The sequence below is a fragment of the Passer domesticus genome, chromosome 1 (genome assembly GCF_036417665.1).
Source record: "Passer domesticus isolate bPasDom1 chromosome 1, bPasDom1.hap1, whole genome shotgun sequence".
Lineage (NCBI taxonomy): Eukaryota > Metazoa > Chordata > Aves > Passeriformes > Passeridae > Passer > Passer domesticus.
The window spans coordinates 91,149,388-91,437,745 of NC_087474.1; the positions used below are offsets into that span (position 1 = coordinate 91,149,388).

Sequence of the window (288,358 nt, forward strand, 5' to 3'; positions counted from 1 at the left end):
AGTCCTGTACATCGCTATTAGGGATCCTTTAATGGTTATAGGGATCCCTGCAGGGAGTCCCTGAATCACTACAGGAGTCTGTGCATGGAGCAGTGCATGACTACGTGGGTGTACAGAGGGCTATAGGGTTCCTACACATCTGTAGGGATCCATGCATGGGGCTGTGCACAGCTGCAAAGCTCTGGGTCTGACTCTGGTGTCTGCCGCAGCCATAGGGGTCTGGGCATGGCTAAAGGGGCCCATGCACGGCAACGGGCTCCGGCCAGTGGGGTTGTGTGGGGCCACGGAACAAGGGGTGAGACCCTGTGGCCACAGCCTCACAGCCCCCCAGGTGATGCAGGGTCCCTGTCTGTGTGGGGCAGGATGGCGGACGCGGTGCTGGCAGCGCTGGGGGCGGCAGCCCCGTTCCTGCGGCCAGGGGAGCGGGAGCGGCTGGCAGCGCAGACCAGACCCTTCGACCCCCGTAGCGAGTGCTTCGTCCCCCACCCCCGGGAGGAATTCGTTCGGGGCCGGGTGACGGGGCGGCAAGGAGGGGAGGCCACCGTCCAGACTGAGCTGGGAGAGGTGGGCAACTGTGGGATGGGGGGGTGAGGGGAGGGGGGCAAGGGGCCATATGGGGCAACAGATTAATGGGGGTGAGGGGATAATGGAGGAGGGGGCTAAGGATGGAAGGGTTGATGGCAGGAGGGGGCATAGGGGGTGACTGGTGGGGGAGATAAGAGGGAATTGGGCATCATGGGGGATGAGGGGTTGGTGGGAAGTAGGGAGGTGAAGAGTTAAGGAGGGAGGGATTAATGGGATGAAAGTAATGGGGGAGGGATTAAAGGAAGGAGGGGGGTTGAAGGTTTGGGGGAGACCAAAGGAAGGGGAAACCAGGCTGATAGTGGTGGGGGCCCTGACCCATGGAAGTCTCACAACAGATGGGGGGTACCCCCCAAACCACAGGAGACCCCTCTCAACCCATGGAAGAAATCCTACCAATGGAGCACCCTCTATCCCCCAAGCCATGGACATCTCCCAACCCCCACCCCCATGTCTCCCCATTCCTCCCAGACGGTGACGGTGAAGGAAGCTGACATTCACCAGCAGAACCCCCCCAAATTTGACAAGATCGAGGACATGGCAATGCTGACCTTCCTCCATGAGCCTGCTGTCCTCTACAACCTCAAGGAGCGCTATGCCTCTTGGTTGATCTATGTGAGCCTTCCCACAAGCCCCTGGAGCACCTGGGAAGTAGGCGAGGCCTTCTCCACAGCCTATGGGGTGGATGGAAAGTAGTAACCCTTCCCTAAAGCTTTTGGGATACCTAGTACCAGATGGGGCTTCCAGAGAACCTATGGGCCACCTAAAACCTGTTGTGGCTTTTTCATGGACTTTGGGACACCTAGAACCTGGTGGCCCTTTCTCCAGCTCTCTTGGGCTGCCCAGACCCAAGACATCCCATTTCTAGACTGCCTCAGCCACCAAGACCCGAGATGTTGTATCCCCTGACCCCTTCAGCAACCCAGATCCAAGATGTCACTTCAATAGGTCCCTTGATAGGACATAATGTGTTCCATCCCCAGGCCCCTTGGGCCATGGACACAAGAGATGTACATCTCTGCATGTTGTGGGCCACCCAGACCCAAGATGTCCCTTCTACAGCCCCTTTTCAGACAACCAAGATCAGGACATCCCGTCACCACATCCCTTGGGCCACCTAGACCTAGCATGTCCCCACTTGGTGGGGTGGCACCTCCTGGCTCTGACCTGCCTGCCCTTTTCTTCAGACCTACTCAGGGCTCTTCTGTGTGACTGTCAACCCCTACAAGTGGTTGCCTGTCTACAATGCTGAGGTGGTGGCTGCCTACCGGGGAAAGAAGCGGAGTGAAGCTCCACCCCACATTTTCTCCATCTCTGACAATGCCTACCAGAACATGTTGACAGGTAAGAATGTCCTGTGAGGACCTCAAACTAGAAGACCCCATTCCAAAAAATGGTTCCTGACTCAGAACTGGTTCTCACCTGAGAGGATGGAGAACTTCAGCCTCAACCCCAAGACCAAGATGTTTCCAAACTTCATCCCACCTGACTCCTCTTTTTTCTTGGCAGACCGAGAGAACCAGTCCATCCTCATCACGTAAGGCCCTGCTTTATCCAGCCCCACCCCATAGCAGTGGGGTGGGATGAAGTACCCACCAGGATGTTATCCAATATCTCACTGTTGCTCCCCCAGCGGAGAATCCGGGGCGGGGAAGACAGTCAACACTAAGAGGGTCATCCAATACTTTGCCAGCATTGCTGCCATTGGCGACCGCAAGAAGGAGGTGACCAATAGCAGCAAGGTGAGTTCTCAGTCCATGTACCCTTGGCAGAGAGTGTACCCCAGTGGTATCCACACCCAGCATTGTCCCACCCCGTCCAGGGCACCCTGGAGGACCAGATCATCCAGGCCAACCCTGCCTTGGAGGCCTTCGGCAATGCCAAGACCCTCCGCAATGACAACTCCTCCCGATTTGTGAGTGATGGGGGTGGGTTGTATGAGGAAGGGTCTGTGGGGCAGTTTGCTGGACAGCGTCTATGGTCTGGGATCTTCTGCATGGAGGCAGCCACCTCCACCTCCTGCCACTGCTTTCCCAGGGGAAGTTCATCCGGATCCATTTCGGGGCCACCGGGAAGTTGGCATCAGCTGACATTGAGACCTGTGAGTGGGTTGAGAGCTCAGTGAGAGGCTGTCTTGTAGTCCATTATCCATCCATAGACTTATCTATCCATGGATTTATTCATCCATACTAGGACTCATCCATGTATGGACTCCTCCATCCACCCACAAACTTCATCCATCCACCCAGGAGCTCCATTCATCCACACATAGCGCCCTTTCTCCCTCCATCCAGTCGCCTCTTCATCTCCTTCTCCTTATCCCACCACTGGCCTGACCGTCCATCTCCGATTCTTTGTCCCTCCACCTCCTTGTGTCTACCTCCCTCCCTCCTTGCCTGCCTTCACCCATGTCCATCCCTTCATCTGTCTTCATGGTTGATGGATCCATCATCTCATCCCATAATCCATCTGACCTTCCATTTTCCTTTCTTCTTCCCTCCATCTCCTCATCCCACCATCCATCTCTCCATATCTCAATCCATCTCACCCCAACCTCTATCCTCCTTCTCTCCATATCCACCTCAGACCTCCTGGAGAAGTCCCGTGTCATTTTCCAGCTGAAGGCTGAGAGGAACTACCACATCTTTTACCAGATCCTCTCCAACAAGAAGCCAGAGCTGTTGGGTGAGTAGGGTGCTTGGCCTTGAGTCTTCTACTTCCTCTCCTCCAATTCTGTGCTCCTTCCTGGGGCAATTGAGGATGATTTGGGGCTGTTTAGCCAGTGGAAATGCTCAGATTTTCTCTCTATCCTGGGCCCACGGAGCAGAGATGCTTCTCATCACGAACAACCCCTATGACTACAGTTATGTCTCCCAAGGAGAGGTGACTGTGGCCTCCATTGATGACTCTGAAGAGCTGTTGGCAACTGACGTAAGTGGTAGGGTGGGCAGGTGGACATCCCCATGATGAATTAAAGGTGAAGTGCCAGGTAGATGGTTGAGATAGTAGAAGACGGATGGGTAGAGGAGAGGAGGAACATAGGGATGAGAGGTGGAGAATAGGAAGGGTGAAAGATGGTGGGTTGGTGGAGTGGGATGATGTGGGGTGAGAGATAGAAGGTAGAGAGTGGAGGAGGTTGTGGATGGAGATAAAAAACAGGTAGGTGAGTACTTAGGTGGACAGATGTGTCCATGGGTGAATGAATCCTCAAACAGATGGATGAGCCCATGGTTGCATGAATGGAGTTAATGGTGAATGGATGAGACCATGGAGGGATGAGTCCATAAATGCATGAGTCTATGGATGGATGGATGGATGGATGGATGGATGGTTAGAAGAGTCCATGGATAGGTAAATGGATGGACGTAGTCCTCAGATGGATGGATGGAGGGGTGAATCCATAATGGGTGAGTCCATGAGTGGATGAGTCTGCAGATGGATGGAGGAGTTGATGAGCTGGAAGGGCAGAGAGACACAAATGGTGGTCAGCAGAGAGCCATGACCACAGCTGGTGGCAAGGCCCTCTCTCTATCACCCAGAGCGCTTTTGATGTCCTGGGCTTCACGGCTGAGGAGAAGGCTGGTGTCTACAAGCTGACAGGCGCCATCATGCACTTTGGCAACATGAAGTTCAAGCAGAAGCAACGGGAAGAGCAGGCAGAACCAGATGGTACTGAAGGTGAGTGGGTACAGGATGACATAGGTCTTGGGGTCACCAGGTTAGGTGGAATCTGACAGCACTTCTTTTCTTGATGCTCTGCAGATGCTGACAAGTCAGCCTACTTGATGGGGCTGAACTCAGCTGATCTTCTCAAGGGGTTGTGTCACCCCCGGGTGAAGGTGGGCAATGAATATGTCACCAAGGGGCAGAATGTCCAGCAGGTGTACTACTCCATTGGGGCCTTGGCCAAGGCTGTATATGAGAAGATGTTCAACTGGATGGTGGTGAGGATCAACAACTCCCTGGATACCAAGCAGCCAAGGCAGTACTTCATCGGTGTGCTAGACATCGCTGGATTTGAGATCTTTGATGTGAGGACTGAGGGGGTGGCAGGGCATTTGTCCTCTTGAGGGTTGTGTTGATCCTCTTGGGAGTTGCATTGACTTCATTGATACTACTGGGCATTTTGTTGACCCAGCTCAGGTTCACCTACAGATCTCATCAGGCATTCTGTTGACCCTGCTGGGTGTTGAGTTAATCCAGTTAATCTCATCTCCTTTCTCCTTCCCCAGTTCAACAGCTTTGAGCAGCTCTGCATCAACTTCACCAACGAGAAGCTGCAGCAGTTTTTCAACCACCACATGTTCGTGCTGGAGCAGGAGGAATACAAGAAAGAGGGCATTGAGTGGGAGTTCATTGACTTTGGCATGGACCTCCAGGCCTGCATTGACCTCATTGAGAAGGTACCACCTCCCTCAGGGCCTCATGGGGGCTGAAGGGACTTTGGGGGAAGGGGCCCCAGAGTTGGTTAGGTGGGTTGTGCTTAATATCCTCCACCACCACTTTTCTTCCTAGCCCATGGGGATCATGTCCATCCTGGAGGAGGAATGCATGTTTCCCAAAGCCTCAGACATGACCTTCAAGGCCAAGCTCTTTGATAATCACCTCGGCAAGTCAGCCAACTTTGGGAAGCCACGCAATGTCAAGGGGAAGCCAGAGGCCCATTTCTCTCTTGTCCACTATGCTGGCACAGTGGACTACAACATCATCGGGTGGCTGGAGAAGAACAAGGACCCCCTAAATGAGACAGTGGTGGGGCTCTACCAGAAATCTGCCCTGAAGCTCCTGGCCAACCTCTTCTCCAACTATGCTGGGGCAGATGCTGGTGGGTGAATGGATGATGGGGTGGTGGAGCAATGAGTTGATGGAGAAGACTGCTGTCCACTAGTCACCTTCTTTCCTGTGTTACCCTGTGCCTCTTCTCTCCAGGTGGTGATGGAGGGAAAGGGAAAGGAGCCAAGAAGAAAGGTTCTTCCTTTCAGACTGTCTCAGCACTGCATCGGGTGAGGGATCTACGTAGTGGACCCCCTTTGGGGCAATGGGAGGATATCTCCTGAGTGGTGGATCACCCCTTCAGTCCCACAGACCCTCTCTTGCTCTCACATTAGTCAGCTTGTTCTCTCCTCCGTCCCTCAACAGGAGAACCTCAACAAGCTGATGGCCAACCTCAAGACCACCCACCCTCACTTTGTCCGCTGTATCATCCCCAATGAGCGGAAGGAACCGGGTGAGCAAAGGGTAGAGCTGAGGGCAGGGAAAATGGTGGTAGGTGTGGCTTGTGGCTGACACCACCACCCCTCTGACCCACTGCCAGGTGTGATGGACAATCCCCTAGTAATGCATCAGCTGCGCTGCAACGGGGTGCTAGAGGGCATCCGCATCTGCCGCAAGGGCTTCCCCAATCGCATCCTCTATGGGGACTTCCGACAGCGGTAGGCACAGAGGAGAAAATGTGGGAAGGTAGTGGACAACCTGAGTAGGGCTGACCTCAGGGTTTTCATGTCCTCTCTGGTCACCAGGTACCGCATCCTGAACCCTGCTGCCATCCCTGAAGGGCAGTTCATTGACAGTCGCAAGGGTGCTGAAAAGCTCCTGGGATCCATTGACATTGACCACAACCAGTACAAATTTGGACACACCAAGGTAAGGGCACATGATGTCTCCATGGTCCTACCACACCTGGGGTCATGTGGACCCCATGGTCTCACCACTGATGTGTCCATCTGCCTATCCACCCCACCCCACCATCCATCACTTCATTTCCCCAGCAATCCATCCATCTGTCCACAAACCCTTCCCAACCGATTCACTATCTCACTCACCTCCTTCCTCCATCAGGTCTTCTTCAAGGCTGGGCTGCTGGGACTTCTGGAGGAGATGCGGGACGAGCGCCTCTCCCGCATCATCACCCGCATCCAGGCTCAGGCCCGAGGGCAGCTCATGCGCATCGAGTTCAAGAAGATCCTGGAGCGCCGGTGAGAGAGGAAGGGTGTTTCTCCTTGAGAAGGGATGTCTGGTGGGTCACCAGATTTGTGGTGTAGTGGCATCTGTGTCACCATTCTAGAGACTCACTGCTGGTGATCCAGTGGAACATCAGGGCCTTCATGGGGGTGAAGAATTGGCCTTGGATGAAGCTCTACTTCAAGATCAAACCCTTGTTGAAGAGTGCTGAGACAGAGAAGGAGATGCAGGTGGGAGGAGGTGATGAGACGGGCTGCTGGGGATCCAAAATGTGCTGGGTGGGGTTGGTGGATGAAGGGGATTGGATGTGGCTGCTGATCTCCTGGTCTCTGCTTTAGAACATGAAGGAAGAGTTTGGGCGGCTGAAGGAGGCCCTGGAGAAGTCGGAGACCCGGCGCAAGGAGCTGGAGGAGAAGATGGTCTCCATGCTGCAGGAGAAGAATGACCTTCAGCTCCAAGTGCAGGCCGTAAGTGAGACTGCCCCAAAAAACTATGTCAGGGGGGTGACTAGCAGCCCTCCAGGGCCACCCTACTTCATCTACCACTCCAATACAGGAGCAGGACAACCTCAATGATGCTGAGGAGCGCTGTGACCAGCTGATCAAGAACAAGATCCAGCTGGAGGCCAAGGTGAAGGAGCTGACAGAGCGACTGGAGGATGAGGAAGAGATGAACGCAGAGCTGACAGCTAGAAAGAGGAAGCTGGAGGATGAGTGTTCAGAGCTGAAAAAGGATATTGATGATCTAGAGCTGACTCTGGCCAAGGTGGAGAAGGAGAAACATGCCACTGAGAACAAGGTGAGGGTGGAAAGAGGCCTTGACCTTAAATTGTGGGGATTTGCATCAACACAACCTGGAGGAGATCCAAGGCTAGTTGATCTGGGCTACATGAACATCCTTTGGGTTCTCTACCACTGCAGTGGCCTCACTGGCCAAGGACAACAGCAGCATCACTCAGCTTTGCCCCACCTCTGGTACTAAGCTGGAGGCCTAGTGTTTCTCCTCTTTCAGGTCAAGAACCTCACAGAGGAGATGGCCGGGCTGGATGAAACCATTGCAAAGTTAACGAAGGAAAAGAAGGCCCTGCAAGAATCTCACCAGCAGACACTGGATGACCTGCAGGCAGAGGAGGACAAGGTCAACACCCTGACAAAGGCCAAACTCAAGATGGAACAGCAAGTGGATGATGTGAGTGTGGTCTGGTCCTACCATGAGTAGTGCTAAGAAACTTTCTAGGGCAGGTATGATGGAAAACTGAGGTTTCCTCCCATTTTCATGTTTCCACACAGCTTGAAGGCTCCCTGGAACAGGAAAAGAAAGTCCGGATGGACCTGGAACGGGCCAAAAGGAAGCTGGAAGGTGACTTAAAGCTGACCCAGGAGAACATCATGGACCTGGAGAACGACAAGCAGCAGCTGGAGGAGAAGCTCAAGAAGTAAAGATGGACCTCTTTCCCTGGTCTAAACTGGGGGCAAGGGCAGGGACCTCACTGCTAACTGCTTTCATTTGCAGGAAAGAATTTGAGATCAACCAGCAGAACAGCAAGGTTGAGGATGAGCAGGCTCTGGCTCTGCAGCTCCAGAAGAAGCTGAAAGAGCTGCAGGTGAGGAATCTATTCTCTGCTTATTTGGACGAGACTAAGAGCCTCCAGTTGGTTGGGTTGAGGTGAAAAGTCTCCATCTGGTTAGGCTGAGTTTAGGAGTTTTCAGTTGGCTGACAAATGTTCAGATGTCTGGCATGAGCTGAAGTGTTTTCAGCTATTGGGGTGCGTTGGGTTGAAAAGTCTCCAGCTCAATTGATTGAGTTGAGTGCAGGAGTTGGGTAGAGCCAAGTTTGCTGACAGCAGCTCCATCCCTGGACCACAGGCACGGATTGAGGAGCTGGAGGAGGAGTTAGAAGCAGAGCGGACAGGCAGAGCCAAGGTGGAGAAGTTGCGCTCAGACCTGTCACGGGAGCTGGAGGAGATCAGCGAGCGGCTGGAGGAGGCGGGTGGTGCCACATCAGTGCAGATTGAGCTCAACAAGAAGCGTGAGGCAGAGTTCCAGAAGATGCGGCGGGACCTGGAGGAGGCCACGCTGCAGCACGAGGCCACGGCTGCTGCACTGCGCAAGAAGCATGCTGACAGCGTGGCTGAGCTCAGTGAGCAGATTGACAACTTACAGCGCGTCAAGCAGAAGCTGGAGAAGGAGAAGAGTGACCTCAAGCTGGAGCTGGATGACCTCAGCTCCAACATGGAGCAACTCATAAAAGCCAAGGTAGAAGAAGGCCAAGGTGGATATCTTATCTCCACCGTGGGCATCATTCTCCTTCATTCCTTCCCTCCATACTTTCCTCCTTCAAGGTGGGCATGGAGAAGATCTCTCGCACCATGGAGGACCAGGCAGCTGAACACCGGGCCAAGCTGGAAGAGACACAACGAGTCCTCAATGACACCAGCACCCAACGGGCCAAGCTCCAGACTGAGAATGGTGCGAACCCTGACCCACCATACCCCTTACTCCACATCCTCAGCCCCTGCCCCACATCTTAAATCCCTGCCACACCTTGAAAACCTGCCCTACCTCTGCAGGAGAGCTGTCCCGCCAGCTGGAGGAAAAGGAGGCCCTTGTCTCTCAATTAACTAGGGGCAAGCAGTCATACACCCAGCAGATGGAAGACTTGAAGAGGCAGCTGGAGGAGGAGATGAAGGTGAGGTTTGCGGGATGGCTGATAGGGTCTCCAGGCGGGCCACAAGACAAGGTGTCCTACACCCTCATGGTGGTAGCACCAAATGGAATTCAAGTTCAGGCCAGTTCAGTGGGGTGGTTGCATCTTAGAGTGGTTGAGTAGGGTTGCATTGGTCTAACAGCTGAGAGGTTGGGCTGAACACATCAGTTGTGAAGCAGCTGGGTTGGTCTATAGGTGGCTGGGTGGCACTGCATGAGGGGGAAGTCAAACTGGGCCAAACTAGAGGTACCCATGTTTAGCTTGCTCTGGGTCTAGATGTGCTGAATTTGAATGATCTAGAGAAGGTTTGGCTGAGAAATATCAGTGCTTACTGGTATTTCTGAGTTTGACCTACATATAGGTCTATTGCTCCTACTCCTTACCTCTTCCTTCCAGGCAAAGAATGCACTGGCCCATGCCCTCCAGTCAGCCCGGCATGACTGTGACCTTCTGAGGGAGCAGTATGAGGAGGAGACAGAGGCCAAGGCTGAGCTCCAGCGCTCACTCTCCAAGGCCAACTCTGAGGTGGCACAGTGGAGGACCAAGTATGAGACAGATGCCATCCAGCGCACTGAGGAACTGGAGGAAGCCAAGTGAGTCCTCTCCCAATGAAAGGAAACCTCTATGAGGCAGGGAAGAGTGCACACCCTTCCACTGTAAAAGAATCTGGAGAAAGTATACGGATCTGGAGATGGTAAAAATCCAGAGCCTCAGCAAATGAATAGGAAGAATAAGGTTTTAGTTGGCCCACTTCGTCCATAGGTCCCCCCAGTCAGGTTTTATCCCATGGCAGGAAGAAGCTGGCCCAGCGGCTGCAGGAGGCTGAGGAGGCGGTGGAGGCGGTCAATGCCAAGTGTTCCTCCCTGGAGAAGACCAAACACCGGCTGCAAAATGAGATTGAGGACCTGATGGCAGATGTGGAGAGATCAAATGCAGCAGCTGCTGCGTTGGACAAGAAGCAGAGAAACTTTGATAAGGTAAGAGGACACAGTGGTGAGACAGGAGCAGATGGGAGACATGGGGACAGAGAGTGACCTCTTGCTTTGCTCCAGATCTTATCTGAGTGGAAGCAGAAGTTTGAAGAGTCACAGATGGAACTGGAGGCATCACAGAAAGAGGCCAGGTCCCTCAGCACCGAGCTCTTCAAGCTGAAGAATGCATATGAGGAGTCGCTTGAGCACCTGGAGACCTTCAAAAGGGAGAACAAGAATCTCCAAGGTGAGACGGTGGTACTCCTCCTGCCCACCTTGCTCTCTACCACATTCCACCAAGTCTGATAAGATCTTATCTGAGCAGAGGAGATCTCGGACCTGACGGAGCAGCTGGGTGGCAGCCACAAGACCATCCATGAATTGGAGAAGGTCCGGAAGCAGCTGGATGCTGAGAAACTGGAGCTCCAAGCTGCATTGGAAGAGGCTGAGGTGAGCCAAATCACATCCCCATGAGTGCCATGTTGTCCTAGTGTTCTCTGTGGCACTCTAATTTCTGTCTGTCTCCACCAGGCCTCTCTGGAGCATGAGGAGGGAAAGATCCTGAGGGCCCAACTGGAGTTCAACCAGGTGAAGGCAGACTATGAGCGCAAGCTGGCCGAGAAGGATGAGGAGATGGAGCAGGCCAAGCGCAACCACCTGCGCGTGGTGGACTCACTGCAGACCTCTCTGGACGCTGAGACCCGGAGCCGCAACGAGGCCCTGAGGCTGAAGAAGAAGATGGAGGGTGATCTCAATGAGATGGAGATTCAGCTCAGCCATGCCAACCGCGTGGCTGCTGAAGCTCAGTCCCACCTGAAAGGAGCCCAGGCTCACCTCAAGGTGGGATTACCCACCTATAAGGAGGTCTTCTTAGGCCCCTGAGCTGCTGGCTGATCTCCATTATATTTATCCCAACAGGACACCCAGCTGCAGCTGGATGATGTGGTAAGAGCCAATGAAGACCTGAAGGAGAATATTGCCATTGTGGAGAGGAGAAACAACCTTCTCCAATCTGAGCTGGAGGAGATGCAGGCAGTGGTGGAACAGACTGAGAGGGCTCGCAAGCTGGCTGAGCAGGAGTTGATTGAGGCCAGCGAGAGGGTCCAGCTTCTCCACTCACAGGTGAGACATCACATACCTTCAAGGATAGAAGTCACCTCCATCCATGGGTGTGGGCTTCTAATGAGTTGAGTTACCAAGATCTCCAGATCCTTTAAGCCTGCAGAGTTGGCAGGGAATTGGGCGTGTTTAAGTACTGGGGGGGTTGAAGAAGGATGGGTCAGCAGTTCAAGAGACACCTCCTGAGATCCTCTGCTCTAATTCCAGAACACCAGCCTCATCAACCAGAAGAAGAAGATGGAGGCCGACATCTCCCAGCTGCAGACAGAGGTGGAAGAGGCCATCCAGGAGTGCAGGAATGCTGAGGAAAAAGCCAAGAAAGCCATCACTGATGTGAGTGCTATGGTGGGACCAACATCTAGGACACCTTCCAATGGAGGGTGAAGTAGAGCATGCTTTGGTCCTTCTTCTCTGCTTGCTTCTCTCCTTGGGCAGGCGGCCATGATGGCCGAGGAGCTGAAGAAGGAGCAGGACACCAGCGCCCATCTGGAGCGGATGAAGAAGAACATGGAGCAGACCATCAAGGACCTGCAGATGAGGTTGGATGAGGCTGAGCAGCTGGCCCTCAAAGGGGGCAAGAAGCAGTTGCAGAAGCTGGAGGCTCGTGTGCGGGAGCTGGAGAATGAGCTGGAGGCTGAGCAGAAGCGCAATGCTGAGAGCATTAAGGGTCTCCGCAAGTCCGAGCGTCGTGTCAAGGAGCTGAGCTACCAGGTGGGGCTCCTGGGCTGGCCCAGGTCAATTCCTGCCCCTTGGCCTCAGGGCCTCATATTTCATGCTGTACATGACCTCGAACATGGCCGACCTGCTGGCCAGAGAGACACAGGCTGTCTAGATTTGATAAGAGACCACCCACTGTATGTACGTGAGTACCCAGAACATGGTCTGCGCCATGAGCTACCCAGGCCACATCTCAGTGTCCCAGTATCTATGGGATCTTATGGGGGCATGATCCATAACCTCAGGTGGGACCTCATCAAGGGCAATAAGACATCCTCCTCCTGCTCCCAGAGCTCAAGCCACCCACAGATCTCGAGAGGCTCCACTCCCCAAGAACATCATTAACTGTCTCCTGACTGTCGTAGCTTGGGTGGTGATTCCAAGAGCAGGTAGGGTCAGGTCATGATCCATACGTGTCTCACCCTACAGACGGAGGAGGACCGTAAAAATATGGTCCGGCTCCAGGACCTTGTGGACAAGCTCCAGCTGAAGGTCAAGGCCTACAAGCGACAGGCAGAGGAGGCGGTGAGCATTGGCTGAGGCAGCCATGAGACCACCCCCAGGAGAGGACAGTGTGGGTTTAGGATGTGGGAGAGGATGTAGAGAATAGCAGGCAACCATGAGATGAGGTAGTCAAGGGGTGGTGGGTTGTCAGGGAATGAGGAGGGTGGGTTAGTTGTGGGATTGAGAGATGATGGTGGAGGGAGGGAGGGAGGGAGGGAGGGAGGGAGGGAGGGAGGGAGGGAGGGAGGAAGGAAGGAAGGAAGGAAGGAAGGAAGGAAGGAAGGAAGGAAGGAAGGAAGGAAGGAAGGAAGGAAGGAAGGAAGGAAGGAAGGAAGGAAGGAAGGAAGGAAGGAAGGAAGGAAGGAAGGAAGGAAGGAAGGAAGGAAGGAAGGAAGGAAGGAAGGAAGGAAGGAAGGAAGGAAGGAAGGAAGGAAGGAAGGAAGGAAGGAAGGAAGGAAGGAAGGAAGGAAGGAAGGAAGGAAGGAAGGAAGGAAGGAAGGAAGGAAGGAAGGAAGGAAGGAAGGAAGGAAGGAAGGAAGGAAGGAAGGAAGGAAGGAAGGAAGGAAGGAAGTTTATGTGGGTGGAAGATTGGATGGATGGATCATTGAGTAGATGGTTGGGTGGTTTGAAAATGGGATGTCTGAAGAAACAGGGGTTTCTATTGAAGGCCTGATGGAGCAATAAAACAGTCAGATGTATAGAGAGCAGATAGGGTGGCAGGAGGCCAGACAGAGCTGTGTGGGAGCCTCCCTGGTGTCTCTGCCCCCTTCAGGAGGAACAGGCCAACACCAACCTGGCCAAGTTCCGCAAGGCACAGCATGAGCTGGATGAGGCAGAGGAGCGTGCCGACATCGCCGAGTCCCAGGTCAACAAGCTGCGGGCCAAGAGCCGCGACATTGGAGCCAAGGTGGGACTCTCCCCTGCCCTACAGGTGCCTCATAGGCCCCCCCATGGCTGCCCCACAACAGCCCCTTTTTTTCCTCTATCAGAAGGGACTCAATGAAGAGTGAAGATCTGGATCCCCAAGTATCCTACCTGAACTCGCAGCTGCCCCATTTAGACTTCCAAGTGCCCAACTCCCCCTAGCCCCTCAAGCTTGGAAAGCCAATAAAAACCACTGAGCAGCAGCCATTTGTGTGGGGTTGAATTTGTGTGGGGAGGGTGGGGTTATCCCATTGTATGGTACCTGTAATATGGATGGAGCCCATATAAGTTTCTAGTAAATCTGAAATTTATGAAGAAGAAATTTATGGGATGTGGAAAAAGGGACAGGCCACATGGAAGCATTGTCAGAGCATTCAGGGATGCAGTGAGGAAGGCCAAAGTCACCTTGGAACTGAATCTGGCAAGGGATAACAAGTACAACAAGAAGGGCTTCTACAGGTATATCAGCAGCAAAAGGAAGATTAGGGGAAATATGAAGCCACTGCTGAATCAGATGAGAGAGCACCTCTGTGGAGAAGGACCTAGAATTCTTGGTGGATAACAAGTCGACTATGAGCTGGCAGTGTGTCCTTAGGGCCAGGAGGGCCAATAGTGTCCTGAGTGCATTGGGAAGTGTGTGACCAGCGGGTCGAAGGAGATGATGCTGCCCCTCTATTCGGTCACAGTGAGGCCATATCTGCTGTGGTTCCAGTTCTGGGCTACTCAGCACAAGAAAGACAAGGAGTCACTGGAGAGAGTCCAGGGGGCCATGAAGATGATCTGAGATCTGGAGCATCTCTCCAGGGAAAGAAACTGAGGGAGCTGGGCCTAAGTCTAGAGAAAATTCAGAGAGGATCTCATCAATGGTGGGTGTCCAGAGGATAGTGCCAGACTTTTCAGTGGTGCCCAGAGACAGGACAAAAAGCAATGGCCATTAACTAAAACACAAGAAGTTCCACCTCAACATGAGGAAGAACTTCTTTACATTTAGGGTGGCAGAGCTCAGGAACAGGCAGCCCAGGGAAATTGTGGAGTCTCTCTGTCTGCAGACATTCAAAACCCAACTGGGCACGTTCCTGTGTAAATTCTCTAGGTGACCCTGCCTTGGCAGGAGGGGTTGGACTGGATGATCTTCTGAGGTTCCTTCCAACCCTAAAATTTTTGTGGATTGCCAACCCGTGTGGACCTGGTGCACCCCACAGGATGTTGCAGCCCACCCCACAGTGCAATATGATTTCACCCATGGCGTGTACCTGGACCTCAAACTGCCTCACAGGGTATCTCAACCTGACTCACACCAATCCGTATCTGTGGGTGGGAAGAGATGTGCCTGAGGGCACATAGAGAACCAAGGAGGGAAGGTCCTCAGGAGATGGGGAGCAGCATCTGGTACCTCCACATGTAGCACAGAGCTTGGGTGAGCCCTTCAGGGACCTCCTGGTACCTGAGCTTGCAGCTTGTGCTGCTTCTGGCCTCAGTGTTCCCCTAGCTGCTGGCTGCTTCCCCTAGAGTAACTGCTCTGTCCCACTACCCACCATGTTTCATTTCCCCTGTCCTTCATGTCCCACTGTCCTTCTGCCCCAAATGCTTTCATCTGTCTGCCTCTCCATGGATCATTCCACCACCCCTTGGCCCAACAGCCCTGTCTCCTCCAACTTGTTACCCTCCATTTCTCACTGTCCCTCCATCTCCTCCAAGGGCTATTATCCCACCATATCTCACCATCCCTATGAGTTCTCTACCACTCCATTTCCTCCAGGTCCCTACACATCCCACAATCTCTATGTCCCACTATCTCCATTCCCTCCACATCCCAGCATCTTCATGACTCACCATCTCCCCATTCTACCACCCCTCTGGCCCTCCATCTCCTCTACATCTCACTATATCCTCCATGTTCCACCACCCCACCATTTTATTCACGTGCCTCCATCCCTCCGCATTCTCCCACTATATCCCATCGTTCTTCCATGTTCTCTGGGTCCCAGACATGGAAAGACGAAGAAGCAGCATTGGTGGATAAAGTGGCTTGCCAGCTCCACGAATACAAAGAAAATCTCAGAAGAGGGTATTTCAAGGACCCCTTTTGGGGTACTGAAAGGGTACCAGCAGGCTTTCAATATATGAACCGGCCAGAAGGCAAAAATTAAATAGTACAGAATGGTAAATGCCATGGAATACAGGACGGATTTTGTCTTCCTGGGATGGAGTTTCCCAGTAGCGGCAAGCTCTGGGCGGCCGGTCACAGTGCGAGGGTGCCCTTCCCTCTTTGGGAGGAAGGCGTCCCGGCACGGCTCCCGCCGCTTCCCGAGCCAGGAGCCCGCCGGGAGCCGCTCCCACCCGGCTCTGCGCCCCTGCTGCTGCTGCTGGCGGCGGAGAGCAGCGCGCCGAGCTTCCACCCTGCGGGAAAAAGGAAAGAGCGAGGGAGGTACCGGGAGCCGGGCTGCCCCGCTCCGCCCGCGCCTCCCCTTCAGGCTTCATCCCGCCCCTTTCCCGGGGGATGCGGGTCACCCCTCGGGGAATCGCCCTTCGGTCTCTGAGCTGCAGCCACGGCGGCAGCGGGCACCCCGAGCGTCGCCAGCGGGAGAGCGCCGGGGCACGGACCCGGCCGGGAGGCGGCAGCGGGCTCCGGCTGGTGCCTCTGCGTCCCGGAGCGCCCTGGGCTGTTCTTGGGGCTGAGTCTGGGCACAGCCAGCCCGTGTGGGTGTGTGCCAGGAGCTCCTCTGTGAGCTGCTGCCTGGAAGTGGTGTCCTTACACCGACGGAGCGGCATCAGCTGCAGCTGGAGTCGCTCCGGTAAGTGCCTGTGCATCTTTTATGGCACAGTACCTCGTACTCGCTTTTTCTTATCGATCTGCCGTTCATTTCCCCATTTTGAACGATTTGTTTGTATTTTCTTTTTCTCACTAGAAGTTGAGAAAGTAATGCATGGAGAAGTAGGGCATTCGGTGTTGGTTTTTATTTTTATTTTTTTTTATTTTGGGATTGGGTTAGGTTTTACATATAAAGACCTGCCAGTGGACAGCTACTGTCTTTGCTTTTAGTTAGTACATGTGAAGGAAAGGAAACCAAAGGCTGAAGTGTTTTCTGCTGTCTCGTGTGCCTCTCACTGCTTTTGATGTGTCCTTGGAAATAGTTTTCTGAATGAAGAGGCATGATCCTCTGTATGAGAGCACTTTATGGGGAAACTTGAATGTTGTCTCAGAACTGAAACAAAAGTGTTTTGCTTCTGATTCTCCAGAAATTGCTTGTGCTATATCCCCCAGAATGAGCAAGCCTGATCTTTTGTCTTCACGATGAAATGTAGCACCTCATTCATGTTCCAGGTGGGCTCAATTTGTTAAGTTGCCCGAAAAAGGGATGCTATCAGTTAACTTTTACCATAAATATTTTTCTTTTCCATTATTGCAGGAAGCAATACCCCATGCCACTCAAACAACCAGAGAAGAGCCCACTTCCCTCCCAGATTCTGGGTCTCAGTGACCTTTCAAGAGCTCCCCATGAAGTGCTACTGTCTGGGTGCCACAGGAAATGGATCAAAGAAACTGATTCAGCCTATGTGAGGCTGGCAAAGCAAGGAGGCCGACCTGGTGAGCATCTGTCTTGCTTCTTTGTTTTTCCTTTGTTTTTTTTGGCTTTGCTTGAGTGCAGTGTAAAGTGCTCATAGATGCTACGGAAGGATCCTCTGGACTTTTGAAATATACTCGTGGAAAAAATGAGGAGATTAATTTCTTCCTGACAAAACATCAATCTGAAAACAAAGGTAGTGCTTTTGCAACTACATAAAAAGTCAGAAAAGTACTGGCTTTTGTCTTTTTCTTTCCAGACCTACTGAGGCACTACACTCCTGTGGTAATGAAGTCGCCTCCGGCAGCATACGCTGCACCTGGCTGGTACACACACTGTGCCAGTCCTGCAGGGATTGAGGAGCCACGGTAAGATTGCTGAGGCCCAACACATCTTGGCCTCCCTCTTCGCCTATTAACATTTCTGAATGCTTCTGTACTAAAGTGCGGGATTTGTATACCTTGTACAAACAAGCATTAAATCTTTGCCTGCAGGACCTGTGTTTCCTCTCTACCAGATTATATGGTTCACAGAGGGTTTATGGCTGATGACCATCACGGTAAGAGTTATGAGACAAGAAGAGGGCCTTTTGAGTTTGATACAAAAAGTGTTTGGCAGCGGGAAGCTGAAAACAAAGAACATGCAGAGAAAAAGAAGGTAGGATGGAGACGCACCCTGTGATGATGCTTTATTTGTAGAGCTTGTGAACACATCTCTGTTGCTTCTTATAGGAGGGAAACTGTAATCCATGTTTCTGTATTCCAGAATCAATTTTTATATTAGCAGTTTGAGAACAAGAAGAAAGACATGTTTTCTTAAGTGCTGCAGGTGTAGTGTGAAAACCAGAAACAGTTTCCCATCACATTGTATGGTATATATACATCAGTATAAATAAAAAGCAGTAGTTTTATTCTTATGCTTTATTTCCCCTGCAATTCATTCTTGGTGAAGAGACATTTTGTTTAATAATCTTGGGTGATGAATAAAGAAGATGAGAACAGAAGACTATTCTGAAAAAGGAGTTTAATTTATTTTGAAATTGAAATTAAATTGGGAGTTCCCAACCGTACTGTGTTAGCTGTCTTTGAATGAAAGATGTATCCAAGACAAAGGAAGTATAGCCCAAGCTGTGCCCCAAACAAACCTTTCTGTACTGACACTGGTGTTTTGTCTTGGAGACCTCTCTGCTATCCTCCCTCTTTCATCCTCCCTGCCCCTGCCCAGTTTAGATTCTGAAGCCGTATGTTTTGTAAATATCCTCTGTAAACTCAGTTGCTGCATCTACCATAGGCCTTTGGGGTATATCTGGAAGGACATTTGATGTACTTGAACACTGGTACCCCCCTTCTTCAACAGAAAGTCAGATGTTGGGAATTTTAGGAAAAAATCCTCAGCCTTTGCTGAGATGAATAACTAGTGCAGAATCAGAATGAGTCTTGTGTAAATGGGAACACCTCATTACTGAATAGGCTTGGGAGTGTTTACTAGGTCTGTGGCAACAGGCAAACAAGCAACTTATGTTTAAACTGTAATTTGCCTGATGCTTGTAGGTAAAGCTTCTGGGTTTTTTTTTCTATGATAGATTTAAGGCACTGAAAATAAAAACTTAACATGCTGTGCCTCTTAAAGGAATTGAACTAGGATGGAGAGGAAGTGCTGTTCCTCACTCCATTACTTAAGAACCAATTATGTTCAGTGCTCTAAGAGTCAAACTTAACTTTGATAACAGTAATTCAAGCCCATGTATTGACTTGTAAAGTGAAACTGAGGTTCATTTTAGTTTTGGTGGAGTTTGGTTGAGACCCAGTTTCATTCAGTCATGTATCTGAAAGTTTCATGTGTTCCCAGTTTAATTCAGTCATGTGCTTTATTTAGGACTAAATGCACAGTGAATGTACGTTATATATTCAGCTCAGATTGCTAATATGCTGAGGCCCTCTTATATAATTTACACTATTCTCCTGGATGCTGAAGTTAAGTTTTGCCTAAGGTTCTACCAAATCTTTTTCTGTAGGATTAGGTACCTGGAAGACAGATTCTGTGTTGGTACGTTTAGCTCTACCTCCACACCTCCATCTCCCATTTGGCTGTGCTTCACAGTGTCTTTGTTGTACACTGAAAAGCACATCATGTATCTTGAAATGTCACATGGTGCTTCTTTCACAGCTACTTCTTGAATATCTTCTTTTGTGAAGTTTCTATGCCGTGCTCTTAAAGTGCCTTCCCAAAGAGTCTTCGAAGTGAGACAATGGAACTAGCCCTACCAAAGAGTCTCAAAAAAATTTTAGTTTTTCACCATACATGTTGTATGTTGAAAGGTAAGAATAATGTATTCCAAAACACCACAGGCAAATTTCTAAGGAACATTCGATTTATTTATTTGACTGCATGGTGACACTGCAGCAGCAAACTGCCTCAAGTATTTCTGTTAGTATGAGACTGAATGCATTGAAAATATTTTTCAGTCGAGTGTGACTAAGCAGTTATTCAGAAGAGACATGCATGGTGCAATTGTGGAGTTAAATCCCAAAGGGTGCACTTAGGAACAAGTGCAAAACCATTTAACCTCTAAGGGTACCTCTTCTGCTCTGTTTGGAAAACATTGTTCCCAAGAGGGCCTTTGCTCTGAAGGTTCAAGCCTTTCTGCTGCTTTGTTCTGAAATATTAAAATCTCTGCTTTTCCTTGTGGTTGTTGCTATGTTGAGGAGGACTGGAGATCCAGGGGGCCACTACATGGGGATTTTGCAAATCAGCAAAGAGTAGTAATGCATGAAGGATTTAGCCTATGTGCTCATGGCAAAGTAATGGACTTCTGGCCCAGGGAGAAGCAGCCCCTGGAAATCTCACAAGGCTTAATAAGACCAAGTGCAAGATCCTGCACCTGTCTTGGGACAACCCCTGTTATCAGCACAGGCTGAACAGATGGAGAGCAGCCCTGCCCAGAAGGACTTGGGGATGCTGGTGGATGAGAGGGTGGACATGACCCAGCCATGGGCACTTACAGCCCAGAGAGCCAAACCTGTCCTGGGCTGCATCCAAAGCAGCGTGGACAGCAGGGTCAGGGAGGGATTCTGTCCCTCTGCTCTGCTGAGACCCCACCTGCAGGGCTGCATCCAGCTCTGGGGGCCCCAGCATAGGGACAATAGGGAACTGTTGGAGGAGTCCAGAGGAAGGCACAAACATGATCAGAGGAAGGGAGCACCTTTCCTGTGTAGAAAGGTTTAGAGAATTGGGATTGTTCATCCAGGAGAAGAGAAGGCTTTGGGGTGTCTCGTTATGACATTCCAGTGCCTGAAGGGACCTGCAAGAAAGATAGGGAATTTTCACAAGGGCATGTAGTGACAGGACAAGGGGATTGGTGACAGGATTTGAACTTGAAAAGAGTAGGGTTAGACTAGATGATAGGAAAAAACTCTTTACTGTGAGAGTGGTGAGGCACTGGCACAATTAATCCAGTGAAATTGTGGATGCCACATCTCTGGAAGTATTCAAAGTCAGGCTGGATGGAACTCTGAGCTACCTGGTCTAGTGAAAGGTGTCCCTCTGGCAGGGGAGGTGGAACTAGATGATCTTTAAGAACCCTTTAAGCCAAACCATTCTGTGATTCAGTGATCCTTTTGCCTGTGCATTTTACGGCCCAGCTGGGTTGGGTTGAAAAAACTGTGACCTTAAGAAGGAGGGAGGCCTGTATGGATGAGAGGTCAGTTGGAGGTGTCATCAGAGTTTGCATCAGCATTTGCAATATCCCTGCAGCACCACCAGTAAGATTACTCCTTCATCTCCCCAGTCCTCTCTTTCAGGCACTTGCCTGAAATGTCTGTGTACATATGCATATGTACTTAGGTATGTATGTGCAAAATGGTTGCTCATCTGAGGCCAGGATTTTACCTCAGAGAGAGATTTGAAATGTAATCTAGAATTTTGTCCTTGGTCACACAGGAGACAGGATTTCATCTAAAGGCTTTTATCTTACCATGCTGGCTGCAGATATCCATTGGTCTTCATATACTAGCCAGGCACAATGCATATTCTATATCATATTTCTTTAATCCAAGATTAATAAATGTGTATTTATAATAAACATAGCAATTTTTAGAGTATATTGTTACCATCTCCTCACAGAGGGAGAAAACACTTTAAACCAAGAACAAGCCCTGTGTAGTTTGTTTGTAAAAAAAATACCCTGTGTAGTTTGTTTTATGTGGTAAAATTGATCGCTGCTACTAAATAGAGACTTATCAAAGGGAAATAGCTCCCTCAGCTGTAGTCATTGGATTCTAGTGGCACAAGAGTCTGCTTTTAATGCTGAATTTGCCCAGCAAAGTAACAAATAGCACCTCAATGGATTGCAGGTGCCCTCGAAAGCCAAATTCTCATCTGTTCCCTTGCTACCTTTGTCATTGATTAGTTTACTTGAACAGTAAGGAGTGTTTTGATCCCTGCAGTATAAGCTAGCCTCTCATTTAATGCCAAGAAAGGCAGCATTTAAAATAATGCTCCTGCTTGCAGCCTTCAAGACTTTTCTCTTTGCCTTTCCTCTCCTCTTTCTTTTTCTTAACTTTATTTTGGACAATTTGAACCTTTTTCTGTCTCTAGTAAAAATCTCTCTAGCTTCTGCTCTTTGTCTTTTAATTAACTCTTTAATTACTAGGCCTCCTTTCCTTTTGCTTTTGTTTGATGCCAAGAAGGAAATCTCATCTCTCTCCATCTGCTATTTATCCTGACTATCAAATTGAGTTGTGTTTCTGTGTTGCCCCGCGTGCCATCCTGACTTCAGCATGTGACAAATGTCACCTGAGGTTGTTTTTGTCAGTTGAAACTGTAGGTAATTGTGTCCTGGATCTGAAACCTGCACGCCACATCTGAAGTGGTCGTCTAGTGATAGAGGGAAGGCAGTGCTAGGATTTCTGCACAATGGGATGGCATTTTTGAAATGTAAAACACAAACAGGCTGCTTCAGCAAGAAGTGTGAACAAACTTGAAAAGCAGTTCTAAGCAGCTAATGTGGTTTTTAACCTCCAGGTTGGACAAACACCCTCCTTTTCACCTCACGTAGCTGCCTCTGATATCACTGTGTGCTTTGGCTAATCTCAGCTCTTCTTTGATGAAGAAGAGCTGAGATTAGCCAAAGCACACAGTGACTCCACTGAAGTTGGAAGGGGTTTCACTGACTTCACACGTGTTTGCATTGACATCCTAGCTCAGAATCAGTACAACTGCCTATCCCAGGCTTCACTTTCTTCAAGATAATAAGAAAACACATTCTCTGAACATTCAGATCTGCTTTTTCTTTGTGGCTTCCTAATTAGGTGTATTCAAAGGCCATAATACTTTGCTCTTTCCTTACTGTGAACAAACTCCTTGAGAAGTCCTTGGTGTGTTTACATTTTGTAATCTTCTCCTTATAGAGGTTTTCATGGGTGTTTTGTAGTGCCTGCAATCCAAGTGTGACTGCTGTTCATGCATCTAATTTTTGCACTTCATAATTTTTTGCTCTGTTAACTGTATTGCAGTATCTGTGTCCACGTAGGTGGAAAGTATTGTTATCCTTAATGTACTTGTAAATTTACAGAGCAATACATTTCACTTTTAGTTACCCTCACCTGATTTTTTTGTAAATAACCTGCAAGTAATATCTCTTATTTATTCCATGGGGTACTCTCCATGTTGCGTGTTTAAAAAAGAAAATGGTCAAATAATGTGTAGGTTCTAATTAAAAGGATATATTAGTGTCACACAAAAACTTTGTTAATAACCTTTAAAATTCTGTGCTATCTTCAGGACTTCTCTCTTATCCACTTTTCTTTGTGCATTGATGGAAGCTGCAAGTAGTTTTTAAAGATGTTCTGTTTTTTTTTAACTCAGAATTTCTTAGCAACTATTAGTGAAAAATATCTGGGAGTTGTTGAGGATATTTAATTTCCTGCTTTTATTTGAGAGGGAGGTAAGTTTACCCTTTAGTAGCTGTTGATTTGATCAAAGTTAAAATAAAGAGCTTTGGTATGTGTTGCTCATGTTTCTCCGCTACTTATTGGTTTTCCCACTTTCACTTCTGGAATGTATGTTGTATTTCCCTGGCTTTCTAGGTGCTATCTTTCAGTCTTTTAGTCAACACTGAGTTTCTTTACCTGTCATTGGAAAGATGAAAAAAGTGAAATATATTTTTCTGTTGTAGGCTTCCCCCAAATATATATATATGTGTGTGTGTGTATGTGTGTATTTCTTTGAATATCAAACCTCTAATTAATATACCACAACTCTTTTCTTATTATGTAGGATATTTTATGCTTTTTATTAAAAAACAAAATTCAAACAAACTGAAAAAGAAGTAGTAATTAAACCATATGTTAGTTTCTAGTCCTCCTGACTTTAGTAAGACTGGTCTGTTTTCATATTCTGCATACAAAACAAATGGACCAAGATGAGAGGTTGCTATGGATAAGTTTGGATTTGAGGCTTAATTTGAAGTGTACTGTGAGGGAAAGGCTTTTGTAAAGCACATTGTGGAGAGAGCAAACAGCTAATGTCATGTAGAATAACTAACTAAGGAGGCTGCTTTATCTTTTGTTATTCCTCAGTAATCCATTACTAGTACTTGTGGAAATAATGTAGATGAGACATGGAAATTTGAATACATTTAGGCCTTTAATATCATCCTCACTTTTGAAGGCCATGCTATCATGTAATCTTCTTGGTTATTTTCTTCATAACTCCTTTTTCTGAGTTAAGATTTCTCTAACACAGGTAAAGCTTCCACCTATAAGCCCTAAATATCCAAGCAGAATGCCAACTGTTTCTACTAACAAGGAATTTAGTGGAGAAAATAAGCTTTCCTTCCCACCCGTGTAAGTAGTACATTTATGAAAATCATTGAACACCTAAGCCTGCAACTTATTCATGTGTACAATTAAAATTGCTCCTTGTGAAAATGCAGGAATTAGTAGATATGTGTAAGGGCCTTGTGGATATTTATTGCTATTAAATTTGCTATCATACGTGATGCTAAAATAGTTTTTAAAGTGTCTAAAGCAACTAAAATAACAGTACTTTAACTAATATTAGAAAATTATTTGATATAACTTTGTTAGGAAACACATAACTTGTGTTAGGAAACTAAGCATAAGTAGTGTATCTTCATGTAGCAGAATTTTTTGGTATTCTAAATTTGGTTTTTTTCTTAATACCAGTGAACAGGTGAAAATGATAATCTACATTGTTAGTTCTGTCAGTGTAGGTTACAGAGAAACAAGTACGACTGACACTTTAAGGAAAGACATAAACTGTAGCCTTTATAAGGTCATAAGAGCAAAAATACTCTGTGATGAACATCTGAAAGAGGAATTTTGAACAAATTTTTATGTAATTTGTGATGTGATATAATCACATCATCAGCTGTGTGCACAGCTGAATTGTTTCTGTATACTTTGTCTTAAAAATTTATTGCTCAGTCATCAGTAGTCCTGGTATTTTTAGAACTATGTTAATGCTGCCAAATAAGTGATTAAACTGTCAAATGAATTTAATAGAAAATTTGTAACATAACTTCACTTTTGTGCATCACAGAATGAGTACTGTCAGCCTTTTTCATTTTCACATTCTTTTGCACTTTTTGTCTTTAAGATCAGAACAGTGTAAGCATTATACATGTAAAATTCCAATGAAACAGATGTCTCTTCTCATGTAAATTTGTGCAGTACTAAATCAGGCATAGTTCTCTGCTTTTGGTTGTTTGTTTATTTTTGGTTGTTCTTCTTAGATTATTACATGTAGAATATATGTTTTGTTATTTATAAATACATTATAAGGCTATACATGGTTACATTTTTAAATTAATGTTATAATTAGAAATAAATGATAAGGCCTTTTCTGTGCAAAATATTATTTTTCCACCTAGCCCCCATTTTTGTTTACTTTTTGCTTTTGTTTTCCATTAATATATTTGTATTTACAGGCCTGCTCAAAGAAAAAGTGAAGCAGTAAATTTTAGCAAATTAATAAGCAATGGCTATGGGACTGACTGGTTGCAGCAGAGTACTGGATGGGAAAAAAAGATTGAAGAAACATCAGAAAATAGTGAGCTCTCTGAAGGTAACGTTATTGAAAGCTGTTTCTTTTAAAACGAGCTGGACTCACAAGGTAACAGCAGAGGGCAGCCTCAATATTTGTGTGGCTCTCTGAATGTGGTGAGACACATTGAATTATTGTGCTTAGTTTACAATACCCTGTGACCAGCTAAAGAAAGGAGTGCTCCTGTTTGTAGCCCGTCAAGGCAGGCGCTTTCATGGACTTTTTTCATCTCTACAATTGCAGTATGCTCTGTTCCAATCCAGGGGCTTCTGTATTCTGATCCAGGGGCTTTTCTGTGATGTGTTTCCATAAAATGCTGCAGGGACACAGCCACCCTGCCTAAATTTAAGCAGACTGTAAAATATTTGTTGCCTAGTTAATATGAATACTCCTTTGCTCCTATTATTTTTAAAAACTTCTGTCACAAGGGTCATTGATACTCGTGTTTAAGAAATAGATCATTATTTGCAGAAATTTGTCAAAATAAATATATGCACATTGTTGAAGACAGTGGCATTTCAGCAGTTTAAGAGAAAAAAGTTATCAAAAGTCATGCCTTCAAAACTTTATCATGCACAATAGTAATAGTTATTAAAGAGTTCACTTGGAAACAAACATAAAGGTTACAGGGTGGAAAAATTTCTCTTACTTCTGTCAAAGACCTTTTGCTTTGGTAACCATGCTGGCTCTACCAGTTTTCTATAACAATGTTTGGAAATGCTATTGGACCTCCATTCCATGCACCAGAATTATTTTTTTTTTTTTAGAATTTGTGTCAGGGAATCCTTTTGTATACAATGGCATTGTCATTATTCCCTTGACCTTGATATATTAATGTACAAAAGTCTTACAGGCCAGGTATTTTAATTTTTCTGACACTTCAGCTGTGTCTGAATTAATTTTTGTGTCTTCCATTAATGTATCTACAGTTTGTTTTTTTTTTGTTTTTTTTTTTTTTTTTTTTTTTTTTTTTTTTTTTGGTGTGCAAAACCTCTTCCTCCGGGTGAGTATCAGGAGAAAACAGAGAGCTAGAAGTTGTGTGGTTTTGTTCAGAAGAAAAAATGTCATAAAACTGAGGGATGAAGCCAGATAACGGTCTGGATCTGAAATAAAATGAAGAGGCCACTTTTCAAGTTAACTTAAGTATCCAAACTCTGATCATGCAGAGGATGCTGCTTTGAGAGGTTCAGTGACCCAACAATTCAACTATGAAGTCTAAAATTGCTCTTCCTCAGCATGAAAGAAAACCTTGAATATTCTTCTTTGTTTTCAGATTCTTCTCAACTTTCTTGTGTGCTGACATTTTTCTTTCCCATTACTCTGAGTAAAATTAAAGGGGATTTCAAAATCTTGATTTCCTTAATTTGGTGATAGTTAATTTCTTTAATATGTGTGCCTCTAATAAGACATCTGAGATATAAAGAAAATTCAAAGATTTTTCAGAGTAAGCATGAAATTGGTTTGGTTATAACAGTTAGGCAAAAGAGAAGAAAAACATGGGTACGCTGTAAAGGCTTCTGAAAAGTCAGTGTGCTGCACAGGTTGACATATAGATACATCTAATTTTTGAGTTGCTATCTTTTTCAGGTTTTTTTTTGATAATATGATACCTGCTTTGCTTCTGTTGCCTTTGTTTGCAATCATAGCTATTGCGATTGAGATTGGTTCTGCATCACAGTGTAAAAGGAGACTGTTTTTAATGCTCTTAACAATATGGTTTCATCCAGATGTGTATCTTCCTTCAGTTTTGACCATGTCCTTTTCATTCTTTTAGGTGATTACTGACAGTAGTGCTTTTACTTTTTTTCCCACTTGTGTACTTTTATTTGTTCATACAAAGCAATTGGCAGCATGAGCACCTTGAGATGGAGCTTTCTCTGTTCTTACTTGCACAGAATAAGCCCTAGATGCATCAGAAAGGAGATACAATCCGTTCCATATGTAAATCTATAATCCCTTTGTTTTGGGATACAGATTTGCATCATAGTGCAAATTTTTTAGGTAGCTTGTTTATCTTGTTAATTCAAAATTAAAAGTAGTGGAATTTATGTGTATTTTGACATGAGAAAGAAGCCAAAAATTTTAGCTGACCTTTTTATTATTATGGTTGAAGTTATTCTGTAAACTTTAATCTTTTTTTTCCTATTGCAGATTCAGAACGATCTGAATCACCACCTGCATGCAACGAGTTAAAGCCACCATTTCAGGGATGTAATAAGTAACTTGAAAGATTCTTGGGGAAACTAAAGCTTTGTATTGCTTATGTAGCCCACTATTTACATGTTGACTAGATTATTTTTGTAACTTAACTCATCCCTGATTGAGATGTTTGCGAGATGGATGAACTTCATTTGGCATTATTGCAGCAAATTTTAAAGAACAGACAACAGGTGTCAATTTTTAGTCCTAGACCTTTTCTTAATATAATAAACAAAACGAAGCAAAGCTGAGGTTTTCTCCTGCACAAGACTCCTGCTGCTTTGCTGTTCTCAAACAGGGTTACCATATTGCTGCTAACTTGACTAGACACAGGCTATTGGTGTCTCCAAATCAACAGGTTTCTTCAGTTAAGTACAGCTGTAGTCATGAATTATGCCACAAAAAAAGGTGAAGGGCAACTGTGCGGTACGGGATGAAATGCAGACAGAAAGAATTGAACTGGTATGGATGCCTGCAGTAAAAAAGTCAAACCTTCACTGAAAAGACTACTTCTTCATCCCAAGAGCTCATTTACTTTGAACAGACACTCAGCTTTCTAGGACAGGTCTATTGCTGTGCCTGCTGCACAAGAACTAGTTGATCAGTCATAGTGTTCAGCCACATAATTAAAGACCTGGTGGCATTTCCTGGTATGGTCTCGTTATATAGAAGCTGAATCATTGGTTAACAGTTCTGTGGACTCAGCTATCCATGATGTCTGTACTTTCAGCTATTAGATAAAAAAAATAAAATTATCTATCCTGAAGTCTTGACTGCAACAAAAATATTATATGGTAGATCACTGTTTATTCGCATCAGCAGAAGTTTGTACTTTGAAACAGCAATGTATAGATGTTGTACTTTAATATTCTGAAAAAGTTAAGAGACACTGATATTTCAACACTTGCTATTTTATCTACTTGGATTAGGATATATCCCTGAAATCTTATTAATAATTAAATATTGATTATAAAGTCCACTAGAAAGTGGGTGCAATTTCATTACCATGTTTTTTGCTAACAGCATGAAAAGTAAACCCTTAATTTTTAGAATTTCCTCTTCAGATTACATTCAGTATGTTTTGCACCTTTGAATCCAAGTCCTGGAGGCTCTAAAATTTATTAATAAATATGTATTTATGTAAACAGAATGTTTAGAGTATTTGGTTTAATACTGTTCCTTTAGAACCTTGATGTAAAAATTGATTGGAAATAGGTAAACCATTGCTAATCTGAACCCTCAAAATTTTCAGTGAACTGTAGAAATTTTGCTGTTGATGTTGTTTTACCTGGCACCTGAGTCCATCTTTGCTATCCGTTATTTTGAACAATTCAACTAAATTGTATTTAAAAAAATAAAAGGCTAAAACATGTGCAAATGCTTAAATATACAGTTATTGGCTGCTCAGCAAATTTTTCTAAATATAAAAAAGCTTACATCAAGCTGTAACTTTAGTGGTGTGTGACATTACTTACCTTGTATCTGTTTTCACTTGCAATTTGTGTTGCATTGAAACCATTAATTTTGCTGTGAAGGCAGAGCTTTTGGGGAAATCCAGTTTTCTAGGCCACCCTATCAGAGGATGCCAGAGTTGGAGCTCACAGCATTAAAACCTGACCAGTTGTGGTGAGTTGGCCTTAGCTGCACACCACGTGCCTGCCAAGCCTCCTATCACTCCCCTTCCCAGCAAAACAGGGGAGAGAAAATAAGGAGGAACACAATTCATAGGAGTGACTCCAATAAAGGGCAGCAGTGCTGGTGAAGGTTTGAGAAAGGAAGTCCTGTGAGGAGCAGCCGAGGGAGCTGGGGTTGTTTAGCCTGCAGAAAAGGAGGCTCAGGGGTGACTTTACCACTCTACAAGTGCCTAAAAGGCGTTTGTAGCCAGGTGGATGTTGGTTTCTCCCAGCCAGCGAGTGAGAGAATAAGAAGAAATAGCCAGGGGAGATTCAGGTTGGACATCAGGAAGAATTTCTTCACTGAAAGGAGGGTTAAGCATTGGAATGAGCTGTGCAGGGAAGTGGTGGAGTCACCATTCTTGGAAGTATTCAAGAAGCAACCGTACATGACAGTATGGTTTTGTTGACAAGGTGCTGTTCGGTTGAAGGTTGTACTTGATGATCCTGGTGGTCTTTTCCAACTTAAATGATGGCCATTCATGTGTATTCAGCATTCCTTAGTCAATCCGAGGAGAGAATTGATTTGCATTGTTGGTCAACTGAATCTGAATGGATCACAGTTTGAATACTGTGAGTTAGAATATTAACAGCCTGAGATTTCTCTTCACAAGAGCAGGAGGGTGATCCTGGAATCTGTGCATTCAGAGTAACAGAGAGCTGCACCAGATGCATAACTTGCCTGTTCTCCAAGGGACATCAAAGGGAAGTCAAAGTGGTGTAACAAATCAAATAGCTCCAGCTGAACCCAAGGATGGAAGTGTGCTGCTTGAATTCACCTTATCACAGTAATCACGTTGTTCTGTTGACTTCCGAGTCAATGCAGTCATGCAGCTGGCAGTTTTCAAAGTCATCAGCAGTTCCATGTAGAAGTGGTGGAAGCTTCTAGTTTTCCATTTCTGTTTTACAGAGAAATGCCAATGTCAAAAGCTGGGTGCTTATTACAAAATCTTGCCTTATTGTTTTAAATGCTGAAACATTTGTTTCATTGTCTTGTGCTCTATTTTTGCCCTGAATGCCTTTAAGTAGTGAGATTTTTCTTTTTTTTTTTTTTGAATACTGATTGCTTTGGAAGCCCAAAGATAAAAAACAAAAGTGCAGTTACATTTTATGAATTGCATCCAAGATACTGCGCATATGAATGTTTCTAAAAGAGAATTCCAGATAAAGATTTAACAATAACTTGACAGTTTAGCAACCGGAGAGTAATTTTCCTTTTATATACAGCCATTTCACTGTAGTGAAGTCTAATATAGATCTAATACATAATTCTAACCACTTCTGTCTTTTTGGACTAGACTAAAATATGAACATGTTTCCAAAGATCAAGGGTACATATTCATTAACTTTCTTTGTGTAGCAATACAAATGAAAATTCAGTTGCCCCATGTTCTTCTGAAGCATCTAAAATTCCCTTGATTTGGGCTTATCTGTTTCTTAAATACTATTATCTGTGCTGAATATGCAGGCTGAGTTGTAAAAGATGTAGGATGAAGCCAAATTTCTTTCTGTAAGTAAATAGCTTCATATTCTTGCCCTTCTCCGCAGATATTTTTTCAGAATGTAGTTACATATTATGCTATAGTGTGGGAGAAAAAGCTAGAAATAGAAATAAAGAAGTTCAGTCTTAGCACATTTTGTCCTTCTATTAATGGTTGTCATGATACAAAACATCCAGAATAACTGAACAATCAAAATGACGTGGGTAAAACAGCTGCACTGAATTATTTGACCAATTGATTGTGAAAATGGTTTATGGTGAGCACGAGGGAGAATACATTTGATTGTGACAGACAGCCTTATTTTCCATAGCTCAGATTTTCATCCCTGCAATATAAAAACCTGAAAATGGACACTGGTTACATGTTGTTGTTATTACCCCAGTATGTAGCTGTGTATTTTTCACCCTTCTGAATGACATTAGTATCCTTTCCGCTAAAATAAAAAATGGAATGAAAACCCAAACACTACACTACAAAACCAGGAAGCTAAAAGGAGATTTAAAGTTTTTTAGTGATAACAGAGAGCAAAGGTTACTACCAATATTAGACTCATAGAAATGCATAATTTATTGAACATTTCAGACAACATAACTATAGTTACCTTATTATATAAAACATAGCAATTTACATTGATTTGCTTAATATATAGCTGAATGGAAAACGACCTGAAAGCTAAAGTAAACTTTTCACTGGATCTTGAGATGAAGAGGTAGGTAATATTCCTGCTTAAAGGAAAACTTTCTTCCACAGAATTAAACACGCTTCTAACGTGTTTGTCCACTACTGCAGCTTGGAAGTCTTGACAAATATTTAAAGAAAAGGAAAATAGAAGATGAATTAGGAACCTAGCCTGTTTCACCCACTGGAAATCCAAACAAGCTGAACAGGTGGCATTTTTCTGAGTTTGTTAAGCAATTCCTCTTGCATGTCGTTTGTGCCTAGAAATGCATCTGTGCAAGGGATCTCTCTCTTATATTCCCATACAAAGTCCTTTGGTGTGAGACAGGATATGAATAAATTTTAATCTAAATGCCCAGTACATGATTTTGTAATAAATACATCTCAGCAATGCCTTGTGCCTAATGTGTTTACTGTCCTGAGGCACAGAAAGTTCTCTACCATGAAGATTTTAGTAGGGAATACTATGACAAACTACAGTGTGGTTCTGGTAGGAAAACTTCCTTTTAAAATTGCATTGCAGGATTGTGGGTTTGGTGTTTTCAGTTACTGTACGAACAATGTTAAATTTACGCTTCCAGCAGCCGAAGCCGTCTCTGCTCTTCTCTCGCACCGCCTTTGCCGTGCCCAGATGCCCACGAGAGCGGGAGCACGGTGGGTGCGCACCGACAGGACAAGGGCAGGCACAGGCACCGACCCCACTCCGCCGTCCTCGGCCGACACCTGCGTCTGTATCATCTGTATCTGCATCTCTGTCTGTATTTGTATCAGTATCTGTATCGGTATCTATCTCCACGATCAGGTCCTCCCGAACGCCCGTGACCTTGGCAGCAGCTCTCCGCCGACGCCCGGAGCCCCGCGCTCCCGCACGCCGGCTGCATCCCCACCGTTCCCGGCATCCTTGCCACAGCCGCGCCGGGAGCACGGCGCTTCCCGCAGCCTCCCCGGCGCGCAGGGAGTTAACCGGGCCCGGGGCGGGGCGGTGCCGCCGCTGGCGGGAGGCGGCTCGGCCGCGGCTCCCCGCAGCCCGCCCGGGAACAGCGAGCCGCTCTCCTCGTTTCCCAGCGGCGGATCCCGCTGCCCCGGTGAGAACCGCGTCCCGCCGTGCGCCCGGCAGCCCGCGGTCCGCTCCCGGGGGATGGCGGGGTGTCCGCCGTGTCTCTCAGCCCCGGCCGCCGGACCGCGGGGATGGAGAGTGGGTAGGGAAGGGGGGCAGCGAGTGGGTAAGGAATGGGCGCAGGCGTCGGTCCGGTCGGGAGCTCTTTCGGCGGTGCGGCGGCATCCGGCGGATGGGGCCGCCTGCTCTGTCTGCGGGGAGCGCTCCGCCAGCAGCGAGGGGACCAGCAGGGAAAAACCAATTTTGCAGCGACTTCAGCTTTTCCTGATGATGGATGAACACCGAACAAGAGGTTTTCCCTGCAGAAACCGTTGACTGTGGGCTTCCTTCAAAAATGACGGATGGCGGGGGGAAATGAGAGGTGGCAATTATAGTGGGTCCTGCATGGGTTTAAAGCACCAGTCTGAGGATTTAGATGCTTAGGTGAGATGTTAGGAAGAAATCCTTCACTCACTGTCTCACTGAGGATGGTGAGACACTGAAACAGGTTTCCCAGGGTTTCCCAGGTTTCCCAGATGTCCCATCCCTGGCAGTGTTAAAGGACAGGCTAGATGGAGCTCTGAGCAATCCAGTCAAGTGAAAGGTGCTCTTGCCCATGGCAGAAGGGTTAGAACCAGGTGTTCTTTAGGGTTCCTTCCAATCCATACCATTCTAGGATGTGCACACACCTTAAAACATGCTGTGCCTTTTCTTTATCTGAGTCCTGCTGGAAGCACATTATTGTTGAATGTCAAGTTTTGACTTTGGCTGAAGAAGACTGCAGAAACTTTTGTCATGTCTGTAAAAATTTCCATTTGGTTAGACAGCGTGAGAGTTTTGTGGTTGTAGATTAACTGGTTGCTTGTCAGCTGCTACCTACTCAGGGGTCTGCCATGGGAAAGCTGCTTTATGCTCACGCCTTCCTTCAGTTCCTGCCAAGACACCTGCAGCTGGGTGCTCTTGAGGGGGTAAGCTGCACCTTTGGACTGTCAGAACTTTGTTCTCAGCTTTTTGAAGTGTATTCACTTGTGTACCTGTTTCAAGTGCACCTGTGGTTACTTAGGGGATCAGAACCCAGAGCACTTAAAAATCTTGTGGATGCTTAGTACTGTGAACAACACCTCAATGTATATCATTGGTTTATTTGCAGCCATTTTTCTTCTTGCTTCATAAAAATCACTTTTCTGTTTCTTCTTCCTAGCTTCTCACTCCTCTTTATCAGAACTTGTGGCACTGTAGAAAGAAATGATGTGTTTTTCCTGTAATGTGTGTGGTATGTGGTGCTGCCCAGTAGTAGCTGACTATACTTCATACCACCATAAGAAGTGTAGTTGGTTATAAATGCAACTTTTATACTTCCCCTCCTTGACCACAAATGGTTGCATGCATTTAGTATACCTAGTACCTGTAAATTTGGGTCTACTTAATAAAGGTTGATATTTTCAATGAAGAAAACAAATTGTCCTTATAAATTTTAATACATTTCCATTATTCAGTAGCTTTTAACTGGCTGGTCTCTTGTTTATTTTGTTAGCTTGTGCACTTCATTAGAAAATCACATATGATGTAATTCTTTTGCAAGATCAATTTCTTCCTGTTTCCTTGTGGTGTAATCCTGGGGTTTTTAAGGATTACAGTCCTGTCTCTGTTATAATCTCTGTGCTGTCAGGTCTTTCTTAATGGAGGGTGGAGCAAAACATTATGATTCAATACTTCCCACAAGGGCATTCCCAGAAAGTACCCAACTTCGGCACGTAGCCTTAGTCACTTCTGAAAATAATAAATTAATCATCCTATAATTATAATTCTGTCCTTGGGCCACCATGAAAGCCTCAGTGATACATTTGTCTATTTAAATGTAAAGAAGAATGCAGCAGGGAGAAGGTTTTGCATATAGATTAAGGTAAAGGATCAGAAAAAAAGGTATTCAGGATAGATGATAAACTGGAGAGCTGTGGCTTTTTGAAGTCGTATTTTAGTTTCATGTTCCTTGCTTTATGCTGGAGAAAGAAGTGCTCTTAAGGCTAGTAGGAAGAATTTAATGAGAAGGATATTATGAGTAAGATGCTTCCTGGACTTGGGTTTCAGGTGTCTGCTACCTAGAGCTGAGCTTTGGAGATCTTCTGGAGCCAGAGGTGGAAGGGGAGTGAAGCTGCTTTGGCAGTCACTGTTGTGTGGGAGGTATGGAGGAAAGAGGGTGAGTTAGTTAGCAATGAGACTTGCCTCTCTGTGGCCAGTGAACCTGCAGCTGTTCACCTCACAGAAAAGAGGTAGTGGTGAGGTGGGGGTTGCAATAGCAAGGGATTAATTTAGGCTTGAGGGGTTTGAAAGTGGTGATGTTCAGCAGTAAAAAGTGTAGATGCTCATTTTGTTCCTTTTGCTCCAGTTATAAAAGCTGTAGTGTGGCTGGATTATTTGGGGAATTTAATATTCATGGTAGTTATCATCAATACAGAAGGTTTCTCTCTCTGTTAGTGCTTCCAGCTTTACAGATGGCACTATTCTGATGCACTTATATGATTTTTTTTAATATAATTCTAGGTATAAGACGTACATGGCTCCTGGCTCCTCAAATGAAAAGAAAACTAATGATGGACAGGCTTCAAAGTAAGATTGACAAATTAATTATTTTGTCCAAGTTTACACTTCAACTTCGTAGCCGCTGCAAACTTCCTCCCCAAACTCATTACACGCTCATTCAGTTTAAGATAAATTTTATGATAATAGTGCCAAGTATCCAGTAGCAGCTGTTTTGACAATTGGATGCTTTATTGCTTTACCACACCTATACAGAGGTGGCTAGCCATTTGAACTTCTCTCAGCAGTGAATATTTCAAAGCAGGGTGATGTTTTTATTTTTTTTTTTATTTTAATCCAATGAGCTGCTGAAATGTTGATTTTGGCTGCTGCTTCAAGAGTTCAAACAAATATTTCAGTGTGTTTCTCTAATCCTTACTTTAAGCTTATTTTACTAAAACCTGCTATATGCTTTTTTTGTCTTTGGATTTGTATTTTACATATACCCTTAGAAGTTGTAGGTTCTTTAAAACAGCTCTAGGGAAATAAATTTTCTGCTCCTGAACTTTGCATGCCAAGGATTTTTATCAAGCAAACTTTGCCTCTCCTGTAAATCCATGGCATTGATCCTATGTACACATAATATTATGCTAGTTTTTATTGCTCATTTTACTCCAGGGTCCAAGTGTGCAATCATATGTGTGGATAAGCTGAGCAAGGGGCCAATACACTGGCCCCTCAGTGTATTGAGGTGGTGGGTCAGAGAGTGCTGTTGGTGGGCTGTGAGATGAAAAGGGCGGAATATAGCTGCTGATGAGGAAGGAGGCTGTGTTTTGGCCAGGCATGAGGACAGTGGTATTACATGAATTTCCTTGAACTTTTAATAGAGGTCTTGCCTTTCCCCAATTTATTTCTTGGAGAGAGGCTTTTATTGCCAGTGTTCTCATGAGGAAGGAATTTTTTTTTTTTGCTCGCCTGAGGATAGATTGTAAAATGATTTAAAATTGTAGCCATCCTATTTGTATGTGACAACTATTCCAATGGACATCAGCACAGCCAGATATTGGATCTACACTAGTGAGTGAGCCAGTAAATAAATGTAGACAGTCCCACAAAACTGAACAGGAATAATTCAGGGGAGGCAGCCTAGAAATTCTGCTGATAATGAGCTGGTGAATTCCTAGGTTGTCTGTGTCTTCATGACAGGCCATACACCTGCTCTTTAGTCCTCCCAGAGCCAAGCAGGTCTCTTGGAAGGAATAACAAAGGTAGCCAAAGCCTTTGGTTCCACCTCAGGCAGGATTTGTATGAAGGGAGGCAGATGGAGACCATGGGAGATGGAAGGGAATTCCTACTGAAGGGGTGAATGGGTGGGCAGCTCGTTCAGTTTTTGCTGAGGGTGATTGTCTGCGGTGGGCAGGGACAGATAGGGTGGGTTGGGATGACACCTCTCTCCTTGGTGGTGCGGCTGTTACTGGATAATTAATGATGTTGGAGAGAGACAATCAGGAGCAGAAGAAATTGCTATACTCAGAATATCTGGGTTGTAACTGTTTGTTTTCCAGGGAAGAGTTCAGTGACCTCAGCATGGGCATCTTGGCCACTGTAGACTTCCTGCATCCTGCACAGGCAGATAAGGCATAGGAAGTAATGGAAAGCATAGTTTCTTTCTGCCTTATATCCTTTCTGAGGAGGCATTAGAAGGCAGATAAGATAACCTAGTAATCTAGACCATCTAAAATAGTGCTAAACACCTCTGTTTAGGCTTCAGAGCTGTTCCTGAGTTGTCCTAATGATTTTTTGAATGAAGTCCAGGTGAACTCTTTTGTTTGTCTCCTCTGACAAAGCAGTTTGAATTTGCTGAGCCATGCTGTGCCTCCACTGAGCCTTCATTAAGCTATTAAGTAATCTTTTTGTGTCTGGAAGCTATTTACAGCTTGATTCCATCTTTCAGAAATTACTTTGAAGTACTGGCCAGTGTTCTGCTTAAGCTTGTACTTATTGACTAGTCTTTTCCTACCTGTTTCAATTCAACTTAAAACATCAAGCACAGAAAGCAGACATTTTGTAAATCACTCAGCTTGTTTAGTTAGTCCACTATTGAATTTTACATGAACATGATCCCACAGGCCAAGTAGTTCAGGTTTCCCTCGTTGTCCTGTCATTTTCTGTCTCTTCAGACGGATTAGTTTTTATTTTATTTTTAAGATGCATAATTTCTTTACAAGAGGCACTTAGGAAGAAGTGAATTATTTTTACCTCTTCCTCTCTTTTCTCTTTTTTTTTTTTTTCACTTTTACGGTTTTCTCTTTGCTTCAGATCTGCACTTTTCTTTTTGTTTTTCAGATCCTCTGTACCCTTGTTATCAGTTTCATGCCATAGGTTTTTTTTTCTCCTGTCTGTATGACAGGATAAGACAAATTGCCAGAAATCTAGTTTGTGCTTGTCCATAAAGCCCAAATCATCCCAGCCTTCTCAGGTGGCTGACAGAGTTTCTGTCAAAACAGAGGTCAAGTTTTGCTTTTCAGTTTTGCTACAGGTTGCCTCTGTATTATGGTGGGCTATTGACTTTTCCCTGGTCCTGCTCCCATTGTTCTGCTCACCAAACAGACCCACTACGGTACCCAGCTTTAATACTATTTAAGATAATAAGATAAAGATTAAGACTCCACTCTTGCAAATGCATCTTGCCTCTGGTCTTCTCTTCAGCAATTTCATCTTGTGTTGTGGAATTTAGGGTTTCTTTAACACAATGCACAAGGAACCAAAATAAGATAGTACAGGCATTTGTACTTGTGGCACTTGTATGCGTGGCATTTCCCAACTTTTGAATGCTTGACTTTGAAGAATTGTCATCTGTTCAATGTTTGTATATATTCTATATATATTTGTATATATTCTATACATTTCACAATGCTGCTGTCTTGGTAGAGAGAATTTTATTCATCTCTGCAACCCTCACCTGGAGAAAATGAAAGAAGACATCCTGTACCATTTTGCTCTTGGGACCGGTACCCATGATTTTCCAACATTGTTTGGGGATGTAAAGGTAAGATGCTCTGCTTTGTTCAGCAAGCCTGAGCTTTTCTGCAGTAGGTGAAAGTGTAGCTGTCTTCAGAATAAGACTAAATGTGTCAGCCTAACAGCAACTGAGGAGTACATTCAAAAGGGGAAGAATTTTGTGGGTTCTTGTCACTTTTGCTATCCAACAAAGCTGAGGGTAATTGCTTTTGACTGTCTCATTTAATCCATTAAAAAGGCAAATGCTGTAGGGTCTACTCAGATACAACTTCTGCTTATTGGGTCTTTATATCAATATTTGTTTTTCATTAGTTTGAACAGGGTGAAGGCATTTGAGTGCTGTAGACAGCTTTTTCCATAATTCTTCTTCATGGCATTTTAGAATGATTAAGAGAAGCACCATATCTGGGGATAAATCTGTGCTAACTGAAGGCATTTGCATACTCATGTTGTTCTTTGACATACTGAATTACACAATTGATTTTGTTTTGTTGAACTCTGTCCACCTCAGTTTGTGTGTGTTGGAGGAAGTCCTTCCCGGATGAAAGCTTTCATTGCCTACATAGCAGAGGAGCTGGGGCTTGGGAGCCCGGGGTGTGACTACCCCAACATCTGTGCTGGCACCGACCGCTACGCCATGTACAAAGTGGGGCCCGTGTTGTCCGTCAGTGTAAGTGCTTCCCCTTGTCTGACACGGGACATGGTTCAGTTTTCATGCTGTTCAAAGCAGAAAATTTGAATGCATGTTTCTTTTAAATACTTTGCAGTCCCAAACAGGCTGCTCAAAACAGTGCAGTCAGCTAATTAAGGATCCCTTTTCAGCCCTTTTTTGTAAGAGGGAAAATCTCCACTACCTTTGCTCCTTCTTACATCCCTTTTTTCTCAGTGTATTACTGAGGTGTTGCAGGAATGTCCTTACAGATTTTTTGAGCAGTTACTGTTGCCTTATCCCTGTTCCGTACCCTGAAATGGGGGAAAAAGTCACTTGGTGCATGTGGGGTATTGGAAAAATGTCTGTATCACACCTAGATCTATGTACCTGCAGTGGCACTGTCAAATGTGCTTAAGAGTAGCATTCCATGGGACTGGTGCTGCCAACCCATGTGTGCATTTATATGAGTTGAAGCATTCATAGCTTCAATTTGTAGATAGAATTACATGCTTCAATTGCAATTGCAAAGCTCTAGTATTACTTTGCACCCTTTCTTGTGAGCTGTAATTATCACAATATTATGAAAGCTAATGTGGATTTGTATTTGCTGAATGTCAAGACTAAACCACAGTGCCTGTGTTTTGAAAAAAATTAGCTTAACTATTCACTAGCACTTAAGGTTGGTAAAAAATCAGAGTGGGATTTTTCTGGTGTTTAGGAAATGCTCCATGATGAAGTGCATTAGTCAGATATTGGGAAAGGACACTCTATACTTTTGAGAATGTAAATGTTCTCTAATGAATGATTTTTAGAAATACTGTATTTCATCCACAGTCTGCCAAAGCTAGTGGGAGTCTATTTTTACGCCCTTTCAATACCTTTCTGTAGGCCCAGAAGCTGGGAGTTTTGTGGGAGTGAGTTAGGTGGCATTTGGGAAAACAGTATCAGGCAGGAGATAATGTCCAGCTGCTTCTTTCACATATATATTGTGTTGTTTATGTGAATGTGGAATATTAATTTGTGTTTCCTTTTCAGCACGGTATGGGCATTCCTTCTATTTCAATCATGTTGCACGAGCTGATCAAACTGTTGTATCATGCCAAGTGTTCTGACATAACCATCATTCGCATTGGCACCTCTGGTGGAATAGGTATTTCCCCTCTTGATTTATTTCTTCCTTTCTGCAAACCAAAGTGTCTTTGCAGGAGAGTAAAGCATCTCTCTGCATGTAAGACATTAATGGTCAGAACAGTTTTCCACAGGAGGTGCAGCATTCTGTCGTTTTGAAAGTAAAGGCAACATCTGCTTTTGCATAGGGAAAATGCACTTAAAGATCTGACAATGTGAGAAGAAGGATGCTCCTGTCCTGTATGAAAATATTAGAAAGAAGTAAAAAAGGAAAAATTTCATTCTTTCAGAAATTACTTGTAATAATAAACTGAAGCAGCTAGGCATGGACAAAAAATTCTCTTGGTGGATTCAGAGGCAAAATTCCCACCTTTAAAAGAAGCAGGGTTGGGTCAACATGTATGTTTTATGTGTCTGGAAACCACTAGTTAACAGCATTGTGAAGATATATCTATTTCCTTTTGCTGCAGGTCTGGAGCCAGGCTCAGTGGTTATAACGAGGCAGTCTGTAGATGCCACCTTCAAGCCTCAGCTGGAGCAGGTTGTCCTGGGAAAGACGGTAATTCGCAGCACTAGCCTGGATGAGCAGCTGGCTAAGGAGCTGATGCAGTGCAGTAAAGAAATCGGTCAGTTCCACACAGTCATTGGAAACACCATGTGCACTTTGGATTTCTATGAAGGTAAGGCTGGTGATAGACTAAGAGGAGAATATTGATAAACAGCAATAGATAAATATTGAATAATATGTTAACATTTGGCTTTCACTTCACTAACAATATGCGTTTCCTACTCTGGCTTGTCTCACAAATCTCAAACTATTTTTCATCTACTTAAAATCAAGCATTGCACTTAGCAGTTGGCTGTATCAAACTTTTAATTTTGTGGAGATTTCTCCCCAGCTTTAATAGATCCTCTGAAGTATATATAGTCTACTATACACTTCTCATGTACCTGTCAGGTATATCTGTCACAAAACTTACGTGATTTTTTTGAAGCATCCTAGGGAATTAGAGGAATGGGAATTATTTGTGACTTGTTTAGGGTTGGTTTTCTTGCACTGGTTAAGTACCTAAAGTAAATATTTTATGAAAAAAGGGTTGGAACTTTTTTGAGTTTGAGCAAAGCAGTGATCAGACAACCAAAGATAAGTTACTGAGTTGTGTCAGCGCAGCTATGTAGGAGACACAAACCTGCAAGGCCTATTTTGGATAACCATACAGGTATTCAGGTGCTTTTCTGATCTCCCAAATCTAGATGTTCATTCAGAAACACCTTTCAAACCTTGTGAGAACAGTGTAAGTGGCGCCTCATCCCACTTTCTCTGTCTGTTGCCGAGTAGGGGTCAAATGATCTTCATCGTTGTGCTCCAGCTTGGGCAGAAGCACACACTGTCAGTTTGTGTTTCTCAGGCACCAACCACAGGTGCAAGCAACACTAAAAAAAGTGTCAGGGATGTTTTCAACTCATACAGCAAAAGGTGAGAACAGGATTGAGGACATTAATTTAGGAGTACATCTCCCAAACCCAAGAAGAGACTGACTAAGATACAGTGTATTTCAACTGCACTGTACTTAGCCTGCTGCTGTCTTGTCTGTAGGCGATGTTCTTGAATAATTTGATTAAAATTTTTCTTAGAATTTGCAACAGTATTAGCTAGTTAGCTTAAGAGACTCTACATCTCTTACCTTGGAAAGTCTGTAAGTAATAAAATGTTCATCCTTTTAAGGTAGAAAGAGGAAAGCATTTTTAAGCCTGGTGTTTTTTTTAGATGGTGAGTAAACATATTAAAAATGCAGTTCTTCCATACAACTTAAAGTTTCTTGTGGAATTTGGTACTTATTGTACATGTGGGAATGTACAACATACATTTTCCTGTTAATGAGTTTGAGAATTGAAGCTGAAGAAGACTAATTAAGTTACCATGATTCACCAATTACCATTAAGTTATCATGATTATAAAGAATACAAATAATATGTATACGCTCTAGCAATAGCTAAGAATCACTTTGTCCTGTTTGTCTTATGCACAAAAATAAAGAGTAGTAGTAAAAGCTGAGCTCTGTATTAAGGCGACTGTAATAATTGGGTGTTTTCAAAATTGAATTTGGTCTCTGACTTCATCACTCTGAAATGTTCTACGAAATTGCTTTCTAGGACAGGGCAGGTTGGATGGTGCAATCTGCTTATATGATGAAGAAGAAAAGCTGCAATATTTGAAGAATGCTTATGAGTCTGGTGTGAGAAACATCGAGATGGAGTCTTCTGTATTTGCTGCAATGTGTAATCTCAGCGGTGTCAAAGGTAAACTAACTTAGTCACTTTATTCTAGCAATAGGAAATTTTCTGCATTACAGGGGGTTTGTGGCTAAAAACTGCACAGAATGTTAACATACCTTCTGTACATATATATAAAATATATTTCTGCTTATAATTTTGTTGCTATCATGTTTTGATTTGTGTCAGTTGTGTCACAACTTATCATGATTCCTCATGCACTTTTTACACAGTTTACTTCTGTCATTTGCTATTCCAGCCCATGGCAACCATGTAAATCATTAAAGTACCTAATTAACCTACGGCATTAATTTGTTTTTTCCAGTTAGCTTTTGAAGTTTATAGAAAGCAACTGCTTAGTTTAAACAATCAGGTGATTCTCAGATCTATATACATGTAACTATACTCAATTTCTATATTTTCATATCAAATGGAACATTTTCTGTAGACTTAAGACTATAATTCTTAAACAGTTGAGGATTTCTAGTAGCATCATGAATAAATTGTTCCAAATCATAAAATGAGTTAATTTTTTTATGCATGCTAAATTAAAAATAATGTAATACAGTGTCTTTCTTCTTATCATGTTAACTGTCTTCTCTCACTTTCCTTAGTAAGGAATATGCTGATTTAAAACACTGATGTTTCTAAAACTCCTTTAAGCTTGAGGATGTCAAATGATTAAATATAAGCAAAAAGGTCATTATATCAAACACATTCAGTTCTTACTGGCCTGAAAGGGTTTAAAAACCCAACCAGTATTATCCCTGAGCAATTCAGGAGGCCCTTTGCTGTCTCTGCTTTGTAGGCCTCTAATACGTATTTACTGTTTGTGCTCTGCAAATTGCCACTGGCAGAAACTCCAGACAGAGCAGAGTTACAGGGTTGAGTGACAGACCTGAGCTTGAGTGAAAGGAGAGGTTTTGCCTCTGGGGCTCTGATGACTGCATATGAAGCCAGCATATGAATCTGAGATGATCCATGGGGTCCTCGTGTGCTTGCAGTGTTCCCTGTCCATGAATGTGGAGGCAGCTTATCTGCTGCTTCCTGAGGGATGGCACCTACAGCACAGGCACTCCGTGCAGGGCTGTAACTGGCTCTGCTAGAGCCCTGGGCCAGGCACTTCCTACCAGGCATGTCCTGGGTACTTGTGAAATACACTTCCTATCAGGGAAAACATAAGAATCATGATATAACAGTAAGTGTCTGCAGCTGACTGAGAGCTCTGGCTTTATTGTTAGTGTAGCAAGCAGTTCCCTTAAACTATTTCTACCTTGTATCATCCACAACATGCTAGTTCCCTAGCATCTCATGGTAGTGCACACTCTTTTTTGGGATTTGTTTTCTCTTGTGTTTCTGTTCTTAGTGGTTTGTTCAAATGTTTTTGCTTTTGGACTGTAAAATGCAAGAATGTAATTCCTAACTAATGCTGTCTTTTAATTTCTAGCTGCTGTAGTGTGTGTCACTCTTCTGAATCGACTCGAAGGGGATCAAATCAACAGCCCACATGAAGTCCTTGTGGAGTACCAGCAGAGGCCGCAGAAGTTAGTGGGATATTTCATTAAGAAAAGTCTTGGGAAAGTATGAAATATCCATCTCGTGTTTTAGAGAAGGAGAAGGCCTTTGTACAGATCTGGTTATGACTTCTGTGCATTACAGGTGTTTTTCCTCAGAATAACTTAGAGCATTCCATGTGTCAGTGGAAGTTAATCATTTATGTCACTGTTCTTTGGGAACTGAATGTGCTGAAGGACTTCAGTTAAGTTTTACTTAGTTATGCATTGCTGGATGGAAAACTCACTTTTCTGTGAATTGGAAAGCAGATCTGTCTGTGAAGGACAAGACTGTGATAATACATGAAAAAGCTTTATTTATCTCTTCTGTAAAAGAAAAACTAGAGAGAAAATCAAACTTTATGGCCAAATACATGCATACCAGCAAATTAACTTAAAAATCTGAATAATTTTCTTGTTGTTATAAACAGTTATATAACTTATAATTGTCTTTGTTGCTTCACTTGTAAATAAAACTTAAAGTGAATGCAGGTTTTTTTTTTGCAGACTTTGACAAATAAACAATACTATTTTCATATATTAAAATTTCATGGAATTGCAAAGTGTGGGACTGAAGTTTCTAAGCATTAAGGACTTGACACTGAGCTGTTGAATATCTGTACTGCCTACATACTATTCCAGCAATATTTTAACTAAAGAATTGAATCAATACCCAGGAAATATTTATGCATTAAGTAATTTTGCATTGAGATACTAGCAATCTTTTGCTGAAACAAGCCTCCTGCTTATGAAGAGGAACTGAAGGCATCCAGGAGATGCACAGCATGTTCACAGGCCTGTATTATGGTAGCCCTTTTCTTTTCTTGCTTTTACTTAGTTTATTTTTTTAAAAATTGGTATTCATCTCCATTCTCAGGATGTAGCACTCACTGTTGCAATGGTTCCCAGTTCTTCTGAAGAACTAGAGTATACCTGTTAGTAGTACATGCCATCAAAACCCCTTCTGCCATTGCAGTTTTTTCCACTAATATTGGCCAAAGTGTTTGGGATTTTTAAAAAAATCATACTCCTTGCTGCTTTGCTGCTGTGGTTTGAATGTAAACACATGGATACATGGTCAGTTAAAGAAAATGTGTTTATCTCTTTTCCTTTTTAATTTTTTTTTTCCTTTTTTATTTTCCTTTTTTCTACTGCAGTGGGGGAGGGTCCAGTCCTAGCAGGGGTCACAGGTCAAAAAATCTGAATAAGCTCTCAGAACAGCAGTGGCTGACCCAGAAAAATGTGATTCTCTTTGTGAGGATTGCAGTCTGCAGTGCTGTTAACAAGCACAAGAGTTAGAACTATAAGAGAGGGATGTTAGTATTAGCCACAGTCACCAAATGACAGAGACTGGAAACAATGTGATGAAAACATTAAAAAAAGAAGGGTGACTCATGAACAGAAAATTGCCATTGAGGATCAGTCTCCTTAAATTTAATGAGTTTTTCAGCTGGAAAAGATTTTAGTAACTTTTAGATAGTTACAATCTAGTCTTCTTTTAATTTCAAAACCACATTTCTCATTTATTATCTGATACACAGTGAAGGTAAGCTTTCAGAGAAAATCTTTTTTCCCCTAAAGAAAAGATGGGAAGTGGAAATGGCTCCACATTTTGTTTGAACTGTTTCTCCTTTATTAAAAAAAAAAAAAAAAAAAAAAAAAGTGTTTAACTGTGCCTGGTGCTTGCCTAGGCATTGTGTGAAGTCTGTGAGGCCCTTTGGGAAACATGCAACAAAGCACATCTTTTCTCTTCAAGGTCCTGTTCTCAAAACAGCAACAAGGAGATAAAAACAAGGTCACATCAGTGTGTGCTGCACTTTGTGATGAAGAAAGTCTTACACCAAATTGACTGGTATAGGTTTCGAGGAGAGAGTTTGCTATTGTATAAGACATACTTAATAAGAAGTACCTAAAGAGACAAAGAAAATGTTTTACCTAGAAAACAAACACTTAATGTGACTCTGTGAAGCTCTGGGGAAGGATATTACTACAGTTGTCCTGGAGGTATAAATCTAAAATGTTGTGATTTGTCTTTTTGAAGCAAGGACAGAATTAATCTGGAAACTTGTCAAAAAGAATTTCTTGAATTATTTTAACAGTGTGTGCTGTCAAATGAAAAAAAAAGTTTTTTGTTTTTACAGTCAAATAATGTAGGCACTTCTGAGAACTCATATGAAAACTCTTACGTGCTAGATGGTAAAATATAAATGGTCTTGTGGCCTGGCCAAGCTGGAGATAAGGGTCATGCATTCATGGGATGAGGCAACCATTGCATTAAATCAATAGCCAAGATCATGGTAGAAGCCTCTTGAAAGATGAGCCATTAACCTTTTGCCTGTGTGTCCTTCCTCCTTCCCACTGTTTCTTAGGATGCTGTACATTTCTTTCTGCTAAAAGATTTACTTCTGTGCTTCCCACCAGATGAAGGGACATATGAAAGCTTAAAATCAGAAGCCAAAGGATACCAAGTATCCTCCTGTTTCTGCTGTTCCCCCTCCTCTGATGCTGTGTTCCTAATGCAAGAGGTCACTCTACAGACACATCTGACACGCAATAAAATACTTTTCCTGACTTCAGAGGAAACTTGCCAGAATGTAACTCTGATAAGAACAATTGTATTTTCCCTTATGACTGCAACTGGACAGGGAGATAGAGAAGTGAGTCACTTGTGTGCATCCGGCCAAGAAGTTACCTTCCTGTAGGTTTTACAGAGAGTTATACAATATTTACAGGTTTTATATGCAAGTCAATTGTTCAATATATCCATTACTATTCTTTCTGTAGAACATGAATCAGGAACTGGAGTGGTGATATTTTAGGTATCACATATATGTTCAATATTACATAATGCAGTGTCTCCTAGTAGATTTACAAATCTGCAAACTTCAGAAACCCATTTCAAATCAAGGGCCTGCTGTGTTTCTCTGTGCCATCCTGTACCTAGCAAAATACTATACAATCCAGTTAATCCAGGGGTCAGAAGGGATAAAAGCAAAGAAGGAATGCATAAGATAGGAACAGAGTGGAAGCAGGAAGGGAGAAAAAAGTGGTTCCTACCAATAGTTTGTTCTGTGATTCATGGTGTTGTGGCCTATTCCTACCATTTTGTTAAAGAAATGGTTGAGATCATAATGAAGACAGGCTATAATGCAGTGGTTTTACATTTGCAAGAGACTGAAAAGAGCAGGAACTCAGACAGTTATTTGAAGGAGTGGATTTTTTTATTTATTTTTGGCATCTTGATATATGTCAGAGAAGGATTTTCTTTAAAGGAAGGTGTGAGAAATCCTGACAAGGAGCATTATAGAATGACCTATGTCCAGAAGTGTTTAGACAACAATTTTTCTTTTTATATGTCCTTAAAAACCAAGTGAAATAATTTGATAATTTCAGTATTTCTTGAAAATATATGCATGTAATAAGCAACATGGTTTTTTAAACATTCTTCTTTGTAAAGGATTTTCAGTTCATTGTGTAACAGAACTGGATTTTTTTTAAGTTGGGATCTCAATATATACTCCTAAATAAAATGTTTGTATGGTTGAATCAGGGTTGTTTTTAATTTCCATTGACAAATCAGGTGAAGGAAAACCAAAGCAGCAAATAGGGCTTTGGGGATTGCATCTGTGTGCAACAACAGAATATAAGGCACAGTCGTGTGATTTGATGTTACTATTTTGGTTTGCTACAAAATGTTGAGGTTTGCTTTTCCTGAAAGTTTCTCAGTCTTTGAGTGACTAAAATTCATGTTTTATCTTTCTAAAATAATTACCATTTAATATTATGCTCCAGAGTATGGATTAAATTACAAGTGCAGAAACTCTTCTGCTGAAGACAAAGGAGGTTGCTGAATAGAGCAATATTAAATCTGAAACTCTGTGATGCAATAATAGAAGAAAGAGTAATGCTGACAGCTACAGTGCTTTTGCTTGGGCTACAAAGTGAATCAGCAGCAAAAGACAGACAAGAGCTGGTTTACATGACACATAAGCCTGATTCCAGACGCTTCTTGTTGGTGTTGAGCTTGTAGCTGTGAGAAAATTTTCAATTTCCTATCAGTCTGTCATTTTATGAGAGTAAACTTCCTAGAGCTCCCCAGAAGTTCAAACAAGCTACCAGCCTCCCTGGGAGATTGGGTCTGTTTTGTTGGTTTAACACATAGCTCCATTTTAATCAGCCCCATTATTTGACCTGGCCCACAACTAACATTTTTCATCAGGCTCTAACTTTGCACACAAGAAGCGTCTCCCAGGAAAGATGCTACTAATTGATGTCATCCTGCAGGCACTTTGTCTGAACACAGGTCTGGCCCGTGTAAATATTTACAAGTAGTACTCCTATTAGTATTAGAAGGAAAGCCTTGTGATCACTTAATAAACCTTGTGAAAGAAGTGGTGGGTGGTGATAGGAAAATAGGTTCGCTTGCCAGATTCCCAGTCATATTCTCACATGATTTGACTGCGTTCCTGTCCATACCAAACAGTATTGTTGGCTCCCGGGCTTCAACCTATTTAACATATAAAATTATGTTTCTTTGGAAGTGCTTGCCAGCCTACTCTAATTACATTGTATTAAAACTGTAGGCTAGACATGGCGTGTTGATGGTGTGATGTTATAAAGCAGTCAAGTTTTAAAACCAGAGCTGGATGCTGGCAGGAGCTTTTCTGCCTTTTCAGCCCAGTGATTTTGGATAACTTGTATAAAGTGAAGCAGAAGCAAAAAAGGGCAGATCACTCTGTGTTGTCTTTACTCAGAGCCCCAATTCTGAGCCTGTTTTTGTTTCCATTCCAGAAGGAGGGAGTGGAGCACATGATGAAATCCATGCCTTTCTAATTTGCCCTGCAATACTCAAGATGTTGCTGTTGACTGCAGCCACTTTGTCAAGGAACCCTGAAAACATTCAGTTAATATAGCTATTACCCATTTATAGTGAAATAATTGTATAGTTAATATAGATATTTAAGGCTGGTACATGCACAGGATACTGCTTGAAGCTCTCCTGATGAAACCTAGGGATTCAAAAGAGCTTCTAGGATGGCAGCAATATAGCTGATGCATCTTTCCAAACATATTCATTACTCCTTTGATTTTCCTGCCTCTGTGTTTCATTTTCATACTATATCTTTTGTGCCAAGGGTTTGGTTTGGGGCTGGGGGGTGATTGTTTAATTTAATAATTCTCATACTTCTATGACATTCAAAATAATACAATCAATCTCATAGAATCTGTGTCTTCTATAATTACTTTTAAAAGTCATTTCCCAGAATGTCACTGCAGTGATTGTTCTTGGTGGAATGGATATCTTTTACTTTCCTAAACTTCATTCTAGAAAAAACAGGTCTGCCACTGGAGGACACCAAAAGAGGCAAGACTGAATTTCTATAGGAAATGAGACACTTTTCTAATGAAGTAAGAGACAAGTGAAGTCAACGTAACTTGATGGTGAAAGGTGTTTGTCTATTGAGTGTCTTATACAGTAGAATGGGGAGTCAGTAGTTCATTAGTACTGGACACTAATTGCATACAAAATAGTTGGTTCCGTGAAAACAGAATGCCACATTTATGAGAATGTAATTATATAGAGCATAATAAATTAACACATCACAGTCGGATGGGCAGAGATTTTGCAGAAAGGTTTGTTCAAAATAATTTGGCAGATGGTTCACGCGAGCTGCTGTAGTTCACACACAGACAGACAGGAGCTCTCTTCCATATCAGGTGTTTTGATAAGTAACTGCTTGTAATTCATTATGCTGAGTAGTTTATCACTTCCTACAAATCACATTCTAAAGATTCTGCTCCCTGGCTTTCCAGAATGGCTGTGTGATCTCATACATATTAACAATTAACAGCCTTTCAATTTCAGTTCCTGAAAAAAAAAATTGTTTAAAAATGTTCTGCTGTGCACAGAATTTGAATCATTGCTATCACAGAATGTCACCTTTGATCCAAGCAAGAAAAATGACTGTCCATGCTCTGAAACAGCAGGCATTTTAGCACTGCTTGACTGAAAGCAGAAGTGCCATCCAAGTGTGAAGTAGAGCTCCTGGGTAAGGTATTAGTTAATCCTGACTCAAAAGTACATATGTGCTTAACGTCATTCAGGTAAACATTAAACTATTTAGTTTTTTAGTATGTCCTGAGGACTTTCAGATTTCTATTTGAACTAAATTATTACTGGAGTAATTTTTCAGTCTCAGAGCAGAGAATATAAAAGGAAATCTCAACATATTTGAGAAATGAAGGTGTTTAGCTAGTTGTATTCTGCCATGACTTCTCTGTGATTTCTGGTTTTTGGGAGGTGATGTTGACCAGTATGTAAAACTGATGAATTCATGACACCTTAGTCTGTTTTTTCGCTATTCCTTGAACTGTGGAAAAGGTAAAAATTAAAGTAGAAATTTGCACCATTTCAAATAGAGACATTTTGACAGACTAGTCAGTCAGTTTCCCAGGAAGTGGAGTAATTAAGTTTAGAATGTGCTCTGAAGGGCCAAAACTGATGCTGGATGACCCAAACACAAAGCCTGAGAAAGGGAAGCTAAGGCACTCAACACAAGCTGATTCTTATCCCATAGAAACTGGCACCACTAATTAGACCTGCAGATTTGCAGTTGTTCATTGCAGAAGTAGCAGATTTATTAACTTTTAAAACTGCTGCCTTGGCTTAAATCTAATGGAAGTTGGATTCCTCTTTGATGACTTCTGTATCAAAAAAATTTTATATTTTGGGAGATTTTACTCATAATGAGGAAAAATAGCTGTGCGTGTTAGATTGTGTCTTTCATTCAACAGGAATATATTTGTAGATAGTGCAATGATGCAATTTACTCAGCAATAATAAGAAATAAAGAATATTTGTTCAGGCATCATGCTGTCCTACGTGTGTGTGTGTGAATCATGACTGTGATTCTAGGTGGTTTGAATTACCTTATATAAAGGCTGTATTATGTGTCTCTATTGACCATAAGAGAGAGCTTTTGGGAATCAGATTCTTAGGCAATTCATTTGTGTAGAACAAAAAAAACCAAAACCCAGAAAGTTTACTCCTCTGCTGACAGTGTCATTCCTGGTGGGTAGGGTGGTCATCCTCTGCACCACCAGATTCCTGCTGGGTCTCCCACTGGCTCTGCTACCACAGGTCTGCCCATGGTCCCCTTCTGCAGAAGGAATTGCTCTCCCACCTCTTTGCTGAAGGAACTTCTGCTGTAAGACTGATTTCCATCCCAGGTGGCATGTGGAAATTAATTAATGGAGTTTTTTATTTTTGGAATATTGCCCCTCTATGTAGGTAAAGAGAATGAAATGTCAGACATACACCCTCCACAAGAGAAAATTCAACAGTCATCTGATGATGTATTGGGACCACTACAGTGCTAGATATGTACTTATAAGGATGTTCTAGAAGCATACTGACATTTTTAGGGCTATGTTGTGAAACAGAGTTATTTTCCTATTTATTTTCCTACTTTTTTTTTTTTCAAAAATATGAGTATCTGCAAACAAACAGACATAAACACTAAAGAGACAAAAAGTCATAAAACTTTGCAAAAAGACAAATGTGTGTTACATATTCTTTCCCCACCCCTTCATTTTTTTGCATCCATTTTTATTCCAGAAAAGTAGAAACGAATGCAGAATGTATGCTGTGGAGTAAAGCAGCCTGAAGGCATTTCTATAAACCCATCCCCTTACTGTTCATTGCACTGAGAAGAAAAACAGAAAGATGAGATTCCTCAATGAAAGCAAAACAAGAGGCAGAAACATAATCTCATCTTTTCTGAGGAAGCAGGCAAATCTCCTGCACTATTCACTAGTGCTGGAATTAATCAGCTTCTGGATAATACATTTGGACTCCTTGGTGAGATGATTCTGAGTTAGAAAGTCCACTCTGCAAGTGGATGAAGGAAAGAAAAGAAGATATGGGGCATGCTATACATCAATTCAAGGCTCTGTTTTGGAAAAATTGGCTCTGTCGTGTGAGGCAACCGGTGAGTGTTTGGAAATAATTAAAAAAGGAATATTTAATTTTTTTTTTTTTTTCTGTATCTGGAAATATTAGTATTAGTATTTAGTATTGGAAAGAGTTTGTCTATCGGTTTTTCCTTTTCATTGCAGATTGTTAAGGATAGGCTGGCTGCAAGAGGTTCTTGTTTTGCCTTTTGTCACTGAATTGTTGAAAACACAAGAAGAGAATGTATTGTTTTAGTTCTAAAATGGCTGAATACACCAATTCTCCCCAATTTGCAAATGAGACGAATATCATAAAAATTTTGCAAATTGTCTTCCCAATTTGCAAATGAGACAAATGTCATAAAAATTTTCTTTTAATTAACATTAGATACTAGCAGTGCTGGTTAGCAGTGGCAAGGGAGAAAATCAATTTTTTTCACATTACAGGTGCTTATAGGTAATGTAGGAAAGCTTGCATGACTGTGATCAAAGTCTAGATACAGGGAATGTATTGTGCATTAAAATTGTATAAACTTCTTAATTTCCTTTCTTATCTGCTCTTCAAAGCCTAATTTAGCCTCTCAAATTCCAATATGCAAAATAATGTGGCAGCTGCTTAAAACAGAAATCAAAATTAAAATTATGAAAATTAGATATGAGTTGTCTTTTACCTTTACTATGATGAAAACCATTTTTTAGGATAGAAGGAAGTTAATTTTCTCAAGTGAGAGAACATTTTTGTGGGGAAAAAAGGTCACTTCAATTAATAGTTTCACACAGATTTCACTTGTCTTAAATGATCTGGGGATTTGCAGTGAAGCATGTTGGCTGCTTTGGATAGGATTATTTCAATTAAATAAGCACAGTTTTCAGATTCAGAAATATTTAGCTTTAATAAAATAGAGATTTAGAGAGGAATTTATTCCCCAAATTAATGAAAGTGATGTTTTTTAATATAAAATGTACTTTTGGGGGGAGGATGCTGTTGGTCATATTATTCTCTATGACTGTACAGTTCTTAAGTTCAATTGGGGTGCATCAAGTGGCTTCTCTGTATCTCCTGTTTTTCTGCATGTGGATCTATTTCTCCTCTTGTTCTGTGTGGTTTTCCCTCATATATTTCTGAAAGAAAAAAAAAATCTTAATTCATGTAAGTTGTAAGTTTGTCTAATTGGTAGATTTCCTGAATAGAGAACTCACTGAGAAGCAGACTTCTCCAAGGCAGGAATTAAGGTGGGTGATCCAAAGCAAGCTTCATTCTGTGTGTTGAGAGGCAGAAGATGCCCTGGGGAACTTGCAAAACCTTGTGTGCTGCTGTGCAAGCACTGAACTGTGAAGGTGCTCCACCTGCAGTACAGGAGGAGAAATTCAGGGGGATCATCCACGTATGCAGAGGTGGTGAGACCCTTGTGAATCTGAAGAGAAACACCTCCTGAAAGGTCTGATGTGCTTCAGCTCTGTTCCATACCATCTAGATCTGTCTGTATAAGACAATTTTCTTCTGATGGTTATTTATCAGCAGTTAGGGCTGGAAGAGAGGTGAGAGCTATTGAACCAGCAAAGTGTCCTGAGTGCCATGTGCCATTAGTCGATATTACACAGTAAAGGGTGAAGGGGCTGTGACAGATGTAAGAGTTCTGTAAGGAGCAGGTCTTGTGACTGAAATTCAGGCTGGCATCATCACCTTCTATCAACATGATTCAAAAGCAGGACAGGGTCTTTTGGACGTTTTGACTTGTTGGAGTTTGAAATTGCAGTTGTGCCAAAGATACATCCTTATGTCTGTTTTCAGAAGCTTCTACTTTTACTATAGATTCTAGAAGCTCAGGACATACACACTACCAGGCTACTTTAGTTCTCCATCACTACATTTCTTAACTGTCATTTAAATAATGTTTATTACCATCCAAATTTGTAGCTAGGTAAAGGATGAAATGTGATTCCCAAATTCTGATTCCCTAATTTAGAGCACAACTGGAATTAAAATCAGCTGATTTTAATCAGCTCTGTTACCAAAACTCACCATTCCTCCCAGGTGCTGCTCTCCTTGCTTGGACACTGCTTGGCTTGGCCTGCTGTGACATTGGCCGAGGATCTGGACTCCTGGTTAAGACTGGCTGTGATAGCAGGCCTTACCCTGCTTCCCTTCTGGCATCCCTGGATGGGTCCCCTGGCCTGCTGGGTGCCACTGTCACACACAGATCCCTGTACCCTCGGCAGCAGATGGCTCTTGGTGACCCCTAAAAGATAGAAAGCACCATCCTCCCTTTTATTAGGTTGGCTCCTGCATTGTTTGAGTATGATCAGTTTAGATAAATGGGGATATCCCTAAATTTCAGGAAACCTTTAGTTCCTTGTCTCATGTCCAGCACAGATGTCCTTCTCCACAGGGAAGACTCAGACACTGGATTTTGTTCTTATCTTATGGTTCTTAGGCATTTTTCTGACACACTCAAGTTAACTTCTGTGATGGGATTTGGTTCAACTCTGTCAGTTTAGAAATAAAATCCCTCTGAACAGCCTCTAATGGGAGACCTTCATCATGGCTGTCACTTCTACTGTGTTTCTGTCCCTATTCACACTTTCCTAATGCTGTCATCAGTGAATCTAGAAGTCTTTTGAAACTTGGCTGAATGGCTGTTTCTTCCTTTCTGATGCTTAAAACTGGCACAATTGCTTTTCTTGGTGTTTCTTTTTCTTCCTTCCAATCCATTTGGGAGTCTGTGCCCTCTCTGAAGAGGCATGAACGTGTGCTGTGTATGTGCAGTCTGCTCAGATAAGACACACTCAAAACATGAGTCCCACTGCACGTTGGCTTGTGTGCCTTGTTGTTGTGGCCCTGGAAATGGGAACACTGGGATATGAGAAGTGTGGCTGTGGGCAGCCTCAGGCCTGTTAGCTTGGTCTCACTTGGTCTTTCCTCCTGGAGATGATAAAGGTGGCTTTTGGAGAGCATTTGAGGGCAGGTGACAGAAAGGGTGTGATGGCAGCAGCCAGGGAGTCAGGGAAGGACAAGAAGGTGTGCCACCAAGAAGGGCTCAGGGGAGCATGAAGAATTTCACCAAGGTGCAGCATGCTGCTTGCTTTTTAGGAGGCTCAGGTATGGAAAAGTTGAAGGTCACCATCATTATCTTGCCAGTCTTTGTCTTGGCCTGAGAAAAGTATCTACAAACAGTATAAACTGAAATGAAAACTATTTTTCTGTTCTGAAAGAAGTGCATTTCACAAAGCTATAAGGATTTAAAATAGAAGTGTCAGTTGTTAGCTTGCTTTAATGGTCTTGTTTTTCCTTAAATAGTTGTAGAGAGGATATTTAATGTTTTTATTTTAAAGTAAAAGACATATGAATTTTAATGATTTGTTCCCAAACCTTATGTTCTATAGACTGATGTTCTGATTTCCTTTTCCAGGTCCTCTCTCTCACTGAAATACTGTGGCCATGTGTACTTTTCTTGATTCTAGCTGCCATCCGCTTCCAGGAGCCCCCAAAATACAAGGAAAACTGTATGTTTTATTCATTTGTGCTCTATTTTGGTTGCACTTATTTATAGAATTATTTAGCAAACACTAAAGACATCCTAGAAGGGGGGACTGGGGGACTTAAATGTAGTGGAGTCAATGGAAAGAGTCCTACAGGGGGATTCAATCTTGTCCAGATACAGATCTGAGGAAGCTGTATTTATGTGGGACAGAGATGTTAAGTTTACAATCTGATTGGTAAGACAACTTTTAAATGTCTGCTCTGGAGTGAATGAGATTATTTGGGTTTTAGTTGTATTTATTGCTTTCTACTGAGTAATGGAATTTAGATGACTGCCTCAGAGGTGGATATTTACAATTAGACAAGATGAACCTTACCCCTACTCACTTCCTGGGATTGAGAATTAATATTTTGTTAAATTCTTCCATTTCCTTTAACACTTCAAAACTCCCTCCACCTTATAAAGCTATTTTTGCTTTTATCTTGTCAAAATATAATTCATTTAGAAAATAATTATTTATTATATTATTATCTATTCAGTTATTCACCAATGTAGTAAAATGGGGATAAACCAGCTTTGGCTACATTCCAAATCAGTTCGGTAAAACAATTCTAGATCTGTAGAGTGAACTACCTGGAGACAATGTAGCCTGCATTATATATATTTACTTTATAGAGAGCTGTGGATAATTCTAGAGATATGGAAAAGTGGCTGTTTAGACAGTCTTGATTCATGCATGTTAAGACACTGCTGAACACCAGTTCCTTCATTTTTTGAAAGCCTGTGAGAAAATAGGAAATACCACTTTGTGCGGAAGTCTATATTCCAATCCAGATCACATGACTTTGGGCAGAGGGGCTAGCAACCACATGATACTGCAATAACGTTACTACCAGGAAAATCAGCTTTTCAAAGATTGCTCTCAAATGTCACATGTAGCTTGTTGTCACAATGTGACACAGAGGTTACTCATTTTCTGTGATGACTGAGTTTTTCTTAAATGAGACACCTGACATTGATACAATTTCATTGCTTGCAGATGACAAAGAGGCTTTTTAGGACAAGGGAGCACAATGTGATGGTACAGTTTGCAAATGCAATATTACTGGTCTTATTTCTGCTGCTGCTTGGTTTCAGGTTACTTAGAAGCTCGTGACTTACCGAGTCGTGGCCTGTATCCCTTCATGCGGACCCTTTTCTGTAACGTTGGTTCAAGATGCAGGAACACCAGTTACACAGCGCAGAGACACGGCCGCTTTAGGTGAGCTATGACAGAGCTGCCACCGTCACACTGCATCTTCTTTTACAAATAAGGTTCTTACTGCCTCGTAGACAGGAAAAATAGGAGCAATGTTATTCTGTGCTAAAAGTTTCCTTCAGTGTTCTTATGATTGCAAAAGGTGTAAGGCCTTAGTTGTACCTCTTGCTAATTTTTGTTTACATTTCTTGGGCATTTCATGCCTTTTTGGATACTGAACAGTCTGTGGGGATAAAATTGTAGCTGTACCTTGTCATATTCTTTCCCTTTTGCTGCTGTAACGTTGGTTCTGTAATGTTGTGTGAGAGCATACTTTTATCCTTTACTAAAAGTCTTTTGTTACATGTGAGTGAAGCTGAGCACCAAAATTATATGTGGGTTTCAGCTTTGAATAGTTTGGAAGCTTACACAGTGGGAGAAGTGAACCCAGAAAAGCAAAACAAGAATAACTTTCATATAAGACCAAAAAGAGCCAACAAGGAAGAGCAGAAGTTCTGTAATAAGAAAGAACTTGGAAGAAGTTACCCATAAGTCCTTGTCACAGGACCCTTGCATGCAGAAAGAAAAAAGATTGATTTTAATTTGGAATTTTTCTTTAAGAAATGAAGTAATTTCATCTACTCCAAAAATTCTTGAGGTGCAAGACACTTATGCAAACTGGCTGAAGGGTACAGTCATAAACAGCCTTTCAAAATATTAACAATAAAGTCAAATTAGGGTCAGCTAATCAGAATATATACATTTATATCTGTATGTTTATTCCTAGAAAATTGATAATATCTACCAAAAGATCTTTGAAGACTGAGCCAGGTGTGTCAGAGAACCAAATATTTATGGTTTATTATTGTAAAAGTTTATAGGTAGCAATAAATTCAGCATACAGCAAGTTGGGAAGCTTCATTATCACAGTAATTGGCCATAATACTCATCTATTGATCCAGATGGTCTGCTTCAGTTATTTGTACATGTAGGGAACTGTTGATTGAACAAAAGGACATACAAAATAAACCTTGTTTATGGGCAATCATGTTATACATAAAGTAGAATTTGTTACTAGAATCGACATCTTAACAATTTAAGCCAGCATTAGTCAAGATGCATTATTACACAAGATACTTACAGACAAAATACCCGTATTAAAATTCTCCTCTGCCTCCTCCTCCTCGCACTAATACAGTTAAAATTGTTACATGACCAATGAGTTTCCAGTCCTTTCTCTGGGGTGATGCTCACCTTTCCACTGGTGCTCTGGGTCATGTAAACAGCTGCAGATGGATGGAGGTGGGGTTGTCATGGTAAGTCACGATATACAGTATTTTACCTGGAGGAATGTGGTGTTGATGGCTTCTTTTTTCACTTGAGAGTGCACTTGGGGTTGCTTGTGTTTGCTAGAGTGCTTTTATACTGTGCTTGTTTCTATTGGTCTGCAGCTCTGGGATACATTCAAGTTTATGTTGTACACCTGAATGTATATGGTGTTTTTTGCATATGTTAGCTACCTACTGTTTTTTCTTGATGCTCAGAAATTGGCTTTTTCCAGCTACAGTTCTGAATTTGAACTAAACACTGCTGACTTGTTTCTAGCCCTCTGTACCAGCCTGTGCCCCACCTCTCATCATCCCAGATACTCCAGTATTATATTCCTGTGCAGTTCATCTCTGTCCTCACCTCTCAAGGTTTCACCTATTATACTGGGCGTGTGTTCTTCTGCACTGCCTTGTTAGCCATGAATATCTCATTTTGCACTGAATGGTCACTTGATACTTCTATCTGAATAAAACTATGATGGTGTTATGCAATGACAAGTGAAAATACAGCAAATTGCCAGAGTTGTCCAGCCAGGAAAATTAAAAAAAAAGGAAGAGTGAACCCAAGTCAAAACAAAACCAAATTCAGGCAAACCAAAGGTAGGTGGCAAGCCCCTGTGCTGTGGTCTTTCAAACTCAGTACAAAGCCTGTAGCCTTTTACTTGCAGTAGAAATTCTATATTACTGGGTTAAAGAGTTACCCTAACTCTAGCCTTTTAAAAATTTGTTCCCTAAAAGTATAGCTTTTATTTACGTCTCTAGTTCAGATGCCATCGAAATGTGTTAAATTTCTAGAAGCTATGAACTATATTGACTGCTCTGCATGATTATTTACACTGTTTTGACTGAACTGCCCAAATTATGTTCCAGCTCAATAGAAAATCAGAGAATTTCCTGGAGGCAGTCTTAGACCTACTTAAGAATCAGGGCAATTATTCAGTGGCTTTCAATTATTCAACTGAAAAATAAAATGCATGCATGTATCCATATTTATGCACTCAATAGGCTGCACTGAGTAGCATATAGCCTAGGTAAAGAAAAAGGCTAAAAAGGTAGGATGAAGTTCATTCTGAGGTCAGCCTGTTCCACCAGGTCCATCAGTATAAATTAAATCAACCTCAGGGCTGCTCTGACTTACGCTGGCTGCCAACAGCCTTAGGAGTATAGACTGTCAGTTTGATCAGTCAAACATAACTGAATCCAGTCCCTGTTGACTGGAGAGATGGGGTGTCATAGGAACAGTAACATCAATTATCTTCCCTTCAAGGATTTATATCAAACCATAAGTCTTATAAAGGAACCTTTTTATGTCAATAATGTGTTTATTACAAGTGAGTCAGAGACTGCATAGTTTGCATGGACACTTGAATTTTTTTTCACAGTATGTAACACTTTGGTTCTATCACTTTGAAATGTAGTAGTTGTCTTTGGGAGGAAGTAGTTCTATGACTACTGTTAGAACATCCATGGAATCCATAAACCACAAATAGCTGTTTGTCAGTGAGCAGCATCCCCCACGAGGGGGGCTGAGCCCAGGGTGAGGTTATTCTGCTGCAGGCTGTGCCCTCACAGATGTGCCCCTGTCCCTTCAGGCAATAGCCTGTGATATGGTGAGAAGATGAGCCAGGTGAAGCCTATGACCACATTAACTTTGATTTGCAGCAAGGTCTGCCACCTCCTTGATGCCTCGGAAAGCATCCAGTTGTAAGAGCTCTGTGGCTCCTTGTTCCTCTTTTGAGCACCACTGCAAAAGCTGCTGGCTGGCAGCAGCTGATATGACTCTCTAGCCTGATATATCCACTGGTATCTCAGAGCAGAGGAACAAGGAAGTATTCAGGAGCTCCCATGACAAAGGACATTTTTCCCTGCTCTTTCCAGAATGTTCCACTCCACACTCCACTCCTCATCTTAGTGAAGCACAGCGTAAAACTGAGAGCATGGAAAGAAGATAAAAACCAGACAGCCCAAGTCCTGTGGCCTTACACCCACACCTTTCCATGCATGTGCATGGAAACATCATGTTTCCTAGTACTCTGGATTCCCTGGCGAATCTTGCAGAACATGGTGGGATTTGCCCTTGCAGTCTAGACTCCTAGATATATGTTACTTAGACTTCTCAAAGACCTAAAAGAAAATTAAGTCATTCTCAGACTTAGAACCACAAATATCATTAAACCAAGACTCTAAAATGTCATTTCTAAGCACATTTGTTTATTTCTCTTTATTAGCTTATTTCTCTAAGCACATTAGTTTATTTAGCTACAAGCAGTAGCAGCCTGAGCAGCCTGACCCAGTAGATGTGGTAGAAGTTTGGATCTGTCTCTGGCACTTCTGCTGGATGTGCCACTCATACCCACGTGGTAGCTCTGTCTCCTTTAGCACCTGACTGGGCTCACCCTGCCTTGTTGGAGCTGTCTCTGGAGCCTGTAACACACCCCTGTGTCTGCCTGCAGGCAGCCAGGGGGACTGTGCCTCATTGGTGAGGGCATGGACTGTTCCAGGGTTGCCCCAGCTCCTAGTTTGGTCCCCTCCTGGAGCAGCTCTGCTCATGCCAGTCCCTTTCTTCCTACTGTTCTAAACCTTTTGCTTTATCAACACCTGGCCTGGGTTCTCCAGTGGAGGAGCATCAGAAGAACTCATGTACAGCGGCAGGTGTGGAAAAGTAAAATCGAGGAAGGTCTAAGCATCAGCAAAATTCTTTGTGTAAGAATTGTTTAAAGGGTCAGATTTTTCTTTAGTGACATATATCTTCAAATAAGAAATAGTTCTTTGAGATAGCCTATGGCTGAAGCAACTTTCTGCAATATTAACTCTGTGGTCTGGGCCAACTTTTGTAGTTGCAGTCTGTGTAGCTGAAAAACAGAAGCAGTTTTTGTGACCTTGCTTATGGATTGCCAGAGTTACGGAGAAAAAGAAATTTAAACATGGGGTTTCTTAATTTTGGAGCAAATAAAGAAGAATATATTTTTAAATTTGTTATATATTTTAGTCTATTACATTTTAGGAAGGTTATAATTGTATCAGCATGGAAGAGAAAGATCTTTCTGTGAGAGACACACAGTCCAGTGTGTGCATTAGTATTGATGTGTCCAGGCTTATAAAACCCTGATATAATGCAGAATAGAAGCCAGTTGGGGCTTTGCAATTTTAGAGAGAATTTATTAAAGTGGTGACAGGGATGAGGTTGAGATGAGTTTGCTGAGATGCTTATGAAAATCAGGAGTCTAAAAGGCATTTCAGATCATAGCTGAGTTCTCAGATGAACTCTGAAATGTTCTTATTGTTATCCTGAGTTACTGAGTAAATTGGACAGAATTAATGTTTCTGAGTCATGGCTTTAGGAAATGACAATTGCTTTTACATGCTGAAAGAGATGCAATCTTTTTGCTCTCTTGCAGTATTTTGTCACAGTCAAAGCTTGTATCAATGCATGTCTTTAGTTTGATTTCTGTTCTCACAAACTTTGTGGAAATGTACAGTTGAGGGAAGAGCTACCATGGATGATAATGAAATTTTATACATGCGTTCCCCAACCCCTTCTTCAAACACCCCAGTTCTAATTATGTATGTCCTCTCCTACAAATTACTGCTTCCTCCTTTTGTACTTTTTATTATCCCTTGTTTCCCTTCTTTAATGTTCCTAGCAACTGCTGCTAGGAATTTCTTTGGGACGTCTGCTGAACTTCCTTTACACATTCACACACAAATGAGTTAATGCCACCTTCTGCTCCAGAAAACACACTTTGAAGGCTCTTTGGGAGAGTGGCAGTAACAATTAAGTACTTTTGTTGGCACACTGGCTCAAAATTCTTTGCTTTGACTGTGTCTGCATCAGCTTTTGAAGTGTAGTTTCTTATCTTTCTGGCCAGATGGTGACATTTTCCTGTAATTTTGTATAACCTGTGCTGAATTAAGAGATCACTAGTAACTTGTAGCACTCTTATTAGGAGCTAAATGTAGTCCTCTATTACCATGCTATATAAAATCCTATATAAAATCCTTTAATCTTAGAACAGATATTCAGCAAGTAGGATCTCTGTAATAATTTAATGTGTTTCATAAAATTGAGTCTGATAACCAATGTCACGCCTGTTGCCATTTTCCCTTCATAAAGAGGCTATGCTCAGATCCAAGAATAGCGAGAGGCAGGTCTGTGACAATGATGGCAAAAGAGGGTCACGAATGGCAGCTAGCTGACATGGCTGCTGACCTGGAAATTCCCACAAAGCTAATAGCCCACAGCCAGCATGTCCAAACAACTGCTCTTGGACTGCTGAGAGGCTTGTGCTTAGGGAAGTGGCATTTCTATGGGTCTTTCACATTGCACATGTGCCTTCTCTTCTGTAACGTCTTCGTCTTATGCTTTGGATTTGCTCCTTTTGCCATGCCCTAAATATCCTCATCCCCCTACAGTTCCTCAGCTCCCTCTCCACTTTTACCACCAACATGATTTCCTTGCACTTTGCCCTCTAGTACTTCAGAGCCACTGTCACCATGATATTTTATGAAAAATCCTCTGCTAGGATTTTTCCCTCCTTAGGAGCTGGAGCCCCAGGAAAGAAATGTAAACAATAACTATCTGCTGCTGTGGAATGCAACACGTGCATCTTCCATTGGTCCATGTGGATGGTTTTCAACTGATACCAATCACAGCCACCTGTGTGACAGGCTAGGCTGTGAGCAGTCACAAGATTTTGTTATGCATTCTATTCTTGTTCTTTTAAGCCTTCTGATGATCTTTTTCTCTCTATTCTTTTAGTATAGTTTTAATGTAGCATTTTAATGTAATATATATCTTAATATAATAAATCAGCCTTCTGAAATGGAGTCAAGCCTCGCATCTCCACACATGGGGAGTCCTCAACAAGCTACCATACTCCAAGTGCTGTCTGCTGATTTCTTTAATATTTCTAGTCTGTATCTTCCCAGTCTCCTTTCCTCAGCTGTGCTCTGTGGGACCTCACAGGGCAGTAGCTTGTATCCCTAGTCCTCCAGCCTGGGAGTAGTGAAAGGACAGCCCAGCTGAGCATGCTGTCAATTCAGCCTGTGTTATCTAATGTGCTTCCGCTGTGCATCAAACAAGTGGCTAAAGCACATAAAATTAGATGACAAGAGGATGCTTTTTTATTGTTTCCCTGCTGTTTATCAACCCAAGCTTTGCAGATCCAAGGTGCAGCAGAGTTTGTGATAGGGATAGAGTGGAAAGAATTACTGATTCCTTCTGTCACTGCTATCTGTGTCCCTGGCTGCTGACAGGAGGCCAGGCAGCCCCAGCAGCCCCTGGAGAAAGCTGTGTGCTCCTGTGTGATTAAGGCCTTTTTTCTCAGTGTGTTGTTGTTTGCAACGTTTCTAAAATCAGGAGGTTTGTAGATGGGGATGCAAGGTTTGGATCTAGTTTGGAGAGCAAACAATGTGGGTTGAAATACTGCACTCCTCTGGACACTTTTTATTTTAAGTGACTTTAGGAGAGTTTAGTTTTCAATTTTACGTTCAGCAACTATTGGGGAAAAAACCCAACAAAATCTAACACCACCAAGAGGCATTTAAATGACTCTGACTCCTGGTTTAGTTAAAAAGTATTGTTAGAAAATTGTGCTGTTGAGTAGTCACCAGATAGTAAAATCTGTGAAAAAGCCCATGGAAACTGAGCTAGAGTTTTGGTTTTTTAATGTCCTGACTGTGGCTGCTGTTATTCTGGTCAAGTGCTGGCTTCTTGTTCATGCTCAAAAAGCAGAGTGCTAGGAAGATTTCAGTATGTAGGTAGTGTTTCAGTTCTTTGCCAGACACAAGTATTCTCAGCTGTCTGAAATTTTGGGCACTGGGAGTTTCAGTAATATTGGAATTTATGAGGTAGTTTTCAAAGACAACAGCTAAAGTGCCACTTCTAGTCAGCCAAAAAGTCACCTTCTGAACAACAGCTTTTGTTGAAAAGCTGCTTTTAAAAACTCCATTTAAAAGGGACATAATATATATTGAGGAATTTTCTGCCTTTAGCCCACTGAAGTTTGAGGATGGTGAAAGAGTTTTCAGATATCTTGCTGGCTGTTGGCCAAGTTGGGATCAAAATAAGCTGTACTGAAACAATTAAGAACTCGATTGTTTTAAGATGAAATTTTCTTTGTTTCCCTTAATCTGAAGTTGCAAACAGCTCTGTGAGTATCTGAACAAATGAGGATCAGGGAGGGAGAGAAAGAGAAATAAGAGAATGAGAAAGTGGTGACTGATAGCTTTCTTTGGTTTGTGAATTGATCTCATTAGGCTTTTCTTTCAATAAATAAAAATTGTGCTGTAAGCAAGTATTGGCATCTAAGCTCGATGGGAAAGGAATATAACCCTTTATTATATTTTTGTAAATGGGACAGGACAAGAGGCAATGGGCAGAATTGACACATGAACCGGAACATGAGGAAGAACTTCTTTATTGTGCAGGGGACTGAGCACTGGAACAGGGTGCCCAGAGAGGTTGTGGAATCTGCCTCACTGGAGATGTTCAAGAACCATCTGGACCCAATCCTGTGCCGTGTGCTCTAGGATGACCCTGATTGAGCGGGGAGGTTGGACCAGATGACCACTGTGGTCCCTTCTAGCTTGACCCATTCTTTGACTCTGTGACAGTTTATTGTGGTTTTGATGCAAAATAGCAATATTTTTGCTAGACAAGATGTAGCTCTAAAGATAATTTGAATCTCCTATTAGATAAAACAGAATTCAACTGCCTAGTAATATGCTAAATATAATTATTCCTGTGTTTATGGTGTTTTAGGAGGGTCTAAGTAATTTTGTCCTGTAAAGAGGCATTTAAATTATTCTGACTCCTGGTTTAGTTTAAAAGTGTTAGAAAATTGTGCTGTTGAGTAGTCACCAGACATCAATGTAATAGAAATAACAGAGATAACATTTATCAGTGGTATGTCTGCAAGCTAAAATCAGGAAAAAGCCAGTAATAAGAATAAAATACTCTTTTTATCTGTTGCTGCATGTATTTGAAAAAAACAAAGTGTTACCTTAGATGCAATAAGAAGGCTTGAACTTTCTCATCAAAGAACTGCCATCAGGACACGTGATAATCCTGGGAGAAAAGTTGAGTGTGTTCAAAAATATTAAAGACTTTTTGGATGTGTCTGTTCTTGTCTGCTGCCAGAATTGGCATAGGTGACCTCAGCAATTTTTCATTGCCCACTTTCTTGAGGTTTTGAGACCCAGTGCTGCAACTTCCATGCTAATGAATTTAACTAAACAAAAATTGTTTGAATACATAAAATAATTTTAAAAAATCAGAATACTGCTGTGAGTATGTACACATTTTTCAGCTACTTGATTTCAGTGTTAATACCTCACCTCTCCCTCTTTTTTTCTGTCAAAAATAGTGCAAACCCCCACAGTGGTCCAGAGAGAGCCACTGGACCTGATCTAGACTTCATGAAAGAGATAGAAGAACTTGCAAAGGAATTTATTGATACTACGGAGAAAGCCATGGCCTTAGAAAAGCTATGGGAAGAAAACTCAAGGCTCTCAGGTAAGCTGTGATTTTTCTAAAACTTAATTATTTTGCCTGTTGGTTAGTGATAACCATCAAACAAAAGAATAGTTTGATCTTAAAAAAAAATAGGCAACTGAAATTTTAGCTGATTTAAAAAAGTCATTTTATGATTATCAATACTGTGGCCATCAACATTATCAAAGAAAAAATTTAGCTTTCTAAAACTGTGCCCTTGTATACTTGAGAGTTATGAAAACACAGAGGAAAGCTTAAAAGATAAGGATTATAATCAAAGTTCAAGGTTACTTGTTCTAACATGCATTCAAAAGTAGTTTATGAGGATTTAGCTCTCCCTCCCTGTATTTTTCTGTTGTACTAAATAGTATAGGAATGGAAAACCTGGTGACCTTAGGTGACCTTCAGTCTTGCACAGAAAGAGTGAGACTGGAAATAGCAGGGTCTGAGTCTCCTGTTGCATTTCCAACCACACTGCACAGCCTTGTTGCTGAACCAGGGGGCATTGAAGACCTCCCACTACCCTGTGTCTCTGGCTGAGTTTTCAAGCAGAAAGATTTAGGTGAAATGGCACTTTGCATGCCTGGCTGTCTGGTAGCTAGGACATTCATGTAGTGTTGGTATGATGATTTTGCCTCACTGAAAAATTGAGCAGTAAGCAATGTCTTTTAAATTGTTTTTGTGATTACAGTAAAAGTATTGGGAAGCACAGAAAATCAAATGGTCCACTATCTTTGGGATTTTAGTTGCTTGATGTGCCTTTACTTTTCTAGAAACATCCTTTGTGCACTGCTAGCTCTTGCTTATAATATTGATCCTTCTAAAGCTAATAATGTTTCTCTTTAAAGGAAAATATTTAATTTTACAGGGCTCCATAACATCACCACTTTTCTTACTGTAAGTATTTTTTACAGTCTATTTCTAGATTGCTGTTCTGGGATTTGAGGATCTTTATTATAATGGTTAGAAATTTGTATCCTGTCAAGTTTAAGTAGATTATCTAAAAACAAAAAAGATGTTTGAATGAAAAATTATGTCTTGTAAATTTGATGTTCAATGATTTCTAGATTACTTATTTAAACTGGTCTAGGTTGTTAGTAGCCAAAATCCACAACGATTTGAAGGGTGTTTGTTTATTAGGAGCAATTTAAAAGTGCATCTGTCAGATGTATTTTTTTCCATATTTGATTGATTGTTACTGCTACTTCATGAAACTTAGATTTCCAGTTAATAACTTGAAATTAGATAACATTTTTTAATTTCTCATAAGATCTCATTGATTGAAAGCAGCCATATCAATATGAAATTTCATTTCTGGAATGCAATATAGAATAGAAATAATGTATTTTTCAACACTGAGAAAATATTAAGTTGACAGTAGGTGATCATTATTAGAAACAGAGCTTGTGTATACACAAACTTCTTTTTGTAGGCATGCTTATGTCACCATTGTGCAAAAAAGCCCTAGTGAGACATTAATTTAGAGTAGCAAAGACCACATAATAAAAAAGTGTGATAAAAGCCTGTTCTGCATAGGCATCATATTGTGTAGTCCTGTGAAGGAAGTTGTTTTATCCCAGGCAGTTCACCTTCAAAGAACCATTCTTATGAGTTGCTATTTGAGACCCCCACAAGCCCTGCAAAGAGCTGTGAGGCAAGGATGGCAAGGCCTGGGCAGACCCCTGATCTTTCTGCCTTGGACTTAGAATTCATTGCAAGGCTTGAGAGCTCAGAGATTATCCTTCCCTTGGTTACACCTCTGAGCAGAAAGAGATGTCGTAGCTTTACCTTTAATTCCCTTTATCCATCAGAGCAGAGACAGATATCAGAAACAAAGCTTCTGTGAGTTCAAAATACCACCAAAATAATGTGGTATATTGCCAAATCTAGAGGTATGTTTCTACTTCAGAAAAATATGATGAATGCTTTAAAATTCAAGAGGCTCAGGGAAATAACGGGCACCTGATTTTTTTTTTAATTTTTTTCTTCTGTTGGAAGTGTTGCATGTAATTTTTATGTTTTTCCACCTAAAGATGGATTTGAATGAAGCAGAGAAAATTATTTCTAGAGCAGAAAATCTGTACAAGCAACCATATTTCTGGAACCTTCTGCATTCACTGCCTCATCTTGAACTAAACAGCTTTTATACAGAAGATGAGTTAGCTACCATAACACAGTTTCTAAAAGTTATTCAAAAGTAAGTAATTTCACAGTCTTGAAAGTGCTCTGTTTTAAAATTTTATCTGCAATTCTTGCTCTTCTCACTGTCTACTTAATGAAATAATCATCCTTTACAGTGTAAAGAGGCTAAAATTTTCTTCTCTTTACCAGATTTTGCTTTTATAAAACTGTGTTAGGAATTTTCACCCACACTGATTCCTTTATAACTGTGTTTTGCACCTCTGCCAAACTCAACAGAGATGCTCTAGGAGTCTTTGATAAGCAGCTCCATGTTAACAATGTCTGAATTAGCCCATCCCATAATATGGCTTTGAACTTTGTAAGGTACTTTGGGGGTCTTTGAAAGACAGAACATGAATATAAGAAAATAATAGTTTTGATCCTAATCAGATCTGAATGTATGTAGCACTTAGTCAGTATCAGGAAAATTACTCAGTTTTGTTTCTTAAGCCTCTTGCTTTCAAAATAGCTTCTCTTGTAAGAAATGAAGTGGTAAGAAAAATACCCCAGAGGCTGTGTTCTGAATCAGGTAAAGGACAGTTGGATTCAGAGGAAGACATAGAATTAAAGCATAGACCAAGATATATAGCTATAGGAATTTTCAGTAAAATAAGGTAATTGTTAGGTGAAAGTCAGATATGTGTTTGCCAGGGTAGGCAGTTTGTTGTAGCAGATTGATAGGCAATTGTCATTGTAGTCCAATAACACAGTCACAAAGCAAGAGAAGCCCTCTGACCCTGGGTGCCTGTGCTAGACTGGCCATGTAGCTCAGCAGCCTTAGGCTGTGGGGAAGCAGGGGCCCAAAGATCATGAATGAGAAATTACTGTGCTGTTCTGCCATCCTTTATCATCCCATTGTCTTTTTTTTTTTTTTTCTTAGACTAAAAAACCCAAACCAAAGAAAACTAACAAAAAGAACTCCCCATCCAGATAAGAAGGATACGATGACATAACATTTTTCAAACTGGGAAATAAGTTTCTCTTACAATAGGTGGATTACACCTATGTTGGCGCTTGAATTTTAAAATTTATTTATTTTTCCCTATGCCTGAGTAATTTGTAACTTTATTTCAGCTTGTTCTCTGAGCTATTAACATTAAACATCTGAGTCTTATATGTGAAACTACATATAAGACTCGGATGTTTACATATGGGTTTTGATGTTTTCGTTTGCTTAGGGTTTTTTAAGATTTCTGTGCCCTTCTGTGACCAAATTTACCCTTGTTAATGCAATTTGGAAAGCAAGCCACAAAACCCAATGCTTGTTTCTTGACTAGTTTCATATTACTATACTGCATTCTAGTGCTCCTTTCTAAGGCAGAATTTAGCCAGTAGAAAGGTTCTGAATTTACATTTCCCACTTTTAGGTCTGTACCATGTTTTGCTGTGTCTCTCAGAGGTGCTTAACAGAACTTTTCACATCTATGTGACCGGCTGTGGGTTTTATGGTAGGGGTGGGTTTTTCTTTTTTTTTTTTGTGTTTGTTTTGGGTTTTTTCCCCCCCATTCTTTTCATGAATGTTGGAGACTGATGATCCACTCTGGAAAGCTGGATTCTTATTTGCATAATAAGAAGGCATTACTTGGTTGGAAATAACTGGTAAATTTGACATAAAATTTAAGTAATAAGTTACAGTTATATTAACAGAGAATTTTTGTTCACAGCGAAGGTGACAGAGAATTGTTAGAATTTTAATAGATATATTTTTATCAATGCATTCTGTAATGCACTTTGTTTAACCTCCTGTGAGAATGAGTATTATGTTGCTTTAAAATATTTTTTCCCACAGATTGATGGGAAGTAAAATGTAAGTATTCTGTGTTGATCCTGCCTTCTTGTGGGGATAACAGAGAATGTGATAGTTTTGCCCATATTTTTCCTCACCCTTTTTTTTCTGTAAGAGGACATTGGTCCTTACAGGACAAATTTCCTTAATTCCTCTAACTGTAAAATCTCAATATGTGCTTTCTTCAGTTAAACTCTAATTTCATAAAACATTGATTTTTCAACAGTAAAAAAAGTGTTTTATTATTCAGTTGCTTGAAGGTTGTCTCTTTCCAGCAAGTCCTTTCAGGTTTTTGGGTGCATAGAGAGCTTGATTTTTGTTTTATTTTCCACTTTCAGTACCTTAGCATCACTGAAGGATTTAGCTATGATGCCACTGGGCAAAAGTTTCTATGAAGTGGTGAAAATGGCACTGAATTTGACTGCTGCATCAGTACAGGATAGGAGCTTAGAAGGTAAGAAATTTGCTTCAGATTTTCTTTGAACTACCTAATAAGAATACTTGAAATATATGATAGTAACTGTTGGATCTTCTGCTAAGTTCCTGATGTGCAGAGACTAAACTGTATTGCTGTACTTCTAACCGACTTCTTTACTGATCTGCTTTTTAAATATTGATACTGATTACTAAATTTTATCAGACTCTGGCAATTATCAGATAAACAAAGTATCAGATAAGCTGGTGTAATGCATAGTTTTTAGAATGGTCATGGTTTAGCAATGAATTTTGGAGAGAGACTTAATCAATGCAAGGGACAGTTTCTTCCATTTGATAGGAGACCAGTTTTTTTTGGACATGCATGTTAAGCATTATGACTGGTTTACTTTAAGCTTAATTTTTCTGTTCTCATAAATTCTGCTGTCAGCTGAAGGGTTGCATTTCTCCATCTAATGTTTCACCATGGAAGATGAATTTAATTGGAGAAGGTAGGCTGGCCCTAGGAAAACAAGAAAAGATCAGAAGTAAGTTTCACAGGCAAACTGAAGCACACAATGTACAGGTGGAGCTGTCTGCTTGGTGTGGAAGGTCAGGGTAAGAGTAATATGCAGTCTAAATCCCACTGCATCTGCAAAAGGGGAGGCTGATGTGGGACAAAGGTGATGTGCTGGAGCCCTTGCACAGAGAAAGAACTTGATTTCTCTGGAACTTCTGGTATTCTCCCGTTGCTCTCATTCTCAGTAGTGATTCACATCCAGTCCATACACACACCTTTGCATGCCTCTGTACATTTCAGAATGGCACCCTCCTGAGTTTGCTGGCAATTGCAGGGGCATCCCACCATCATCATATAAACTGCTGAAATGCCATCACATTAACTGACTTTACAGTAGTGCAATCAGGGTTTTAGGCTAGGTAAATTTGTGTTCAGATGCACACATCCTGCTGTCCCCAAGAAAAGCTGGGAACATGGTACTTGGATCTCAACAACAGAGAACCACCAAGAAACAACATGAATAAAAAGAATTAATTACATAAACAAAAGATTTCCTTTCTTTCAGGTTTTCAATACAATCTTTCTTTCGGGGATGTTTTGTGGAATCCATTTGCTGTGAAAGCAGAACTTGAATCCAGATTTGGTTTTGATGGCCCTCGTGTTGAGAAGCTACTAAGTTATACAGCACAATTAACAGAGGTAAATTAGTTGAAAATTTTGGTGTATATCTCTTTGATTTTTTTTTTTTCATTTGTACCCTGAATGTGTTTTCCTGCATTACAGAAGCTTAGCTTTGTGAACTAGCTACAAGGTTGTTAACTATCCTGGCTTCATTCCCATCAAATAAATGTCTAGCTTTAGCTGAAATCTCTGCACGTGAAGATACTGATAGGTCTGGTTGTTACACTAATGAATTTATACTTCTTTGAAGTCACAATTGTGTATGGCAGAGTCATGAGTTTTTTATCCAATCCTGTAGAGAATTCTGAGGATTGCTCCACTAAGCTTTTAAACCAAATCCTGGATTTGAGTCTGACAGGATTAGCTTGCCTGGCAGCATTTTTCATCTCATTTGCTGGACAAAGAATGCCTGTCTTTTCTGTGTGTAAATTAAGGGAGACCAAGAATCCTTTCTTCTCAGTTGTGCAGTCTTGATATGAATGTACTAGACTGAGTTTTCTCAGTGGTGCTTAATCAAATATCCTAGTAAGGTATCATATCCAGAAGAAAATCTTTCTTCAGATAGGGCATTCTAACCTATCCTCTAGAACAAAGTTGTCTGTTGTGGTGATCTTGTTTGACTGCAGAAAACTGGAAGCATCTTTTGAATTTGTGCTGAAGTCCACAAATTCTTTAACAGAACACGTTGGTATTTATGTGAAATCTGTTTGTTCTTTGCAGAGCAGTAGAGTTTCTACTTACACTCCAGAAGAGCTCATTGTAAAAATAGCTGATTTAAACAAATGGGTAAATTATTTAAAAAAAAATCCTTGACTTTTGAATGGCCTTTTAATGAAATATCAGTGATGGCCTTTTTGATCAAATGAACTGTATTCAACTGCAGCTTGGTAGCTCTGGTTGACCGTGAAATCGCAGGCTACTCACTTGGTAACTATTTAAACTAGTATCTCAATATTTTGTGCTTGTGTTAGAACATTGAAGACCGTAAAAAACTATGAAAGCAAATATGGAAGCCTGGATGATATTTGTTTGGAACACTTCAATTCTGTATGTAATGCCCCATTTTGTTTGGTGTCAAAACACCTGCAAAACTTTTTATGAATTCTCTGGTCAAAGTTGAAAGGAGCAAGGATGTAAAGTATCTCAGAAAGGCAATAACAGCATTAAAATGTGTGCATTATTTTTGTAAGCATTAATAATATTTATTGGCTTGGGAATATTAAATCATTCATCACAGAATTAAAAAAATTAATCTATGAGGAACAAATGCTTTTCTCTTGGCCACTCTCTTGAAACCCAGCAATCTCAATTTAAAACTATGTTGCATGTAATCACTGGTTGAGATGCATCACTGTACTAAGTGTTTTATTTCAGTAATTTTTATACTTGTGAAGTTGTTTCAATATAGTTATTCTACTGTAGGAGTACTGTATCATAGTCAAGTTAGTTCAGTGCCAGCCTGCAAATTACTGTAGAAGTAGCAACACCAGTGTAGCTGTAAGGTGAAAGTTCCTTGCATATACAATTTTCATCATTCTGTCTGCTGTATGAGCACCTTAATGGGGCCCCTGGTATTTTATACAGCAGCCTGCAAGTGGAGTACTTTGAAGTATGTGCCCGGAAATGTGAGGCTGGGTTAAATGGGCTTTGTTCTTGCTGAAGAAGCTAAGTGTTATTCTAATTTTCATTAGATAAGTAAGTTGATAGGAGAGATAACACTCAGCAGCTGCTCTTGAAATACTCATCAATTTCTTGTGTCCTTGCCAGATTCCCATAGGAGAGACACTGGAGCAGTTTGTGTGCTCTGCTCTGGCTGTTGTCCCAGAAGATGAAACAAACAAAGAGAATAATGGAGAGGGCTGTAATTCTGCACAGCATGAGACCAAACTGTATCTTGTTCATGCTGTCAGCAAGTTCAAACTCTATGCACGGGTAACTTTAATAAGTTAATACTTTGAATTCCTAGTTTTTGCATGTAGATTGTCAGCAATAACTTAGTTAAAAAATCTAAGTTATCTATAAAATTGTTTTCATGAACTTCCTTGCTAATAAAATGAAATGATCCTTATAAAGAATCATTACAGTGGCAGTATAATCTATCATCATGTGTCCACTTAGTCAGATTTGAAATGTAATAGGGTATGTCATGAAATATACTGCAATGCAGAAACTTGTCAGAGGAAACTGTTTACTGTTCCACCTGAGACTGAATGTTGAACAAAACTGAAAATTGACTAGACACCTCCACTGATCTATAATTTATTTATTTATTTTTTACCCTCACTGTCTCTGGCAGTGGTGGCTGAAGCAAGATAAAAGTAAACCTCCAGTAGAGCATCTTAAAATTCTGATCTGGCAGAATAGCTTGCCATGCATTTTCTGTAATGACATATGTGTAGTTGCATGGACAAAATAATTAAATATTCAGATGCTTCCTAAGAAAAATACTTAGCTACCTTAACACTGGTATTTGTTTTTATACTGAAACATCATATTTTTCTCCATTAAAAAAAGAAGAATCATGTATCAAGCGGCTCTAGAGATGTTTGCAACATTATGTAAAGAAAACATATAGAGCTTCCTGTGTATTTCCTCAAAAAGGTAATCTTTGAGGTTTCCCTGCTGTATGATGAAGTAGGAGGTAATAATGCAATGTGACTGCCAAAGCGAATGCACTAATTTCTATGCAGGAAAATCCAGTAATAATTTCAGACATGATTTTAAAACTCTTAGCACGGGTTGATGTTCTTATTATGGGCACCAGAAGTACCGTAAAATGCTGGCCACTGTGAATTGTCTTGGTGAACAGAATATCTCTTAGAGTAAATCTGTTATATTTCCTTGACATTTAAAAGAAAGGTAATGGTGAAGGAAAGGAGAGCAGTCAGTAGTTTTGGCCAGGCCTTTTTGTGCTTATTTCTGGGCTACACATTGGGACCATGCAGGTTTCTTCATCATCTCTGTGTTATGGGACTCCAAAAATTTTAAGGCTGCTATCTTCCATCACATTGGCAGTGTAGGCAGAAGTCTGGTAAAAGAAGCCTGAGTAATTGTCTGTGGAGGTCCGCTTTTGTTTTATTTCAGCCTCAGTCCATCTTTTTTCCATTCCTGGGTCTTTAGGCAAGGTCAGCACCACACAGGATGTCAGTTGTCTGTGTGCTGTAGCCCGTTCCTTTGCATGTCAGTCAAAACTGTATTGAAAATCAACCTTCCTCATGTCAGTAATTTCAGATTCTAGAGAGGTTGTAAGGGAGAAATTTTGGTATCATTGTTTACTGTGTGAATTTTTTAAAGACATGCAAATTCTGTGTACTGCCTAAGTTAAAAAGCTTTGATTAGTGAGATGTTCTGTTTTGTATTCAATCCACTAGGTACTTGAGCAATGGCTTGACAGCAGCAGTCTCTCTCAGAATTTCCTTTTGGAACTTAGAAGAATCATGGCTGATTTAATGTCTCAATTTCTAGATGACAGGCAAGGCAGGAAACTTTTTTCAGAGATAAATACCCTGATCCAACAATGGAATGAGAAATCAGATGCTTATTTTTCAGAAGGATATGTTTCATCTCATGATTGGTAAGTCATATTTATCTTTCTGAAACTTGTCTTATAAAATTAGATCAACCTGAATATTCATTTTACTTTGCATTTAATTGATTTCTGATTTTGTCAGTTTTGTGATTTTATTTTTTATTCTGTAGTTCAAAACCCTGTATACAATCAAATAATTGTGCTGATGCTTACATATTCTGGAAAAGAGATGTTTCAGAATATTATATATATTATATATGTAATATATATAATATAATTATATATATAATATAATTATATAATATATATTATATAATTCCTAGAAGTTCAGCAGAGGATGTGACTACTACATAATCAGGATTCCCAGGAATCAGCAGCTATAGATAATTGGCATTTTGAACTAGGACATTAATTCCTTATCTTGTTCTGCAAAGAAAGTTGAATTCCCACAAGTAGCTGGTGTGACTCAGTAATAGTTCTCATGTATAGCAAGTCTAGTGGCTGTGAAATATTTTGATTTTTTATTGCAGAGGTCAGCTCAGTTGTGCAGGAGATTTTGTAACAGAAGCCTTCCTCAACAGCTACAGCCTATGGAAAACAGAATTTTATACACATAGAATTAGTGGTACATATGTAGTTTGCAACCTCATTAGGGCACTCTGAGTCTGATTTCTTTTGATGTTTTTGAGCTTTCGTTACAGTTTCAAGTTCTCTGTTTGGTTCATGACTTAATGCAAATGTAAACACTTTATGTGAAGATTTGGCTGTAAGCCCTGTACTTATTAAGAATTATATGTTTTGTCAAGCTGTTCAAATATTCCTGCTCTGGAAGGGAGTACAGAGGAGTTAAGCTGTACATAAAGGGAGTTAATGTTTGTCAGAGTTGGCAGAGGCTCAAGAAAGGTCTACGGCAGAGCACAGGAACTGATACTTCCCTCTTTCTAATGGCACACTGCATGATTTGCATCATTTCCAGGAGTTAGAATATTGGCCTCAGTTTCTCATTGCTTGTACTTGTTCATATCAAACGTGATAACTGGAGGAGATATGATTCATGTTATACGAGTCAACATGTGAGGATACATCTGAAAGAAACAATCCATTATCAACTAGTAAGAGAGGGATTGCAGTCAAATTGTTCAAAAATTTAGGAGGATGTTTTGAAATTTGGTTCTAATTTATAAAAGAAAACTGCTGTGCTGCTGCAGTGGTAAGCAATAACCAATTGCAATAACCAAAAGCAATTTTTTCAGCAGTTTTACCCTTTTGTTTGCAGTACACAATGTTTTTGTGCTCTACCTCTGTTGATTGCAGAGTCTGGAGAGAAAGAAAATGTGTTTAAGGAGAAGATATTTTCAACTTGAGGCCTTTACATTCAAAGGCTCTTTCTTCCATTCACCTCCTCCTCTTGAACAATCTTATAGAGCTAGTAATTGTTTTTTATTTTGAGAAATAATACTGACACAATAGAAACATCAGTGTGTGCATTCCAATTTTCTCTGTGATTTCATGTTTTTGTAGATGTTAAAATAGCAGTGTTCAGCTATCGAGCAGTCAATTGGCATGTTCTAGCTTTCAATAATTATGAGAAAACAAAAAATTCTTTAGAATTCATAGAAAATTAGAGGTTTTGATTTATTTTATTGATACATTCCTGTCTGTAAAATAGTCTGTGGGACATAAAATCTTTTCAGCAGCTGAAAATGTGGTGTACTCAAAGGTGTTGGACTCTTTGTGGCTTACAAGCTTGATTATAAGTACTGATAAATGCACAATTCTCTAACTGCTGTCTGCAGTCAGGTTTTGATTTGAATGAGGTTGTGACTTTCCAGTAGGGTTTTTTTCACATTTTTTGAAACCCAAAGCAATTGTCAAGTTTTGCTAATTCAGATTTTGTGATGATTAATTAACGATTAAAAATTATTAATTAAAATAATTTTTATAAATAATTTAATTAATTAAAATAATTTTTATAAATAATTTAATAATTTAAATAATTAAAAATTTAAATAAATAATTTAAATAATTAAATAATTAAAAATTATTTAAATTATTAAATTATATTTGGAATTTCCCTGAATTAAGTAAATAAACCTAGATTCTAAAATTTAAGTAATATATAATTAAAAAATTCTTCTCTGCCTGCTAGGTAACTAACAAGAAAAAACTTACAATTAATTTTTCAGGCTTTTGACATGTCTCAAAGAGTTTTTGAAGACAGAAGAAAACTTAAGGATTTCTGGTGAAAAGAAAATGGATCATCTTTTTCATCTTGTAGAAGTCATAGAAAAAATTATGTTTGATTTCTTGGTTTCTTCAAACAAGTCTCTAATTGAAAATGCTTTGAGAAATGCAATTATAGGGATAAAAAATTTTGCTGAGGGGGAAGAATCTGCCACCAATTTTTCACTTGCAGTTTCTGAACTTCATAATGACCTACAAAAAAATTTCCAGCCTCTTCAGAGCATCTGGACAAAAAAGAAGACAGAACATTTCTGGCATATAGTGGAAATTGTATTCCATGAACTAGATTCTAGGCTTTCTCTCTTGCATCAAGTGGAAGAGGAAGAAGCAATTGAGACCTTATCTAGAATTTTATCTTCTATTACAGAAAATAAAATCTATAATAGAAGTATGGTGTTGCTCAAAAAGATCCTGACTGATTGGCCAGAGTTAAATATTACTGCTTTGGACCGTTTAAAACATTTTAGTGGACACTTGCAAAGAAATTTCTTTGAAGTTGAATCCTTGTCTGGTGATCATGTCAATGTCTCATTTAGCACAATTCCTGGAGTGAGTAATACCTCCTCTTTATTTCTCTCCAATGCAACTTTTATGTATAAAGTACAAGAATTAGGAGAACTTGTGCATTATTTCCTCAGAAATATCCAAAAATTAAACAGCACTATTGTGGCCTCACTTGTTCCAAAAGTTCTCTCTCTGTACCAGAATGATGATCTGGTTTTAAATATTAAAAGCAATAACACACTGTTAAAACTTCTTTATGAGGTTTCAAAAAGTATGTCATCTTCTCAAGTATGGCATGATGTGCAAAATAAGGAGCTAGTTTTTGATTTTCTGTTTGAAACTTTTGATCTTCTCTGGAACCTCACCAGTAAGTCTCTCTGTGAAAAATTGCTATTAATTTACAATTACACAGAGTTTCAGGCACAGTTTCTTGCACAGAATGGAAACAAAGATATACAAGTTGTTTATGACACTCTGAGCAGTCTTAAAGCTTTATTTATAGACGAAGAGCTCCAAACAGATCTCTTATGTTATTTGGAAGAGTTTCTTGATCTGCCTCCAGAATGCCTGGTAAATAATGGGTGCACTGATTTCTATCTAGCAAACATGAGTTCAATAGAACATTCAGCAGAGGTTTATAACTTAGTTCTGCTTCCATTGGACAGTGTCCTGTCTGATGTAACCAACTGGGGAGATAAGATAAGTGTGCCTTCTGCTTTGCACTGCACTTTTACATGGCTTCAGGCGTGGACCGAGATTTTTGAAGAAGCATCAGAAATCTTAAATTTGAATTCAACCTGGTTTGTCTGCCTGAGAGATGATTTGGCATATCTCTCTGAAAACCTTTTAAATGTAACTCAAGATGAACTCTGCAATAATACAGCTATGGCTATTGTTGAAGCTACAGGAGCAGCAATGAAGCTTTTAAAAGCTGTATTTCAGGAACGTGGCAATTCAAATGACTTGAAAGATCTTGAGGCTTTCCTTGTTAATCTTCAAAGTGTAATTAACAATTCATTTGAAGTCACAAACTTGCTTAAAGATAGCAGTTTAGAAAGTGTTTTAGAGACAATAGGAGCTGTGATAACTAAAATGCAGAAATCTATACTGAAGATTGTTAATGAAGAGGTTTTGAATTCTTGGCTTGATGCTTTCATCTCAGGAGGATCTGAGGGAGAAGATAAGGGTGCTGGTATATTTTCCATTGAAAATTCCCTTTCTACTATTCTTAAGCTCTCCCAAGAGGAACTTGAAATTATTCTCACTGAGATAAATGACACATCTGCTTTTTTAAAAAGTGTACCTCAAGACAAATATATAGTTTGTATCAGCATTTTCCAGAATATTACCAAACTAATTTTGGGTAATAGTCTGAAAGACATAAGCTACTTGCAAACAAATTTTTTATCTCATCTTAACTCCTTTCTAAACTTTTATAGAGCAATGGATGAAGCAGATGATTGTAACACATGGATATATGGATTAAGTAATTTCACTGAAAAATACAAGTCACCTTCCCACCTTGAAAGTGCAAAACATATTTTATTTCTTCTGCAATCTCTGGGAAATGCTGAGACAGATGCTAAGCTAATGAATGTGATGAACTTTGTTAATTTGGTTTTTAATTTGACACTCCCTGAATGTTCCCTAGGTGGTTCTGATATGATTTGTGCAAGTGTTTATTTCAATATCATAGCAAAAACTTTGAAATTTATTCTCCCTGAACTTTATGTAAAACATGACATTAATGTGCTTGAATTTATGTTTAAACTTTTAAATAATTCTGGAGAGCAAATACAAGCCATTACCAGTGATTTAGTTGGGACCCCATTGCATATGTCAAATAAGAGCTATTTTAGTCAGTCAACCCGTGGTTTTAATAAGACTTCAGAAATGCTCCTTAATCCTTTTCACCACATTTATCTTATATCAGTGGAACTCTTGTCAGAAGTCCAAAGTCTTCTGAAAAACAAAACTTTTGAATTCCAAGAAAACAGCTCTTCTTATTTGAACACTGAGACTGAACCTTTCTTGTATGAGAAAAATATCAGTTTGCTGATGGAGTACTTCCAATATATGATTAGAAAACTTGACTCAAACTTGCAGGATGAACACAAAACATTTCCTCAGAAAATGATAGAAACAGCAGGTCTGAATATTGAACTGGTAAGGAAGGCACTTGAAGTTTTCAAGTCTCCTGCTTTTGTTGTCTTTCCATTAAGAGATGAAAAGGAGTTTCTAAAGCATATGGTTGCCTGGGTGCAAAACATGAGAAACCTGGATGTTGACTTTTTGATAAGTAGATTCAAACAGGTCCAGGAGAACCTAGAAAATTTCTTTAAAAATATCAAACATTTTAACCTTGAGAACTCTGGGTTAGGTACCTTAACAGACTGGTGGGATGCATTTGAGAACCTATCATGTTACTGGAACCTGACTGGTGTGCGCCAAATAACACAGCTTTTTGAACATGATGAGCTCTACGATGTAGAAGATGTGTTCAACCTTCTCTTTGATGTCATCAACCTTACAGAAAGATTGGCTCATGGAAATGTTACAGAAGCACTAGCTGAAATATATGCTTTCATACTGACTCAGGAAGAAAAAATGCCAATGTTTACTGATGAGGAGTTCTCTAACCAGGTTGAAGATCTTCTAACATTGCTGGAGGCATTGTCAGACATCTCGGATGAACCTGGAGAGGCCTCTGCTTGTTTTTCTGCAGCATTCTGCTGGACTTTCACAACAGCAACACCTGAAATTGATACCACTGTTAAACCTTGTGACTTGGTGCACACCAATTCTACTCTTCGTTACAATGCAGTCATTGAAATTATTAAGGAGCTTAAACTTATCACTCTGGATGACAGTTTTGCTTGTTCTATGGAGGACATTCACCTGGATATCATTCACAATTTGACTTGCTTTTTTCATCAGATTAAAGAATGGAACTCTATCATTTTGAAGTTTTCTGAGCTCCATCATATAAATAGCTCAGTTCTCAAAGAGCTGCTAGATTTTTGGAATGAGCTATCCCTTCATGCTGTGCCACTGCTGGTGAATAATACACATGCAATCAATTGTTCCTTCACACCAAAGAGCCAAATGGCTTTACAAATCATAGAAACTCTGGGCAGCGTTTCAGTGTCAGAAATGGAGATGGCCAAAAGACTTCTTGAACAGCTGGATAATCTTTATGGTGGCCTAAGTTGGAACAGAGAGTCAAGAATATCACTTAAGAATGTTCTTACTAATGTTAAGAACATGACCAGTGAAGTTTCCAGACTCCTGAATACTGAAGCTGTCCTTTCTTTTCTTTCTGTAATTCAGCCTTTGATGACACTGTCATCTGTTGGAAACCAGACACACACAATGCTTATGACAATATCAGCTTTAAGTGGGAACATGAATATAACTGACAACTTTGAGAACTTCTTGTTTCCTGTAGTTACAAGCATAGAACATTTATTGATGAATTTCAGTGTTAGACACTTACTTGTGGTGATAGATCAAGAGATTCAATTACTAAAGTTGGCCACTGGACAGTCCTCTTCAATGGCTCCTGATGTTTTACTAGAGCAGTTTAAGACATCATCTGTAGATGCCATATCAAGAAATTTTGAAGATATACAAGACATTGTGAAGAGCATTCTATGCGAGTGTAATGATAAAAATTATTCTAAAATAATGCATATTCTAATTCTCCTTATGACTAATGAAAGTTCATCAAATGACCTACTGCTGGTTGTCAAAGATATTATTGCCTTTCTGGAGCTATTCCAAAATAAGTCTAAGAAGGACTATACTGGTGTGTTGTTTGGTGACAGTCATTTTAGCAGAGAGAAATTGAATAATACTCAACCTGCTTTTTCAGTTTTGCTAAACAGCCTCCTTCATATAATTGCTGACCTTGATGTTGTAGAAGAACCTTTGCATACAAACAATTCCGAGCTTCATAAAGCTGACTTAATTGATTCATTTTTTTATAATGCACCATATAGAGATACTTCTACACAGTCCCAAAGCAGAACTCTGGAGATCATGCAAGAGATTTTGCAAATAATATTTCAGTCCACTGCAGAACATGACAGGAATAAAGTAAAACTCTTACTTATGAATTTGCATAAGGATGTAATGGCAGAACTGAGGTAAGTGTTTTCCATGTACACATTTTAGGAAGTGTGCTGACTATGACAGAAGGGCTCTCTGTTTATGAGCAGCTCAATGATAACTTTTATTAGGTTAATTAGTGTTTCATTTCAGATTTTTTCCAACTCATATTGTTCAGACCAGCTGTATTTGGTATTATGTGGACCAGATTATTGTGTTTAGTCATATGTATTGATAACTGAATTGGTTTCTTTGGAACAATTACAGAAAAAATTATTTGAAGATACTTGTGTTTTAAAATCCTTGCAGGTCTGAATACTGAACCCCCACTAATTGACAGGCAACAGTTATTTTTGCCTTTGGAGCTAAATGTTAAGGGAGGCTTGAGCCCAGTTCTTTGTGGTGTGTGGAGGTTTTTTCTATATCCAAATACAGCTATATGGAGTTTCTTTAACTTAAATTTGTTGATGTCTTATGGCTATTGTGTTAAGTTTTTCAGTTTAACAAATATGTTGTCTGAAGGAATCTTGAGCTCACAATCATATTTGCCTGATTACTCAGATCACATGTAATCCAGAAGAAGAGGAAACTGCTTCAGATTTACTGATGGTTTACTTAATAGAAAGGCTGCTAGACTGGAGTTGCTGCATTTAAACAAAATTGAATGAGCCACAAGCTGGTTGCTCCAAACAGATTTAGGGTATCTTTCTGGTGGAGCTCCTGGTCCTACTGACATAAACCAGCTGAGAAATGGCATTGTAAAGTTGATGCTGTGATGTGGTATTTTGAACTTTATGATTAATTTTATGTAAATACATGAAACCATTGTCCATCAGGGTCAAGTATTAACCTAATCTGTTGAAAAATATCAAAAGCAAGTGCTAGAAAAGTGGTTTATTTTCCCTACATGCTGATTATCTGCTCTTTACCATCAAGTCAGCATATGATGTGGCTTCTCAGTATTTCTGAAGCTATTATGATTTTGCTTATTTTGTGAAGGTATTTTCTAGCACTCTTATGGTATATTTTTTAACATGGAAGTATTATATTCTGATTTTGAAATAGTTCAAACAAATGTAATAACATTTAATATTGAAATCCTTGTCTGGTTCATTGAATACTGCAATTGTGCACTGTCACGTCTTGAAATTTTTCTGTGCTACCCTTGGAATGAAAATAATGTTTTCTTTTTGATATTTCTACAGAGCATCTAAAATCTGCAACATTCTTCGGGAACATTTATACCCTGATAGTGTCATACTATTGCAGAAATTGCAATTTACCATTTTGAATATTCTCAAAATCTTTTCAGGTTGGTTACTGCAGTAGTGATTCTGGGACCCCTGTATTAGTGCTGTTAAGTTAAGGCTTTACTTAACTTAACAAAAGCAAGCTTTTGTACAAATAAGGTAATCTGGGTGATGCCAAGCACAGCAAGCATACTGATGCCTGGAAATTAAACCAACAGAGGCACATGGAAAAAATCTGATACAGATCATACAAAAGAATTATTTCTTTCTGGAGCATTCATGTAGACTTAAAATCCCGGGGAAAGCAGGAGATCTTTGTGCTCCTCCTCAGCTAGTGAGCTGAGTCAGGTCACAGGGTTTTTTTTTAATGAGCCAGACTTGCCACAGGGCAGTGTATATTTGACAGTAAGGAAAAATGAGGCAAGTATTTAAAGGAAGTAGCATCTCCCACTTCTGGTCTTGTCACACCAGTGAATTGGCTACCTGTAGCTGAAAAATTTCATCTTCAACAAATTGTTCAAATTTTAATGTGTTACTTTGTTTTATTCCTTATGTATATGCTCCCAAGTTGTGCACTTTAAGAAAGGCTAAAACCTTTGAATATAGATATTGACCTTAGTATAAATTCATATTATTTTTTCTGTGGGAAACAAAACCCGGTGCTTTTCAAAGCTCATATTTTAGCCAACTATGCCCAGAATTGTTTGCAAAGAGCAATTAGGAGACATTAACCTGCCCTTCTAGGGCAAGGCATGAAATATGTAATGTCTTATGCCAAATTAATTTCCAAAAGAGTGTAAGATGTGATTATAACTCAGTTTTGACTGTCTTCTCCACTCTCCTGTGATGGATGTAGTTCCAAAGAGTAAAACAGTAGTGATGTTGAGATAGGATAAGTGATATTAGAATTGTGTATCTGGGTACCTGTGCTCTGTCCCTGACCTCTGAAGAACAGTCTATTTATTGAGAGAACTCAGATTAGGGAAGTAAATTTCTGTCATTCTCATTTCAATCCTCTGTTTGTGGGAATGTTTCATAATGTTTCATTTGTTACAGAAAATATTATGAAACCTAATGGGAAAAGATGAAAACTGCTTGTTTTGGTTTGATTTGAGGAATAGTATTGTATTATGTTGATGAGCAAGATCAAGGTTTGCTTGTTCTAGAAGCAGTGTTTAATGTTTATTATTCTTTCTACTTGACTTAAGAAAAAAACTTAAGGAAACAAAACAGCTAAAAAAATTGCCTTAGGACTGAATGAGAATTCTGCAGTTGAGTCAAATTCCTTCTCTACTATCCCATGTACAAACCCACTGCAGACAGCAAAAAGCAGGTTTTTTTCCAAGGATATGGTGCCTGCAAGCTTGGGTAGAAACAGTCTCCATGGATGACCAGGGGGATAACACTATCATCCTATATGGGTTCATTATCCCAAGATATGGAAAATGCTTATGTAATGCTGTTTTTGTTCCCTTGTTATTTGGTTTGAGAGCTACTGCTCAGTGGAGGGTTTGTAACACCCAGATGTTCCTAGAGGGAAACAGCATCAGGGGAGCCTGCCTGAGGAAAAGGTAGATGTGGTTAATACACTCAGCTTCTCACAGTTGTGAGCTCTTACTTATGAGCTTCTTGGTAATGAAGAGCAAAAAGGAAATGGTCTTTGGTTCTGCAGCAGGTAGGGATGCTCTTATTACTGATCAGGAAAATGTAATGGAGAAGTGTAACTGAAATTGAATCAAACTAGCCTTTCTTGTCCCCTGAAATGATACATACATTTTGTTAGAAATATTTCTCTGCGCCTTAACACATCAGATGTTCCTTCCTTTTAAAAAAACAATATCTTCCTTGCTTGTTGGCTAACTTTAAATTTGATTTCAAGTTGTTTTTTTTATCTGATTAAATCTGGACATTTTCTCTTACAGAAGAACCCATTGTCTTTACCAACATTTTCTGTGCCATTACAAAGTGTAAAGATGGATTAACGGGTCACTTTCTCCTTGCTGTCTTTGAAGGGATTGCTGTGGTTCAAGATCATTATCAGGTCTGAATGATTCCCTCACCTACAAGTGTACTTTACAACATGCGTTAAACTTTGGAAACTAATGAAAGTTTCCTTTTTTTCCCCACTGTCTAAAGGACAAGTTCCCACAGTGGTTATACAAACCTGAGGTTTAAATAGGTATACCTCTGTTAATTTTGATAGAGATACCCAGAAGAAATTCCTTAAATAAATATTTAAACGCTTTAAGTATGACTTTGATTTGTTACAAGTCCTATAACTAGGACAATTGGATTGTTAATCAAAGTCAAACAGCAGCCCATTTTTAATTCCTTTAAATTATGTCATTCTGTCATTTAATGAGTTACAGTACATTTATACTTTTAAATCTTCACAGGAACATTTGTGAAATTAAACAAGGAAAAGAAACAACTTCTTAGCCAGAATAATTCCAGCTAAAATAGCAGTTGTGATTACCAGTTGGTTCAGTCTGTTCTCCTTTAACATGAAATTGCCAGCAGATGAGAGTAATATTTGGCATATAGAGACTCGCCTATAGATGGAAGCAGGCTTTTGGATAGCACATATGTGTATACACAGACAAGTGTGCTGTATGCAGACAAAATACTAAAGTCATGCTTTTTAGTACAGAATCTGTCTTCTCTTTATTAAATAGGTCTGCTGCTTTGTCTAGCTGGACATTTTTCTGATATGAACAGCCATGTGTTCAAGTAAATAGATGACAAGTTGCATTACTTATATCTCAAAGCAGACTTTTGCAGGCCAAATGTGTTTGTGTAGTCACCACTGTTCTATGACCTACTTCTGCAAATATTAAAAAAGCTTCTCAAAGTCAAAACTGCTAATAGTCAGGAGAAAATATAAAAGTCCATACTATACAGAGGTAATGCATGAAGAACTTTGGAAATGAGGATCCAGATATTTTGGTTTGTTGAATCAAAACTGGTGTTCAAAACTAGTTTTTTTGGAAAAAGATAAAAATGGTCAGACTAAAAGGAAAAAAAAAAAAAAAAGAACAGCTCATTTCATTTTGAAAAAAATTTTAAAAGATTGGCATTTCTATTGGTGGATGACTCTCCTTGACAGGCTTGTTCAAATTCCCAAACCAATTGTTTCCAAAACTCAAATATTTGAAAATTCCTTGCTTCTTGAAAACATTTATTCTAGTTTCAGTTAATCATACAACGACTAAGAGAATATTATCTTACCCAAATTCTCATTTGAAGCTATAAATCATCTGGTTGCTGAGAGCTGCTAGTTCTAGCTATAACATAATTTCATGAATTTACTAACCATGTGATCACTGTGTTCTGCAGGATGTTAAAAGATACTTGACAGCTTTCAACAAGGGAGATTGTGAGAGTATGGCATATATTAACCAAAAACTTTCCAATGCTTTGGAGAGCTTCATGGGAGTCTTGCAGAATACCAGCAGTGACAGCTGTGAATGCCACCTAATGTTGGGGAACATCCAGAGACGACTGCAAATGTAAAGCCTTTCACATTTTGGTACCCCAAATGGTTTCTCACCATTAGTGATGTTATTCTGTGCATATGTCTGTGTTCTAAACTGAGTGATTACAGGAGACATATTGTCTTTTTAAGCTTTGTTCATTTAGCTTAAAACTGAGTGGACAAAATATACAAATTATCTAAGTAAGAGCACAGTGGGACCCTATTGCCTCTCTTAGTCCTGTTTCACTCTTTCTGTTTGTCCTTATACATCAAAATGCCAACGATTTGGCTCTGATAACTTGTGAAACTAAGGCTATCTTTCCAGGGTAACAGAACATTTGGAGCTACAATTGTCAGAAAATCCAGCGGCAGCTTTCCTCAGCAATTTTAATCTTGTGAATGGTGGGTTCCAGTTTTCTTCGCTTTTTCTATAAGTCACTCTAGTGTAACTTTGTAGGACAATAACTGTTTCTTTGTTCTTTCAACTTCAAAGGGACACTGTTTATTACCACACTACTACTACTGACATATAGCAATTTTGTCACTCACAGTGAATTGAATGTAGGAAACCTTATTAATGTAGGAAATCTAATTAATAAATAAGGTGCTGTTGGTACTATTTTCTTTCTCTTCCAGATGCAAAAGTCAAAGATTTTGTGAAGAATATTACTCAGTTGAGGCTGGACATTGGTTCTTCTGTCAATATTTCTGAAGAAACTGTCAATACTCTTTTGGAAGCCAGTGTCTCTCATTCAGAGGTAAAAGATGAAAAAGAGGTATCAAATTAGTGGATCAATCTATGGCATGGTGTGCCAGCTGAAGCAAAGCAAGCCACATTGTTTCTGTGGAATCTTAACTTTTCACTTATCACTTCCACGTGAAGTACTTTGGGAGTTTTAGGACTTTAAAGTAATAATGTGATGCATTACGATATCAATTTATAGTAGCACTATTCCTCTGGTCTAAATGACACTGCTTCATCACTTTCAACATTGTTTTACCCTCTTGTGCTGATGCAGAATTGGAGCTTTGCTGTCTTGGTATTGTAAAAAAGATGAGGGTTTCTGGAATTACCATTTTGTACCTTACCACCTCCGTTCCTTGTATGGAGTTGTCTTATATATATTTTTTTTTAAATTGCCTTATGTGTTCCTCACCATTCTTACATTATCTTACCACTGTCCTGCTTTACTTTCCCTTTGAGGTGTTGACTTTTGAGTAAGTTTTCTGAGGGAAAGGCTGTGTGTTACGACTGCTTTTTCCTGTGATCCCAGAGATCAGTCGAAATCATGAGAAATGCCAGCTGTCTAACATGTTCCCTCTGCTGTGAGTGCCTGTTGAAGAGCTGGAGGTGCATTTGGTGCAAATTGATCAGCTCGGTCAAGCAGCCACTGGGTGTCAGTGATGCTCCGCTTGCAGAAACCGCCGCAAGCTCTGTTCCTGAAAAGTGCAGCATTAAAAAGGCAGTTCAGACCATCATAACTACTTACAGATGATTTGTTCTTCTGCTTCTGTGGCACTGTGACTGCCTTTATTGTTAGCTTGTTATTGTGATATCACTAAATAGTAATGAGAGAAATCATCTGAAAGCAATTCAGTTAAATGGGATTCAGTGCACCTTTGATCCTTTGGAATAATATTGCTAATTGGCTGAATTGTCAAATTACTTTCCATCATTACTTTTTGCCAGCCTTATGTAGAGCTTAGCTATATACATGTCTCACATTTGGATAATGATACAGAATTTTTTGTTTGCTTAGTGCTTAAATCCTCCCCCAGTCCAACTGGAGCATTAAAGGCCTGTGTCTCTTAGTGATTATGAAAGCTGCACAAGTACTTTCTAGAGCTATATTTTAAGCATGCCCATTATGTTTATTGTCTATAAAGCCACTGTCTGATAACCTAATGATAGCTATAGGCCCATTGTAGCCCTATATTTCTGTGATTAGATACTACTACTGTGCTTTCCTCTGGAACAGTAAGAGTAACCCTGGGAATTTTTGTTCTTATTGTACTTACCCATAATATCTGTCATGATGTTATGTGCTGGCCATGCTCATTACCATGGGATAAAGTGATTTGAAATAACTTAAAACATGTAACCTGAAGACTATAAGTGTTCATTTACTGAGTGTAGGAGATTGGATTAGATCTGGTTCTCAGAAAGCTGCAAGGAAAGTTCAGAAGAACTTAAACTAGGGGATAAAACATAGAATGTGTTAAAACTGCACCAAACTGGTGATATACCTGTGAGGCACATTTGAAATAAATATCAAATTGCATCACAGTCAAATTTCCTTCCAGCAAGAAATCCAAATCAGCATCATCTTAGGTGGCTCGCAGAATTATGTTGATATTCTGTTCCTTGAACGCACACACAAAAAAGTGAATCTTTAAATACATAGAAAACCTTGTAGAATCACAAAGGCAAAATTCTGTCCCAGAATAAAAAAAAAATCAAATCATTAAGTTGGAAAATAAAATGTTTGTAGGAATTAAAGGGTTAAATTTCATATCCTGACTGTCTTGGCAGTCCTCTACCTGATTGGGTACTGTTAGCAGCAAGAGATGCATTCAGTGGAGGCAGTAGAGGCAGATTTTGTCCTAAGCAGTACAATGGAGCCTCCTACAGGCTCCTAAAAAACTTTTAATTTTTCTGGACTTGGTGAGAATGGGTAGCTAAGAGCTCCTGAGATATCTGGACTTCAAGCACTTGCCATTATCCAAGAATGTTTCATTATAGCCTCACCCAGGGTCTGCAGTCCCTTCATCTGCTATTAAATAAGACTTTAAAACAGTGCTTAACTGAGAAATGTGAGCTGGCTGAGAGCAGACATTATGCCATATAGGCATCCCCAAGTGGTAAATTTGTGTGTCCTTTGAAAGAAGGAAAGGACCACATTGTTTGACGTTAGTGATTCACGCACCTAGATTGTGATCTTCATGTGTTTCTGCAGCAGAGGTGTATATCTGCTAGATGGAGCATGCTCAGCATTGTAAATATGCCTGCTTATGGTATGAATGCTCAAGAATGAATGATTGACCTGTGAAAAATGAAAGCAAATCCTTATAAGAAATATACTTCATCTTTTTATGTGTACAAGGAGTATAAAGTAAGAACACAGCAATCTGATATAAAGCTGTATGGTTTATTATTTCAGGCCTGTTGGTGCCTACAAATTATCATGTTACTGTGACACAATTTTTTACCTTATTGACTATAAAAAATGGTGATGCATTTCAGGGAGAAAAAACGTTAATACACATATATTGTGATAGGTTCTTTACAGTGCCTTTGTGGTAGCTTTAACTGGAAGATGTGATGAAGAAGTACTTAGCCTGCTGCTAAAGCTCCCTGAAGACAATAGAACATCCCTGGTAGTGGCAGAATTATGCTCTTTACCAGCACTGGACTTGTATACCATGTTTGTATCAATTATACAAAATTTGAATGTACGTCACATCATTTACAAGGTAAGATAATTTATTGGAAGGTAGTATGAAACATACAGGTAGATAGATTAATAATTATGTTTTTTTCTTCAGATGTTCTTTCTCCATGAAGTCAAATAGAGGACATATGGCATTTTTTGTCTTTGTTTGGCTCCCCAAAATAAAACAGTTGAAAAATAGGGCTGATAGATGCTTCCTCAGGAAAATTATCACTAAGGAGCTAATTACAAAAGCTTTGCAGAAAACACAGGAGGTCAAAGACATATTTTTAATAATCTTTAGCAGAGTTTGCAGTTCATGCAATTAGTCACTTCATTATTTGTGAGAGTGGAAGACTGATCTGGCAATATTTGAACTAAAACCAGCACAGGTGCTCACATCACAATAATGACAAAACTATTTTCTAAGAAGAGTTCATAGCACTGTGGATGCAAATGTCTATAGCACAACTATTATCTGTATAACTGTAGATAATCCGGAATCTAGTATGGGTATTCAGTGAGGTAATGGTTTTATCTTTAAGCACAGAATTATTGAATGGGATAGTTAGAAGACATTTCGTTCAGTTCTTTTGGGGGTAATTGATTGACAGAACATAGAATGTGAGCATGAATAGCTGAAATATCCTTATAAAATTGTGAGGAAGAATGGTTTGTTCTAAAGCCACAGAGGTTTGGTTTTCTTCTGGATGTTTCAGGTTGTGTTCTGGATGCTGCATGCTCAGTTAAGCAGATCAGATATAGAAAGTAAAAAACAAGATAATTTCCCACTGTAGGTAAAGATACCAGAGGGGAAAGAAAAGATTTTACTTCCTGAATTATCTGCAAACCTAGAAGGGGGAAAAAAAATAGAAGAAAATAAACCAGTGCTTATTCTGATGAGTGTTTCTACTGAACTCTACAGAAACCTAATCAAATCCTAGCAAAGAGTAAAAAATGTTGTCAGCTCATCCTAGATTATAATGGATAAAAAATATAATAATTTTTTAGCTAAATAAGATTTTTGTATGGGTATCTTTCAATTTTTTTTAAACTATGTAAAGCTGAGAAGAAAATCAAGCACAGACATTATAGTCAGAAGACAAAAGTGGATAAAAGAGATAATCAGAGAAAGCACTGAAACTATCTAATGAGATTATAGTGGTTTTATTATTTTGCATAGAGAGGTAACAATGAATCAGTTTGTATTATCATATCATCTAGCTAATCCCCAAAAGCAAAGGAAACAGAGAGAAAATCCATAATGACAAATTTGCATGGTGGAAATAGCAAACAGCCAATTGAACTTAGGTCAAGTAGGTAATAAAATGCACACAATTATTTTGGGCATGAAAAATTCAAAGACAGGAAGAGTGTGGCAGGAAAGTTAGTTACTTTAAGGGTCATATTAAGCAATAAAAGTGGTTTCTAGATTTAATTTAACTTACAAATTTTTTTTAAATATGGAATTATTGCATTGAACCTTTTTAAAGTGGTGAAGGAAAAGTTTCCATTTACTCTGAATTCTAAAAGGATAGAATGTTGCAGATCCCATTAGCATCTTGGGTTGGAAAGCTCTCTTCAACTTGGCAGGTCTAAACTTGTTCTCTGAATATTAATTTCTGTTTTGCCATGAGCCAAAACTAACATTACATCACAGAGAGCCTATCTTCAGCTTCATCTGAGAGTAACTGGAGAGTTATATCAAAAGGAGTTCTGTTAAGCATGGTTTGTAGGAACATTGTATAATCAGTTTTAGAAAAAGATTGAATAATTTTGAGTGTTCATTGAAAGGTTAACATTTGTTTCTAACTGGAATTTTCTGTTGTGTTTTTTTTCCCTTCTATTCCAAGGTCCAGATACCACCTGAGATAGGCAATGTATTAAATATGCTACTGGATGTGGTTTCTAGTATCAGTTCACTTCTCAATAAAGTCCAACATGTCATGGAGAAGCTTCCAGTGTTCCTCCAAGGAATTCAAAGTCTTGGTGTGCTTGACATCTCTGCATTGCAGCAGGTATGTGTAGGATTTCAATATGCAAAATTAGTTCCCCTTGTGAGGTGATTAGGTAGGGATATGTGCTTAGTAAGGAGGCACACTACTAGAAATGATTTTCTAGAAAGTAGGGAATGCTGAGAAGAGTCCATAAACCCTAGGAAGATTCATTTGATCTCTTTCAAGCAGTCTGGTTATTCCAAGGCTGGTGTTGTGTTGTTTTTTTCATCTTGGGTTTTTTTGGTAATTTAAGAGATTATAGTCTAAATTACCTCAGTGTTTGTCAGCTGACTAGCATTATCTGTAATCTGTGATTTAGAGACAGCTAGCCAGGCGTTTTCTGCTAAGAGTGTTTTTTTGTTTGTTTCTTTTAAGAGCAGACCATTATATTTTTACAAGAAATAGCTTTGCATTTTAATGAATATGAGTTCCAGACAGCCTATGCAGTTCTTCTATTTGCTACATGTTTCTGTTTGTGTCACCTGAGGGGTTTGTGTGATAGTTCTGCTTGGCACTAAAATAAGTGGCATGAGGTTGAGTGGGGGTATTTCTTTTGTCTCTGCCTTTAAAGGCAGTTGTTTTATGCACATCTACACAGCTAGCACAGTGGTAGATCTAGTGCTAAATGAATGACCAGAAAGATTTATGTCTCAAAACAGGCTCCAATTCCGCAGGAAGTCCATCATTACCTTTTGGGTTTGTTGTCCTTTGAGGAAATCTGAGGATTAAATCTGGTTTAAAATTTCAAACCTCTGAAAGATCCCACAGTGATAGATGGTGCAATCTGGTTTATTGCTAGAGTACAGAGTAAACACTGCCCTAAGTACTATTTTCCTTAGTGATACATTTTTCAAGATCTTCTAATCTGTGTGATAGAGGCATGTTGAAAAATGCTGTTCTGGTGCATCTATCAGTCAGAGCCTCTCTCTTTGGGGTAGCTCTTTGGCTGCTGCAATTAATGGTGACTTTCATCAGACACTTGCATTTTTTCTGCTTTCCTTAAACTAGCTCAGTTTGTATCAGACTTTCCTTCCAGCAAATGAAATACTCTTTTTGGACTAAAATCCCAAAGTTTCTTATTTGCTAGAAGAACCTCTCAAAAAGGTGCTATTAAAAAAAAAGCTTGCAAAGGAACAAATGGAACAGCAGAGGGCCATCTGCTCACAGTTTTAAGCTTTGCTCCATGGCCACCCATATTATCCCATAATATGCCATAGATTTAACGTTGTAATTTTTGTTCTTTTTTACTCCTAACTTTTTTTGATCACTTTTTTCCCACAAAATCTTTATTTTCTAATGTTTTGCTAAATCCCTTACCTTGTGAAATTGCTGGGGCTTATTAGTCACCTAATAATTTGTGGAAGATTAAAATAATCAGTGCCTATTTATTTTATTAATAAGTTACATTTTTGATTTCAAGGGCTCTTCTGTCCTTCTGTGTCTGCAACTTTTTTAAATTTTGAAGACTAGTAAAATTGTTTCTTTTATTTTTTGTTCAACTTGATTTTTTATACTTTCCAATAAGTTTTAATTATTGATTTTTTTTTTTGCTTTTTATGGTTGCCAAACTTGTACTATTGAATAAATGCTCCATTGAAGTGCATATATTGCTCATACCCCTCCTTAAATGTTTTCTTCTATTTCCAAAAGAGCCTGTACTTGTGGATTTTTGTTTTCATGATTACCAAGAGCAAAGTAATTCAGTGATATTGAAAGATTATCAGATAAAGAATGTGAATGTTTTTAGGGTAAAATATGTGGACCTTTGTCAGAAAGACATTGAAGGTAATTAGAAAAACCCCAAACTTCTATAATGGAAGAGGTAATGAAGTAATTGTCAACTATGCATACTAATCATGGATTTCTGTCTGAAAGAAAAACTGGAAAGGAAGAAATAACTTTAATATATCTGTAAAATGTGGAATTGAATTGAAAAGGTACATGTATTGTAATAAAAGATGATGTAAAACTCATTATTTACCTATCAGCATTAACTGGAATATGGTGCCAGATTCTACTGTTAAAAACACTGAATAAATGGATAACTCCCTGAAGAAGAACAATGCTGATTTCAATAATGATTTTTGCTTGTGTTTTGCTGTTTGAAATTATTCACTTATATTTTCATACTTAATTTTTTGGATGCTTGTCACTCATCAATAGATAAGCTGCAGGGGACTTCCTGAGTTGCTAAATGCTGTTAATTGTGAGAGGTGGCCTCACTCTGTAATCCTTCCACTAACTTGAACAAATTCCCTGTTGAACCTATCATTGTAGAACAACCTGTTGGGGTTTTAAACAAATAAATTCTGACTTAGGTTTATTTGTGGCTACTATGTTTATTCTTGTATAAAAAAAGTTATGTAGCATTATTAACTTCTCTGGCTTGCTCATATATGTGTGGAAGGCCAGTCACAGTCCTTCTCTGCTTTGATAGGTTGAAGTGACTAATTTTAGCATTTGTTTTTTGCTTTAGCTTTTTCTATCAGGCTCTCAGTTGCTTAAGGCAGCCTAGCATGGTTTTGGAATGCTGGTTTAAGGCTAATCCTGAACGTCTGAAAGAAGAAATATGTGCAGTGTTTGAGGGGAATGAGAACTGATGACTTTTGTAGCCTACTTATTCTTGTCTATACCTACTAAAATGACTTTACTAAACTTGCATTCAACTTTTTCATAAACTGCACACAGTTTGATCTCTTAGATGATTAAGGATGAGTGATATACTGAGGTGACCTCCATTTTATAGCAACATCTCATGATTTCAGTTGAAAAATAAGATTTTGCACTGGTGATCTTTCTATTCAATTTTCTTTGAATTAGGCATTTGGTTTTTTGCAATATTGCATTCTCATATTTTTTTCTCCTGCAATGCCTTCTGGTATTAAATGATGGGCAAATTTAGGCAATTTGCTTCTTTTGGGGCTCACAGAAAAAAACAGTAATAACTTCTTTGTAATCCTGTGGGTTTTTTCCCCTGTTAACAGGCTCCCTGCAATATTGTCTTAATGCCAATTTTTTCACCACTATTAATCCGCAGTTAGATTAATTGATGATTAATAGTTTCTGGAGCATGAACATGAGTTGGTTGCTAGAGTTCACCTAAACTTGAGTCAGCTTGTAACATTTTGTGGAGAAAGGAATTGCCCTCCCATGTAAATATGTTGTGTTGGTCAGGCATGATAACTTGAGAATGCATTAAATTTTGCTTCTCAAATATTTTTTGTCTTTAATGTTCTCCCTTTAATTTTCATTGTATATCTTGCTTAAATAAACATGAGAACCAGATATCCATTATTTCCTGGATCACTATACTTCTTATTCTTGAGTATACATGTTTTTTCTACTTTTCAAATAGTGCTATCTAAATTTCATAGGCTTCTGAGAACTGTTTAATCAAATCAGCAAATTTGCTATTATTCTCCTGATTCTGTCAATTTCAGGATGAAAAAGACTTTGTTGTATTTTTGGTTTTTTCCCAAGAATTAGGATTATCTATTTCTCTGAATTTATTTCCTTTGGCCCTTTGGTTTCATCAAATTTTGAATTATCTTTAAGCTACTTGTAGTTTTCCAGGAAAATTCTATTGTTCTTTCTCTCTCTTTCTTTCTCTCTAATGTAATGATTCAGAATGTATTTTAGATTTATGTGCAAGCTGTAGCCCAGTATGACTTTTAAGTCTCTTTTTATGAATAAATGGCAAATACCATGTGAATTTGTTTTTATCCACTATTCTATGTGAATTTCTTTTTATTCATAATATTTTTTTGGCATACAGCTGTTCTGTTAAGTCAAAAGCTCCTATGCTATGAGTTTTTTGCCTCCATTTGAAAATCCAGTTCCAGACAACCTTTTAATCTTCCATACCAGCTTTCCTCTTCCGTGACTTTGCTACAGTGACTTGCTTAACTGATTAGTTTGTAAGAGGCTGGTTGTTTGGATTCATCAGTCTTGATTACAGCCCTACTTTATAGAGTTTAAACTAGATCAAAGATAACTCTTTTTCTTTTTGGTAAGAGCCATACTATATATTCCTCATACTTTATCAAAGCCAAATTTTAAGAAACATATCTTTTTGAGTCAGTGGATATTTGGTTGAAAGATAGTAAGTAGATGCAGCCTGTTAGTGGCAGCTTACCGCATAAATATTCATTATTTCAATTTCAAATTATTTTGATTGGAACTAGAATTAATTAGCACATTTGTGCTCTTTGACTGAAATAGGCCTCATTTATCCCTCTAGTGCAAATAGTCACTAATAAAGATTCATAACCAATTTTATATAGCATTGTGCATAAATAAAGTTTATTTCTCCACTGAAGTCCATGCCAGCAGATTCATTCAAGGGCTGTGGATGATTTTATTATGAAACATGGGTATTACTTATTTACTTTTCTCTGTGCTGAAACTGTATGCTAAAAGTAAGATTTTGGGAGCAGCTAACACTGAGTTTTAAACAACACTTACTAATATTCTTCTAGAATTACCAAAGAAGCACCTGGCACTTCAATAAATGCATTGATCAGGATAAACTGTTTCTAACAGCGCAATTTCCAAATTGTCTGTGATTATGTCTTTATGTAAAGTGCTGTATTACTTTGAAAATTGACTCTTCTGTTTAAAAAAATTCCAGCAATAAAATGCTAATTTTTTCTTGTGCCGAATGTGTGTGTCTGACATATTACAGTGGTTTTTCTACTTGCCAGTTGTGGAGTCTTCGAATGATGTCTGATAGTCTAGTTATGCCTTTCTTGACAAGCATCTGCTACAGTAATGAGTATCAGGCGAGCCAGTGCACTCTTCATTTGTACCACAGCAGCAAGATGCCTTGCAGTTGTGTCCTCTTAGAGCTGTGCACCTGTACAGCCTTCCATGAGATATACTTACAATCGAAGCCCATTATTTGAAAAGTGGAGCTGCACAGAGGATGAGACTATTGTTGTTCCTTTTCCTTTTTGAATGTGGTGAATGATGGTGCTTAAGCCATAAAAGCAGTCAGATTGCTCTCTCTCCTCATTAGAAGTATGCTAGTCAGGAACAAACAGCAATAATAAATGCTGCTATGACTCAAGATATGCAAAAACTGTAAGCACATCTAACAAGTTAAAAGATCTACTTGAAAAATAGGCTTTTAGGGCATCTGTTTTTGTGTTTTTTTTTTTTTTTTTTTTTTTTTGTCTTTTTTTGTTGGATGGTTTTTTTTTTTCTTATTAGCAACTGTCTTCACTGTAAATGTTCATAACAAAATGGCTTTGGTAGTTTCTGCTGCCTTTGTGACACAGGAATAATCTACCAGAAGAGCATGCTTCATGAAAACTGGCATTGGAATCAGGGCATCTGTTATCCAGTTGTCTTGATATTTTTAGTCCTTTCCTGCCTAACTGCTACACAGTATTTTTCCAGTTTCAGTTTGGTACATTATGCTTTCATTGAGTATCCTGACAATTAAAACTACATTACCTTTCCCCATAATAATGGTGATCAGAAGAATAGAAATGAACATAGAAGGCCCTCATCCAAATAAGCTGTTTCAACAGTCTAATTTTGTCAATCTCCTTTGATATCAATATTGACAGAACACCAGGGCTACTCTCTGAGGCTACTTAAAGCAACTTTGATTCATCTGTATTTTTGTTCATTTGTTCTAGTTTTTGCAGGGTGGGCAGTTTAGAAGTTCAGCTGTTGGATCCCTGGAATCTGTAATCAAAGCAGTATGTAAAGAAGAATCTTCATTTCTCAGCAATGCAAACCTGTTCATAGACATGCCCAGAATCATGGGACTTTTGGAGGAAAATATGGCAAAATATGGCATTCCTGAAGACTCAAGTAAGAAAAAATATCTGACAAGTTGCAGTATGAACTCAGACTTAAGAGTAGTTTTTTCCACTTAAATGGAAATGTTTATATGCCCACTGACATCTCAGTTGACACAGTCATCTTGAGCACCAAGTGTTGATCAACAGAAGTTAAGTGTCTATGAGATAATCGTGGGTGGCACAGAAGAGATTCTGTTTTTTCTATCTCTGCAAATAATAAATAAGAATATTCCTGTGTTTGAGACATTTTTATTAACATTTTTAAAGCACTTGGTATTAAAAACATATCTTTGAGATACAAGATTGAGAATTTATTGCTGCTTACCTTTCTTTGGTGAACACAAAGGTGTGGTATTATTGAGCAGTAAAATATACAAACCTGCTGGATAGAATGAGTATTTTAATGGTTGATATTCCTATTCTGTTTGTCAAGTGCTCAGAAAAATCCCTTTGCTCTCATTTCACCTTTGCTCCCTTTCCTCAATACACATTTGACTTACCCTGATTAATTTTAATATGGTTAATAACCTTGTTAGTGCCTCAGGTGGCCCTGTGCAAGAGAAGAATCCAGTGATAGAGTGTCACTAGGGAAGCCTCTGTCATCTATTGGTTTCTACAGGCAGAAATTGCTCCTGGCTGGGCTGGGACCCCTGGGAGGGAGCCAGGGCTCTGCTTTGGCCTTTTCACTGACATGTGTGGGATGTAGTGGTAAGCAGGCAGCTCTGCTTTTCTTTCCTGTTGGAAGAATGAAGTCAGCTGGATGGATGATTAGACAGATTGTTTGGAACTTAGTCTCTTTAAAAGCTGTTTAGGCCAGAAGCACTGTTTCTTGATCTTTATTTTTTTTCAAGCTGTCAGAATTCTGCTGTGCTGTGAGGCCTTTTTGCCATGGGACTCTGCAATATTTAAGGCATCAGTTAGTTCCAACATTTCCATGAGTGAATTAATACTGTTGTCCATATTTTAAAAATTTGTATATGGAACAATGGAAATGAAAATTAAGAAAAAAACCGGAAGCCACAGAAACTTGATTTATGCTGCTTCACAGCGATTAACTTTTATGTATTTTGTGTATACCAAATACTTCCTAATCACTTTCTGAAGATCACAGCAAACCCAGATTAGCAAGTCTTCTGGGTCCTTAGTCTATTGACATTTATGTCTGGCCAACTTCTAGCCTCTTAATTCTCTGCTGTTGTTTAGCAAGGATCGTGCTTACTAATGATTATTTTGTTCAAGGAAGTAAAAATTTGGGCAAAGAACTCTTGATTAAAAGAAACATTCTTGATGAAACATTTCTGACACTTTTTTCTTTAACTTTTGTCAGGAGTTTAAATGGTTTTGGCCTAATTTTCCATTATGTAAAAAGATTTGTCTTCCTTGAGGAGTTAATGGTATTATTTAATATTTTTCAGAGCACTAGAAACAGGATATTTTGAAAGCACTTGTAATAAATATTAAAACATCCAAAACCATGAGTTGGGCATAAAAATTTAGATGCTTCTTATAGATCTTTGCCTTTACATGAGTACAAATGCAATGGGATATCTTGGAAACTATTCCTTAGGTCCTAGTTCTGAAGGATATACACCCTAATTAATGCATTAGTTGCCCCATGTGATGTACAAATATGTATTTTCTATTAAGGAATAGAAAAGACAATTGATTAGATTTTTCAAATCAAGAAGTTAAGTGTCCTGAAAACTTTTTGCCTGTTTTTTTGGTAGGTTCTTTTAAGATTATAAAAAAAGAAAAGTCTGTGTTTCTGAAGGATTTTGTATATTCCTACTGCTTTCTTATATAGGAATCCAAAGCTGCCAAACAATGAAGGGTGTGGAAGGAATTTTTTTTTTCTGTTTTAAGGTGACTTTTCCCTCTGAATTCACTTGTGTGGGCAACAGTTTTGCAAGTGTCCTTCTGCTATAAAATGCACTAATGAAACACTTAGGACAGATAGAATTCATACAGACTGCTTTTCAGAAATGTGAGGAACTCTGTAGATTCTGATTTTTTTCCTATTCAGTGTTTAGAGTTCTGCTTCCTCAACACTGTTAAACAATTTTTATAGGAACCTCTAATGATTGCTTAATGTGGCAGTTGCATGGTGTTGTTATAAAAACTCTGGTAACAGTTTTTGGCATGGTGCTGTGGTAGACTCTAAAATAAGACTCAAGCTTTTATTTGAATAAAAAAATTTCAATCTCACCTGTGTTGTCCATCTTAAATGTGAATCTGTCTTTGTTTTTGCAGCTCCTTTTTGCTTGAAGCTCTATCAAGAGATTTTGCAGGCTCCTAATGGGGCTTTGCTGTGGACTTTCCTGAAACCTTTATTACATGGGAAGATACTGTACAATTCAAACATCAGCATGATTGACCTGGTGATGGAGAAGGTGAGTATCAAAAAATGTCACTATTTCTGTGTATTGATTTTGTCTTTGCAATTTGTTTTAAACATCCACTTCTTACAGAGTAGGCAGAAGCAATTGGATAATTGCCTTTCAGAAAAATAGATCCAGCCTGCCCCCTGAGCCCTCACCTGTTTCCCACTTTAAACTTAATGCTTCTCTTAACTTTTATCCTACTTGTTACAGTGGTTCAAACTCAGTGTAAAAAGCAGAATTTTGCTCAAAATCCTTTAAAGCATGTATAGAGAGATTAAAAAGAACACGTTCGCAGAAGTGTCATGTGAATCATGCTGAATCGAGGTGTAGGGTGCACATATGCTAGGAAAGCTTTTGCCTTTTACATTTTCTTGTCATGGGAACTGTAATGGGGCTGCATAAAGACCTGTGGGAAGGGATGGCCCCAGGGAAAAAAAGCCTGTTCTTATAGAGTCACTGAACTGAATTGAAAAGAAAAAAATTATGTAATCTGTAGTTCATCCTTACTGATTCTTTCTAACACCAGTAGTTGAGTGACCAGTAATAACTGAGGTGCTGTATGTGTGGATGCTGATGATGGTATTCAAAAGTTTTGCTATCTCTGCAGTTCTGCTATGGTTGGTGCTCTGTTTTGAGAGGGATTATTGACAATGACATGTTTCTGCATGCCTAGCTTAGAGGCACTTCTGCAAGAGAAGGGTTTATGACTTGTTTTACATTTCTCTGCAAATTTTGCATTGATCTTCTAAATATATTACTTTTAACCTGCAATATTAGTTATTGCAAGAGTGGAAATCTGGAAAAAAGTAATTGCTGCTTGTAAGTGGCACACAAAAAGACCACAATAACTTTAAATGTGATGGTAACTATATTCTCTGTAAATTGAAAACTTTGTGGTATTATGATTTCTGTTCTAAAAATATAGTAAAAATCTAAGCCAAAACCCCCTCTGTAGATAGCAGATATTATATAACTTTATAGTTTCTGTTCTGAATTGGAAAAAAGGATTGAGTGATCTCATGTTTTGCTGTAAAATAACTTAATTTGGGGAACATTATTTATTGCTCTGGAGTACAGTATAATTAACTTAAAATTTCTAGTCAGTTAAAAATAAAGCTGTTCTTGATGTTTCTAGATGGAAATTCTGTAAAGAAAGAGCTGTAAAAATGACAAATGTTTAATATATTTTTGAACTTATAGTCTATGTTACGATGACATTTAGAATATAATACTTAAAACATTTCCACATTATTTTGCCAATTAATACGCCAAACCTCAATTCTAAAAAACATCTGTAGGAAAGATGAATATCTTCACATAAAGTATATTCCCCACAGATCTTTTAGTGAAATCTGGACTCAGTAACACAGTTCAGAAAGAAGCTAACTTGTGGGTCAGTGTTTTGGCTTTGTTGGTTGATTGGTTGCTTCTTTGGTGGTGGGATTTAGTGCTCTGAAATGATACAAAGTTTGTGGTAGAAACTCTCATTCTACTTATATATTCTCAGGCTTATATATTATTTACTTATATATTCTAATATATATGTATATGATATACTTATATATTCTCTACTTATATATTCTCGGTTCCATCAGCTTATTCAGAAATCTCTGTAAATACACTCTTGCCCGTATTCCCAGTCCCGTAAATGTAACCAGCAGTTATGAATGGGTATCTGTTTATGTGTAAATATGAAAGTAGTAGGAAATTTTCTTTTTTCTATTACAGAAATCTCTCAGCTCTTGCTTGAACACAAAGTTTAAAAGCAAACTACTGTCCCCAGTGTCTCAAATGTTGCTACTAAACTCCAACCCTTACAAGCCTCATGTCCTACTGAAATTGGAGAAGTTCTAGTTTCCTTTAGATTGTGTAGTCACATGCCATCTATTTACTAGAAGAAAAAAGTAACAGATTACAGCTTTGATGATGTTTGTATGCTCTGACATATTCTCTAAGTTTTCCGCATGGGCTATTAAATTTGAGGGCATGTAATTGACCATTCTTTGATAAAATGTGAGGTTACTGGGTTTGAGTTTCAGAGAAGGCAGCAATTCTATTGTGTGGAGTGTGGTGGTGAGAGTCACAGAAAGAGGCTGTGGTGATGACGGAGGGTAAAACACTTCAGTGCCAACTGGCATCCAGGAGTTCAAAGGCCTCGTGTGATGTCTTTGATCTTTGCTTTCACAACTACGTTTTTTATTGTATTTATTGTGCAGGTATTTATTGTGCCCGTGGTGAGTTCTGCATCAACCACTTCTTCTTCCTCGCTTGCTTGTTCTTCCACTTCAGACTGTGGCACCTTCTATTTTAACACTCTATGTTTTTATCTCCCAGCTGTAGTTATTTCCATTCTCTATTTACTACTACTCTTTATTGTAATTTATTATTAGTATAAAAAAACTTAGATTTCAGAATTATTAGTCTGCATTAGTAGCATCTTTATAAATAATTTTGTATTTGTTATTTTCCACTTCCCTCATAACAAGGGAATTTTAATCAGGAGGTTACACTACAGTGCGTAGTTTAGCTATTTAATCCTTGAGTAAGTTTGAAATTCTTGGCTTGATATTATCTCTTCCTGGGAACTACTTATCATTCACTTCTTTAAGTTATAGGACTTTATTTTTTACTGGTGCTTTGATAAGAGACAGATTCTCCAAAGTGTTCTGCGTGGGGAAGGTTTCTGACACAAGAACTTCCCAAATGCCTACGGTCATGAATGAATGAATGATAAAGCAAAACTACTTTTAAACAAATTCCTTTTTTTAAATTTATTTTTTTAAATTATTATTATTATTCCTTTGTGCTGTTCAGAATCAAGTCAGGAAGCACTAAGCTCTACTGAGCACAGATCTTACAAGCTGCTTGGTATAATAGTTTCTAGTGGTGTCTGAAAGTTTGATCTCCTGTCAGAACCCAGGACTTTCCTCTGAATGCCCTTGATGGCTTGAGACCCTGGCAGAAGACTCAGAGACCTTGGCATGGAGTCAAAGACACCTAGGCCTTCGATTTTAATCCATGGCGAAAATTACCAACTTTGTGTGAAGATTTACAAGCCACGAGAGTTTAAGTAGAATAATAGCTAGTTTGTCACTAACAGGGTGAAAAGGTAGAATTTTGGGGTTTTTAGAACGGGGGTTCAGGAGGCAAGATGGAGGAATTTGAGCGTGCCCTGTCCTTCTTCCTTCTCCTTCTTAGCCTTCATCTTCTCTCTAATGGTGGCACTTTTAGATTGGTTTAGAGACAGACTGTCTAACATACCTGATGGGTATTGGAAAATTATTGTAAATAAAGTACACATAGTTCTTAGTATAAAATGTTGACACCACCCCACCCAAGGGCGGCCAGTGTGCCATGAACTGACCTGCCAGACAGACCTCAGTGGGTCAGGAAGAGAATGTATTAGATAAGAGAAAATAAACAACCTTGAAAACCAGAGCCAAGGAATCCCGACTCCTCCTTCGACCGCTGGGCTGGGAAAAGGAGACTTTCTAACAACACCTCAGGGTCATCTCGACTACAGAAACTCTGAGAATCCCCCTTTGTTCTGGTGTGAACTGTAGTTGCTCTGTCCTGGGAGAAATCAATCTCCCAGACTGCCTGTTTGCCACCCTTGCAGCCTTCCTGGTCTCCTTGATCCTGTCACCATCGTGCCTGGTCTGGGGGTTTCTATCCATGAGGTTTCTGTGTTACTTCTGGTCAGAAGAACTTATTTAGTCTACTTGACAGCAGGATTTAGTTTAACATTTAGAATCGCTTTGTCTTTAATTCTTATGAATGATCATTCTTTAAAGTGGACTAGCGATTCTCATAGAAGTTAAATGAATAATGTTTTTCAGGGAAACAAAATTACATGCAAGGTCTCTTTAGGGTGCTCTGTGTTACAAAGAGGAAGAAAGAGCCACCAGAAATTTTTTTCTCATGTTGTGCTAAAAGTGAGATTTTGAAAAAGGCACTTAAGATACTATGGTAGAAATTGTATACTTTCAACAGGAATTATTCCAAAATGCTTGGTACTAAATTGGAGTTTACAACTCACTGCAGACACTCTTTGCTGGAAAATGTCACAATTTTTATCATAACAACTATGCTGGCTTGTTCTTAAATGCACTTCTGTGACTGATAACACCAATTTAAACAAAAGATACTGCAATATTTTCTAGTCTTGAGTATACTTATGATCTGTTTAAAACAGGCTGGGAAAAAATTGCTGGTTGTTTACTAAGAGAGAAATTGTAACCTGTGTTTGACTGGGAGAGAAAATGGTTTGCTTTACTCAAGTCTTTCCCTGTGAGAGTATTTTGAAAGAGGTTGATTGATCAGTTATATTTATTGTCCAAACTGTGCTTCCAAATTTCAGTTTTATTACGTACTCAGTCAAACTAGTTTGAATAAGAGACCCACAACTGAGAGCCTTTCTTTTGAATATGTCCCAACTATATTTATTTTTCTGTCTTTCTCAAGCACACCCATGATTCTCTCTATGAAAGAGACACTGTAAAATAAAGAAATCTTTATTGATACTTTAGATGGGAAACATACAGAGCACAGGAAAACTTTGATTTGCTTGGTATAGAAAAAAATATGTTTAATTTCTTAGGTAAAAAAAAGAAAACTGATATACTTACTGCCGACTATCAAAACGGAATGCAAAGGAGTTGCACAAGATCAAAAGCATGGCAGTTTTTTCTGTTTCTTAAAATCTACTGTGCACAAATTTCACTTAAATTGTTTCCATGTATTTTTTTCCCAGGCTAATTTCACTTTTGGTTTTGTGGAAAACTTGAAGAGTTATTCTGAGACATGGCTTAGGATGTCTGAGGTTTTCAAAACCAGTGGAAATGTCCTCACAGTCTCACGACTGCAGGTTGGTGAACTGTGAGATCTTTCAATTTTCCAACTTTTTGCTGTTTGATCTAGACAGTATTTCTTCTATACATGCAAAACCACCCATATATCTGACTTCAGATTTAAAACAAGCTGAAAAAGAGGCAGATTAGCTTAAGGTTATGAACCTAAAGACTGATGCTGAGAAACTTCTGACATGAAAATACCTAAAAGAAATGTTGCCTCACTATCTCCAGTGTCATTCCAGTATCACTGAACAGCAGGGGAAATAAAATGGTGTTGGTACTTGTTTGTTTATTACTTATGTTTGCCAGGAAGATGTGAAACTGATGAAAAAAACTGATGAGTGAAATATGGACTATAAAAGAAAAGCATTCTTCTTACTGGAGTTTGTCCATTATACATATTTGTGCCTTCTTCTGTCACCTTTCCTAAATCTCTTCCCTGCACCCCTGCCATTTATTTGCAATGTGTGGTGTTAACCTGTTAAGAGGGAAAGACATGGAGAAGCTAAATGACTTATGCAGTGTCATGCAGGAAATCTTGGTAATGGAATTGAACATCAATACATATGTATATTTTGTATTTTCGTAGAGAAGATAAACCTGATGTAACATCTATCACTTTTCATTTCAGGAAGCACTACAAAATAATTTTGTAAAACATTTCATAGAAAGTAATTTGGATATCAACACGGAAAAACTTCTTAAAAAAATGCAAGCATACGGTGCGTATATGAAAGTACATGTAATGGTTAGTCATGTTAGACTTCAACTGAGAACTACATTTAGTTGAAATTGGGTATTTTACTTACTTCAGTGATACTTAAGTAAAGTAATAAAAGACTTTACCCTCTTGAGTTAGTCTCAAATGTAATTGTCTGTTTTCTTTTGAGTGACTGGATAATTTGAATTTCAAATACTGAAACAACATTGGTAACAAGTCAGAAGTGAAAAAGTGTCATGGGAGAGTCTCAAACATATCATCCATACTTAAAAGGAGTGAAGTGAGATATAAACCTTGTAGCCACATTTCCATTCAGCAGAAGTATAGTTTTGTAGTAAATTTTGAAGGAAATAAATAGAAAATGAGATTGGATGCAGTGTGTTTGATCAAAACCTCTCTGTATTTATGTTTTCCATTTATTCAGAATCAGTTCTGTGGGGTGTCTTTGAGCCTCAGAAAAGCCTGAGACAGGGTTACAACCAGGGAGCTACACTGTCAATAGGAAGCAACCTAGGTCAGTCCCAGCCCTGGGATAGCCCAGTGGGGCCATGGGGATGATGCTGAGGGCAGAACAGCACCCCGTGGGAAGCAGTGTGGGTCCCAGGTCCACAACCAGGTGTGAAACAGTGGGAGCTGCAGCCTGGAGCAGGACCAGGCCCAGTGCCAGCAGCTCTGGTGGGAAAGGAGTGGCCCTGATTCATTGGTCTGCCTGGCAGCCTCCCCCTGGGCAAGTCCCTCTCTGCATTGGTAGTGACCCCTGGCAGTCAAACAGAGAGCCTCCAGGGTTAGAGAGATAGCCCAGGGGGGATGGTTCTTAATGGAGGAGAAAGGGAATTATTATTTTGACTAATTTGGGATATTCAAGAATTTAAGTAGGAGAATAGAAAGGATTATGCTGTAAATTTATGTTCCTTAATGATTTTACAAGAATTTGATAACTGAAAAAAAAATTCAGTGTGTCCAGCTTTTAGTAAGGTAGGTGTACGATCATTAAAATGCTCGCCAGCATGTGCCAGAAGGAAAACTCTGTACTGAAGCAGATTCCAATGTCATGTAAGAAAAGCTCATGATTTTGAGAATCAGAAAGAGACAAAAATGGGATAAAATGCAATAACAGATAGTGTGACATCATGGACAAAGGGTGCAGAGTAGTTCTCAGAGGAGGATTGTGGTAGAAAGGACAGATCTGTATGGTTTCAGGTCAGTGCTTGTTAGGCTAATTATGAGCCAAACAGAAATCTGTTCAAGTTGCTTTCTGCAGGAGGGCAGTGATGGGCTCTCAGGTGCCCCCACAGAGGAACTTTGTAACCCTCATTGATTTTAAAAAATTGACTTTACATAAATGTAAGTCATTAAGTCTGCTTTGCAGACAAAGAATTAAGATTACGGCTAAAATAAATAAATGTACCTGAAATACAATTTTATTGGTTCTCAGAATCTGGCTCTAGGCAGGAGATGGACAAAATCCACAGTGGCTCCTGAGAGCTTGTAAATGAAGTGTGCTCTCAGTCTTGTACTACTGCCCTGAGCTGGTGCAGTCACAGTTGGTGTGAGCTGGTGTGGCTTTTCTTTAGCAGACGGGTTGTGAGATTGAGTTGAAATTGGCCTTAGTTTGAAGTCTTTCTTTGAAGACTAGGACTTCCTGTGCATGCTTTCAGTAAGAAAAATGGCAAATGGCATCTGGAATTCAAACTGGAACGAATCTGGACTTTGTGTCATCCTTAAGCAAGGGACTCAGATTTGAAACTGCTTTCTCTTCAGATGATTTTCTTGACCAGGAAACTGTTGACTAGTTTGAGATGGGCTCAGCTCACCCCTCAAGGTGAAGATGGATCATAATACAGCTAAAAACCAAGCCCACAAAATCACAATGCTGGAAAGATAGGATGGAGAAAAGAGCAAGTCTCTTAAGCTTCAGGGTGTGCTGGGAACAGAGCTATCTCAATCTATTAGTTGAGTAATAGCTGGATTTCGTTTGTGTGGACCTAACACTGAGAACAACATGATGGGTTATGGACAAACAATATTCCATTAAATAGATATCATGACCTCTGGAATTATCAGATCCATCTTCACTGATGCAGACAACATCAAAGAAATCTGTACCTGTGTTTCTCAAGCTATAGCTTTTTAACAGAACCTAGGACATTTAATAATAGGTAATAAACGATTAATAGTTTGGATGGTCAAGACAAAATATGGCTTGAGTGGCTTGTGAAACTAGGATTTCTTTATTTTAAGGGAATACAGTTGGTAAAATTAGCATCATATAAAAACTGGAAATCAATAGGGGCTATAGATCACAAGAGCATTTATGCCTCTGTGAAACTGATCTCTCCAAAGCACCAGAGCACTCCTCTGCATTTATTATGCTTCTTTGTATAGATTCAGTTGGTTGTTTTACTTCTTGAAAAATGATATGCACTCTTATTTTTGACTTAGCTTGTGTACTTTTTGTTTATTTTATTGGACCATAATCATGTGTAACTTAACTATAAACCTGTTCTTATATTTGTTTTTTTAAAATTTCATTAATCTTATATTGCATCAGCTGTTCAGTCCTATAATTACCTTACTTGTATCCAATTAAAGCCTTGAATATATCCATGTTAATGGTTTTACTACTCACAATCTTTTTCATTTTCATCCAAAGCTCCAGCTTTCTAAAATCTCCTTATCTCTGATTGTCTTCTAACCAAAGCAAATATCTTCTTTTATCACATCTGCACTCTCATACAGATGACTTTTAATTATCCTCAAATACAAAGTGCTTGTCTTTGTATTTTTCTTTATTTCTCTACAATGATATAAAAAATGTTAACAGACTTAGTGATGGTTTCTTCTGTGCTACTCCTGCTGTAAAGTGTCATAGACAAAGTGAATAGATGTAGAACTCTTCCAATGTCTCTATAAAATCATCATGTCTCAATACCTGACAAAGTTATCAATTTCTAAAACTGTTTAGCAGGATTACTGTGTCATATTTACTCAGGTGTGGCAAGGCAAATAGTTAGGCTGAGGGCTAAAAAGCTTGTGGTTTTGTTTTTAATCCCTTTACTTTCTAAGTTGCTGTGTGTGTAGGCAAAGCAATTGTTTTCCTCTATGCTTGCTTTGCAGCCCAGCAACTTGGAATAATTTCCTACTGATCTTGTGTAAACCCTGACCCACTAGAACTTGTGAGCTCCTTGCTGGGCACAATCCTTACAAACCTTCAGGAGGCACTGGGTGGCATTTGTGCTGCAAGCTCCTCTTTTAAATTCTTGCTTGCTGGGTCTCTCTCTTGTCCTTCTTCTGTGATTTCTTCCAGATATGAATTTTCTTTTTTCACTATCAAGGGCTCTCCTTACAGAGGGCTACATGTGACAATGTGTATAACAGCCAGGACAATAAAAAACAATACCAAAACAAGCAGCTTTCCTTTGTGCTACCCCTCTGCTGCCCTCATTGTAATGATATAGTGTTGTGTGTATTTATAAGGCAGGAAACAAATAGCTGTAGTGCCATCACTGAAAACTGTGCCACCAACCCAAATCTTCTGATACCTAGAAACTTTCTTCTAATTTCTGACCTAAATTTATTTATTCCTGATTTATTCTAATTTATTCTTCCAGCAACTTTTTATTTTTATTTAAACACCACTTCTACCAATGGTTTTACATAGACCATTTGTATTTCCTCCCAGTTACTTAATGATAGGTTAAACAAGTTGAGTGGAAGATGAGGGCTGACATTATTTTTAATGAAATATGAAGATAATAGTGAACATTGATTTACCAAGCTTTTTATTCATAATTGCTACATTTATAAATAGGAAAAAACAAGGTAATCAACTCTATAGGTCTTGATTTTAAAACGTTCATGTAGATTGCATTTTATAGATATATGTTGTTTCTATGATGGAGTACAGAAGTTCATGCACATTAAAACAATATTTTTTTCCAGAAATATTTAGGTATACCACACTCCAAGCCAACAGCAATATAAATGTTAGTTCTTATGCTAAAATATTCAACAATTTAACTCATGAAAGAAGCTTTTCTTAGCTAAGTATTGATTTCAAATTAAGGTCTATCTATCAGTCAATGACGGAATGCTTTCAATAAGAAGGGACCTTAAGGATGATACAATTCTAATCCTTCTGCCACGGGGTCACCTTATGCTAGACCAGGTTGCTCAGAGCCCCATTCAGCCTTGCCTTGAACACTTCCAGGCTTGGGGCATTCACAGCTTCTCTGGGCAACCTGTTCCAATCTAAACCTACTCTCTTACAGTTTAAAGCCATTTCCTCTTGTCCCACCGGTATATGCCCTTGCAAAAAGTCTGTTCCCAGCCTTTTTGTAGGCCCCCTTCAGGCCACAATAAAATCTGGAAGGTGCTATAAAGTCTGTCTGGAACTTTCTTTTCTCCACGTTGAGTAACAAACCCTCTCAGCCTGTCTTCGTACAGAATAATGCATATAGGGCTATGTATAATTGCATACACATATACCAAAACGTATACGAATATATATATCCAGGCTTAATGTCAGGAATATTCTCTTCTCTCTAATGCTGTGAAAAAAAGGGGCAGCATGGGTGTTTCCTTTATTGTCCTCTTCAAGGATAGCCATAAATAACACATTTATTATCTTTATTATCTTCTTCTGTTATAGTTTCTCTCAACCTATGAATTCACCCTGTCATTGTTTGCCTATCTTTTGAATTCTAGACTGTCAGTTCCTCTGCTTTTTCTCCTTGTGCACTTTACCCTTCTCACTGTTAATCATGCTTCTTCAGACTGCTTCATACATTTTCCACTTATCTGCCTTCCTATTGTAATGTTTCCTGTGCTGATGCTGAGTAATGTCTACAATCCAGGATTTGTCTGTCACCACTCTTATCACAGGAGGTCACCTCCTCTTCTTTTTTAAAGATTGTATCTTCAAGTGAGTGTTGAAAAATTTCAGATGGGAAATTGTGTGGAATGTTTTATAACATTGTTTAGTACCTGAGAAATTCAGGTGTTTTTATTAAATCTAGATAGCATGTTTCTAGCTCATGCTGTCCTTCTGATTATTCTCTCAAACATAAGCATATAGCATTTTCCCTACATTCTCTACCAATGGATGAAGATCTGAATTCCTCCAAAGGTTGAGTTTTTTAAGAAACCAGGTTTTGATTGAAGTATGTGTTCCTCCTGGATCCATAGATAAAGTAGAAATGAAGAGATTATTAGACTTTTTCAGATTCTTTTAAATGTAGGACTCCTGTCAAAATGCTTATGCTCTATTTAACACGGTTCTTGAAATATTCACAGTATCAAGGAGAAAAGAACTGGTTAATATGTTGCTAAATGAGAGATTAATACCTTTTATGATATCTGAAATACAGTAATTCCCTTGTATTTGTGGGAGTACTTATAGAAACATCAGAAAAGGTTCAAGGGTGTGGGCTCTTTCTGTAATTCTGCTAGAATTTGTTACATTTTTATTCCTCTGAAATTGAAGGAAAGAACAGCTGAGGGCTTGTAAAAGACACTGAAACATGAACTGCATTTCCACAAGTTCACACTAAAATTTCTGTGTCTTTTAAACTACTTTTTTTTTTTTTTTTTATGCAATGAGGATTTAGTCTCATAGGATGCGCAAGTGACAACATACCTTTCTGTTCTGATCATTAAAACTAAGCAAGTCCTATTTGTTTCCTCATCTTAGAAACTATGATGAACAAGATGCTTAACAGCTCAGCAAGTAAACAGATTGACCTGTTGACACAGCTGGTTGTAAATATATCTTCCTGTGTGTTACTGGACCGTTTCCAGCCTTTTGACTCTATAGAGAAATTGGAGGAGAAGGCTCATGAACTCATGCAGGAAAACAATCTTTTGGCTAGTAAGTCCCTTATGTAAAATGTATTTTTACAGAAAATTTCAGACTTTCTATTTGTTGTCTGTGTTTATTGATAAGGTAGGTAAAGGTTACACAGTTTCGAAGCGTGCATTAAATCACATATAATACAGTCAACATAAAGCACATTTAAATGCTGTAACGTAAGCTGGAAAGACTAATTATACTGTTCTAACTGTGGAATGGCTGAATGAATGAATCCTTGGAGTCTCTTATTTCTATCAAAATATTCAAAGGAATTGTCATAAATATATAAAGAAGAAAAAGATAAAAAAATGTGGAATACTGAGGAAACTTAACAAGATGGCAAGGTCATCTTGTTTACATCCTTTCAAAATTTATTTTTTATATTCTGGACTTTCCAAAAAGGAGGAAAGGAAGGGCATTTGTTAAGATTTACTCTTAAACCAACCCCTCAGAAAAATTAGTTTATTTATTCAGAGTGAATAAGTTCTTAAGGAATTTATTTTCTTCCTTGGGATTATACTTTTTCTCTTTTTCCTGCATTATATGCTTATTGCTGAGACTCAATTAATTTTATAAAAGATTTTAAAAGGCAAGAATATTTTCCATTAACAAATGTGCTTGTCTTGCGGAAAATGCTGTAGATTGCATGTAGTGCTTCCAAAAGAGAGGCCCCCTTAAGCCTATAAAAAGTATTCCACAACATTTTCCCTCTGTCTTTTTGGGGCTTTTTTAATCCCCCTAATGACTGTAAGCGTATAACAGAAGACATGAGAAAGCACTTGTAAAGAAGGAAACTGTTCAGTCTGGAATCTTATGCTTGTTTTGTGATCTCCAGTACCCTGGCAATTGCCACCCTTTATCAATATGAAGCAAACAGGCTATACCTTGAGACAAGGAGAATTGCTCAGGAGTACTTCAGAGAAGGCAAACTGTTTGTCTCTTTAAGGAAAGAAATGGACAGATAAGTCTTGGCCCTCAGAAAACTGAATTACCAAGTAATAGCTGTGTTTTTGTTCCACTGACCTAGGGAAGGGTCATATGCTAATATAAGTAAAGACATTTTGTATGAGTATTTTTCAGTACTCTGGCCTTATTATCTCCTCACATTATTAGAGAACAAGAAGATGGTGTTCTAAGGAACGTAATGTGTCCAACATGTCAATGTTACATGCTCTGATGTAGGCATACATTCCTTTCCATAGAAAGATGTTAAACTGGAATAGAATTTTCCTTTCTTTTTTTTGTGGTCTTCAGAGTCTTCATAGCTTCATGGAATTTCTTAGAAAATCAACTGTTTGTGTAAATGGAAAAATGAGATTGACCAGTTGAAAGAAATCGGGTTTGCAGTAAAGTATTCTGTATTTTATTATCTTTCAGAGAACCAGCTGGTAGGTAAGATATCTCTCCCTTTTCCCAAGGAAGAAAAGGGCAACATTTAGAATTTGTCTGGAAGTCCTAAAAGGTCTGGATCACACAAAAAGAGAACACAAGCAGTTTCATGTATTTGGCTTCATCTTTACAGCTACATGTTAAGCTTTCATCTGTTTGGTTGGGGTTTCTTTTCCTTTATAGAGAGCTAGAGAAAACAAATGCAAATTCTGCTGTTCTAAACTAGACCTTCTGGAACTGACTTAAAGATTAATATCAGAATATATTTTAGTGGCTTGGTGCTGTTTACTTTGTCATCTACTTATGTTGATGCTTTGATGCACAAATTTTATGGCTGCTGCTTTTACTGTGGAACTGATATCAGTCCCCCAAAAAGAACTAAATGTGGATGCAAAGAGAAAACTGCAGCTCAAGAAAAGACAAATCACCTCAAATAAAAATGATTTTTACGAACCCATTTATCATGTGAATCATCTTTTACATTTCATATTCATGAACGTGAAAAATGTGTCTCTGAAACTTGCCATTTTTGGGCTTGGGATCAAGAAAGTTTGGAGGCCTGCCTTGACAGATTAATGCATCCTATATCATGTGGTAATTAGCAATGAGTTAGCTATGGAAATAGCATAAATTATATAAGCTTAGTTGTGAAGCTTCCTTTCTTATGCCAGGTATCATCTTCAGTACACCAGAGGACAAGAAGCAAGATTCCAGCAATCTCCTTCCAAGACGCATTTCATATACAATTAGAACCAGTGTTCTCTACAGCATGAGAACAGATTTGATTAAAAATCCAACATGGAAATCCCATCCCCACAAGTTGCCAGCTGATGGGTTTAAATACAACCATGTTTTTATTCCTCTTCAAGATATGATTGAAAGGGCAATTATTTCAGCACAGACTGGGACAGACACCTCAGAAACAGCAATTCAAGTGCAAGCCATGCCTTACCCTTGTCATACCAGTGATCTGTAAGTAAAATTTCAGCTTTTTAATTTGATGTATTTACCTTGTTAAATTAGTACTAAAGAACTTGGCGTCCTATTACGTTCCCACTTTTCAGTGAGTGAATGTATATCTCTACACAGGCTTAAACAAGTACATCCAATACAAGATGTATTACAGCAGAGCAAATATTGCCCAACAGCTGTGTTTAACATAACATGTTATACAATGTTGGTCTGGCAAACAACCCCCTACAAAATGTTTGCAGCCATAATTTGGAGTTGTCTGCTGGACAGAGGCTATGTCAACATAGTGTTCAATTAGCTGAAATTATTGTAAGAGATCCCTTTTAAAATCCTTAGTTGTCCTGTACACAAACTATAAATTGGTCCCTTGAAGGGTAAAGTTGATGAAGCAAAAGTGTAGGGTTGTTCTTTGTAAAACATCAAAACATCCCAACTATTAGCCAGATTTTAAAATTAGTCAGTGGTAATAAATTTGTTAAAGTGGAGTGAAAATTCACTGGGGCATATTATTCTTTGTTGTCCAAATATATTACTTTGCCATCAATAAAAATCTGAATTTTGTTTGACGTTGAATGGAGCCCTAAAGAGTAATTATATCAGCTGTATGGTTTAAAATACTATAATATATAAAATTAGTATAATAATATTGTACTAGTACATACATTTAGCTTGTTACATAAAAAATAAGTAATTCTAATCAGATCAGGAATAAATCTCATTGTTCATGTCAGATCTTATTTTGAGAACAGTTGCAATATTAACCTATGAATATTCTGCAGAAAACAGTTTAACTTTGTGGGCTGACGACTCTCCATATTTGCTCTTTCATAGATTCTTGAACAACATAGGGTTTTTTTTCCCTCTCATGATGATGTTAACATGGATGGTTTCAGTTGCTGGTATGGTTCGCAAGCTGGTTTATGAAAGAGAAATTCATCTTGAAGAGGTAAGAGGTAGATTAACGTCTGAAAAGAAAATGTGTTAATTTAGGTGCGCTGCAATACAAAAGTTGTGAGGTACTTTTAAGTACTCGTAATCCAGATGGCTTTGTTTTCACTTGTTTCCTCTGGGCACTAGACTCTAGTTCTTGCTGCCAACTCAGTTTCAAAATATTATCTGAGCATCAGTATGCAAATATTGTCCATGACACAAAAAGCAACAAGCAAAAGTTGAAGCTGGAAAGTGTTGTTTGGGAAGGCCTTTTGATTAGAATGATTTTTGTTTTGGATTATTTAATATTTTGCTCTATGTAGTCTGTAATGATCAAACTACCTAAAATTAGTTAAGAATTTATTATGAACTGTGTAATTATCAGAAATAAAAGGGAAATTGCATACAAAAAAAAAAAAAGACAATGATTTGGTTCTATCAACAGCTAGTCTTCCCAGGTGTTAAGCATTTGGAAGGACAGGGTCCTTGTGATACATTTTCTATAGGGATAAATACACTTTTTTAAAGAATGACACTAATTTCACTGTATCAGCAGAATTACTGCTTGAGTAAAATTTTTAATTTGGGGAATTATTAAGGAATTATCTAATTTCTCTAATCTTTCTGTTGTAAGGTAAGCTTTTTTAATGCTCCAAAATATTAAATAAACTTAATATTAATTTTGATGATTTTATGAGTACTGCTTCAAAGGTTTTATTAGCTTGTATCCAAAAGCATATTTTTAGAAAAAGAGGGATGTACTTCATACCTGGCTAAATTATTATTTGCCTGGTAATACATAAAGGTTACAAACTGTATGCCTCTTTCAGAAGAGCAACAGGCTGAGAAAAAAAAAATTGTACATATATTGCTGTGGTATATTCTCAGTACTTTTTAGAGTATGAAAAGGCAAAATCCTATCTGGAACAACCAGTAGTCTGACCTCTGCTTTTGAAACCCTATGCAAAAGAGAATTTTGCTGAGCATGGTGATTCCTTGTGCTCATGTGTGTTGATCTCAGAGACTGCCCTGCTCAATCTGTCTGATCCAGGAGAGAGCACAGCACAAGAGCAAAGAAACAAGAAATTTAAGGGAAATTTTTTGTTTAAAAAAGAAAAAAGAAAAGCAAGTTTGTTTCCTGACTTTAATTCTCTTTGCTCTGTTGTCTTGCAGTATATGAAGACAATGGGTGTGTATCCAGCCATTCATTTCTTTGCTTGGTTTTTGGAGAATGTCATTGTGCTCACAGTAAGCAGCTGTGCTCTGGCCGTCATTTTAAAAGCAAGTGGTATCTTTGCTTATAGCAATGGTTTCCTTATCTTCCTTTTTCTCCTGGAATTTGGAGTTACAGTCATCATGTTAAGCTATTTTTTGGGAGCGTTTTTCAGCAGTGCCGATACAGCAGCTCTGTGTGCCAGCCTTGTCTATATGATCAGCTTTTTACCCTACATAGTTTTGTTGGTCTTGCAGAACCAGCTGAGTTTCACCAACCAGATTATAATGGTAAATATTTATTCTTTTCTAATTTTCCTCCTCCAGCTATGCTGTGAATTTCTATAGTTTCAAAACTTCAGAGCATAATGTATTTATTTTTTCCCGTGTTTGCTTTTGTGACTATAGGAAATAAATCACACTAATAAATCTTCAACCAACAAAATATTTAGAGATAAAAAGGAATGAAAAATAATGTGCCAGGGTAATTTTGTATATCTACAGAAAATATCAGGAAGTTGCATTCCTCATACTCATGAGTTCTTTTAATGTCTTGACTTCAAAATATTTGTAACATTAGTGTATTTTCAAGATCAGCTGATGACATGCCACTTCTCAAAGTCATTATTTATTTGGAAAAAAAATAGTGATTCATTTTCTGTTAATGTAATTGGAGAATAGATCAGAAATTTGTCCAACCATATAATATGAGGTATGTGCTTCTTTGGTGTAGGTTCTTTCAGGTCCTTTCCTGTTCTATGTATTCCATAGCCTGTTTTATGTCTTTGTACTGTGCTAAAATACCATATCCCTGAATGTGACATGAGTATCACCATCATATGAACAAAACATATTTCACACATTATGGCTTCGCTATTTCAGGATAACTCACTAAATTAGGCTGGTGGAATAATACATACACTGTTAAAAAATGCTCATTTTTTTCAGTGTCAGTTGGTCAGATGAAATAACACTTTCCAGTATTAGTAACTAGGTTAGTGGAGCTCTGTTAGGTGGAACAAATACTGCGAAGGTTTGTGGGGGAGTATGGTTAAAACATAAAATGAAATAGCAACCACTGGCCCATGTGGAGGAAAAAAATGTCTATTTAGTTTGTGCTTGATTTTAGTATCACAGTATATTTTATTTCATGGAACTTGTTAACAGCATGTTTTTATTTGATGTTCACATACTTTTTCTCCTCTGATGTTGTAGTGTCTTCTTTCTACAACCGCCTTTGGGCAAGGAATATTTTTCATTACATATTTTGAGGGCCAAGAAATAGGTAAGGTCCTTGGTTAGGAGAAAAGCTTTGTAATTATTATTTCAAAAGCTACAGCTGGAAAAGTTTTTCAATCTGTTCTGAAAAATCTCTAATAAATTAATAAGCTGGATCAAGTTCAGATATATTAATAGATGTAACAATTTTTTTACTATTATGGCAGGAACAATATTCATGACATTGGATGTTTCAAACTATTGAAAAAGTGTCATAATGGTACAACAGTTTGTAAGAGTGGAAGAGACAATTGCAGAATATATTACTTAAATTTCCCACCAGACACTTCATGAAAATGACTCGTTTTACTGAAGGAAGGGCAAAATGTGTTTTGGGAGAAACCACTTTCCTTGACAATTGTGGAAAAAGAATTGTAGAAGAAATATAATGATCCACTGTACTGCAAACAAAGTGGCATTTTCAGTTTAAAAAATGCAATATTATTAATAAATTTACAACTTTGTTACTTTTGTTTTCCATTTAGCAGTATGGTAGCTTTCTGTAGCACTGGTGTTTGCGCCTTCTTTTTTCCTTTCGTGTTTTCTGCAATGTAATAATTTTATGAAGCAATTATTCAGTGAGTTCATTCATGTTTACTTCTAAATGTAGTCAATGTACACAATGCTTCTTAGTTAGAATTCAGAGATTTAAATCTTCAGATTTAGCATTATAGAAATGGCATTAAACTTTGTGTAATCCTTGTCTTTATATTAGCAGAGTGGCTTAAAGCCTGATTCATTTTGTCAGTGTTGTAGTTCTTTTTCTTTTGCCAAATTAAAGGCCAGCTTAGACTTCATAAACAATCCTTTCTAAAACATCTTCCCTACATTTTCCCAGCAGCAGTGTCACCTGCTGTTCTATACACAGGCTTGTAGAGGCATAGAAATTTTCTTCTGTTCATTAGGATTATTGTTATTAACTATAGTTTGTCGTGTGCCAGTGCTTAAATGTCCAGAAATGTGCAGTGTTGATGTGTTGTGATCTTTAATGCTGCACTGATCTAGCTCTGACCTTTAAAAAAATCATTATTATTACTACCAGGAATTCAGTGGGATAATGTGCACCAGTCAACGGCACAAGGAGGATACATGACCTTTGGATGGATGTGCTGGATGATGTTCTTTGACTCTATTTTATATTTTGTATGTGGCTGGTATTTCAGCAATATTATTCCTGGTAAGATCATGGGCTTGTTTTTGAAGAAGTTATTTAATATTATTCATCCATTAATATCTTCACAATATAAACATTCAGTCGCCATAGAAAACACTTATTGTGGCATTGTCTTTCTTGGTTTTATGCAAATAAAAAAATATGTGTTTTTATGAGTTATGGTTCTGTTGTACAAAACTGTCTGACTTTCTTTAGGGACTGAGAAACAACATCTCCCTAAATACATAAATACTGACTAGTGCTAACACATGGACTGGAATTTGTAGCCAGGCATGAAATATCTTTTGTTTGCTGATGGGTATGCCAAATATTTGATAGAATTAGGAATTCATTGGATCTTCACAGTAAGAGAGCTTAGTCTAGAAGCAAAACATCTTGGAAAAATGGTGAATCTCCTCTCAGTACCTGGGCTGAAACCCATGCACAACAGCATGTTTTGAGACGAAAAAACTTCAGACAGCACAGTAACTGTATCTTGTTCCCAATCAGTCCACAGTCCCGTGTATAGAGAAAACAAATTGGTTTTCAAGTATATCTTTGGAAAGTAATGGTGTGCTTATTTAAATTTTTTCATGAACCAAGTTTTATAAGTCTTACTGAGTTGTTTAATGTATTTTTAATCCTGGCCTCATGCCTCACTGTATGTTTTACCTTTCCTCTGATGATTTACCTTTCCTCTGATTTGCATATGTTGCTTTTTCTTTTGGCTACTTTGTATTTCTTTTTTTATGAAATTAAATTTTATTTTGCCTTGAAAGATAGGGGTAGGTGGAATATGCAACTGAATTAAAAAAACTTTATTATTAATTGACACTTGTCCTTCAGTGTCAACATAATGACACTCCAGAGTGAGTGTGTGATGGGTAAGTAATGCCTGAAAAGATCAGGCACTGCCAAAGATTAGCTTTTATACATGACTACGTTTTTGTCCTTTTTGTTTGTGTGCCACAATAAGTGTTTCTTTTGGTGGCTGATTTGTTTGCATTTTGCAGATATTAATGGAAGAAGTGGTGCAATGAACTATTTTTATAATTAAAAAAATAGGCTCTTTGTCTTGGCAGGCTATTTCGTCCATCTTCTTCCCGGTGGGTTACAAGATTGTTAGGTCTATGATTCTGTTACACTTTGAAGCTGATTTGGAGACAGGGTAAAGCATCACTGAGACTTGATTATTTTATGGAAGGACCTGGTTTTATGACGAAATGACTTTTTTTTGCGCTTTATTAACATTTTTAAGTAGAGAAAAGTATTTGGTCTAATTAAATGGTCTAACCAACTCATTGTAAGCAGTAATAGGACATTTTTAGTCTACAGACAGATGCAAAATGACTATAAGTTTTTCAACAGTTTATGTCACAATTCTAACATAGGAAAATTTGGATTGAAGAACCAGTGGTACTTTCCCTTTACTGTTTCCTACTGGAAGAACCTGTGTGGTACAGAGAGAAGCAAGAGACATTATCTGAATTCTAATATGTTTTTCTTCAATGAAAACTTCCAAGAAAAAGGTTTGTAGTAATAGAATTTGAACAATAGGGTTTTTTCTGAATGGTGGGATAGTCATATTCAATCTACTTTTATCAGGGCTTGGTCCTCTATTTTATGTTTATATCTTATCTCTTTCTCTCTTTCATTATGTAGTATATACTATGAATATTATATTGTAACTGTTACATTTTGCTAACCCCTGTAATGATTGATTCATTCAGTGGAAACTATTGTACAGAAATATTTAAGAAAACTCTTTGAAAGATGTAAAATAAGTATCTCTTGGGTTCATCCTGTCCCAGTGTATTGCCCCCTTGCTTTGTTTGGATCTTTTGGAATTCACTGAATCCTTTCATACTCTTCCTGAATCTGAAACATGTTGGGCTTTATTAACTTTTAAAAAATTTTCTTCTTGTTTCAGTGGAAAAATTAACTTTGTTCATTTCTTTCCTTCTGTTTCTTATCTTCCTCTTTGATAATCACTGTTCTTTCCGTCTCTGCTTCTTAGCCTTTTGTCTAGAAAGCTCTTATTGTCACTAATTTTTTATCAGCCTCCAATTTCACTGCTCTTCTATGTATGTTCACTTGCTTACAATTAATTCAGATTTTTTTTTTTTTGCCTTTTACCCTCTCCCCAGTGCCTTTAAGGGTGTTCCCACATTTAGTTTAGGTTTTGGAAATGAAGGAGTAAGTTACTTTCACCTGTATTCCATCTTGGGCCTTAGAGCAACGTGATGGCTTGTTGTGCTTTTTTGGGTGTTACAATTATCTTAGAAATGATCCAGTTGTTTGTAGCATAGGTGAAGAAGCTGAACAACTCAGCAGTTGTTCAGGTGTCTCCTGGATTGGAGCAGGCTTCAAAATGTCTTGAGGTTCCTTTTAAACACTCGTGGAAAAAACTATTTGTATGCGTTTTGTCTAAATTCCTGCAATTTGGAACAACTCAATTTTGTTAAGACAATTGTGTTTGGTCCTTATATAAAATGAAGATTTCCAGTGTTTCCTTCTGCAGAAAGATAATAATCTGCGGGAAAACAAAGACAAACTTCTCTGCCTGACCAGTTTTAGCGTGGTTTCTGGCTCACATTCTTTGTGATTTCCTCATGTCGCGTGGTTGATAGCAAATTGTGTGTGAATGCTAAAACTGTCTGCAGCAAAGGAGCTTGATGTCCTTTAAAAGAATTGTGTGCCATTGTACTGACAATGGGATAAAAGCAGCCATGAAGAATTTTCTAGAAACAGCAAAGTGACTTGCTTCTGGCAATTTCTTCACTTGTTCCCTGCAGCCCAGCTAAGGGCTGGTCCCAGAGAGAACATTTAGGGAATCAGAGGTGTGTGAGGGAGGAGCTGGGAGCACAGGTCCTACCAGCTGGAACTGGAACTACAGCAGGGCTGGCAGTGACCAGGGTGCTGCGTACCCACTTGGAGCTCCCCTTTGAAGAACTCCCAGGGTAATCATTTAGTGTCTGCAAGGAACTTGGAGCTCTCACTCTGAGTCTTTCCTGAGCTACATTGTCTGAGGCCCCTCTGCAGGTGAATGTTTCTTTTTTAATTTAAAGGATGCAAGTTTAGGAAACAGCAGAAAGGTACCTGGAAGAGAGGTGCATGGGTAGGAGATCTCAGTAGTGTCACAACTGCTAGTAGTACCTTGCTAGCAAGTGACCTCAAGTTTAGAAAGAATTCTTAGAAGCTTAAAATTGAGTGTGAAAGCGGCAAACCAAACTTCTTCATTCACAGTGTAAACAAACCAATCTTTGAAATAATTATGTATTTTTTAATTTATAATTTGATTTATCGAATTCAAGTACTTTATGTATAGGATAGTTCTTGTAATGTTTGCATTTTATTTAAGTAAAAACATTGCAAAGAATATAAATATAATCCATAAATATCTTATGTATATTAATAAGGATAGTTCTCTCTTTTCATAATTCTCAGGCATAAACATTTGTTATTTTGGACTAACATTCCAGTTTGGCTTGCCTTTGCTTAAAAATAAAATAAACCAACTCACTGCCAGATCTCTAAGTAGTAATGAGTCAATAAAATATTAAACATGAATAATGTAATGGGGCTGCTGGTTGACTGTGCTCGTGTTTGGAAAGTAGTGCAAACCTGACATGGAAAGGAAGGCAACTTCATTGATGTCATATGGCATCTCAGTTTCCTGAGGATGATACCTCACAGCTAGAAAAGTGTTGAATATCTGCTTGCTTTGAACACATTGAATTATACTTGGAGTAGGCTGCTGCTATGAATTGTTTCAGAGATCTGCTTTGCTTAGTTGACTAAGGGGAATTGAGAAGATTAACTGCCTGTGCTGTGAATGTGATGTCAATATTGTGTGCCTGAAACTGGATGACATATATGAAGTAGCTTATGCAGTTAGAATTTTCTAATGCTTAAGGGCATAAAAAATTATTCTAGTAATGTTATTATAAGTATTTCTTTTACTAGGAATAAAATAGAGCAACTATTTTATTACTTTATAAAGACATATGTAGACATGCACATTACTTGGCATAACAAATGGGCCAAATTCTTAGCAAATATTAATTGGCGTGATAAGTTTAATTTCAGTGTAGTTTATGTCAGTTCGGACAACTTGAACATCTGTTCTAGGCTTTGGTAAATGGTAGGAGAAATTAAGTTATTTTGTTATTCCTTTTATGCACAAACACATGTTTAGATTCAGCAACCTGCTCGTTCTGGTACTCTTCCCCACACAGACCCTGCACCTCAGGGTTGGAAAGTCCCTTGCACTGAAGGAGCCACCATCGGTGTTGTGCTGCTGTCCCTCACCAAGGAGCATGTGGATGGTCAGAAGGCGGCTGTCAAAGATCTCAACCTCACTTTCCATAAGGGCCAAATAACAGCGCTCCTGGGACCTAATGGAGCTGGAAAGACAACAGTTATGTAAGCCTGACTTTTAATGCTGTTACTGTCCCCTCTGATCTCTGCTATGCTTTTTCAGTTTAAAATTCTGTGAACTATTTGCCATGCTTTTTCTTCCCCCACCCAGGTAAATATTTGATAAACTCCTCAAAGCTCATGGAAAGTGAAAGTTGTACATCTATAATGAAAGGAATGTAATGAGTAGAGAACTGAGTCCTCTGTGCCACTTAAACCATGATGTGATATCTCAGGAACACCTTAAGTAGGACTTGGGCATGTCTGGTTGTGGAGTTGAACACATTTTGAAGGAGTGTTCTTTTTTGGCAACCTATCACATAGAGAGCATGAAGTTTTATGGTGTTTTTGTCCCTAGAATTCACAGAGGACTTCTTTCTTGGCAGTTGACCAGAAATGAAAGTAATAAAATGAAAAATTACCTTTCAAAATGTCTCAACTAAGAAGTTTATGTTTCTACCTTTCTGTTAGCCATAACCAGCTTTCATTAGTCCAGTGATGCAGGATGGGACCTACAGAATACCCATGTGAAGAAGGAAACAATCACCTGTTAGATTTGCTTGGGGAAAAAAAAGTTTTGTCTCTGGAGGAAGAGAAATTAGGAACTGTTGAGATCATGTACAAAGAACCTATCAACAAACCAACCAAAAAAAAAAAGAAAAAAAAAAAAGAAAAATAATCCCAAACCCAAAAAGCCACCAAAATAAAAAAGTATCTCAACCCAAACCTAAAACATTAGTGATATCTCTATAATTATACTTGACTGAATTGATGTTGCTCTAAGGATGTTAAAACATGTCTAAGGATATCTAAGTGATGAACTAATTGTACGTTATCTTGCTGAATTATTATTTTTCTTTTCTTGTATCAGATCCCTGTTGACTGGTGTGTATCCACCGAGCTCTGGTACCATTATTGTTGATGGGAAGGACATCCGGACTGAGCTGGCTGCCATCAGGACAGAGCTGGGTGTCTGTCCCCAGTACGATGTCCTGTTCAACACGCTGACGGTGCGAGAGCATCTCCTGCTTTACGGGTCAGTGAAGGCACCAGGGTGGACAAAGGAACAGTTGGATGAGCAAGTCACTGGGTGAGTTTTCCTTCCCTTTCTTGAAATCTCTCAAGTAAATTGGTAATGACTGTTGCAAGCCACCCAAATAAAAAAGAGAAAATGCAAAAATTACAAGAAAAAAAACAATGGTAACTGCAGGGTTTTGTGAGTTTTTGTCACATTTTGTATTCTGAAATCATTACTTGAAAATATATTTCCTAGTGTCTATTACTCGAATATATTTGTAGAAGGAGCTGTCAATGTTTAAAAACCTGGTATACAGAACCATCAAATAATGATGTTTTCACTGGAGAGGAGGTGGTTAGCCTTGTAAAAATTGCAGGGGTTCCACCTCATGCTGTCTGGCTTACCTCTATCCTTGATGGAGAAACAGATAGAAAGAAAACTGCTGTGCTTGCCCCGAGTTTTTAAGTAAATCAAGAAAATGATTTTATATATCTATTATCCTTTATTCCTTCACCTGCAACAGAAGGAAGGTTAGAAAACCAGAAAATCCAGGTAAAGGCAGAGATTGTTACAATATTTTTAAATAAGCCACCTCATTTTCCTTTGCCAAATCCAACCTTAAAATATTTTTGATAAATGATGAGGTTTAAAAATGAAAAATGCAATAGCAAAAAAAAGTCAGAGCTCTGACATGAACTCAGAGGATTTGCCACTTGTCAGGTTCTAAACAATTGCTAGTGTTTTTTGCTGATACTTCAATATAGGACTAGATCTTAATTTTTCCTAGTGTATATTAAACTAACTAGTAAACTGTACAAGTTGAGATCTGGTGCATTAATACCAAACTGCGTTTATTCTACTTCAGAAATAAAAGGTGTGCTTTTCAAACAGTGTGGCAGTATAAATAGTTTGTGTTTACCTTCTGATTCATGCTAGGCTCTGTGAAGGGCTGGGCATTTCCATGCTTCAATGGAAACAAATGTCAGGTTGATGGGACTTCTTAAGTGTACAATCAGGCATATGCAGAGGCATTTCTGGCAAAGTGGCTTTCCTTTTTGGGAGCAATCATACAAGCCTGTTACTTTTAAATTTCAATCTGAACAAACTCAGGTGTGGACATCATAGTCTCTCCAGAAGCAACAGCAGGAATTCTCAAGAACTACAGAGACAAAACAAACTTATTAAATGGTTTAAAATTGATGTGAAATAATATTCTGTATCTTAATGTACTTAGACTGCTGAATTGTAATTCTAGCAGCAGTCTGTCATGCTAATGGCACATGAGAATACTCAGAACTCTGCAGTATTCTCATGCTTGCTACTAAGAAAAATTATTTTTAAAGGCAACAAATGCTTTAAAAGACTTCAGAGAAATTAGAAAAGCAAAAAAAAAGAATGAAGCAAAAGCCTTTTATTAACTAAAAAAGCAGGCTTCTGAAGAGCTTAAGAATAATTTTTCTCATTATATGTCTATAGAACAGCTATTGAAATGTGTTTTTTAAAAATTTTGAAATTCTCTCAGGGTAAATGGCATTATTTATTCACTCAGACTGCATATGCACTGAAATGATTCAGGAGTGTAGCTTAGGACTGTTGAGCCTTCTATGTCTTGCTTGCCAAGCTGATAGCAGCTGAAAGCTCTTAGGTCAGTGACTGTATGCTCAGTGTGATAAAAAATAAGTTAAAGTCTTTATAATGTTGCCTTTATTAATCATGTTTCCATACCATTTCCATGCTCAGATGCAAGACCAGCATCTAGCAAGGGCAAGGGCTGAATTGGAAACATCTGTGAGATGTCTCCCAGTCCTTAACATAGGAATTAGATTAGATTTTAATTAGATTAGATTTGATTAGATAGTATTATTCTACCCAGGGATCTCTTATCAGTTTATTTCACAAAATTAGCAGTCTTTATAATTATTTAAAGGGACTATAATCTGTAGTTTGCTGAAGTTGTTGGACAAACTAATATTAATTTTATTATCTTTAATTTAAAATTTTCCTTTACAATATTATTTAAAATCTGTGCATCTGAGGATGATAAGCATTTCTGCTTTGTAGGTAGAGATTTTTTTTCCTATTTTTTTTTTGATACAAGAGTATATAATCAGACAGAGAGGTAGTGATTCTCTTGCTTTCCATTTACAATTTCTTTTCAGTACTTGTTCTCTGAGTGGACAGAATGTGACAAGAAAAGCATTTTCAAAATTGGTCCTGTTTCTGTATTCCTCTTTCAGAACTCTGGAAGATGTGGATTTATCCCAACATCAGTACAAACCTGTTGGAGCCCTTTCTGGGGGAATGAAAAGAAGGTTGTCAATTGCCATCTCCTTTATTGGAAACTCAAAGACAGTTGTTCTGGACGAGCCCACCAGTGGAGTAGATCCATGTTCTCGCCGTAGTATCTGGGATGTGCTTCTGAAGTACAAAGCTGGTACAAAGTTTATGCGCGTTATTTGCTTCTTATTTTCTTTTCTGGATTTTTTTTTCCAATAAATTTAAACTGGATAGTCAAAGTGTAGTCAAAATTTTATCAGAAGCTGAAAACATTAATTTATGAGGAAACATTAAGTTGATCTTGGTAACTTCAAGGCAAGTCAAATAGTATTACAAGAATTATCTGCTATTGCACAGAAAGACCCCGAATCTTAAAAAAGACTGAGCTTAGTCCTAAGTCTTGTCCTAAAGTTTCTCCCCTTTATTCTGCTTCTCAAAATTACTTTCTGGTTTCCATTTTCTATTTTGCACATACCTGTATATAGATGGTTATATACTTCTAATTAAAATATATTAGTTGTCAGTCTGCTACACTAATTCTAAAACTGATTGTGGGAAGCAAACTCTTCAGCTAGTGATCACTCAATCAGCTGTAATAACTCACATTGAGTGATCCATTGAAAGAGACACTGCTATTATGCAATTTTAAGGAATTTCTTAAGCTTTTAAAACTGGAGGTTCTAAAGACTTAATAATGTTTGCTTTGTATAAAACAGGGCAAAGTAATTTTAGAACTGAATCTAACTCAATTCACCATTCTGACAGCATATTTTGTTTGCGTCCTGTGTTAAGATTTTGAAGAGTCCTGAAAATATGTTTGCCTAGGGCTAAAGGACCCTTGTGAGGGGTTTCTCTAGAAACCAGGTTTTGTAGACCTGTACCAATCTTTGTCATGCAGGTTGTACCCTGATTTTTACCACTCACCATCTTGATGAGGCGGAGGTGCTCAGTGATCGCATTGCCATCCTGCAGCATGGCCAGCTGAGATGCTGTGGTTCTCCCTCCTATCTGAGGGAGACATATGGCCAGGGACACAGTCTAACACTCATAAAAAAGGTAAGTTAAAAATGTACTGTACTGAACTGGAGAGTGCCTGCCAAGTACATTTCAAGGGAGATGTATGTCCCTGACAGGAAGTAATATGTTTAGTAATATGATTATTGGAGAACCAGCAAAACATGTTTTTATCAGCTTCCTTGGTTGTTTTGGGTGGATGGTATTATTATTTCTATTTAGATGAACACAATGGAATCTTTGAAAATGGTATCAGTATTTAGCTGAAAATGGGCTTGTCTCACTGTCCTTTATTCCTGGAAGGTAGTCTCTGTATCCCAGCTGTGATACAGTTTCATCAGTGGAATTTTTCCTGTATGAATTCTAATATTAAGACCAATACTTCTGGTAATACTTAACTTTTTCTGCATGATTGTCTTTCTTTCTTTCTTCATAGCCCTCTGTGTTTGAAATCCAGGACCCTAAGCACATTGTTCAGGTCACTTCTCTGGTACAGACCCACATTCCAGAAGCCTTCTTGAAGGATAACAGTGGAACTGAGCTGACCTATGTGATCCCAGAAAGGGCAGATAAGACCTCTTTTAAAGGTCTTTTCCACGCTTTAGATCAAAGCCTTCAGGATCTACATGTGACTGGCTATGGTATTTCTGACACAACTTTGGAAGAGGTACTTGTAGTTTTTCTGTGTAATGACATTTTCTTGGTTAGGAAATCATGATAGTATCTTTTATGTTTCACAATTCCTTGTGAGAAGCATGTTTTAAAAAAACCCAAAACAAAAACAAGCAAACAAACAAACAAACACATCCTCCCAAATCAGGTAAAATCTATACTGTGTAGTTTTGCTTTGCTGTTAATTTCAGCACCCATTCTACTATGGCATATCTTTTTATTTTAAGAATCTTATGTGAAGACTGATGAACTGTGTAACCCTTAATTTTTTTTTTCTACATTAACTTAAGGGAAATGTAATGTGTCATTGATTTGATGAGAAGCAGTGTTGTCCTAAGCCCATAGCATTGGAACAAGCTTTGGGCTTTCAAGTCTGGTGATTCAGCTCAGGTAGCTCTTTGGACTGAAAAAAAAAAGAAAAAAAAAAGAAAAAGCTAAGAATACATTTGAGCTTACTAGTTCTGAAGCTTAGGCCTTAGCCAAACTGTGTGATGAAATACCTATATTCAAAAGAATATTTTCTGTGTATACCAGGAGAGAAAGTGTTTGATGTATGTATACATCAACATATATACACACACATAAATGTACATGTATGTGTGTGCATATACTAAATGGATCAGAGGAAGAGAGTCTGTTATGCATCTACATAATTCTGAATTTAGCTCTGTATACATAGCCATGTCAGCAAGAGGTTATTTCCCTTCCTTGGACTCTTTTTACCCCATCTATAATTTCTAAATAACAAGATTCCCTAAATCACCACTATCCAAGTACTGTACTACAGATCCTTTAGAAATAATTTTTTTTCACTTCAAGTGATGATAAGAGACTAATGTCTCCTATCATACATAATTTACAAGTTTAAGAAACATTTAATTTAATATTAAGTAAATTAGATTCCTGAGATACAATTATATGAGGCATATAAAAATATTGAAAAGTTTTTATGTTCATATAGAAGATGGATGATTAACATGGTATAAGGAATAATATTGTTCACTGCCAAACATTACAGATTTGGAGGTAATGTATATGTTAAGAATGCTTTTAGGTTATATCCCCATGAGATAACACAGGACTCTCCAGAAATGACATGTATAAAGTAAATATGAAGTTGTCATGATATGAGGAAGATTCCTCAATGAGCTGTATCTGTGACTCAGTTACAAGCTTGCTTTTAGCTGTTCTGTGAAGGGGAAGTTTAAAACATCTTTAAATGTGATATTAGATATTAATGTATCATTCTTCAGCTTGAAGATTTAATGCATTAATTTGGGTTGATTTCTGTCATCTCTGCATCTCATCATTAGCTGTCATTACAACCTCAATTCTCTATTACCTTATCAAAAGCCCTTTGTGTTGGGAACTAAAAGGATAGCACATAATAGCACTATTTAATCTATTCAAGCAATTCAATCTGGAAACAAAGAACTCTGGACTTAAAGGAAGAAATGTATTATAATTTTTTTTTATTCTCTTATATACTCACCATTATTCTTTCTATTCTGAGGGACACTCACACTCTCTAAAAATCGTGTTCACTGAGGGAAAATGGACTTCCATTCATATTTCAAAGGAATCTTGAAGTTCTAACAAATCAGTTTCTGACACCTTTAAATCTCACTAATATTATATTTGCTCAAATTTAGGCTCTGGATATCTTTTCCAAACATTTTTATTTGTGTATTCTATAATACCTGTAATCCAAAGTGTTGACGGAACCAAAAGGAGAATAGAAGGGTAATTAATTAAGTGTATACTAAGAGCTCTCTGGAGGATGTTTTTTCACTTTCTGGAAACTCTGGAGGTTTCAAAGCATATTGCTTCCTTGCTTTTCTTTGAGGGGAGAACAAAACAATTGTAGCACCTTTTCAAAATAAGATGTGTCAAAATTTGTTAATTGAGTACTGCTTTTAAATTATTTTCTTTGAAATTACCTGAGAGTTTGCATCAAAACTTTCCAGGGAAAGGCATATACCTCCTTGAATTGATGTGCACCTTCCAGTGAGATGCAGGGTGCTCCAACGCATTCTGATGATGGCACAGTCACATTAATGTATTTCACTGTAATATTGTCATTTGGCCAGACTTGTTTCCTCAAGAACGAAAAGCCCTTTTTTGTCCTTGACAAGGACAAGTCATTAGTCAGGTATAGACTTGCTAGTCAAAACAGAAATTAAAACAGTTTCAGAGAATTACAGAATTTTACAGAGCATTCTGAACTGGGAGGTACCCAAAAGGGTCATCAAGTCCAGGTCTTAAGTGAATGGCCCACCTAGGGATTGAACACCAACCTTGCTTTCATTAACACCATGCTCTGACCAACTGAGCAAGCAGGAATTACTAAGGCATGTGGGGAAAGGATGCTCTGCTGAGGTCTAGAATACACCCTCATTCAAATGTAGCAAGAACATACTGTCCCTTTATCATGGTGTCTAATCCTGACTTTCCCATACCTGTGTGTTTCAGATACTCACTCTGTTAATAACATTGTTAGGCTAATACCACTTCTATTCACAATATCTGGTGCAACACCAGGTAAATTATCACATCTTCTGTGCAATGTAGTCCCTAATGATTCCCATTCTTAAGAGGAGGTTTGAAAACTGGATGCCATGGTGGGGACTGGGCAATGCAGGTGGCCTTCTGCCTTTATAGCTGTATTAGAGTATGTGTCAATAAAGCTACAACAGACATAGGAAACCATTTGGTGGGTTTGTTTATTTTTTTTTTTAGGGTATAACTACATCCTCTCTACAGTGACTTAATGAGAGAAAATAAGAAAATGTGTCTGCAGCTATTTTGGCACTGAAGTAAACATATGCAGGCAATGTTTTGTAGTGTAGGCATTGTCCTGACCACGGATGTGTAGTTACTTTGTGGTTTCACCAAGTGGTTGACACACCTGAGGGACAGGATGCCATCTGGAGAGAGCTAAACATGATTAAGAATTGAGCCCGTGGGAATCTCATGATGTCCAACAAGACCAAGTCCTGGTGCTGCACCTGGGTCTGGGCAACCCCCAGTACCAACACAGGCTGGGGATGAACAGATCCCGAGCAGCCCTGCCCAGAAGGACTTGGGGGTGCTGGTGCATGAGAGGCTGGACATGACCCAGCCATGGGCACTCACAGCCCAGAGAGCCAAACGTGTCCTGGGCTGCATCCAAAGCAGCGTGGGCAGCAGGGCAAGGGAGGGGATTCTTCTCCCCTTCCTCTGGTCTGGTGAGACCCCACCTGCAGTGCTGCATCCAGCTCTGGGGGCCCAGCCCACGAGGGACAGGGAACTGTTGGAGTGAGTGCAGAGGAAGCCACTAAGGTGAATAGATGGATGGAGAACCTCTCCCATGAGGAAAGGCTGAGAGAGTTAGGATTGTTCAGCTGGAAGAGGAGAAGGCTTTGAGATGACCTAATTGTGACCTTGTAGTATCTGAAGGGAGCCTATGAGAGAGAGAGGGACTTTTTACAAGAGCATGCAGTGACTGGACACAGGGGAGTAGGTTCAAATTAGACATTAGGAATAAATTCTATTTTGTGGTGGTGGTGCAGCAGTGTATCAGCTTGTCCAGAGAAACTGTGGATGTCCCATCCTTGGAAGTGTTCAAGACTAAGCTGTGTGGAGTTCTGAAGAATCTGATCCATTGGAACATGTTCTTGTCCATGGCAGAGGGGTTGAAACTAGATGATCTTAAAGGTCCCTTCAAACACAGGACATTCAGTGATTCTATGATTCAGTTGTTGCAGTTTAGTTTGGTTTGCTTGACAGAATTGGTGTTCAGAGCCACCAGCAAGCAGGTCCAAGATAACAAATTAGAATGTGGCTTTAGACTGTCAGGATCTGCCTCCAGGGTCTAATACAGAAATACCAGGCCAGAAATTTCTGGTCTTGCAGTTGTTAATGGCCAAAGTTGTTCCCTGAAAGCTGGCAGGTAACAAATGCAATCAATAACCACTGTTAAATGGCAATTATATTGACTAAGCAAAATATGTTTTTTGTAACAGTTAGACCTTAGAAAGTCAAGAAATATCTTTCAAGAGCTATAAAGTACTTCACATTGACTGGTTTTTATTGTCTATTGTATGAGCTCCTTGGAAACAAGGAATTTTTTGTTATAGCTGAGATCAAGTTCTTTTGTGGGAAGAAATAAATGGTTTCTAATGATTTCTGAAAGTTGCACTGTGGGTATAATCTGTCTTGCAGCTCAACCCAAACAGAGAGGAAAGAGCAAAAGAAAACTTTCATCAAGACAAAGAAAGGAATTGGTTGTTATTTTTCTGTTTAATTTGAGATGATCATGGTACCTGTATTTTCTGTAAATTTTTCTTTTTTTTTTTACTTGAGGTTCTTAGATCACTGATTAAATTGCAGTTCAGGTTAAGATAAGAAAATGTTAATTGTGTTTTTAGTTTGAGCTTACAAGAAGTGGGGAGTGTGTGAATAAGGCTCACTATGAAAGTTTCTGCAAGGCTGAGGTACAGATAAATGAAATGCATGTCTGTGAAATTCAAAGGGCTTTATGTGGACAGAACTGTGAAATAGGTTTAAGGAAGTTATAGTAGGTTGAATGCAAATCTGTTTGACAAAGTGTATATACCATTTAAATAGACCTCATGATCATGGAATTGGTGAATTCTGCTGGGTTTTTATAATTTTAAGTCCCTTCTGACATGAATTCCCCTACTTTAGAAAAATCAATCCTTTCAACTTCAATCTAGTGCATATTTTTAGATTGTTGCTTTTATTAGAAAGTAATTTCAGTTTTTCTCATGGTGATTTTAGGTAACAAGACCCTATCATCGCTACCCAATTTGGGCTATGCACACTAATGTTTTGCTACAAACCACACATTGTTGCCCAGTCCTCTCTGCAGTATCAGTTTTACAAGACTTTACTCACCTTGGCTGTCTCTGATGATTGCCTTGTCCTTTCAATGTCTTTCAGTAACATTATTGTCTATGTGTTTGCACATATCTAGGAACATTTCCTGAGTGTCCCTAGACATTGTGAATTCCCTGGAATCTGTAGGTTCTCAGCTCTGTAGGATTTTGTACATTAGATTTAGGTGTTCTAGTACAACTAGAGCTCTTTGGTAGCAGTTCCAGTTGTGCCCATAGATTTCTAGCTGGAGCATCAGAAAAGAATTAAGCTGTTTCCTTGGTAAAAACTGCAGTAACTGAGTTCCAACATATATCAAGGCTTAGGAGCATAAAAAGTCAATCAAGGGCAGACAGTCTACTGAAAAATTTTTGCAGATAGTAGTGTTCAGAGGTCAGCAATGTTTTTCATGGGTGTTTTTGCATCTATTGACATTTATTTAATTTCCTTTATCCGCAGGATTTTAACTAAAGAGCTTGACTAACTTTATAGTCATATTCCAGCAAGGTGATTACAGCAGTCAGTAGTAATTTCTGACAGTCTGGATGGTTTAGGATATATACATATATGTATATAATAATTTTAGAAAATAGATTCTAAATTAATTTTTTCTACTTTCATGAAAGGTTTTTCTGAGGCTACTGCAGGAGTCAGAGAAGATGCCCTATGTGCCACAGGCAGCACAGCTGGACCATACAAATGGTGCTGAATCAGTCTGTAAGTAAAAATTATGTGCCTTCTGAAGCAATTAGATTTATAAATATCAAAAACACAAATGTAAGCAGGCACGAAGTTCCCAAAGGTGAGAAATGCCCAAGCAAATGGAGAATACTTCTTTCTACCATCTGGTAATTTCTTTTTTTTTGTGTGTGCCTTGGGAAGTAGTTCTTGTATGTCTGCTGTGTTTTACCTCTATCCCTTCACAGTCATCTTCCTACCCTTTTGTGTACACATGCATTCTCTCACTGCAGCAGCATTGACTTACTCCTTTGTGCCAGTCCCTGGTAGCTAATTATCCTCTTTGTCTCATACTGAAAATGGATATTACAGACATATCCCACAGATATAAAATCTCTACACTCTAAGAAAAGTAGATTCTTGTTCATCCACATACAATTCAAAAGAAGAAAAAAAAAAGCTGGTTCCCCTTGAAGTAGGAGATCTTGCATCTTCTTAAGTGACGTGTTATTTTAGGTTCCTTTACATCTTGTTTTAAAGAAAAACCCTTCATACTTTCTCTTTTTCTGTCCTACAAGCCTGGGAGAAGGTTCTTGTGAACACTTCTGAAACTGCTGGAAGATTTTTCTCTTTTAAAAATTCTCTTCATAAGAAGAATCACTAATCATCACTAATGGTCATAAGGTGATGTCATTACAAAATCCAAGACTCAAGTTCTCTAATGTCAGTACCCATCAAGTTGATGAAAATTTTCACATTGGTTCTGGGATTTTCATGCTTCTATACTTACCATGTTTCTTTCTATTTGAAGATTGACATTTAGATTATAGTTTTCTTTAGTTAGATGTCAAGCACTTTGTTCTATGTGCAGTACTTTTCATTATGTTTTTATAAAGTACAGGCACAGGCAAGTCCTGATCTGTGGACCTTTAATGTTACTGTAACAGAAATAACAATTTTCAGCCAAGTTTTCTTTATTTGTTAAGATAAATTCAATTGAATCTGCCAGTAATAAGTAATCATTGTCAATAATGGTGGTCTAAGGTGAGACCTTTTCTCACAAAGTGCAAGCTTGAATAGATGACTGTTTCCAGAGGTTGTGTTTGCTGGGCTATTCCATCTGGAATCAGTGAAGATGTAAGTGTATAAAACTAAAACAACCTCACTAAGCAAATAAAATTGCCACTTTTCTCAGAGGCAAGAATGAGACTTCTATTCAAAACACGGTTTTGAATATCCCTTATTTTATAGCAGTCAATTTATTTATTCAAGACTCAGATAGGACATCTGAACTAGTTTAGAATCATAACAATCTGTCTTCTCCACATTGCATTTTCATTAAAGAGTAAGATTTACAGTTCCTAAAGTAATGAATACAGTATATTCTACTGAAGAACTTGATATACTTTCCCATCTGCATCTCAAAATGTATAAAGTAGTATTTGTTTAAGTTATTACATTAATAAAGAATTGAGTAATCAGAGACTGTATTTTTTCACCCTGATAAATTATAGCAAGAATATGTGATGATAATGCCATTTCTTTGAGGATGAGAGTACTGGAAAATTGTCATCCATTGCAGATGACTGTCATTCATCATTAAGGACAGTTGTGAAGTGTAGGCATAAGGGATCTAGGAAATGGTCATGAAAGGTATCCATCATTGTCAAAGCTAACCAGAATACTCCGTGGGCAGTAGCTTGACTTGTATAACTTTGTCTTTGAAAGCAGGTTCAAAGGCAGTCAAACTTTCTTTTGTCAAAGTAGTCACATGAATTTTCAAAACCCCTTAGAGCAAGCAGCTGGGATTATTGAGGAGATCACAGGATGCTGCTATTTGATTTGTAAAATAGTTTAGACTAGAGAGATGCTTTCACACAGCACAGATCTGAGCTCAAGCAGGGGTGTTGGCAATCCTTTAATGCTGCTGAGCTCTTGAGGTGTCAGGATTGTGCAGAAATGAAAATGTTCTCTAATTTGGACTAGGAGGCATAGCAGAGAAGTGTGTATTTCTCTTCTTAAATGAATCTGCAGAAAATCAGTACAGGATTTAGGCTGACCACCAATGCCAAAAACACACAAGAGACATTATTTCAGCAAAATATGACAGAATCTCACTGAAGTCAGAGCTGAGATAATTTCTAGTCATATTTTACAGTGTCTTAGTGTACTCTGATTGGAATTGAGTTAAATTTCTTCATTTTTCTTTCTTGCTGTGTTTTGGATTTGTGACTGAAACAGTCACAACAGTTGATAACACGCCACTGTTTTGGCTATCACTGAGGAGTATTTGTGGTGCCAAGGTGCTCTCTTTTCCCATGTCCCTGCTATGAGTAAACTGAGGATGGGAAAGAGGGTGTGAGGGGACACAGCCTGCACAGATGAGCTGAATTGACCAGAGAGTTATTTATTGTCACAGAGTACCATTCTTGGCAACAAAAGCTTTTTTGAGGAGGTAGCTGTTGCTACCAGTGGCTGAGCATGTCTACTTGTGGGAGGTGGTGAGTGATTGCCTTTTCATTATCTGGGTTGGATTTTCTTGGTTTTAGTTGGTTTGTTTGGTTTTGGTTTGTTTTTCCATCTTTTTCCTTTATTGCTGAAACTGCCTGTATCCTGACCAACAATTTTTCTCACTTTCTCTTTTCCTATTCTCTTCCCCATCCTGCTGGAGGAGGGGGAGTATGGGCTAGCAGCAGTTTGGTGGTTGGATGCTGCTTAAAATCAGCAATGAAAATAATGTAAAATTAACTCAGAATTATTTGAGCATTTCTAAATGAAAATATTATAGGTAAGTATCAGTCCACTAATTAATTGTAACAGTTTCAATATTGGTAATTTTAAAGATGCAAAGCACACTGTATTATATAGTAGTTTGTTTCCATTGTAAATGGTTTTATCAAAATTTTTAGTTTTATTCCAATGAAAAAAACCTTAGACTAAAACTGACCCTTTTGTGAAAACAGTTAACATTTTGTTTTTAAGTCAGGGATTATTGTGTGTGCAGACATAGTACATGGATATATTGCAATACAGTCATGCATTATTAATTTATACACAGTTGGAATACGCGGTAGTTATTGTTTTGTAGGTGTATACAGAGCATGCAGAGAAATGGTTAGACAGAGCTTGCAATGTCTGTTTGACAAGACCATTGAAGCCAAATAGCCTAGAGAAAATGGAGAAACCAACTCTATGGAGGGCAATAAAATTATCATAATCCACAGTAGGCAGTATATATACAGAAATAACCAGGAGAGCTAAGAGCAAGTCCAAAAGGTGAGTAGCTAACCATGGATAAATGACAAAATAATCTGAACACATGCAAAAGCAGGTAATAGGATAGTGAGCGGTTTCATTGGCTCATTCAGGGACCAATATTGTTGAATTAAAATACTCAGATATTTTGCTGAAGAGCAAAATTATTTAATTTTGTAGAATTTGTTGTCTTAGAAATTTCTAGGAGATACTGACTTTGGATCTAGTCCCTTCTGGCAGTAAACTACAGTTGGAACCCTTGAGGTAAAATGAAACTAAACTGTAGAAAATTCAAAATTTTTTCATTATATTTTTGCACACAGTTATAAATAACATTTGAATTTTCCTGACATATAATGTTACAGAGACTTGCAATAAACCTTGCAACAGGTTTTAAAAAGCCAAAGAATGGTTATTAATGGATGTCTAATATGAATAGCTATAGTAACAGTAGTGCTATTAAAACTTATATGCCTCTGGACTTCTTGGATAAGTTAGCCTCTGAAAGTGTGGGTGTGGAAGCATAATTACTTTTTAATGTTGCTTAACCCTTTCCCTGAAGCAACTGGTGTTAGTCATTTTGAACCATATTGGGCTAAATGTGACATTGCTCCTATTAGGATTGGTGAGATCAACAATATACAGTACTCATAAAGCTCAGCTAAACGCTAATTTACTATGAAATTGTAGCTGACAAAAAGCAGTTGTTAATAGTGAAATATCAAAATGAAGGGCTTTTGTGAATTTCACCTGGGTTTCAACTCTGCCTTTTAATTATCTTCATTACTGATGCTGAAGTAACTATAACCTTGCTGATGAAAAAGAAAGACAACTGCTAAAAGGTGACAAGAGAGACCAGTCCTATGAACGGAGTTAGATCACTTGAAAAGCTGAATCCATTTTAAATAAAGGTTATTTTAATTAAGCCAAATGCTAAACATGTCTGTGTAATGGGAAGTAATATCCTGGAAAACACTGACTCTGAGTTATCTGCTGATCGTGGTTGAGAAGAATTTTAACACAGATAAGGTGATTTATATTTGAGCTGAATGTACAAAATTATGCAAAGAGGTCATTTTGACTATCTATTCAAAATTGATGAGACTGATGCTACAATACTAGTACAACCTTTTTGCCCACATTTTTAAGTTTGAATGACGTTAGGGAGAAATTGAGAATTCAGAAAGTGTGCAGAGAAGAATTAATATTTGGAGGTTGGCAGTGAAATCCTTATAAATGCACTATCAGGGCTCCTTTGATGTAGTTTATCAAAAATAAGATAGAGAAGTGGTTTGTTGAAATATCCTGGTTTTTTTTTAATGCATGGAGAATATTGTCTGTTAACATATAATTCTACATTTTATTTGAGCAGAAGAGAGAAATAAAACAAAGGAAGCAAAACGTAAGCAAATAGCTGTAATCTAAAGACAGATAAGACTTAATTAGCAGTTGGAGTTATTCTACCCAAGGAAGTGTGTTGCTTCTCTGGTGCATTTGGCACAAGACTTGGGTCTTCACAGAAAATATGCTACAGAAAAGGGTAGTATTGATTTCTGCACAGGAGCAGCAGAATGGAATTTGATGTCTTTTGGTAGGTGATTAAGTGGTTTCTTGTATTCTTAAATAGTATATTTAATACCCTATGACAAATTGAGTTCACTGTAATTGCAAAAAAAGGCTTGACAGTGATTTTTAAAATATCCTTGAAGTTATATTTTAACATCCATTTTTAAATGGAACTCAGTTCTTTGAATTCCCTGTAAAATTTGCATAAAATAACCTAGGAATTATTTCAATATTCCACCTTGCAAAATATAACTTGATTTATGAGAAGAATATTGTAGACACGAAGCATCAGTGTCTCTGTTTAGAAGTAACTATTTCAGAGACATGAAGGTATGTTAACCACACCTGCCTGCCTCACACCTCATGTTCTACATAAACAATTATTTCTCTCCCTCATAATATGGGGCCTATGTGTTGGACAAAATTTTCACTTAGATAATCAACACCAAGTCATACATAGGATGTCAGAAAGTATTTGTTGCTAATAGCTAGTCTTTAGGTTTTATACTGAAAGTAACTTCTGATGGTTTCTTGCCTTGCTTGAGCTTACAAGTGGAGTGTATATTTTATACATTTTTTGTGTTTGTGTATATATATTTTACAGATGAAGAAAGTGTGTGCGTATGTACACACATGCATACAAGTATTTTAAAACAGTTTTGCTTTATTAATGCTGTTGCACTAGCAACACAGGTATTTTAACTTCAGTAATGTAATGTAAATGACCAATTTTTTAAAGAAATGCTTATCAAGAGTAAGATGCTTACTTTTAATTCTGAAACAGAACATTGCTTAGGGAAGGGGCTTCATGAAATCTTCCTAATGTCTTGCCTCATCTATTAAGTAAATACCCTAGGTATGTAGAAGGTGTGCTATGCATCTTAGTCGGGCTAGTAAGACACTGAGGCTGATGCTTCTATATGAAACTAGATTTTCACCTGTCCAGTTCCTTCTCAAAAGCATTTGCTTTGGTGAAATTGTTGTCTCTTCTCTGTTGCTAAAATATTCCTTTTGTGCACCAAAAGCCCACAAAGACTTTAGCAATATTCACACTTTTTTTTTTCTCGATACTAGCAACATTCTGCAGTGCTACATGGATTTTGTTTGGGTTTTTGTTTGTTTGTTTTCCTGAAAACTAAAAAAAACCCTAGTTTAGGAGTTACAGGGACAACATGTAAGGCATCTTCAGTGAAGGGCAGTATGTGGAGCACTTAGGACTGCCCTTTTTTTGCTAGCTTTTTATATGGTAAACTTGTTACAAGGTGATACCAGATGTACACTGTTGCTAGCCAAATCCTCAAAATATAAGTGGGACTTCATGATAGCAGACCTGGTGTTGGACTTCTGTGTAGGTGGAAATTTTTAGCCATGTAATTTTTTTCTTTTTCTATCTGTTTCTAAGTCTATTTTACAGTTTATTTAGGTTACCATATTCACTGGAGACATTAGAAAAAATGAAGCTGTTGTTTCTACTAATCCAGATCCTGGAAGCTGTTTAATACTACTATTCATGAGATACCTGAATGCCTGATGAATGTGATTATTCATCAAACACGTTTTTCAATTGTTTGCTATAGCTTCAGGTCTGAATAAAACCTGCCTCCTGCAGAACTTTCAGTTTTGAATTGTTTCCCTGCACAAACTTTGATATGATTTTTTTTATTAATAGAATAACTCCGGTACAGATATGGTTTAAAAATCCTGATTATGGGAGCTGCAGTATTTTAGACCAAGTGCTTTGTTTGTATTAAGGCAGTACATGCAAAAATTCTGAAAGTTAAAGTGAGTCAGAATGTCCTTGTCTGTCAAGTTATTTCCTCTGTTTAATGTCTGAGTTTCCTCTGAGCAATTCCAAGAGGCTTCTTCCAGAGTGCTGTACACAGCGTTTTCAAAGGCCACTCGTGCAAACTGAGCAGCTGCATGACAGAAGCCATCTGCAGTCCAACAACGGACAGTTGTTATTTGAAAGTTCCTTTTCTGGGAGTAACCAGTGAGAAGTGTTTGAGAACACCTGGTTTGAATATATAGTTCTTTCTTCTGTTGCTCTATTTAATCTGTCTAGTTAGAAATGCTAAGATACTTAGCATTAAGCCTCACACATAATGTTATGGGAAGTGGTAGACCAAAATTCAGATTTTCTTGCTGTCCTGCCCTTTCACCAGTTTTTCACCAAACACAGCAAAAGTACTGTGGGTTGTAGCCCTATGGTCTGCATCAGATTCAATCTTGGAATATTGTAACTTGAGTCTATAGATTGAATTCAGTGGGTTAAATTCTAACAACTTTCTGAGTATTGATTTTCAGTTCTAGAAAGAAGAGGAACCAGCCTCATTAAGTGTGCTGCTTATTGTCATAAGAGAGTATATTCTAGTGCACAAGATGTATCTGATGGTTGTTTGCCTGTGCACGTACAAATGTATTCTTTTTCTTGCCCAAGTCTGACACAGATATGATATATATGAAATGAATTGGGATATTTTTTGCAATTCTGACAGTCTGTGCTTCTCTTCTACTGTTGTACCTTCAAAAAGTACAAACAGAAGGTGAAACTAAGCTTCCATTTTGTAGCCACAGTCTGTTCTGGTTTTCCAGCTCTTCCTTTACTTGTCTCCTCCTCCACGTGGCAATTCATTGCAGGTGCATCACTGCAGGGGAGATAGTACTGCAATAAAAGGGTATCTATTTGCAAAATTATCTCCTGGAAATTGAAATTAGCATAGTTGTTAGTGTTACAAATTAACCATGCAGAAACTCAAAACCAGGGACTTAAAATATTCAAATCTGCAGTAATTTTCTTTTCCAAGACATGATAGCCTGTCTACCTGACTGAATATTTGGGTTTTTTTGTTTTGTGTTTTCATTTTAATTTTGGTTTTTTTTGTTTGTTTGTTTTATTTTCAAATAATATTCCCATCCCATAATGATGAAGTTGTCCTGGCCACAGTAGAGCTCAACACACAAGTCTAATAAAAATACTTGGTGTTTGATTCCAACTTTTTTTTCAGCATAGTTTAAGCTGACAAAAATCCCAACTAAGATGAAAATATATAAATTATGGCAAAGCAGGAAAAATACGTGGAAATGTAACAAAAGAGATTGTTTTAGGCATCACAAATATAGAAACAGTTGAAACCCAGTGTTTCTGAATGGTTGGAATTGTGCATTCAGCAGTGTGTCCTCCTATTACACCAGGCCCAGACCAGCTTAGGTGGCCACTCACCAAATTAACTTGGCTGCCAGTGTAGCAGCTGTATTTGGCTCTCCACGGTGTCTGTAGGGTGATGGATAGGAAGATAGCACCATTGTTTCCCATTTTTTCCATGTGTTCTTATGGCTGGAGAAGGAAAAGATACAGAGTATTTTGCACTAGAAAATTAATTCCCTTCATTGAAAGTAATGACTGTGCTTTTCTAACATAGAAGTGTTACATTCCCAAATAAATATATGCTCAGTCAAGTTCTTCTCTGGCTACATTCCTGCCCATTTCCACACTAGTAAAGAAAAACAAGGGATGTTTTGACACCAGCTCACACTTGAGCAGCTACAAGGGTGTTGTTTTTTCCTAGCTGCTGTGGTAGCTATTATTGTTTATTGTATGAGCCACGGTGCCTTGGAAACCCAGGCTAAAGTCATGCCCTGTTGTTCCAGATAACCTACAGAGTAATAGTAAGAATAAAAACCCCAGGTCCTTACCACCTCTGACAGCTTGCAGTCTCATTTTAAGACTGAATGCAATGAGTAGATAAAACAGAAAAGCATGTTTGGGAAGGCAAGAGTATAAAGCAGGTCCAAAAATTAAAAGCAGAGGTCTCAGATAATTGTCTTTATGACTATTTTATTTATTTGCTAAATGCCATTTGGAATTTCTTGCTTCCTCAAATTTACATTTAGAGTGTGGTTGTAATGCATATCTGGTTTAAAGTTTTTATCTACTACCACACATGGTACATGGTGTGGCACATTTAGAAGATTTTCTGTTATTTAATATGAGTGATGACAAAGCTTAATGGTTTTTTTGCATTGATATGAGATTGAGTATTCTTGCATTAAAGAGAGGGTTAAAACAATCAGGAAATTCTGTAGGCATGTGAGTATTAGTTATATGTTAGCTGAAGAGGCTGGCTTACCTTCTTTCTGTCTTGAATGGGCATTTCAGATACCTAAATTCAGATTTCATATAAGTAGTTGTGATTGTGAACATGCAAAGGAAGGGAAAACTAGAATGTAAGATAGATTAGTTGTAATCTATTTTGTATAATTGTGAAGAAATATTTTGCTTGCATTCAGTGGTGCTCATCTCTTCATCTATTTTTCATACCTCTAGTATGCTCTAACTTTGAGAAAATGCAAGTGCTTGAAATGAAAGGATGGTATTCATAATGTGAATGAGACTATGCTATGCCTCAAGACAAAGTTGTATTCTTTTTTACTTTCAGACTATTTTGTAGATCTTTGCAGCAGCATAGAGTGATGGTGGTTGGATGTCAAGAAATTAGATTCAGGTAGGGACTCTGATCAAGTTCACTTACTAAACTCTACAAAAGTTGGAGAGTTTGGGGGACGGGTATAGTCATTTGTTGCATTCAATTAACTCTTGAGAATCTAGGTGATGTACTCTATTCAGATTATTTTGAGAGCTATCTTGCTGAATATCCTAATGTATTCTCTTCAACTGGGTTATTCAGTACTCAAAAATTAGTCCTAATTTTAATTATTTCCCAGTCCGCTAGTTATCTATTCAAAAACTATCCCATGGTAGGGTTAAGGTTCAACAGGAGTAGAGTCTTTTAGATTGGTGCTTGAAGTGTTTGTATGAGTCATATTTCATGTGAAACTTTAAGCTGAAAATTCCTTGTTTTAACAGCTCCTCCTTTCCCAACAAAATAATAAAAAACAAGTGGAGTTCATGTTTTGGTTAACAAATTTACAGAATCAGAATCACTTAGCTAGGAAAAGACCTCTGAGATCATGAAATCCAGCCTATGACCTAACACCACCATATCAACTAGACCATGGCACTGAGTGCCCCATCCAGTCTTTTCTTAAACTCCTCCAGGGCAGTCACTCCTCAACCTCCTTGGGCAGCCCGTTCCAATGTTTCATTACGCTTTCTGTGAAGAAATTCTTCCTAATGTCCAACCTAAACTTCACCTAGTGCAGCTTAAGATTCCTCTTGTCCTCTCACTGGTGTCTTGGGAGAAGAGACTGACCCCAACCTGGCTACAGCCACCTTTCAGGGAGTTGTAGAGAATGACAAGGTCCTCCCTGAGCCTCCTTTTCTGCAAGCTAAGCAACCCCAGATCCCTCAGCCACTTTAAGACTTGTGCTTCAGGCCATTCATCAGATTCATTGTCCTTTGGACACGTATTTTCCATTGCCACTTAATTATGTGCCTTATGTTACTTGTACTGTGCATCTACACCCTGTGACAAACCTGAATGGAAATCTTGGCTGCAAAGAGTGATGTTCAGGATCAAATGCTCTTGCTTAGATACACCTCTGTCACTGCTTGAATAACAGCACAGCAAGTAATAGTAAAGAAAATTATTTTATGGATGAAGGCTTTTTGCTTTTTGCTCTCTAACACCTGGATGTTTTAACTTTTCTTTTGCAGAAAGCCACTTTACACTTCTGTTTTTCATTTAACTAGTGAAAGTCAGATATATCTCCTTCCAATGTGTCAAGTGTGATGGTACTGTAAAGTGTTTCTCCCTCTAAGATTTAAATGCAATTCTATCCTGCCAGTTCTTCACCCCCTTACACATTGCTGGGAGTAGATAATTCCTACTCTGTTTAGGTCTGATTTTAGGATGTATTTCTTTTAAATACAGTGATAAGTTTGAAAAGAGTTTGCCCCATTCTTTTCCTAAGCTTTTTGTGTACAAATGAACTTTTGTTCGTATCCCTTATTCTAGGAAATAAAAAATAATAAAGAGCTTAAAAAGGCTCCTTTATGAGTTTGCTGGTATTTTTTCTAGGGACATGTTTTTAGATTGTGAGATTTGGGTGTTGGATTTTCTTCAGTGAGAGTATGCAGCACATTTTCTGGTCATCCTGGTTCTTGATTTTTCAATAGGAATCAGATGTATTGTTCACACTATCCTTTCAGTGGTCTTCAGTGTGATAAAATATTAAGCATGTCAGATTTTGAACAAGAATAATATCTTAGATAAAGGAAGGAAATTGTCTAATCAGTCAACTGTCTGGTTTGAGGAAAAAGGCTTGGGAGATCTCAGTTGTGAAGGCAGTTCTTTACGAGGCTGGGGAGTGACAGACACCAATTCCTTGGCTTTAAAACATGTTAATTCTACTGAGAAATTCTACAGTTGCCTAGATCTCTATTACTCTGTCTCAAAGGTTTTCATGCCTATGCAGAATCCTATTTTGGGACCTGGCACTCAGAATGTAAAGCCAAATTTTTAATTAAAACCCTACATGTTTTGCCTTCAAAAATATTACTTAATTGGATTAATCAATATGTATGGAACAGGGAGAAACTCAGACAGGAAATTCTTAAAATGGAAACAATTTGAATCAATGTTTTAAAAGAAATATTCACAATGCCTAAAATTAAAAATAGCCTGAGGGGAGGAATAGGAGGATTTATATCTAAAAATGCCCCAAGAGAACTTCTCTTGTGAAATTCCCCCCAAAATAAATATTTTTCTGATCAACTTTGGATAGAGAGAACTCATTATTCCATTAGATATAAGCAGGGATCAGTTACTGTATGAAACACAGACCAGATGCATTCCCTTTATACTTTGTACTATCAAACTGCCTTTTATACACATTCCCCACATGAAAATTTGTCTTCAAAATCCTCCTGGAAACAAAATCAATATAATAATAATTTTTATAATGAGTAGAAAAATGTGCAAGAAGAGGAAGGACATTTTTATATCTTCTAATGAAGTGCTGTGCACAGATTGGTGGGCTAGCACTGCCTCTGGGCCAGTATGGCGTGTGCTGACATGTGGAATGATGTCACTTCACTTGCTCAGCCTAGAACTACTTTTTGGCACAAAACTTCTGATAAACCAATAAATATGTGCAGCCTCCAAATGCAACCAGTTTTATATGAGCTAGCTCACCTGTTTTGCCAGGGTATTGCAGCTCCAAGCATTACCTTCTCATAATCTGGAGGTCCTTTAAATGGCTTGCCTAAATGCCAGAGTGAGAGAAGCAGAATTGAAAATGTATGCTCCAAGCTGTTAGTTTATCTATTGCATAGCCCATCTTTCCTTCTGCACTGTGAAAAGGCATTAGAATTACATTGTTTTCTAGAAGTGAAAATCACAGGAGAAAAGGATCATTTAATACCAAGTTAGACACTTTTACAATAATTGTTCCTGGTCCTAATTCTAGAGTAGTCTATAGGCAAGGATTTTGATAATTCTTGGTTCTGGATTTTAGGCCTTGTTCTGTTTCCCTGTACCTCATATTAACCTCACATATATTGGCATCTAGCAAAAGTCTTGTCTGTAATACAAAAGAGAGTCTGAATGAATTGGGAAGTACAAGTTAATTGTGAACATAATTGCACTTCTGGTGGATAATTGCAATTGTAAGTCAAGCAAGACAGCTTCTAACACTTGGGTCAGGTTTTTAATTCTGTGATCTAAATTATTAATGAAGATATTTTCATAAGCTTTCTGCATAAAAAGTGACTTCATAACAGAGAGGTCAGCTGGTCTTGTCTTCCAGCCTTTATAATTCTCAGTGATAATCAGAAGATGTTTTCCCATAAATGTATGCTGTTTTTATGCATGCTGACATACACACCAGACGTAGGTGGTGAATTACTTAGAAGCTTTATGAAGCAAAAATTAATTCTGTAGGTTCTAGTTCAAAGAGTGATTTAATACCTTGGGAATCTTGAAAGCCATATTGAGTCTATTATGGAAAGCCCAATGCAGACCACTTTTCACAGTGTGGCTGCAGTCAAATGAAGTGGCATGATGCATAAAGAAAACAAGTTGATCAGTACAAGCGTATATAATAACATCATATAAATCAGTAGTGTTTCCACATCTGTTAGACGTCTGCATTGAACACATTATATCTTGAGACTGATACAGTGTCAATATAAGAGGATTTGAGACAAGCAGCAAGGTTGATTAGGAGTATAAAGATTTTTATAAGAGGAGAGTGAAAGGTTGAGATTATTTATGCAGAAGATGGATTGAAAACTTCTATAACCTGTCTCCTAAAGCAAGATTTAAGAGCCCATCCAGTATCTTCAAATAGAAAAAATTCAAAACAAGTATACTAGAATTTTGTTTTGTACCTGAAACACAATGAAATGACGGAATTCAAGGTCACAAATACGGAAATTTAAGATAATTCAGAAAGATATTTGGCACCCTTTTCAATTAGAATTTTAAACAATAAACATATGAGGTTTTAGAAAAGATAAATCACTTTAAAGTGCCTGAGTTAAGCAGCCAAACATATACTTCCCCTATAATGGTTTATTGCATCTTCTTGAGGTGTGTCTTGGCTCATTGGCATTGTGAACATTGAGTAAGAGTCAGGATATACAAAATGGGCAATTATTTGTATTCATGGTGACAGTTTTGCTTCCTTTGGCAATCTGAATTAAGTTGTATAATTTATCTCTGCTCTGTTTGTCAAGAAAAAAAGAATGGATGGCAGCTTTGATTTCCCTTTCTGTCCCCAGAAAGAAGATGTCATAGTTGCCTTTCAGAGATTCAAAGGGTCAAATATTTTGAAGACTCTTTCATTCACATATCATGTTAATGAGGTCTGGGACTACAGAAAATATTGAATTCTGTGCTTCTTTTCTGGCATTTTGCTACTTAGATGAATGAGAGATTGTATACTTTACGATTTCAGGGATGTTGAGTTGGAAGCACTTACTGGTGTGTTTTAGTCTAAAAACACTCATACCTTGAAATTTTTTCTGCCTCTGAGTGTCTCAATTTCTGTAGTGAGACAACTATTAACAGTCTTACCGTGATAATACGAAGAACTTAATACATTCCTAAGAAGTTTTCTTAAAAAAAAAATAATTCTTAGCAAGAGTGTCTCGTCCTCCTACTCCAATTTATGTAACAAAAAATTCCAAGCCTAAAATGTAACCCTTCTTCATCAGAGCACTTGAAAGCTGAATCAGAATCTGAATTCAGAAGCTACTTTTTCTCTTCACAGATTCAAAACCTGAAATCCCATTGGTGTTAGCTGTCAAATTAGCAAGCTATGGCTGTGATTAGAATGTCTTAAAGAGAGAATTTCTGCTCAGTGGGATTTTCTGGGGAAAAAGGAAATAAATTGTGTTGTGGAGTTAAAGGAATAAATACTGGAATTTCCCCCCTTGCCCTCCCCCCAAAATAACCCCCAAATTAGTTAATTATAGTCTGTTAAAATCAGAGAATATTAATGCTGAAAATGCAGATCAAGCAGGTCAAGAGCAAGTTATTTAGTACCATGTCCAGGCCAGTCTTGAGTTTTGATTGTTTTCTTCAGAGTGAAATTTCTTTTCCTGATTTATGGTATCAGAATTTTCCAGGTACCAGCTGGTGGCTGTTGTAGCTTGTCCTTTCCCTGAGCAGAGATTTTGCTCCCTGATGCCACTAGAGTTCTTAGGTGCTCCTAGGATCTCCTTGACCCCAGTGGCTGACAGAAAGATGAGTCCAAATAGGGTGGATCCCCTCCAGGTGCAGGTACACACACACGTCTGTGTTAAAAGGTACTCTTAGCCAGTGTTTTGCTCATCTTTTCCCCCAAGGGACACCCCAACTCACCAGCTGCTCCTCAGTTGGATCCAGTATCCCTGTTCCCAGCCTGCAGGGTGGTGCCTGTCAGTCCAACCAGTGGACCTTGTCCTCCATGGCCTATTCAGCTGTGGGAGACCACGTCACAGGCTTTGTTAAATCAAAATAGCGCACACTGCTCATCCTTCATTCACCAAACCAGTCCTGTATTCATGCTAAGATCTCAGGTGACACAGTTCAAATGTATCATGTTTATTCCTGGTCATTTCTTGTTTTTCATATCCTGGGAGTAATTTTCTGGAGAATTTGATGTGTGACCTTCCCAGGCACTGAGGGTGATCAACCTGTATTTACCTAGAGTAATGAGGGCAGAATTTGAGCTGTTTGTTCAATGACCATGGTCAGAAGTTTGGCTTTATTATGTGATTAATTTTCTCCCTCTTTGCCTCACTGCTTGGCTAAAAATACTCTGTTAGAACAATGCCAAGGGTCTGGGATTAAAATTCTGTTAACTCAGAAAAAAAACCTGTTCTAAGGACAATTAATTTGAGGTTACTTGAGAACTTCCATACACGTAGCTGTTTAAACATGGAATGTGGAAATGCTGGTTAGAGTGCTCTCAATAAGCAGAAGGGAAGGTAATAAGAGGCAAATCACAAGTGTTCATAAAATATAGCATGACTTTGAGCACTGTAATAAACAGGCTATTCAGTCTTGCTACGGTACAAATACCGGTGGTAGTAAATCTGTCAGACACTCTGCAATGCTGTGAGGAACGAAAGAGGTTGAAGGACATTCAACTGGGCAAGGCCACAGCCAAGAGAGTTTGATAAAAACCTGCACATAACTAGAAGGTATTACGGACTAAAATAGAGGCAGAGTGATTGGTGTGATTCACAAGTGTCTGATAGAGAATGATCAAATAAAATTAAGGGGGAGTCTGTCAGTAAAGATTGAATAAGATGTAGACATGCTCCCATGTGAATCTGAAGGACAGCCCATGAGCTCTGAAAACTGAATAGAGTAACTAACAAATACAAAAATTTTATCAGTCTCATATGAGCAGGGAAATAAAGAGAATGCTTTTATGAGAATCCATGTGCCTAGCAGCTGTGATGCTCTGAAGAGGATCCATTGAAATTTTTGTGGAAAAGTTGCTGCTGATCCCAGTCAAGGTAGATCAAGATATTAGTGTGAGTACAGACCATGTTTGTCAGAGTAATTAGTCCAGGAACAAAGGTGAAATGCATAAGGAGTGGTCGAATCAGTACAGGCCCATAGGGAGTACCTAGGGAAAATAGTATTCAGTAAGCCATTAGCTGTGCATGGGAACCTATAGAAATGTGTTAACTGAATATCTGTTTTCCTTCATAGGATGAGTTAATTAGTTAATTGGTCATACTTGGAAGTGATGTGGTATGGGGCTATACTATTCCATTCAGGACAGCATGCTGAGCTTATGTAGTTTGATTTTATTAGAGGTAGATTACTGTCATGTTCTGTATTTGACAACGTAACACGAAAAAGTTCAGTTTGGTTTTCCTTGTTTGCCAAGAGGTTGTTTTCTTTGTCTCACTTAGATATTTCACTTGCCGGAGCCTCGAGTGTGTGTGGAGCCCGCCTTGTTCTCACACAGATTGTTGCCCTTCTGATGAAGAGGTTTCACCACACAAGGCGAGACTGGAGAGGAAGCCTGTCAAATGTGCTGCTGCCCGTCCTCTTTGTTGCGCTGGCAATGGCCTTATTTAGTGTGAAGCCGCTGGCTATCGATTATCCTTCTCTCAAGCTAACACCAAGACTTTACGACAGCGCAGAATCCTTCTTTAGGTAAAGGGCTCATCCATCATCATCAATTTCCAGGGCTCTGGGACCTTTACCCTTGAGCTCTCCTATTGTAAAGACCTTCTTGCATTCTAGAAAGAAGGATAGGTTACTTTTTGCAATAGTTATGTGGAGTTTTTTATAGATGTTCAGTACACTTTTATAGATATTTATAAGGTAAAGATAAAATTGGAAAAGCTTTGTGTGTGAAGGATTTTTTGGAGGAAAGGGCAAAGGCTTTGGAGAAGACTGAACTCAAATCAATACCAGCCCTGACCATTTATATGTAAATGAACAAGTGTATTTGAACAAGCATATTTGAACAAGCCTTTGCATGCTTCATTTAAAAAAATTGTGTAGGCCTGAAGTTATTTTCTCAAAACAATTATTGGGTTTGAAAATGCCACACAGTATTTACAAAACCTGCTGCTCTTCTTACTCAACCTAATTTTTGTATGTTCAACTTCAAAACCAACTAGATTATTTATTTATTTATTTTTAATGTGCAGTGTCTATAGAATTAATCTAAATATAGAGTGCTAATCACACATATAAGTCTCTTTATTGTGCAAATATACAGTTGAACATAGCAAGATGTTGTTTGAATTTATAAATATAATAAAAATTTATTTTATAAGCATAAAAACACTTTAGTAATGCCAACAGCTAGAAATGCATGACTATAAGGAGAAGGATGCCCATGGATAGATGTTGAGATTTGTTTAGCCATAATTGTAATGAATTTTCTTTACATGTCATAGAGTTCTTTGAAATGAGATTATTTTGGTATGTTTCCTATGCATGGATTCTATAGTGCTTTAATTTCTTGGAAAATATATAGGACCTTGAGACTGAAGGTTAATAGAGCTAGACATATCAACATGTCTTTATTTATTTTATTTTTTAATTTTTCTTTCCCCTTAACTCCTTATACTCCTATGGTCCTCTTTGAGCAGCACTGAAGATGATAACCTAGGAAAACTTTCTCAGGTTCTACTGGGATATTTCTCTGATTGGGACCACAGATGCACACATTCACAACATGGGTAATTGTAACTAATATAACAATTTCTTTAATTTAAATATCAAACATTTCATTTTTTTTTTCTTTCTGTGTAATGGATTATCTTAGCCTTTTTTTGGCAGCATGCAGTTAGTGACAAATTGTTTCTGATAAAGGAACTGGCATCCAGGTGAAGAACAAAGTAGGCTTTACTATTAAAGGTCTGATCCATACATCTTAAAAGTCAGTGGCAGTTTTCCGATTAATTTCAAGATGATTTTGATCAAGCCTGGTGTCCATATGAAGGATGAATAGACAATGAAGAAAATATTTGTTAAGAAGCATTCTAGATTTCCAAATTCAGGAATGAAGTGGTGACAATGCTTTAATAATTGCTGCGAATATGATACATGAAGCTCATTTGATGCCTATATAAATATTTTTAATAAATCAACTTTGATAAAAATGAGTAAAATTTGTATCACTCTAGACACAGCTGCTGCTGTGATCAAATGCTAAGAAGTTGTTAGCATGCCAGATCTGCTCATTACTCTCTGGATTTCTTCTGTTAAGTGACATATTCCTTTCATTTTCTAGTTATAATTTTTATTACATTTATTCCTATTAGAAAAAATAATTCATGCTGGCAGATGGCATCTGAGTCACCTCAGGATTCATGCAGATGTGTATCTGAACAGGAGGTAGGTAATTTTTTATTTATTTACACATGTAAAAAATGCATGTGTGTAAATTACTTCTAATTCCTTGGCTGCTGTTTTTGAAGGGCTGGTGAAAGTGATGCGGAAATAAATTATCACAGGTCCGACTTTGTTATGATTGGAGGTTTTCTTCTGTTTCACTTAATGAAATTGTACACAATTTTCTTGTTTATATATATACAAACACATATGTGCACTAGAAATGGCTGTAGATTGATCTGAAATAACAGGATCAGAGGCAGCCGAACTATTTTCAGCAGATGTAACTTACTTTAAATGTGTTATAGGACTATTGAGTTAGAAAAACCTTCATGTAAAACAAGGTTAAACATAACACTTCCTTAACATCTGGAAGACTTTCAAAGGGAAGGGTGGGTGAACCTAGCTGGTAGAACCCACCAGAGAATTTACACATGAATGAGATTTAATTGTGAGAGTTTGCTTGTGGTTTGGATTCTGGATTCAAAATACAACAGGCTTCAAGAAATGAAGGATTTTGAAAAACATAATGAATTTCTGACCTTCCTAACGAATTATTTTTCCTGCTGACTTGCTCTGAGTTGAATAATAAACAAAAATATGAAACTCTGTCTGAGGTGACAAATGTATTTCCCCAAAAAGGAGTATCCTACAAAAAAAAAAAGTTTATTTTGTTTATAATGATATAATTATTTAGAATAAGAGTAGCGTATGAAATATAGCGATACAGTTTTGGAAAAAATGGAAGGAGGAAACTTAGTTTTTACTTTTCTGTATGAGGAATAAGTTTGCCTCTAATACTCAAGAGACTTCAAAAACAAGAAGGTTGAATAAAAACAAATGGGAACTTTCACAGGGAGAGGTCTATTAACCATGAAAACTGAAAGAAGTCACTTGACAGTGGAGGCACAATTTCTGTGAGCTATGTAAGAGCAATCTTTGAAAGTGAATTTTTATTTTCTGTAGGTTTGTTGATTGGCATAAATTTCTTTGTAAAGCTGCAGAGTTAATTGAGTCTAATATCTTTCACCTTTTCTTTGGTTGTGAGAATGTCCCACTGAATCATTGAAAGACATCTTCCTTTATTCTCCTCTTCAGCTCATCAATAAAATTTTTAGAGGCTTATAACATTAATTAGAATTTTGCTTTCATCTCATATTTATCTGGTGCCTATTTTGTGTTTCTTCTCAGGAAAAACAAATAAAAAGCAGTCTTGCCTTTTTCATTGCTGTAAACATTCCTAAGCTTATATAAAAGTTTTGATGTTTTCAAAACCAACTGACTGACAGGGCTGCAAGGGAAATCAAAGGCATTTCTAATGTGTAGGTGGCACAATCATTTGAGTTGCCTTACAAACATAAAAATATTCATAATTTATTGAAAATCTGTTAAAGCTGGGAAAAGCAAACTGAGTTAAAAAGAAATGCTATAAAATCTACATCAAAATCCAAAAATAAGGCTAAATGTAGTGCCACTGCTATTTAAAAGTCCTTTACTTACTTTATGTATACTTTTTTTTCAGATTTGCCCAGCTTTCAATACCTCTGCTCCCTATGTGAAGAATAAGAAAGGACATATTTTGTATAATCTTTCAGGGTTCCCTGTGGAAGAGTATTTAGTGAGGTCTTCCAACAAAACAAGGTAACCTTAAAACATCTAGCCTTTGTTTATCCTTTGTGTATAAACCCCACAGTCCTTCCTGATGCAAAGCATAGACATTTGTCACTGAGAATATAAAGGGTCGTTGTCTTTATCTGGTGATTGTTATCGAGGTGTAGCATTAGGCTGCGATTTAAAGTAACACGAAAGATCCTCAATGGTCACATCTCAGAACTTCCTCCAGCAGCTGCATGGTGATCACCTCTAGACATACTCTGGAGTAGTGAGCTATTTCAGCATCTCAGAGATGCATATCTAAAACAGGTGAACAAAATAATTTCCATTCCTCAGAGACTCAATCTAATAGAGGTGGATATGCTCCAATTAATATTTTCTTTGAAGTAGAAAGGGCTGGTGTGCCCCTGGCAATACTTCATATTCTGTGATGTCAGCAACAGAGGTTATCTACTGTATTTTGAAGTTTATTTATTTTATTTATGTGCCTTTACAACTCAACCACTGCTGATAATGTAAGTGGCAATATTAGACCATGTATGATTTTATTGAGAAGAAAGTGTTAGCCACTTATATATTAAAAGAAAGGGCATCTGATTTGATAGAGGTAAGCATCTTTGAATGAAAGATTTGAGCTAATATATGAATGGTTTAGGAAGAAATAAAGCTATTCAAGATGCTTCTGAAGTCAGTAATACCTCACTTGCTCACACCCCTTCCTGCTGATCAAAGATTTCAGCTTTCAGAAAGCAAAAATTCTTATCTTTTGCTGGAAAAAAGTCCAATAATAATCACCCAATTAAAAACTGCATTGTCCCTCTTCTTTTTAACAAGGAAGGAGTTTGTGGGGGGTGAAGTTTTACTTTCAGTTGAAAAATAAAGCTTTAGTGTACCTATCTCAACTTTACCTTTGCAAGAAAACTGCAGAGCTTAAGGCAGATAATTTTTGTTACTTTAATTTCTACTACCAGATACGGTGGTTGGTCTTTTGGAGGGATGAAAACATTTGAACTGCAAGATAAAAAATTGAATAACACCAAATCTCAGCCTCTGGCTAAGGTAAGAGTTGCACGTGTGTGTGCACATCTGTATGTTTGTATTGATTACTTTTTCAGGCTTCGGACATCACAGGACTTAGCAAATAATAAATCATTACATGAAATTCTTGCACTTGAATAATTGGGAAAAAATCCTCTGTCTCTTGTTGTCTAGCTCTTTTCATAATTCTTGAAGCAATCTCCTGTGTTTGAGAAACTGTTTTAAATTAGTCAAATGATATACCTTTTTTTTTTTTTTTTAGTCCCTGTGAACTCATTTTTGAATCTAAGTTTAAAACTTGCTTTTAGGTAGTCAGCCAAATAATATTTTTTGTTTGTATTCTGCAAAAAGCTGATGTCAGAATTGACCAAAGTGCATTGAACATCACAGTAATGGGTTGCTGTTGATGCTTTTTCGTGCCTACAAGGGTTACGTTACCTTGCTTCATTTCTCTCACCACCCTCCCCCTAAGAGTAAAGACATCTTCCATGAGCAGCTCCTTCTGCATAACAAACATACTATTCTTTTTTCAAATGAACCTTTCTAAAATGTTCCAAGGGAAATAAAACCCTCTGCATTGGTAAGTGCTTGTTAGCCACCAGGTCTCATCCCAAGTTTTCACAATATGGAGATACTGTACCTCTCATGGCTACTGCATACCAAAAGGACTTAAGGAAAAGCCCTTTATTTCAGTTGTGCTTAGAATAATCCTTCTTTGATTTTTGGGATCCATTTAAATGTAGATGCATTACCAGTAGAGGAATAACAGTCTTGGAGAAGTATTGATGCATAGCAGTGAGAGGTCTCTGTTTTTGTATTTGGGGCAAACAAGTTTTGTTTTAAGAGGAAGCTGTGAATTTTCCAGATTCTAGATTAGGATATGAAAGAAAGGTGCTTCTGCCTTTACATTTTTTAAATGTAAATATAGATTTTATTTGCTCTTATAAAAAAAACCAAACAAGGAACAGCATAAATAAGCTCCATCCCAAAATCCATTTGAGACAAAGTGTTAGGCAAAAAAAAGATTTTCTCCAGTTCAATGTAATTTCATGCTTAGTTTTGCAAAATCAATTCCTGTTTCTAATGCCTTTCGCATACAATTTGTTAGAAATCTCCCTATTTTATATACAAATCTGAGCATATACACATCTTCATTTTGGTCATTTGCAATCTCTCTTCTACTTCCATATATTTTATAGGTTTGAACTCCAGTTCCGTCATTCCTTCATGAGAAACCTGAAAGTTTTCAGCAATATTTTTTTCTGACTTCCAATTTTTCCTGTGTATCTTTAATCATTTTAGGTTCTTGTTTTGACACGCTTGCGCTGTGGTCCTTTTTTTAGTGTGTTTGGTATAGAGCACCACCTGCCATCAGGACAGGGATAAATTATAGTCATACTCTTAGTAAGTAAGTTTCATATTTCAGACCCAAAGCAAATAGTGAAGTAAATTTATAAAGGGCACTGTGTTATCTAAAGCATCTCCTGGAAATGTCTTTCAAGGGATGCAATGTCAAGTTATTGCATTAACCTTTCAGTAACTAATGACCAGATTTTTACTTTGACCTTTCAGGTCTGTTCATGAGACAGTGAATGTACCATTTACATAGTCTGGTATGAAATAAAATGAGAAATTTGCATTTAAAGAGAATTACTGTATGGTTCACTTCATTTTAGAAAATTTCTGAATCTTTATGCATTCTTTTTCAGTACTTGAAAAGCCAGATTTTTTTCTCGTTCAAATTAAAAATCTTTATTTAGTAACTATTTTACTGCACTTAATCATACTGTGCTGTATATACCACACACCTGGTATATGCATACACATGAAGAATGTGTATATGTGCATACAAGAGAAAATATATCTATGACATGAAAAATATGGCTAACTAAAAACATTGATTATTGGCATTCATTGATGATTGTTGCTATGTAGCAAAAGCACAACTTCCCGATTTTTTGTATTTTCTTGACTGTATATTCTTTGGCTTCCTGTGGTAATATGCCCAAAAAATTGTTCAATAATAGCATCAGAGCTGCTGGTTTTTATAGCATAAGGAAATATAGGAAGAACATGTGATAATTTTAAATACTGCTGAAAGGCAAATTGTTCTGTTCACATGTCATTTGGGAGAGTATATTTTTCCGATCCCAAAGGTTGGGACTTGAGGCTTTACAGTACAGTAATTGTATAAGTGTCCATAGGAAAAAATTACATCTTTCTAGTTTAATATCAATCATGAATCTGGTCCAGCAATGCTGAGGGACTTCTCTGCTCCTTCTCATCCTTTTTTCTTGATAGGCCATATGTTAGAGGAAATGTCAATCTAGCTTTGTTCTGGAATATTAATGGCAAGTAAAAGATTATGTAATAATGTAAAATATGTCTTCACAGAACTTCAATCTGCTGTGGTGAGGGTTTGTGTTTTTCCTTGGGAAAGAATTTTCCTAAATATGGATAGAATATAAAGTAAAAATTAATCATATTGCTGTATATAATTTTCTGTTCCTCATCTCTTTTCTGCCATCTGTAAAGAATTACCTGTGTGGCACAAAAGAAATATGAAAGATGTTTCAGCTAGAGCTAGTACATTTCCTTTTTTTTATATTTTACTTTTGCTAATAATTTTGAATAAGAAACAAGTCTTTAGAAAAAAGGCCTTAAATGTACCTTCTGGTGAAGTGAGGAACCTTAAATGTCTATTTTTCCTGTTTATAATATATTAAATATCCATTTGGTTATTTCCTCATGGTTTTATTCAGTTAAATAATGCAGCTTGGAGGATAATTCCAATTAACTTGTTGGATATTAAAATATATTGTTACACACAATGCTCTGTTGTATTAATTTAAATACTGGTTACATTACTTTATTTTAAAAGTGCTCTCTGAACATTTGTGACCTTTCCCCTGACTAAATTAAATGAGGATGTGTTGTCAGAATTTTGCTTTGTTGTTTTTTTTAATTGCATTTTTTCCCCCAATACAACAGACATAATGGCAATGGAGTTTCATTATGTATGCACGTAAAACTTTCTATTTTGTGAAAAACTTTCGACAACCAATAGAATTAGAATTAGGTGTATGGGGCTGTGAAAAAGACAGTTTACCCTTGATCACTTGTTTCTGTCTTTTTGCCCTGATTGCTACAGGAGAAATCATGAGGTCCTGCAGTGCAAAGATTTTCAGTTTTCCTCGTGAATCTTAGATTTTCCTTCACTACCTTTTGTTAAAAACTCTTGTTGATTAATGAATGGGACATCTAGTTTGTGGAATAATTTCTGGGAACTAAACCGGAGAAGAACAAAGGAATTTTATGACTTTGCAAAGAGGGGAAGATGTTAGGGTTTGTTCTTTTTCCTTTTCTTTAAATGTGGGGATGTACGGGTTTGAGACGTTCGAGTACCATGTGCCACTACATTACATGGCACATGGAAGATATCCAGAGGATCAGGCAGAGCCTGCATGGATTTATGAAAGGCAGATCCTGCGTGACCAACCTGACCTTCTATGACAAAGTGACCTGCTTACCAGCTGAGGGAAAGGCTGTAGATGCTGTCTGTCCAGACTTCAGTACAGCATTTTACACTGTCTCCTACACCATGCTCCGTGTAAAACCGGCACCTTGTGGCTTTGATGGCTGACTCTTTGATGGCTAAAAACTTGTATGGCTGGACAAGAGAGTTGTGGTGCTACATCTTCTTGGTGGCTGATCACTAGCTGTGCTCCCCAGAGCTCTGTTTTGGGGCTGGTCCTAATTAACATCCTTGTTGATCTGGATGTGGACACCCTCAGTAAATATGCAGGTGATACTAAGATGTGTAGGGGTATTGATCTGCTTGTGAAGGTATGAATGCTTTTCAGAGAGACTTGGACAGACTCCGTCATTGGGCTGAGGACAACTGCACGAGGTTCTAGAAGATGAAATGCTATGTCCAGAACTTGTGTCCTAGCAGCCCCATGCAGCTCTACAGGCTGGTGGTGGAGTGGCTTGAGAGTTATCAGCAGAAAAGGGACCTGAGGGTCCTGGTTAACCCCCAGATGAACATGAGCCAGTATGTGCCCAGGTAGTGACATCTTGTCCTGTATCAAGAATAGCATAGCCAGCAGGACCAGGACAGTGTTTTTCCCCTTGTATTCAGCATTGGTGAGGCTGTACCTCAAGTACTGTATCCAGTTCTGGGCACCTCACTTGAAAATACCACTGAGGTGCTGAAGCGTATCCAAAGACGGGCAGCAAGGCTTGTGAAGGGTCTAGAGAAAATGTCTTAAGAGAAATGGCTGAGGGAGATGGGTTTGTTTAGTCTTGAGAACAAGAATCTCAGGGGGGACCCCATTCCTCTCTACAACTCCCTGAAAGAAGGCCGTAGGGAATGGTGACTGGTCTCTTCTGCTGTGCCTGCAGAGAGAATGAGAGAAAATTGTCTTGAGCTGAAACAGGCAAGACTCAGATTAGATATTGGAAAAAAAAAATCATGGTCACAGGGGTCAGGAATTGGAATAGTTTTCCCAGGGAGTTGGTGGAGTCATCCCTGGAGGTGTTTAAGAAGTCTTTGGATCTGATGTTGGGTGATGTGGTTTAGTGGTCTAGGAGTTATAATGGTAGTGCTGGGCTAGTGGCTGGACTTGGTGATGTTAAAGGTCTCTTCCAACCTTGATGATTTGATGATGCTGTTGAGATTTCAAGCAGTTGTGAATATCACATAAAGAGTAGAAAATGTGAAAGATAATGCAGGTAAGCATAATGGCAGATCAAAGCTGCTATTTTTTTACAAAATGGCTAACAGAGCTTGTGGCAAAGAAGATTGAAGGGTGAGAGGAAGAGAAGAAATGACAGTGGACCTCAGAGTGGTTCTTGGTGGGAGGAAATAAAACAGACTCAGAGTATTGTAAATGTCACCTCACAAAAAAGTGAAGATTCAAACAAGTACGTACTCAGGATAATTAATCAGAAGAAAATTATTAAGACAGAGAAACAGAACTGAAGGTAAGGCAGGCTACACTGGGAAATATAGAGGAGAATGTGTCAGAAAAAACAGCCAGAGTCTGGAACTATGGTCCAAGTAAGGATTGTAGTTGGATAGTATGAGAAGAAAGAAAAAAAAAAAAGGCAGAATCATCTGCAAGTAAATGAGAGCAGCATCAAGATATGATAAGAGAATCTTTAGGGAAGTTTCTAATATGTAAGTGTATAGATGGCAATTCTAGAAACTATGAAATTAAGAAAACTGAAGTCTTAAAAGAGGAGTGTCAGGGCAATAAAGATGTATATTAAATCCTGTTCACTTTGCATTATGATTCAGAGTCCAGAGAGACAATGAGAATTGCCCTACCTGGGATGTACAAAATACAGAGTACAAACAGCTGATATCAAAGACAGAAAGGTTAGGAGTTTTTCAACTGTTTAAAAAAAAGGGGAGAAGAAAGGGTGCTATGATTTGAGAAATGGATAGTAATCAGGTGGTTTAAATGTCACTGACACTGAAAATCAACATCCATAAAAATTTGACTTCCTTTTCATTATGGATAATATAGGTTCAAAGGCACTATGATTAACAGTAATGGGTGATAAGAATTAATTTCTAGCTGCAGAGGAAACTCAAAGCTCAGTATATTTGGTTTTGGGGCATATCAAGCTCTCAGCAATGGTCTTAGCAAGTGGAAGTGTGGATTAAGAGTACTTTATCAAGTCAAGGTGAATCTTCATGATCTGATGATAAAGTATAGGTTACAACAGTATTGTTTCCCTGTGTTCCTCAGAGAGACTGGCTTGCCTTGTCTGCCTTAAAGTTTGTCTGCATCAACTTCCTCCGTGTTTAACAAGCCACTGATGCTGGATTCTCAATCATAATGCAAAGTGAACAACTTTGTCTATGGAACAGCTTCATACCTTGTAAACAGTGCCTCCTTGATTCCTTCTTTCCCCCTCTTTCTAGAATATTCTGTTCCTAGATAGTTTATGCTTTGTGTCATTTGTAGGTATTATTCAGAGGAGTCTCTTTGGAATTTCAGTGATTCTTCCAATTTAAGCAATAGTTTTACTCACCTTTTTGTATTTTTGATCAAACTGGCAGGTGTTATTTCCACATTATTATCCCTCTATTTGTTCAAACACATGTGTTTAAAGGAAGGGGTTCCATTAAATCAGAGAATCTCAATTTAGTAATAAACGTATGTGTACAGCTCTAACAATAAAACTGCTGCATGTTGTTGACTTATGCAAATCAACCAGTTCTGTTCTGCCTTGGTTGACTTTCTTCTATAAATAAAGGTCATAACAGAAGAATTAGATAGTCTTCATACAATTCTTAAAGGAATGTGAACTTTCAGATCAGCATGCAGATTGAACCAATTTTTGATTGACATTTTCCATTCCTTCTTCCAGGTGTGGTATAACCAAAAAGGTTTCCATTCGCTGCCATCCTACTTAAATGAACTCAATAACTTCCTTCTGTGGCTGAATTTACCTTCTAATGTGGATTGGAGACAGTATGGTAATATTCTTTGTATTTATTCATATGTTTTGGAAAATAGTTTTTAAATAAACTATAATAAGTATGAAATTTTTTTTGGTTTACGGTAGGATTTCAGAGTTCCATTTCTCTGGAGGACTGTAAAGTGAAAATTTTAATTACATAGAAAGTTTTTGTGGAGAATATAGTACACAGTAAGGGAAAATTTGAATTTAAAGCTCAACATGTCATATGAGTTCCTAACAAAGACATTCCTGTGGAATAAGTAAGTGTAAATTGGTTTGGGATGTTAGTCTCTCTGAAACTGCTGCTAGGGCTTACTTAAATGGCATGACTAAGGCACAACAGATTATGGATTTATAACTTCTTTGGCACTTTGCTATATCTCCTTATATAAATATCCAGGGTAAATCCAGAACGGCTTGTAAATCCACAGAGCAGAGTGATGTTTCATAGCATCCTGTTACTCAAGGAACAGGAAAGACTGCTATATATTATTATTGTACAAAACAAAAGAGCAATTAATATCTGACATGTGAGTTCTCTGATTCAGATATCCTGAGCTTTATAAAATTTTATTAAAGTAAGAATTTTATGAATATATATCTAAAAGGAAGAGATATCTAAAAAATATCTAGATGAATAGATATCTAAAGAAATGACTGCTGCCAAAGACTCAGCTGTTAACAAAGATGAACTTTAAGGGTGTGGAAATCTAGTTTGAAATCTTAACTTCACAAGTTCATGTTAACTTCTATTCATTCCAGTTCCTTTAATTTTTAAAAATTCTGTTAAACAGGAATTTGGTTTAGGGAAATTTAAAAAGAGCTTTTGACCAATTTTTAAGAGTTCTTGTAAAGTCAGGATGATTTTCTGTAATGGTAAAATGATTTTAAGTGTTTTTATAATGAAGAAAGAAGACTAAATCAGTGAAAATGGGGAAGGAATCCTGAGAATCTAGAGATTCATTAAGAAAACTTTCTGGCATGTCCAAGAAAAAAGAGTAATGGCTTGTTTTCAGGATAGCTGGGGTTTCATTTCTCTAAATGAATTATGAGAAAGGATCAAAGGTAATATGTTTCCACAAAATCTTTGAATGAAATGAAATAAGATGTTTGAACAAGAATTTTCAATAGAAATCAATTTTAAATCAATTTCCCTTGCACTTCATGCATCTGACTGATGCTAGCTTTTTTTTCTATACCATTAGATATCTCATTCTAGAACATAAATGTTTGTGTACCCTTACTTTTATATCTATCATGGAGAATCAGGGTTTACTGTCACTCAGAGAAAATGACAGCTATCCCAAAGATTTTGGGAATTATTTATTTTTTGATATTGCATGACACAGAAATGCAACAAGCATAACAGTGCTTAAGAAATACTTCAAGTCTGGTACTGACATCTGTATGAGTATGGGTTCATTGTATAATCCTGTGGCAGAATATCTTAGCTGCTAAAGAACTAGAAAGTTATTTATTTATTTATTTATTTGTTTGTTTGTTTGTTTATCTATTGGAGAAGTGCAATGAAGATGGACCGATCATGTTCTTGATGCATAATGCAGAGGGAACTGTGATGGAAATCTTGGGAAGATAGGTCAAGTTACCTACCTAGATGCCTGTGTATATATATATTTGTTCATGTACTCATGGTTTGGTGTGTTTGTGTGTGTGCACACATATATATATGTGTGTATTGTTTGTGGAAACCAATATATATGTATATTTTATTTCTACAAAACAGTTTTCCAGTGCTGTATGGGCCACTTGAACTCAGTTCTCTTTGACTTTTAACTTTCTCTTATTTAAGGATACTGTTCTAACAGAAAAGAACTATTCATATGCTTTTGTTATTCAAATTGTTATATACAGTCCTGTAAGTCAGTAGTCAGAAGACCTCACACTATGTTCCAACACTGAAATCTATTATTTTTGATTTTTTTTCCCTTCTTCTAAACTCTGTTTATAGGCAAGGTCAGTTCTAGAATATTGTTGGAAATTGCTGTGAGGAAGTTTGTTAAGATGTTGCAGAGACATGGCTTTGTAGTTGTGCCTTGCATTAATGACATGTTATTTCACAGAACAACTTTTTTCTAACAGAACCAGCGCTTCTGTACTACTTTTAAGTGACATAAAAATAATTTGGTGCTTTAAAAGGGACTGTAAGAACAAACACTTTTCTTCCTTCACAAAAAAAAAAAAAAAAAAGCTTTACAGAAAGAAGCTTACTACAATAGAATAGAACATTGCCATGGGTGTAAACAATAGCAGCAACTATGATATTGAAACTACCTTGAGCGAGGCCAACAAGATCAACCGCTTGTTTAAGTGCTCATACAAAAGCTAAGAAATCCTTTCACTTTGCAGTGATATCCTATGTGTATTTCTTGAACATGAACCCAGTAGGAGTTCTCCCGAGATCTTTGGAGCAGGGAAGAGTCATTACAGACCACATGCTGAGTTCTACCTGCTTTGCCCAAGAGGACAGATCTGGTAATTTTCAGTGGAGATCAGTAGCACTAGTCCAAGTTTGTGAGAGGTTTTGATAAAAAGCATCTGAGAAGGAGGCTAATTGCTTTTGTCTAAAGTATTTTCTGCAGTCATGAGGATACAGAGAATATAGACTTATGATTTGGAATGAAAGTTTAAAGGAAAAAAAATTACCCAAGAGTATAGAGGACATATGCTGCCTTGCACTGGTTTATATCTCTAGGCATTAATATCTGTTAAAAAAGCTTTGAAAATAATTGATTATTACTTTTTGTTCTGTCAGTCCAAGTTACTGAGTCTTCAGCATGCAGCAGCAGGAAATCATATCTGTTCAGTTATTAAAAAAATCAGTCCTTTTTGCTATTGTATAATCTCATCTTCAAATACTTTCTCTGCAAGTAGAGAGATTTCTCCTCATCCTTGTCTCTTAAAAATTTGGGATTGTTGGTAAATTTCTCAGTGAGGATGAGACTTCTCAGAAGTCACAATGTTTGTTTCTTGCAATTTTCATGTAAATAGTGATGTGTCTGTTGAAGAAAATGCGTCTGCCGAGCTGGAGGTGCACGTAACTAGATGGAGCAACAGAAATTGGCCTGATCAGTTTATGTCAGTTTATTGTAGTAAATGGATCAGATGTCTCTTTTGAAACAGCAGTTCCATAATACTTCTTGTATAAAAAAATATGTCAATTCCTCTGTCATGTGGATATCCACCCCTACCTTTATCATCAGGTAAGTCTGTGATCCCATTGTGGAAAAAGTCATCTGTCTCAGCTGTGGAGGAAATCAAATGCAGTCTGTTTTCTAGAGGGTTATAAATTCAGTGGCAGGTGATGAAAATGAACATGTTAGTAAATGAATTTTTAAAAAGTTACTAAGGCACTTCAACAACAAAAGTAAGATATGCAGGATTTTTGTCCAAGCCCTTCACCTCTGACTGGTATTCAAGCGTATATGAATGATGTTTTCTAATATTTTTTCTGAAATGCTGCACTCTTGCAACTAAGTAATGTAATTGTGTGCAGATAAAAATGCAATCATGAAGTAAGAAGAATACAAAACTAAAAGGCAATATTTTTTGCTTAAGCTTAAGATAGAAATTTTGATCAAGTAAAAATGTTATTTTTCACACCTAATTGTATAATCTTGAGTCAGAATGTGGTTATTATGCTGGAGTATAGGAGAAGGAGTATAATCTCATTCTTAGGGTAAGGCTATATAAAGAAAAAAGGAGTGGTTGTCATCTATAATTTTGTCTGCAAAGTAGAGTGGTCAAAAAAAAGTTCTTACATCATTGTTCAAAGAACAAAAATGTCTCAATATAGAAGGGCCTTTTGCAATGCAGCTGCCCCATTTTAGGATCCATACTGAAGTCATTGATTTTTTAAAAAAGCTTTCATACTAGGATTCATTGTAGCTTTCATGTAGCATCCTCATTTATTTCAGATTCAGTTCTTCAAAAGACCAGAAGGATCAAGGGAGTAATTTTCAGCTGAATTTTGGTGGAAAGTGGATGTATAGTTTCCTGAATGCTTTGCAAATTATAACTTTAAACCTTATTACAAAGGAAACTGTGAAATGTCCTTTGGGTGGAACCTTTTTACCCATGTCTAGTTAGTGGGGAGAAACTAAAATAGAAACCATTAATGATGGTGCTGCCTGTGAAATTATCCATACAATATAATTTTCAGTTAATAGTAATGTCTCATTTTACGTAAACGGAAATATTGTCATATATATATATGTATATATGTGTGTATATATTTATATATATGTACTACCTCAATTTTTCTTATACATAATATTTTATTTGGTCTGAAATGAAATGTCTTGAATAAAGAAAGCTAGATTGGTCTTCTGTTCAAGTCTGCCACAATCATGGTATTTAGAATCAGTAGCACAGATCTAAACTGATCTCTGTATGCATGATTCAACTTGACATTACAGACAGTTTACAAAGAAGTGACAAGAGACACATCCAAAATATGGTGCGGAACCAGAAAATATACCTAGGGACAGCTTTGACTAATCTATGGTGATGACATACAAGCTTGAAGACCTTTAAGATTTTTTCATCTAGATTTCTCCAACTGATACTGAAAAAATGTTGTTGCGTTCATATCACTTTCCTAATTTTTGCTGAAAAAACACAGATTTTGAAGTGTGTTTATGCAGAAAGTTTTACCCAGGTGGGATGGACTGGACTACGCATGTCTTCTGTTTATCATGTTCAGGATGGAAACATCCAACTCTCTAAAGTTATGCCAAATTGTGTGTGCCTTTATTTTCTGACAGAGAGTCAGCTGGTGTAGATGTGAGGTAAAAGATCTAGAGCACTTTCTCTTGAAGGCACAGATTGAAGACTATTAGTAAGATGTTGGTATAGGTTGAAGGTGTCCTAAGCAGTGCAGCTCCTGAATGGCAACAGGGCAGGATGCAGAATGTTCACAGCAAGCCTGTTTAATGTGGATTAATTTTCCTTTCTCCTGTGAGCTTTCCTATCCCAAATGAAGAAGTATAGCATTTTATTGTACAAAATGTTGCAATCCTTCTAATATTTTATGAAGAATTAATTTTATTACGTTAGTAATGGCTTTTTAACAAATTAGAATCTAAAATTTGTTTAATCAAAACAATGCAAGGAAAGGAGGAGGATAGCTCCACCTGGAAGAGAGAATATAAAAGGGAAATCATAGAGAAGCTGAAGGGATACAATGAATAGTATACTGCTTCTTCTACTATTAAGCATTTAGCATGGGGTTCCTAGTGTAGTTTTCAAAGTAAATAGATTCTCCTGCCTAGGCCCCAGCTGTGCTACTGCTGAAATGTATAGTTAAACTGTAAAGCTCTGACTACTTCCCACCTCTTTTTTCCATAGTAATGTGACTTGCAGGACTGATAAAAATGCACTTGCTCTCAGTTGTATAAAAAAACCCCAATGTTTTAATCGAGCAATACAAGAGATGACAACTGAGCCCTTTAAATTAATGAAAGACAAAAATGAGGAAAAAAAAAAGACACACGAAAAATGGAGTGAACTAAAGGCAAAACAACAGAGAAAAGAAAGAAACAGAAGCTTCATAGCTGAAAAAAAGCTGAGAAAATATATTCCTACTCCTGAATCGCTTTTGCGTGGTTTTGGAAAAGTTGGAATGCTTGTCTGTTACAATTTTTCACCTCTGCCCATTAAAAAGCTTAAGAGAGCACTGTAAAAAGAATGTGATCAACTGCATTCTGAAGACATAGACAAAGGATGTTTTAGGATAATAAAGAAAGTTTTTGTTGTGATTAAGCCAGGAGAATGTAATGGTAATCTGCAGATATGGAAGAAATAGCTTTTATACTGAGAAATTTATGAAAAGGAGCAGACAGAGTTAGTGCTGAGTCATATCATGTTTGGTGTTATTGCCTGGCTTGCTTTTCCCTTATGATTACTGATATGGTAAAATTTGCCCTGAGGGCTGTTCACACAAGGCTTGCAAGTACAGTCCTTAAAAAAATCCTGGCATGAACACCAGAAGCATCTGTTTAATTGGAGCTTTATAATTTAGAACTTCTTAGTTTATCTGTCATTTATAGTTTTTAAGTCCCCAAACATGGCAGAGAGTTTTCAACTTAATGAGTCTCATTATAGCAGCTTTGCATAGTAAAAAGGCATATAAAGGCAAGAAAGTATCAATAAATACATTTTACATCATTTTAACAGCTGTAGTGGGACAGAGATATGTGTAAAAAAAGATGGTCTAGGTGGTTAGAAGAAATGTAGGAAGGGATAGATTATAGAAGTACATGGAAGAGTTTAAAAAAAAAAAATATATATATATACTAGCAAATACCATATATTAATTCTGCTGGTTTTTGTGGTATTTGAAGATAATTTATAACATTTATTGAGTTCAATGGAACTTTATTCCTCTGTGAATTACAGGCCAGTTTGTTGGCTCTATCCAAAAATCATCTAATTTTTGACAATGGGATGAAGAAAATATTATACTAAAAAGGTAGCAAATTCAGAGATTGTCATGCCCCAGACCATATTGAAGAGACTTAATATACTGAATGAAAGGCAAGTATTACATTTAATGAAATGGTAGAATTTTGAAATCTAAACACAACTGAACTTAGTTTAGCACAGTCATACTTTTCTTGTAATTCACAACTTTGTGAAATTTAATTTCAGTTGTGAGTGTAAACTAAAAGATATAATCCTTTGTTTCATCTCCATGATTTGAATAGAAATTGACTGTCAAAAATGTTTATTGCTCCTAAGATGTGTGATTAGTTTTTGTGACTATTCCATAGAAGGAAGTTAATTCAGTGTAACTTTGACTTGTGATTGGTATTGTATGATACAATACTGCAAGGAGCATTGTACTACTTAATGTCATGGGTTTTTATTTTCCCCTGCAATTATCTCTTTTTCACAGTTTCCCTTTATTCTGTAAGTTAATAGAAAAGAAAGTTAAAGCAGTGCATGGAACCCAAGTCAACTGCTGTAGATTTCTGTTTAATACCAATGCAGCAATCTGAAAGTTCCCCCTGAGATCTTGCTGCCAGGCAAGGAAGGGAATTGTCCTGCTCTGCTCTGCACTGGAGTGGCCTCACCTTGAGAACTGTATACAGTTTTGGGTGCCACAATACAAAAAAACTGCCAAAATATTAAGCCATTAGAGAGCACCCAAATGAGGGCCACAAGGATAGTGAAGGGCTTGGAGGAGAAGTGTCATGAGGTCACTTGGTTTGCTCAGCCTGGAGAAGAGGAAATTGAAGAGAGACCTCATTGCAGTTTCCAGCATACTGACAAGGGGAAGTGGAGAGGCAGGTACTGATCCTGTTACGTTTGTGACCAGTGACAGGACTTGAGAAACTGCCTGAAGTTCACCCAGGAGATATCCTAAAGGAAAAGAAGGTGGATGGGTGCTGGAACATGCTCCCCAGGGAAGTGATCACAGCACCAGCCTGAGAGTTCAAGAAGTGTTTGGACAATGCTCTCAGGACCATGGTGTGACTCTTGGGGTGTCCTGTGTAGGGTCAGAAATTGGATATGATGATCCTGGTGTGTCCCATCCAACTCTGCATATTATTCTATGATTATTTCTTCTAATATGCCCACTTTAGTTCAAGCATTAGAAAAGCCTAGAAAAATTTTTCTGGGAACTAAACGAAACTTTTTTTCTGTCATGCTACTTCTTCTTTACATAAATGGAAATTCCATGGTTCCAGTGGGGGAAAAAAAGTTTTCTTTGATATGCCTGTTTTGCTTCAGAACAAATAGCAGCAACTGTTTAAAAAATTAATGCTTTAAAAGAAAAACAAAGGAAAATTTATAACAGTCCCTGAAGGCACATGACATGAAAGACTTCTACAAATAGCAAGGTATCTACTAGTGATACATCAAAACATTATTGGCTTGAATCTTCTTTTGTTTTTCTAACTACCATTGGGCTTCAGTGTACTGTGTTTAGTTGTTATTTCAAAAATCTTTACCTTGTATAAGTTTTGTGTGTGAGTTAATCATCATCCTGTTTTTCAGCTTTTTACCATGCAGTGACTTAATGATGTTTAGATGACTTTGTCTTGAAGATGAGGAATGAAAAATTAAAGGGGGAAAAAATTAAAGGCAAAATAAATTCCTCTTTAGTCAAATGGCACCTGTTACTAGAATGAAGACTTTTTTTTTTTTGTCTTTTTACAGCTGGGTTTTAACAAATTCAATTAAGTGGTGCCCCACAGAGTCAATCTAAGGCTACCAACAATTTATATCTTTACCAAAGATACTAGAAAAATTATAATTGCTGTTAGGATTAAGTTTGTTTCTTTGTTTTAATTTGGAACAGCATAGATTTATTTAGACACTAATCAAATAATGCTGATGTTGTGGTTTAACTTAAGGCCCACTCACACAACCATTTCCTCAGTCTCCCCCAGTGGCATGTGAAAGAGAACATTAGCAGTGATAAAACTCATGGGTTGAGATAAAGGCAGTTTAATATGTAGAAAAAAAGCCACACACATAGGCAAAGCAAAGCAAGGATTCATTCACCCTTTCCTGTGGGCAGGAGGGTGTTCAGCCATTCCCAGGAGAGCAGGGTCCCATCATGGCTAAGACTGACTTAGGAAGGCAAATGTCATCACTCCAAACATCCCTCCCATTCCTCATTCTTCCCCCATGTTACAGGCTGAGCATGATGCCATAGAGTATGGAATGTCCCTTTGGTCAGTCAGGTCAGCTGTCCCGCTGGAACCCTCCCAACTCCCCGTGCCCCCCCATCTCTCCTTACTGCTGGAGTAGGGGAGGAGCAGAAAATATCTTGGCTCCAAGTGCTGCTCAGCAATAGCAGCACAAACATCCCTGTGTTATCTCATTTTTTTCCAGCACAAATCCAAAACCCCATATCAGCTCCTGTGAAGAAGATGAATTCCATCCGGCATAAAACCAGTGCAGCTGGCACATCTGTCAGGCACACCTGGACAGATAAGTTGCCAACAGCATCAAGTCCAGTGGAACAGCAACTTTTGCAGTGACAATGTTTTGCACCTTCACCTTCACACAATTTTTCTTTTGTTTTAAAAGAAATGAGGCAAAAGGACACAGTTTTTGTTCATAAACTACCTTCCAGTTCCAAAGTTAATTTTGCTATATTGGTACACGTTGGTTGAACCAAGAACCAAAACAAGCCTACAGATTCATTGCCTGCCTAAGATTTTTCTTGGTCTCCCAAACTAAGCACGTTTTTAATGTAGAACTCCACAGTTTAAACCAAAGGTGTGATTTTTTTTTCTTTTGTGAATTTAACTAAACAGTTTTTCTCCACAAAACATCAGTAATCTAAAAACTGCTGAAAGATCTACTATAAAATCTAAACCAAGTGTATAAATTGAAGTAACAATCTACCTTACCCCAGAAGATTAGGTATATGAACAAATTCTACTTTAGGTTTTGCATTTAGTCTCTTCTGTGATGTAGGTTCTGTAGTGATATACAGCATTGTTGAATCAATTTTTGAACATCAGAACACAGAGAAGCAACTACTACTTGTGTTTAGTTTCATTAGTTTTTAGTGGTTCCAGACTCTGGAAATCACTTAATGGGAGACAATGTTTGGTTTTGCAGACTGGTATTTGACCTATTTCTGTTGATTACAAAGTATTTAGCCTTTTTATTCATACATATAACAAGTGTTAACCATGTACTCCAGAACTTGAAGTCCTTAATAAGATTTAATATGTCACGATTTATTTTTCTTTTCACAGGGATAACACTCTACAGCCAACCATATGGAGGAGCCTTGTTGGACGAGGACAAAATGTGAGCAAACTCTTAAAATGTTTCACTGCAGCAATCAGCAGACAATTGAAACTATCAATTAAATAAGGATATATATTTCCTGAAATAGATGCTGTGAATTGGTAGACACAATTCAGTTCTACCGAGTGAAGCATTTTTTTAGTGTGGTCTGTCTGTAAAGTCCACTGTTTATACCAAAAATAGTTGCAGTATTTTCTAAAGAAAAATACTGAATTTATGCTGATTGTGTCATAACAGTTTTAAACAGGGTAACTGTTTCAAATGATTTCGAGGGTTTAAATTTCAGTTTTCTGTAAAGGTGAAATATTTGCATAAACTTCACTTTACAACTCAGACACATGCTGTGCTTTGTAACTCACATCTAGTTTTGTAACTTAACGCATCTTACTCCTGTTCTTTAATTAGATGTTGACAGTGAAGAGACATTGTGTCCCTGCTCATTGCAGGGTGTTGGAACTAGACTATTTTTAAGGTCCCTTCCAACCCAAACCATTCTGTGATTCTGTGGTGTTTGCAATCAGAATAAAGGTCCTAATGTCTAGTGTTTTGGTGAGGGGCTGGCCTGCATTTAAGGGGTTTTTCCCCTTTGTGTTTTCATTGCACTATTTTGCTTTTTACCCTAGAATGGAGAATGTTCGTCAGTGTGGGGTAGCACTGTGTATCATGCTGGGATTCTCCATCCTTACTGCATCCATTGGAACTACCATAGTGAACGACAGAGTATCTGGGACAAAACGCTTGCAACACATCACAGGCCTGGGTTACAAAACTTACTGGCTTGCTAACTTCTGCTATGATATGGTATGTATTATGTGAGGCAGCATGTGCTCAGATGGACATTTAAAGCTAGTTTCTTATAAATGAGTAAACGGAAATATGGTCACACAATAACGAATAAAATTTGAATTGCGCAGTGACAGCTCTTGGCTGACATGCTAACAAACATTAAGTCACCATTCCTATTTTAATGCAGAGTGGGGATTGTGTTCTTGCTTCCCAAAGTTGAATTGTAAATTATTTGCTAGCTTTAGCTATGTACACTATTTTACACAAAAAAAAGAAAGTAGGCTAATCAACCTAGACAGAAAGAATCTTCTACACAGCAGCTCACAGCAGGAATTTCTATGCTTTGAATTTTGCCATGCACTGGCAAAACCTTAGAAATTAGTGGAGCAAACTGAAAATACTAGTCAGCTACTTTAAGGGATGATTATGTTATGTGTTTTTGTGGATAATATGAGAGATACTTATGATTGGTACCTTTTATTTTTGTCAAAACCTGGAAGAGGCAGCTCAAGGAAGTGGTGGAGTCACCATCACTGGAGGTATTTAAATGCCATATAGATATGGCACTGAGTGACATGGTTTAGTGGTGGACTTGGCGGTACTGGATTAATGGGTGGACCTGATGTTCTTAAGGTCCTTTCCAACATTTAGGTTGGATTCTATGACACCCTGGTCAGGAACAGAAATTTTTGGAACACTCTGTTTTCATTTAGACCATTCTAATTCTGAAACATTAGATCTTCACCCATCCATGCTTGAAATCAGAATTTTCACACTTGAGCAATCTTGAGGTAAGAGCACATTTTTCCAAATGTTATTTACTTGGCCAGTCAATCTTGGCATTTCTTTTTGCTGCTGCTTCAGATAAGAAGGCTTGGTTAAAAACAGTCCTTCATCATTCAGTTTCTCCTTGTGAGCAAAGTCAACTCCTCATTATTTTCTGCCAATCTCTCAAAATGTTCTCACAAATTCAAGACAGTACTACATGATCAATCATGATGTGGGAAAGAATAGACACTGCTTTAAATGCTAATTGTGCTACAGATCATTTAGGGACACTGAACACATGAATATATGAACTGTCAAATTTTAAATCCCTCTACATATTTTAAATATTACAGGCTGTGTCCTGTATTACTGGTAGCAGAATCTTTACTAGGCCTGCAGAAGTGTTTGATTTATGAAATTGCTCTCATGAGAATCAGGCTGTTCTTACTGTATTTATAGGTATGAATGATATTCATTATTATGTTCCACAAATGGAAAAAATGTAAGTGCTTGGAAAATTTAAAGAGAAATAAAGACATTTTGTTCAGATTAAGCTTGTGTCCCTAAAGGGGAAAAATTAAATCTGTTTTGTTGTACATGCACGACTTCTGTAATATACCATGATTTCAGGGTAAGATTTCCAATACAATTTGATTTTTTAAGTTATTGATTTATTTCTAGACAGAATCCCCAGGTCTGTTGAAAAATACTGGGACTCAAATGCATTGTGACTTCTCTAAAAAATTTTTAAACAGCTTCAGGATAACTGAAACATATATCTATGGGTGGTATGTTATGATACTTGTATATGGCAAAGAAAAGGTACACTGTGAATGAGAACATTGCATCCATCCACATTTTACTCCATTGCCCTTCTCTTAAAAAAAAAAAAAGTATGTTTTCCCAGTAGCAAAGATGTGATGGCCTCTGGTTTAACTTGGAACAGGCTTTCACTGTGCTTCAGTATGAAAGTCTAATTTTAACAGTATGTTGTTCTTCTACACTGAATATTTAGCTCAACCTTGATTTGTTGCCTCTATTGCAGTTGTATCCCAGATTCTCAGTGCTGTTAGGTTACAGCTATAAAGCTAAATATTACATAAACAGAAATGGAGGCAGTCAGCACCTAGTGAGCTCAGGTTCAGTGCACAGAGCAGGCAGACACTGAAAATGGAGCTGAGCAAAGGTCTTCACATCCTGACGTGGCTATTTACAAGCAGAACGCCTCTCTCCTGAATACTTGGATATGAATCTCCCGTACCAATCCCACCTTGCCGCCCTCAAGTATTGTTTGCCGGTATGTCAAGAGACTAAAGAGAGAAATTGCTTTCCCTGTTGCCTAATGACTGTAATGCTTTTACATGTTTTTTACATTCCCAATAAAAGATGTAATTTGCTTCATCAGCACACATGGTCCTTCATTAAAATCTCTTTTAAAATTACATCATTATTATTCTCCCACATGAATGCAGCTCCAATCAGTGAAACTGCTGTTTCCGAAACCAAGCCTCTGTATTCACAGTGTAATTTGATATTTTGGAGCAATGGCCCCACATGGACTCATTATCTGGAAGAGTTGGCTTGTTAAATGGATGTATTGGAAAGGTCAATAAAAATAGGATTAAGGGGGATATTCTGTAGTCAGGTTTTATCTTGTCAGTTTGTTTCGTGTGTAAGGGGCAGTTTCACAGCAAGTGCAGACTATCAAATCTCCAAGCTCTTCTGCCTATTTCCTCCTAACTTGTAGTATAATTGTATTGAGAGTATGGAGAAGTTAATTTGTAAAACCCTTCTATACAATTTACATAAGACCAGTAAGAGATGCTCACCTGCTCAATTTTTTTCCCTTTTGTTTCTAGCTGCTTTACATGGTTCCAGTCACCCTTTGTGTTGGTGTTATTAGTGCCTTCCAGTTATCAGCCTTCACTTTCCGAAAGAACTTGGCAGCCACTGTTCTCCTGCTGATACTCTTTGGGTATGTGATTGGAAATGCTACTATGGAATTACAGCTTCCAAGAAACAAACATAAATCTTTAGATGTAGTTTGCACCTGCTGCTGGATGCATGGTTTTCTGTCTTTGTAACCAATTATGATTCAGCAAAGCATAGTGAGAAAACAGGCTGAAACTTGAGTTTGAAAATTAAACACAAAAAGTGGAGGGAGATTTACTCACACATTAAAATAAAAGGAGTGCAAACATCTTAGAAGATACTCAGCCTGTATAACAGTAGTTTACTGTTAGAAATTGATTGTTATCTTTCATAAAATGAGGGAATATTAACATAGGTCAGAATTTCAGTGCTTAGCTGTGCAGAATATCATCAGGAAGGTAAGAAGCAGCTTTTATTACAGCTCTAACCATTTTCTGTAATTCAGCATAGGAGTTTATATTTCCAATGAGAAGTCTGTCCATGTGAAGTGGGGTGGATGGAAATTTGTCTCACAATAGTACTGTGAGAGGGAAAGTTCTACCATGTTCTCTTGCTTAGCTTCACATGAAAAACAACAGCAACAAACAAACTAAACCAAAAAAACCCACCAAAAAAACCCACCAAGCAAAACCAACAAAAAACCAACCAAACAAAAAAACCCCAACCAACCAAAAAGCAATCCTGTAATAGAAGGTTAAAATAACTGGTTCAATAAAGGATCTCTATAAAAGTAAGTCTGTTCAGCCCTGGGATCAATTATATTAATAGTGTTTTCTGTCATGTCCCTTGAGGGGCAGAATTGAAGTTGTTTTGCTGTACATGTACAGCTTTTGTAATACACCATGATTTCAGGGTAAGATTTGTGATAGAATTTAATTTTGAAGTTATTTATTTATATAAAGACAGAAGCCCCAGGTCTGTTAAAACATACTGGGGCTCAATTCATAGTGGGAGTCATAACTCTTCCCATGTGCTGTCTAAGGTGATGTTAGAAATGCTGAAGATGAATTGTTAAAGGAAAAGGCTTCTGAGAATTTTATTACTTATTTCAAGCGACTAATTGTTGCTACCCTTGTAGGGGAGAGTGCATATCTTACAAGACAGGTATTTAAATAATGAAATATAGGTACTTAATGAGAGAATGGTAGGCAAAGAAAGAAGAAAGGACCTTCTACAAGATCAGAACATGTTCTATTCCAGGAAGAGTTTCAGATAAACCTTTCAAAAAACTCCCCAATTTACTATATTGCTCCTTGAAAACTGTTTTCAAGGTTTTGTGCTTCCAGCAACTCATTTTTTAGAACTTGTTTAGGTATCCTCAAATTTGGATTTTTTTCTTGGAAATTCTTGCCTGTTTATTCAGAACCATACTTCATAATTGTCTTTCATCAAATGCTTTTTGCAAGCCAAAACAAGCCAAGTCTTCTCTTGTAAAACCTTCCAAACTCCTTGCATAATTCTATTTATAATTTTTCCTTATAATTCCAGTTTGAACTCCTATTTCCTAGATGTGAATAGCCAAACTAGTATGAAATATTCTAGAGGTCATGATGCTAGGACTTTGTAAATAACTTGTATGAAATATCCAAAGTTTGTAATTTCCTCCTCTCTGTATCTTTCTTGTGTACCACCCTCACTTCCTTTCTTCTGCACTTCCATCAAGTGATTCCTTCAAGTTAAGGACACAAATTCTAACCAGTCTTAGTGCAAAGATTTCACATTGTGAAATCTCACACCTTTTTTATTATCTTTACAACCACTGAATCCTTCTTATGATCCAGTTGCTGTCATATTAGCGAGGCATAAGCTTCTATAGAAACCCTAGCCCAGCAGCAATTGAAGCACACAGTACAGACCTGTGTGTCTACTGAAGTCAGGACAGGGTTTTTCTAGTGTGCTATGGACTTTGGCCCTGCCCACAGTGAACTGTCAAGTGCCAGTTATGCTGGCATTGTTTTAATCAAAATGTTGAGTTAAACTTTGAGTATCTCAGAAAAAAAGTAATTGAATGAAAATGGATCATATTTTGTTGACTGCAGATGCAGCTTAATCAGCTCAATATAATCCCTCCTGCAGTGTTCAGCTTTGGCTGACATAACAGATGTTGCAGTGATTTTTAACAAGGAAATCTGTGTATTCAATGTGCATTAACATATATTAAAGATCCAGTAGCTGTCTGTAAGTTTAACATGTCTCAAGGACATTGATAAACTTCACAGTTTCCACTCATCTTAATCTGCCCTTTTTCAGCCTAACTACACCATAAATGTGATGAAGCCTATTGTGGACATTTTATTCTTACCCAGTACTGTGCATATGATCCTCATTCATCTGCATGCCATCATCATCTGCATTTTTTTCCCTTTAAAAATGTTTTTTTCTCTTCAGGGTACATTGTGAGGATTTTCTGATCTAGAACAAATATAAAAATAGCCCAGTTATACAAAAAAATTAAAGAGAAGAGGGTGTGGTTGAAAGAACAATGAAGTTTCTTAGTGTGCTACTTTAAAAGTGATTTCCTTTAAAAATAAGACTAAACTACATATTTTTCTCTTTTAGGTGATTGCAGAGGTGTTTTCTAGTCCAAATGCTTAAGCAGTCCAAAATGTTCTGTCTTTTATACTTAGAAAATACTAAATTGCAACTGCAGCTGAAGGAAGAGAAAAAGGCTAGAAATGTAGGTGTAACTGGCCACAACCTTAAAGACTACATTTGAGCATCATATAACTTTAAGGATTCTGAAAGTCTTACTCATTTCTTAGTAGTTCTAAGCAAAAAAAATTTAAAAAAAATCAAATTTTGCTTTCATTTACAGTGGAGCAACAGCCCTGTAAATCATGTGTCTTTCCTGAGCTGTTTCCAAGGATGGACTTGTATTTATGGTATTGTTATTCTGAGAGCAGTGATTTTGGTATGTGCATCAAGGGAAGAAAAGACTATGTGATTAACACTGGCAAAAGGATGTTGAAAAGTATAATGGGATCTTGAATAATTACAATTTCATTTGAGACCCAAACATTGAGTCATTTAACCTTTATCTTTCTGTAAACTGAAGATAACATTATTATTATTTCCCAGCAGAATTTGCAAGTTTGGTTTTTAAGGTAAAGGATTTGGCATTCTCCAATACAAAAGATTCATCTATAAAGTACAGAATACTGAATTCAAAAGGGAATGACTTAGTTTAGTATTCTGAAGTAATTTAGTAAAATGACTTTTATGACTTAGTTTAGTAATCTAAACTACACTTTAAGGCAATGAAGAAGTGAATTCACAGATTTTTGGCTAGTAGCTCTTGCATTGAGCTTACTATTAAACCATTATACTTATTGATATTATACAGGAAGTGTTTATATATACACTGCATATATACTTATTGTTGTACCGTAGTGTATGGTGATACATATGCTCCTGCGGTCTATATACTGCTTGTTTGATAGAGATATCTTTCACTATGTTGAATGGAAAATAAATTTTCTTTACATGGCATGCATGCCCTGATTGTCTGGGCCTTGTTTTAATCTTTATAAATGTCTCCTTATAAATAAAAAGCATTGTGCTCTTCATTCTGGATAGGCATCATTTGATTGCTCATAATGGAGGTGCTTTCCTCCTACCTTTAAAGATTTTCACTGAAGATGATGTAGCCATGGGCAAGCTGTTTTGTCCTCATAGTGTTATGCACTCATTTTTTACAGCTATTGGTCTACTGACAACCTGGTTGAGGTAATAACATGGTCTGTAGGATTTTTCAATTCTCACATATCACTGGCACAAATACTAGTTCCAGTTCAAAAATGATTGGTTTTTACTACTTCTTCTTCTCTTTCTTTGCTCACTACCTCCTCCTTCTTCTTCTTCTTCTTCTTCTTTTTTTTTTCTTTATATGAAAGCCTCTCAGAAAAGATAACTGCTCAGAATCCACAATTTAAGGTTTAAATATTTGGTTTTAATTCTATATGTGTAAGAGGCTTGATAAGGTGCCTGGATTTGCAATCATTCAGAAGTCAGGATTGTGATCTGTCTGGAACAGTTAAAGTAATACCTGCAGCTCAAATAAGCAAAAATGGCTCATATCTCCATATAACATGGCAGTAAATATGTGTACATCTATGAAAGTATAAGCCAATTTTTTAAATAATATGTATCCCAAATTTCTCCCTTGTTCTAAATCACTTGTTCTAAAGAGTTATTTGCCTGTCTTAAAAATAACTAACAATAATTGTGGGATTTTTCTAGTGTGATAAACTGACTTTTTTGTGGTCAAAAGCACAATTTATTTGTGACAGTTTTGTTTCTTTGAACTTTCAGATATGCAACTTTACCTTGGATGTATCTTGCATCCAGATTCTTCTCAAGTTCAGATGTAGCTTTTGTTTCCTACATCTCCTTAAATTTTGTGTTTGGCCTGTGTACCATGCTGGTGACTCTCTTACCTCGCTTGTTAGCTATAATTTCCAAAGTGCAGGTCAGTATCAAATCTTTGGTTTACCTTTTTCATAACTGAGATGTACACACACACACACACATACATGCATATATATATTTGAGAATGTTCATGTGTCTTTTATATATTTATACAGATAATGTTTTTCCAGAAGAAACCAAAACATGGTTTTTATATATTCATGATTTTTCTATATTGACTGTTACCATCTTGAATTTTAACTTGTTTATAACCCAAAAAAGCTTGCTGGAATAATGGAAAAACAGTGTTAATTGAAACTTTGACATTTTCTAGACCATTAAGTTGTAATAGGCACATAATGGGAGCTGTTCTGGTCGATTAAATAGATTATATGCATTGTAAAATGTGTTTGAATAATATTGACATAAGAGATAAGCTGCATATTCCTAGAATCACTAATGCACTGTATGAATAGTAATTTATACATTGCATTCTCACTGCATGTATGTGTTTTTAATTAGTCATAACGGTATTTAAACAACTTGATGGAGAGGACTCCCAGACTGAGTATGACTCTCTATTCATGTACAGGTTAAAAACTTGATGTTTAAAGTCAAATCTGTCTAATCTGTCATGCAAGTGTGTAAGCAAATTCGGTACTCACTTGGGTTTAAGTTAGTGATTTAAATTTGATATTATCCAAATTTTGAAATGTTAAGGAAATAGAAGAATTATGGCTACATGTGTTTTGGTACTGTCTATGAACTTCAGCTAAGATTAAAATGCCATGTCTGTAGAAAGTCTAAAATGGAATATTATATAACCCTGAACCCCAAAATAATTCACAATATGCACTTTTAGAATTCAGTTTACTTTGAGTGAGATTTGAATGAAGTATCCAGTTTTGCAAGTCTGCTCATTAGGCTGTTGGAGGAAACTAATTTTTTTCCCTTTTATCTTTATTCTCCTCCATCCTTCCCATGTCTTAATACAGAGTTTTCAGAACATCTACAATATCCTCAAATGGGTATTCATCATATTCCCACAATTCTGCCTAGGCCAGGGCTTAATAGAGCTTTCATACAATCAGATCAAGTTTGACCTGACCAGGAACTTTGGAATAGATTCTTACGTGAGCCCCTTTGAGATGGATTTCCTGGGCTGGATTTTTGTGGCAATGTCCCTCCAGGGAACACTACTGCTTCTTTTACGTCTTTTCCTTCATTGGGATCTCCTCTGGAAACCAAGGTTTGTTATCATTTGTATTCTGCCACAGTGGGCACTGAACTAATTTTCAGAGACAGAAAATGGTGTGTTCCTTTGAACAATGGAAGATAAATACTTCTGGTAACATAGTGTACCTGAATTAATGCAAACTACAGAAAAAAATATAAGTAGTTGTTTTTCCCTTGAGTTCTGGTGAGAATTGATCACCATGTGCTAAGGGATTGCAACCAGGAAAAGGAGTTATGTAGAGCACAGCAAATTATGACCAATTTTCCATGTATCACTTTGTATCATCCTCTGTTGTAGGGGTCATTGCTCAGTTAGCAGCACAGACAGCCCTGCAGAAGATGTTGATGTAGAAATGGAGCGACAGAGACTCTTTGGTGGAAGAACTGGTAATGATGTCCTACTTCTGTACAATCTCAGGAAGTGTTATGGAGGTTTCAGTAAGAAGAACACAGCTGTGGAAAACATAAGCTTGGGCATACCAAGGGGAGAGGTAAAGGAGTCTTTCTTTTTCCCATTTTATAAAGTAACACTTTATGCTGAGCAATTGTTGAGACATATTCAGTGTGTCTACAGTGAAAGGCCTGTAGACAGCAGCATAAAAAATTCAGTTGTAGTAATTTCTGAAAATCAATAATTAGATAAAAGCAGAAACTCTGGCGGTGCTGAAGAAGCAACTGCTCATTTATTTTTTTGGTTAAACATTCATCAGTCTTAATTTTTTTTTTTACTTCTTGCTTATCTATACCAAATTACTCTTTTTTAAGCTAACATAAGAAGTAAGTAAGGTAGCATAGCAGTTTAGCATTCAAAGAGAAAACAGAATACCCAACTCAATAGCAAACTATGGACTGCATCCTGAATTTGTTACCACAGCATGTTTTTGGTTCCCATGCTGAAATCATCACAGTACATTTGACTATAGCATATACAAATAAATTACTTCAATAAATCAAGATTTAGTGCTGAGCATGTTTGTATTTGGGGGTTTTATTAATTATTTGGATGGTTTGGGGAATTACAGGTATTAATTTCTAAACTACTGAGAAAGAAAATACTTTTCTTGATTGCTAATATAAAATTGGAGGAAATTGGAAGATCATCTTGCACATGGCAGCACAGGTGCAGTGATATTCCTGCTACTCACAGCTGTTGGGTAACTGAGGTAACCAGGAGGATGTTATTGTTGATTAAAGCCTATAAATCAATAAGAAAGTTCATGAAAAAAGTATTTAGAAATCATAAAGGGCTATTTGTAGACTTAATATGAATCCTATCCTAGCTTAAGCATTAAGCTATTGCAGCTAGGGGTCTGAAAAAAGTGTTCAAAATGAGTGTGCCTCTTGGATGTTTGGTGCTCACTTGTACAGAGTGAAGCAGCTCATGACAGGCTTGGAAATATTCACTCTGTGGACTGATATCCAGGGTTTGGGAGCAGGACCTAAAATCCTCCTGTTCAAATGTTCAATTCGCATTTGCTAATAATATGGATAAATAATAAATTTGATTGTTGGGCAGAGTTTTAAGAGAATGGGTAGAATCCTAAATAAGTCACTTCTGGTAATTAGGGGGGAATCAAAATATTATATATATGGGGCTTTTTAAAATTGATTCTCTGTGGGAAAGGGAATTTGCACACGCATTATATCCATTTATAGTTTCTTACTGATATATAATGGGAAATGTGGAAAGGGGAAAAATTTGAAGGGGTGATATTTCTTATTTTTTCAGTATAGCATATTGATTTTTTTTCCAATATCTCTGATAGTGTTTTGGACTCCTGGGAACAAATGGAGCTGGGAAAAGCACAACATTTAAGATGCTGACTGGAGATATCATCCCATCTGCAGGACGTGCTGTTATCAGGACTCCTACTGGGTAAATAACAGAGGGTTTGATCAGAATAGTGCTAATTGATAATGCACATGATCAAAGTCTCAGCATGTCTTCAGTCCTTTATACTGTACTCTAGGGACTTATTTTGTTCCCTTTTAAATGTGTATTGCTTTGTTGCTGTTAAGTCTCTGTGGAAAAGCTTTTTAGCATTATTTAATTCTGTTTGACAGCTCTGTTAATTGAGAATAAACTTGTCTGGTAGCAAAAGAAAAACTCTAAGAAAACTTAATATACATCCTTTTAAAACTTTTAAAAGAATCCTAACACAGGTTAAAATGCATGGACATATATCCCCCTACAAGTTCTGCACTGAGAGTGTTCCAGGCTTAGGTGTGTGAGCAGTGCTTCAGGTGGGTAATTTGAAAATATTTTCCTACACTAATGTATTTCGGAGTAATGAATTAATTACTTGATCAACATTCTATATATAAGGATAAGAGGTAGTGTTTGTCAGATTTATCATTCTGTTGGACTGATAAATGAATAATGGACTTTGGGTTAGATGTAAGCAATAATTTTCATTTTCCCGAAAAAAATGGGAGGGGAAAGAAAGTTATATTTTTCAGTCAATAGTAAATATGTATATACACTTAGGTAAATTGCTTTTGGGCTGTTTTCCTAATTGATGTACATTTCAAAATATTTTCTGGACAAGGACAAGTCAAGAGTTTCATTAAGAAATTTTTAAAGGAAACATTTTTGAATTTTCAAAATGGCAAGTTACATTTCTTTGGTTTAGAAATGAAATGCTTTCATAGGTCAGTGCTTCCTTACTTCTTTACAAAGATAATGATCATCAGATCTAACTTCAAAGGTAAGTAGATTCAGTTATTGCAAAATTCAGTTTTCTGGAAAATTTGCACTTTTGAAATGGACAATATCACCAATAGCAAACATAATTTTGCTTCAAGATGTTTTCTCATTATCTTTCATAGCAAATCATAAAAAATGTTGATCATAAAGCAGAAATTATTTTTTAAAAACATATTAAAAAAACAGATTTTAGAAAAATTATTCTTAAGAGAAGTGGTGTGAGTGAGGCTTTAAAATGGTTGGAGAGAATTTTAGATGGTTGTTTTCACTCATAATTTTCCAGACTTTTTAAAAAAAATAATTTTCTGTCTTAAACAAAAGACAATTTTTTCAAATATTGATCAAAATTAAAAATTACAGAAGTGATTTAAAATTAGATAAAAATCAACATTTGTTATTTTTTGAAACTGATGGATGGCATTGTACGTCCTGGTACAGGATAATGATGGAAGTCAGAAGTTTATAGCATGAGTCTGAAGAAGATTTGAAATTTGGAAAGATAAAATTATCTGTAATATATTTTTTAAAAATAAAATATTGCCTTTAGGGCATCAGGACATTTAAGCTCCTATGTTTTGTTTTGATTCCGAGCAGTATTTTGCTTTGGATTTTAATGGGACTTGTCTTGGGTCTCACCTGTGCATTCATAGATCACATATGACTATCCCTGTGCAACATTGTCGCAGGTCTGTATTTAGGCAAATGATTTGATCTGGTGTGAAAATTCCAAAATTTTAACATCTACTTGAAAACAAATATAAATTTATATACAGTTCATTATTATATATGTTGACACAGTATGTTTGCTGACTACTACATGTTTTTTAGACCCCCCTAAGGTAATTTAAAAAAATTACAGAACAATTCACCAGTACCTGGATTCCTTTTATCAGTTGTGTTGCTATGTACCTGCACAAAAATGCTTCTGGGGTCAACTAGACAGCTATTGGCTTTTGACAATAGGCTAAATGCTGTCCCTGGACATTTTGTGTGTCACTTTCATTTCCCATACTATGTTTTGTAAATCCAACATGAAAGCATATATTAAGATGCAATGTTATTTACCATATACTAAAACATAGGTAATGAAATTTGACACATTTAGGAGGCTCGAGAGAAAGCCTTAGACAATTGAATTTCCGTGTACAAAATACCCTTGACAACATTAATTATCACCTTGTACTATGGTGGTGTCAATCGAGTTTATGGATTTTTTGTGTTTGCAGGGACTGAAGTGAGTGTAAATCCCATATTCCCAAGATTTCAAAACTTAACACTAATTCAAGAAGGCAACCTTAAGTAATAGCTGCTATTATACAGTAGCTAAACTTAGAGAAACAAACAATTTGAGGCTGTGAGAAGAAATTTACGTCCCTCCTGACTTTGTTCCTTGCTTCATTATTTTGGAAACTGCTGTTAAGTGGATCGTGGTGCATTGTGTTGCTGAACTATTGAAAATCACTAAGAGGCAAGTTTGCTGGCTCTTCCAGAGGTGAGATGGTAAGCACAACAGGTCTGGAGAGCCATTCCTCAGCAGCTAAGAATGATTAAAATTACTAATTTCAGGGAATTTTAGGTGGATTTATTTTTATTTATGACTCAGATAAATGAAGGAAGGTATGGTAAGAAGGCTTCTCCTTTTCTTACTCCGGTAGTGTACTCAGTGTACTCTCTGGTGCTCCTGGCACAGAGATCACAGTCAGCTGTTGCTGATCACAGCTGCAGAACATTTATTGGTCAGCAGAATTAGATTTTTTTGCTTAAAACTTACATAATGAAGGAGATTTCATAAAAACATTATCTTGGATACCTATTCCTCATGAATAATGCAGCTTAGATGTAAATCCCACCTCTTTTGGGTTTGACTGGAAAGAACACATCTTTAGTCCTCTGTCACTGTGAAAGGACAAGATACTGTAGTCTGATGGATCCCTCACAGAACCATAAAATGGTTTGGGTTGGAAGGGACCTTTAAGGTCATATGGTTCCAACACCCTCCATAGGCAGGGACACTTTCCACTAGCTAAATCAAAGCTACATCTAACCTTGAACACTTCCAGGGATGTGGCATCCATGGCTTCTCAGGGCAACCTGTTCCCGTGACTCGCCACCCTCATAGTAAAGAATTTCTCCCTAATATCTAATCTAAGACTAACTTGATGATGCATTCTTCATGATCAAATAATTGAGTATGTAAAGTTACCATTATAAACATTGGAGAACCTAACTAATTTTTTTCCATGCAGAAAATCCTTAATTCATAACAGATTCCATTTCCTTGAATAACTATGCTTCAAAGTTTTTGGTTAAAAAATAAAAAACAAAGAAATCAAACAAAAAACCAAACAAATAAATGTATTCATTTTCCTGTTTGATACTGAATTTGAAATGAGTGCCTTTTTGAGGAAAGTGCACTGATAATGACCTTGAATTTTATTAGATAGCAGTTGCACCTTGGAACAACATGAATTCTAGAAATGAAAGATGGGATTTTTCGAAGGCATAAATTGAACACAAAGTAGAATTTTTAAAAGGTTGACCTAAAACATCTTGGAAGTGCAGGGCTTTATAGAGAAAGAACCTCAAACACCAATAATCAACTTGTATTCAAGGAACTTCTGCTATTGTCTCAAAGAAATTTTAAAAATATGCTTCTGAGAAGTAACTTGCTTTTTAACAGAGTGTAAAAATGCAGATTCACAACATCTTCAAGTACTTTAAAAATATTTGTTCTCCTCTAGTTTGGTTGTTTGCTGAATGCTTAATACCACAAAAAAAAAGAGCTAATTCCTAAGAATCTGAGAGAGATCTATGTCTGTTTTCATAACAAATGATAATAAAATCCATAGACGATAGGTATTATGTATGTTAGTTTTCAGTATCACTGGGATTCATAAGTCAGGGTGTCATTAAGTGGTAATATTTGTGAAATACTAAAGCCAACTTCATCTTTTCTGCAAATTGGTTGTTACAGGATTTCTTTGGTGGGGAAATGATTTTGGGGGATGGAAGGCTTCTGATCTGTTTTAATTGTGGCTTTCTCTTTTTGACACACTATAAATTAAGTAGATATTTTAAATGCACTATGTGCCTGAGCTGTGTATATCACAATTTGTGTGACCAATGCACATTTATACTATACAAGCTGAGCAGTCTAAAAAAACCTGGGTTTTTAAAATTTTCATATCCCTCTGCAGAAAAATATTTTAGGCAACTTATATAACCTTTGTAGGCTCGTTCTAGTTATTACTGTTATTAAAATAGTCCAGACAGAGAAGTAATAGGAACTGATCACCAACCACAGCCAATCATGTGAGGATAATTCACAGGGGATTTTACAGTTTCATTGTTTTGTGTAGCTCATTAATATTACTGTTATCAGTGACATGTCTGTGCAAAAGAAACTGTAAAGTAATTAGCTTCTAGAGAATGTGTCTTCATATTAGGGATATTTGCATCTCAATATTGAAGAGTGACAAAGAAACAAGCAGCAGTCAAACAGTTACTTTAGAAGGCTTGGAAGCAAAATAATGATAGCAAAGTACCAGGAGTACCTTTCATAAAAGGCAGAAATAGCAAAAGCAAAACCAATAATTTCTAGAAAGTAGATTATTTGATTAACGTATGTTTACTTGTATTTAGAAAGTACGGTTTTATAAGACATTAAGAGACCGACAGGCTTTTAAAGAGTTGCAAAGCTTAAATACGTTTAATAATTAACTGCATGATCTGCTTGACAATTAGAAGAGTTCTTTGTGCTCTCTGTAGCACAGCTGTTGCTTTACAAGAATGAAAATGGACCAAAATTGTCTCATGCTTGCCTCTACTGCCATAACTAGATTGCCACTAGTGTGGCAATCTAAATGAAAGGTAGTGAATGAAACTGTAAACATTTTTGTAGTTACTTTTTCTGTCAAACAGCTTGAAGAAGTAAGGTCTGCATTAAATATGTACAAAGAAAAGCTGACACTTAACAAAGTGGTATAACAAAGGAGAACAAAGTGAGTCTTCATAGTCTTTGAATGTCTGCTGGGCTAATGTATCAGCAGATACTGTACAACTGTTCCACTTTTTTCTGTTTGTGTGTACTTTGGCCAAGCTTTGTTTTCTTCCCCTTTCTGTACTTGTGTTTAAATCTTCCTTAGTGACTGTGTCATAAAATGTCTCTAAAGTTAAGAGTGCTAAACACAGCTTTGAAGAGAAAGTGTCAGAGAGAAAGTGTCAAAATCCTTTTAAGTGTCATGGCAAGGTCAATGTAAAATAATGAATAATGTGACTGGTGGTTTGTTTGTCTTTTTGGTGCCTTCTATTTTGCAATCTTTTCTGTTGTACTTTGCTGAATAGAGATGACTTTAAGTTCATACTTAGAATGCAGTGGGATGCATATGCAAAAAAAATTAGATAAACCAGGTAACATCTTGTTCATAAGTTGCCCCATCAAGGACTGAAGCATTTGGCAGTCTTCCTTGTGTAATTAATTTATCTCCCATGAATTTCCATCTTCTTTCTGCACAGAGATCCTCCATGACAGCAATTCCCTATCCTATTTGAATTGTGTCAGTCATCTCAGCTGTTGGATTACAAAGTCATAGGACCAAGGAACTGCTCTACAAAATAGGAAAAGTAAAATATTTCTTTATAGCTAGGACTTCAACTCTTTTGATAGGTATGATATTCAGCTTGATAAATAATTAAAATGTAGTTCAAATAGCTTAACTTGAAAGGAAGAATACATTTACATAAATATAATGGCTGAAATGGCTGTTTTTACACTGTATATCAGTATAATTAGTCTAATTATAATGAAGCCATAGTTACATTAATTATATTTTAACCTTGATTTTTGTAATGTTAATTGATCATTAGTATGCACTGAATTGAATGTGCAGTTATGAGTACAATGAAATGTCTAAGTACTTTTGCAATTTGTAAATTTATATTTCATTTTGACTAATTAATGGAATTTATCTCTCTGTAAAAGCAGATATATATGTGCGTGATATTGTAAGTACCATATATATCACTGCTTTTTATTGTGTTGAAAAACTGCAGAAAAAGCATATAAAAGTGAAACAAAGTGCACAGCAGAGCCAAAAGTGAAACAATTTTTCCAAAGCCAGCCATAAGTCTGAAAACAGGGGTACTAAGTTGTCCCTGGAAACCCAACACTGAGGCTTACCTTTGAATTACAGCCCACAGCCACCTATAGGCAATGTTGGTCGTAACCATTGTGAAAAACAAGATCCAGATCTAGTTCTGCAATAGCCACTCTGGCTTTCTGGAAACTGCAGGTCCTGTTTATAGGGGAGAAGAAAACAGGTTTTGTCCCAGATCATATTCACTCATCACAGTGGTTATGTCTCTTTTCAGTGTCAGCAAAGGCTTTCTGACCAGAGTGCCCCATGCCACCCCCATGTAGCCTGTAATCAGATTGCAGAGCTTTCTTTAAGCACTCAGAATAAATAGATCAATGTAAAGAGTCTTGTAATAGTCAGTGAAGGAACAACTTTGAATCTAAAATTTTCTATACTCTGATTTTGATTTATGATCCCAGTATCTTGAAAATCTGGCAAGTTTCTTTCCTCAATAGTACAAACCTACAAGGTGACCACTCCATAATGAGGAAAGTCATATTAAGTCCTGGATATTTTCTCAGGATGTCTTGCACCAAAATATAATGATTCTCACCAAAATACTTAGACAGGGATAGAATAAAAAATCTTGCATGCTTCAAGTGCTAGACTCCATTATTTTTCTTGAGGATGCCAGATGTTCTGTTGACCATTTCTAAAAGAGTTCTAGAAATGCAATTCTGCAACTTTAAAACTATATTTAAAATAAAAAGATTTCTGGAAATATGCTGGTGATGTCATTTGTTGCAGCTGTTCACTCTAAAGGAAAACTTAACTAACGAGAGGAAGTATTGACTGAGCATAAGGATGTAGTCTAAAAATGAAGAAGAAAAATGAAGGAGAAGATATGCTTTATATCTTAACTTGATCAGATGATGTAATCAAAATTGCTAACAGAATTTAAAGATAACTGGTGCGCTGTGTTATTATGAAGATACAGAAAGTTGTGTATTAGTGTAAAAGCTTAGTGTAAAAGTGCTTTACTCCCTATAGTTTTAGATATTACACTAGATTTCATTGTGTCTACTGTATTATGACAAAAGCCTGAGAGGGGTTGGAATCCATACTTATGTGTTCTTTCTCTCTGTCTGTAAAATGAGCTGATTTTTTCCTCCTGTATGTCTTGTTTTTAATGTGAATAGTTTAGTGAAAAATTATGGCATCCTGATAATAATAATAAGGCAGAAAACAAATGGCTGTTTTACTCTAGCTTGAGAATAAAATCAGCATTTTGCTGCATGCTAATCTATAATTCAGAAAATATTAAAATGTATTTTGAATTTGATTCTGATAATAGCATATATGATGATGTTTGTTAAGGAAGAAGAGGATTATAATTAGTTTAATGAATTGAATTAGAAATTTAAAAAAAAAAAATATTTACAGTATATGATTTACTGAGAAGATTTTCTGGTATCAAGCCATCACTACTTGAAATGTTAATTTAATTTAGACCCATAAAAATGAAATCTGAGAGATTAACTGAATTTCAAAGAAAATCAATTTCCTAACACAAGAGCTTGTTACTACTATAATTAAAAATGATAATGTGTTTTTCTTTCCTCTATTTTTTATTTATATTGTTTATATCTTCAGAAAAAACTTAGGACCTGGCTAAACAAAACTGAATTATAATGTCCAGAATTTTGATTTTGAAATCTACTCTGTGATGTTGATGAGGGAAGACAAGGCATTAGACTGCACATTAATAAAAATAAAGTATCCTAATATAAGCCTAATATGGCTTTTTTTTTTTTTTGGTCTTCTAATTGGATGGTTTTTGATTTGACAGATACAGAGTTGAGAGGGAGGAGTGAGGTGGAAAGGTCCATGAGTTCTTTAGTGAATGCAGTAGAATCTCAGCGTTAATGGGAAATCTTGAAGTGTTCAGGGTCAGCACTAATGGATATAGTGGCAAGATGGCAAGATAAGGGACCAAACTGAGCAAGAATATTAAATGATGCATTCTCACTTTGCCCTCACTTTATGAAAGCTAAAGGTCAGTGGTGGGGATACTGTTCACCTAAGACTGGGTGCTTTACATAGGCAGAGCACTAGAATCCTGTGTGTACAATTAGCACTGAGGACGCTTTCTATTTCCTGATGCAAACTGAGTAAGGATGCTCTAATATAGTTCTACTAAAGAACAATAGATGTCCGTTTTGTTGTTTTTTTTGCAGCTGTCCATATTTAACTTTTTGTTCTTCATGGTAGGGGCCTATTGCAGACAAGGTGCTTTTATCAGCTAGAGGGCTCATGCTGACTAAACGTCCCTGAAATTACCCCCGAGTGTGATTTGTTCTCTTCTGACTGAACTCGGCATATTATCAAAAGCTCAGTCTCTTTTTTCCCAAAAGACAACAGCTGCACCAAAAGAATACCCTGTGCATGAATCTTCCTAGCAAAACAAACCTCAGACTCATCTCTCTATGTTTAACAGCATCTAGTTAACATTTCAGTGTGAATAGTATTTTGCTGTGTTAGAACTAATTAAATAAGGAATCCACTGCTTCTGACTGGTTGTTTAAAGAGATCAGGATTATTCAATCCATATCTTATGGTAAAGATGACTATAGAAAAATGGTTTAATTTACCATATGTATGGTTGGAACCTGAGACAGCAAAAATTCTGTATGTATTTGATTTAAATATCTTATAAGTGGATATAAATTAATGAGGAACATTTTGTTACCCTCTTTCCCATATCACCCTTCTATTTTTTGGTACCTCTTTATTTAGAGAGGTGTCTACAGGCAAATAACTTATGTAGCACCAGCCAAACCAGCCAAGATACCATGTTTTATAATTTTGCCATTAACAACAAAGGACCATTCTAATTAGTCTATGGCAAGGTTTGTCATAATCATGTTATTTTATCTTTTGATAGCATTAAAATATATTTTCATGCTGTGGTTCATTATGTAAAATGCAGATTTTTTTTTTTCTCCCCAGATTCCTGAATCTTGTTAACAGGAGATACATATTTATATTTTCACTAGTGCTAGTATTTGTAGATCCTTGCGTTAACACATTTACTTTGTGTCCAAATGATTAATCATATATTTAGTTCTTTCAACCAGAAATGTAGAAAACCACTAGGAGGAAAAACATTCTGTTACTCAGAATCTTTTAAAAACTTTTTTCTTTCAAAACTCAGATTTTTTTATTATTTTTTTATTATTAAGTATTTTCTTTTCATAGGTCTTTCTCTACACATAAATCAGCATCGTTGAGTGTTGAATTAGATGTTGGAATAAATAGGATAGATTTAGTGTCATTATGGGTAATGAGACACCCTTGCAATCAAGCTTGCTTCTTAGCAATGAATGTAATTTCAAGTAATGTTGTACAGCTACAAAGTAAAGGCCAAAGTCTCTTAAATCAGGATAATTTTATATTTTTTGCTGTATTGTCTTTTAAGTTACTAGAATTTAATATCCTGTGTTTTGTTTTACTCTTGTTGTTTAGAGAATGCACGCATGCCTATGTGTGGTCACAGACACACAAAGAATACTCAGCAAAATTTCCTTCTCTCTCAAGTCCTTCCTCTTCAATTTTCAATGAGATTGATACAAATATAATATTGTATATGGTATAATATCCAGTATGAGCAATGCATGGTTTGAAATGTGTCTCTTTGGAGCAGGTACTACCAAAAAGATAAGAGAAGTAAAACTGGTGAGTGTTAATTCTAATAGACATCTGCTCTTCATGTGTTGGTCTATTGACCTTGACACACACGCTGTCACAACAGTGACATGCTGGTGGCTGTGTTAACCTAAAAGGGACAACAAGTGTGCATTGTGTGTGGGTGGTGCTGCACTAAGTAACCACAGTAAAGAGACTCAAGTTCCTTCATCTGCAGACTTGAGGTTATGTGTGTTTTTCTTGTATCCCAAGTGTGGGACCCAGGGCTATGGGATTTCTTAAAGCTTCAAATATTTTTCTTTTTCTTTAAACAGGTCTGAAATGGATATACTCTCTGCTAGTTCTGAAGGTATTCTTATCGGATATTGTCCGCAACAAGATGCCCTGGACGAACTTTTAACAGGTTGGGAGCACCTTTATTATTACTGCACACTGCGTGGAATTCCAAAGCAGGATATCCATAAGGTAACTATCCAGAACAGATTTCTGGGGGAGCTATTGCCTAGCTAGACTGTGGAGCTTATAGAACAATTGTACCTTTTGAACATGAGAAACTATCTAATATTTCATCTTAACAACTTTAGTAATAAGGTTTTTCATTACCACAATTTTATTTAAATAATGTGGATTTTTTTCTCTGTTATGCCAGTTCAAAACACAATAACATCACTGCAGATAATAAAATAGCATTATTGCAAATGAAATATCGGGCACAAAACCTCTAAAAGAAATTAAATTTATGAATGGTTCAATACCTTCACTATCTCACATGAAGAACTGTGAGAGACCACACTTTGAGCCTTGTACCTCTGAAAGACTGTTTTCTTCAGAGATATGATTTAACTTTGAAGGAACTAAAAATTGTTGTATGATTCTGTATAAATAAATGAAACACCTGGGTGCTGGGATAGGAACTGTTAGCACTCTGCTGTCTTAAACTTCACAAGATAGATGCAGTCTCTTAAATGCTCCAGCTAGCACACAAAGCTTGGGTTGTCCAAGCAGAAGAAGCCAAAGAAAATGAGAACTTACTAGCATAGAAATTGACAGTATTTGGCAATATCACTGGGAGCTCTTGGATTTACAGATACAGGTGTAGCTGTGCTGATCAGCAGGTTGAACTTTTTTCTGTAATGAGACAAGTCAGCTGATACCAGAAACTAAGTATGAAACAGATACAGTGTAAAATATGGGTTTTTCTATATCAGCAGATGGAATTTTACAATGTGATCTGACTTGAGCTGCTCAGTCTTTTCTGCTTAATTGCATCTCTATTAACGTGAGAAAACTGTAGTGTGATGTGAAATTGGTATCTTTCAATTCCTGCTGTATAAATTTGTCCCAAGTAGTAGCTATTGCTCTAGCACTGCCCTTGTAACCTCCAGAATACTGACTGTTGTTTTCTTTTCATTTTTCCAGAAGCAAAATTGCATGAACAGAAATAGCTGGTTTTTTTCTTTTTTTTTTTCTACTACCCAGTGCTTTTCTGGCTGTTGCCTCAGGGTCTAATAAGTGGCTTGCAACCAGTTCCTTGACTGTATGTGGGAAGGCTGCTTTCTGGTTCTCTGCAGCCTGTTTTCATTTTCCTCAGCAGAAAGGTGCTATTTCAGAAAAAGTATGATTCCTGTAAGGGATATTGAGTATTCATCAGGACAGGCAATATTTTGAATTTTTACTGTTTTAAGCTGATAATTTGGGTATTTCTGGGTGAAGCCTGGGGAAAATTAATGATTCTTGCAAGTCTTTGCCTCTTGTCTTCAACAGTATCCATCATCCAGGACAAAGCCTGGACTTTTACATGTTTTAACAACATGTTACTTGCAGTCTGCTCAGAAATTATCATACAGTCTGTTGTTTGATTGTTTACCCTTCATAAGTTCTTGGTCTTAATTTTTACTTCAGACTACTGGCAGAGTATTGAAAACGTGCATATCTTTCCTTTGATCTAAAAGAAATATATTAAAGGATAGTTGTTATTACACTAAAACCCTCAACTATAATTAATTACCTGTTTTCTCCATGAAGTGTCAGTTCCTCCATAGCAGTTAGGGAAGAGTTCCTCAGGTGGCATGGTACATCACATACACATCCCTCTTCAGATGGATGAAAATAATTCATTTAGGTATGAGTTGAGTTACTGTCTGCACTGAGAGAATACAAACATTAACCTTCCTGGACCTCAGATAATCTAGGTGTAGGCTTAGACTATTCTTTATAGTCAGTCTTGTGTGCCTTAGCATCACATTTGTGAAGGAAAGATCATCCTTCTTTTCAGTTGTCTTAATTTTTTGTCTGCACTGATTGCAGAGCAGACTTTGTTGCCATATGCTTGTGATCAAGGCATCAAAGCGCTCCTTTGAAATAATATTTAGCTGCTCTGGTTTTCCTCCACCAAAAACTGAAATGCAGCTATCTCAGAGGAAAACAAATGTTTTTGTCAGTGGGCCCTCCTGACTGTGTGGCATGGCTGTCAAGCGCTCAACAGCTGCTGTGCTTCCACTCAGAAATGGCTGGTGCCTGGAGAAAGTGAGCATTTTAGCTTCCTATAAAGAAAATAGGGCTTTGGACTGCTTTAGAGGAGCAGCTGTATGGAAACGTAAGCTGTTATTTTCTCATCATTCCCTCCTGCCTCTGATACAGCACTCCAAGCCTGCCTCTGAATATTTACCAGTGACTAATTACACTAATATGCACAGACACATGTATTCTAGAGAGTACATTGGTTTGATAATGAAAGAAACATATATTCACTTTGTTTTTTAAGAAATTGGTGAGCAGGCAGGTGACTCCCAGGTTGTGTTGCAGCTGAAGTTGTCTATTGAAGCAGTAACTTCAAGGACCAAATCCTTTGCTAGACAAATTTATCAGCAGCAGGAGTTAAGTGCCTGACATAAAGTTGAGTGCACTTAATGTTCCAAAACAGTAATTAAATGAATGGGAAAGGAGGAGAAAAATGGGACATTTACTATCAGTGTTAAGCTTCACATGTAATGTGAAGTTTTTTTATACTTCATAAACCTACTCTGAAGATTCTTTTTGTTTAAAATTGGAAAAATTAGAGTAAAGCTTTTAGGTTATTTAAAAGGATATTGATTAAGCATAGTACTTTTAATTTTCATTTCTTTAATATAGCAACTTCCTAGATCTCTATTTGTTCCAAAATACAGCACTCAGCTTGTTAAAAAATTAAAATTATTAGCATAGCATCAAATGGCATCCCTCATTAGCATTAAAACTTCTGTTGCAAACCTCTAAAGAAGCTTTATGAGGTCTTCTGAGGTAACTTTTTTGGAGTATGCTTTCTCTTTTCATTAACTCTCCAGGAAGATTTTGCTCTGATTCTAGAATCTCAATGATTTCCTTACATGTCATATTCTATAGGAAATAGGAAATAGGAATCTGTAAATTCATATATTCTTTGTATGTTTACTTATTTTTGGACCCCCAAGGACAATTAGTGTGTACAGTTTTATGAGATTTTGGGATAAAAAATACTCTTCCCCAGAAACTTGACCATGGATATACAGTTTTCAAATGTAAGAAATCTAACAATTCTGAATTTACCTGAAAGCCAAAAAAATACTGTTTTGTGTGGAATTAATGAATGATTGCTGTTTAGGATGTTCAAACTACGCTGTATCCCCTTACTCAGAACCTGACACTTTGAATTACTGCTTTGGACTTACAAAGTTATTTTTCAGATGAGTCTAGAATTCAATCCATGTTTATTATCATTTATACTGGGTATGATACAAATTTTCAATATTGGGTCAGATCTGCTTCGAGAAATTTTTTAAATATATAGCAAGAAGTTATGCATTTTATTTATTGTGAAAACTAATACACTGATGGATACAGCCTTTGAAGTCATGATGTTGAGTAGAAACCGTGATGTTTCTAGCCTTTGAATAGATTGATTCTATTCTTTCAATAAATTAATAACTCCAAGTTTTTCTGGAACACATACAGACTGAAAGTGCTTAGCACCACTTAATTTTTTACTTGACTATTGGAGGTAATTTTTAAAGGGAGAGGAAACCTGCAGGCATTAGTAGTTACACAATTACTGCTTTTCAGTTGAATGGATCTCTTAGTTCCCTGATGGATGGAGGAGGCCATGCCTGCTTTGACTTTTACTCACACAGATATTGGCATGTGTGCAAAAAATTATCTTATTGTCTCTTCTGGAATGAATGTTGTCTTTAGGAACTCCCCAAAGAATTGGGGGATTTTGTTTAGATGCTACAGATTGAAGGGCTCATTCCAATGCCTGTTCTAAAGCTAGGTGGACTAGCCCAAATTAATTTGGGGGAAAATATTTTGCTAAATATATTAGAACTGATGAGAAAAAAAAAGTAAATTATTTTAAGAAATATTGGAAAATAGGGAAATTGCTAGCTGATAGATGTGAAGTGTGTTATAATTTTTACTGCTGGTGTGGGGAGGAAGGAAGAAAGGAAAGAGTTTAAATACATTATTACAGTCATGAATAGACATTAAACATTTTAATGGTTCAAGTGTGCTTACAATGTATATATTTGTATATAACTCTGTAGCTTTTGATTTGGCCTTAATGTTACCAACTTACTAAGTAAATGGAAGTATTTCCTCACTCTTTGTTGCTTAAGGTCAATGAAATATTATTCAAATAGAACATCATGGTGAATATGACAAGGAGGGAGAGAAGGTGCTTGTGTACATATCTGACATTCACTACAGGAAGGAAATCATTAGAATTGTAATTCTCTTGCATAAATGTGTGTATCTGTATCTGAAGATTGATCACATGCTCAATTCTGATTTTCATTTAAAGTAGTTTAAGAGGGATTTTTCGTATTTATTTCACAGTGTACTATGATAAAAACCACTGGCTATGCAGACAAATGAAGTTATAATGGAGATATTTGGAGTACTCTGCAATAGAGCTAATATGTAATATTTCTAATTTAATTCAAATTGCTGTTTTGTTGTTGCTTAGGTATTATTGATGAAGCTGAAAAATTACTGGAAATCTTATAATATGCATTAAAGTGTCTTGGAGTCATCCCTTCAAAGATTGAGCTCTATATTCTTATGTTTGCTGAACCATAGATAAGATTTGAGGGAGGTAGCAGGAATAGGAGAAATAAGAAAGTTGGCCCTTCCTCCTGCCTTTTTGTAGCTGATGTCATTCAGTTCTAAATCAATTCTAATTTGATATGTTTTGTACCAAAGGAGCATATCTAGATATCAGGTCAGATTGTGCTGTGCTCTGTGATGATCTGCAAGGTTTGTCTTGGAAGCTCTTCACATTTAAAGCAGCAGCAAAGTGGGTACTAGGAAATTATTCCCACCCCTCTCCTTTTACTTATTTAGATTTTTAACCTTGTTTTGAAAATTTCTATAGCAGGATGCTTGCCAGACTTTATCTCCTTGTATGAAACAGGAGATTGTGGAGTCATGCTAAATGCTTGAGCACACACAAAAGAGAGGAGAGTTCAATGTGAGGAATTACAAACTTTGCAAAGTTAGTTCTTTTTAATGTTGCTCCTTACAAAGCTTTATGTTCATACCTGACATGACTGAGTCTCCTTGGGGGCTACAGTCTACAAAAAGACCCATCTAACTTAAATAGTTACTTTCTTCTCTCTGGCACTATTCCTTGACCTTCTTAATTCTTCCCCATGCAGCATTCATCGTCTCTTAAAAAAGCCATTTTGCTGACTTTAGATGACACTTCAAAGCAGTCTTAGAAAGACTGGTTCTAGTCTAAAGAATAAACTAAAGAATAGTTTTGACTATGTTTCAGCTGTTATGCATGGTCCTCTCTTGATTATTTTTTAATTACTCTTGAAGATTATTATAGTTAAAATGTATATTTGGTGTAAACATGGGGTTGCATATTTTTTTGCTTTCTGGTCTTAAATTCTTATGAGATCTTCTGTGTAATTTGTATGACTGTTGGTGAATATGTAGGAGGATAATCCTTTAGTCACTAACATCCATGCATTCCTGATGGTAGCAGTCAAGTCAGATTTGTAGACAGGATAAGGTGTCTACCACATGCTTTATAACACTTCACTTTGTGTGTTGCTTTGGTGTATAATGAGACCTGTATTTGGAAGTGAAAAAACCACATAGCAAAACAAAGCTCAGCTATCTTACCTTAGAATGTAACTTAGGCGAATAACCATATTTTAAAGCCACAGCTATAACCTCTAATTGGAAATAAATTACTGTGAATTAACTTTGATACAGCAGAAGCCTTGAACTTTTCAGAATAATATTACCTATGGCTAGTTTAACAGTTGTTATAATTTTTTTTAAAAAAAACCTGTCTGCACCTAATGTAGACAGACCAATCCTTCTGAAATGTGGCTTTTGTATGAGATCATGCACTGCTGTCAGGTTATACATCCAGGTACCCCAAACACAGTGACTATGGATACCAGTCCAAGAATCATCACAAGAATATTGCAGATTCTCACCACTGTGGCATGGTTCCTTCTTAGTGACAGCTTGCCTCAAGATGTCTCTTACTCTTATAAGTATCTCTTGACAAATCTTGCTCAGAGGCTCATGAATATCTTGATCATTTTCACAGGTGTTTGCATAAAAATCTTCTATAGCAAGTATTATTATGCTTGTGGCAGTTTGTTTATGATGGATAGTGAATATTAATTCACAATATTGTTTATTGAATTTTTTTTTCAATTGGAATTTTGAATTTAGTGGAGACTGTCCATCCAATATGATTAAGCTTTCAAGTCCCTCCTTGGTTTTTTGCTGAAGGTAATGTAGAGGAAGCAAAGACAATGAACCATACTGCTGGGGGTGCTCTGGCAGCTAATGCTGGGCAATAAGGGCACCATGCAACTCCTTGTTTTACAAAAATCTTCCCACTGTCCTACATACAGGTAGAAGACATGCTTGCTCTGTTACAAAGTTGATTACTCCTTGATGACACAGCCCCCCAGAAGTCTATGCCAAACACCTGCTGCTTAGCAGCAGCAAGCAGCAAGCAGCAAGTTGCTGCTGTGTCCCTCGTGGTTTTGAGCTATATCTCCGTGGGCAGTCTAGCAGTAGTAGCTGATATAGGTGGATTAAGATTATTGCTACATTTGATATTCTCTAGCACCAGTATTTTAGGGAGCCTTGTGTGTCAGGATAGTCTCTGACAGGATAAAGAGAAAGGCCATAAGGGAACAGCACAAGCTTTGTCTCCAGCTGTGCTCACATGCCTTCCCAGCTTGCTCCAATCATAAATTCTTGTTGGAGCAATTAAAACCAAATCCAGCTAGGATCAACTTACCCCTCTCAGTTATTAAAAAGTTATATTAATTTAATACTGTTACATTTTGTCTTAAAGAAGCTCTAAATTCACAACGGTGGCTTGTTTCCTGACATTTTCATCTTTTTTTTGTAGCTGATGGAGAACTTTTTTTGCTTGAATTTTCAGTTACTCTGGTATTTGATCAAATAAATAGTGGAGAATAAGTTGAAATGAGAGACATTTTAGATCATTGACCCATGGACACAAACCAAATACAAATGACTGTGCTGAGCAGTGACAAAGCCTGACTTCTATATGAGAAAATACTTATCATTTTTGAAGAACAAAGGGCCCCCTGTGTTTAAGATTCAAAAGTAATAATGTGCAGCAAGTATGGGTAAATAAGGAAACCACATATACATTTTCTTAACGTACATGAACAGAACGCTCTTTCAATCTATGCACAAATGTTATCTAATCTGCCTCATCTTTGTTGGCCTTCAAATTTGCAAACCACAGGCTGCAGAGGACCTGGTTAACAGGTTACACCTCAGCGCTCATGCTGACAAACTGGTGAGAACGTACAGTGCTGGCACAAAGAGGAAGCTCTCTACTGCTGTGGCTTTAGTTGGTAAACCCCAAATACTTCTGCTGGTGAGTAAAAGTAATATTGTGCTTATGAAAAATGGGCTACATTGAATTTTGTTGTCATGTATGTTGCTCTAAAGAAAATCAGGTGTTTTTCTGATCAGTTGGGGAGTAATTGATGAACAACTCTCTTCTTTGTTCTGCCGTATTAATGGCTTTAATTTTATTCTCCGGTGCTCACAAAAATAGAAGGTGAATTTTTTTCTTTTCCTTTTTTTTTTTTCCTTCCTAGGAGTGAGTAGGAAAAAAAGCCCTTAACATGAATACAGTTGCTGTATGCCATGGTCCAAATATGTGTTTAATTGACCCATGTTCTTCCAGGATAATCCTAATTCTTACTAGTTGTATTTATTTCATAAATCTGGCTAGTTCTTACATTTCGTTGTATCCACAAGTCACCCAATCAAGCAATACTTATGACTTATATTAATTTGAATTATTTATCCTAAGTTGTTTTGGTTCTTGCATGCTACTGCCCATTCAGGCTGGACACTGGCCACTCCAGTGTAAACTATGCTTTCTGTATTGAAGACCAGGGAGCTACAAAGCTTTGAAAACTGCATCAATACACTACATTCTCTTTCATACCATTATTCATTGTTTCACTAGAGAATATTGAACCTCACTTTCTTAAAACTTGACTGGGAAGAGCCAAACCAGTGTAATAAACCTTCCAAATCAGTCGGGGTAGGAAAGCTGCTCCTCAGAGTTCAGGGGGATTCCTGGGCTTACAGGAAAAGATCACAGGTAAACCAGAACCAGATAAACTAGATGGTCTCTAGAGTCTGTGTTTCAGAAGATTAGACACATTTTGCTGCTTCTAACTTTTACTGTTGCCTCACTTCTAAGAGAAAACATTTTATTTGCATTTTATGCTTTAACTGACCCTGGTTCAGCTAATAAAAGGAGGAGACTATCTTAAATCAGTGTTTTTTCCTGATCTTAGGAAATGCTCCAACTGGTTTTGAATGTCTTTATGACAGTGTACTACTGCAAGTATCCATTTCAGCCTACTTGCTTCAGGGCACAGACGGTTGCATATGGAATTAAAAGAGGAAAGAAAGATATCTAAACTTGTCAAATTCTTTAAACCATTTTCTGGCTTTAGAAGGCTAAAGGAGTTTTTCAGTATTTTAAAAGAGGTTTTTTATTATTATTTTGTCTGAAAGCAAAGACAGCAATATAAACTACTGAATCTGCTTTTAAATTGCATCCAGGATCATAGCTATTAATTTGCGCAATATTGTAGGTTGCTTTATGTTTATTGCTTTTTATGGTTTCTTTGTTAGCAATCCACAGATAATGAGACTGAACTGAATTTTTTAACCTCTGACATTGGTAGGGAAGCACTAAAATTAGCTTCAAACTGCATGTTTTGTTTGCTCTGTGTCTTGAAAACATTGCTTCCAGGTTGCAGCTGGGATTCCTTGCTGAAAATACTCTGGCCAAAGCCATACTCTTCTAACAGGTGCTGACACTACCCATGGAATTCCACTGCATGAAAAGCAACTGGAAGAGTTTCCTTCTTCCTAGTTTTGTAGTAACAGAGACTGGATTTGTCAATCAAATATAATTCCTTTTGTTTCCATGAGTGGATGAAGTAAAAACTTTGATTTAGGGAGGAAAGGAGTAATAGATATGGAGGGGAAATGTAGATTTTGTAGCAGCACATCTTTCTCCATGAAAGCCATCCAAGAGGGAAATGGGTTTGCCAGTTGCTCTGCACTGAGTTAATGTAAATTCTGTAAATTCTCTCCTCTGTGGGGGAAAATTCCTCTTAAAAGGGCTGTGGGAGTAACTGGTATAAGATGTCAAATCCAAACATCTTACCAAACACATGGGATGGGCGCTGTAGACATCTGGGACCTATAGGATTTCTCCAGTTGTTTGTGCTCATGGCAGATCAGAAACAGTCACCAAACCCTTCCAGAAACTGAGAAAAACTACTTACAATTTTCTCTTATCAAAGAGTATAGGTAGCTAATTAAACAGATATAATAAATACTTATAGCGATACATATATCATATATAAAATTTATATACATGGTAAGCATTTATAAATACACATAGGTTATATTTAAATGTCGTATATATATATATACACACACTTCTTTACTAAAATGTGCCTTCCATATATTCAGACATTAAACTGTATGTGTTAAAGCAAAACATTGATCAGGGTGCCACTTAAGTGGCCTTCTGAAAATGTGACACTTAAAGAGAAAAATATATGATTTTATTGTGAATTGTGTTAATTCTTCATGCTGGGCAGAACCTGTGGTATGCTTTTCCCATGCTGCTGTGTAATTTTCATTTTTCCTGTAGGATGAGCCCAGCTCTGGAATGGACCCCTGCTCTAAACGCTACCTTTGGAAAGCTATCCTGAAGGAAGTTCAGGATGGCTGTGCAGCTGTGCTGACATCCCACAGGTAAGACCTTATCCCAGCAGCCAGCATATTTCTGTGCTGCAGAGAAGTATGTTCTGAAGACCTGCTCACTCTGTTGTGAAACACTGATTAATTCTTGGAATTTTATGGTAATTCCTTCCTATTCATGAAAAAGGAAGCTATTTAAATCCAAAATATTGTTCATATTTATTAAAAAAAAAAATAGAGTGTTGCTCAAGGGGCTGCAGGCACAGCTAAAATGATGTAATTAACTATTTTATTTCCATGCTCTTTTTACTCAGTGTTGTAGTGTCTCTTCTTGGTTTCGAATTTCAGGCAACTTTTTTGTATTTGGCTACCTTAAAAATCCTTACAAAAGGAGGCATGAGTGAAAAACCTTCTGATTTTTTAAAATTTTCTGATTTGCATCAGTATATGAAAAGAGTAAGCCGTGGCATCCTGAAGATGGATGCATCAGCTCTTCTCTTATGCATTACTGGAAATGGTAGGAGAGACCCCATCCTTTCAGAAGAGTCCATCTACATTAAATACCTTGTCAGTTCTCAGATATGGTCACTGTTATATTGGTTTAATGGAGGAAACATCAATACCATTTCGTAACCTCTATAGTGAAATGAAATAAATGAAATGTTCCCTTAGGTAATATATATATGGTATGTATAACTATATATAAAATTTCTTTAGATGAGGGAAAGATCATGAAAACATGTCCAGAGAAGAGAAAATTCAAAAAGCAGAATGACAATGAAACATTTGACCAAATGAGATTTGAAGTACAGATGAATTAATAAAGGATGCAGCCAAACTTCCACCACTGTTTTCTATTTTCTGATTTTTTTAGATATTCTTAAGATGTATTTGTTGTCCCAGTCCATTATTGATGGAAAAACTCTCAAAAAATTTTTTTAGTGTTTTATTTACGGAAGCTTAATTTTAAAATTCATGTACCTGTGTTTGGTGGCCAAGTGCTTACCAGCACACTCATTTAGAGAAAGTGGGTTATGTATTGTGAATTCAGCTCAGTAATTTTCAGGAAAAAAATATGCTTTGACTTTTCAGCCCAGTATAAGGACCTGTCAAACACCAGCTAAACAGAAGAGACCTGTGATCTCATTACTAATATATATATTATATATACTAAAGAAAAACTATGAAATTATACTAACTACATATTTAGCTCTACAAATGGATGACTTGAAGCAGACAATAAGTACAAAGTTACTGTTCACATTATTGTGCCAGGGTGAAGGAAGGAGAAATTATTTTATACTATTTATACTATTTTCTGAAGGCCATTGGGGCTTTGAGATTATTTACTTGTATAAGTACAGGAATTTTTCATATGAAGTGAACTGTCATACATGTCAGCAAATACATGTGTAAGGTATAGAGAGGGTTTGCTGTGTAAAACTCAGGTTTTGAGGGCTGTTTACCTACTATACCAAGACAATTTTTTTTACTTACAGATCTCAGACAAAACTTCTATTTTAACTGGGGAGGAGTGAGGCTTTATCAACTGTCCTTAGAGCCCTAAATTTGTGTAATTTTGCCACAGCTGGGGAGCATTATGCCAAGGGTAGCATTAGGTGTTACTCGGCGAATTTCCTGATTTGTGGGAAGATGTGCAGCTCTCTCCCTGTCTCTTGCAGACACAGCAGTTTGGCAGTTCTCACCACAGCCCTACCATATAAAAAATAAATTCTTCCTAGGGCAGTACTTGATTGCCAATGTTCATTCTGTCAAAGCACTTTGATTTGGACTGACCCATGGCTGAGGCACACAAGACATCTCTTGTTTAGCTGTCTCAGAAGGGCTGGGGAGGGCACACAGCAAATTGTAGGAACACCAAACACCTTTGAGTCCTCTTTTAGATGATGGGTGGTTCTTTATGTCTAAAGTGCTTCTTTGAAAGAGCTGCTCACACAATTTGCAGAATACGTAGGGTAGCAGCCTATCTACCATAAGTTTTACAAGTCAAAGCTATTATTTATCATCTGAAGCAGTCACATCTAGGAGGACTCTGTTTTTCTCTTCAGATGCATTTCCATTTCCTAAATTCTGTTTGGATTGTAGTGTTTTGGATTGTCTTCTATCCTGCAATCAGGCTAAGGGTAACTTTTTTTTAAGGCCATGTACTATGCAAAAGAATTGTTGAGTAAGCTTTTCATTCTCCTCCCTTTATCCTTTAGCTCAGAATAATCACAAACATGTATTAAAGGGAATAACAGAGTTCATGACTCCATCAGTGGCATTCCTGAGGGTGCTTATGAGGCATTTACCTGTGGTAATGATGATACCTTTATATTCTGACCAGAATTATCCAAATAGTTATGGACAAAAAATATAAATAATGGCTTAAGGCTCTTTTCTAGCTGTCATGGGGTAATAACTGCTGGTATATACTGATTAGGCTTACCACTTTGACTATCACCCTTTGAAGTCAAAGGTTTTGTGTACTTGTTTTGGCATCCGTCCAGATTCTTCCTTATCTAAAGTTAGGTATAAAAAAATGTTCTCTGTTTTCAGTACTAATTATTTGTTTTTTTCCCCTAAATTTATTTTGTAGTATGGAAGAATGTGAAGCTCTCTGCACAAGGCTTGCTATCATGGTCAATGGAGCTTTCAAGTGTCTTGGCTCTCCCCAGCACATTAAAAACAGGTATTATGCATCAACATCAAATCTTCTGCATCTTTATTCAATCTAAGAGCTGGCTAGATGCTTTAGTAGTGCTAAGGCATAAGCACTTATGACTGCTAAGAACATTTTCTTTTTCCTACTGTCACTGAAGTCCATTAGGATAACTTAGCAAGCTAAATTGACATATGACATTGCTAAAATGCTTTGTAGTCTGCATTGGTAATTGAAAGAGGCAGATCTGCATCTGAAATGAAGCATTGCTGCACATAACTTAAGGAATACATTGTGGGAATCCGACCTGGCAATGAAATACAATTTGGTTCCTTCTGAGGGTTTTTCATAACAGAAAGAAGCATTTTTAACAGGTCACCAGCCAGTACGAACATCTATTTTGAACTCTCTCTGCTCCCTACCTTATTCACTGACACTTGCAGATATTTATGCTGTTTTCTGCATCCTTTCCCTGGTGTGCATAAGCCTCTTTTCTCTTTGAACTCTGCTCATGAGTTAATTTAATATCTATTAATGAGAATGTTTAATTCAGAGAAGGTGCTCAAACCACCATAAAGGAAACAGGATTGGAAGCTGAGGGGAAAGTTGCTGCAACTTATAGCTAGAACATTTACATTTAGTTGTAAATGTAATTGTTAGGACACGCAGACAGTCAGCTGTGTAAGATGATACAGCTCATTTACAAGCAGCGAAGCTACACCGCTTTGTACCAGCTCAGCACTTAGCTCTCTTAAGTGCACATGCACTTGATATTGGGAACAAGCTCTACAGAAATGCTTTGGAATTGCTGTCTGCCATGTTTATAAGGCAGAAGTTATGTGCTTGGAGAACTTCTTGTGCTGTGACAACCCTTTTGGCTTTCTGGCCTTCCCTTTGGGCAGAACCATAGATCCTTGCTTCACAGCCGCATTAGCAAGATGGGCCTGACTCACATCATCCCTCTCCTGATAAGTTTTTTTCATGAAGACAGACTTTCAGTTAGAGACATTACAATCCAGATAGTGGAAAAAAACATTGATGTCTGCATCTCTAATTCTGATGATTCTGTGTGATTGTAGTCTTCTTTTCATGCTTGCATACCTTTCAGTGCCTATTTGCTTCAATTTCTGGAGGCATGAGAAGTCAATTGATTGGCAGCAGTTTCTTCCTCTTTCATATCTAGGTCTTTGCCTTTGCCATCTTGTCCCTTCCCAAATTTTGTAGCATGGAATGGCCTGTTATCTCACTGGCTGGAGTAGATTAGTGAGTGTGAAGGCATCCTTTATTTCTTGTGTATGAGAAACAGATCATACGTAGAGGACAGTGTAACTCAGTATGTAGAGGCTAGATATTAGCTGAAAATGCTTTTTGAGCATTCCCCACTCAGGAAAAATAGTATTACTTAGGCACTTCAGTTGAGTGTATAAAGTTAACTGGGATGAATGTGAGTCTTCACTTTTTATGTTTCAGATCCTCTGGATTGAGTGCATATCTCTGTCTTGTCTGCTTGACCTTGAGAGGGCAAAATCAGACAGTCCACAAAGGCTACCTTCCCCTTTATCTTATCAGTGACTTTGTAATTTTTTGTCACTTCAGATGTTTCCTTTAGCAGCATCTTTTTATCTTCCCTCTCATGGAAAGAAGACATCAAAAGCATTCTCATAAGTATGCACCGTATTCATATAAATAAGGCAGTTATTTCTCAATTTGCTGCACTGCCTCTGTAGATAAACTACTTTCAGATCACAGTTAGTAAATCAATGCAGAAATATCCTGCTGGAAGTGTCATCATATTATTTCTTATTGAGATGATACTAGTACTGTTATTACTATAGAGATAGTCACAGATCAGCCATTCTGGAATCAAGGCTTTATGAGTACCTCTTTCAAATTCTCTAAAGCAAGGTCATAATAAGCATATTTGGCAATCATGTTCATAACAATTTTTTAAAATCATTGCAACTTTGTAAAAAGCACACCTTTTCTATATTAAGAATATTTCATACTGTCAGTAGGTTTGCGTTCCATGGCAGTTTTTTAATATATGTCCATCAGTGACCTTCACATGGGAAAATATGTGCACTTGAGATCAATATTGCAGAGACTTTCTACACAAACTGTGTAGCTCAAACTGCATGAAGATTTTTCGTTTAAAGCAGGACTAAAATCCCTTTAACTCCTGGCTTATTGATTGACTTGGTCTCCAAATTTTCCATGCTAACTGTTCAGGGACCTATTGAATTTTTTTAAAACTTTAGAATCTTTATTAAGAAAAAATAGCTGTGAGCTTTATCAAAGGATTTAATTAAAATCATACAGTTTTCTGAATTTTCTCTGACTGCCTGATACATTTTCTTGGCTGGAAGAACAAAACCACTGTAGAGAGCACAGTCTTAAAGTGTCACACACACAGCTGCTAAAGCTTTCAGAAAAGACATTTCTGTGTTTTCTTTGGAAATCTTCTGATGAGTGCTAGGAAGATGTCAAAGACTGTTCCTGTACTCCTGTTATTTAGTTGCTTATTCTAGTTTCCAAACATGCTTCCAACACTTGCCAATATGATCCTTTATCATAAAACCCAAGCTATCACACATCTAACACTTAAAGTAATTGTTAGGAAATTAAAAAACATTGTGGGTTCTGTGCAATTAAAGTTGCAAACTTACTTGAAGGCAATTTCCTGGTATGCCACTTTGTACCACATGGAGGATTCCTGCATCTACATGAGATGGGGAAGGGGCAGAATTCCAAAGAAATCTATTGAAATAATTAAGCTTTAAATAATTTTAAAATTTTCATTTTCTCACTTTCTGCTCTACCTGTGAACATCCTGAAAAGATTCCAGGACTTGGAAGAGTATTAAGTGTTTCCTTCCCTCCAGTTTTCCTATGATTTAATAGCGCTATCGTTCTCATTGCCATGCAGAGCAAAATACAGTTTCTTCTCAAATGGTAGACCACAAGGATTAGTAAATCTAAGCTGCTATTAGGAAATATCTACCTGGAAGGAAAGATGTTTTCCTTAATAGCCACCTCTACTGATATAATCACCAATCTTTTCCTTGTGTTTCAGTGTTTTCCTGCCATTAGCACTGTCTATTATATTTGTTCCATGCACCATCTCGCAGTAAAAAAACCCATCACCTCTTACATTTTGTTAAGCAAAGGAAAGCATAAACAAAACTGATTTTGTTGTATCTGATTTAATTTAATTACCAAAACCCAAAAAGTTTGTATTTTTGGATGGTGGTTTTTTTGTGCTATGTGTGAAAGAATCAGGCTAGTAGTATACAGATTCATATTAACAGGGAATGGTACTAAAATAAATTAATGGGGTGATAGTTGTAGATTATAATGGTTTCTTTGTTAGATTTTACAGCTTGTTTTTTAAAAATTATTTATATTTATATGCAGTTCTTGACATCCTTAAGTCTGTTTTCAATTTGTTTCTACAAATCAAATTGAACAAATATTTTAAAATCAACAAGTGTCCTGATCTGGCTTTGAAGATTGCAAGGAGATAAATCTAACCACTATATGAATACTTAAAGCAAAGAAAACTGTCATACAGCTTTTATTTATAAAAGACTAAATCCTGTACTGTAAGAAATAGAAGAATATGTTGATATTACACGTGATTCTATTAGTATGTCTTAAGAAATTTCTTCCTCTTCTAAATATAGGTACGTATACTAAAATGACATTCTTTCTTCCCTTCTTGTTGAATTCTGTCTTGATGCAAGTCCTCAAAATTGTTTCATTTGTTTATTCTTTAGTACCACTCCAGCCTATAGAGTCCAGATTATGATCACCTTTTTGATGGATATGTGATAAAGGTTTAATGGGTCTTCCTTGGGGCCCTGTTAAATTTGTTTCTTTGCTGTGTTGGGGAGTTCAAGGATTCAGCTCTTTCTCTCTGGCTACACTTTCAACCCTTGGCAGATGTGAAATATCATAATCGTGCACTGAGTACAGCTTTGTCAGATAGCAAGACAAAATTCTGCTATGAGGGTATGGGTAAACTCCAGGAAGATGCTAATGTGAAACATAAATGCTTCATAGGAACATAAAAAGTGATTCTGCTATTAATGTGTGAGACTTATTCCATTTTTCCAGACCTTCTGCAAGCCTGTTTGAAAATGCTCTTCCAAAAAAAAAGTCTTCTCACAACAAATCTCAATGTTTGGGTTTATGCTCCAAGCTGCTGAACCTTGACTATATTTATATATGTTTAAACAGATTTAAAGTATCTGCAGATATTTATCAGCAGAATAAAAAGGGAAGAACTTCTATATAAAGGCTTTTTTATTGTAGGTGGCAAATTTATAAACAATATCAAGAAATGTATTAGGTAGAAGAACAAACTAAAAGGCATTTTTTCAAAAAGTTAGCATCTTAGTTCTAGATGTAGTTTGTCTGAGATTGATGTGTTAACAGTTGTGACCATTAAAGCCTAATTTCAGACAACTCCTGCCAACAGAGTCAATTATTCTAAATTGTGAATGGATTACATTTAAATGCTCTCTTCAGTATTATCCATTATACTTAATGCTTTTTTTAAAAATTCACAGAAGCATTTTCATGTGAGATACAGCTGGCCAGTTCTCTGAGAACAACATTTTGAATATTATCCTTCATTCTAGGGCCATCTGGACAGACTGCTCATATCAGAAAAACCCATACCAATTTGTCAGGTGCTGAACATCAAGTCTTTTCTCAAATTTTATCAGCAAGCCATCTGATTAAATTACCCAACAATTAATTCATTTGCTGTAGCTGTGTAGTGGTTTTGATTTGCCAATCTGAGATTTCCTGGCCAATGCACCAATTAATGTGGTGGCTTCAATGCTGGCCAAACAACAGTGCACTCACTAGAATACACTTATTCATTTCCTGCTGTGAGATAGGATTAGGAGGAAGGCAAAGCAAACTCAAAATTAAAAGGATACAAAGAAAACTTTATTAACAGAAACCAAAAAAATAATAAGAATTACAATAGAATCTTCAGAGCAGTCCTCCTTCCTCCCCTGCCAACTTCTTTTTTCCCTCTAATCATGTACAGAAACAATTCAGTCAGTTTGTCATCTCTAGAGAATAGCTGTTCTTTAGTTCACTTGAGAGTCCCAAATGAAGAGGGAGAGGAGTCCCTCTTGTCAATTTATGGAGACTTCTTCACAAGAAAACAGTTCTCTCGTGGCTTTTAATTTCCATGAAGAGCAGCCACCCAGAAATCTGCAATCATGAAGTTCCTCCCATCTTTTACAGCTTTCCCACAGCTGCATATATGGGTCATGTCAACTTGTGGGGTTCTATTTTAGGGGTAAGCTGTTCAAGAGCAAAGGTTCTCTTTATCTATTTCTGAGATCATCTTCATCTCTGAGAACAGAGATCTTCTCTTCCTGGGAGCAAAGGGTCTTCATCACTCTTCTTACTCTGTTCAAACTCCTCATGGGATCACAGCTATTTCAACATCTGCATAATTTAGCATGAAGGCCTTTGCTCATATCTACAATTTGAATACTTAATTTCCCCATACTTTACCGAGTTACAGGGGAAAAGAGTTTGATGTATCAGTTACATTCTTCTCCATTGCTTTACAAGAGGATTTCAGGCCCAAAGTCAAGGCATCTCCCCATCCCTCCTATATGGGACTTGACTCTTTTGTCACTGACTTTGGTGTCTTCATGTTGTTCCTCTGCTGTTCTCACTCTGTCCTTTTCTCTCATTCAAGGGAGGATTAAAGGGATCTGCAAGTCTTGTCTGTGCACTGAAAGAGTTAGAATGGAAAATACGTTGGCAGACTGCTCATACCTCATTTTTTTTTTTTTAAGTTGATGGAGAATATATTTCAGCCTTTCGTGGACACAGTGCTATTAATTGTCATACTACCAATAAGCTTCTTACATGCTATAACATAGAAAAAGTTAAATAATTTTCATTCTTCTTGACCAAAAAAACCCTTTTGTACATGAAAAATGCATTAAGGCAGTGGATGTGTAATCATGTAACATGGCTATTAGTTTGATCTTTTGAATCTCCTAAAATTTTGTACAATATTTATTCAGTCCTACTCTGCATGTTCATTCGAATGCCTTTTTTTTTTTGGTCATTTTATACTCTTTCACAGGATGCTACATTGTATCTCTAAATAAATCATTAAATCAGCAGCAGCTAATTGAGATTTCATATTATGCTCTTTCCCTAGCTTGTGTTTTACTAGGAGTTTTTCAAACCTGTTCTTTAATACAGTATTATCAGCATTTATTGGGTTAGGGCTTCACAAACATCAACATCTTTGTTTTCCACAGCGCTTTTGGGAAACTTGATTTGAAATAATTACTCCTATTTTATAGAGGAGTAACCAAAGATTGGTGCTAAAGTTAAAAGGGTTAAAAGGGTTTTTTACCATCTAAGCAGTTTATGACTAAATATTTTACATTTTTTCAACATTGCATTCAAAGCAAAACTCCAGTTAACTTCAGCTGTAGCTGTGGGTGTTCCAGAAGGCACTGTGAATTCCCTCTGCCAACTGGAGCCCTTTGTCTCCAGTTAAGGTGGGCCCTTAAGAAGACAGGAAAGCACTAAAGAAAGAAATGGTCTGAGTCACCACAGACCACACAGGTGTATGAGGATGAAAGGGTAAGATTTGGTTCCCCAGAATGTTCCAGAACCATGAAGCACTCTCTTCCCTTTCTCTTCTCTTTCTCTTCCCTTCTTTCATCAATTTGCTGTCTTATTTGCAACATTTTCTAGGCATTGCAGTAAATAAAGCCACTTGTCTGAGCAGGTACATCCCGTGTATCTTGTAAGGCATTCACAATAGGGATTTCATGACAAGGTGCTGTGTGATGATGTAATTGATGTTCATTCCATAAAGCAAATATAACTGTGGTTTAAACTTTAATTTTACATCTTGTATCCATTAAACACTTTTTAGCTTGAGATTTGACCTTGAGGTGTTGATAAGGTATTTTAGTAGATATTTTATTGTGTAATATCATGATTATTATGTTATTAAAAATCAGTACACGCAAACCCAGTCACAGCAACACAATTATAATGTTACTTACTCCTGCCTTTTTCACTGTTGAGTCCCAGAAGTTGCTTTAAGGAAATAGTTCAGACTCTTTAAAGTACCATCAGCTTTACACAGGATTACAGCACTGCTGCTCCTGTTTCTCTGGGAGTGAAACGTATAAATAATGCAAGAATAAAAAAAAATCCCTGATACTTGGCAGTATGTACAGACAAACAAGCAAAAATATGGAGAGATATTTGTGTGTGCACATATATAAACAATTGTCGAGTTTTTTTAGGGTTTCACCACATATTTGGAAATCACACCTATGAATTTACAAGCACACAGAGAGAAAGGCAAAGTTGTACCCTGCACTGCTCATAATCTGGGACAGTCACTTTTATGACAATTATAATATTGAATACAGAAATTTACTTTAGATGGTTTGATATGAAAGCCTGAGTGTGTGTGAACAAATAGTGTATGTACAATATACCTGAACAAGTGTTAGTCATCATTTTAATAACTGCTTTTGTGTTGCTATTGTTACCCTGGAAAAGTCATGATTACTTAAAAATGATGAAACAAACTCTATGAATAGTACATGGAAGAGAGACTTGATAATTTATTTATGTCTGTTTCTTTGCATCTAATCAAGTCTATCTGTTCAGCAAGGCTGAGGTTCTGAATAAATGCAGAAGGAAATAATGTTTTAAAAGTGACAGGGTATTTGCATTTGATTTTAGCATTTAAAAATATAAGTATTAGGATTGTATTGTAAATACAATTGTAAATACAATTGTAAATACAATTTTTAGCATTAAAAATACAAATATTTAAAAATTAATTACCTTTTTCCTTGGTATTGACTTTGCTTGTTTTTTAATAGATGAAACAATTAAATATATTGTGCAATTCAAAATGATCTTAAAGAGTGATTAATTTGTTTTAATAATTTTTTTTTTTTTTCTTTTTTCCCAGTGCTTCTCAAAGTGTTTTGTTTTCAATGTTGTTCAAGATTTGTTCTGTTTGTAAATTGTATTTGTGTCTAGGGCTGTGAGAGGAATAACCTAGATGTGTATCCCATGCTTCAGCAATTATACTGGTGTAACTAAGTTATCTTGCCTAGATGAGGCCTATTTTAGCTTAAACGATTTCGTGATTCTATTCACTCAGGGAAAGTAGAACCATATCTGCCTGCAAATGAATGCAAACCAAAGCAGAGGGATAAACAGCACAGTAGACTATTATTCCCTCTCTTTGATTTATGGTACATATTCTAAAAGATGCAGTTCCTTGAAGACATTAAGTGCCAATGTTCTCTTTACTATTTTTATTTTTTTATCCAATAATGTTATTTTGAAGCAATCCTTTGATTGAACTAGTGTATGCACAAAGTATGCACATTAGATTTCAATCAGTAAACTTTCTGTGAGCTGCAATTTTTTGATGTGAATATATGTATAAATATAACACAACATTGTCCAGGAAATGTAGTCTTTGATTAGTGGGGAAGAAAAGCATATGGGTGATTAGATGCTCTTCTTATTCCTCAAAGTTTAGGAAATGGGGCCATGTTCTTCATTTCCTGAGTTTGCATTCAGCAAATTTTACTGGGGGAGAGAAGAGTTGATAAATAGCCTTTGGGAAGAGTGTGATTTGATGAGCTGTTTATGCTGGACCTGCTGTAACTTAAAACAGTGGTTTCAAAGTTTGATTTAGTTCATTTGAGCAAACTCTTAAGCTTTTTAAATGAAAATACAGCTTTATTTTTTTAAGCAAATGGAAGTCTGCTGGTAATGTACTTTCTTTTTCACAGTTCATATAAAACAGGTTTTCATGGGTTAAGCTTAAGAAAACCCATTGGGTTAATTCCTCTAGGGACTCCTTGTGACCAAATGCAGGCTCAGCTGTGTTTCAACGGGGACTCTTGTCCCCATTCAAACCTCTGAACCAGAACCTCCAAGGAATGGGCAGAAGGGAACATTCAGAAGCTACCCTGCCCCAAGGGGCAGTTCCTGTCCTTCATATTCATGAGAATTTTCAGCCTCTGGGTCACTAAATCCACTTCCATTACCATTGTGAGGTTAAAAGAGGACCAGGAAAGCATCCAGGGGACTGCCTCAGTATAGATTTGGTTACACTTTATTTCAGTGTGTGACTGCAGCTTGTGTAGACACATATCTGAAGTCAATTTACATAAACTATTTTTGTACTGCTGGCAGTGTGGCTTTGGGGCTTCAAAACTTCTAAGAACTGAAGAACCATTTGGGTGATTTACCCAGGCTGACCTCCTCTTGGGGATATTTATACCAAAAGAAGCCTGATATCAGATTATACACCTGCTAGCACAGTATTCTCTCTCTGATCAAAAGGGAAAAGTACAGGAACAAGGTTAAGCACAGGAAGTTTCTTTATCACATTACTCAACTGCCTTCAGCAGTTTCTTTTTTGGAGGCTTCTTAAGTCAGAATTGATTTTAGTGGATTCCTACCATGAGTTTTTCTGGTCACTTATTCAACTCATGTCAAGTTCTGACATCTAGCACATCCTATGTCAATGAGTTCTACTGTTTCTCTACATGGTGTAAGGAGGATTACTTCATCTTGCTGACTTGGCATTTCTTTTCCTATAATGTAACTCTATGTCCCCTGCTCATGAGAAACACATGAGTGAAGAATTTTTTTTTTGTTTGTTTGTTTTTTTTTTTTTGTTGCTTAGTCATGATTCTGGGCTCCCTAAAAATACCTTTTGACTGCCTCGTCATCTTTCTTTCATTATAAAAATTGTTAGCCTATTTAGTAATTCCTGGCATGGAAATATTTCCATTCCTTTCTGCCTTTTTATGTTCCTTTTTCTCCCTTGTTATCTGAGTGCTCAGACACCTTGAAGTACCTATGTAAATTAGAAGTGTGGACTTGTAATTTTTGCTAAGTTCCTGCTTCTGCAGCTGATGCTGTCTTTAAATAGTCAAGTTAATTAGTTTACAGTCAATTTGAGAATTTATATTTTAGCTTCAGTCTCATGTTGGCATTTTAACAGAAAAAACACTCAATAAGTTGTACTCCCAGAACCACTAATGAGGTGAAACTCAAGCATGAACTAATAGCTTGACTGAGGAAGAAGAGGAAGGATAGAGAGAAGAAAAATATTTCATTTTGTCAGAATATGTGGTTTTGTGTGTTTGTTTATACAAAAATAGAAATACAGGTGTAGTTAAAGTGCACAATGTGTTGTCTCTTGAATAGCTGTGAAGAAATGAATCTTTTGCAGCAGATGGCTGCTGAATGAGTCTGCTGGCTCAGCTTAGGTCATTCTAATGATAATGTCTTCCTCTTTTGGTCTTGAGCTCTCAGGTGCTAAAGGTTTGATGCTAACAGTGCTAATCAAACCAGATTGTGCTTTCCTCTGTAATTCCACTTTGTGTTTCTGAATTAATTGAATTGTCTGAATTGGAGAGGAAAACAGAGTGAACAAAATGGCCAACTCGGTTTCCATTTCCTCAGTGCACTGCTGAAAGCAGCTTGCTGATTATAGCAGGGGGAAATGTCTATTGCTGATCAACTTACTCTATATGGGGAGTTCTTGTACTAAAATGAAGTAGAAAATCAAGGTATAGAAGCATCATAACTCGACTAGCCAAAAGAAGAAAATCTTTTAAAGTTTTTTATTGGTACCATGCTGGCATTTACGTCATTCAAAATTTAGAACTAAACCAAAGTTGCAAAGACTCCTCTGTCTTTGCTAATCAGAATTTTGATTCATTTTCTTTGGAAACTTCATTGCATACAGCAATTTTGTTTTATGAGACTGTTGAATGTCTCCATAAACCAGCATTTTTCAAACTGTAATGCAATGGTCGTTGCATAGAAATGCCGAAAAACTGATCAGAATCAATGATCTCCTGTAAAATGTTGCCTCAGGTTAGCTGTCAACTAAATTGAATACCCTTGTTAACTATATCCATCTTTGTAACAACTTTTTTTATTGTCACTTGTATTTTTTTCAGGGATGATGCTATGCATTTAAAACATATAATTAGAGATCTATTTAAAACACAGTAAATCTTTGCAAAGCAAATCTGCCAGACACTGCTTTGGATTCCACTTAATTCTGGATCTCTGATGAATCAGCACTGTTTGTCTGTCAGGCTACACTCTCCAGTAAATATTTAGTACCCTGTTGTCTGGACTCAATACAATTTAGTTCATGAAACATCCTTCAGGAACCAACAGACAGGACACTGCATCAAGATGTTTCTTACTCCATTTCAAGTAGTTCAGTGGTTGCATTTGGCTACAACAAAAAAATAAACCAAAGAAATTAACCCAACTAAAGTAAAAAACTACCAACAACAACAAAAAACAATCCACAAGAAACCCCACAAACAACCAAAGGCTAGAAAACTCTACGCTCATTTATCTGTGGTGGAGTTTTTCATTTTTATGCAGGAGCTGCCATTGTTCTGTGCTACATAGAAAGTTAGGACTTTTGTTTGAGATCCTTGGAAATTATATTTTGAATTAATGTGAAATTCTTAAAAGAATCAAATCTGCAGTCTATTTTTTTCATTGTGGAAACTTGCATTGCTCTTAAATCAATGCTGATTGTTCCTTTATAGCAACAGATTTTCTGACTCAATGAAAAATAAAAGTTAAAGCCCTTATATTGCTATATACTTATGATAGGTCAGGAACATGTGGTGTTTCATGTGGAGTATTTTGCTGGGAATAATTCATGCACTGGTTAAATTGGACATATTTCTCAAAATAGTTCTTCCTTTTTTTATCTTTTGATTGATAGTCTGTAGATATTTTTTTAATGTATTGAAATAGGGAAGCATTGCAGAGTGTGCTGTGATATATCCTCTGTTTTGATGACATGAAAATGTGCCTCTCACCAGTCAGACCCAATTAAGCCAGCTGCTGCCCTGAATCATTGGTTGTGCACAGGAAAGACACGAGTGAGGAGGGTTTTGGCACAAGGGCATATTACAGAGGTAATCACAAGGAGCCAAACCACGGGAATAAACGATCTGGCAACGAGCAATTGCCACGCTGGAGAAGGAAGAAAAGGGGGTTATGCTGGAATGAAGGATGTGGGACTGGTGGTGAGTGGAAGGATAGAGGAAGTGACAGATTTCTGGGGAGACATGGGCAGTGCTGCTCAAGTTCCCTGTCCTTCTTTCAGCTCTGCCTTTCCCTTGCTCACTGGCAACAGGGAAGAGCAGTGGCAGTGGAAAGCTCTTCTGATGTGGCTCCTGCTGGTGTTTTTCCCTAAGGGAAAAGGGAGAACAAAAAGGAAAGAGTTCATGTAGCTGCAAAGGAGGGAAAGGGTGCAGCACAGCACCTTTTTGTCCCATGTCTCTGCTGAGCTGTCTGTGCACTCCAGTCTGGGGACTGGTGCAACACAACCTCCATTGCTTAAGAAATGTGCATAAGGACATAGTTGTCATTTCAATATTCACTGGTTTATTGCAACTTTCCCAAATAACCATCAGCAGTGAGTAAAGCTAATAAAAAAGATAGTGTTGGTTAGATTGCCTGTACTTAAATTTTATCACATTTGTGTTGAGAAAGAGAAGTTCATTTCCTAAATCATTCTGAGAGAGATTGCATGGTCATAGAAGTCAAAGAAAATTTGTTAACTTTGCCATCTCTCTAAATATCCCTACACTTGCCTTTGCATATCTTCAAAACACCACTGTACTCACACTGCTGAAATCTTCTTTTGAAGGTGCAGCTTTGTTAACAGATTTGAAAAATAGTGCTACGTCCCCATTTTTCTCATTAGAAAAGTTGAAGGATTTTTCTTTTCCTGTATATGTGATTGGTAATCTTCATAGTTTTATACTGACCACTCCAAGTCATATAGCAATTGAAGCATAGTTTACTTAACAAAAGTTCAGGTATATTAAGTAGTGAAATACACTAGTAACTAAAATAAGGCATAACATGTTTATTGTCTGTGTTATTATTAATTTAAAAACTTTCTCATTGAAGTTCTGTTGTTCAATAGCATTATAATAAAATCACAGGGATAATGCATAGGCGTACATGATACTTGATATTATTGTAGGAAAATCAATTGAACCACATGTTCTCCTTGTCTTCATGGTGTCCTCATGGATTTATGTTTCTGTGTCTCATTCCCAGGTTTGGAGAGGGTTATTCTGTCAAGGTTTGGCTTAGCAAAGAAATAAGTTATGAAAGAATCATTTTGGACTGTCTACAAATGCATTTTCCTGGAACACAGTTTAAGGTACACATAAAATTCCATGTTCTAGTATATGGCAGGATTAATCTGGGGCTTGTAAGTACAGTATGTACATGTTTGGATATTTACATGCTTGGATATATTTATCTTGGGAAAAATACTTATTAATATCCCTTTTATCTTTCTATTAAGCAATTCATAAAAAATTGGCTTGTGATGATGGTTGAATCAACTCCAAACAGGAATTTAGGCAATGTAAATAAAAAGGCCTTTTCTTTGACTGAAAATTTCCTTTTGCTTTTATTATTGAAGTTGAACTCAAATCTGTGTTCACCTGAAGTAGGACTGCAGTGTAGTCACTAAGAGTATTTGCTTTGATTGCTTTCAAGGCCCAGAGTTGATAAGTCTCAGCCTTTACTGAGATTCTTTGATTTAATACAAAGCCTTATAAAAGACTTATAGCAATTACATTTCAATAAACACTCTCAAAGACTTTTCCTTTAACTGTGTTTAGGAAAAGGATAATGGGAAACAAAGTCTGCCTTAGAGATGAACCTCTTTGTGAGCATAAGTCTGTATTGAGATCAGACAGCTATGTGTCTGTATATGTTCAGCCTTTTCCCAGACTGCATTGCAACAGCACTAGTCTGTTACATTCAAATTGCTCTGAAGTTTTATATCTTTTATGAGATTAACAAGCAGTCACCTCACAAAATCTGTACTCTTAGTATGAACCGCTCTTTGTTCTATGAATGTGGGCAAAATATGTTATTTTTTAAAAGCTCATATTTTCTAGAATAATCTGCAATGAGAGTCTGCTGAAGGTAGACTGATTGTAAGCAAGTGTAGCTTCATCACAAAGAACGTTCACTTTTATCTGTTTTTATAATTTTTACTTGTTTTCAGGGACAACATCTTAACCTGCTCGAGTACCATGTACCAAGAAGTCAGGGATGCTTAGCAGAGCTCTTCAGAGTCCTAGAGAATCACAAAGTTTTTCTCCAAATCAAACACTACTCCATTAGCCAAACCACATTAGAGCAGGTATTTTATAATTTCTCTTTCCTTTTTTTCCCATGGTTGGTTTGCTTGTTTGTTTTTTTTTTTTTCCTAAATGTACTGTGCATTGTAGTTATTGATGTAGTAGAATATTTTATCATTTGCTGGGTCGCCTGAATGTATGCAATACTCCAGCAGTTCCAGGCCATCTCAGGTCCTACACTGCTTTAATGCTGGAGGTGAGCACAGTAAAAGCATCACAGCAAGCCACACACTTGTAGTGTGCACAAACCTAGTCACAGCAACCCACACACTTGTAGTGTGCACAAACATAATCTGTGCTTAGATGAATCCAGAGCTGTGTGAGATGACAAGATAGCACTGTGAACTGCCATCCCCACAGTCCAAAAGTTGGCATCTTACCAATGTCCTTGAAAAGGCTGAACCAGTCTCTGTAAACCATGGTAAACCTTAGACCTTCAGACATTTTCCTGTGAGAGTTTTAAATGCACAGACAGAAGAGACCCAGCTGCTAAAGACCGTGAAATACTATTGTGAGAAAAAGAAGAAAACGTTGATGGCAAGCATGGGATTTCTGGGTGATTGTGATGTGTTACATCATCTTCATAGGCAACTGCTTGTTATTCATTCTGCAAACTGAGAGGCACATTTAGTCAAAATATTCATTTTCTGTGATTGATGGTGTGAATTTGTTCCTTTTTCCCATGTGCAAATCATTATTGAAGTATTCTCCTCTGTGCTGGTCTACTAACTACTTGTAAATTATCTATTCACTGAGTGACTGCATATAAGATAATTTCAGCCTGTTTCTTCAGGCATTGTTCACTCAGGTTTACTTCCTTTCCATTTTTCATGGTGATGCATCACCTCAGTCACCTACCACCGCTTCCTCTCCCTGACTGTCAGTTTTAAACAGGAAAATAGTTCTTCACAGTAACAAACACACTTTAAATGCACCCCAAGTTTTCTTGCATATGAAGAGGTTCATTTGAATAAAGAGCCATTTTTCCCTCTACATGCCTTACTGTGAAATTGTTGTGCGGTTAAAAATGAAACAAGCCTTTATGTAGGAAGATCTGTGTTTAAAAAACCCAAACCAATTCAAGGAGGCATATTCGTTTTTGAATCAGAAGTGTGCTTTCACCTTGAAATATTTGCACCCTCATCTGTAATATTTTATTTGCAGAAACAACAGACTCATATTCTTTATTTATGTCAATCAAAGACAATTAAAACCATTGTTTCATATTTGCTTGTGCATAAAATGTATTTTTCATATCCTGGTAAATTATTTTACCATAATTTTTATCGTTTATCATCCCCCCATCCCTCCATCCGTCTTAGCTGGAGAGGAGAAGAGGGATTATTTCTAGAGTTTATAAAACATGTTTTTAGAGGTGTTCCCTCAACATGAGTTATTAATTATTTTGCCAAAAAAGCTAAGGAGAGCAGCTAAGAAATGCCATCACCTATATCCCCAAAGTCTGAATTCAGGTACCTTTATTTTGAAAATTCTACTTTTTATCATGTCTTACAGGTATTCATTAATTTTGCAACACAGCAACAAGGAGTCTCGCATTCTTCACAAGGATCTCCTGTTCTTCATCATGATCATCTCCCAGTCTAGGCTCAGAACAGGATACAGCTTCAACATAACATATGTGTGTCTGTGTTTGCATATATGTACACAAAGCTACATGCAATAACTTTTCAACAGTGAACAATGTGTGTATGAGAAACAAATAGTAGAAGCAGAGGTGAGTTTTCATGTGTAGGCCAGAAGGAATGGTACCAGTTCTTGGTTAAGCAAGAAACTGATTATGTGAACCAAAAAATCCACCAAAAAGTAATGTTTTCTTAATTTAACTGGAACGTTAAAATACAAATGGCCTAATTACTGCAGAAAAAAAGAAGGCTGATCTGAAATGTCAGTGTATAGCAGATTTTTTTTTTGGTGGTACCTCTGCCTTCAACTATAGTACTTTCTTGTATGCACACTTAATATCTAATTTTTACATGATAAGGCAAGAAAAAACAATTGAATGGTAGCATTAGCTTGGCTATCACCCAGTATTTTTATTTAATCACATAAATTGAGAGCCTTTCAATTTCTCTGTTAATTCAGTTCTGTGTTGTTACAAGCCAAATTAACCTTTTTAATGTATAAAGGATGCACTGTATTCCATAAGGCTTCATGTTAAAGAGGTTATTAGTGTACTAGCCTAGTCTGCCTCCCAGTTATCTTAAGTAAATTTAACCAGTTTTCATAAATCATGCTTGACAATAAACCTAAGCCTGCAGTTTGCTGCTGGAAGTATTCTCAAGTACATTTTTAATGACCTAGTTTGTTTTTCTCATCTTTTTGTGTCCTTTTTCTTCAAAAAGAATGTCAAAATGCTGTTTAATGGGAATGCTAAAGGAAAATAAGATAAAAATTCAGACTGTGATCAGTATAATTCTCAATAAATATATTATGATGCTAGGTACTTCAGACAAGGCTACAGTCTTCAGCCTGTACTTCTATAAAAGAAGTGAACATTTAATGGATGAAAACACCTTGTGTATTGTGCTTGCAGAAAAACATGTGAATTTTTTTGGTAGTAATTGGCTGCCTCATCCAAAACAAATCTTTGAAGCTTCTATGAAATTAGCTCATGCCATTTTATTGGACTACACTGCCAAATAGCTGAAATTGTAGAACGAGTGACTTAGAAGTTATTTGCCGCAATATGATTTCGGGTGAGCAGTGGTGAGGGAAGTTCACTTTGAGATTGGAGAATTTGATTTTAAGTGGCCAATATTGCAGAGCTGCTGCTATAATCCCCTGCTGTACAATGATAAAATATTTAAAAAAAATAAAATTAGTGTTTTATGCTTTGCAAGCTGACTCAGAAGACTGTTTATTGAGGCTTGATTTGTTCATGTTGCTTTGGCCCATTATGCTTTTTTAAAATCAGGAATTCAGGTTGCCTATTTAAAAAGATGAAATTACGTCCTTGAAAAATAAATAAAACCCTAAAGATTTACAGGCTTTGTCTGCATGTGCATATGGGTCACAGTGAGTGAGCTTATGAAAGTGCTTTATCATTAGAATGGATTGGTATAATATCAGAACTCTGACAAGCTACTCAGGACCCAAAGCACTCAGGAACCATTAAATCCCAACAGCCACCACCCTGGTAGAAGCGCCATAGCACAATGGGATGTCCATATTTGATGTGAAAACAGGTATCTTTAATTTCTTCATGAGAATAGGAGTGGAAGGTTTCTAAGGTGCCCAATTAGAACAAAAACCAGTCAATTTTACAAAGCAAAGTGTGAGAGAAGTAGTGGACGTGAAGGGAAAAAGAAGGAAGATGCAGGAAATTTGGGTAGAAATGGAAATATGCCATCATTGAAGTAGCTTGTTTAATTTCAGCACCTCAGGATGGAAGAAACTGAGCATTCAAGGAACAGCCAAGGATTTCTGAGTCGTAGTCTGAAACCACTCAAGAGAACATTTCTGTAGCACTTAATTGGAAAAAGTAGAAGGAAAAGTATGGCAGTCACGTGAACAGGGCTTTTAGCTTTTTTCTTTTATTTTTGTTACTGTGTCTGGACCTGTAGATCGCTGATATTATTACTGATTGATTTGCTTTGGGTTTTATTTTTGTTTTTATAAACTAATGTCACTGTCTCAACCACCACAAGTCCTTAAAAAATGATGAAGTGTACTCAAGGAAGTTTAAGGATTTGGGAAAGTAGATAGTTCCAATTCTTGCAGTGTAAGGGAGTCAAGTCAAAAAATGTGATTTGTATGAAATTGTAAAAAGAGCACTTTTTCCTGCTGAGGAAGGGTGTCAAGCAGTTGAATTAATAAAACAGTCCTGCAGTTTGCTTTGACCAACAGAAGCATAAAAGCACAAGACTCACTGTGGTGAGACTGAAAAGTGATAGCCTAGCTGAATGCTCAGATAGGGGAGCTTCTTCAAGTCTTAGCTGTGTAACACTAATTAAATGTCACTTTTTTCTGATTAAAATATGAAAGATTATATTAGTTTAATAGATGAATACAGTAAATAAGGTTTGCTTCAGACTGATGGTTGAGTAAATTCAGTTAACAGTGTTTTTCTTTTTTTAAATTACTTCATATGCATCTCAGGAGACCCAATTTAATTCAGGCAAATAGCAAACAATGTCTGTCTACCAATCCTTTATGGGTAAAGAAGGTCAAAATCTAATTGAGTGCCAGTGTACCAGGTTCTGTCTCAGAGGATATTTTCCCTTTCTTTAACTTGTGGCATTCATAATGTATGCAAGTTTTAACAAAAGTATTTTGAAGATTTTTGGTTTATTCATTTATTTATTTATCAAAATAAATCACTAAACTAAGAGTCTGGACAGAAAAGGTCAATTATTCATTAATAATGAAAGAATCCTTGAATTCATAATTCATAAAGAAATATCTCTTAACACCTCTGGATTTGGAATCAAACACAGCTGAGGATTTTAACAATACTTCTCTTGTGTGATTCTTGTTAGGGAAGTTTCATTTTATTTCAGCTGGAAATTTCTCTGACTGTGAAAGCAAGTTCTTCACCCTGAACAATAAACTAGAATTAAGCTCAAAGTTATAAAATCAGCTGAATATATAAAATACTCAACAGTAAAACTGGGAAGATGATAATCATACTTTTAAGGGACTATTCCTCAGCCCAAGTCAAAAGAAGGGCTTTGGCCCACATTTGAGCAGATTGCTTCAGGCCCTCTTTTTATTTTCATGCAGTAATAGAATGATGTGACCAAAAATAAACAGTAGGTCTGAACATTAACTTAAAGTATCACAAATTCAGTGGGGGTGGAAGGGTGATGGTATTAGTGGACAGGATGTCAAAATGCACTAATTTCCTCTTTGAATATGGCTGCATATTAAATTTCTGTGCAGATTTTTTTTTCTTCTGGAAAGAAAGAACTTATTTCTCTGGTTTGGTTCAGTCATGACCATGGATGATAAATTTTGCCCATGGCAGTGAAAGACATATAACATGATTTTCAGGAAAGGAATTAGGTGCCTTTTGAGCTTGCTTGTCCTTGTGAAATTTGAATTACTGAGGTCTGAAATCACATAAATTTGGAAGCAGAATCAAACTGTTCCTGGAACTGCTCAACTTCTAGATCTGTTTAAAACCAATTTAGGTAAGTATATTGCTTTCCTGGTCTTTTCCTAGTAAGTAGTAAAGCTGACACTTTCTTTGATTCAGTTTAATATGATCTAATCTTTTTATGTCAGCACTTTCAATTTTTCTTTCTTAAGAATAGGGAGATCAAAGCTAGCAGCAAAAAGATCTTACTTAAAGTGATTGAGAGCTGACTAGCTCAGACCAACAACAGCTAAGGAGAAAATGCTTCCTGGGCTGTGTATTAGATCCTTACATTACAAATAGGACTGATGCTGTTGCAGGTGCAATACGAGTGGGCAGCAGGTACAGAGCAGAAATCACAGCTGTCTCATTCTTGCACAGAAAGCAGACATCTGCTGCTATCAATGGGCCAAGTTCTGCTAAATGTTTTAGCAGATGAGTTCTCCATGCTGAATAATGATATGGGTCACTGAAACAAATCAAAGCATCTTTCTTCTTTATTAAATTGTTCTATCACATACTAATGTTGTTCCAGCAGTGCTCTCATGCTTATTGCTACATGGAGCTATGTGCTGGGATAAATTCTGACTCCTTTCACAATGGCCCTGTAAAAGCCATGATCAGAGTCCGCACTGTAGAGGTATATGCACATCTTTAGCTTAGGCTGGTTCATATCTGCTTTCTATGATATACAAGTGGAGAAAGAGGAACTATAAGCTATATAAGCAAAAGCCAATAGGTGAGATTTCCATGTGCATCTGATTTACTCCAGCTATAGAACACCACACACACATAATTTTGCTGCCTGTGCATGCCATGGGCAATTTAAAGAAGTGCCTAGAGGTTAACAGGCTATGAGGTGCCCATCAGAAAAATGCAGGATCCTCTAACGTGCAATGGTATAAGGTAAGATCAATCAGGAATCTTTTAACCCACTTTTTGAGGCAGTAAATGCTGGTATAGCAAAGTGTAATGCATGTAATTTGAGAAAAGTATCAGAAACACTTTTGTCCTTAGCGTGTGCTGAAACAGGGAAATACAAACTTTATTCCATATATCATTTTTACATCATCCTTAATTCCTGTTCTACTTATGTTACTATATGCATTAACCACACCCCCAAAAAACTTCGGTGCTTCCCTCAGACTAAAATATTTTGAAAAGTGATTCAACTTCTACAAAATGTGAAGGCTTGTGGAGTTTTTTAACTTAGATTTTATTGAGAACTGGTCCTTAAGACTTACATAATTATAGTTGAGTGTGTGACTGAAGCAGCACATGACATTCATGCTGAACATAATGGAATATGCATGTAACGCTCTAGCTGAGGAGTTGTAGTCACCTGTAGTCACTTCATAGCTAATGATAATTGTCTAATAAGAAGAACCCGAAATTGTTTTCTTAGAAGTCTGCTATCATAAATAATTCTGTTAGCAAAGTGTGAATACAAAACAGATTGAATCTAGCTAAAAGAGTATTCTCAGTATGTGAAAGTTAAGAATCAAGGTCATACACAGCGTGATGAAGTGTTGTATTGTTGGGGTTTATTTTCCCTTTCAAAGTTATCTAAGTGATTAGAAGTGGCACTTGTCAGTGGCCAGCAACACGCTGAAAATTCTTATTTGTGGCCCAGAGCTGAGGCTGTTTACATGCTCATCAATTAGTAGACTCTCTTTTTTTTTACTACCTGCATGTTGTAGACAAAATGGCAATTCAATTTAATGCATAAAATTATATTCTGGGATCTTTGCAAACTGTGCAATTAAAAATAGATTTTCTGGGTGTCCAGCAACTGGGTAAAATAGAAGTATTTAAGTATTTACATATATAAAATGTTAAGTACATTTTGAGAAGAGTCTTTGCAGAAATGTTTGAGAATATTAAGATTTTCTTTGCATATACTGTATAGATTTCTACTTAAAATCTAAGTGAAAATAAAGGTGTCCATAATTATATGCTTCTAATGCTGAAATGGATAGATTTAGCTTTAACCCATAACCTTGAGCTGAGAAGAGTGGGAGCACTGAAGATCTGCTGTGTCTGAACTCAGGAATGAAGACTGACAACAGACTCTGTAACTCTGCACTTGGAGGGTTCGTGTCTCTACAAAGTGTGAAGAGCCCTCTTTTTAACCACTTCAAGGTATTGACTGCAGGAAGAACTGAAAAATTTCTTGTTGCAAGCCTTGCTTCCTTATAAATACCTGTTACTGCACATACATACATCCCATCTATATGTAGCAGAGAAACTGCCATGAGCTTTCAGGAAGGATGAGACTTTTATCTGTACCAAGGTTCCATTTGCTATGAATTTGCTCAAGATTATTCTTCTTTTAGTAGATTTAAGTGATCTTAGTTATCAACCAGTGTTTTCAGGCTTTAGCTTTTATCCTGTGTTGTAAAAGGACAGCTGACTTAATGGTTTTTTGATACTGTGTCTTACACAGGTCTTTAAATAGACCCCATCTGAAAAAGCTTTGGCATCTTAGGAAAATGTTTCCCTTGGTAGATGTTTTGCCTTTTGCTCACTGTATTGGTTGCCAGGTCTTGGATGTGAAAAGCTTCCCCAACATTGTCATTTTAGGGAAGGGTTGGGACTTTTTCTGTTTCACTTCTGCTAAATCATCATCATTTCTGTAAATAAATTTACTACTCTCAGAGAATTCAGACACCAATGATGTCTTCTCTCTATTCTGCTCAGTACCAGAACTCACAGTTGCACTTATCTGGCATGTTAGAATTATGGAATGGTTTGGAAGAGATCTTAAATATCATCTAGTTCCAGCTTCCCTGCCATGGACAGGGACACCTTTCACTGGCTCAGAGCGCTATCCAACCTGGCTTTGAACACCTGCAGGGATGGGGCATCTATGCTTTCTTTGGGCAATTTATCCCAGTGCCTCATCACCCTCACCATTAATCAAAACTTGTTCTTTAAGTTTGAAACCATTCCCTCTTGGTCCGTCATTACAGTTCCTGATGAAGAGTAGCCCCCCTGTAGGCTCTTCCGGTACTGGAAGGTCTCCACACAACTTTTCTCTCCTCCAGGCTGAACAGCCACAGCTTTTTCAGCTTGACTTTGCAGGGAAGATTTTCTAGTCCCCATATAAACTTTGTGGATCTCCTCTGGACTTGCTCCAACAGTTCCATAGCTTCCATCAAAGATTACATCAGTAGGTGTCAGGTGAAAAACAGCTGGTTCAGGAAGACCTTAAAGAAAACAGACACTCTACACTTATAAAATATATGTGTGGGGGGTTTCACACACACATATTAAAGAATGTTTCCTAGCAGCTGTGTTCACAAGAACTGCTTAAAACATTAGATAATAATCAAGAAAGCAACTTTTGTTTCTATTTGGACCAACATTCAGTATTCAAGGGTGGGAGTGAGATTTTCTCTATGTGCCTAATCAGTACTGAGGTTTGAACATGCTTCTTCAATAATTTCAGAAAGTTATGGAGGGCTTTTGGCAACTAATTTTCATTGGCTCTACTAATTAGAGTTTTAGTTGGTTTCATGTGCTAGAGAAAAATATCAGCTTGCCTACCACATCCACTGAAGAAGGCTGTACCACTCTCTTCATGTCATTTTGAAAGTGGTGAAAAATGTGGATGTCTCACAGAGACATCCTTGTTGATACAACAAAGGGTCCAAATAGCAAAATTGTCTCAAAAGCATTGGTCAGGTTTTAGGGCTTTTCCAGTGGGTCCAAACAGAGTTGGGAAATTGATACAATTTTTTTTTTCTGTTCAATGTTTGAATCTTCTGATAGAGTATAGTGAGGCTGCAGTTGCCAGTCTCACTTCTGACTGGTGTCCTCAGGTCCACTCTTTCCTTCTGAACTGAATGGGACAGGGAGACGTACAAAATTCTGCAAGGTGACCCCAGTTGCTGAAGTTCCTGCTTCTGTTTCCAAGAAGCATATAAAACAGTTATGACACTAATTTAGATCGCAATAATATAAAGTGACATAAAAGCAGATAGTATGTTTACATGTTGCCCTTTGGCATTAATGAAGCCCAGAATGGGTGCAGCAGTCCAAGTCAATTATGTTATGAAGGCAAAGTCAATGGCAAGAGCTGTCTCAAAGACAATACCTTCCCAGAAAAGCCTCTCTGATTGGTGTAACATGGACAGAGGAATACCTGAGAACAATGGCAGTGTACCAGAGAGCATGAGAAACCAAGGACTTGGCCTTTCATCCAGTTTCTTGCAGCAGAAGCATTTATGTCAACTGGTGGCATTGCAAAGATAATACTGTAACTGAGGATACAACAGAGCTTTTTCCCCATTGTTTGGTTTGGGGGAACAAAAAATCCTTATGTGAACTTTCCATCTATTAAAGTAAGTTCTTTTTATAGGGACATATTGCCTGCAATTGTGGAATTTTATCTACTCAAAAGCATCAACAGCTTTCTTTTACTAAGAATAGCAAATAGTCTTTGATAAGAGATCAGGGAAATACAAGTAATTCTTCTTGGTGTACCTTGTTCTTTCTCTTGCTTTTTTTTTTGAGCGTGTGTGTCTATTTTGTTTTGTTTTGATTTGTAGGTTTTTAATGTTTTGTTTGTTGGGTTTTTTTTGTTTTTGGTTTTTTTGTTTTTGGTTTTTTTTTTTTTTTGTGGGGTAGTAATTTGGTGGCAAAATGTTTTGGTTTGTGTAGAATTTTTTATCTTATTTTTTTCATGTGGAAAAACTAATGGCCAGGAGCAGAAGTGGATGAAGAAAATACTTATGGCTCTGAAATTTTTAAATTAAATAGCAGATATTTTAAAATTATCTTAAGCCTATACTTTTCTTTTTTTCAGAATCCTAAATGACATTTAATCAAATAGATTATTTTGAGTATTTTATGATTTTTTACAATACAAATCTTGATCAATTTAGTAGAAGAATTTATTTTGGTGGCAGATACGTTAATGAGTGTTCTAACTTATTTACTTACCTCTGTAGAGATTTTATGTGTTTTGATATAGGTGCTGACAAAGGATTTACTAAATTTAAATAAAACTTTGTTTTCCTCAAACACTGTATTCCATTTCCTTGCCAAAACACAATAAAACAAAATATATGACCTATTATGCAATAGGTAAAAGGAAATATATTTTAATCAGATATGAATAACAGATTAGAAGAATCTTTAATTCACTTTTATCTTGCTTTGATCTGAAACTAAACTCTGAGCAGCCAGAAACATTAAAGACTTAGAGGAAACAAGGATGACTCATTTTCTTGGTTCACATTGAATTGATTTTCTAAAGAAAGGAATATGACTTTGAATTATATGTACCATTTAAAATGTTTTGAGCTGATTTATCAAAAAGTACATTTGTGGCAGATGCTCAAAAGCATCTGCCATTGTACCAGCATTAGACATGTAACAAAACTTTCTCCAGTATTCATTGCTATATTATAGCTTTTCCTTCTACAGAGAAGTTGTCTTAAGTCTTCCTTCAAAGACTTGGACACATAGCATAGTGAAGGACACAGAATTTTGATTGAACTCATACAAACAAAAAATATTGGCCTCTTGATGTATCATTAAAGAACACGACAGTTTATTTGACATGGATACTTGAAAAAAAATATATATTAAGGTCATTGTTGTCTAAGGAAAGCTTGACACAGTAATCTGTAGATATTAAAAAAAATAAGAAAACATTTTATTTTAATATCATTCTGATCCATGATATTCCTGTGTGTAGCAAAAATAACTTTAAAAAATGTCTTTGAAAACTAAGATAATCAAGGGCTTTGCTGTTCCCCATCTCTAATTTACACACTGGCAGGAGGATTGTGCTGGTGCAGCAGAAGATTTGGTCTCATTATGCTTTATTGCCGTGAGGACATTTCTAGCTTGCCACTGGCAAAAGTCAGGCTGGAAAAACTAGAAGTACTAGTTTTCTAGGCTCTGCCCATGCCTAGATCACAGAATAATGTTTTCCACAGCAGATTGTGTAGATACCTATACTGTATGTACTTCTACTCCTTAGGAAGCTAATTATCACTGTCTTGTCTTGCTAACTTGGCATTTCAGATTTTAACTTGCTCCATGAGGTGCCTGGAAGCAGCATTGTCTTAGGCCAACTGCAGCTATGGGCAGTAAGTGTGTTGTGCTGTGTTCATGTTTCAGATCCAAACTTTATAACTTGTCTTTAAAATAAAAAAAAAAGGTGAACTTAAAATGTAGAAGTAGTGGTGTTTGGGGAATAGGATGAATTCACTACCTGCCATCCTGTGCAAATGTAGCAGTGCTGCTTCTCATGTATAATCAAGTAGTTCAGGCTTGTTGCCAGCTCTAGCAGTCTGCAGGGTGGGAAATGTTAATGGTGGCAGCTAGTAGAGGTTGGCTTTTCATTTAAGTGTAGAAACTTCTTTAACTTGTTTGCTTGAAGTTGAGAGTGGCTAGCTTTATGGCTCTGCACCATGATGCAGACAAGTTCCTAAGTACAATGCGCAGACAATATTTTCCCTTTTGGTAATCGGAATGTTTAATTGATGATCACTACTCGGGTCTATGCCATCAATATTAAAAAGTGTTCAAAAGCAATTGTAGGGATGCGCATATTTGTACTTGCCTCAAACCTGAGTGTTGCTTTGTCTGCAAAGGATAAACCATAATAATCTGAGCAATGGGAAGAACCTCACAACAATTTGTATTACTTAGCAGCTTGCCAAGTGAAGGCTTATATTTCAAATTATTGCAAAAATAAATTCAGTCTTGGTCCTTTCCTATCAAGTTGCTTTGGTTGCTCGCAATAGGAAAGGAAATAATGATGAAAACATTCTTGTTAGAACTGTGTAAAATTGTGCAGGGTTTTCTGGAGCACTAGAGGGAGCAAGAAGGTAAAAGTTCTTGAAAATGCAACTGCTTACTTGGAGGTTGAATCTTAGAAATGAAGTCTACCCTACCATGCAGGTAAATAAAACTAATACACCAGTAAAAATCCTCCAAAAAACCACAAACCATAATCAAAACTGAAGTGATACCTTAAATTGGTTTTTGCAGTTTTGTGTGTTTTGTCCTATTATTGTTTTTCACTCTCACATACACACGCTAACAACATTCTTCTCCTCCTCCCCACCCCCCTTCCCTTTTTGTTTATTATTTTGAGGGGATGATTTTGTTTTCATATCTCTGAATGCTGAGTGTGTGTTGATCTAGGCTACTGCTAAGGGCTGGCTCTGACAGAACCAAAAGTCCTTGTTTCTCCTCATCAGAGACCCCTGTAGGCAAATGTTAACCTGCCAAGAGCATGTGCATTCCAAGGAGGATTTGCAAATGAACTAGTTGTTTTCCATGATAAATATTTCCTGACCTAAATCTTTCTTTCCTAAGGAAAAAAAAAAACCAAAACAGAAAAGAAAATGAAAAAAAGAAATTATATGCAATAAATACTATTGCAGATGAGAATATATTCTCCCTAGTGTCCCCTCTGCCCACTCATGTTAACTATTTCTAGAATAAAAAAATAAATTCTGGTGAGCACTGAATTTCATTTTGGTTATTCACAGAACTGAGCCCGAGCCAATAAATTGATGTTTTACCCAAGTGGCTTAGCTCACATGCATGTTTGTCTCAATTATAATCTCCCAGTAGCTTTGGAAAATCAAAGATATTTGGGGGAATATTCTCATCTTAGTGTGTTGGATATTACTGGCTGACTCTTCCTGGGATTTGTGAACAACAATGCCAGTACAATGAATTTGAAATACAATTCTACAGTGTTGAAAAAGCCTGTTTTTCATGAGGCACCACAAGCATCATGATGGTAAATAATTTAAATGCTCTTTTTCCTTTTCCTTTTCTCATTTGTGTTTCTTGGAAACTTTAAGCACTACTTTGGATAAATGAAGAGCAGGATGAGTTTGGAGGAGCTTGGCCTAGGACATCTGCCAAATCATGCACAGTGTGAGGACAGTGTGAGGTGACACCTGTCCCCAAGGCTTAGGGGGAGCTGTGGATGGGCAGGTGGCCACAGCCCGTGCTAGACGAATGCTCTCAGAGGCAGAGCGTGTGTAGCAGGAGGTTCCCAATAGAGAGAGCTGGACTTCTGTCTCTCCCAGCTTGCCAAAAGATTCTTTGTTTGCACTTTATAACACTCAGCAAGATGTCAGCAAAAGGCAGGACAAATTCCAATATGCAGTTGCCTCTTCTGAAGGTGAAGTGGGAAGAAACTCAGTGCCTGCTTTCTTTCACCTGGTTTATGTACACTGGTGTAGCCACTTCAAGACTTCCCTGTTGACTCTTTTGGTCTTCACCTTGCAATATTTCTTCTAAATATACCAACAAGGTGTCAGGCAGCAGTGGCACCTCCCAACCACAGGTACAATGGTGGCATGAGAAATCAGTGTGCAGTGAGATGTAGAGATTTCTTTAATAGTTCCCTCTTGCATGTAGATATCTCATTTTACTTCAATATTTGTGCACCTTTTGTAGTTTTGTTATAATATCTTCTGCCTTGCAATTATATTCTCCCTTGACAATTAAAGAAGTGCCAACCCTTTGTATAAAATTCAGTTTATTTCTTTATTATATTTTCTGATATCTTTCTTACACCCCAGTTTTCTTTGCTTTTTTTGTTACAACAAATAAAAATAGATCCTTTCATACCAGTTCTCGGATTTTACTGTAGCTCACCCCATGAAGTGAGCAGTGATACACTGAATAGGGTTCAGGCATGTGCTCAGTGACTCCTGCTGCAGGGTGAGAGCTGCTATAGTGACCATCCTGTAAACAGAGCTCTTCCCTTGAACTGGAAATTCAGTCTACAGGACTTTTCCTGATGCCCAAACTTTTGGTGGGTGTCCTTAATAAATTTCCTCTAGTAGCACTTCAATATTTATTTATTTTTTAGTATCCTTATTTAAGAAAACAAAACTTTATTCCAAAATCAAATCTGTGGTATCTGTGGCAGGTTAGGTGTCAAGAAGGCTTTTGAAGCTTAATTTGAGGCTTAAACTGTTCTGGAATTAGGGTTGTTTTTCTTGAGAAGATAAGGCAAGAATAATTAAAGTTGCTACTTATCCAAAGTGCATTACAGTTAACACATTAAAAAAAAAAAAAGTTTTGTACAGAAGCATATTCCTCTGTAGTGTATCTAGCAATACAACACTGCATCTAAAGATTAACTTACTGTTGTGGTTTAGGAACTGTATTCTCCTATTCAGTGGTCCCACTGAAGCCACTTTAAACCACGCACTGCTTGCTCATTCTGCCCCATCCCTCTCACCTCATGCCTCCACTCCACTCCCTTGTGGCAGGCTGGAGAGGAGAACAGGGGGTGCAAAAGGTAAGAGCAATTTACTGGAAACAGCAGTGAGATAAGAAAATTAACAGTAACAGCAATGAACAGAAAATGAACAGTAACTCACGACTGAGTGTATAAGAAAAGAAATATTACTTCTCACTCTGTAGAAACCACCGGCAGTACCTGACCACTCACTCTGCCATGCTGTCCTGAATCAAAGTGACCCTTTCCCCCCTTCCCACAAAATGAGTGAGGGAGGATGGAACAACCCCTGTGTCCTTGCCATGCCCCCATCCTGGTTACTGCAAAAAATTAATCCTCTTGTGGCCCAAACCAGGACACTTAGTCACTTCATATCCCAGTTTAGGAAAATGTCTCTTCTGAAGACAGCACTGAAAGTAATTATTGAATAATAATCTTAAATCTCACTGAGATCAATGAGAATTTCATGCATGTCTGGAGTTTAACATGTAGTTAAAATGTTTCAGCAAATGAGGAAGGCTTTAGTCCATCTTTGCATGGTTATTTAGCTGGATGCAAATTCTAGAGACATTAAGTCCCATCCTTTGTCTCCTTCTGAAGCCAAATTCTCCTCAGAGTGAGACCAAAGCCGCCCCAGGTCCATAGGCTGTGAGCTGGTTTTTAGATTGTTCTGATCATATTATTTAGTTTCTTTAGGTCAGATCTCAGCTTTCACCCCAAACCCATAGTAATTTTTTTGAGTCAGAGAAAGCCATAGGCTAAGGAAGCTGTCTGACTGTCCCTTTATTAGGAGTAAAGGATCAGCCAAGCTGGTGAGCTCTCTCAATCTTGAATTACCTTCTGTGTTCAAATGACCAGCTTAACATAGGCTCTGAACGTGTTTAACTTTTCTGCTGCTTTTTGGGGGGTTTTTTTGCTGCTTTCCATTATTTCTGGAATGAAAGGCAGCAATCTTGATGCAGCTAAAATGAAAAGAATTTTCATTTGCAATATTTTTGGTTTCTTTTCCATTTTGTGAAGGTTTCTGGAATTCCAACTATTCTAGGAGACAGCTTCTACAAATACTTGTATACTGCATATGTTTTTGCTATAAAATATATCTTAGCTTCCCAGCAGTTTTCCAAATGAAATGGTTGAATTCATTGGATGAGAAACCTTAGATGAAATAGGTCTCAATATTTGTGTATTATCCAGGGTAATAATGAATGGCACCCTATTTGAATATACTTACAGACTCTCATACTTTTTTCAAAGCCAGAGAATATATTTTCTTTATGTGTTTTCATTATAATTTTAATTGCATATTTTTTCATAAGTGCAGGGCTTTTAAAATTATATATTTTTATATATGAAAAAAAGAACTACATTTTACTTTCATATGTTCCGATTATAAAAGAAAAACAGAAAAGTTTTCAGTTATCCTGAAACCAACTCATAGCTGCTAACTCTGGAGTAATTCTGCATTTACATAAAGTTGGAGACTGGAAAAGCCTGAAAATAAAAGTTATGAGAAGAATAATTTTTTTTATTTATTGGAAGTCGTGGAAATTGCTCACGTGCCCTCAATTTATTGCTTCCCTGCTTGGGCTAAGAAGCCACAGAAGCAATAAGTGAAATGGATCTACTGGGTAAATAATATCTTGATTTTTGTAATCCTTTTATGTACTTACAGATCAATGATTAAGTGAATGTGGTTTCTTCAAATTGGGCAGTGTTTTAGCTCATCATATTCGTACTCCAGATATGCTGCTGTTTTGATAATTATGCATCTATTGTCAGAGACAATCTCCACTTGTATAAAAGCTGCAGGTGTTTAGCACTTTTTAAAATCAGGCAATTCATCTGTGGTCAAAAAAAGTACATTCTCAGCCTTTTTACCTCTACGCGATATTGAATAAAGTTTTGCAACAAACTTCAAAGATCCAGCCCAGTGCCCTTTCTTTTCCCTTATTGAAAGAGAAAGGAATAGCTCTTGATTTATTTTGTATGCGTATAGGTAGCTGTAGATAGGATTAGCTTAGTTCTGCTTGAATATTTGCTGTCAGAAGTAGTGCCTTCTTGTGGCAGTTGCTTTTGACAAGCTGGAAAACAGATACCTTTTTACTTAAGGAAGATCCTCAAGGCAAGTATTCTAGGTGCTCTCTTGTTTGAGGCACAATAGCTGGGCATGTCTTCAAAAATTTTTACTTTACTTGCTGTCCCTGTTTTTGATATATGAAGGCAGTGAATGGAAGTGAGTGAGACGCTGAGTTGTGCAGCACGCAGCACCCTGGAGAGAGAGCTTTGCTTCTCATTTGAAATGCAGAGATCTCTCTGGTCAGCTGAGCTCATGGAAATTAAATGCATGGCTCATCTGTACCAGTCACAGGATAATGTGGGCTGTAGTGTTTAAGCTGTTCACAAGGTGTCAAAAGAACATTTTGTCTGTGCAATACCCACATTATAAAGCATGGAACTACCTTGGCTTTCAGCTGCTGTGTCAGCCATTACTGCAGATTTGTACTATTTATCATAAGAAAAAGTCGAGCTTTGGGGTTATTTGGATCACACTTCAGGTGTTTTATATATTTTTTTTAGCCTCTAAGCTCTGCCAGCATGCACAAGTGGAATGAGATAGTCAAGGCCCAAGTGCAAATGGACATACCCCGGTGAAAAGCTTCTGCAAAGTGGGAGTGAAGTGTTTCAGCTGCACAAAGAATAGCTTTACCTCCCCAGCTGGACCTCTGAGTGAGTCGGGTCTGGGTGCTGTGTTTTTCCAGTAGTTATGAAGATTAGTAGGTGTAGGCAGGGATTTTGATATATTATACTTACTTTTGCTGTTGTATAATAGCCTATTATTTATCTAGTGGCAACACAATTCCATGAAATTGCTGGTAATGTATATTATATTTTGTATTTTCTCTCTCTTATGATGGTACACCTAAAAGGAAAGCATTGATAAATATTTTGTAAACAATATGTACCAATTACCTTGACAAAAAAGTCAACTAGCAATTTTTCTTGAACTCTGATTTTGACATCAAATAAAGCACAGTCTGAAGTGCTTTTACTAAAATAAAAGTTTCAATTCTACCAGGATCGTTAGTAGTTATTGCCCCCCACTTTTGCTAATATCTTTGATCTGTTAATGTTCATCACAAAGGTACAAAGCCTCATCAAGTTAGCATAACATAACATTTAACCATCAGCAGGAAACTTCAAAATTTGAGTTTACTTTAATGATTGCAATGAAAATGAGAACCCAGAGTGTGAGGGTTTTTTGAAATACTTTCATGCATTGTTTTAAAAAACAGGCTTCTCAAAAAAGAAGATGCCTGGAATCTTAATTTTATAGTTGAAGACAAAAGTTTGCTTTGCATATAGTTGATTAGCAGCCTATCTGTGATTGAAAAAGGATGTCTTTTATAAATTTGCAGAAAAGAAGTGATAGTATTGCTGCTTGTAGATAGCTTACAGTGACATCAGTGTTCTTGGAATGTGATTTTGTGCTTGTTTTTACCACAGTTTGTAGTGGACAGTCCTCCAATAGAAAGTGAAAACATATTTTCTTTTTTTTTTTTTTTTTTCCCAGTGGCTTAATAAATCAAATCAGGATTCCCAATAGCCTCTTTTTTCCTCTCTCCAGTTATTCTAGCAAGGGTGGGAGTAGTTATACTGAAGGGTTGTGAGTAACTAGAAGAGTAAATCCAAATCCTTCCAGATTTTTCACCCAGCATATCAGAGCAAATTTCAACAAAAACCCTTTGTGGCCCTCACTGACCAGTAGTGATGCATTTGCATCTACTGCAATGAAATGTGGGACTTAATTAAAGCTAAACTGGGCATCTTGAATTTTGATGATCAAGTACATGCTCATTTATCAACTTGCTGCCTACAGAATGTGCCCAGAAAAAGGTTTTCAGATGGGCTGGAGTGACGAATTTGATAATCACTCCCTGATGATGATGACGTCAAGGATCACATTCTGAAGATATTAACCACAGATTTCAGTCAGCCTTAAAAAGGCTACAGAGACAGGGAGTGCCCAGATTAGAAGACCAGATTCCTGGCTCTCCTCCTGTATTCTTTCTCTAGTTCACTACTGTACCTGTGAGGGATTTGCACAATTAGGGATTTTGGTGCATTTGGGCATCAAAAGGTATGAAGAGATGAAGAATTCAGGTCTACAAAGGAGAGATGAATATGGACTTCCCCTTACTTCTTATTTCTTGCCTGTGCTTATAGTTTTAGAGATTAAAAAAATTACTTCTTACCTGTAAAAGATACATTGATCCCTCTGTTAAATAATCTGCAATAGTTATGGACATTATTCTTTTTTGTGTCTCCATATGTGAATTAGTTGCAAAAAGGACATGAGCTGTTTCTTTGCTTTTATTACCTTTATTTCAGAGAATAGTCATCCTCATGCCTAAATATGTCTTGAAACAAAAATGCTTTCCTGGGATTAGCAGTGTTTTGATAAACTTCTACAATATTGTGGGAATATTCAGATGGGTTAATTGCCTCCAACTAAAACACCTGCATTCTGACTACCTACATACTCCATCCCAGCACCTAACTTTTCTTTTCAAACCTTAGATTTCAGATCTTAGAATCTGAAATGTGCCAAAGTTACTCAACAATGTATGGCGTGGAAATCCCCCATGATTTTTTATTTTGTAACAACTACCTGGAATTTGTGAAACTTCACCATCTGTTTAACACTTATGCTGTGTAGATGAGGAAGATATTTTTGTTGCATCTCTAAAATCTTTGTCAAGGATATGATATAGACATAGTCAAGGAGCAACTAAGTGAATTGCATTGCAACACACCACATAGAAAACACCCTGATCTCGGAGATGATTAAAAGAACTATTCTAATTTTAAGAGTGTTTTTCTTGTTGTTATTGTAAAATAAAAGAAACCTTAGAAGTACAATTTGAACTTATTATAAGATAATTTTATTGATCATAATTTCAAGACAGAATAATTGAAAAAATACAGAGATGAATTGAAGAAAGGTGGAGTGGGAGTTTGAAAGAACTTTTTGGGATAAACCATTACAATTTCAATTTTAAAAGTTATCTGTTTCTATAGTAAACAGAATATTGTGAAGTTTTGTATAGGAGTTTATATATGGAAGTGATTTCAAAATAAATAAGGGAATAAACTTTTGAAAGACTAAAAATAAAACCATCCCAGCATATGAAAGAAAAAATGCAGGATAATACCAAAAAAGATCAAGTAACATGAAGATAGCTGCAAGATATGAAATTGTTTTCCCTGTCAAAGTGTTTTTCAAGTATCTTGCCTCCATAATGGGACCAGATGACTAAGAAAAGAGTAATTTTTTTGTCCTGTCTGAAAAGCACCAATTCTGGCAAGCATGGATACACTCTCTCGTGTCCATTTCAAGAGGGTTATTGCTGTTCTCTATAAGCAAAGTATCTTAAGAGAGATGTCACTCACAAAAATTCCATGAAGCCTGACTGATGCTACATGAGTCCTTGCAGGGTTAAGTCTGATAGCATTGTCTTTCTGTCCTCCAGTGTGTGAGACACACATGAGCAGGGGTGATCCCAGGGACCATCCCTTCTCTTGGGACCTTTCCTGGCTCCACCAGAGTCCAGCTCTGCATGCAGTGGGGTGCATCAGGAAGAGCATTGCCCGCAGGTAAAGAGCAATGATCCTGCCCCTCTTCCCAGCCCCTGTGAGCCCACGTCTGGAGTGCTGTGTCCAGTTCTGGGCTCCTCAGTACCAGAGAGACATGGAGACATGGAGTTCGTGGAATCGGTCCAGCAGAGGATTACAAAGATGAATAGGGGACTGAAGCATCTCTTTTGTGAGGAGAGCCTTAGGGAACTTGGGCTGTTCAGTCTCAAGAAGAGATGACTGTGAGGGGATCTCATGAGTGTCTGTCAGTATCTGAAGGGTAGATAGGTCAAGAGGGTGGATCCGGGCTCTGCTCAGTGGTGCCAAGCAATAGGACAGGAAGCAACAGGCAGAAACTGATGCACAGGAAGTATCACCTGAAGATAAGGAAGAACTTTTTTACTGTGCAGATAACTGAGCACTGGAGCAGACTGATTAGAGAGGTTGTGGAGTCTCCTTCATGAGAGATATTCAAGAACTGTCTGGATGCAATTCTGTGCCACATGTGCTGGGATGACCCTGCTTGAGCAGGGAGGTTGGACCACAGCTCTCGCTGTGGTCCTTTCCAACCTAATTCATTCAGTGACTTTTTGTATCTTCCACATTTGAAACAGTTTTATGAATGCAAAGCAAAGCACTGAGGAATTAAAGGACAGTTCCTTTGTGAGAACAATATCACGCTTGCATGTGTGAATCGAGTTACAGAGATCAACCCTCAAAAAGGTAAGGCTTGGAAGCACTGTTCAGGTCTAATGCCTTAAAGCAGTTTTTCTTATAGTAGCTTTATACGTAATTGATTTGCTATCTGTCCTATGCAGGGATCTTGCAGAATAGTTATCAAGGGATTGAGTCATGAAATATTTGGAAAGACAGTTCCTGCTCTAATGAAAATCTTAACTTTTGATAAAATTACTGATTTGTGCATGTCAGAAGGAAGACTCAATTTGTCAGCAAGAATCACAGCTGTTAGGATCTCTGTAATGCTTTGATTGTCAAGGGGGCATCCCTGGTAGTGGAAGAAGGAAGGTTTGGGAGCGGGAAGCCTTTCATGTGTGTAAGAGAGAAAACTTTGAAACAGGGCCTATGAAGACGAGACTTGTATGCCTGACTTCTAAAGAATGTCTAATAAATGCCTTCTTGGCTATATTTTCACTGCTCCAACTTTTCTTTATTTTGACTTACAATTCCTCCTATCCTGCTTTGTCTATTCTTGTTTTTCTGCATCCATATTTCTGGAACTAATTTGTATTGAAAAAGACCTCAGGACATCTCCAGCCCAATCTCCTGATCAAAGCAGAACCAGGTAGATCAGGCTAGGTTGCTTAAGACTGTTTTGGTCAAGACTTGAAAACCTCCAGGGATGAAGTTTAAAAAACCTCTCTGTACACCTTGCTTTAACATCTGAGTGTTCTCACTGTGAAAAAGCTTTTCTGTATAGGAAATTTGAGCCTTTCTTATTTAAATTTGTGGCTGATGTGTCTTTTCCTTGCACTACACTCTGTCATCAAGAGCTTGGGTTCATTTCCTTGATGACTTCCCTGTTGATACTGGGATATCCTCAATGAAGCCAGGTGGTGGTTTAACACCAGCAGGAAATTACACCCCAAGTAAGCTGCTTCCTATTTCCTTCCTTGTGATATGGGAGGGACAAAAGCAGAGACCATGGGTTGAGGTAAAAATTCACTGAAAACAAAAAACAATGGAATAAGAAATGCACAATAACAACAAAAATAATACCAAAAGTTTGCAAAGAGAGATGTTTTATCCCTAACAAAGTATTCACCTCTGGGAACAAAAATGAGATGGTGTATGGTCCCTGTAGGTCATATCCAGTGGTTTCCCCAGACAAAGAGAATAGGGTGACTGTTCACAAGTGCCACCCCTGTGACAGTAGAGAACAAATGCAGGCTAGCAAGGAGGCTTCCATGGATAGTGTTTCCCACCCTGCTAGCCAAAACCAATGAAAAATCAATAACAAACAAATCCCACAAAATCTGCTCATCCGATTGGATCCCATTACCTCTCCACTGGGCTCAGGTCTGCACAGGGTCCTCAGCTGCTGTTTCTATTGCTCTGCTGTGCTGGAGGTCAGTCCTGCTGTTGCTGCTTCCCATTCTGCTGCACTCCTTTTGGTCAGTTCAGCTGGGTTCATCTGAGCTTTCTTCCACTGGAATCCACAGTTTTGGCCAGGTTGGTGCCATCCCCAGCTGTTCCTTTCCCCACGGCAGTGTCCACACAGGAGCTGTCGGTTCAGCACTACAACCAACTCACATTTTCACTGCTTTCCTTTCAGCACAACATCCCATCGCCACAGCCTGGAGCTGTCTGAGTGTGACCAATACCCTGATGTTATTCTATAATATCTTACATCATTGCCAGGGCCAGAGAAAAGGATTCTTTATTTTTCAGAAAGATAGGGTGACCCTTTCCCCTTGAAGAGAAGGCATGGAGGGAAGAGAATCTATCCACCATTATTTTTTATTGTTCTGGGATTGGTGAGCATTTTGCATGTAAATCACCCTGTCTTTGTACACTTTTGCTGTCGGTATTGTTGCTGTTACTGTTTGTTCTCTCATCTCATTGCTATTTCCAATAAATTCTCATCTCCACCTGTGATCTTTAACTTTTTTACTTCCAACTGTAGGGTAAATGAAGAGTGAGTGCTAGAGTGGTTCCAGTGGCAGCACTAAGTTGGAAAATACCATTCCTAAACCCTGACAACTTTTTTCTGGCCTTCAGGCTCTATATCATCCATTAACTATGGCACTCTAAGCCTGATCACTTAGACATTTTTTATCAATCCCCTAGTTCACTCTGCTGGTTTGAAAGCAAACTGGTGGGAGATATTAAGTTAGAACTATAATTTAATAGGAAAATTAAAATGAAATTCAGTATGGCAAAACACTGACAGAGTCAGAATACAACTTGACAGAGTGTTGGTAGCAGTCTGATTAAATGGTGGCTGCAGCAATTTTTACATAGAAGACCACCAGGCTGATCAGGTGCCATTTGCACTTAGTAAATCCATACTGCTTGTTTTGAGTCACCTTCTCATTCACAGGCATGAGAATGTATACCTGTAATGATGAAAGTGAACCTGGTCCTTTTGAAACTTGGGTTGGCTTTCCACCAAGTCAGTGAAACTGGATGGTGTTTTTGCGCCTATGAAGGGCAGGATACTGAATGTTTCAAGTCACTGGGAGTTTTAATAGCTATTTCAGTGGAAGCAGCTCCTAGCCATAAACTAGAAATAGGTTTGTTTGTTAAGAAAAGGTCTCTCTGAGTTAATCATAGTTTAAGACTGAGTACAGGATTTTTCTTTTTTTTATTGGTTTTTTTAGACAGAGCTCATAGGCCAAACAATAATAAAGAATATCTTGCCCTGGGAGCTGCTATCACCCAGACACACTTGAATTGAAGTTTGTATGATGTGGAACACATTAAGAACGAACCATAAAGAGCACTCCCTTTAGTGCATAATAGCTAGGTGGATAGCTGTGTCTTGAAACTCAGACTAGGGGATTTTAACTCAGTAGATAGGAGAAAGCTTGAGGGTCAAACCTGACCTAACCCTCAAGATGACTTCAGCAGGAGTCCTGAAAGAATTGTATACATTTACCTTTTCTGTCTTTTTTGTTTTACTGAAATTTTCAGTCCTTGAATAATGAATTTGAGACTGCATAGCCTAATGTAAGAGCAAAAAGCAGTGTGGCACATCAGCAAGGTAAATACGTGCTTTGTTTTGTTGACTGATAAAGTAATCCTTTCTTTTTGTCCTGTATTTTCTTTTTCCCTTGTTGTTTAAATTATATTCTCATATGCTACTTCAAATTAGATTTAAACTCTGTGCTTACACATTCCTAAAAAGACATGCTCTCTTTGCTACATAACCAAAGAGTTTTGTGTAATCTTTAGTGCAAAGAAAAGGGTAAATGCACCCTACACATGCTTATGTATTCCACACCTGGTACAGCTATAAATCACTTGACCAAAAGGATGCTCATTACCAGGAGCAGATCTATGCTACAGATGACTGCACACATCAGGAACATTGATATGGATTTCTACCTGCCTCTTGATCATGTACTAATCTGGTGATATTAGAGAACTTGACATCTTTCCTTACTCTGCCAGAGATTCCCCTAATCTAATTTGACACACTCATCTGCAAAGTTTGAGTTAGAGGCGTGGTCACCTCAGAGTGTCTTGCAATCAATATGAGGAGATATGCACACCCCAGGAATGATTCAGCCCATCTCTGTTTGCCTGTCTGTTGCTAATATATGGAGTTTGGGACAGTTAGGCTCCTACATCGGTGTCTCACTCAAGTAAAGGTGTCTGTCCATGTTTTCATCCAATCTTGGGCAAACATTGTTGCAAATAGAGTGTTACAAATTATTTCACCCATTTTCAGACCCATGAAATATTTTTTTTCCCACTCCTTTTAGTATGTTCTTGAAAGAAGTGTGGTGGGGGGAGTTATATTTTGATAGGCAAAAGGTTCATTGAGAACTTTAAATTTTCTGTTATTTTAATGAACTTCTGGATGGAAGTCATTCAATACTCAAAAATTTCAAAAATGTGCAAACCCAAGAGCTATTACACAGCTATGATTGGCCAAGGTGATATCAGGAGCCGCAAAGGTACCACTTCAGCACACCAAATTCAGCAAATCTCCTTGGCTTCCCATTGCTTTGCTTTGGTCTTCAGAGCTGAATGGAAACAAAGATAACAGCTGAGGATGGACCAATGGACCTTCAAGTATAGTTTGGTTCTGCAGATAGCCAGACTTATTCAGACATAGGCCCTTTTTAGAGGTATATAATTTCTAGATGCATGGCCATATTAATGCAGGAACCAATGACAGCCAGGAATAGGTAAGACATTTTTTACAAAAGACTTTGAATACAACTGGAGAGAAATGCTTCAAGAGCTTCAAATGCTTCTGCACAAGAAGAAAGTTTTCTTACCACCTGCCCCAGTCAAGGGAAAAAGACAGCACTTGCATGCAGAAAAGTTTTACCTGAGAAGGCTTTAGGTGGAGTGCAAACATCTCCTAAACTGGCAAAGTTATCCATGGCATGTGTGCTCATCTTTTCCTGCCTGGTGTATCATAGAAGGGCAAGTCTGTTATTAACTGCAGTCTCTGGGTGTTACTTGTTTCATGGCCAGAATAATTATGACCAGAACAGGTCTGTTCAAATGTAGGAATAAAGGAAACAGGAGATGTAAAAGAATATCCAGCATTCAGCACATTATCACCCAGCATTCAGCTCTCATATCTTTGTGAGGTATAGAAGTGCTGTTATTTTCAAGATATTGATGGTACATGTATTAAAGTCTAGCAGTATTAGGCTGTTTATGACAAATACCACACAGAATCTGCAGAAAAGCTTGAAGAGAATTCATAAGGTCAGCTCTGTGCCTTCAATCTCACATACTGCATCTCTTTACTCAGCTACTAATAGTGAATTTTTCCTAACCTAATGCAAGCTGGTTTTCCTCTAATTTTTTCCATTTCTTTTTCCTGTCCAGTCCTCCTAATGCTGTGATAAGCTGTGCTTCTGAATTCAAAAGGAATTCAAAAAGAAAGCAAAGGCAAGTTAAATGTCATATACAGTATACTTTTGTGGGACTGGTAAATGAAATGCAGCAAATAGTTCTCTTTCTCCTCTTGATAGTTTAAGCCACAGCTATAATGTAAGTTGTGATATTTATTTGTAGAGTAACTTTTTTTGTCAAGTAAAGACAAAATAATAGTTTTACAGAACAAGATCTGACACTGCCCTATACTTTCATACAACACAAGTGAATCTAATAGACACGCTGTTTCTCTATTAGTTGCTGCACATCTCTGAATTACTTGGATAAAAAAAAGGGAAAAAAAAAAGAAAAGAAAAAAATCAAGTCCCTACAGAAACTCTTAATCCTCCTTGCATAAGCCCCAACAATTTTCAGGATTTGCAAGAGTGGAAGTATACTTGATTAGTAGTCCTTTCAGCAGTGCTATCTTCTTAATAGAATTTCTATGTTACCCTTTACTGGAAGAACACAAGAGATGCTGCAAACAGCTGTCCCCTTGTGAACATAGGATAGCTTTTCACAAAAATATTTGCAATGGTAACATGCAAGTAGCTACCATTGGACATTGTTAGTTTTTTATATGTGAACTCCAAGATAAGCCTAAAAAATTCCATAGCACTACTTGAAAGCATAATATTTCTCATAAAGTGCACCAGTGGTGTCAGGCTACATGCCCAAAACATGACAGAGAAAGTCTCTTAGTTTAAAACTGAATGAGTTCAGCTTAGCTTTAGTGGTGGTAATTTTTTTCATTCAGCTAATCATCCTCCCTCTGGGCTAATTTTCGAACATTGCTCTTTATTTTCTCTTTACAGCTGTACTTAGGAAAGGAAGAGACACTAAGACGTAGTTGTATTTTCCTCATTTACTCCTTTAAATGAAGTTAAAGAAACTCTAATGTTAAGGAGAGAAAAATCTCAGGAAATGTTTTCATTAGAACTCTGCTGACAGCAACTATGCCTCTGGCATTGAGGGTTGCCTGTGTGTTCCTCAGTTCTCAATTGCTCTATTAAATGGTATAATTTCTTCCGCTTGAAGTGAGTCACTGTGAGAAAACAGCTTAATTTTTTTTCCTATATTCTGATGTTAAATAAATTATTATTTTAAAATATAATACTTTTAAGGCCTTATCCCAGTATTGCCAATAGTGTATTTAGAAATTATGAGAATACTAAGGCAACGAAAGAGATGTCACAAAGACTTTAATTATAAATTCATTCTGTACTTGCCTTCCATACTTTTCTGCCAACATAAATATTTCTCCATCTTTGCTACCTCTGACGTGGAGGGATGCATCTATAATGAAAATTGCTGTTTCCTTTTTCCCTAAGCATCTGAAAAGGGCACTTGAGGGTTCATCATGAAAAAGAAGGAAGAAACATATGACATCAGGTTGGACCACAAAGTTATAAGGTAGAATATAGATGAATATCCTATTTCTCCTGCTAGCTGTTCTGACAAATGAATAAATTGATAAACATTCAGCTAGCTTTCTTGTCAGATTAGGTGCATTTATATGTTTTCAAGAAACATTATAGGGAACAGAAGAATCCTCCTTTATTTCTTTTTTACATTTTCTTTCAGTCCAATGAAAAGTCCATCTACAAATAATGAGAGCCTTTATCTTCTTTTAAACCATTTCTTCAATACTTTGTCATATGGCATACAATCCTCTCCTACAACTGGCAGGTTTTACTGGATTTTTTTTTTTTTTTGCATGATCTATGAGTAATTCCTAGGCATAGGGATGCTCTCTACTCCAGATTTTCTGTTTGCCAGTGTAGAATACTACCTAAGGTGGTTAATAACAGGTTTTTGTAAGTTTAATCCTTTGCATATGCAAAAACCAGTGGCAATTCTAAACATTTAAAGAATACTTTACGGAGCTGTTGGCACATTCAGAGTACACAATAATTGGCTGAATTTAATCAGATTCATAAAATGCTATTGTGACTGATGATATGGCAAGGGAAACTGTCTCTGTAACTGCAGAGTTTCTGCTTGTTATGCTTTATATTTTGTAGTCAGCAACAGAACAGAAATTCTGTAGTGTATGCTGGCTTTCTATGGGTTTTTCATCTTGAAAGTGTGTTTTGAGCAGCAACATTACCATTGGGCAGAAGGGGAAGTGGAAAGCTTTTATCCAGTACACAGAGACAAACATCATATTGTCTTGTCTTGTTTGCCAAACAAACAGAGAAGATGTGAAGACTCCGGAAGACAGAACTGATAGTAGGTGGTGAGACCCAAAGAAAGCCTGTGAAGGTACAGCAGTTTGAGACCCAGTTTTGAGTGACATTCTGCTGCTATCTTTACTTTGGGAAAGTCTAAAGAAAACTAAAGTCAGAATACAAAGACTTTTCAGGAACCTAAAAAGGGTGCAGTCTGAGAATGCTGTTTCTCTTTGCTCCTCATTCCTGATACATTCCATGATCTGCAGACAACACCACTCCTCTCTTTCCCTAGGTGGAAGCCTTGCCGTGCAGTATGGGGAGCTGAGTGTGAGCAGTACTGTAGGCTGGGGGCTTTTCTCTGTGGGAGAGAAGTGTATGTATGAGGACTTTATGTAAGTTTCATATACATATATATATATATATATACACACATATTTACTTTTTATGTATGTAATGAGCACGAGAAAGAGGGGAGATATAATAGATCCTGAAAATGTGTCAGGAGAAGTTTAGATTGGACATTAGAAAAAGGTTCTTCACCCAGAGGATGGTTGGGCACTGGGACAGGCTCTCCTGGGAAGTGGGCACAGCAGCAGCCTTACAAAGTTCAAGAAGCATGAGGACAATGCTCTTGGGCACATGGTGTGACTTTTGAGGATGGTGCTGTGCAGGCCAGAAGTTGGACTTGATAATCCTTGTGGTTCCAACTCAGCTTGTTCTGTGATTCTGTAATATATTAAAAAGCATAGAGGTATGCAAAAATCTCTACCATCTGTATTGTGGGATTAAATAAGAGGGTCCACAATGGCTTAAATTCAAAGGCTGATAAATAAAACATAGCCAAAGTTCATCTAATTTTAACATCATCAGCAATGATTCTGAATAATAACAAACAAAAAACCCAAAATTAATTTCAAATATCAAATCTATTGAGTTTTTCAGAGTTAGACCAGAAAAATACTTGTGTAGCTATGCCCAAATCTGTGCCCCAGACAGGCAGGTATGCATGCCACTAACACTCCTCAGTATTTCAGTGATCCCTTGAAAAGTCTGGTATAATAGTCTGATGACAAACACGCTTCTCGTTTGTCAGATATGCATAGCTGTATAAAAACTTTGCTGGTATATCTGAAGAATATTTGACAAGCTGACTGCTGTAATTTACAGCTAAGATGGAAGAGAACAGACTGTGCCCCCAGGGAAACAAAGCACTCTTAATATTTTAACTTTCTTATATGCCTTTCAAAGCAAATTTTCACACAGAGCTTTGTTAGTGTACACAAAATCATGTGTACATGATTTTTTAGTTGTAAATACAGGTGACAATGCTTTATTCTTGTAAAGGCAGGTATAAGTATTTCAAGAATGCCAACAGCTGGTCCTGGAACTATTTATATTTTCTGATTCACAGATTCATATCCTCTTATGTTCTTCAAGTAAAATAGTTCCTACTGTACAAATTTTTATAAACACAGGTTTATAAAGGGCCAAAAATTTTGCACAGTAATTTGCCCGTAAAGATTATTTGGCAGTGTAGCACTTTGCTTCTTCCAGTTTTAAGGTGCATCATACTGAAGTGTACAATTGTTCTTCAGTGAATATTCCTGGTATTGGAACAGCAACATAAAATTCCAGAATGTCCCATGAAAGTACAGTAGCAGTCATGTCAGGGTTCAAAAAGGACAGGGAAACTATGGGTTATAGGAATCAGCTAAAGAAAAGTCTCTATAGATTTGCTCAAGTATATGCTTGTATTCTGCATGGTTCCCTGAAGGAAAGTGTGCTTTCCTGGTTTTAAATCCTGAGGCTTCCTTAGGTTTCAGTCTATACCCTGAGTTCTTTCATGTGACAGTTTTCTAATGATGTTGAAACATTTGTCCCTGCTCCTTCAGCATTTTCTGAATGAGGTCCATTTGTTTATTTTTCAAAGAATAAAAGCATTGTTTCTTCATGTTCTCTACTTTAGTTAAATTTCCTTAGTTTCTAGCTCTATCTGCTCTAATTTTTCCTTTGATTGTAAATTTTATTAAGCAAACATCCTACTAGTGTAAATTAATGAAGTCTTATTGACTTTAATGGGAAAATGATAGTTTATAACAGCTGATGATTTTGCATTATGTGTTAAATGAATATGTAAACAAAAATTGGGATGTTGTTATTGGCTATGCTATATTCTCTTAATTTTAAGAATTCTCTTAAAGTATTTTATTTTTCCCATGGGTGTTGTTGCATTGGGGCTTTTTTCATGTGTGTTTGTTGTTTCAGCCAGTGTAATCTATGGATCTCTCTCTTTTATTTGCCTTATTTTCTGAATATGCAAATTATTTTAGTCACGCTATCTTTCTCCATAGTAAATTGTGTCTCTAGATGCCTGCTTCCCATCATAAAACAGGGAGGATTAATCAGCCTCTAGAAAGGTGTAGAATGTTTCTGTAATCTCTAAAGGAAGCCTAAATGATTAATTTAGACTGCAAAGGGAAAAAACGACTTAACCAAATTCTGTCTGTAGTGACTATCTACCTTTATTGACTTTGTAAAATGTTGGTTTTTTGAGCACATATTGAGATTTCTGAACTCTGAACAAGGAACTCTGTTATTTAAAATTTCAATGATATGGGAAAGAAAAAAGAAAAACAAGGCATTCATTCTGAAAGTGTATTTACCATCAACTTATGAAAAATACTATTCAGTGTCTACCACTAGCTCCTGCTCTTTGGGCTAGTGTCTCTTTTTAGATGCTTCAGAACATTTTGCACTATCAGGAGTGTACTGAACAACTTGCCCCCACAGTAATCCACTTTGTTAAGCTATAGTCCCCTCCTTTCCTTCTGAAATAGGATATTAAAGAGAATGATTTCTGTTGTGGCTTGATATCTAAATCTTCATATTTAGCAGCTGTATATTTTCTGTTTCTGTTTGATAGTCTGTTACAGGCCTGTCCTGTTCTGGGTTTGCTATTAATCACCAGCCTAAGCAGCATGATTATTTGTCATAACAGGTAGGGAAGTGTCAAAGTAATCAAATCTGGAAAGGTCAGTAGTGCAGAATTGTTCCCATATATGAGACATTTTCAAAGAGGAAATGGAAGGCATCAAGTGGCAGTGCTGTAAATAGGAACACAATCAAAAGTACAGATGCAAAAAAAAAAAAAAAGGAAAGTAGGTCAGGGATGATTCTACTGATGCAGCCAGAGAATAACTGATGTATGTACTAAAGGCTCTGTCATTTCCATGAAGAGCTTTATCCTACAAAGCCAGCAAAAAATAGAGCTGAACATGGAAGAAGCATTGAGTGGTTCAGAGCCTGTTTGTATTTCAGAGAGATAAACAAGGGCAATATGTGCTGCAGTCAAGAGACTGAAACTGCAACAAGAGGAAACATTCAGAGTATAGCTTGTTGAACCATTTGTTCCCCTCTTGTCAATCAGTCACTTTCCCATATATATGATGACAAGAGTGCAGTTGTGTTGGTGTTTGTCCACAAATAGCTGGTCTGGAAACCTGTTAAATGAGTCTTATTAGGATGATGTAATTCATATGGTGTGGTAGTGCTGCTGCAGATTTTGAAAATCTTTTCCTCAAAGCTGCTGGTAGCTCCTGTTTTTAGCTAGAACAGACAGGGATGATGCATGAGTGTTAATTTGGGTTTAAGACTGTATTTTTAAACCTCATTCTCCAGTTTGCAAGGACTTAGAATCGGTGCCAGAGTCCAGACCTGATGCTATTTAGGGATTATTTGTATTCACAGGCTATTGTTTCAAAGGACACCATCAGTCAGGGCATTGTGTTAAGTGGGCACAATGACAGCATCATCAGCATGACAGGAAGTGTCCTAATCTGCACATTCACCACTTGAACAGTTTCAGTAGTTCTAGTTTAAGCTTCTTTCCATGTGCATTCAGATGTCATTACTTGTTTGTGTTGTCTCTGATGGATGTTTGCTTAACCTACCTATATTTTTCCTTGGGTAGTGGAAATCAAGACAGTTTCCTCTCTTTATGCTTGCAGTTGCTTAGAGCTACTTCAATAATGCAAAATGGCAGTACATTTTTCTGAGACAGATCTTGAGCTCCCAGAGTCCCTCTTGTAGAGGAAAATATATTGGAAGCATGGTGTTTGTCCAATAGGAGCAGTCAACTACAGGTGGTCAAAGATATCAAAAAACTCATGAAAATATCACTGCAGAACTCCAAAGGCTTCTGAGTCTAAAAATATCTAGCTAATGTCTGTATATATGCACTCTTTTTGGATAATTTTTGTTCAGACACAAACATTAATTAATTCTGAATACGTTATTCAGAATGAAAAATACCCATTGCCACTCTTCTTTTACAGAACTCATCTAAACTTAATGCAGTTTTTTTTTCTAATTAAGCTTTTGTTTATTGTCTATATTTATGCAGCAGTGAACTTGTATTACCATCGCGTAAGAAAAAAAATTTCTGAAATTCATGTGTTCTGTCTTTTCTTCTCTGTTTCCTCTCCAGTTTCCAATCAATACCCTGTATTTCTCCCTGAACTCATTATTTTAACATTTTACTTAATTGTCAGTCCAGATAATTTGATAAGTAGGGTTAAAATTGCTCAAAATCGATCAACACTATAGCTCTGATTAGCACTTTAAAGTTCAGCTATTGATTCTAACCTGTGTCTCTTCAATTGCAGTGACTATCATCTTGAGTTGCCAGTGAAGTTTGTATCTATAGTAGACAGGGTAATGTTAGCTTTGAAAAGTCCTTTTATATAGGCATTTTTTCTGTCCAGACTATTTTTTTCTCTCTATGTCATCAAGTTGGATTATTATAGGAAACCTATTTTGACTTGGACAAAATATGAAGCCTGTCTTCTCAGTAAGCATAGAATTATTCGATCTAGCTCACTTGGGGAGAAGAAAGTATGCTTCTTTTTAAATAATTTTAATTATTAGAGCCTCTGAAAACTACTGGAGACTCTGCTTGTGCCTTCACTGTTTCTGGTCACTGTAAGCTTTCTCCTTTTGTCACAAGCCAATTCTGTTTTCTACAAAGAATTTCTCTTGAATATCCAGTGAAGAACTTCTTTTCACTGCTATGAATAGCATTTTTCAATGAGTAGCAACAGCTGCTGAGAGAATTTTTCTGTTTAAAGTGAAAGTTGAGAACAGTCTTTAAAGTCTTTACTTCCCTTTCTGTCTTCCAGCTAGCAATAGAGCTCACAATGTATGTGCAAGCTTGCGTGCATAAATCAAAAATATTTGTATACTGCTAGAGAGAACAGAGACCTTTTAGGTTTTTGACTCAGCATGGCACAATACTGAAATATAACCTAAAGTTAATATTCAGACTTATTTTTCTGACGAGGGACAAATTTGGTCATCTCTGGCCAATTCACATACTTCCATTTTGAACATAACATGGAAGGTGAAAAATATTCACTGGATTCTTTTTTTCATAATTCTTAAATGTTAAGTCCCGAAATCTTGATCTAATATCCATAGGTGTCTGAGTTCAAATTGCAGTATAGGTAAGTACTAGAGTAAACTATAGAAACAATTTTAATCATCAAGAAAAAGTAATTAATTGATTGATTACTCTTATTAAGACTAATTCCTAAGGCAACAAAATAACACTATTTTAATCTAAATTTCAAACATGTGTAAACCAAAATGATGAGTAAAATTAAAATATATAAAACCCCAAACATGATGAACCACTGTTAAAAATAAGCAAGAAAAAGAAAAATAATTTCTGCATTTTCTGAAAAATTACTTATATACAGAGTATGAAAGTTATACAGGCTTAACTTCTCATTAGTGCTCTATTTTTTCTTTAACTAATGGTGTTCCTCTGAAAATTATTGTCATGGGATTGATAAGAAAATTGTAAAGTTTTTCACTGTCTCCCCTAATATTTGAAATTGAAGTACTAAAGAAATGCTTTACAAAAAAACCCCAGTGTTATATGTTGTAAAGATGACCAGCTTCCCACTTCTTCTCCCTCCCTTTGCACCAGTTTTGGGGAGGAAATATTTCATTTCCTGATTAATACAAAAGGGAGATGAAAGGTATCATGGTATCAATGGAGATATATTATGAATAGTAGAAAATTTACAGAAGCAAATAGCTCCCAAAGACATGGAGTTAGGTATAAACCTTGTATCTCAGGCACTCCTTCCCTAAATGTAAATTTGCCCTATTTTTAAATGCAAGAAAGTTAGATAAACTGACTTGCTGTTCTCACACTACGTGTTCAACTCTATGGTACTTCTGACTGAAATAATGTTAATAACAAAAAAAACCCCAAAAAACCCAAAAACCATGACTACCACCAACAACAAAACAAAAAGCAAAACCAAAACAAACATAGCACAAAATTGTTCTTTGTTTCTATTCCACAGCTGGACATCTGAGCTGCATCCTGCTCCCTGCAAGCTCACCTAATCTCCGGGAAGGCAATTGGAGTTGTGAGGCAAAGTGCCTGGCTTTGCCTATGAAAACGGAGATGTTCATCATCAGAGTGTGAAGCAGAGTGCAAATTCTGAGCTTGAAACAGGGATCAAACAATAATCCTCTGCACAGTTCTTTCAAATATTCTTTTGGTGTTGGTACCAAAAGGCAGCTTGGAAATTAGATTTGTCGCCAATACAACAGTATAGCCCCATCTCTTCTGTTTTAATATTCACTTTGTGCTTTGTTCAATACAAGATGAAGACACTTTTTAAGCTTGAAGGCTTTGTTTATTATTGCATCATCAAGGCTGACTTCCTAAACTAGCAGTTCAAAACAATATGTAAAAGATGAGAATTTTTTGTCTTTTATAAAATAGAAATTGTGTCCCCATTGTGCATCTTCTTCTTGAAAAGAAGAAGATGCACAATGATGAGAGCTCTTGCTCTTTGAATACAAAAGGTAAAAAAACAAAACAAAATCAGACATTTCCTATCTGTCTCAAATTAATTCAAAGCAAGCAAAAATGTGCAGTATCAATCAGTGTGTCGTTAGTGTTATCTTTTGAAACACAAAGGGGACAACTAATGCAATTCCAGTACAAACACTGATGAGTTTCTTCTGACTTTTGGGTATGGGCAGTTGGGAGGATGTGTCTGAAGACTAGCAGTGGATGGGTTGAAAGCCTGTGGATAAGAATCAGGGACTGATAGAACAAAGGGAACCTTGTGACTGGTGGCTGCTGCGGGCTGCCTGATAAAGGGGACGTATTGATGAAGTCATCCTGCTCCAGCTGCAGGAGGCATAGGACTCGCAGACTCCTGTCCTGCTGGGGAGCTTCCACCACCCTATTATCCATTAGAAAAGTATCATGGCAAGATTTAGGCAGTCCAGGATCCTCCTGATATGTGTGGTGGGTAAGTTCCTAAACATTAGTAAGTTTCCCAGGGGATCAACAATAGCCCTGCTGAGAAAGACTTGGGACTGCTGGTGGATGAGAAGCTGGACGTGAGCCAGCAAAGCGCCCTTAGAAGCAGTGTAGCCTAGCCTGATTGCCTAAATAAACACGTGCATGGCTTCTCAGGTGGGCTTTGTAGCTTCTGCTGTACCACTGTACTTCCCTTGCCCAAAACTGCACATCTACAGGTTCAGACGTGTTATACACGCCCAGGCTGCAGTCCCACCTTGGGCAGCCTAGAGGACAGATGCACCCTTGTAGACAAGGCACCCACCTGTACGAGTTTGGTGCCTAAACATAACATAAAGCAACAGGCCAAAATCAGACTGGTAGGTTGCCATTATGCAAATCATTGGCAGGATTGCCCTCCTGCAGCTACTGTCTTCTGTAACAGTCCTTCTTAAAAAGGAGGGAAAGCATAATAAACAAAAACATTAGGAATACAGGAATTTGAAAACCAGACATTAAAAAAAACAAAACAACAAACCACCCCAGAGAAAATCTACTGTGTTAATAAAGATTGAAAATCCCAGGACCATGCAGTTAGAGAGGAAACATGGATGTCTTCACTGGTGATGAAATCAGGAATAACGAGTGATACCTGGAACATGAATCAGTTGTTCTGATTAATCATCTTTCAGGTTGATGTTTTATGCCATTACTACCTCTGAAAGAGTTTTGGGCTTGCATGTCTCGGGATCATAACAAGGGATGTTACATGACAAATATCTCTTCCCATTTGTTGATATCAACGATTTTTGTATATTTTTATCCCTGTCTAAAGATACCACCTGCTTCAATTTCACAGTAATAAACACTGCAGCTAAACCAGCTTTGAACTCGGACATAGCACAGGTCTCACTGTTCAAAAAAACCTACTAAATAATCGCAGGTTTATATTCCTGATCTAACACTTTGCTATTCAATTGAGTCTTTGCTTGTAGACTGATATCTTAGATACAGATTGCCAGTGCAGTTCCAGTGCATTAAGAAACAAAAAGAAAGGTGCAATTTGCATTTTGGCAGGAACTTTTCTTTCTTTCAAGAAGCAGTTAAAGGGCATCAGCAAACCACAACCATTATACATGCATCAGCTCACTGCAGGTTTCTCTAAGTTTTTCTTTTTTGCTTGATTTATGTTGACTGTAGAGCTCATGGCCTTGAATATTCACACCATTGTTTTCTGGAGTGTTTATAAACCTGATTTTGAGTTTTGAGATTGTGAAAGCAAAGGAGAATCAAGCCTCTACGCCTCTACATCAAAAGGGAGGGTGGAATAATTTATGCACAGAGAAATAGTTTGAACAGCACCTTAGTCTTTCATAAAATAAGAGTTGCAAGCCTGAAAGTCAGTAATGCACAGCCTCTGTGCTTTCTTGTTGGCAATTATGATCATTATTAACATAGATTTTATGGGGTGTGAGATGAATTGTTGCACCAGAAAGCTGATTCTGAGTAGGAACAAATGTCACTGTTGGTTTTTCAGAATTTTCAAGGGCAGTTTGGACTTTGGAGATCCTCAGTTTCTTGAATTAACAAAACTTTCAAATCTAAAAGAATGTTGATGAAGCAGTAGAGTTTTGTCAGAGCATTTTCACAAATTGTATTTCTGCATAAGTGATTTACACAGGAAAGAACATGTGCTTCAATAACTGTCAGCAGCTTCCCAAGGGCACATAAAGAAAATTCCACTTTTATCACAAAAAACTGTCAGTTAAATATGGCTCGTGTTTTCAATTTGCCCCTTTCTCTTTCAATTGGATGGTTTGACATCTCCATGAAGCTAGATCTGACTTCAGTGCTTTAAAAATTTTCAGTAACTATTAATTTATTTTGCCCAACATTTTGTTTTCCGTTTTGTTTTCAGTGAGAGCATGCCACTCCATGCACAACTGAACTGATTTATATCACTAGGGTTTTCTTTTGTATCTTCTGGTGGAATAGAATCTGAGGATTTCTGAATTTACATGGAATTTGTTGGGGTTTTTTTTGCATTCTCTGTCCTCCATGTTTAGGTCTGATTGCAGCTGTCTACAGCTTGAAAAGATAATTTGAGAAGCTTCTTTTGCAGTAGTTTGGTTTCTTAAGGGAGGGAGTGAGCACTTTGTAATGGCTGCCTGTTTCTTTTCAGAAACTTTATAAGCTGCTGATTGATTTAAGGCAGACAGCCTCTGAGGGCTGTCATACAGCACACATAGAAGTTATGGGGAAGTACTGGATTTTCAATGCTTACTGCAACACAGCAGAAATGCTTCTTAAGCTAATGTCCTGCTTGGCTCCTTCAGTGCCCAGGTTGTCTTGAAGTGCCTTATTGCAGGTGTAATGTCAGGTACTACTAGCCTAGAAACTTATACTTAACATTGAATTTTTTAGCAGCAATTATGTGTGAATGGTTCTCCCATATGTGATTAAAGTAGAAATATTAAATTGGTCACTTGTGCCTTGTGGTTTGCATAATAGAGGTTATGAACATACTGCATCAAAAGGTATGTAAGGTAATGCAAGGTTCTCTGTGTAAAGTCAAAAAAGTTGAAGAAAATGCTCCCAACATGAGAAGGACATGGAACTGCAGGAGAAAGATCAGAAAGGACCATGAAGTTGACCAGAGCACTGGAGCACCTCCACTATGAACACAGGTTGAGAAAGTGGGGCCTGCTCAGCCTGGAGAAGCAAAGGTTCTGTGGAGACTTCCTAGCAATCCTTCAGTACTCAAAGAGAGACTCCAGGGGAGTTGGAGAGGGACACTTCATCAGGAACAGAAGTGACAGGACAAGGACTAATGGGTACAAATTAAAAGAGGAGAAATTTAGGTTAGATAAGGAAGAAATTTTACTGTGAGGGTGATGATACACTGGAACAAGTTACCCTGGTTGTAAATGTCTCTGACCTGGCAGAGTTCAAAATCAGATTGGATAAGGCCCTGGGCAAGCTGGCCTATGGAGTGTGTCCCTGTCCATGGCAGGGAATCTGGGACTAAATGGTCTTTAGGATCTCTTCCAACCTATTAATATTCTCTGACTCTATGAAATTATCCAGGCCAGAGCTTTATTTTCATGCACAAAAAACAATTCACTTAATAGTTGAAAAATGTTTTTCTAGGCATTTTAAGTGCTTTTTATCTATACTTAATCATTTTAGGGAGTTATCTTTTAAAATAATTTTTATAAGATTTTCACAGGAAGCTGTTCAGTCAAAAGAATGCTCTTTTCCACATGAGACGACATTCATGGAAATCACTAGATTTCCCAGGAGATGATGTCTGCAAGTAATCACACTATTTGTTGCACTTCACTAGTTGCTGGTTCAAAAATTTGTCATAAAAGTGAACTGAAAAGCTCAAATAAAAGTATTGTTAATTCCAGATTTATGTTCTTGAAGGCACTTATTTTCAATCTTTCAGGTTATATGTTACAGATTTTTTTTAACTTTTAAATGACCTGCCTTTTCTTGTGTGCATTTTTATCTCACTAAAGACATGCCAGAATATATTTTTTTTGTGGTAGCACAAATTGCAAAGGGTTTTTTTTTAAACTGAGATCTGACAGTGATGTTTGAGAATAATCTCCTTGAATGAGAAAATGGCAGTAATACTTTCAGTAAAGAAAAGGGATTGCAGAGGGATGAGTGGTAAAAGATGACATATATTTCTGTACTAATCCTGCTGTAAGTAGGACAGGCCACGCAGTTCTGAAATAAAATACTTTGAAATCAGATTTGAGAGTACTGAATGAAAGAAGTCTGGACACCTATGTATTTAACATCAGGTATAAAATGAGGAATGATGGAGATGGTGACTACTCTATCTTAAATCTTTGTCTATAAATATCTGAAAGGGGAGCAACCTAGAAGTTTATCTAGTTCCACCCTCCCTGCTCTTGGCAGGTACAACTTCCACTAGACCAGGTTGCTCAAGGCCCCATCCAGCTTGTCCTTGAGCACTTCCAGGGATTGATATGATATATAAAATTCATGTGATGTCTACAGCAGTAGTGTTTTCACCCTGTTACAGCAGGGTAGTGGTGATATTCAGTTGTATGTTTACCTTGCATAGAGGACCAGTCCCAGAGCAAATATCTCAGGTTTATTTACAAGGCTTTTGAAAGGGTTGAGGTTGAGCTGGCTGAGTCTGATTCCTACCCATATGAATTGTTGGAGTCTGCTAGAAGAGGTGACTCTAAATTCAAATGATTAAATGTACCTATCGCTTCAGCCTCCAGTATGTGTTCCTAAAGTAAGGTGGAATGGAGTGATAACACTGATGTTGGAGATAAGGGAAAGCATGTTCTCATCCAATCAGTTAAAAGCATGCACAAAGTTATTTGTAGTTGCCTGACTGGATTGATGATATCTCCAGGAACTTGTTCACCTAACTCATGTCTAAGAATGAGTTTCTTGTTTACTAAACTTCTTTATTAAGCAGTAGATAGTAAAGAGGGGTGTTCAGAAAAAGTAGTAGTTTAAGCTTTAGTGAGCTTGTAAAGGAAGGTAACAGGCAACAGTGCATCCTATTATCCTGCTGTGTGGGTCTAATAGTATTTTTCCATTTTTTGTAAAAGAATAAAAAAGACAAGAAATAGATCTTCTTCCCCAGCAGATAAAGTTAGCCTTTCTCTATGCAGCCGTAGATTTCTATCTAAATATGCAAGCATATTCTTTATAATAAAAATAATTCTTTAATAAAAAGCCTTACATGCATATGCATGATTTAGTACTGTCTGATAAATATGAAAAACTGGATGGATTCATCAATGATGATGGTATGAAAAGTCCCAGTTTTATTTGTGACCAAAATTTATGGCTGATTTTGCTGTTAGGCAAACAATTGTGCCTCAAAGTCATGCATTGTCTTCCAATCTTCAGTTTGATTTCACTTTATCATGATTTGTTTCAATTTTCGGTCGGTGTTTTCTTTTGTAAAGAAGTTATTATGTAGCCTGTATAAATCCAGGTACAGTTTTAACCTAACAGATATTCGTCATCCAAAGGAAGGCAGTAGTTCTATTCATGTGCACTGATATCAGATTGTACCAATACATGGTACACTTTTTTTGGTGTAAATTTTTACCATACTTCTATACCTTCCTACAACAGCATAGATCAAAGAAGGCTGTACTGGAGACACTGCAGAGCATTTTGGAATCAGGACTGCAGGTGTAATCAGAGCAGACAGTAGGTTGTGGCAGTCCTGCAGTTCCTCTAATGGATGAGAGCACATAGCTACAGCACAAAAATCTTTGTGATTCCCAACCAAATAAACATATTACCATCTATCTCTGGGGTACAGCTTCTTCGCTGCAACGAAGTTTCTAAGAGGTTGCTGACAGGAACAAACTGTTAAGCAATCAAGATATATCAAAGACATTTTTCTGCTTGTTTTCTTTGTTCCCTATCTAGTAGAACAAATCTGACATCTGGCAATAGCAAGTCAGCAGTATTTCTACATTCATTGCTCCCTTTTTTTCTGTATTATTCACATATTGATGCACAGGAAAGTCAGTACTGCAATCTTCCATTGAAAAGACAGTGGAGGCTGTTACAAATATTCTTGAGTCTTTTCTTAGGTTTCTGTGGACAGATACATTCAGCGAAGATTGTTTCTGTAATTGAACTGTGGGAGACTTATTGTTTTCAAAGATCTGTTTATAGAACTTAGAGAGGTATCTGGTTATTACCTTCTCTGCCCTTTTAAGAAGCTATGAGTACACCCTGTAATTCTTTTGCATGATAGCACAGAAACACACAGAATAGCTGCAAAGAAGAATTTTAAGGTAAGCTCTGTTAGTGTGGATATTATATTTTGTCAGTAGTATAGCTGACTATGGGACAAGTTAACCACAAAATGTAACACCCTGGAGAGGTGAGACGGAATATTGCAGTTTGGACCAGAACTTGCATATGTGTCATTAGTTTATGTTGAAATTACAGAGAAAATCACACTCTCAAAAAAATATTCACTGTTAGGGTGGTCAGGCACTGGAATAGGCTTCCCAGGTACGTGGTGGAGTCACTGTTCCTGTTTAAGGGCATTTGAGGTGCTGTGGTTTAGTGGTTTAGGGGTTACAGTGATGGTGCTGGGACTTGATGATCTTCAAGATCTCTTCCAACCTTGACTATTCTATGATTATATTCTATGGTTGCATTCTATAATTATATTTTATGATTCTAGGAGCCCACATGTTCTACTCTGATGCATGGATCCAATATCTGGCATAATTGAAAGCCTTAGTGAGTCCTGTTGCAAATATAGAATTATATCATCCCTGTGACTCGCAGTGTGGCTGGAGCACTGATTTCCTACTGAATATTCAACACACCTATCAGCCTTAACTGAAATTGTCAATCAACAGAAATGCTTGATGTTTCCTCCTATGTGGTTCAGCCTTAGGCTCAGCAGAACACTTCTGTTTACTTTTTATACTCTGCCTGTTCTAATCACAAATTTTTCCCAGTTAATGGAAGATGACAGGGTGAAGCCAACCTTCCAAGACCTGTGATACCAGTGTATGTTTTGGATGGGAAAGGAAACATACTAAAGGAGACCTGAGTAGACTACTAGCCTTTCCCAGCCTCAGACATGCAAAGGAAATACCTTTAGAAGTGCACAATGTGTGGAAGTAAATGAAGGTCCTTGCTCTTCCTTGGGAGAAACCCTTACACTGACCAAGACCAGATTCTGCTGTGCTCATTTCAATGTAACATTATTTTAAGCACTTTAAATCATCATCCACGTACCCTTTGCTTTTGAATACCCTGCATGAGTCAGCAGTGAGTATCCAGTTAAATTGTTCTTTGTATAGGGTGTCCTAAAGGGTGTCCTAGCTGGGTATTTAGACTGTAAAATCTGATAGCTGTAGAAATGAAATGGGCAAGGGATGCATAAAACATTAAGAATGGAAACTTTCATAAACAAAAGAGGTGGACTTGTGTTTATATTGCTAAGAAGTAATAAAATTGTCTGAAATGAAAGCTTATTTGGCAAGAGGAAGTTATGAGGCTCATTGCCTACAGATCATTAAAGATCCATCCTTTAGGTCTTAAGTTCAGGTCATGCGATATTTCAAAAAGACAGAATACAACAGGGAAACAAAGCCTCATAATATTCATTAGATGTGTATAATTAAAAGAGCAAAGTGAATGAAACTATTATGGCTCACATTACAGCAGAAAACTACTAATGGTCAACATTAAAGATTAGCCTGAAGGAATCTAAACTGTTATAATTTACAGTTTACATAAAATCTTCCCTGAAGGCCTGATCCATTGTTCATTAAAAAACCTTTTATTCTGGCTGTGCAGAGAATAATTTTGGACATGGAGCATCTTTGTTGCCTCCAAGTTCCCCATAATAATGCCCATGGCACAAAAGGCAGAACAAACATCTGAATTGTTGCAAATCTCCTGCTTCCTGCATCCTACATTACAGACAGTTCAGAGACAGTTCTGAAGGCTACTTGTCCTGCCTGGCTCATCCAAAAGGCAAAATATTGCTATTTATCACTCTTGGAGAGGATGAAACAATAAATGTTGAATAAATTTTAAATTAGTTTACATAGAAAGTGAAATTATGAATGCTAAGAAAACAGAATTGGGGTAGGAGAGATGGGACTCGTAGATAATTTGTTAGATTCAAGGCATTAGTATTCTTCCTTTACTTCCTTTACATAACAAGCACCTGAAAGTTCTTATGGGACTGAAATGAACTTGAGTGAAATATGAAGGACTCAGTAATAAATATCCTAGTTTATATAAATATCTATTCAGCATAAGAAAAATCCTGACTAAATATAGTATAAAATCACTAGACCGATTTAGACAAGAATAAAAGTCAATAGCTATGTGAAAAGTGTAAGCAACAACAGAAGAAGACATAAATCATAAATTTTAAGCAAAAATACTGGATGCTATAAAAAGAAGAATGCATTAGAAGAGAACTAAAATTAGACCTATAGAAACATAGACAAGACTATTTTTTAGGTGAAAAAGCCCTCAGAATTCACTGAAGAAAGAAATTAAAACATCACAGGAGTGAACTAGAAAAGAAGATGGAAGGAATGATAAAGTATACTATTACATGGACGCTTCTCCCAGTATTTACTTGAGAGATCAGGACAAATATGCCATATGACACTGCTTGTGTATGCAGTCCTGTGAATGAATTCATGACCATTGAGACAGAAGCATTTAGTTATTTAGCACAAATGAAAACTATCAAGACTCCAGAACTAAGATAGTATTTCTTCTAAGGTTTTATGAAGGAGGTCATGGAAAAAAATTAGAGACTGCAGTGAAAAGCAGCATAGAACAATTGTTAGGCTACAGCAGATTAAGAGAAAAAAACCTACAGGGAAAACAGTCCAAGTATTGTAGAATTCGGTAATTGTCCTTCTGCAGGTGTTAATAAGGTAGAGCTCTAAACACACATCATACTGGAGTTTTGTTTTAGTTAGGATGCCTAGTGGATTTGAGGAGTCTGAACCCATGGTTTGCGTGTGAGACTAAGGCTCTAATCTGGTAGTTATAGCAAAGCTTGAGGGTGGGTTTTTGGGCTCTCCTACTGAGAGTATTCCACTGAAAAATAAACCCAAACATTTTCAGAAGAAAAGAAAGGAGGAGAAATAGATTTAGTCAATACCCTGGCTTCGTCCTGTGACAAATAAAAAAATCAGTTTTTCTTATGGTGTAAGTTTAAAAGATTGGTCAGAGCAGGAATGAAGAGGACTGAAAGACCTGTTCTTCTGATGAAAAACACAGAGTGAGAAAGTAAAAGGAAAAACGCTGCATGATTTACTTGAGGGAGCAGAGCTGACTTGCCCAACCTCTCATGAATTGATCTTGGAAAAAGTTTTCTTTTGCTTTCTGTGTACAAAACACCTCCTCATGAGAGATCTCTTTGTACCCTATGTTGCTCCTGTTCATCACGTTGATGGGAAAGTAACTGTCCGTCACCACACTAGATTTTAAATCCTAAATATGCAGAGCATTACCTCTGCTTTACATCAGCTGCTCATCATCCTATGGCAAATTATACAAAAGGAGAACAGGACCCGATCTGCTTTTATTTCTAGTAACTAATAAACAAATACTCATATTTCCCATGTTACTTGATGTCTCCAGATGACCCTTTTAAAACTCCATAGTCTTCCTCCACCTTTCAGAATTGTGGCAGGCATGTGTGTTCTAACTGGAGTTTTTGAGGACCAAAAAGCTCAAATATATAACTGTCTCTTATCCTTTGACCACCTAGAGTTTTTATTTTCAGGTAAGTATTTTCTTGCCAGGTTGAAGCTGACACCTTGTGGTTTGTGACTATACACCTTCACTGGTAAAAAGAACAAGCTGTTTTACAGAGGAATTTCTTCTCCTCTGTCCAAAGGTAATATGACTGCATTGGATTTTGCTAATTTAATTTCTTCATGTAAAGAGTGCAATTAAGGAAATACAACACTATCCTATACATGCAATTAAGACCAGATAGGCATATATCCACTTTCTTCTCTTACTTCCATATATTTTCATGTTCATTCTGTTGAGTAAATGTATTGTTGAGACAATGTGTTGAAAACTTTCAGTTTTTCATTCAATTTTTTCACATATTACACTGGGAATGATACTAGAGCAAGAAAAAAAATGTAGTCTAAATATCACATCCCAGAGTGAATTTACAAGTCAAATGGCTTAATGGAATCACATTTTTAATTCAAATTAAAGCAGTTTGGTTTTTTTTTTTCACACCTTGAGAGATAATACACAATTATGTTTTTTATGTGGGCATTCACAGGCAAACTTTACCATGTTCCATGGCAAAAGTGAGAAGGAATAAATGTTAAAGGGGACCTGCACCTCTACATTGCTTAAATTTGTATGTGAGTTACTTTTTTCAGATAAGGCCTGATCTCCTGCCTTTTATTTGTCTTGTTTCCTGGAAGTCAAAAGATGACTGTGAGGCAGTGGGATATTGCAAATATTCATACAGTATCTTTCTTTTGGGAACTGTGACATTTCATTATGGTCTGGCAAGAACTGCAGTAATATATATTGCAGCTCAGATGAGGTCTCCTTAAGTTCATATAAAATTGGTAAATATTTCCCAGGCCCCGTGTCTGAGATTGTCAGAATATAACAAATGTTTCCTTGAGCAGGAGGCCAAGTGGGATGTTGAACTGTGCCAACAACCTAACTTTATGTACAGCTCTAAACCTCTAGACACAATGGTCATGTATTTTCTCCCGAGGCAAAGCAGCATTATTTTACAGGTGTATGTCTTTTATTATTACAAAACTCTGATTTATGAATTTCAATATTAAGCAAAGCAGTGCTTTCAAGAGAGTTGATCTTGAAATAAGCAAATACGTTGTCATTTAACCATATGCTTAATGGTATGCTACTTATAATTGTAATGATTGTTTGCCAAGCATAGTTTCAAATAAAGAAAGAAATGCACAGATGGTTTTCTTATTTAAGTGCATTAAAATGCATACAGAATGTTTAGAAATGCAAATCCTTTAAATCAACTACTTGACAAAATCAGGCTTTGTTCCAAGTTGTTGTAATAGAGTCTCTTGCATATAAATAAAAGATTGTGTTACAGAAAGAGAAAATAAGTCATCTGTAGAACAGCAGTCAAGAACTGAGTCTCGAAAGGGTGAAAACGCAGGGCTTTTATACTGAGGAGTTAGAAGAGTTGAAGAAGTAAATTGTCTGCAGTTATTTCTGTGGGTGATTGTACAGTAGGAGCAAGATTATGTTGATGGATGCATTTACCCCATTATAGAGACTTAGAGGGAATTTACTCCTTTTAATACCTCAGTGTCAGAAGCCAGCATTGCATTATTTTGATTTGAAGCATTATTAATACAGTTTATATTTCAGTGCCCCCTCTTAATCCTCTTGTTCATAGTGTCCTACCAGTTTCTCTTGGTGCTTTCAGAAGTGTCTTCAGAAATAGTTTTCTAGGGGAATAGATGTTAAACCAACACTAACTGGTTTATGATGATCAAAACATACAAAGCCAGGGGTATACGAGCAGCTGGACCTGTGATGGAAAGCTTGGCCTTTACTGTGTTGAAGTTATTATTTTTCTTTGAAATTCAGAAGGGCATCACGATTGTATCAAAGTCTCAGTAACTATGAATGGCAGATGAAAGGAAGATTTAGGGATGCCTATAAGGAAGGACTCAGGAAAATAATAAGTGAGATAATTACATCCCTTCTTCCCTATGATTATAGAAGTTTAAATTCTTCTAGCAAAACTAATGAGCAAGTCAGGAAATATTGGTAGACTCAAACTAAAAAGAAGATGGGGGTTATAGTTTGGTGTTTCAGGTAAATGAGACACTTGACACAAAGTATCTGCAGTCATGGTGTGGAAAGATGTATTATTTGCTAGGTCAGTGGCCTGGCTGTATGAGGTTGTGGTTTAGAATATTTTGGTTTAATTTTTTTTTTTTTTAATACTTCAGTAACTGGAATATTGAAGACAGTTGTTCACAAAACAGTAGCACACCTCAAGGTGTCTCAGGGAGACTAATGAATATTCTTTTCTAGTACTGTAAACTCAAAGAAGCAGAACAGTGTCAGATATACATGCAGTGAGGATGTTGCTCATGCTATTTGATGTTTCCAAATGACCCTTGCAAAACTCTATAGTATTCCTCCACCTTTCAGAATTCTGGCAGATATGGACTTTCCAAGGGGATCTTCAGGACCAAAAAGCTGATATATCACTTTCTTTCACCCTTTGACCATCTAATGTTTTTATTTCCATGTGCATATTTTTTTACCAGGTTGAAGCTGACACCTTGTGGCTTGTGACTACACACCCTCTTACACCAAAGACTATTTTGTAACATAAAGGAGATGAAACAGATGAGATCTATCTAACCTCAGCTGCCTGTCTTCCAGTTGGATCATTTTGATCCTTGAGATTCTTGTGTTGGTTCTGGTTTTGGCTGGTGTAGAGTTAATTTTCCTTGCAGTGGTTGGGTTGGTGCTATGTTTTGGATTTTTGTTATCAACTCTGAACACAGGGTTGATAATAAAGAGATGTTTCTGTTATTGCTGAGCAGGGCTTGGACAGACCCAAGGCCTTTTCTGCTTTTTGTACTGCCACGCTGTTGAGGGGGCTGGCACGGATGCATGGGAGGTTGGGAGGAGACACAGTCAGGACTGTGGCCCAAACTGACCAAAGGGATGTTCCAGATCATATGATATCATGCTCAGTATATAAAGTGGGGGGAATAAGAATGAAAATGGAGGATATTTGGAGTGATCTTGTCTTCCTAAGTGAGCATTACATGTGCTGTTCTCCTGGAGATGAACGAACATGTGCCTGCTAATGGGAAGCAGTGAATTCCTTGGTTTGCTTTGCTTGTGTGTAGATTTTTCTTTCCCTATTAAACAGTTAGTTATCTGCTGCTATCTGTCAGTTCACTGCCATTATCTCAACCCATATGTTCTCAAACTTTTCCCTTTCTGATTCTTTCCCCAGCCCCACTGGTAGTGAGTGAGCAGCTGAGTTGGCCTTGTTTGCTGCCTGGGGTTAAACAACAACAGTGTTTTGCCTTGTGACCATAATAATATTTGCTGTCAAAATTTAGTCCTTCTGCAACCCTTATAGATAATACTATTTACCTAAATATATGGGACCTAGAGACTATAAAAAGCATGCTTGATGTCTCTTTTAGCTACTCCTTAATAGGAGTTGCTTATATAGTCATTAAAATTAAACAACCAATCTCTGACAGGATAATTGTTGTATCATTGCTGTCTGTATTTGATCCTAAAATAAGAGACAAATAATTTTGCACAAAGCTAATATATTGCAATTTTTTTTTTTGTTAAAGAGTAGATTTTAACAACTTTCTTCTGATTCATACAGCCTTCAGAGGATCAAATTTCCTTTATATCCTTCAAAGATCTGAGCTATTGTGTGGAATGCCCAATAGTGTAATAAACACTGATTTTGCTAAATCAGATGTAGGTTAAATAGGCTCAGGAAGAGTGAAGACAAGTACAGTCACTTGGTTCTATATTCCAGTTGTCTTGTATCTAGTGATAATAAATTAATTTTAGTACAAATAAAAGTGACATTTATTTCTGGCTGGTTTATTTTTCACCCTCTTTGCTGTCATGGAGTAAGTTTCAAAGGGATAGAAATAGATCAAAATGTCAACAGAATAATACTTTCTGAAAAAAATTACACATGCCAGAGATGCACAAACTTATTTCTTTTCTCACTGTGGACACATCTGTTCCTTCTGGGACCAATTTTTTGCTTATAGTCATGTATGCACGTATATTTGCAGTCATACTTGAATTTGAGCTTAAAAGCAGACTTCATAGGGTTTAACTTTCTATACCTTCAGGTTTGGGCCATATCTGATAAACACAGGCAATACCCTCTGTGAGATGAATGATGAAGAACACATAACAAGTAGCGAATTATGAATTAAATATTCCTCAAATCACAATTGGAAAAGTAGCTCTAGTAGACTTTACAAAATGATCATGTCCCTCTGTCCCACTGTTAGAACATACTAACAGTGTATTCTAACTGAGGTCATGAGCATCTCATAGAGGAGAAGTAAGATTAGGCAGGCATGTTTCATTTAATGGTCATCTGGATTGATTACCTTGTTGTAATCTGTATATACAGTAGCTATTAGTAATTTATTTCTGTGAACATGAGCCTGCATATTCTCCATCTAACATCCTGTTGCATGAAGCATTTCATCTTTCTGTTGGATTTGAGCCTGGCTACTAGCTTGCTCTCAGTATTTGTCCTTGAAGGGGGCACAAAGAGTTGGCTCGTCCTATAGCATGATTCCTACCTCTTCTGACTGTGCAAAACTCTATTACTTGTCCAATTTAAAGAGTCCCAATTTACTTTTACCTCATACAGTAGCCACTCAGTGTCTTATTGCCCTTCTCTCATTTTAAACTCAGATGTGAGTAGATGTACAAACCAGCTCAAAGATACCCTCTGTCCTCATGTCATAATAGGAACAGCCTTTTAAAGAGCCAGGGTTCAATCACTAGCACAGACCTCTCTCTCAGTTTTCTTGTACTTTGATTATTTCTGACTGACAGTGTTTTTATTCCACTAAGTTTCCAGCATGTTTATTCATTCTCAGCTTTCCTTTTCTGATGTCTTATTTCCTAGATTTTTAGCAATGCTGTAAAATCATGCGTTTTGGTCCCTTGAGCATCCCATTTAAATGGCATTCTGTCACTTCTTACTGGATTGTTTCTTTTCCTTCACGAGTCATACAATTTACATGGTGTTTTGTGTAAAAGACAAACCCTTTTATACATCTCAACTTTTCCCCAATCTTCAGTTTAAAAGTTAATTTGCAAGATTTTTGTCTTTAAAAGCCAGCAGTCCAGTTCACTTAAAGTTAAAATTAAATACATCCTTCCTCTTTGGCCTTCTTTTACTCCAGAAGCATTCCATCTGAATCATTGGTGAGGAATTAATTTCTAGTATTAATGTCTTAATATGTTTAAACCAAAAGCAGGAAAAATAGTTTTAAAATATAGCAGAAAAAAGAAATTTTATACTACTTTAAAAAATGTTGTTACTAGTTTTTAGATATTCTGGATAATATTGCAAACTTAAATGAGAAAATTAACATACCTTTTGTCTAACTAGTTCTAAACAGTTGTAGTAATTTTTCAAGTGAGATCAAGTGAAACTAACTGTAAACTCAATTATCTCAAAAAAACAGTAAAGAACATTAGGCTGTAAAAGATTCAGTATTGTATTTATATATAATAGTGTTGTTCTCATGAATCATCCAAATAATATGTTAAAGTTCTGTCTTTTGAAGAAATATAGGTTCTGACTATAAGAAGTATTTTAATTGTATTGAGTCTGGCAATATTTAAACAAAATTTTTAAAAGACACTGAATAGGCTTTTCTTTATGGGAGAAGACCATCTTGCATCAATGCTTGTGAAAGGTCACCCAATTTGACAATGTGCTAGAATTTACAGGAAGTGTCCAGCAAGTGTCATGTTCACCCATTTGAAAGCAATAGTTTTTTCCTTGTTTAATGAATTTGCAAAAGTATATTCTCAGACATGATTGGTCAGTCTTTTTTCTTATAAAAAAGACAAACAAAAAGCCCAAAAAAACCTACAGAGCTGAAACTGAATCCAGTTTCAACAGGTCTTTCCCCTTAACAGTGTTGTTAATTGGATTATTTTCATTGTCTAATCAAATTAGTACCAGGATTTTTTTGAGGCCATAATTGACAGAGAGAAAAAAAATCTATTCATTACTTAGATTAGGAATTGAACATTGTCTGATTTTCCCACTCAAGGCTACTGTTCTTGTGTACGGAATGAAATTAAATGAATGTTGATGTAAGATGTATAAAGCAAATAACGCTACATTCACAGAAGTTTTTTATGGTGAGCTTTATGAGATTTTCTGAAGTGTTGTTCGCCCTTTGATCTGTATCTGCACTAATAACAGCAATATTTGGACCAAAAAATGACTGGATATGAAGAGTGTTTGAAGCTAGGAAATACGATTTTGTATATGGAATGAGCATTTCTCAGTAGGGAAATCAATTGGTGGGAGGTAATAAACAGGATTTATTTTTGATTTTCAAAGGAGAGTTGTAATTAAAAGAGATAATATTTAATTTTATTCTAGAATTACAATGAAAACAAATAATCTTTACTTCTATTAGATGAGATTTATTAATATCTTGTTATCTTACAACTTTCTAATTTCTCTAGGAATTATATTCTCTTATCTTTCCCTCATTATGATCTAATCTACAGGATTGTTCCCAGGTAAACAATACATGCTCTCTGCTTTTCTTCTTTTTTTTTTTTTTTCATTAATATAAAATCATGTAAGCATATAAATGAAAATTAACACCATATCTAAACATTCTTTGCATCACATGGTGATACTCTTAGAGAAACCTATAAAAATGTGACTCGAAATGTGAGGTACAATAAACTAAACATAAATTCTGAAAAAATATAAGATCTAAACTTATATATAATAAAAATGCACATAATTTCTATCTAGTTTGGATTTGCTCTTGACAAGACTTGCAAGGAAATTGATATTTTTTTTTCAAATTTGTGAAATCTGAGATTTAGAAAATCTGCAGCATGGCCCTACTATTCAGTGCTACAAAATAGTAGATCATTTGTCTGCGAATGCAAAATGACATATTTTGCTTCTGATTCTAATTTATTATACTTCGATATCAAGTATTCTTGAATCAAGCTTCATTTCCCATTTTGTTATAGAGGTAGACAACCGGTAGAATGAATCCTCAAAAATCTGTGTAGTTTGTATACATTATATTTCTTTTTACATGAGAGATCATAAGACCATAATTGTAAAACTCCTTACAATGACTGCTTGGAATAAAAATTGAAAATTATTGTAGCTCTGATGAAATATTTTTTCTCTCTGTCCTTTGAAAAATAGACACATTTTCCCTGCCCCCAAACTATTCACTCATTTCCCTTCAGATTTCCTCTTGGCTTTGCTATACAGTAAATACATGACAGAAGATCATATAGCTCAGTTATAATACTATTTTTATTATCAAATCCACTTGCCATTGTTTCTCAGAAGTAATATTTGAAAATTTATATAGTTGTACAAGGAAAATTAAGATATTAACAAACACCTTAAATTAGATAACACTTTCACAGAATTCCACTGCTTGCTGAAATCATAAAAATAATAACAACGTTTCCTGTTAAAGTATTCTGTTTAATGATCTGTATACAAAATAATTGTGTTTGTTGATTCAGGCCCATGAAATCTAAAATACTTATAGTGTTTGCATAAATGATGACATTATAATAATCATAAAAGATTGCTATTTTTAAAAGAAGAACAACAGAGATATGATTTCTGTTACTTGTTCTGCATTTTGGTGGGAAAACCTATTTTTAGATTAAAGAAATCTTGAATTTTGACCATGGTAACTTAAAAATTGGAGCTAGGCTTTAATAAAAATATTCACATGCCATGGCAAATTGCCTAATTCAAAGCATATCTCTTGATTTACACTTGCCCATTTATGACTAACTAAAGTATGATCTGATGACCTGTGAGTTTAGAGCAAGGTGTCATATTATTTGATTTCTGAAAGAGTCAATCAAGGTCCTGTTGTATTTATGACTGCTTGAGACTTTTTGTTTATGTAACAGGAACAGATGTTTCTCATTTTTCCAGATGAAAGAACCAGACTTTTTCTAAAGAGACTTGAAGGGACTGCAAGGTAGGAGAGAAAAAAACTGAAATGCACAAGAATTTTAATTCACTAAAAGAGCTATTAGACAGGATCTTTGTGGCTGCCCCTGCCAAAAAGATTTCTGTCAACAGAAATCTGCTAAAAGACCCTTCCTCTGTGGCTTGGAAATGCTCAAGGTACTGCCCACTAGTCCTGTGAAGTCTACATAGTGCAAGGCGGCTTAGGTCCCATTAAAAGGATAACCCCATTAATGTAGACTAGCTTAAACAATTAACAGGTTAATAGATTTACCAGATCACAGATCTGTTTAAAGTGTTTTGTCACAGATGGACTGCTATAGTAGCACTGATCAGCCTAAAATTAATGTCTCTGTATCTTGTTGCCATATGATGGTCACAAGTGTGACTTAAGGACAGCCTCTTGTGAGAGCCTAAGAACAAACATGCATCTCAGATGCTTCACTGTTTGTCTGTTTTTATAGAACAGTTTTAACATTCAAAAACCTTAAAATATGTTTTAAATAGCCACTCCTACTCAAAAAAGATATACTTCTCTTATACTGCTCCAACTGAGTTTATATCAATACCCTGTTTTAATCTTAAGGTATCTAACATTGCAAAATAATGCTCACACAAACTTCTTCCATAAAGAACAGACTTTCCATCAATATAAGTGACTTTTCCCTGGGCTGTATTTCTACCAAATGTACATCTTACCTCTGAGAGAAGCAGATATCCAAGAGGTTTTCTTGCTCATTTCTGAGAAAAATTCATTTTAGCTACCCCTGGAAGATGGACAACTGTTATAATGTGCTTTTATACTTTGTAATATGTTGTCACAGTTTTGGTTTTGTATCCCCTTATTTTCCCCAAAGGGTGTACCCCTTTTTGTACCCCCTTCCTCTACCTGTGTAATCATTCTCCTGTGTTGAGATTATCCCCAAATCCCTGCCCTGGCTCTCTGTCAGTCACTCAGTATCCCATCCCCTCTATCTAGAACTTTTGGTCAAAGTCGTTGAGTGATTAGTCTGAGGCCAGGGGTCAGTCCCCCAAGGATTATTTTATGTGCTATCCCAAATGTCCATCCCTAACACTGCATCCCTGGAGGGTCTTTATTGGTCAGCAAATGTATCAACCCTCGGTTTCCTCTCCCCCTTTTAAATGTAACCTCGAGATTCCTTTGTTTCACTCTGAGCAAGGCGCACACTGAGGTGTGGGGCTCCCTGAGGAGCTCCGAATAAACCTTGGACTGGCCCCTGCTGAGAGTCGGCCTTTTATCCTCTACTGATGTCTCCAGTGTCTCCTCTGCTGCAAAGGTGACTGGCCCAGCTGCCCTCAGTACCCTTGGGGCACCAGAGAGTGTTCCCCCGCTGTCGGTCACTTCGGGGCTGCCCCCCCTCCATTGTCTGTCTACCCGGGGCTGGCCGGGGTTCCTGAGAGGCACCCACAGAGATGGAGACAAACAATCATGTAGATAAAGCACTAGTAAAATGCCAGCAAAGAAAATATTGCAAGAAAATGAGATGTAAAATAATCTCCTTGGGCTTTTACACTGCACTGCTCATCTGTAGTTTTCAAAGGCAGGTGAGCCATACTTGTGTTTAACAGTAGGGAAGTGGACCATAAAGAAATCCCTTGCACCAAAATCGCAGAAGGCTGATATGGACTGGCACATCTGTGGAATGGCCCTAGTGACAAGACCCCTATCCATCCTAGGTGATGGCCCCATGGTCACTTGAGAAGTCTGGCACAGACTCATGTTTTAAAACAGAGAGAACCTCCTGTTTCCTCACCTGATAATCTACTTTTGAACTGAAGAAGGACGTTGCCAACAGTTCTTTATTTGAAAGGCATTATCATATGATATGGATATGTTTCTTTAGTAGAGATGTGTGAGAAGTTTATTGAAATATACAGAGAAAAGTTTGTGAAAAAGTTCAGTAGGTACTGATAATAGGTATAATGAAGATGATATTGAATTACAAAATCAGTGTTTCTAATAATGAGCTGTCAGTGCCAGAGTTGAAACCCATTTCGGTCTGATACAAAAGGAAAGTGAGGAAGTAAAAGAAGCCCAGTCTACTCGGAAAGGAAGCAAAAATGTTGAGGTAACTGAACAAATATTTAGAGAAGAAAAATTATTTATTTCTGCCAAGCTGAGGGTCCTCATCCCTGGTAATACAATGTTTTGTAAGGAACAAATGGCAGAAGCAAGCCAAAGCTGAATAAGCAATAAGCACACCTATTAAGCAGAAAACTGGGGTGGGGGGAATGTATGTGGAAAGAGAAAATTAAATTGGGCCTTGTAATTTATGTTATTATGTCCTTTAAGTCACTAAGGTTTTTGTCATTATTACCACTGATGATAACTTGGAATGCAAATGAGTTGAAGGCGTAAGCATTTTCAGCTTTTCTAAGCAGGATACAGGTCTGCTCTCCCCAGATTTTCCCTTGTAATTATTTTGTGTCCATGGTTATCATGTCTCTCAGACTAACAATTGGCTTAGAATCCTACTTCAAAGCATTTGTCTTTTCCCTGGTAGCAGTGAGTAATGACAATGGGCAAGAGACCCAGATACAGGATGTTATTTTGCACACCTGAAAAGTATTTCCTTTTTCTTAATTTCTGTGATTGCATGGGTAGAAAAAGCACGCTTTCATGACTGGTTCACAATATTTTTGATGTTAAACCTTTAACATTTTGTTTTTCTAGCAATGTCATCTATTCTCAAATGCCTAATAAATGTAGATTAAAGTTATATTTCACTGCAATTCTATTTTCCAGCACACCCGTTATCTCAATAAACAACTCTTCATCTTTTCTCTGGGCATTGGAGGTCCTATCACACTGTGGAAGGAAGCACCAATGATAAATTATGGGAATGCTATTCAGCAAGTATTTACATTTTTCATCTCTCATTAAATAAGAAGAAAAGTCTCATAGAGAGACTTGAGTTTAGATGCAATTGCCAACATGCAATGTCTGTCAAAATATGATAAATTGACAGTTTTACCATAGCCTCTTAACTCTTTAGACTCAACAACTGGAGGAAGGCCTTGTTTTTTTATGAATTACCATCACATTCATGAGGTAAAGTGGGCTAACCATAATTCCCTTCACTGAGGTTTAAGGTATGGGCAATGTCAGAAGCCACCACTCAGAGTTTTAGCTCAAGAAGTTTTCTGACAAATCTGCTTGACACTGCACTGGGCTGAAATGAATTTTCGCTCTATGATAAGCAGCATAGCCATTCAATGTATAGAGGGAAATTCCTAGTCATCTGTGTCTCTGCTGTGCTCTGCCCTACAAAGCTTTGCTGACTCCAAATTCTACTGATTTCTCAGGTATTGCTCAGAATGCATTAGTAAGGGAAATGCATCCCTTATGGTTGTAATTTTCCCCATCCACGTTAACATTTTGAATGCTTTCTTAAATTGGAGAAAACTGTACTTGATGAATAATTAAATATTTCAGGTGGAATCTGTTTACTCATGAGGTGTTCAGTCCTTAGAAATGTGTGAATTACCTGTTTCCCAAATATTGGTTGAAAATGCTTAGGCGAAGAAGTGAAGATAAGTATCAGACATTTGAAACTGCATGGGGAATTGTAGGCAGGGAAAATGAAACAGATTACATAGTTGATATAGATGCTGGAGGCCTTTTTTAAGCCATTATGCTGTATCATCCTTCCATTTAATGTAATTTATATTTTCTCTCTTGAACCTTTGCAGATAGATTCATTACAACACTGAATCTATTCTGAAATATGTAAACATTTACCTGCAGTAAAATTGCGTTTGTCATACAGTAGCCCAGGTACTTAATATAGATGGCAGAGTCCTTCTGGTTTTTATTTACACAACCCAAGTAATTTTCAGTGTTGATGTGGTAATTACAATTTTGAACTTTTAATATTTTTTTAAAAATTATTATTTATTTATTATTTATTTTTACTGTTTAAAATAAGCTATTTCTGCAAAATTACCCAGTAGATAATTTTCTGTGAAACAGAAGTGGAAAAGAGTTAGGAACTGCATATAGGCGTCTAGCTGCAGTAAGTAGTATAAATTTTAGGAGAGGTTAGTTACTGATAAACTTACAGCTTCATGTTAATTGTTTAAATATCCTATGCTAAGCTGGTGATCAATACCCTCTTTTAATCTTAAGGTAAATTGCAAAATTAAATCTCTGGCTATTCTTAGCTTCAAAGGGATAGAGAGCTCATCCAAACACATGCAATATCCAGAATGTAAAACAGTAACACTCTACCCAAACTCAATCTGTGGTGAAAATATCTTCTGGAGAGCATAGAGTCAGTGGAGACTCATGATCAGTAGTAGAGTAGCTAATGATGTTGGCATTTTACTTTTTCTTAAGGGGCTTTTAATAAAATACATGTAAAATACTTTAGGGAGCCTGATACATCAATAAGTTACATCTTCACTGCCAGATGAAGTAGGAAATGTACTATTCATTGAGTCATTAGGCCAATTTCTCTAAACTTACTGGAATTTCTGCACTGAAAAAGGATGGCATGAATTCATCAAGTGCTTCCTCCCTTTACTTACAAGGCCATTCAAGAATAAGACTGTTTTAGATACTCCTTGCTAAGCTTTTGGATTTTAATTAATATTGTATATTCACATAAAAAAGATGCTACTCTTGCAATGTATAAAACTATTTCATAGAATTTCTTTGAGCTAAGTATCCTGAATGTATCCTCCCTCACTTGGCTATATACAAGGGGGTTACAGCACTAACAAATTCTATCTTTACAGTGGTTATAGCTGCTGGTAGTTGTTATGAGTTGGCTGGAAACACACCAGTCTCTAAACTAGCATCATATCTTCTCTTAAAGATATCAAGATAATCTGCAGAAATGTTTCTACAATCCTGATTGACTGAACTGTTGACAGTGAACTGAAGATGGTGTTCAAATTCAGGCTATATATATCTGTGGATTTCTCTGTAATTTCCTTGTCAAATATAGTTTAGAATAAAACTATACTTCTGTTCATAAGGCCTGCAATCTTGTGGTTTAAGCCAATGCTAATTTTGCAGCAGCAGCAATCTGGACTGCAAGACAATGGGAGATCCAAGGATCTTAACTTTATAAAGTACAGCCAGATCCTGAATTGGTAAAATATTTGCTAAACTGACTGGCAAGCAGCATAAATTGTCACCCTGGGCACCTCTTTGGTGAAATACAATCAAAGATATTTCTGGTTCTGTGCCAAAGGTTTGAAACACACATAGTTTTAAGGCAGAATTAACTGTACCTGTTTTATTACATTAATATAATTTTCTTACCTAATTATCAAAATTGTGTGTCCTAATGTTTTACAGATTTTACTTTAAGAACATTTAATTGGAAGGAGTGGCTGCTTAATAAGTTTGGTGGTTTTTTTATCCCACATACCCTGAGAAGATAAGAAATGCCTCAATACATGAGAGAAAATAATTTCTTCATGAGAGATATGCTGCTTGGAGAGAGCACATCAGCATCAATGCTTTCTGTACACTTGTACTTCACTAGCACCCAGACCTCTTAGAGTTTCCATGCTTAATTCTGCAATCCCTTAAAGAGTTTGATCCTTTTGTTATCCGGTTGTGGATCCATATGTTTCTTTCATCCTCCTTTCAATGTGCAGCTGACAGGTGCCTACTCAGTCTCCTGTAGCATAAAGTCCCAGAAAGTGACTGCCTGTTGCATAAACTACTTATTTTTATTCATATTTAATTTCTCCTACTAGTTTAATCTTATTTTCCCTTTTTCTGCACAATTTTATGGAAAAGTGTTGTGCATTTGCTTTATGATGGATTATTATATTTGTGATAGGTATGGTAATTTTTAAGTTTTCTCCCTTTTTTTTCCTGTAGTTTGAATGCTTCAGGAATGTAATGACCTGCATATTTATTTTTTCTTTCAAAAATACTGGTGGCAATACTTTCCCTTCTACTGATTTATTTTTCATTTCTGTTCTGGTTGTGCAAACACAAAGCTTTGTATCTGGCCTGAGACAAAGCCTCCATGCGTGAAGCCATTCTGATGCTGAGTGAAGCAGAAGGCTCCCTCCATGCCTCTCCCTCTGTCCTTCTGCCTCAGCCCATTTGCCTGGCTTGTCTTACACTTCAGCTGCTTCGGGAAGTTTGAGTTCCATAATCTAGAAATCTCATCAACCAAATTATTTTTTCAGCAAGCCACCTTAAGGCAGTTTCAAACCTGTAGTTGAGATTTATCTTTTCTCCACTGTCTGTAGAAGAAGCAAATAGTTTGGCTTGACATGAGTTCTTTTATTGCTATGATACTTATCACACATTTCTTGCTTTTTTTTCCCAAATACTCACAAATTGCTTCAAAAGGTTCTCAGATTTATCAAAATGGATAATTTTTATTCAATTAAATAATAATATACTTATGGTTTTGGTTAATTGCCCCAGAATTGTAGGTGAGAAAACATGTAAATTTCTATCATTGCCAGGAAATTTAGTCTGGTTTTTCTTTTATTTGTCTACTGGTCCACATATGGAAAAGTTTAAGCACATGCAAAAGTGTGGATTTAAGACTGCTTTCCTGGTGGAAATACAGCATCATTCTTCAGCAGTGTCCTGCAGCATCAGCAGATCTGGGCAGCTCAGGCTGTAGAGCATCATCACAGAGACAAGGACAGAAAGAAAAGTCCTCAAATTCACTGGTAGCAGTCAGGAAATCCCCACTTTTTCCTCTCCTCAAGAGCAAGGAGGTGTCTATTCAGAAGCATCCCTGTGCCCTTGTTCTCAGTTGCCACTCCACATCTAATGTTTGGCAATAATTTGCCCATAACTGATGTAAGACTGGAATAAGGCAACACTTGAGGACGTGACGGTCCTGGGTTTTAAACAGAGCAAGAAAATCACTGTCTGAATACCAGACTGACACTGTTCTCCCTATTTAAGCAGTTTGTTTTCCATATCAAGGGGAATGGTTCCAAACAAACAACTGAATAAAAAAGGGAGTGAAAAATGATCTCACTAATGCTAAGCTGAAATATCTTAAGATGGAAAGTTCCATCCTATAAAGTGGAAATATACACATGAAATTTTTATAGTTATATCACTTATGTTCTAGTTCTCAAAATAAAGCCAATCAGTGCATTTGATGAGAGTCTCAAAGCAAAAAGAAGCATAAGGGAAAAGTGGAAATATTCATGCTGAGCATCATTTGTTAAGTGTTATATAAAAGACTGTAATGTTACTGAGATTTTCTTCTAGACTAGAGATGAGAGGAAGAAACCAGGACTCAGATGCCATGGTGCTCTTCGATCTTTTATCATTGTTCAGTTGCAAGTAATTTGCAGAAAATGTTTTGAAAACAGCAATTGTCATGTTTCAAATATTCAAATATATTCAAATAAAATCCTGCCTATTTTTATAAAGTTGAAACAATATTTTTATGCCATATTTTTGTGGAAAAATTCACTATGAGTTAATGCCATAAAAATCTACTGAAGACACACCACCAGGTCAGCATAGAAACTTCAAACATCTCAGAATTTCAAAAAGAAAATGGAAATAAATTTAATAAAAATCAACTGAGATCGAGCTGTGAATGCTTAAATTTACAGCAGCATACTTGTGGTCCTCTGAAAATTACTGTCTGGAGCTTAGTGCAGGAAAGCAAACAGGAGTGCTGTCTCCTCAGAAATTTGGTCTTGTTTTGAATATATATTTGAGAAGAGGGATGCATCTTACCAGTTGGGCCAAAAAAGTTTGTTCTAACAATGTACGTTGTTGCACAGTGGTTATTTGAGCTTCTCAGATAAAGATCCATTATTGTTGCCAGTTTATGTAAAAGAATACAAAATATTTTTAAAATACCAAAAAAGTACCTTGTAATTTCTCTAACAAAGACTTGTGTTTGCTTTTAAATAAGAATGTGTCTGAACTATCTGAAAATGAACATCACTGCCAAAACTATTTCTACAAAAATGAACATTAGCTTTCAAATATATCTTTCTCTGGTATCTCCTTTCCTCTTGCTAAAGGCTATACTACATGGGAATTTATCCAGTGCACTGTGTCTTCCTAAATTTGTCCATCAGCTTCACTATTATTGTTCTTGCAACTCTTTCTGATATAAATTGTGCCAAGATTTCAGTACAGAGCAAATGTGTGGCCACAGAGGTTTCTCCCCTGGTGATTTTAACTGGCAAAAGTTGCAACTTATGCTGCGATTTTTTTATGATGTGATTTTTAGTTCTGTGAAGATCAAATGTGCATTTGCTGGAATAACAAGTTCTCTCTCTTGTATATTCAGTTTGTAATTTTTGATTACATACCTTGCTAATTGTCTATGTGAAATTCCAGTTGGTATTTTATGTGATGGAACCTTTCTCCACAGAACTATAGAAAAATTATAATGCAATTTGTTCAAACTGGGGCAGTTGTGAAATCAGATCAAATTACTCAGGGTTTTACTCTCTCTTCCCTCATTGAAAAAAAATATTTCAATAAATTTCAGTAATTTTATATTTTTTATTTTCCAGGTGAACTTAATCTATGTTTGACTTTAAAATTTGAATATTCCATATTATAAACTGTAATGCTCCAATTGTTCAAAAGAGTTTTAGCTAAGAGACTATTTTCTGATGGGCTGTTAGCTTATATTGCTGTTTTCACTTATTGCTTAGTTGTTTAAGGTACTTCTAAGTGTGAGTAATCCTATCACTTGAATTTATTTTTCTGGGGCATAACAGGAAAACTGAAAGGTACTATAGCAAAATGATTGCAATTTGAAGTGCACGTGACTGTTCAAAAGCACAAAATGAAACATATAAATCAAAAGTAGATGCATGAATGGGCACAAAAATATCCTGTCTTATAGTATTACATTGAAGAAATTCTCATCTATTTTTCACTATAAAAAGTTGTGCATGTTTAATAAAAGATAATTCCAACCATGAGTTAAATTGGTTATTGTGATCCCACATAAATTATAGATGGAAGAGGTACTGTTCTCAGCAAGAAGGAGAAAGGAGGAAGAAACTTGACTTCTAATCCAGTTGTTGAGTTACTTGCTACTAACAAGGTTCACATTTTTATGCAAATGAATGTTTAGAATATAACAAGCACAGGAATCCAGTGCATGAGCTCAAGAAAAAAAAAATCACTGGTGGGTTGCTTTTTCCTGATCAGATGGGTTTTATTTCATGACAGTAGAGGAAACTAAGACATGCTTTGGAATATTTCAGAGACAGCTTCCATCCACTGTGTTCTATCTCATGTAGTTCTGAAAGATAGGAAAAAAAAATTGTCTTCTTTTGTATTTGGGTTTTTTCCTTTCAGTTTGAGATGGAGTCCTTTATACAGAAAAGCTTTTATTTCCAAGTTGTGTTATAAATCCCTTGGAATGGGTCTTAGTGATGAAAGTGCTGAGCCACATTTGCAGATTGCCAGAATGGCACATCTGTCACTATAAAAGCTGTACTATGAAGTGGCTAAAGAAAACCAATATATAATATGATGTTTTAAAAATGGTAAATATAGTGCAAAGCAAAGACAGGACATTTGCAAATTAAACTTGGCATGATCTAATCCTGGTTTTGCAGTGTTTAATTTTCAGGTGTCTGAACTACATAACACACAAGTTAGGAAGCCCTCTAGTAACACAAATTACAGTGACTGAAGGAGGCATTAGCTCCTGCCCCTTTTAAATTGTGGTTTTTTTCTCTTTATGCAGGCCCTCCCTGGATCACTTACAATGCATTATAATTATTGTGTAGTGACATCGCAGGGAGTAAAGCTGTTAGAACTGAAATATGCTTATTCAATCTCTCTCCTTAAGTGGTGCCTCTTGATAGCTCATTTCGAAATAGGAACTGACACCTCATCTCTTTGTCTCTCATAATCAAATTCTCTTCTTCTTTCATAGGCTGCTGTTCAGGGGAAATTGCATTTCGCTGTAGTTTTGCTGTTTTGTGAATCTGTGTACAGGTAAAGGGGTAGTTGAAGGTACAGTCTCAGTTGTGCCCTCATAAAAAGGCAGTGTCAATTTTGTTTGCATTAAATTGAGCTGAGTAGCAGTTCCATGAGGGCAAACAGAACTGAAGCTTAGCTGATTTTAATTTTAGTTGCTCAGCTGTTGAGATGTTGATAAAACTAGTGATATTTTGTACAAAAATAAAACTTTTCGCTGCAGATTTGAATGAAACAAAAGTTGATGAGACCTCTTCTGGTGGCATTTTCTCATTTGCATCCTGATTTTCCATAGGCCTGCTTATTTTCCTACCCAAGCTTAGCACCCCAAAATACGCACCTCAAGTTATCATTCCAACTTGAAAAATAATCATACCTTATAAAAATGTAAGCCAAATACATATATACAGATGTATTCAATGCAGAGAAATGGGCCTTTTATTTTAAGTAAGTAAATAAACTGTTTGAATCAGCCCTGCACAGCTGAAGTACTATGCTTAGGCGTGTAGTCGCTGTGGGTGTTGTCCCTAGTCAATGGGGAGGAAATGGCTCCTGAGGAAGAGCTTTTCATCCTCTTCATAATTGAACTGCCTTTGTGGACTTATCTGCATCTACAGACAAGAGGTAGAGTCCAGTTTCAGTGACATCCTCAAATATGCATGCCATATGATGAACTGCCATCATATTGTAGAACTGACAGCAGAACTGTAGTTGCAGAGCAGAGGAAAGGGAGAAACTATTTGGCAGAAACAAATATGAACCTGGAAAAAGAGGAATCCGAACTGGGTTAAGATAATATCAGTGAATATTTTCACAAGCGATGTTTTCCTCTCTTGTGTCTGCTTCTGACTGTGTGTCAAAAATCTTAATAAGGATCAGTGTAGATACTACAATGATTCCTTCTTGATCATATTTGTAAATCTCTGTGAAAAGCAGAATAAAGAGCTGCTGGTATTGGAACACTTATAACCTCCTCTATGAGGACCTATTCAATGCAGAAGTAAAAATTGACTGTATATTCTGTTCTGTTTGAAACAAGTTTGTTTCTTTACCAGTTCTAATGTCAATGGGTGAGGGGGGTGGGATGCCATGTCCTAAAGCAGCTGCAGTTGTGGGTGTTTTTTTTGTTGGTTTTTTTTTTTTTTTTACCTTAATGTGTAAATGAATAAGAACAATCTTAAATACTACATTTGTTCTTTATAAAATTGACTCTCATGAAGTTGAAAACAAACAGCTTCTTCACTGGTTGTGTAAAAACAAAGCCCTGTGTTGGCTTCAGTGTAAGCTGATACTGGTGATATATGTGATGCAAGGATTTGGATTCTTCAATCAGATATTTGGTTTGGCATCCTCAGGAAATGTCGGTATCCTTTGGTAGGGATAACTGTAGAATAAGGCTTTGAAGGCTGTGACAATTTGAATGTACTCCCTAACCCTTCCCTATTGGCAATGAACCTTCCTTTCATTCAACTGAACTGGAAACTGTGCAGGGAAGTACTGATTATAATTCTCTGTCCTACTAAGAAAACAAATCTGTTCTCTTTAAACTGGACAAATTAAAAGGGTGAGTTCTACACAGTGCAAAGCCAAACACAAATCTCTAGGCTGCTATACTTAGGTTGGGGAAACAATTCCACTAGAGCTAGTTTGCACTGAGATTGTAAAAGCCTTCACCGAACTTGAAAGACACATGCCATTTACAGCAGTATAATTAATATGCATTATTATTTTTAATAGCATAATTACTCCTGTTTCCTTTCAAGGCTGGTTGTTTTTTATCTTCAGTATGGCCCACAGATGTGTGTGGTTTTGATCTTCAATGCAGAGCAAGATTGTTTCTCACTGCCAGCAGAGATGTAGGATGACTCATCAGATCTCTTGTGCGCACAAAGGGAGAGATTGCTGCAGATTGTGAAAACTGAACACTCTCTGAAGGAAAAGGCTCCCTTTTTATTTACTTTTTCCCCCACATCTTATAGCCAAATTGCCTGGTCAGTTGCCAGCATGATTTCTTTTAAGGATGTTGCTTCCAAATATGCATAAAGTGTCTTGTGCTTCCACATTCCCTCCAGCTCAGTTCTTACTGAGGCTCATAAGTTATTTTGGACAATCCATAGAGCATGTGGTAGGATGTGAAACAGCATGTTATGCTCCTTTTTTTATACAATAGAACTACTTTTAAGAGATATGATTTTTTCCCAATTATAATTTTCTGCACTCTTTTGTAGTTTAATGGGAGAATTTTTTTTAGCAGACAGCAATATATTACTGATGTGAAAAACAGGTGGAGCTCAGATGCTGAGAAAATGGCATCACATTAATATCTGCAGATACAAGACAATATGTCATTATAGCTCTGTGTTTTAATTTTCCTTTAAGTAAGATGTCAATATTTAGTTAAAGTTTTACAGTATAACAGAGGATTTAGGTTTGATTTTTCATTCCACATTTACCAAGAAAATGAAATCTCTTTCATTTGCAGAAGTATAAATGATGGTTCTTCACAAAATCCTTCTAAATTCAAAGACAGAATATGTTCAGGACAATGACCTGTGGAATTGGAGAAAATTGTAATTAGCAGTGGTCAAACAGCATGGGGAGAAAATGCAGGAAACCAATGGTGAAATTACTCATTTGTTGAAGGGATAATACATTTGTGTGCAACAATTTCCTGGAAGGTCAAGAGTTCTGCGCTTTTTCTGTAAGATCACTTCGATTCAGAATAGGCCTGTTGGACTTTGCTCAATTTAGGTTTTCAATGATTAGTTACTAACTTCGTGTTGCTTTTTTGACTTATCTCTGAGACTGATGACTTTTGTTTATGTACTATGAAAGGTATCATCTTCCTACAGTTAATGCCTGCTGTGTTGTTTCTGCTGTAGTTCATACAATTTAGGTTTATCATTGTTCTTGGTTTTCTTTAATTTCTTCCTGTGTTACTTTCTATTTTGCAACATAGTGTTTGATTTTGATGTCTTCCAAACCCTTTTTATTGCTTTCTGTAAATTAGGCAAAAAACTTTATATTCAACAGTAGATCACCCAAAAAGTAATGGAATATTACAGATCCAGTACAGAAAAAGTACAGATTGCTTATACTTTCTTTCTAGTTTATGTAATTCCATCTAAACATAGCAAAATGTATTCTGTCTAATTTTCCATTTTTTCCTCTCAGGAGAGAGTAACTGGACCACAAAACAAGGCAGGTCACAAACACTTGTTTATATACATAAATTTTAACTCTTAGAGGAGAGAGCAGGAATGAAAGGCACACTTCCAGCTGAAATGGTAACTTTTCTTTTCCTTCTCCCTTGCTAGTCATAGCACCCCTGTAGAATGGAGAGCAAAAGTGGGAGTGGAGCACTTGCTTATCTACTCAGAGCTTTTCTGCTGTGCTTAGAAAATTCAAACATAAAATCACTGTTTAGAAAATAACAGAGAGCACCTCAGCAAAGCAGTAAATGAACATTTAATAAAGTTATACCTGAGAATACAGTTGCAGTTCAACATTGAAAAGGAAATCTACAATTAATAGATCAATAAACCATAACAAGGAATATGTATCTTTTTTTAAAATAAGTTTTGGTAGAAATAATTTCCAAGTCATCTAAGATAACATATTAAATTTTGTAATGTGGAAAACAAGGTCTGCTGAAGACCAATGCATGTATTGTGGCTTTAATTTTTTCACTGAAGAAATGTTTCAAATATGTTAGAAGCTGCTTAGAATCAGTGTTTTAATTTTAATTTTGATTAGAGTAGCCTAATTGAAGATGAAAATAAAACTAGTAAAAAATTTAGAGAAAATTACTCTAAATTCTGAATTCTGAAACATTTAAGAAGGCTAAACAAGCTCAGAAAATATTCTTCCAGCTCAAAAGGCTTTTGAAATGTTCATTGCATGCAACCTGGCCCAATAACTTGTAAGACCATAATCATTATTTATTTTGAGACAACTCACAATCATAATCATTGGTTAATTGTGTCATGCCCATATGCAGATCAAGATGACATCTGCCCAAATTACAGTGTATTAATTCTCAATACCTGTTATGTTTCTTTGAGTTCTTCAGTGTGTATGTCTTATTTTTTCTTAGTATTAATTCTAAAATTTCAGCTCAATAAAAACTTCTCTAGCTTTGGAACATTTCAGTATGGGAACACTATAATAGTTATGTATATGCCTTTGGGGTTTCAGCTGTTACCACAGCAAAGTCTTCTGGTTTTCAGAAACTGCCAGAAGCAGAGGGAATAAAGGTCATATATAGTTTTGATAACCCACATCATCATCCTTCTATGATGGCCACAAGGATATTTTTATTTATTTGTGCTTCACTTTTTTCTCTGCTCTATGCCAAGTTTTACTCCTCAAAAGAGCCATTTCATTTTCAAAGAGAGATCTCAGGAAATCAAAACCTTTTTTTATAGTTCACCTACAGTGCTTATAAATCAAAATCACCCAGGCAATGGAGAAGAAAGAGAGATGTATACATTAAAAATGGAACTCTATAAAAATAGAGCTGAGAGCATCTGTCAGTACAAGAAGTCCTTCAAATATGTGAATCATGAATAATGTAGTTCTCTATTGGACTCAATAGGCCCCAAACAGAGGGCAGGAACATTTTGCCAATACCACAGGCCATGGAGCTTGGGAAGAACATAAAAGAAATTACTTCTTCCTTTTTACTCAGCAGGGCAATAACAGAACTTACTCAATTTTGAATTTTTCAGATCTATCATGATTGAGGTAGAGTTGACTGTAAGACAATAAAGTTCAATGGAGAAATTGATTTAATGGAGAATATTGAAGTCCAGCAAGTCCTGTTTTGTATCCCGGTCTTGCTGCTGACCAACACCCTGCTATGCTTGGAACACCCTCTTGCTTGTGCTGGCCCTTGTTCACCCTGTGGCATTATTTTTTCTCTGTTTAGCTGGCAATAGCATCCATCTTTGCAGAGCATGACATAGAAATGTGATTTTGTGCTTGAAATCAATCAATAAACATATGCTAGTTTGAAGGAATTCATCCTATTCCTATAAGCTTACCATGCTCGAGGACTCCTTCTCCCTTTTCCTCACTCCCAGTGAGGACAGCTGCAGGAGGTGATTTTGGCGCTGTGCAGCTGTCCTCACTGGGAGCATTGCCGTGCCGTGAGGGTGATTGTGCTCGTCTCTGCTGAGGTTAGATGTGCTTCCCTTCTACAAGATGGACTTCTGTCTTGGTCAAGCCAGGCTGGAGTTTGTCCACCTGGCAAATTAAGCTTCAGTTGGCCTGGGCTGGGGTCACTGGTACTGCTACAATAGTGAAAGATTCAGTCTCTCCTTAGGGTCTAGTGCCCTTTTTTCTGAAACTGCTGCAGCTGAGCCGTGCTCTGGCAGTCAATACAATATGCAACAGGACCGAGTGTTGCTAGCTCTCCTTCTGCAGCTGCCTGGGAGTGAGTGGGAATTGTTCTCTTAACTGGCTAGCCTCTGTCAAACTGGAGAGGAGTGCCAGGGTTGTCCAAGACCTGTCATTCCCAACCACTCAATGCTTGGACACTGCTTCTGAACTCAGAATCATACAATTGTCCTTGGACTCCCTCCCTGTTTAGCCTTCTGCTATTAGAAGAATAACATTGAGTGAGCTCCAAATGCTTTCCATGGATTTGGTAAGACCTCTAGTAGAGTGGACTGACTCTGGCTGCAGGCAGACTGCCCTTCCTCCCCAATCTATTTACATGGCAGTGCCCCTTTTATCATACACTGACTCCAGAGCCACTATGTGCATAGCAGATAATCTAGTTTTGAGAGAGTGTTATGTCTGTAACAGGTATGTGATGGGAGGCCACAAGGTCAAATACGTAAGTTTTGCATAGTTGGCAACAGAAAATGAACCAAATTTCAAGGCTCTCATTTAGCAGAACTTCTAGAAATTAACTTTGGCAGTAAGTCATTTTGTTGGAGTAATCAGTGTGAGACTGGATGCCAGTAACAATAATGTTAGTTGTGTGAATTTAAAATCAAATAGTCATGACTTATTTTCAGGAAGACTTAATGCCTAATACTTCAATTCTATCTCATCAAAAAATGAGATAATTATCTCTAATTCTCTCCTCTGGTGCCATGATTTTTTTATTGTGTAGAACCTATGTATTCTTAAAGCAAGTAATTTTTAAGTGTTAATCAGATCACATACGACAGTTTCCATGACAGTCTAATCGAACACTAGCTTTTAAGTCAGAAATATTAAATAATTTAGACTATTTATTTTGCCTGTATGTTAATTAATCAAATATCTTTCCCAAGGTAGTGATTATTTTACTCAATATTCATCTTTCATGTATGCACACACATCCATACAGATTAGCTTTTTATAAAATGAAACTTCTCCCATGAATATCATCAGAGTAAAAAAACCCCAACTTTGTCAAAAAATATTATTTTGGCCTGAGCATTTAGTTTCCCATTTCTACAAAATAGGAATTATTTCTTAAGTTATCAAGTTATTATTTTATAATGTGTATCCTTTCACAATAAAATAATTAAACATTTGAATAACTAAAAATAAAAACATTTGATTTCTTAATAATCCTAATATATACTAATTATTTATTATTCATAGTTTTTGGTTCTGAAGTTGACTCCTGTAGTGATATTGCATACTGCAATGATAAGCATGTAGCATAAAATTGGGGAAAAAGCCATTAGTTAAAGAATATTATATATTCTACTGTTAAGTGAGTAATGCTTGGTCACATTCTGGATTTACTATTGCAACATACATTATTTAAAGAGAGATTGAATTCATCACTGTTATCACATGATGCAGATTAAAAAAATTAAAGCACTTAAATTCCTTTATTGCCCATAAATTGGGGAAAAGGTTTATGTGAAAAAATTTAATAATAGTTATAGTATTATAATAATAATTTGTTGACAGCCTAAGGCAAACTTTCTCATAGAGAAAGCACATCATATCTGATGTACAGATATCTGATCTTGCATCATCTCTTTTTCATAGCTAGTTCACCTGGCAGAGCTGAACTTGCATCATCATGGGGTCTGGCATTGAATAAATTGAAATGATGCAGGAAAAACCAGCCTTCTTTTGCTAACAACAGTTGCAAGAATATTCTTCATGAGTGAGAACATTTAGGCACAACATAATCCTCTTTGAAGGAAAATTCATTGTGTTTTGGAAAATTCTTCACAACACCCAGAAGGGAAAAATCCCTTCAAACTCGACAGAGTTACTTCACAAGGAAGTTTGATGATGTAAACTAATTCTGAAAGTTTGCATATGGATGCATCAGGGCTCCAAATCCTTTGATATGTACATTGTTTTTTCTTGCTGTCACAGTTTTATATTTAAGACTCATTGGTGTGACAGACTGCAGCCAAAATGCTGTTAGTTATTCCTGGTTTCTCTGTAAATAACATGGAGTCTAGCTGCATGAAATAAGATCAAATGAGTCTTCTTTGGATAGGGGTGGCAGACTGGTGCAACAGACTTTATTGGATTGTTTCTGCAGCAGTTTTTGCAAAAATATAAAATATATTCATACACTTACAGAATCACTAAGGTTGGAAAAAACTCTGGAAATCATCTGGTCCAGCTTGATTTCTCTCTTCAGGTAGTGTCAGCCAGATCAGATTGCTCAGGACTCTGTCTAGTCAGGTTTTGGTTCTTAAATTAAACAGACATGTTCATTTTGGAACTATCAGATTGCCACAGGAAGCTACATTTTTTTCTTTTTTTCTGGGAATAAACAAAACAAAATAACCCACAAAAAAGAAACAGCAATGTGCGGAAAGATTTTGACATCTTTGCTGCTTCTGCTTTTTATATTTGACGGAATCCTGACTGGTGTCATCTATTGCCACCTACAGAGATCTCATTGTTTGACCTATAAATGAAAATTAAATAGGCAAAAAGCTGTGTAGCAGCACTTTAATTTCAATGTGATGCTTTCATAGTAGGTTGACCCAGGCTGGATGCTAGGTGCCCACCAAAGCTGCAATGTCTCCCCTTCTCAACTAGAGAGGGAGAAGAAAATATCACAAAAGGCTTGTGGATTGACATACAACAGGGAGAGATCACTCACCAGTTACCATCACAGGCAAAAAGGCCTGACTTCAGCAAAAGACTAGGGGTCTTTTGACAAAAACACTAAAGAAATATTCAGTGCCTTGGTTTACAGAAATGTAACTCTCCATTAAAGTATTTTTCTATTCTGAGAACAACAAAAATTTCTGGTCACTCTCCTGCTGCATATGCAGTTCAATAATTGCAAAGAAACCACACAGTTTGTAGTGTAAGTTCTGAGAGGCAGTCTGGATAGGGTGAAGCATTAGAAGGAATGAGTTTAACAAAGCACAGAATCAGCACAGCATTCAGCTCTACTGTGGGTAATACATTGCCTCTGGCAGCTGTCAGGCTTTTTTTCAGTAGCTCAATAAGTAACACCTTCAGAGCAGATCACTCCTAATTTATGCATGTACTTATAACAACAGGTATTCTGTTTCAACCGTCTCTGCATCTGTAGGCAATGAAATTACATTTTTTTCCAAAAATACTTTTAAACACAAGACAAACTACCTCATTCAGAACTAAGTGTCCTCTTTGTACTTGTGTAAGCATTTTAATATGCATTAAGGCTTACTCCAGAAACCATTGATGGTTAGCTCATTCATTATATTGATTGACAGT

General features: G+C 37.6%; 4 protein-coding genes across 10 annotated transcripts; all 4 read left to right on the forward strand.

Annotated features, from left to right (window-relative positions):
* The first annotated feature begins 363 nt into the window (after positions 1 to 363).
* LOC135305454 (myosin-6) lies at positions 364 to 13,627 on the forward strand. Of its 4 annotated transcripts, none has more exons than XM_064429151.1 (38): positions 364 to 564; positions 1,054 to 1,197; positions 1,770 to 1,926; positions 2,092 to 2,119; positions 2,216 to 2,324; positions 2,405 to 2,497; positions 2,620 to 2,683; positions 3,169 to 3,267; positions 3,410 to 3,513; positions 4,122 to 4,260; positions 4,345 to 4,613; positions 4,815 to 4,985; positions 5,098 to 5,407; positions 5,512 to 5,585; positions 5,722 to 5,809; positions 5,897 to 6,014; positions 6,102 to 6,225; positions 6,421 to 6,557; positions 6,647 to 6,773; positions 6,882 to 7,010; positions 7,099 to 7,341; positions 7,555 to 7,731; positions 7,833 to 7,978; positions 8,056 to 8,146; positions 8,409 to 8,798; positions 8,885 to 9,011; positions 9,113 to 9,231; positions 9,646 to 9,842; positions 10,043 to 10,226; positions 10,302 to 10,467; positions 10,546 to 10,670; positions 10,752 to 11,060; positions 11,139 to 11,342; positions 11,547 to 11,672; positions 11,775 to 12,050; positions 12,486 to 12,581; positions 13,333 to 13,467; positions 13,550 to 13,627. In XM_064429151.1, exons 1-38 carry the CDS (start codon positions 364 to 366, stop codon positions 13,568 to 13,570), a joined length of 5,817 nt encoding a protein of 1,938 aa, XP_064285221.1. In that variant the 3' UTR covers positions 13,571 to 13,627. The 4 variants fall into 4 exon arrangements, with proteins under 4 accessions (XP_064285221.1, XP_064285228.1, XP_064285237.1 ...); XM_064429158.1 differs by having other exon boundaries at positions 13,553 to 13,627; XM_064429167.1 differs by having other exon boundaries at positions 5,524 to 5,585.
* A 2,211-nt stretch (positions 13,628 to 15,838) lies between these two features.
* Positions 15,839 to 28,704, forward strand: C1H7orf57 (chromosome 1 C7orf57 homolog). Of its 2 annotated transcripts, XM_064429207.1 has the most exons (8): positions 15,839 to 16,279; positions 16,725 to 16,809; positions 16,895 to 17,073; positions 17,310 to 17,418; positions 17,545 to 17,707; positions 23,795 to 23,895; positions 25,002 to 25,138; positions 27,269 to 28,704. In XM_064429207.1, exons 3-8 carry the CDS (start codon positions 16,908 to 16,910, stop codon positions 27,337 to 27,339), a joined length of 747 nt encoding a protein of 248 aa, XP_064285277.1. In that variant the 5' UTR covers positions 15,839 to 16,279; positions 16,725 to 16,809; positions 16,895 to 16,907; the 3' UTR covers positions 27,340 to 28,704. The 2 variants fall into 2 exon arrangements, with proteins under 2 accessions (XP_064285277.1, XP_064285286.1); XM_064429216.1 differs by lacking the exon at positions 16,725 to 16,809.
* Positions 28,705 to 32,120: 3,416 nt separating this feature from the next.
* On the forward strand, positions 32,121 to 46,956 carry UPP1 (uridine phosphorylase 1). Of its 2 annotated transcripts, none has more exons than XM_064429194.1 (8): positions 32,121 to 32,254; positions 34,807 to 34,872; positions 37,714 to 37,831; positions 38,315 to 38,473; positions 39,491 to 39,605; positions 40,054 to 40,263; positions 41,738 to 41,884; positions 43,305 to 46,956. In XM_064429194.1, exons 2-8 carry the CDS (start codon positions 34,820 to 34,822, stop codon positions 43,442 to 43,444), a joined length of 942 nt encoding a protein of 313 aa, XP_064285264.1. In that variant the 5' UTR covers positions 32,121 to 32,254; positions 34,807 to 34,819; the 3' UTR covers positions 43,445 to 46,956. The 2 variants fall into 2 exon arrangements, with proteins under 2 accessions (XP_064285264.1, XP_064285256.1); XM_064429186.1 differs by lacking the exon at positions 32,121 to 32,254 and adding an exon at positions 33,160 to 33,233.
* A 7,000-nt stretch (positions 46,957 to 53,956) lies between these two features.
* Positions 53,957 to 219,649, forward strand: ABCA13 (ATP binding cassette subfamily A member 13). 2 transcript variants are annotated; one of them, XM_064429242.1, is made up of 55 exons: positions 53,957 to 54,463; positions 54,774 to 54,867; positions 55,983 to 56,106; positions 64,778 to 64,926; positions 65,774 to 65,802; positions 66,939 to 67,102; positions 69,211 to 69,326; positions 70,372 to 70,505; positions 72,255 to 72,419; positions 73,859 to 74,061; positions 76,203 to 80,912; positions 82,080 to 82,186; positions 84,047 to 84,165; positions 85,461 to 85,633; positions 85,925 to 86,001; positions 86,236 to 86,357; positions 88,879 to 89,073; positions 90,884 to 91,048; positions 96,673 to 96,850; positions 99,091 to 99,230; positions 103,975 to 104,088; positions 104,706 to 104,796; positions 110,488 to 110,664; positions 112,707 to 113,007; positions 113,839 to 113,953; positions 115,111 to 115,440; positions 116,365 to 116,434; positions 117,470 to 117,604; positions 118,972 to 119,109; positions 121,819 to 122,005; positions 122,871 to 123,089; positions 125,255 to 125,451; positions 126,193 to 126,350; positions 126,745 to 126,975; positions 132,485 to 132,575; positions 148,675 to 148,921; positions 149,869 to 149,961; positions 150,547 to 150,619; positions 152,139 to 152,257; positions 153,202 to 153,289; positions 159,653 to 159,761; positions 169,489 to 169,543; positions 170,167 to 170,344; positions 172,957 to 173,072; positions 177,341 to 177,497; positions 178,432 to 178,685; positions 178,971 to 179,163; positions 180,439 to 180,548; positions 190,474 to 190,624; positions 197,931 to 198,065; positions 200,385 to 200,488; positions 203,034 to 203,126; positions 216,269 to 216,374; positions 217,236 to 217,373; positions 218,887 to 219,649. In XM_064429242.1, exons 3-55 carry the CDS (start codon positions 56,030 to 56,032, stop codon positions 218,974 to 218,976), a joined length of 12,186 nt encoding a protein of 4,061 aa, XP_064285312.1. In that variant the 5' UTR covers positions 53,957 to 54,463; positions 54,774 to 54,867; positions 55,983 to 56,029; the 3' UTR covers positions 218,977 to 219,649. The 2 variants fall into 2 exon arrangements, with proteins under 2 accessions (XP_064285312.1, XP_064285301.1); XM_064429231.1 differs by lacking the exons at positions 53,957 to 54,463; positions 54,774 to 54,867 and having other exon boundaries at positions 55,893 to 56,106; positions 149,872 to 149,961.
* Positions 219,650 to 288,358: the final 68,709 nt, after the last annotated feature.

What these genes read in the sequence shown, in the direction of transcription:
- LOC135305454 (XM_064429151.1), top strand. Translation starts at nt 364, where the DNA reads ATGGCGGACGCGGTGCTGGCAGCGCTGGGGGCGGCAGCCCCGTTCCTG. An exon ending in TCCAGCTTCTCCACTCACAG is followed by an intron (nt 11,343 to 11,546) that starts GTGAGACATCAC and finishes CTCTAATTCCAG; the next exon opens with AACACCAGCCTCATCAACCA. An exon ending in GCCGCGACATTGGAGCCAAG is followed by an intron (nt 13,468 to 13,549) that starts GTGGGACTCTCC and finishes TTCCTCTATCAG; the next exon opens with AAGGGACTCAATGAAGAGTG.
- UPP1 (XM_064429186.1), top strand. Translation starts at nt 33,175, where the DNA reads ATGCTCACGCCTTCCTTCAGTTCCTGCCAAGACACCTGCAGCTGGGTG. An exon ending in AATGATGGACAGGCTTCAAA is followed by an intron (nt 34,873 to 37,713) that starts GTAAGATTGACA and finishes CTGTCTTGGTAG; the next exon opens with AGAGAATTTTATTCATCTCT. An exon ending in TAATCTCAGCGGTGTCAAAG is followed by an intron (nt 41,885 to 43,304) that starts GTAAACTAACTT and finishes TTTAATTTCTAG; the next exon opens with CTGCTGTAGTGTGTGTCACT.
- C1H7orf57 (XM_064429207.1), top strand. Translation starts at nt 16,908, where the DNA reads ATGCCACTCAAACAACCAGAGAAGAGCCCACTTCCCTCCCAGATTCTG. An exon ending in AAAGCAAGGAGGCCGACCTG is followed by an intron (nt 17,074 to 17,309) that starts GTGAGCATCTGT and finishes TTTTCTTTCCAG; the next exon opens with ACCTACTGAGGCACTACACT. An exon ending in AAGCTTTCCTTCCCACCCGT is followed by an intron (nt 23,896 to 25,001) that starts GTAAGTAGTACA and finishes TTGTATTTACAG; the next exon opens with GCCTGCTCAAAGAAAAAGTG.
- ABCA13 (XM_064429231.1), top strand. Translation starts at nt 55,940, where the DNA reads ATGCAATATTACTGGTCTTATTTCTGCTGCTGCTTGGTTTCAGGTTAC. An exon ending in TTTTGAGGGCCAAGAAATAG is followed by an intron (nt 116,435 to 117,469) that starts GTAAGGTCCTTG and finishes TATTACTACCAG; the next exon opens with GAATTCAGTGGGATAATGTG. An exon ending in GTCTAACACTCATAAAAAAG is followed by an intron (nt 126,351 to 126,744) that starts GTAAGTTAAAAA and finishes CTTTCTTCATAG; the next exon opens with CCCTCTGTGTTTGAAATCCA.